Source organism: Gorilla gorilla, chromosome 5 (genome assembly GCF_029281585.2).
Source record: "Gorilla gorilla gorilla isolate KB3781 chromosome 5, NHGRI_mGorGor1-v2.1_pri, whole genome shotgun sequence".
Classification (NCBI taxonomy): Eukaryota; Metazoa; Chordata; class Mammalia; order Primates; family Hominidae; genus Gorilla; species Gorilla gorilla.
This window is the reverse complement of record NC_073229.2, coordinates 162993895-163282252: the sequence shown is the minus strand read 5'-3', so window position 1 is coordinate 163282252 and position 288358 is coordinate 162993895. Positions and strand designations below refer to the sequence as shown.

Sequence of the window (288358 nt, the reverse complement as noted above, 5' to 3'; positions counted from 1 at the left end):
CACATGATTATCTCAATAGATGCAGAAAAGGCCTTTGACAAAATTCAACTGCTCTTCATGCTAAAAACTCTCAATAAACTAGGTATTGATGGAACATATCTCAAAATGATAAGAGCTATTTAAGACAAACCCACAACCAGTATCATACTGAATGGGCAAAAACTGGAACCATTCCTTTTGAAAAATGGCACAAGACAGGGATGCCCTCTCTCACCACTCCTATTCAACCTAGTGTTGGAAGTTCTGGCCAGGGCAATCAGGCAAGAGAAAGAAATAAAGGGTATTCAATTAAGAAAAGAGGAAGTCAAATTGTCCCAGTTTGCAGATGACATGGTTGTATATTTAGCAAACTGCATCATCTCAGCCCCAAATCTCCTTAAGCTGATAAGCAACTTCAGCAAAATCTCAGGATACAAAAACAATGTGCAAAAATCACAAGCATTCCTATACACCATTAACAGACAAACAGAGAGCCAAATCATGAGTGAACGCCCATTCACAATTGCTACAAAGAGAATAAAATAACTAGGAATCCAACTTACAAGGGATGTGAAGGACCTCTTCAAGGAGAACTACAAACCACTGCTCAACAAAATAAAAGAGGATACAAACAAATGGAAGAACATTCCATGCTCATGGATAGGAAGAATCAATATCGTGAAAATGGCTATACTGCCCAAGGTAATTTATAGATTCAATGCCATCCCCATCAAGCTACCAATGACTTTCTTCACAGAATTGGAAAAAACTACTTTAAAGTTCATATGGAACCAAAAAAGAGCCCGCATAGCCAAGACAATCCTAAGCCAAAAGAACAAAGCTGGAGGCATCACGCTACCTGACTTCAAACCATACGACAAGGATAGAGTAACCAAAACAGCATGGTACTGTTACCAAAATAGATATAGAGGCCAATGGAACAGAACAGAGCCCTCAGAAATAACACCACACATCTACAACCATCTGATCTTTGACAAACCTGACAAAAACGAGAAATGGGGAAAGGAGTCCCTATTTAATAAATAAATGGTGCTGGGAAAACTGGCTAGTCATATGTAGAAAGCTGAAACTGGATCCCTTCCTTACACCTTACACAAAAATTAATTCAAGATGGATTAAAGACTTAAATGTTAGACCGAAAACCATAAAAACCCTAGAATAAAACCTAGGCAATACCTTTCAGGACATAGGCATGGGCAAAGACTTCATGACTAAAACACCAAAAGCAATGGCAACAAAAGCCAAAATAGACAAATGGGATCTAATTAAACTAAAGAGCTTCTGCATGGCAAAGGAATCTACCATCAGAATGAACAGGCAACCTACAGAATGGGAGAAAATTTTTGCAATCTACTCATCTGACTAAGGGCTAATATCCAGAAGCTACAAAGAACTTAAACAAATTTACAAGAAAACAACAACCCCATCGAAAAGTGGGCAAAGGATATGGACAGACACTTCTCAAAAGAAGACATTTATGCAGCCAACAGACACATGAAAAAATGCTCATCATCACTGGCCATCAGAGAAATGCAAATCAAAACCACAATGAGATATCATCTCACACCAGTTAGAATGGAGATCATTAAAAAGTCAGGAAACAACAGATGCTGGAGAGGATGTGGAGAAATAGGAACACTTTTACACTGTTGGTGGGAGTGTAAATTAGTTCAGCCATTGTGGAAGGCAGTGTGGCAATTCCTCAAGGATCTAGAACTAGAAATACCATTTGACCCAGCCATCCCATTACTGGGTATATATCCAAAGGACTATAAATCATGCTACTATAAAGAGACATGCACACGTATGTTTATTGCAACACTATTCACAATAGCAAAGACTTGGAACCAACCCAAATGTCCAGCAGTGATGGACTGGATTAGGAAAATGTGGCACATATACACCATGGAATACTATGCAGCCATAAAAAGGATGAGTTCATGTCCTTTGCAGGAACATGGATGAAGCTGGAAACCATCATTCTGAGCAAACTATTGCAAGGACAGAAAACCAAACACCACATGTTCTCACGTATAGGTGGGAATTGAACAATGAGAACACTTGGACACAGGGTGGGGAACATCACACACTAGGGTGTGTTGGGGGCTAGGGGGCTGGGGGAGGTATAGCGTTAGGAGAAATACCTAATGTAAATGATGAGTTGATGGGTGCGGCAAACCAGCATGGCACATATATACAGATGTAACAAACCTGCACGTTGTGCACATGTACCCTAGAACTTAAAGTATAATAATAATATTTTTAAAAAGCAGACAGAAAAAAAAATTAAAAAGTACAATTTTAAGTAAAGGCTACCCATCCAAAGCTAGCCTTAGGGGAGTGGGCTGCCACAGAGGCTGGCTCTACAAAGTTGGATGGCATTATTATATTTGAGCAGAACGGGCCATTCCCAGGTTCTGTACTTATGTCAGAAAGGCTCTTTGGAAGGCTACTATGACTAATTTAAAATCACCCACAGAGTCTGGGAGGTGCCTTGCAATCACCATGCTGCCCTCTGGTACTACCTTTGACCAACACCTAGCTAGGCAACTCCAGAGATGACTATCTCAACATCCCTGGAACTTTATCTCCATGGACTTCACCTCAGTCCTGCCTGTCTCAGATCATCCCAAATGCCTTATGTGGATTATTTCACTTAGCACTCAAAAACCCCTGTGAGTGGACATTGCTATCTTCTTTGATAGGTAAGAAATCCGAGCCACAGAGAGAGTAAGTAACTCCTCCCAGGTCAGAAAATGATGGAGTGGTTCTGAGCCCAGGCAGTTTGACTCCAGAGACCTTCTCAGTCCCTTTGGAAGCCTGCACAACTTAGCGATACTTGGCCCATGGTCACACCTGTCGGGGTGCCCACCATACCTGAGTCTGTGTTTCTGGCAATGTTAAAATCAAGAGAAAAGAGACTAACACGTATTGGCCACCTACCTCGTTCCAAATGATTTTTTTGTGTAAGTTCATTTAATCTTAATTTTTTTTTTTTTGAGACAGAGTCTCACTCTATTGGCCAGACTGCAGTGCAGTGGTGCCATCTCGTTCACTGCAACCTCCATCTCCTGAACTCAAGCAGTTCTCCTGCCTCAGCCTCCCGAGTAGCTGGGATTACAGGTATATGCCACCATGCCCGGCTAATTTGTATGTATGTATGCATGTATGTATGTATGTATGTATGTATGTATTTTTGAGATGGAGTCTTGTTCTGTCGCCAGGCTGGAGTGCAGTGGCACCATCTCAGCTCGCTGCAACCTCCGCCTCCCGGGTTCAAATGGTTCTTCTGCCTCAGCCTCCCAAGTAGCTGTGACTACAGGTGCACTCCACCAAACCCAGCTAATTTTTTTCTTTTGGTATTTTTTAGTAGAGACGGGGTTTCACCATGTTGGCCAGGATGGTCTCCATCTCTTGACCTCGTGATCCACCTGCCTCGGCCTCTCAAAGTGCTGGGATTACAGGCATGAGCCACCGTGTCCAGACTAATTTTTGTATTTTTAGTAGAGACGAGGTTTCTCCATATTAGCCAGGCTGGTCTCGAACTCCTAACCTCAGGTAATTTGCCCGCCTTGGCCTCCCAAAAGTGCTGGGATTACAGGTGTGAGCCACTGCACCTGGCCTAATCTTAAAATGTTTTAAACCTGCAAGGTTGACATCATTGTTCCCAATTTTCACAGGAGGAATTCATGCCAGTAGAGTTTAATTAATGAGCTCACGGTCCTCCACTTAGTGCTAGAGATAGGTCTCCGACCTGAATCTGGCTGACTCCAAAACATGCACTCTTATTAAAACTGCAATTTAACCAGGCTATTTTTTCAAGCAAATGGTCCTGTTGGTCTATTGAGATTCAGTTATTTATTTTCATTCAATTTCCTCTTTAATAACAACTGAATAGAATTCTTTATGTTGGAGATTGAGAGTATAAAGAGATTAATTGGGAAGAATCCAGGCTACGCTATGGATTTGCTCTGCTCTTAGCCTGGATAAATATTCGTGTCCTGCTATTTATAAGGAGTAACACGCAGGGGTGGTTTCCATGCAGTCCGTACATGCTTTCTCATTAAAGAACTGGTAAATGTTTCTAGCCCCGTGAGCAGGGCCAGAGCCTTGTCTTTGTCACAGTCCGTAGCCTCACCCTTTCCCCACTTCTAGGCCTGACCTTGCCAGATTACTCTTTTGAAGTAGTTCTGACTTTGCAAGATTCTCCCTGCAATTTCCTTAGGCTTTTTGCCTTCCATCAGGTGACCATAGTAACTGCAGGGCTATTATATCCCATTTCCTATCACTGTTGGCATTTGTGTTCATTCATATACAGTATTAAACCCGTCACTGAGTGCAGGATCCTTCGCTGTCAGGTCCTGAAGATTTTTGGACTCCTGATTTGTTCTGTAATTTTTTTGTTCTTTGCTCTGCCTTCTCAAACCAGTGATTTCTCTGTGCACACCAACACCTGAAGACGATCTTCCAAGGAAACGCACCTTGGCTCCAGTACCACAAGGTCAGTAACCCCTTTCTGGCTCTCTGCACCCTCTAGTCCATCCTTACTACCAGGCTCAGTAGACACCTGGTCTCTTCCTGGGTGTCTGTTGTTCACTCTAATTGTCAGCTCTCATGCTCCTACTGTCTTCCTGAATCTTGGATCTGTGCTCACATCATGCTTAGAAGAGCCATTTCTGCCACCCCTGTGGTTTTTGGTGGAGAGGATTAAGTTCCTTAGGAATAGATGGCTCTTTTCTCTATAGTTGCTTCCTGGATCCCCTTTGAAAAGATCTCTTCCACAGCTTCAGGGTAAGGGACAAAAAGATCTGCATTTAATATGCAGGCTTTGCAACCAGGCTTGCAACTGCTTTTCCTGCAGAAAACCCTTATAGTACCTAAAAATTATTTTACTATTTCATGTTCTGCCCCCTTGCATATAGGTTACACATTTTTATCGCCATGTTATAAATTATGTGATGTACTTTTTAATATAGTTAATATAAGTACAATATACTAAAAGAGCTGATGCTGCTCTTTTAAGCATCGAAGTTAAGCTATAAAATACAGACTTGAACTTTGGTGCTGATAGTAAATACCATTTTTCTGTTATTTTGTCATGATATAGTTACGAGTGCTCTGATAAATAACATATGCTTATTACTCATGCCATTCCCTCCAAAATGAACTCTTTAAAAATTTAAACACAAGTCTAGTACAATAACATTTCACAACATGGCTAAAAATAAAAGGAATCACATTTGATGAGCATTTACTATATGCCATGCTCTGAGCTAAGCACTTTGCAGACATTATCTCATGTAGTTCCTCAACAACAAGAGGCTGGTCCTATAACAATAATTGTCAGTGAGCCAGCTGAAGCTCAGAGGAGTTAAATAACTTTCGAGTCTCAGAACGAGGCCACAATGGAGCTTAACTCCAAAGTCCAAACCTTAACTATCAAGTGACGTTGGCCTCCTAAAACTAGATAAAGATAAAAGGTGTGTTTGTGCATCTGTGTGTGTGTGTGTGTGTGTGTGTGTTAGAGAGAGTGAGAGAATCAGATACTCAGAGCATAACAAACTGCAGGGTCTCACCAAATAGTTTACTGGGAAGAAATCCTCATTCTAGATTCAAAACACTTACATATAGTAAGCCAAAAAATATGACGGTATTTTTATTATACATAACCTATCATTTATACAGTTTTACGGTGTTGCAGAAAATTTCTGAAGGCATAGTACTAACAATCAGATTTGTTTTCATTGTTTAAATGTGGCTCATGAGAAACAAACAGCAAATGAGTCCAATAATTCCTTAAGTCCAAACCATGGTTAATGATAAGGTGCACAGGAAGTTGAATTAAGTTTTTCCCCCTTTCAGCCTACAAAATTACCATTTGGTATATTACCACTTTACAGTGACAAATAGGCAACCTCTTTACCCAGATTTCATTGTAAAGGGTTGTGGTGTTAATAATAGCATTCACAGTGAGTCATTGTGTCAATAGCACCAGCCACCACAGTCATGATACTATATTTATTACAGGGAGATGGTGTTATTAAGGCTACAAAACCAGACATGCCATTTGTCATCTTGCCATTAATCTGGAAAAAGGCAAATGACTCCAGTTCAGCCCCAGAGTAGGTCCAAGAAGTTCTCATTTGTCCCTAGATTGATGAGAAAGTGCCAGGGTCTCTTTAATCCCTTCCCTATTTTGCCATTTCAGTCAATGCTGGCCCTTGAGAGTTGTGTTGGCACAATCTATATTGCCTGCCCTTGCTGGAGGCCTTGGGGGCATCAACTATTGTATGCTGACATTCACAAAGGGGCTCTGGGATATTCCAAAAAACAAAACAAAACAAAACCACTTTTCCCCCAAGTTATAGGACATAAGTCCTTCTAACTGGACACCCAGATCTCCTAAATCAACATCACTGAAACTCACAGTGAAATTACTTATCAAAATAGACAATCCTTTATAAACCTTGTGATGGAGACTGTGAGTTGGCTACCTCAACATGCAACCCCTCCTCCTTCTGATTAGAAAGACTGGACATCTAAAAATGATCTTTCCAAACCCCCTTACAGCTCGGGTTCTGGATATGCATTGTACTCTGCCCAGTACATGAATCTTGGGAGAAGTAGAAGGGAGAAATGAGATGGAGGCCATATTGCTGCCAATGTTTTGGTCATTTTTTTCTGCAGCAATGTCCCAGTTCCTGTTCTCAGCTTCCTAGGTGTGGAGGGCAGTTGAGCAGCAATGGCCATGCCTTGATTCCAGCTTCCTGACCGCTGGAACACAGCTGCAAAGCTGCACTCTTGAACTCACGGCTCTAGTAGCAGTCTCAGGAAGAGTACCTCCCCAGGGTGTCAGATCCTTACGTTCTTGGACCTTTAAAGCAACCCAAGCCTTTAATGTTGCACTAACAGGATTGTCTGCCACAGGAAGGGCACACTCTCCAGCACCCCCTCAGTGAGGCTAGTGGACCAAGAGAGCAAAGACATGAGCTGTGGAGGAAAGTGGACAGGAATGCTCCTTCCAGGAAGCAGATCTAGGGCCTAATCAAGGACCTCACTTCATTGCCAGGACTCAAGTTTTCCCTATTCCCACCTAGCAGGAATTCATAATTCCCATTAACTAATGACTGCCATGTGCTTCCCATTCTTTGCTTTTCTAAATGAGATACTTATGGAAATTACCCCATTCCTACTTCTCCATGTATTTTGGGTGTGGGGTGGAGGACAGAACACTTTTCTATTCATTTATGGGCCAGCAAACCAAATGATCCACTTCCAGCCCTGCTGGAGAGGATGGCACACCACCCAGAGATCTTGGACTCTGAGTTGGTTTTAGTCACTGGAAGGGTGTTTGGATTGTCTCTTTCAGGGAAGGAGTGAATGTGTTCAATATGTGAGGAGTATGCACATTTGGAAAGCAAGAGGGAGGGACTGTGGTAGAGACTAATTGTCCACTAAAATCCATTAAGGGACAATGACTGCCACAGTATCAAATCTATCTCTCAGCATCCCTTACAGTTTAGTATTGTCATGTTAGCAAATTCTGGCTGATGGAATGTGAATAGAAGTGACTTCTGTCTCTTTGTAGTGCCCCACAAAAGGAAGGGGTGTGTGCTCCCCACCCTTTCCCCTTTCCTGCTGCCTGGGAAATGAGCTTTGGGAAAGAGAAGATACTTATTGAGAATGGCAGAGCACCCCACTGGTACTGGCCTGATTAATTCTGGACTGTTAGGTGACAGATTTATATTGCTGTCTTATTCACGCCATTGTATACTTGGATTGCTTCACTATAAAAGCTTATTTTGTACCTTAATATTTGTATTTTATACTAATGCAGAAACAAATAGAAAAGCTGATGACTAGCTGAACCTAGGACAAAATCTGGCAAACTAGAAATAGAAATTAGAAACACATATAATATTACCAGTTCTTACCATTACAACTCCTGGGACTTTGTATTTCTGTGGTGTCTGTTGTAATCTGTTTTTTTTTTTTTTTTTTGGAGACATAGTCTTACTCTCTTGCCCAGGCTGGAGTGCAATGGTGTGATCTCAGCTCACTGCAACCTCCACTTCCTGGGTTCCAGCGATTCTCCTGCCTTAGCCTCCCAAGTAGATGGGATTACAGGAGTGTGCTACCACGCCCGGCTAATTTTTGTATTTTTAGTAGAGATGAGGTTTCACTATGTTGGCCAGGCTGGTCTCAAACTCCTGACCTCAGGTGATCCACCCGCCCTGGCCTCCCAAAGTCCTGGGATTACAGGCATGAGCCACCACTCCTGGCCGGTCTGTTGTGATCTCCAAGGCATCTTCATTTCCATCTCCTCCTTTCTCTTTTCAGAAGCTGGTATCCTCATGATCTTTCCATTGTCCCTTTCTCTGAACCCATCAGTATATATGGAGAATAGAAGACAACTCCTAAGCATTGGGTACTTTCTCCATGCCTGGCATTTTGCTAAGCACTTTATATGATGCGAGGTATACAGTATTATTATCACTATTTCTCACATGAGAAAAGCGCAGCTCAGAGATACTTATTAATTTCACCGAAAGTCATTTGTCTAAGTGACTAGTGGCACCTAGCTAAAAGTCAGTTTTTCTGACTTTAAAACTTAGAGATACACAGTTATTATACACAGCTCTATTAATGCAATTTCAGGTGTCACTGAGTTGAATAGAAAGCGGGTTTCCTATCTGCGTTATCTGTAGAGTCCCTGTATCATGACACATAAATATTCACATATTTTTGGAAAGTACATTAACACTTCAGCTCTTTGGGGACTTTTTTTTTTTTAGACGGAATCTCGCTCTGTCGCCCAGGCTGGAGTGCAGTGGCATGATCTTGGCTCACTGCAAGCTCTGCCTCCTGGGTTCACGCCATTCTCCTGACTCAGCCTCCCAAGTAGCTGGGACTACAGGCACCCGCCACCATACCTGGCTAATTTTTTGTATTTTGAGTGGAGACAGGGTTTCACTGTGTTGGCCAGGATGGTCTCGATCTCCTGACCTCATGATCCACCCAGCTCGGCCTTCCAAAGTGCTGGTATTACAGGCGTGAGCCACCGCACCCGGCCTGGGGGACTTTTATTTAATGTAGTAATGATGCCAATATAAGACACGTGACATTGATGCCTTTTTTGCATTAATTATTAAACTCTTCAGGTATTTTTCAATATATAATGTACTCTCTTTCCTTTAGGAGCATCTAGTGTTTTCCATGCTGCAGATTTATTGAAAAGAACATAGCATCCTAATGAAATTGATTTTTTCATAGCCCAATCTTTAAAAAATTGAACAAAAGAGAATGGACTCTACCCAGAAATAAAATATCAAAATGTATTGTGAACAATATACATAAGTGTTATTTTGGGGAAACATTCTAATGTATACACACACAAGAAAGACAGATGGATAGAAAAAAATATATATATAATATATATATATATATATATATATATACACACACACACACACACACACACACACATATATAGTGTCCTAGGGCTGCCATAACAAAATACTACAAACTGGATGATGCTGGCAGGGACATGTTCTCCCTGAAGCCTCTAGGGGAGAACCCTTCCTTGCCTCTTCCTGGCCTCTGGTGGTTGCTGGCAATCCTTGGTCTTCTTTGGCTTGCAGCTGCATAACTGCAATCTCTGTCCTTTTCTCCACATGGCCTTCTTCCCTGTGTGTGTCTGTCTCTGTGTCTCTTCTCCCCTTCTTATAAGGACAACAGTCATATTAGATTCAGGGCCCACTCCACTTCAGTATGGCCTCATCTTAACTAATTATATCTGCAATAACCCTATTTCCAAATAAGGCCACATTCTGAGATTCCAGGTGAATATGCATTTTGGGGGGACACTATTTAACCAGGTGAAACCAAAAGAAAAATGTATATATATATATATATGCTTTTTAAATATAATATGTATGTATATCTACTGAGCCAATAAAAAATGTAATTCTTCCTGTTGGTCCTGATCACAAGTATGAAATCCTTTGACGCTTGTTGAAAGGGACATGGCATCTGCTTATCACAATATCAGCCAACTACAACCACACATACTGAACACATAAGTTCTAAGAGGATGCCAAGTAGACAAATGAACTGAGCCATGTGTAGGCTCAACTTAACACCCACTTTCACATTTATTTGATAATAGATGTGTGGTTGTCTGGATCAGTGAGTGGAACTCATGATAAAATTTTGGAAACAGATGATGTCTAAATTACTCTAATGATAGTCTTTATGATGTCAGTGAACATGAGGAATTGTAATTATTTTTCAGCCACTCCAGTGATTTCAAGCCAAATTTGAACTGGTAGCCTAGAAAGGAGTTTCTTGAGTATACTGATGATATTTCAAGGATTTCAAACTTCAAGGTAGTCATAATGTAAACATAGGAAGTCTCAACTGTATATTATTATGAAACCCACACGACCAAGGAGCAGAAACTGGTAAATTTCAAGGATACGATGAGCAGTGCCTGTGTTTATTTTTAAAAATTTCTTTCACACCATAATATCATGTTTTCCTAAACTAAAACATTCCTGATATATTGCTGATACAGTTAGAAGTTCATTCGGAAGAGCTGAAGCAAATTTAGCAAAATGATGACATCCAATTATGGTGAGTAGAACATGGATACTTCCCATAATATTCTCCATATTTTTCTGTATGCTAAAAACATTTTTGTCTTTCTTTTTTAAAGAAATGAGTTGAGACAAACAGTATCATTTTGCTTATTCAGACCTCAAAGCCTCAACTCAGTGGCTGCTGGGTTCCGTTTTCAAAGCCCCTGAATCCTCCCAACCTCTTCTCTGGCCTTTGATGTCACATAGTCTTCAATTTCACCAGAAGACTTAAGCCTTAAGTCCCCATCGTGGAGTGTCATCCAGGGTTCTCTCCAGCTATCTGGTTAGTCCTCATAGTCTCAGAATGCCTTCAGTATCAGCTCTTGGGGAGCCCCAAAAGGGCTTGCCGTAATAACATCCCCTCCTAGGGAAAGCATGGAGTCTGGGCACTGACCCCAGCTCTGGAAGAGGAACCAGGCACACAAGGGTGATGTGTGTATTGAGCATGGCAAACTGACGTGGGGACTCATGTCCAGGGGCATCTAAAGGTCCAGCTTCAACAGGGCCCCATGGCTCACGCCTATAATCCCAGCAATTTGTGTGGCTAAGGCAAGATCACTAAGGCCAGTCCCTACAAAAAAATATTTTTTTTTTTTTTTGAGACGCAGTCTCGCTCTGTCACCATGCTGAAGTGCAGTGGTGTGATCTTGGCTCACTGCAACTTCTGCCTCCTGGGTTCAAGCAATTCTTCTGCCTCAGCCTCCCAAGTAGCTGGGACTACAGGCACGTGCCACCATGCCCAGCTAATTTTTGTATTTTTAGTAGAGACAGGGTTTCACCATGTTGGCCAGGATTGTCTTGACCTCTTGACCTCATGATCCGCCTGCCTCGGCCTCCCAAAGTGCTGGGATTACAGGCATGAGCCACGGTGCCTGGCCAAAAAAAAATTTTTTTTTAATTAGCCTGGCACACACCTGTAGTCCCAGCCCAGGGTGGTGATTGCAGGTGAGCTGGAGCAGGAGGATCAGTTGAGTCCAGGAGTTCAGGGTTTCAGTGCTATGATCATGCCACTGCACTTCAGCCTGGGTGACAGAACTAGACCCCGTCTTAAAAAAAATAAAAAAATAAAAAACGAAGGGCCAGCTTCCATGAACGACAATGGGATATGGTAGTGGTATTCAAACTACATTTTGCTCTTCTGCCTTAAAAGAGTTTGTAAAATTGGCTGAGGGTGGTGGCTCCCTCCTGTAATCCTAGCACTTTGGGAGGCCGAGGAGGGCAGATTGCCTGAGCTCAGGAGTTCGATACCAGCCTGAGCAGCACCGTGAAACCCCATCTCTACTAAAATACAAAAGAAGTTGGGAGGCCGAGGCGGGCAGATCACGAGGTCAGGAGATCGAGACCATCCTGGCCAACGTGGTGAAACCCCGTCTCTACTGAAAAAAAAATACGAAAAATTAGCTAGGTGTGGTGGCAGGCACCTGTAGTCCCAGCTACTAGGGAGTCTGAGGCAGGAGAATGGCGTGAACCTGGGAGGCGGAGCTCGCAGGGAGCCAAGGTCATGCCACTGCACTCCAGCCTGGGTGACAGAGCAAGACTCTGTCTCAAAAAAAAAAAAAGAAGTTAGCTAGGCGTGGTGGCGTGCACCTGTAGTCCCAGCCACTCAGAAGGCTGAGGCAGGAGAGTGGCTTGAACTGGGGAGGCAGAGGTTGCAGTGAGCTGAGATCGCACAACTACACTCCAGCCTGGGCGACAGAGCAAGACTCTGTCACAAAAAAAAAAAAAAAAAGATTTTGTAAAATTATGTACTGCTTCACACATTTTATTCCTGATTCCAGAAGTACAGAATCAGGCATTAGATTCTCACAGGAGTGCTACCCCTATTGTGAACTGTGCATGCGAGGGATGTAGGTTGCAAGTTCCTTATGAGAATCTAATGCCTGATGATCTGTCACTGTCTCCCATCACCCCAGATGGAACTGTCTAGTTGCAGGAAAACAAGCTCAGGGCTCCCACTGATTCTACATTATGGTGAGTTGTATAATTATTTCATTATATATTACAATGTAATAATAATAGAAATAAAGTGCACAATAAATGCAATGTACTTGAATCATCCAGAAACTATCCCCTCCCCCCATTCACAGAAAAATTGTCTTCCACCAAACTGGTCCCTGGTGTCAAAAAGGTTGAGGACTGCTGCCCTAGAAGTGTGATACTCATAAGTATATGGTTTTAAAAGATCTGAACAAGAGGTTGCTTTTAGCAGTCAAAAATTTCACTTTGTCCCCTGCTAATTCTATTCTACCTACTCCACATAAATTTATCCAAATGTAGTATCATTCTATGCTTAAAAATCTTTTATAGATCACCACATCATATGATCTGCACAATTGTGTATATACATTGAACACTTTTTACTTTATGTGCGCATAATGCTCTAATTAACATTTTCTGCCATTACAATTGCTAATACACAGTTGATCAAAACAGATCAACATGCTGACACTTTTGATAGAAAATTATTAAACATAAAAGAAAATTTTTGTTGGGAGTGCATCTCTTTATGAGATGAATGTGCTTTGTTTTTAAAATTAGTTCATATGTCTATCCATGAATAGTATTTATTAATAATATGAAAATGATTTGACATCATTTTTGTTTCCATTTTATAAATGTAAGGGCTAAGAAATCTTGCTTATGTGAATAAATGGGGACAGAAAAGGTTTGCTGAAACAAAAATCAGTCAATCCTTTCAACTCGTTCTAAATTTTATGTCAAAAATCACCTAGTGATCTATCATAACATTATTTTTCATGTTCTAGCAAATGACAACTTGATTAAGCTTGTCTTCAATTTTGTTAGATGAAAAGAGTTGGAAACCACCTGGCTTGCAAAGAGGTTTTTATCCAGGTATCAGGGTTTTCTCCAAGAAAGGCTTGCCAAGACTTATCAAATGGTTATTAAATATGTATGTTATTTTTGGCTCAAAGGCATTTTCTAAAGTAAGATATATTCAAAGGGGTTGGGAAAATAAAATTTCTTTCTTTTAATGTACCTTAGCCAATTCAGAATTTTTAATAAAATTATTTTTATCTTCTCACATGTTTTCAATATATTTTATGTCAAAACTTTGATGACCTAAGACAACAGATTTAGCTCACTGAATCTGTGGAAAATGTTTGCCATCCAACCTGATTGGCAAAGGCAACGTTAGGCTTACATTCTTCAAAAGGACTTCAGTTTCCAATTCAAATAAATATGTTGATATGGATTTTAAGGAACATTACAAAAACCATTAAATTTAAATTTAATAAATTAAATTTATTAAATTATGAAGAACATTTTATCAAGTAGATTGCTAAAAGTCATAAAGTCATTATGTAGAGGTAATAGGATTTTTTCATTTTTATAATAAATTATAAAACAAGAAAATAATGGGATTTCTTACAACAAATCTATAGTTAAGTGATGTAATATAAAATTCTGGCTTGGTAAAGGTCCCTAAAGTGGGAGAAGGAGTTCTGTGGAAGTGGGTGACAACGAAGACCCTTCCTAAATATGGCAGCCGGTTCTCAGGCAGATCAGTTTCAAGTAAGAGTATGTATGGAATTTGAGAACCTAGAAATTGATTCCCTTAGAACTGTGTGTGCTCACATGACCCTTGGAAAGTCTTCAGGTACTCCCAGGCATATTCTAGTTTGAAGGCCACTGCTATTAAGAACCAAATAACCAACCCGCTTTGATACCTAAAAATAATCAAACACATAATCAGTAACAATTATTATTGAGAAGGGCCAACCGTCATCTACAGGTCAAGAACCCCCCCCAGATTATCATTAGTCGTGCTTGTTCAACTGAATATCTCAGCTGGATAACTCATAGTAACCTCAAACACAACACATCCATAACTGAATTTACTGTCTTTCCACTGAGGCCTGCTACTCATCCTATATTTCCTGTCTCAGAGCATGAAACTAGCATCTCCACAGTGATCTGTGGGAAATGCTGTTGTTGGCCACTCAGTATCCATTCTTCACTAACAGAATCACTTTTAGTTCAGAGAAGCAATCTATTCAGCTTAAAAACTTTCTTGGAAATATATGCAATTTTTTATTTTAAAAAATAATGAGGTAAACAAAGACATATATAAAAAATAAAATAATTCAACAACCAAAAAATAAAGAACCTCCCTTGCAACTAGGGGTAGCTATACAAACTGCTCAGGCTACTGCATATCATAATGACATGGGTGGGACATCCAGGAAGGCTCTATTTTTTTTTTTTTTTGAGATGGAGTCTCACTCTGTTGCCCACGCTGAAGTGTAGTGGTGTGATCTCAGCTCACTGAAACCTCCGCCTCCTGGGTTCAAGCAACTTTTCTGCCTCAGCCTCCCAAGTAGCTGGAATCACAGGCATGCACCACTATCCCCAGTTAATTTTTGTATTTTTAGTAGAGATGGGGGTTTCACCACCTCTACTAGGCTGGTCTCGAACTCCTGACCTCAGATGACCCACCCACCTCAGTCTCCCAAAATGCTGGGATTACAGGCATGAGCCACCGTGCCTGGCCCAGGAAGGCTCTTTTTAAAAGGGCTGTCTCTGCCTTTTGCCCTTCAACCCTTCCCTTCATCCAGCTTGGACCAATGTGATGCTGAAAGTAGCACATGCTTCTTACATTAACAAGATGACAAGCACGAGGATGAAAAGCCATTCTAAAGAAGGTTGCGCAGAAAGCTAGGAGAGGCATCACAAATCTGCAGAATAGCAGTAGATTGTGTTGCCAACTGTGATAGTCAAGCACAATCCTGACATCATAACCAACCCAGAAACCTGGACCATTCCCCATGGCTCCTTCTCTCTCACTCCCCACATCCACCTAGTAGCTAAACCTTGATTCTTTTATATCCCTAACATCCCTACTGTCATTCCTGCTTTCTCTAACCCTGTAGCTAACTGCCTCAGTTTGAGACCTTGCTTTTTGGTTTTCCCGTTTTTCTGATGGCAAGGTTTTCTTATTAGAGTCTCAGCTTGTGCCAAAGCTTTAAATGGCTTTTGTTGCCTGTGTCATGAAGCACCAACTTCTTCAAGAGAAACACTAGATCTTAGCATATGCTCTGACTCTTCCTTGCCTTGCTAGACTGGTTTTTGACCATATTTCTCCCATCCTTCACTTCAGACAAACTGAGCTACGCTAAGTTGTCCTTTGTCTTTGGACCCTTTCTCTCTCTCCTCTGTGCCCCGAAATAACCTTAATCCCTCACTTCATCATGGCAAACATCTACTCTTCTCTTTTTTTTAGAGACAGGGTCTCACTCTGTTGCCCAGGCTATAGTGAAGTGGCATGATCAGAGCTCACTGCAGCCTTGACCTGCCAGGCTCAAGTGATCCTTCCACCTCAGCCTCCCAAGTAGCTGGGATTGCAGGCACATGCAACCATGCTCCAATAATTTTTTTAAAAAAATTTCTGTAGAGACATCGTCTCCCTATTTTGCCCAGGCTGGTCTCAAACAGTCCTCCCACCTTGGCCTCCCAAAGTATTGGGATTACAGGTGTGTGCCACTCAAGTTATATCACTCTTGAAGCCTTTCCCAGACCCACTCCCTCCTTGTTGAAAAACATAAAGATAATTATGGGATTAGTAAAATGATTTAATTATTGCATTCTTTCTGAGACATGGGAATTTAAAGTGCCACAATCTACTATATGGGTGTAGAAAAATTATTGTTAACTATTTCTATATCTCTATATATTCTATATCTATCTCTGCCTATAAATGACAGTTGGCCTTTCTCAGCATAATAATAATTGTTACTGAGCATGTGCCTGGTGTTTTTAGATGTCAAGGAAGCTTGGTTGTTCGGTTCTTTTTTTTTTTTTTGAGACAGAGTCTCGCTCAGTCGCCCAGGCTGGAGTGCAGTGGCGCGATCTCGGCTCACTGCAAGCTCCGCCTCCCGGGTTCACGCCATTCTCCTGCCTCAGCCTCCTGAGTAGCTGGGACTACAGGCGACCGCCACCACACCCGGCTAATTTTTTGTATTTTTAGTAGAGACAGGGTTTCACCGTGTTAGCCAGGATGGTCTCAATCTCCTGATCCGCCCGCCTCGGTCTTCCAAAGTGCTGGGATTACAGGCATGAGCCACCGCGCCCAGCCGTTTATTTGGTTCTTAATAGCAGTGGTCTCCAAACTCTGAGTACTCCTGGGGATACCAGAAGACTTTCCAAGGGTCATGTGAGCAAAGATAGTTTTACTTGAAATTGATCTGCCTGAGAACGAGCTGCCATGTTTAGGAAGGTTCTTCACTGTCATCCACCTTCCCAAAAGTCATTCTCCTATTTTAAGGAGAAAAATGGACCTCCACCCAGCCAGAATTTTATATTACATTACTTATTAATATATATCACTTAAAATATATGAAATTTTATCAATTTATGAATTTATGAATATATCACTTAATGTATACCAATTTAAATTCAAACTATGCCCTTTGAATTCATCCCATTATAGCTGACATAATTGGTTATGGATTTAATTGTTTTGCTGTGTTAAAAATAAAATCAGATCAAATTTTAAAATTGTTCCTAGGGAAAATATCTATTCAACTATCCCCCATATCAACAATAGTTTATTGTCAGAACATTTTCTGTCACTGGCACAATTTCACTGGAAATCATGTGTAGTGTGCACATTCACTTTGGATGTTTGTTTTTTTGGAATTTCTTGTATAAGGCAACTTGCACAAATAATATTGTCCTGTTTACTTCAAATATTTTCCCCCTTAAGCCATGACTTTATTTGCTTTGTTGAATAATAAACGTAACAGATGAAAAAAAAAAAAAAGAAACTAACTGTAGAAATTCATCGTGCACAAAGAAACAGTTAGAGAACAAGGAGACCTCAAATAAAATATGGTAAAACGTCCTGTTCACGGCAGTTATGGAACAGTTTATAGAGCATTAAAGGAGCAAGTATTTTGACTTTTTTCATGACTGGCCTTTAGACATTAACATTCTTTTTAAGGCAAGCAGAGCTGTTTAAGCTTATTTGTCTACTGCTAATTGGTTTAATTTCACTGAATCATGTTGACAAGGATGTAAAGCTTATATTTTGTGTTTCATTTATAAATAGAGCTAGCATTTGGGAATATCAGGATGACTTAAGTGTTGGCTACATGAGTATGGATAGATGGCCTTGAGGTATATCTAAACTGTGGCCTCCATTTTTTATCCCTTTTAATGTCAGAATTATCATTTTCATAGATGCTAATGGTATGACAGAACCAGCCAAGCAATTTCTAAAAATTGCCTCTTAGACTAACATCATTATTTTGTATATCTTATTAACATTGATGTTAATGTTGAGTAGTGAATGATGCCTGGGTGGTTACCTGCTTATTAATTTGCTTTATGTAGGCTCTGATCACAGCTCCACCAATATATCAGCATTTAATAAACATTTGGGGATGATAATTGTATACTAACAATGTCATTTATTTAGCCATCACAATACAGATACCATCACGCTTTATGTGTTGATTATGTACTCAGAGTTGAGAAGGGATAATGATACCCAGATTTTTGTTTGATTGTGTTAAAATAAACACTGAGTTTGAAACATCTGGCCAGTCTTTGTTTTTCTATAATATCCATTGATTATTAACTATTTTTAAAAGCCCTTTCTGTAATGTCCAAAAACCCTGGTGTAATGTACCAATTAAAAAAAAAAAAAGGCCAGGCGCAGTGGCTCACACCTGTATTCTCAGCACTTTGGGAGGCCAAGGCGTATGGATCATCTAAGGTCAGGAGTTTGAGACCAGCCTGACCAATATAGTGAAACCCCATCTCTGCTAAAATTACAAAAATTAGCTGGGTGTGGTGGTGCACACCTGTAGTCCCAGGTACTTGGGAGGCTGAGACGGGAGAATTGCTTGAACCTGGGAGGCGGAGGTTGCACTGAGCCGAGATCGTGCCACTATACTCCAGCCCGGATGACAGGTGAGAGTCCATCTCAAAAAAAAAAAAAAAAAAAAAATGGGGTCAGGCACAGTGGCTCATGCCAGTAATTCCAGCACTTTTGGAGGCCAAGGCAGGCAGATTACTCGAGCCCAGGAGTTGGAGACCAACCTAGACAACATGGTGAGACCCCCATCTCTAGAAAAAATACAAAAATTAGCCAGACGTGGTGGTGCACACCTGTGCTCCCAGCTACTCGGGAGGCAGAGGTGGGAGGATTGCTTGAGTCTAGGAGTTTTCAATGAGGTGAGATTGTACCACTACACTCCCCAGGTGACAGAGCAAGACCCTGTCTGAAGAAGAAGAAGAAGGAGGAGGAAGAGGAGGAGGAGGAGAAGGAGGAGGAGAGGGGGAGGGGAAGGGGAGGGGGAGAGGGAAGAGGAGACTTGAGAACCTATTTTCTTGGCTTGTTGGGCATTTATTTTTAATTATCATATAATTCACTTAATTGAAACACACTTGCAAAAACAGGGTACAATCCTCCAGGCATAGGGTGGCAAACATATAAAGAGAATAGAGGCATCTGCCCTTGCTCCTCAGCACGCATAGTATAAAACTGAGCCCAGTCAAGTTGCTTCAGAAAGAGCTTTTTCTTCCAATCCAATACAGAACTTTCTTCCACTCCTTCTTCCTTCCCATGAGGGCCACCGCTCAGTGTCCCCTTTGCCACTTCTCATTCTGCCCACTAAGCACAGTCTCCAGCTTTTATTCCCATCAAGTGCCTGTCTGGGAACAAGATCAGCAAGACTGTTTGAAAGAGGGAGGAAATGGGAGAAAGGAGTAGAATAAAATGGACCAGAAAATTAGAGGGACCAAGAAGACAGAAAAAGAGAGAGTTCTTCTCCCCATGCACCTTCATTATGGAGACTCTTAAAGAGAGAGAAGGGGCTGGAAAGATGAGGGGAAACTGCTCCTGGCTCCTCCCTCACCCCATCTTTCAGGGCTGCGTCCCAGGGCCACTACTCTAAACACTGTCCCAGAGCCCTAGCCCCAGCCTCTTGCCACCTAAGTGTAAGTGTAAACTCTCACCAGGAGATGGAGGCAGGGAAGACCTGCTCTCACTGCCTTGCTGCTGAAAAAAACTTGCAGCCAGGATGGCAGGAAGGAGAGAGCAACAGAGATAAAGAGAGGGAAATGTAGAGGGGAGGAGAAGAAAAGGAAAAGGAAAAGAAAAAGGAAAAAGGAGGAAAGGAAAATGGAGAGAAGGAGGAAGGGAGAAAGGAAGACAGGTAGGCAGGTGGGCAAGGAAAGGAAGGAAAGACAGGGATCCCAGGAGGTTCAAGGAACGAGGCCTTCTGCCGGGCGCGGTGACTCATGCCTGTAATCCCAGCACTTTGGGAGGCCGTGGCGGGCGGATCACGAGGTCAGGAGTTCAAGAACGGCCTGACCAACATGGTGAAACCCTATCTCTACTAAAAATACAAAAATTAGTCGGGCCTGGTGGCACACCCCTGTAATCTCAGCTACTCAGGAGGCTGAGACAGGAGAATCGCTTGAACCCAGGAGGCGGAGGTTGCAGGAGCTGAGATCGAGCCATTGCACTCCAACCTGGACAACAAAGTGAGACTCCATTTCAAAAAAAAAAAAAAAAAAAAGGAATGAGGCCTTCTTCCTCCATGGGGAAGGGGGTTTAAGGAATAAGGCCTTCTTCCTCCAGACCTTGTGGAAAGGGATTTGGCAACTCATGTGCTGGGCATGTGTCCCTTAGGGCAGTAGCTACAACACTATGTAGACTGTTTCATCTTGGCTGGCAGGAGGAGGGAAATAAAGACCTTAAAGCCCAATAGCAGACACTGGATCTGTGACAGTAGCCCTAGCAAGGTGACAGCTACAGGCTGTCTACGACAGAGGTCACAATTCAAATGCCTACAGTGCCAGACTGATAACATGACAGTAAAGCCAGCCAAGGGGTGGCTCTGGGGACCCGGCGAGCCCAAGCCACAGCTGTCTTTACTTTCCTCCTGCCAGATCTGTTTTATTTTTCTAAGAGAATCCAGGAATCCATGTTTTTTGAGAAATCTCCTGATTTTTACATGTCAACAACTAATTCTTATTGTTTTTAAACATATGCATCAAAAGGAAATACTTCTATGGGCCATATGTAATCAATAGGTTCAAGGTCAACTAAACATTTTTTTCTGTTCATGTAACTTTGTGGCAAAAGACCTGATCACCCATTTTTGATATTTTCAAGAGGTCTAGGAAAGGGAAATAGGCAATCAGGAAATTAATTGTGAAAACAATTACCTAAGGAAATGGTTAAAATTACATAAATAGGGATACCATCTAGGTCTTTCTGTGCACCTGGGAACATAATGTTATTCTGAAGGGGAAAAAAAAACATTTTTCAACTTCCAATAACAACAACAAAAAGAAACAAACTTTTGGAATTCGACCCCTTCATTGATTGAAGGATACTTTTATATACAGTAGTTTGATCTAGGAGGGTTTGCTATGCATTATGATCTAAAGACAATTTGGAGAATTTCTGAAGACTTAGCTTGCTATCTGATGTTCTTGATATAACATAAATATCTATTCTCAGCTATAACTAAGCTACTTCAGCCAAGATTAGTATCATTGCCTGTGGCCCATGCAACACTAAACCATAAGATCATATATCATTTGGAACAGGATATAAATATCTTCCAGAAGATTGATGTGTTCTGCCTAAATATATAGCGAGGGCCATTTAAGCTGAGTACAAAGCTATTTTAACTCTAAGCAGGATTTATAGATGCTGTGATGGTTGATTTTATGTGTCAACATGGCTGGGCTATAGTACCCAAATAGATGTTGCTATGAAGGTTTTTTTTTGATGTGATTAATTTTTATAATCATTTGGATTAAGTAAAGAAGATTACCCTCTGTAATGTGTATGGGCCTCATCCAATCAGTTGAAGGCCTTAAGGGCAAAAAATGAGGTTTCCCAGAGAAGAAGGAATTCTGCCTCAAGATTGTTAGAATTCCTGCCAGAATTTCCAGCCTGCATGCCCGTCCTAGAAATTTCAGACTCACCAGCCTTGACAATCACATGAGCCAATTCATTAAAATCTCTCTTTCTCTCTTCGTCTCTCTCCATACATATATGTGGTCTCTCTCTGTCTCTCTCTCTCTCTATATATATATACACATACATATATATATATACTCACACACATACATATATATATCATATCTTAGGTATATATATAACGTATCTTAGCTATAAAGCAGACTAGATATTTATGTTATATCAAGAACATCAGATAGCTAGCTACATTTCAAGAATTCTCCAAAATCTTGTTAGATCATATCTCATATATATGTATGTGTGTGTGTATATATATATGTGTGTGTATATGTATGTGTGTACATACTTGTGTCTATATGTGTGTTTATATGTATGTGTGTGTCTACACATATATATACACACATATAGACACACATACATATAAACACACACGCACATACATATAAACACACACACATATACACACACACAAAAAAACTTATTGGCTCTGTTTCTCTCAAGCATCTTTACGGCAAAATGCCCATCAGTGAGATCTGGAAACTACCCTTCCTCCAGTTAATCTCTCCCACCTATTCATCAGTTCTACTCTAAAGCATTATTTTTCTAATGTAAGGTTTATATCTTGGACAAAATGTGAACATGATGAAGTTAATACTTTATAATGTGGCTTTTTTCATGCTGCATTAGAAGTTCTAATTCTACCTGCATTATAAGTTCTAATTGTATCTCTTACTCTATGGTGAAATAAGAGCAATCTTTATTGTTAATCTTTATTCAGCAGATACTTTTTTTTTTTTTGAGATGGAGTCTCATTCCATTGCCCAGGCTGGAGTGCAGTGGCGTGATCTTGGCTCACTGCAACCTCCGCCTCCTGAGTTCAACTGATTCTTCTGCCTCAGCCTCCTAAATAGCTGAAACTACAGGCACACACCACCACGTCTGGCTAATTTTTGTATTTCTAGTAGAGATGGAGTTTCACCATATTGGCCAGGCTGGTCTCGAACTCCTGACTTCGTGATCCACCCACCTCAGCCTCCCAAAGTGCTGGGATTACAGGCATGAGCCACTGCGCCCAGCCCAGCAGATGCTTTTTATACTTTAGTCAACCAAACTTCTGAAGTAGACATTATTTTTATTATTATCTCCATTTTTACAGAGAAGAAATCCATTTCTAGTGCACATATCTATTTACAGCTTGATGAATTTTCAGTCTGAGCACATGTGTAGCAAGCAGCTAGATCAAGGAACAGAACAAGACCAGTACCCCAAAAGCATCCTCAAGTACTACATTGTGTATGTGTATGTGTGCATATAAAAATGTATGTGTGTATGTATATGAATGTATATATATGCATGTACACGTACAGATATCCACATAAAACCTGCATTTTAACAAGATCCTCAGGTGATGTAACTGCTACCCAGATCAAGACAGAAAATCTTTCCAGGCTGAGCACGATGGCTTACACTTGTCATCCCAAAACTTTGGGAGGCTGAGGTGGGAGGATTGTTTCAGCTCAGGAGTTCGGGACCAGCCCGGGCAATAGAGTGAGACTCCAACTCCAAAAAAAAATTTTAAAAATAGCCAGTCATGGTGGTATGCACCTGTAATTCCAGTTACTTAGAAGGCTGAGGTGGGAGGATTGCTTGAGCCAGGGAGATTGAAGCTACAGCGAGCCCTGATTGCACCAATGCACTCAATCCTGAGTGATGGAGTAATGCTCTGTCTCAAAATAATAATAATTATTATTATTATTTCCAGCCCTCCAAATAGGCTCCACTTGAATCTCTCCTAGTCACTACCTCCTCTCAAAGGTAATCATGGTCCTCACTTCCAGTAGCAAAGATTAGTTTTGCTTGTTTTTATACTATTTATAAACAGAATCATACAGTGGGTGTACCCTTTTTGGCTCCAGCTTCTTTCCCTCAGGCTTATTGTAGGATTCATTTACGTTGTTAACATAAAATTGCAGTTCTTTAAGCTCAGACTCAGAGATTGCAAACCATCACTTAAATCATATAAGAAAGTTATTTGACCAAGATCACATAGCTGTAGTAAGCAACAGAGCCAAGATTCCAACCCAAGAGTGTCTTAAGCCAAAGTCCATGGCTTTCTTCTGCTCTACCAGTGTTTCCCAAAATAGCATACGGGAAATAATTTTAGGAGGTGCATGGGTGAAGATTAATAGTTATGCTTTTCTTTTTTTCTCTCTTTTTCTTTTCTTTTTCTTTTTCTTTTTTTTTTTCTTTTTGAGACAGAGTCTTACTTTGTTGCCCAGGCTGGAGTGCAGTGGAGCAATCTCAGCTCACTGCAGCCTCTACCTCCCATGTTCAAACAATTCTCCTGCCTTAGCCTCCTGAGTAGCTGGGATTACAGGTGCCTGCTACCATACCCAGCTAATTTTTGTATTTTTAGTAGAGATGCGGTTTCACCACGTTGGCCAGGCTGGTCTCAAACTCCTGTTCTCAAGTGATCCACCCACCTCATCCTCCCACAATGCTGGGATTACAGGTGTGAGCCACCGGGCCCAGCCTTACAATTCCATTTTCATGAAGTTCAAGAAGAGGCAAAACTAATGTGCGTAACAGATGGTGGAACAATGATCACGTGAGAGAGTGATATTCACTGGGAAGAGGCATGAGGGAGCATTCTGGGGCTAAGAAATGTTTTTTGTCTTGATGGGGTGGTAGTTATCTCTCTCTACGTGTGGAGGGGGTATAAAAATTCATGGGGCTATATACATAAGACTTGTGCACTTTATCACATATTCTAGAAAAATCAATACAATTCAAAACAAATAAATGCATTTCCACTTTTCTTTTAAATTTGTTTTAATTTATTTTTTGACTTTTATTTTAGGTTCAGGGGTACATGTGCATGTTTGTTATATAGGTAAACTATGGGAGTGACATGGGGGTTTGGTGTACAGATTGTTTTATCACCCAGGTACTAAGCATAGCAACAGATAGTTTCCTTCCTTCGTTCCTTCCTTCCTTCCTTCCTTCCTTCCTTCCTTCCTTTCTCCCTTCCTCCCGCTCTCTCTCTTTCTTTCTTTTTTCTTTCTTTATTTCTTTTTTGAGAGGGAGTCTCCCTCTTGTCGCCCAGGCTGGAGTGCAATAGCGCAATCTCAGTTCACCGCAACCTCCGCCTCCCGGGCTCAAGCGATTCTCCTGCTTCAGCCTCCCAGGTAGCTGGGATTACAGGTCTGGGATTAGCCACTACACCGGGCTAATTTTTGTATTTTTAGTAGAGATGGGGTTTCACCACGTTGGCCAGGCTTGTCTCGACCTCCTGACCTCGGGTGATCCACCCGCCTCGGCCTCCCAAAGCACTGGGATTACAGGCGTGAGCCACCGAGCCCAGCCCAGATAGTTATTTTTTCTGATCCTCTCCCTCAACCTACCCTCCACCCTCAAATAGGCCACAGTGTCTGTTGTTCCCCTCTTTGTGTCCATGTGTTCTCAATATTTAGCTCCCTCTTATAGGTGAGAACATGCGGTATTTGGTTTTCTGTTCCTGAGTTAGTTTGCTAAGGATGATGGCTTCCAGTTCCATCCTGCAAAGGACATAATCTTGTTCTTTTTATGGCTGCATAATATCTCATCGTGTATATGTACCACATTTTCTTTATCCAGTCTACCAGTGATGGGCATTTTAGGTTGATTCCATGACTTTGCTACTGTGAATAGTGCTTCTAGGAACGTTCATGTGCATTTCTCTCTCTAGTAAAATGATTTCTATTCCTTCGGATATATACCCAGGATATATAATAGGACTGCTGGGTCGAATGATAGTTCTGTTTTTAGTTCTTTGAGGAATCACCACACTGCTTTCCACGATGGTTGAACTGATGTACACTCCTACCAGCAGTGTGTGTTTTCCTTTCTCCTCAACCTCGCCAGCGTCTGGGTTTTTTTTTTACTTTTTAGTAATAGCCATTCTGACTGGTGTGAGATGGTTATCTCATTGTGATTTTGATTTACTTTCTTTAACGATTAGTAATATTGAGCATTTTTTCATATGCTTGTTGGCTGCATGTATGTCTTCTTTTGAAAAGCGTCTGTTCATGTCCTTTGCCCACTTATTAATGGGGTTGTTTTTTGCTTGTAAATTTGTTTAAGTCCCTTATCGATTCTGGATATTAGACCTGTATCAGATGCATACTTTGCAAATATTTTCTCCCATTCTGTAGCTTATCTGTTTACTCTGTTGATTGTTTCTTTTGCTGTGGAGAAGCTCTTTCATTTAATTAGATCCCATTTGTCAATTTTTGCTTTTGTTGCTATTGCTTTTGGTGTCTTTGTCATGAAATCTTTGCCAATTCCTATGTCCAGAATGGTATTTCCTAGGTTTTCTTCCAGGGTTTTTAGAGTTTTATTTTTATACATTTAAGTCTTTAATGCATCTTGAGTTGATTTGCATACTTAAAAAGTGAATCTACTTAATCAAAAACCCTAAATGAAGAACATTTCCAGTGTTCTATAAGTATTGTGGGAACTAGGAAGATGTGAGTCACTTTGTAAGAGGTATTTGGGGCACATTGCCCTAGACCACAGCAGCCTCTAGCAACAGCAATGCCTGAGAAAGGGAAAGGGGATGTAAACTTGTTTCTCAATGCATAGTCTGGGGGCCAGCAGTGTTGGCATCACCTGGGAGCTTTTTAGACTTGCAGTATTTTGTGGCTCACTTCACACATATTGGAACAGAACTTGCACTTTAACAAGATCCTCGGATGATTCATCTGCCCTGAATGGAAAACAAAAGCCCTGATAGAGAAAGTAGGAAGACTAATTGTTTCACTAGCATCAATTTCATCCTCCTAACTGGATTGTAACCTTCTTGAGGACAGCACTGAATAGGATCGGAGCACTCAGATTCCCACTTACGCTTCTTCCTAGCAGAATAACTTTGGCGTTTACTAGATTCCCTTAGTCTCAGAATATAAAGTGGGAATAATAAAAACAGTATCATTACTAATACATACTTCATTGGATGATGTAAAGATTAAATAAGATAATGTTTGTGCATTGAAAGTACATGTTTTAAAAGAGCTATAGGCTTCCATGGCTAGATGGTCTGTTAGAGTCAGAAATCTGAACACTGTCCTTTTATTCACACAGCATGCTTGGAGAGGTTTTAAGAATTCCAGCCCCACAACAGATGCTTGCAATACCTTTTGGTGGATAAGATTCCTAAGAGAGAAAAAATTAGGTCCCCTCATTTTTACCCTCTGGAACAGTGTTTCTAAAACTTTCACATTCAGAACAATCAGCCGGATAGCCTGTTATGACAGATTCTTGAGTTCCATCTGCAACGTCATGCTGATCCTGGCAGTCAGTGGATCAGAGTTGGAGTAGCAGTTATCCACTGTATTAATATACTTTGTACTTGGTGTTTGTTCAACACATTACTTTTCTTAGTTTTTTTGTTTTTTGAAGACAAGGGCTTGCCCTGGAGTGCAGTGGCATGATCTTGGCTCACTGCAGCCTCGAGCTCCTGGGCTCAACTCAGTCCTCCCACCTCATCCTCTTAAATAGCTGGGACTTCAGGCACGTGCCCCTACACCCTGCTAATTTTTTTTTTTGTAGCCAAAATGTCTCACTCTGTTTCCCAGGCTGCTCTCAAAACTCCTGGGCTCAAGCAGTACCCCTGCCTCGGTCTCCCAGCGTGCTGGGATTATAGGCATGAGCCACCACACCTGTCCGCTATTTCTTTATAGTGACAATTAAACATATATAGGCAATGTGTAATTGGTAGAACATAGTCTACGAAACAGTGTGTTAATTGTGGGCAGTGAAGAATCATTGAAGTTGTGAAATTTGTATTTTAAGTAGATCATTGTAGTATGGCAAAATGGTTAGGAAAGAGAAAGCTATTTTGACTAACTGTTCATGATATGAGATATTGACTGTGATATACTTGTACGTTCAATGTTTCTTTAGGTATACTTGACTTATTCATTGAACTCCTATCCACTCATCTCAAAAGTATTCCTCGGGATAGTCTCCACTCCTATCATTTGTCCTCCTATTCATGAGATGGAAAAATTATGACCATGGTACGGAGTTGTATCTAGGAAATGAAGAACTAGAACATTGAATTGAAAGGTTTTGAAAGGGTTCATAATTTCTTTTCATTTTCTATTAATGTCTTCCTTTAAATCCTCTTAATAATAAAACTCTTTTTTCTAAAAATAAAAAAAATAATAATAATAACATTTGTGGCCAGGCGTGGTGGCTCATGCCTATAATCCCAGTACTTCAGGAGGCCGAGGCGGGCAGATCACGAGGTCGAGAGATTGAGACCATCTTGGTCAACATGGTGAAACCCCGTCTCTACTAAAAATGCAAAAATTAGCTGGGCATGGTGGCACACACCAGTAGTACCATCTACTTGGGAGGCTGAGGCAGGAGAATCGCTTGAACCTGGGAGGCAGAGGTTGCAGTGAGCCGAGATCATGCCACTGCACTCCAGCCTGGAGAGAGAGATGGTCTCAAAAAAAAAAAAGTTTGTAAAGTAGCTAGTACATTGCCAAGTACGTAGTAAAATATTAATAAACGTTAGCTATTATTATCACCTCCATTCATGATGAATGAGGTGAAGGACATTTGTTCATTTGTTCAACAATTTTTATTTAGCACCTATTATGTGCCTGGTATTGTTTTAGTCGCTGAAGACACAACTCTGAACGAAACGCACCAAAAAAATCCCTGCATTGTTGGGGCTCCTGTTCTGGTGTGAAGGATGGTGGTGTGCAGCAGATGAGACCCTCCAAAGAGAAATATAGGAGGCTCTCAGGAAAATCTCCTAATTGAGCCTTGAGATATCTGGCATCACTGTGTACTGATTTTTCCTCCCAGATGGGCTGTGACCACCTTTAGTAAAAGAAGTGTGCCAAGATCTTTTCACACCTTCCCTAGAGACAGGCTGCAATGAAAGAAAATGTAGCACCTGCAAATCTCTGGCTTAAAAATTATTTTTAAAGACATCTTTCTTGTTCTTTTGATGTTTGTGTCTCTATAAATAAATTCGGAAGAAATGTCTCCATTTTGTATCTCAAATAAAGAAAAATAATGACGGAACATCATATGGGCCCATGATTTCTGCCCCAAGGAGGTGATAACAAGGTCATAATCCTCCCCACACAACTGGAACAGTTGCCCAGGTGGGCAGAACTACCTTGTGTTCACCCCCTGTCTAAATGAACCACACCTGCTCTGGGATGCAGGCCTATCACAGCTATCCACGTCTGGAAGAGGGCTGAAAGCAATGCAGATAATACTTGACTATTTAGCATTTGATTTGAGGGGGAACAAAAGGAGAAGGAACTCTTTCACACTTCTCGGTCTCTTGGTGTTCTTCCATTTTTGTCCTATTGTATTTGAAAGAAACCTGTAGTCTAGCCCAAAATGAAGAGTCATCTTGGATTCTGGCAGATCCTAAAAGAGAGGCTAGTAAGTTGTTTGGAGGGCCTTTTTCTAGTCTTCTCTCCCTGCTCCTCACCCCCATCTCCCATTACATGGGCCACTGCATAAAAAGCCTCTGAGAACACCTAAACCTGTCCAGAAAATCATTCCTGGGCTCAGACCTTCATTCCCAGCATTCTTGTCCCTCTCTTCTCATGTTGTCACGTTTCAATTTGGGTTGGGTTGAGCCCTGTAGAAATGCTAACAGCAGGGAGTAATTAGACCTAGAATATAAATAGTCTAGGGCCATCTATGTTTTTGCTCAGTTAACAATCTAGGAATCTGGACTCAAATTCTGGATTCAAGTAACCTCCAATGTCAGACTATCTGGATTGCAGGAATTGATATCCTAATTCACTCAATTTGGAATTTCCCACCTCCCCAGATACCACGTTCTTAGAAACCCAAGCTATAGGGTTGTTTGCTTCCTTAGCCCCAGAATTACCAGATCCTTGCTTTCTCCTTTTTCCTCCTGCTTCACACTGGTCTATCTGCATGCTTTGCAGTCAAGTCTTCCTGAATCACGACACCTACACTTCCAAGTATTTGATAATAAAAGTGAAGTTAAGACTTTTACAGTAACCTAATAATTTTCAATGGAATTTTGGCTCTTTAGGACATTTCCCTAAATATTGCCAACATACAAGTAGACACCCTTTGTTAAAAGTTTTACCAAGCTATTTGCTTGAACATTGTTTTTATTTATTTATTTATTTATTTTTAGTGACAGAGTCTCACTCTGTTGCCCACACTAGAGTGCAATGGCACTGCCCTGGGTCACTACAGGCTTGAACTCTTGGGCTTAAGTGATCCTCCTGCCTCAGCCTCCTGAGTAGCTGGGACTACTGGTGGGTGCCACCACACCTGGCCTTTTTTTTTTTTTGAGATGGAGTCTCACTCTGTTGCCCAGGCTGGAGTGCAGTGGTGCAATCTCAGCTCACTGCAATCTCTGCCTCCCTGGTTCAAGAGATTCTCCTGGCTCAGCCTCCCCAGTAGCTGGGACTACAGGCACGTGCCACCATGCCCGGATAATTTTTTTGTATTTTTAGTAGAGATGGGCTTTCACCGTGTTAGCCAGGATGGTCTCGATCTCCTGACCTCGTGATCCACCCACCTCGGCCTCCCAAAGTGCTGGGATTACAGGCCTGAGCCACTGCACACGGCTATTTATTTATTTATTTATTTATTTATTTTGTAGTGACGAGGTCTCACTATGTTGTATATGCTGGTCTCGAACTCCTGGTCTCAAGAAATCCTGCCACCTCGGCCTCCCAAAGTGCTGGGATTACAGGCATCAGCCACCACACCCAGCCTAAACATTGTATCTCAAACTATTTGGACTATAGTTCATCCAAGTAAGGAAAATGACCCCATGCTCTACCAAGTCTGATTTTCAGTAAGAGAAAGAACTGAGTGATGAAAATAAGCCATCACTCTATAAGCAAACACAGTGGGTTTTCTCTGTACATCTACTCTAGCAACAGAGTATGAATTATCTACATCTCGAGTTCTAGTTTTGGGAAAAATTAAGCCCCAAACAGCACTGCTACAAATATATGTCACTACTTGCAAATGTCTAATCAACCAGCCAACAAATTTAAGTAACAAAGCAAAATTCAGTTAGTCACTAAATAGCCAGAATGGTAGCAGCTGAAAATCATGACCAATTCAAGAAAACGATGATGATACACCGTTAACAAAGAATCCTTTCAAAAAACTGTAAGAATTCCAACCATCATCATGTGCATATGCAATACAAGCTCCACAACGTATACACATGTGGTATTGGGAGTCAACCAGACTTGTCAGTAGACTACTGAATTCAATTTTTCATCAACTCTAATAGTACATTACTTTTAGTTTATAAATAGCTATGTTTAGCAACCCTTAGCTTTCTTACTAGGTTACTAGTGAGCGCCTCTTACCCCTAAGTAAAATGAAAGTCACTTGTCCCTAAGCACCAAAACAATACCTGGCATGTTTTGATCAGTTTTGAGCTCCTCAAGAGGACCCTACAGTGGACCCCATTTTGAAAACCATGGCACTAACCTAGAATATGCAAACTAACGCTTCCTTGAGGCCACTTGCTGCCGCATTCCTCCTTTATTGATATCTCTGCTCCAAACCTACTGCATAAACTCCCCTTTCTTAATTCACTGTCTAATTTTCTCTTTGTTATCTAGTCTCTCTCAACCCACAGTTTGAGGCCTCTCTAAACTTCCACCTTTATCAAAATCTTCCATTTCTTACTCTTATTCTTTAATTACCTGGGGAATGTTCTATTCAACAACAGCTTCATCAGCCAGACCTGTCCGTGGTGGAACCCCTATCAGCTACAGCTCTCTGGGAGAACAGCTACCACCCTTTCTCCCCCTGCAGCAAACTCCTGTGTGTGTATGGCTCTTGTTCCCTGATTCGCACATACCTAAGACTAGATTGTTCTTTATTCATCCCCAAACTTTTCACTTTTGGCAAAGGTTTATTTTTATTTTTCTAATTATAAAACATTGCTCTAAAAATTCAGCAATGAGATGAAAGGTTTGTTATTTCATAAAATATGGGAGACATGTGTTACCTTTCTGCAACAAAGTAGTCATTTATTATCCAAACATTGTATGATAAAAGCTGCCAAAACACTAACAATTTTTAAAAAACTACAGAACACCCCCAATCAAAGAAAAATAATTGCCAACCCATATTCTCTCTTGTTATTTCAAGCTGTAAGTAACCATGGCACATGAACTTCTGATGAGCAAAACAGCAACCACAGCAAACAAACTCTTCTGCCTCATTCATTCATCCATCCATCCATCCGTTCACTCATCCATTCATTCAACAACTATTTATTAAGCACCTAGTATTTCTAGTGCTGCTGTAGTCATTGCAGGGTCATCAGTAAACAGTCTTTGTAGGATAGACAAAAGTACAGTGAGTTATGAGAGACAGAGATTTGGCCTTCAAACAAAAATCCACCAGAGGAGAAGCTAACAATTGTAAATGTGTCTCTGAATTTAGTCCCATAACTTTCAGTAACCTTCGTTTCCTCTCCTTGAAGGCAGATGTAGTTACACCTTGGCCAGTTGACTACCTCTTCCATTTATTGTAAGTCGCTCTCAAGGCCCAGGTTATCTTCAGAACTTCGTGAAACAAATAATGGTAACAATTACAACTCCAGCAACAATTTTCCTACCAAAAGAAATAATAATAACAACTAACATTTATTGAGCAATTACGATATTTCAGACGTTTAATCCCCACAATAATCCTAAGAGTTAGGAGTAATTATTTTCTCCACATTACAGATAAGAAGAGACCAAGACTTAGAGGTTATTAGATTTATCCACCATTCCAAGCAAAAGATCTGTTTTCTTGATCTGCTCAATTCTTCCTGGCTGGTATGGAGAGTCCTAAACTCTGTAGTTGACTCCAGCTCCAAAAATATTTCATCGTTATCAGGGCCCTTTGTAATAATACTCCTTGCTTCTCTCTGCAGCCAGCTGTCAATAAGCTCCTTTTCTGCAGATTACAACATCAACAGACAATAAATATTGAATATACGTGTAGACTGTTTACTATTCTAATCAAATAGTGCATTCCTCAAAGTTAATTTGGTACCTATTTTAGGAGACACATAATTGGTATTGAATTGTATGGCAATTAGATAAAGCTGTTCCAATAAATTCTGTGATCCTCCCCCAAATAATTGTCTTGCGTTTTTATTCCCATTTTTAAAAAACTTTCCAAGATCTATCATTTTCTGCTATGATGTGCAGTTTCTTCACCTTTTCTTCCTACATGTCCTCTTCTGTTTCTTCAGAACACACTCATGTGAAATAAAACATAAGGAGCCTAGGTTATATTTTCCAGTGGCCTAAATCCCACATTTCCCAGTGACGAGATCTTCCTGGGTTTCTCCTGGCACACTATACTTTCTTTCTTGATCCTCATCTCTGCCAGGATGCCCTAGAGGCTGAAGGATTGAGAGACAGCAGAAGTCAGGCAGAGCTTGCCTTGAGAGGGCTACAGATGTTTAGTATGCTGGAGAGTCACATGACAGTGATCTCCACCACCAATGATGACAAAGTGAGCTAAAAATGAACTCTGGAATGCCTGCATTTGCGATCTGGGAATCTAAGAGCAAAAAAATTAGAGAAAACATTTTGGACTGCAAAAAGGAGAGAGGTTTTCCAGATAAGTATGGCAAATCAATTAGCACTTTAATATTCTGTTTCTCCTGAACCATTTTTAAATGCAGCAAATACATGAAGAAAGTCACAAATTCACAAGGACAAAGAAAATATGAGAGGCGACAATAGCTGATGAGCAACATCAATAATCTTTTGAAGTTAGGAAAGCAGACAGTAGAGTAGGAATAGACTTAAGAAAGCTGCCACCTAAGCACCTATGGATAGGGATACCAGTAGGAATAGAGCCAATCTACCCTCACAGACGCCTAGCGAGGCTCAGAACCCTTGTATACCTGGCATTTTCAGGGAACTCTTAAGGCAGGAAAAAGATATGTGATTGGAATTAGGGGGTTGGTTGCTCATCTATACACTACACTGTTAGACCTGCCCCCCGTCCCATTACCCTTCCCTTGAATTCAAGTAACTCCTTCTCCTCCTGACTACACATGGAGATCAAGGTCTCCAAAAAAATGGAGAGAAAGTATTTCCATACCAGAGGATCCCAGGCATAGTAGACAGCAAGGGTGGGAAGCAAAGCTGAAAAGAGAGAAGTGAATACATTTTGTTGATTGAACAGTAGGGCTCCAGTTTCTTCCCCTGCTTCCAGAATGCCTGCACCCACGAGATACACCCAAGCAGAAATTAGCAGAGCTCTTCGGAAACAACCCCAAAACCCTGCAATTTTGATGTTTGGAATTTTCACAATGAAAAGCTTGCTTACCAAGTGACTACCATATAACAAAGCTCACTAGTATCTGTTGGCAAAATCTGGCCACCAATACAGAGCCTCTGATCAGTTTCCTAGTGACTCACTGTTAAATATGAAGAGATAGCCAAAGATCTCTAGATATTTGAGGAAATATTCAGCATAAACACACAAAAATAGAGATACAAACAAATAAATTGACAAAAAAGGACTTCATTTGAACAGACAGGAGGCAGTAGAAAACATCAATGAAGTCATGATTAACATCCTCAGGGAGATGAAACAAAGTGTCATATTCATGAAACAGGAACAGAATGCTGTCCTTTAATAAAAGTGATGGAAATTAAAATCCAAAAATGGAATTAACTCTTAATTTTTAACAAGGAAGCAAAGTAAATTTCTCAGAAAAAAAGAACAAAGAAACCCATAAAAGACAAGAGGGAAAACTTAGAATATTAAAGTACCAATTCAGAAGTGCCAACATCCAACTATTAAGAGTTCCAGGGAGAAGAAAAAAGAAGAAGAAAATGGAGAGAAATAAATTATCAAGGAAATAACATAAGAAAACATCCCTAAACTAAAGAACATAAGTTTCCGTATAAATAAAAGACAAAAAACGATGAATGCCCAGGTTTAATATGGCAGAACATTAGAACCTAGGGATTAAAAGATTCCAAAAATTCCCACAATTTTAAAAAGTCACATAAAAATGATTAGGGATCAGAATGCTACCTGACTTATCAGCATCAGCACTGGAAGGTAGTTGACAATGGATTAATCTATGATGGCTACTTTTTCCTCCTAGAGCTTTCCTTTCTCTCTCAAATCTCTTTCCCTCTTTCCCTCTTTTTCCAAGGAGTCATGCTACCCCAGAAGTTGTTGGCAGCTATTTTTTGACCAGGAAGGAAGCCAGACTTAGGAAGAAAGCCAGACTTAGAAAGAAATAAATAAAACATATTACAGATGGCAGAATGGAGAAAGAAGGAAATCAGGATTTAGGGGCAACATCATTGACTTGCTTGATCAAATCATCCCCAAGGTCCTCCCTCTCTCTCAACATTGTGGTACATGTGCCAGATAGTTATTCTATAGCGATTTATGGCTCAGCCTCAGAAATCATCAGGATCATTCCACTGTATTCTATTTGTTGAATCAGTCATAAGTCTGCCCAGATTCAAGGGGAGGAAATGTAGAACAACCACGGGTTCTGAGAACTGAAATGAGTAGTAGACCCTTAGGCTCAAATGCAGGCGTTCATGATCTAGGCAGGGTGTTTATTGTACCACAAAAGCATTCATAACCCGCGGACAAAGCACCCTAAGGAACCAGAGTTATTTCAAGGAATCCAGGAAACCCTATGTGTACCAAGCATTGTTAACTTAAAAAAAAATCACAAGATCTATAAATTTGGAAAAGGAGACTTTATTTCTTATAAAGGGTTACAACCTGCAAGGTGGCCATCTGGCAAGCTGGGAGGGCTACACCAAAGACAGGCACTTTGAAGGAGAAGGGATTGGGGTAGAAGATATATGATGAATGAGTTAGCTAAACATACATATTCAACAGGAGCTATGGATATTCATGAAGGTGGTCCTGATGCAGGCTAGGGAACAAACATGCATGCTACACACGACCCAGGTTCACCTGTGGGTGGAGACAAAACATTTAAATGCATTACAATTAGGCCGAATTGTGTCTTTTCAGGACATAATTTTGCTCTCTTCAAGACACAGAGACACAAGTGTGCAGCCTCTGTAAACTGGCCAGAATCAGTCCACGGTCAGTGGTCTTATCAGGAGAAAGTTACTGAAATCGGTCTCTTGTCCTATCAAAGATGTAGTTATGGCTTGTGGGAAAAGGGTTGGGGGTCAGTTAGTCAGCATCTGGTGGAGCTGCAAATTGTTATAATATTGTTTCTCTCAAGGCCAGTGCTTGTTTAGCTGCCAGAGAAGAAGAAAAGCCTCCTGGATGTTAGAACATAGTTATTCTTTAAATGCAAGAGTGCATGACTTAACCCTTGCCTAGCATGGCCTCTTGTTTATAATTTGGTATCTTATTGCCACAAAGAGTGTTCTGTCAGACTTATGATCTCTACTATAACATTAATGCTGGCAAATTGTTGTGTCCGAACTCTTTAGGAGTTTAGACACAACATAATAGGGAGGCATAATAGGGTGTGTCTGACCTCCTGTCCTGACATGCTGGGAACTCACTTTTTAAGTTTTTTCTGAGGTCTTCCCAAAAGGGAATTCATTAGGTCAGTAGGGGGTTTAGGATTTTATTTTTGGTTTATACATTTTCTGTAGATTGAATAAATAATGTACCTTTTATACATAAATAAATGTATTATTATCTTTAAAGTATAAGTATTAACTTTATGATTAGTAACTCATGTAAAACCTTTGCTAGGCCAGGTGCGGTGGCTCATGCCTGTAATCCCTGCACTTTGGGAGCCCGAGACGGGTGAATTGCCTGAGGTCAGGAGTTCAAGACCAGCCTGGCCAACATGATGAAACCCCATCTCTACTAAAAACACAAAAAATTAGCTGGGCACGGTGGTGTGCGCCTGTAATCCCAGCTACTCAGGAGGCTGAGGCAGGAGAATCACTTGAACCCAGGAGGTGGAGGTTGCAGTGAGCCGAGATCGTGTCACTGAACTCCAGCCTGGGCAACAAGAGCAAAACTCTGTCTCACAAAAAGAAAAGAACAAAAAAACAACAGACAAACAAACAAAACCTTTGCTAAAGGTAAAACAGCTTTTTGTATTTTTGTACTATGTATTATTATATTATGTATTTTATTCATCATAGATACTGCAAGTACAACAAACAGGTGGGGGTGACATTTTTTATGTTTAAAAAGGGTGATCATATCTTCCAAGTTGAAAGTTACTGTCTTCATATTCTACCATAAATCCCGGAGAACCTCTGAGAAGAGGCTTGTTAGAATGTAATCACAATGCCTGCCAGATCCACAGGCACTGCGGAGGCAGCTCAGCTCCCTGATCCTGTTGCAGGAACTCTAGACAGCCATTTGCCCAGCTCTTCTCTCCCCTAACCACAGCCATAACTGATTGGACCAGGGGTAGGCAGCCGACCCAGCCAATCCCAGGCTGATCAATGACCTATGAGGTGGCTTGGAGCATAAAGTTATCAACTAGGGACAAACTGAGCTACTCAGGATTTTTCTATCTATTTGAATTCAGACCTTGTACAGTATAAGACCACTAGCAGCAAGAACCAGCATCAATAAATCAAAATAATGAGGGAACAAGCCAAAGATTAAATAGAAGCTATGAATTAGAGAAAAGATAGAGGTTGAGGAAGCTAATTAGAAGCATAAAGAGAAGCAAACAGAAAGAACTGTGTTTTAGTCCATTTTTACACTGCTGATAAAGACATACCTGAGACTGGGTAATTTATAAAGAAAAAGAGGTTTAATGGAGTCACAGTTCCACGTGGCAGGGGAGGCTTCACAGTCATGGTAGAAGGTGAAAGGCACGTCTTACATGGCAGCAGGCAAAAAAGAGAATGAGAACCAAGCAAAAGGAGTTTCCCCTTATAAAACCACCAGATCTCATGAATCTTACTCACTATCACAAGAACAGTATGGGGGAAAACCACCCCCATGATTCAATTATCTCCCACCGGGTCCCTCCCACAACACGTGGGAATCATGGGAGCAACAATTCAGGATGAGATTTGGGTGGGAACACAGCCAAACCATATCATACTTGATCTGTGAAAACAACAGAGTGGTGTTAACCAGGAGGCCCCAGTGCAGTAAAGGCTGGTTCTTCACCAGAGCTGCCCATCAGAATCAGCCTGGGAAACTCTTCATGGAAATGCTTGGGCCCCATCCAGATCTACTAAATTAGAATCTCCAGAGTATTCATTCATGCATTCATTCATTCATTCATTTATATTTATTTATTTATTTTTTTTATTTTTTTGAGATGGAGTCTGGCTCTGTCACCCAGGCTGGAGTGCAGTGGCGTGATCTCAGCTCACTGCGACTTCCACCTCCCAAGATGAAGTGATTCTCCTGCCTCAGCCTCCTGAGTAGCTGGGATTACAGGCATGTGCCACTATGCCCAGCTAATTTTTGTATTTTTAGTAGAGATGGGGTTTCACCATGTTAGCCAGACTGGTCTGGACTCCTGACCTCAGGCAATCCTCCCACCTCGGCCTCCCAAAGTGCTGGGATTACAGGCGTAAGTGAACACACCCAGCCGCCAGAGTATTTAGATGTTGAAATAGCTACAAAAGCCATTCGGACACGTTCTGGTTAAGAGCCCTCAGTCTGTAGAGGTCCCATCATGGTAAAGGGCCCTCTGTTGGCTTTCAATGGAGTCCCATATCTTCCTAGTTGCCCCGTATACATCCTGACAGTTAAACCCTTTTACCTGGCTAAGTGAATCTCCATTCCTTCTAGCCCAAATTGTCTAACTAAAATGTTCAATAAAAGGAGGACTACAAAAAAAAAATTATTCTTTAAGGAACCTTTTGTTGAGGCTGCTAGAGATAAAAACAACAGTAGAGGAATTTTCAGATAGATCAGCCTTCCAGAAAAGTGTGGTTGTTTCAGATTTCTCATCATAAAAGGTTTCTGAAGAGCTGGTTTTCTCTGAAGAGTTATTTATAACCTTTTTTAAGAAAGTGGAAACCCAGAGATTATTTGCCTATAAATAAATTAAAGGTACACGCATTTCTCTTGACTTTTTCTAGATTTATGAGGCTATAATGAGTCCAATGCCTCATGCCACAGAGAAGCCAGCTTGTTCCTTTGCCATGACATGTTTGTATTTTGTCTGTCAGTTCATTGAACTGTTCCTCCTTATTGTCTGGAATTGTAGGAATTGTGCTCAGACACTAGGGAACTCTGGGATGTCAGTGTTTCCTTACGACAAATTCCTCAAATCCACATTTCTGTAACTTTTTTTTTTGCTGACTCGTAAATGTTATAACTGCTGTTGATGGTAGAATCCTAGATTCTGAAATAATTTCTTTTCAAAAGTTAATTTTACATTTTGCCATGGTAGCTTCAGTGACTCAGCCATTGTACTGAAAATGAGATAACAACGTCAGACATCTTTAAATTATGTTAAATAGGCATTTGTTGGAGCCTCAGTTTATCCAGTTTGGAAATTATCTAATCTATTCCACCTTTTCAACCCTGCTCAATCACTTGCCCCACTCCTCTTTTCTAATTTTGGCTATTGTAATGGTATATGGACAACTATTAGCTGATGGAATGAAAAGACAATTGCATCAATATATTAAGTTACCTGGTCTGTAATTTAATTAATTAATTAATTTTTTTTTTTTTTTTTTTTGAGACGGAGTCTCCCTCTGTCACCAGGCTAGAGTGCAGCCGCACGATTGTGGCTCACTGCAACCTCCGCCTCCCGAGTTCAAGTGATTCTCCTGCCTCAGCCTCCCCAGTAGCTGGGACTACAGGTGTGTGCCACCACGCCCAGCTAATTTTTGTATTTTTAGCATCAGGGTTTCACCATGTTGCCAGGACGGTCTCCATCTCTTACATCGTGATCCACCCACCTCGGCTTCCCAAAGTGCTGGGATTACAGGCATTAGCCACCGCACCTGGCCATTAATTATTTATTTCTTTAGAGGCAGAATTTCACTCTGACACCCAGGCTGGCGTGTAGTGGCACCGTCATGGCTCACAGCAGCCTTGAATTCCTAGGTATCCATGAAAGCCTCCCAAGTAGTGGAGACTGTAGTGGGTCATGCCACCATGACCAGTTAATTTTTTAAACTTTTTTGCAGAGATGGGGTCTTGTTATGGTCTGGAAATCCAGCACTCAAATGATCCTCCTGCCTTGGCCTCCCAAAGTGCTGGGATAAGTGTGAACCACTGTACTCAGCCAGTAACTTATTTTTAAATTGTAACTCCAGGACACTAGGGTATGCTTGGACTTTCTATGACAGAAACTTAAGAAAATTCAAGACTGCAAACGTGGTAACTTCAATCAGTTTTCAATGAACAGTCATTCACTATGAAGATGATAAGCTATAATTATAGATTGTCTTATTTAATCTCAATACACAAAATAGCAATGTTACAGAACTTAAAAATTAAAGTTTCTTTATAATTAGTGGTACTTATCAAATTATTTTATGTAAGTTTTTTTACAGTTCTTTGTAATTCACCATTATTAAGACATACACTTAGAATTGTTTCTTCTGTCCTAAAGGTTCAAAATAATGTCCCAACCTTCCTTTCTAGCCTCAACTGTTGTTACACTACTTTCCTTCTGTACCTCAAATTACTTGCCTTTCTCTGACTTTGTATGCAGTAGCGACTCTACCCCTAAAGTCCTACCCTATTATTCTATTGCTTTAAAGCCCCAGGAAATGTCACTTTATCCATGAAAGCCCCCCAGGTCCCCTCAGGAATGATTCTTTATCTTTGCACCCATATCACTATATCATTTACCCAAAGCTTCTTTTATACTGTTTATTAATAATATATAGTACTAATTGGGGTTTTTTGAGGACTAGAATAGAATTTTGTTTATTCTTATTTTGCTTTGCTTTAGTCCTTCCTAACGCCTAGAACAGTGACTTGAACAAAGTAGATGTTCCATATTTTCATTGCGTGAATAAAGGAATGTTGGTGTGCAACTGTTGATAATCTCTAATTCCCAGCCAACTGTAGCCAATGGCACTTATTACTGAGATAATTAACTGCAATGCAGCTTATGGCCAAGAAAGAGTATTTTCACTGTGAATATAGCTCAAAAAAATCAAATCTATGATTTAAAATTTTAAGACCATGATCCAAATAAAACAACTATGTATATGTGAAGTTGGTACAAAGAACTGACCATCTTGAATCTAAAGGAAAATACATAAAACTGTATCGTGGATATCAATGGTAGATAGAAATGATATTCTGTCAGTTTTCTTACAATAACTGAACAATCACATGAATATACCTTTTCTGGAAGATGTTCATTAAATGTTAAATCATCAAGGGTTAAAACTAAACTTCATTTGATGCTCGCCAAGAAGACATTAAACAAATCATGACAGATTAACAATTTCAACTTCTATAGATTTTTTAAGATTCTTTTTGATTACACAAGGTCAGCTGCCTCATAAAATTCTGTTAGATGTCTTTGGGCTTCCTACATTGCTTCCATCTAAAGGTTGCTTCAATTTCTCAGCCTAGACTTTTACAAAGCCTATAGATTGTTTGTCTTTTGTATTTTCTAAGTGCCTGATAATTAAAATTTCAATTTAATGCTAATGAGAGTCAGAAGTAGAATTATCTATACAAATCAAAATTAAGGTGAAAATCAACCATGAACCGTAATTCCCAAGTCTCTGTCTACACTCCTATGCCTTTACTTAGCCTGGGTTCTAGAAGAAAATCCTCACCTACTTACTACACATTTCTACTTTAACTACCTCAAGTTTACCAAGCCCAGATCAAACTCTGTGAAACTAGCCCTCCTTCTCCATCCAATTTTCCCACCTCTGTTAATTAGTTCATCATTCTCTCAGTCACTGAGGGCATATATGATGGCAGCTTTTGACCATCGCTTCTCATTTACCTTTTCATTTTTTGCCACATAATTGTAAAGATTCATTCTTCAAAAGGTCTCTTATTTCTACAGTGAACCCATGTCGTTCCCATGTAGCCAACATCGTTTCCTTTGGAAAACTACCCTTTTCTTTTTTGAAATGAGGTTGTGAAGCACAATAACTCACCCCATCCCCACTGAGAAACCAGCATGTTACCTGTGGCCTGTCAGTTCATGGTGTCTCATCTCCTTGGTAAATGCCATTGGTCAAAGGGGTAGGTTTATACTGCAGTGGAAACAATCAGAATGTCCTTCTTGGAATTCATAATTAGATATTATAATAAATGCTCCCTCTACTAGAATTGCTAATCTAGAAATAAGTGAATTTGCAACTACTAGCAGCATCTTCCCAGCTGTCTGCAGGGAGTCTATTTACAGTAGAAAGAGATCAAACCAGAGAATGCATGAGAGCCAATATGGAAAGGCAGAGAGTTTTGACATTGTTTAGTCCCTGGAGCCAACCACGCTCAAAGTCTACGCCATCCCTGGAATTGCCAGTTAGATGAGTCCAATTTCAAAATTCAGACTCTACAACTTTCTACCTAGGTGAACTTGGACAAGCTACTTAACCTTTCTGTGCCTCACTTACCTCATCTATAAAATGGAAGGTACTATTAGTACCTACCTCACAGGGTTATATGAGAATTGGCATTGTAAATGCTCAATAAATGTTAGCAATAACTGTCAAGTGCCAGTGAATTCTAATGTTTGATCTTTGAATTGGGGTCCTGTCACAGCAGAAAGAGTACAGATGAGAGGGCTTTGATTTTAAAAACATGCTTGGAGTTCATTCTTCCCCCGCCTTTGCGTTATGGTCACCCCCATGAGATTCCTGAGCAACATTTCAGCTGGCTTGTCTGACCACTTCTTCACTCTCTACAATCCACCTGAATCACTAGTGTGAGGGCCATCTGCACTAAACATCACTGTCATCATGGAATGTCCTGGCTCCAGTTTCTGTTCATATTCCTCTTCCTGGTTTCCCAGGTCCCACTTTCATTGTCCAATGAACGATCTCTCTCCCCAGCATTCTGGTCGGCCTCATATCCTGCCTTTCACGAGATCATGCCTTGCCAGTTTGTGTCCTTCTGCCTTTCCTTCAGTCATCACCCTCATCATCCCATCTTTTTTTCCCTCGAGATCCTCAGCTGCAATCATTCCTCCATGCAAGTTCTGCCCCCTCCAGGATATCTCCCCTGGCCATTGTGGCTTTCACTGCTTTTATTCTCCTTGGTATTCCAAGTCATGTTAAATTCTGTAACATGCAATCAGAGATTACCCCATATTGTTTCAGATGGGTGTAACCCAACTAGAATGTGAAGTTTTTAGGTTAGATTTTTTGGCATGTCCCCAAACTCAGCAGTAAGCACACAATCAGCCTCAAAATAAATATTTTGTATAGGGTCTAACCATAACACTAACCATTCCTCTTTTTTTTTTTTTTTTTTTTGTGAGATCAAGTCTCACTCTGTCGCCCAGGCTGGAGTGCCGTGGGGCGATCTCAGCTCACTGCAACCTCCACCTCCTGGGTTCAGGTGATCCTTGTGCCTCAGCCTCCGGAGTAGTGGGTATTACAGATGTGTGCCATCACGCCCAGCTAATTTTTGTATTTTTAGTAGAGATGGGGTTTCACCATGTTGGCCAGGCTGTCTCGAACTCCCAACCTCAGGTGATCTGCCCGCCTCAGCCTCCCAAGTGCTGGAATTACAGGTGTGAGCCACCATGCCCAGCCCTTCCTATTACTTAAATTTGGTAGTTTTGAGAGAATTTGTTTCAGAGTAACACAACTTTTACTGCAGTTACCTAATCTTGATGCAAAAACTCAATTCTGAGAAGCACACAAATACTTAAATGACAAAATAAGGCAAATTTAAGACAGTTACATGTCTTTATTACATAAACATCATAATATTTCTCATAGGAGTTGGTCTTCAGTTTGCTTGTTGCTTTCGCAGAATGTCAAATATCTATAGAAAATGTCTAATTATTTATGAACAAACATTCCCATCCCTGCCCCGCAAAAAATCTCATTGCCTACAATTCCTAACCAGATTCCTGAGAAAAATAATAGGATTTATTTTATAGCATCATACATAAATTTTCTTTCAAGATATAAAAAAGGACAGACTTCTAAAACATGAATCTCCTTTCGTTTACAAAGTTCTATAAAAATACATTAAGTATGTTCAAATGTTTGTTCTTTCACTTTATATTCCAGTTTACCAGAAACAAAAAATGGCAGTACATAAAGATATGTAAACCACATTAATCTTGCAGTAATATAATGTCAACATCATCATGAACACCTTGCAGAAGCAGCTCTCCTGGATATGTTACAATCTTCCTTCGTTTTGCAGCTTTGAGAGTTCCTACCAATGCTTCAAAGAGGTTGGCACATTTATCATCACGGAAGAGGACCCCAAATTTCACGCTTAACTTTCCATCAGCATCTAGTTTGAGAAAATACATTGTTAGCAAATGCAAAGTCTGTTTCATACCCTCAAGTATGGAAGACTTACAAAATCTTTAATAAATTTATAACTATGGGCTATCCAAGGTTGCAATTTAACACTTAACAGTCATAAATTCAACATATTCTCTTCCCTGATCCAAAAAGTAATGGAATAAATACATGCTATATGCCTCTTAGCCTTAGGATTATCCAGACAAAGACTGAGAACCAACATTTACAAAAGTTGAATGTGCTACAGTGCTAATACTGCAGATGAATTTCTCTCTATTTTTATTTGTTAATTGTTACATGAGTTTTTGAATCAATAAACACTACAAATAAAAGAGAAAACCAGGATCAGGAGCAGTGTTTCTCTAAGTGTGTTCTGAACACTCGGAATCCCCAGGGTGGGAGTGGGGGGCTCCTTAAAAATGTATAATCATCAGCCATTCATCAGGACCACTGAATCTGAATTCCCAGTAGTAGACTCAGAAATCTGTATTTCATATGAGCCCTAGATTATCTTATTTGGAGGCCAGTTTTTAACATACACATTGAAAGTTAAGATAGACCAAAAGTAGATCTGTTGTTAAACATCAATAACCTGAAAACCTGGAGGCAAGGGTAATCTGGGAGACTCCTCCCTATCCTTGGGCGATTCCTTTGACCACTTGACTGAATCCCTGACCTCTTCCTACCCTCTACTGCAGGTTCTTCCCTTCCAAGGTTACACCCACTGTCAAGACGATGGCCATCACAGTGAGGGGAGGACCATTCCTTGACCAAAGGTTCTTGAGTTCCCATGCTCCCTGGCTAGAACTTCCGACTGGATGCTTGGCAAACTCCTACTGTGAGCGCAGCACTGTGTTAGACACTAGAGGCAGACATAAGGAAGTAGAGAATCACTTTCTAGAGAGAATAACTTTCTAGCTTTCAAAGCAATGACTTCAATTCCCATGAGGAAATAAGAACTATACACATAACAAGTAAAGCAACAGTACAATGCAGTATGTGATTGGATGCCAAATGAGAAGCAAAGAAAATACATCCCGGCCGAGTGCAATGGCTCATGCCTGTAATCCCAGCACTTTGGGAGGCCAAGGTAGGAGGATACCTTGAGCCCAGAAGTTTGACACCAACCTTAGCAACATAGTCAGACCATGTCTCTCCTAAAAAAAAAAATATACATACATATATATATATATATATATATATATAGAGAGAGAGAGAGAGAGAGAGAGAGAGAGAGAGAGTGAGAGAGAGAGGGAGCTGGGTCTGGTGGAGTGCACCTGTGATCCCAGCTACTCAGGAAGCTGAAGCAGAGGGCTGTTTGAGCCCAGGAGTTTGAGGCTGCAGTGAGCCATGATCGCGCTAGTGCACTCTAGCCTGGGCAACAGAGTGAGACCATGTCTCATAAAAAAAAAGAAGAAAAAAAGAAAATATATTTTACAGTTTAGAGGAGGGCAAGATGTCTTTGGGCAAGAATGGTAAGGAAGACTTCATGGAGGAGACAGTACCTATTCTGGACTTTAAAGGAGACAATAACTTGGAGCTTTTTTCTTTTTCCTCGTCTTCATTGTGATGATATACATGGAGCTTTTTAAAAACCTAATAGTCCTCAGTTGAAATCTCTGCCATCTACTAGTCATTTGGCCTTGGGCAACTTGTTTAAAGCTCCCTAAGCCTTGGCTTCCTCCTGTGTAAAATGGGGACCTGAACATCTTTTTCTCAGTGCTGCCAGGAGACACAGTTCGAAAGCACCCAGCACAGTGCCTAGCACACACTGAGTATCAGCAACCAGGGGCTCTGTTGTGACTGAGACAAATGGGGAGAGTGTGCCAAGCCACAGGCAAGGCTGAAAACGAGTAAGGTGGCTGGGGGAACAGTGACCAGCGTGAAGTTTACTCACCTGAAGTAGATAATCTAAGATGAGGAGAACAAAAGATGTTCTAAAGGGAAAACAGGGAATCTGACCATGTTTGGCCTGGAAAGCAAAGATGCACCTCTTTGATTTTTCAATTTCTACCTACATGACACTCTGTGTGCAACAGGAACCTGTCACTGATTACAGGTAGAAGTGGAGCTGCTGGTAACCTCAGGCAAGTCCTCCAAGCTCTCTGAACTTCAGGTATCCATCAAATGAGGGTAAAAATACCTCTCACAGGGCTGTTGCAAGGATTAACAGACATAATAAAGATAAAGCCTCTTATAGAGTGCCCAGCATACAGTAAATTCTCAACTTTGGTTAAAATTTTTAAAGGCACCAAAGACAGAAACCTGAGTGTAATCTTGGAGTTCTCATGCCCCCTCACCCCTCAATCTGACAAATGTTTGGGTGATTCCACCTTCTTTGTGCCTTCTGTGGCTACTGCCTCTCCTCTCCAATCACAGTTAATTCCTTGGTTCAGGCCCTGAGTGTTTCTCACCTGCATCACTGCAAGCTGCTGACTGAGAACTCTGTACCAGCCTCCTTTTCTGCATTTTTGCCGCTCAATACATCCTCCACATGGGTGTGGAAGAAAAAATGTGGAAGAAACTTTATGAGATGCAAAGCTCATTGTTACTCTTCTACTTTAATCCCTCTTTTGTTCTTTTTTCTTTTTTTGAGACAGGGTGTCAATCTGTTGCTCAGGCTGGAGTGCAGTGGTGTGATCATAGCTCACTGCAACCTCGAACTCCTGGACTCAAGAGATCCTCTTGAGCCTTCCAAGCCTCCCACGTAGCTGGGACTACAGGCGTGCACCACCAAACCTAATTTATTTTTATTTTTAATAAAGATGAGGTCTCAAACTCCTGGGCTCAAACAATCCTCCCGCCTTGGCCTCCCAAAGTGCTGGGATTACAGGTGTGAGCCACCTCATCAAGCCTACTTTAATATTTCAATGGCTCCCTATGACCTTCTAAATAAAGGGAAGTCCATGGCCTCACAGAAGAGACTCTTCATCCTCTGGCCTTGCATCTATCACTTGCCTGGTCTTCTGCCACATCACTGCATGTACCTCCTGATCCAGTCACAATGAACTGCTTGCTGTGCCTAAGATGATACGACAGATTCTGCTTTTGTAACAGTGCCCGTGTTCAGCCGTCTGCCCAGAAACCCAGAAACTTCTTCCTAGCTAAATTCTTTTTCTTCAGGAATGAATTCAAATGCCACCTTTTCTAGAAGTCCTTCATGATCCACTCAGTTGAGTGAATAGCTCTTCTTATAAAACTGAGTATATATCTATCAAAGCACTCACCATCATTTATAATATTAATAGCTAACATTTATTGAGTACTTGCTATGATCCAGAACTGTTCGATGCATTTTACAGTCATTAAAATTCACTTAATCTGTATTTCATGGAAGATAAGATACAATTGATTACAAGAAGCATCATTATTTTATATTATAATTAAACTGCCGATTTAACCATAGCATGCCATGTACTATAAGATGTATTTTTATTTTAGAGATTTTTTTTTTTTCTTTTGAGATGGAGTTTCCTTCTTGTTGCCCAGGCTGGAGTGTTATGGTGTGGTCTCGGCTCACTGCAACCTCCGCTTCCCAGGTTCAAGTGATTCTCCTGTTTCAGCTCCCCAAGTAGCTGGGATTACAGGCACCCGCCACCAGGCCCAGCTAATTTTTGTATTTTTAGTAGAGACAGGGTTTCACCATGTTGGCCAAGCTGGTCTCGAACTCCTGACCTCAGGCAATCTGCCTGCCTTGGCCTCCCAAAGTGCTGGGATTATAGGCGTGAGCCACCACACCTGGCCTATTTTAGAGATTTTTTAATGTGAAGAAATGTGTCCTTGAAATAGAGTATTATTGTTTTACAAATAAGGAAAACAAGGCACAGAAAAGTTTAGTAAAGTAGCCAAGGTCACACAGCAAGTATGTAGAGGAGCTGGGATTCATTTCCAGAGAGTCCGACTTTACAGCCCATGTTAATCACTTCCCTCTAGGTACTTCCAGTTGGTCTGTGTTTCAGCTACCTAAAGAGGACCTCAAAGATGGAGATGGAATTTTGTTCATTTTTACATCTCCAGCACTTGAGCACAAAGGGGACACTAAAAAAATTTTGTTGAATGAAAGAATTTAAATTTCCAAGTGCTCTCTCCCCATTTAATCTTTTTTCTCTATATGAAAAATGAGACTTTAAGGAATTTGACTTTCAATGAAAAGATAAAACTAAATTCATCAGTTTTCATCTTGAGCTCATATATCATATGTAGACTAAAGCAAAATTACTCCAGATACAACTTAAATAATTAACCATAACACGTTCAAAGATAACACATATCTATATATGCTTTCAAACTCAATAAGTCATCTTTTGCCAGGAATGAGAAAGTCAAGGTATCCTGATGAAGCTGCAAAATTAAAAGTATTTCCATGCTTATAGAAGTTACGATAATTATCTTAAGTCTTCTAATGTGAAAGCTGCTAATTTTGAAGTGGAATTTCAGTTTGCCTTACCAGAATAATGACACTCTTCTAGTAATGTAAAGGTTAGAATTTAAAAACTAATTGAATATGACCAATAAACACTAGGCTGGTATGGATAAAGAAAAGAAAATCCTACAAATCTTTGGAAATATGCCTGTAACACCTATAACTATCCAAACAATAGTAATGCACGGCTGGGCCCAGCAGCTCACGTCTACAATCCCAGCACTTTGGAAGGCTGAGGAGGGTGGATCACATGAGGCCAGGAGTTTGAGACCAGCCTGGCCAACATGGCGAAAAACTGTCTCTAGTAAAAATACAAAAATTAGCTGGGGGTGGTGGCAGATGCCTGTAATCCCAGCTACTCAGGAGGCTGAGGCAGGAGAATTGTTTGAACCCAGGAGGCAGAGGTTGCAGTGAGCCAAGATCGCACCACTGTACTCCAGCCTGGGTGACAGAGCAAGACTCTATCCCAGAAAAAAAAAAAAAGAAAAGAAAAAGAAAAAAACAATAATAATGCTGCCAAGAGTAAGATGACCTCACTGAGCTCAGGAAAAATCAGGAGTGTGGGAGGAGGAACAGGAGGGACATCACTATGGAAAATAAGACTCATCAGGCCTCCATCAAGTGGGTGTGGTGAAATGCGTGGGAGAAAAATTGAGTTAGGGAAGACTGTTGATTTCTTTGATTAGGAAACTAAATACATTATGGCCGGACGAAGTGGCTCACGCCTGTAATCCCAACACTTTGGGAGGCTGAGGCAGGCGGATGACTTGAGGCCAGAAGTTCGAGACCAGCCTGGCCAACATGGCAAAACCCCATCTCTACTAAAAATATAAAACTTAACCAGGCGTGGTGGTGGACACCTGTAATACCAGCTACCAGGGAGGCTGAGGCACAAGAATTGCCTGCACTCAGAAGACAAGAGGTTGCAGTGAGCCAAGATGGTGCCACTGCACTCCAGCCCAGGAAACAGAGTGAGACTCCATCTCAAAAAAGAAACTAAATAAATTATATTTTCCAATGTCTTCTCAGTGTTCTCTTCAAACAATACATTCATTCCCATTCCAAAAACCAACTCATGGATTTCCTCCTAAACTGACCTGCCCTAAACTTCAAAGTCCTACCTGAGATGCAAGACTTCACTGAGTGCCCCCAACTACTACAACTTCCAATAATGTATTTTGAAGGGACCATACTGCATGTCAGCACTTCATAGTTCAGCATACCATTTTTTTTTTCGGATAATTGCCTCATGAGTTTTTTATTGTTTTTGTTTTTGTTTTGAGACAGGATCTCACTGTCCCCCAGGGTGGAGTGCAATGGCTTGAACACGGCTCACTGCAGCCTCGACGTCCTGAGCTCATGCAATCCTCCTGCCTCAGCCTCCAGTACAGCTGGGACCACAGTTGCATGCCACCATGTCTGGCTAATTTTTTTATTTTTTTGTAGAGATGGGATCCCACTTTGTTGCCCAGGCTGGTCTTGAATTCCTGGGCTTACGCGATCCTCCCACCTTGGCCTCCTGATGTGCTAGGATTACAGGCCTGAGCCATGGCACCTGGACTATGAGATTTTATCTGTTTTCATCAACTAAGTAGTAAAATCCCTGAGGAAAAGGAACACACTTTATACCACTTGTACTACACAGTTATTAGCATATATAGATACTCAATAAGTATTAACCGATCATATGATTCAACTCAGTTGTTGACTAACTTAGGACTTAGAGTCCATACCAGCTTTACTATGCCTCATTTATCTTTTCTTGGTACATTTCAGTAATGACGACTCGGGTTTGATATAGAAATAGAGTGACTAAGACAAAAAAGAGGGAATAGTAGGAAGAATAAAGGCCCCCTAAGATATCCATGTCCCAATCCCTAGAATCTGTATGTTACATGGCAAAAGGGACTTTTCAGATGCAATTCAATTAAGGACCCTATGACAGGAAGGTATCCTAGATTATCTGGGTGAGCCCAGTGTAATCCAAAAAGTCCTTAAAACAGAAGAGGGAGGCAGGCCAGGCACGGTGGCTCACACCTGTAATCCCAGCACTTTGGGAGGCCGAGGCAGGTGGATCACTTGAGGCCAGGAGTTCATGACCAGCCTGGCCAACATGGTGAAACCCTGTCTCTTTTATGTTTGTTTGTTTGTTGAGACGAAGTCTTGCCCCATTGCCCAGGCTGGAGTGCAGTGGCACAATCTTGGTTCACTGCAACCTCCGCCTCCCGAGTTCAAGTGATTCTCCTGCCTCAGCCTCCCTAGTAGCTGGGATTACAGGCACATGCCAGCACGCCTGGCTAATTTTTTTCTGTATCTTTAGTAGAGACAGGGTTTCACCATGTTGGCCAGGCTGGTCTCGAACTCCTCACCTCATGATCCAACCGCCTCAGCCTCCCAAAGTGCTGGGATTACAGGTGTGAGCCACTGCGCCTGGCTGGTAAAACCCCATCTCTAATAAAAATACAAGAAACTAGGCCGGGTGTGGTGGCTCACACCTGTAAACCTAGCATTTTGGGAGGCCGAGGCAGGTGGATCACCTAAGGTCAGGAGTTCGAGACCAGCCTGGCTAACATGGTGAAACCTCATCTCTACTAAAAATACAAAAATTAGCGTGGTGGCAGGTGCCTATAATCCCAGCTACTTGGGAGGCTGAGGCAGGAGAATCGCTTGAACCCGGGAGGCAGAGGTTGCAGTGAGCTGAGATTGCACCACTGCACTCTAGCCTGAGTGACAGTGTAAGATTCTCTCCCGAAAAAAAAAAAGAATTAAAAGTGGAGGATGTCAGTATGATGCAATGTGTGGACTCAATCAGCTCTTGCTTGCTTTGAAGACAGAGAAAGGGAGTCATGAGCCAAGGCAACTTCTAGAAGCTGGAAAAGGCAAGGAAACTGATTCCCTCCTGGAACCTATAGAAAGGAGTCCCCTGCCAACACCTTAATCTTACTCCAGCAGGACCGTTGTCAAACTCCTGACCTACAGAACTCTTAAGATATTAAATGTGTTGTTTTACATCGCTAAATTTGTGGCAATCTGTTACAGCAGGAACAGAAAACCACTGCAGGGGACATTTGATATTAATGGCTTAATGGAATTTTCCAAGTGTGTCCTGTTACTTCAAAGGATTTGTGATTCAGGAACAGATAGTGCTTTAAGAAGAATCAAACTATAATGACACAAATCTTGAGAGCTTGTGAGGTACTTTCTAGAACTGTTTTTCATTTACATGATGTAATTTTACAACTTCGAGTTCTATTATCCTAGTTGTTGCTGAATATGTCTATTATTCTTATTATTTTCAAAATGCCCCCCAAATACTTGCATATCTCATCTGAGATGTACCAAATACCTAAAGCCGCAAGTATAATAGTAATTTTCATTACGACTTAGGAAGAAGACACTAACACTACCAATTCTGCATGTCACTATCTTCAAGGAAGCTGCCTAGTTATTGCTGAAGAAAAAGATAATTTTTCTTAAACACTACCTAAAGGATGATTTATTTTAGTTACATTACTTAATATCTGATTATACAAAACTCAAGATTTGGAGAAAATAAAGACAATTTAGTATAATTTAGTATAATTTCAGTGTAAATCCCTAGTCATTTAGAAGTTTGTAAAATGATGATATTTTAGATAAGATGATTTGAAAAAAAGACGTTTGTAAAATGATGGCAGAACAAGGCAGAAAACATAAATTTTAATAGTATGACAAGTAAAAATTTGAACACGATTCAATTACCAAATTTCAATGCAGTCAAATAAAAGAAGCTTGGTAATTTGCTTTCTATTGAAAAATAATGAAATATCTCAACTATTCCCTGCATCAGAATCACAATACCCCAAAAGCCCCGTGTCTCCAGATGTCAATTCCCGGCTAAGGGCAGTTATAACCTGGGGCTGTGGGCAGAGCTGCCACACCTGTGTCCTGAAGCCCTGGGTGACCCCTTCATAGGCTTCTCCAGCATGCCAGTCTCACCTGTCCCAAGGTAAAGCCAGGAGAAATACTCTATCTCTGTTAGATACTTACTTTTTGAACCCAAACGATGAATTTCCTCCACTAAGAGGTTAACCTCATGATCCACATTCATTGCTGCCTGGGAGAGAAAAAGGAAGTCTAAATTATCACCATTACATTCCATTAAGCACATCCAAATCCAAGAGCCCTTTGTCTTGTTCAGGTCGCATTTGTCACTATTAATTTACCATGTTCCTTTTCCTAAAAATATTTGTGTGATGCATGTGGCACTGAAGTGTCCCCATTTTCCCTCTACCTTTGTAACCGCCCCCTCAGCTCCCTGCACTCCTATTCTCCACATCTGTGGGGAAGAATACAGCCATTCTCCTTGCACCCACGATTCACTACAGCCATTCTCCTTGCACCTGCGAATCACTCTGAGTAGGTCCTCTTCATGGTACCCTGCCAGGCACCAAAAATACAAAAGGTGTGTAGCACAGGATCTGCCCTCGGGGATCTCACATTCTAAAGGCAGATGAGGGCCTGCAATGAAGAGCAATGAGACGAATACTCTTTGAGTGGTGGGTCCAAGGCATATGGAAGCACAAAGGAGGAAGCAGCAGGAGGCTTCCTGGAGGTCACTGGGGAGGAGTGGTCCAGCCAGACTGGTGGGGTAGGGCACTCTATACAGGAGGAAGTGCATACACAAAGCAAGGCAACAAAGGAGAAAACACATAGCACACTTGAGGCAGGCCTAAGCTGGGGGCTGGGCACCCCAGAATAAACTGACAAACACTCCCTGCCCTTCAGGAGCCTGTAGTCTAGTGGGGGAGGCAGATCAATACAACAGCAATTTTAATACCATCCGGTCAATCCAGTGACGTACAGGGATGTCATGGCCTTCTCTGGGCAGTGCCCAGTAAATCCGATTGCAATAAATAGCTCATGGTGAAGATCATTCATCTGCAGATAAAGAGGAGCTCAGAATAAAACAAAAGCTGAGCCTTACCTTGGCTCACTAAGTCCTCCACGAGCTGGGTCCCGCACACTGTTCCAGCCTCTTTCACCCCCTTGAACTCTAGGCTGTAGCCATGTGGGACTTTTTAATCTCTCAAATGCCCCCTTGCTCTCTCACCTCCAGCCTTCACACATACTGTGGCTTCAACCCAGACTATAGCTATTCCTCCTTCCAGGAGCTAATTCACACACATCCTGCTCCAGCTTAAATAAAAGCCTTCCCTGAAACCGTGGAGGAGGAGCACCTCCCTCACTGCGTGTTCCCATAGCACCGGGTGCCCCTCTTCATTTCACTTAATTGGAATTACATTTCTGGACTTTCACTTCTACAGGGTAAGCTCCCCTCTGCAGGGATCTGACTATAATGCTCACTGCTCTATCATGTCTGGCACTAAGAGCAGAGGGTAAAGAAATATTGACCTCATGAACTGAAAAGAACACGCAAAGGCATGAGAGGGACTGAAGTACACCTGCAGGATGTCAGGAAGTATGAGCAACTGGGTAGAAGATGCATCAGTTCAGTCTGTTTTCAAATCATAATTTTTTCAAATCATGTAAGAGACCAAAAAGGTGGAGTTGTGTGTATGGTTTCCTTTGGGGTGGTAATTTGGAAGAAACAACTTTATCCAGATGGATTGTAACTAATTCTTGCTAGCTGTTAAAAACAAGAGTGACACCTATGACTGTATACCACCTGCTTACATGATATTGATTGGGACACTAGATTTTCTATCTGCTAATTATTAAAAGTGCCACTACCATCTGCTCTGTTGCTTGTGCGAATATTATAATTTAAGAAGCTTAGATTGCAATAAAACGCAAAATATTCAATTAAATGCATCTTCATAAAACTTAATATGAAAATTTATAGTGTTCAAATATTGAGGACTTTGTGTTGGTGAAGTCATATCTGTAACATTATATGCAATTCAAGACATAGTTTAAGAGAGATACTAAAAAGCGAAAATATACACAGAGTACACAGCCACTAGGCCTGAACACTATGCCATGAGAATAAAAGTAGGAAAGCCCGGGCGCGGTGGCTCACGCCTGTAATCCCAGCACTTTGGGAGGCCGAGGCGGGTGGATCACGAGGTCAGGAGATCGAGACCATCCTGGCTAACACGGTGAAACCCCGTCTCTACTAAAAATACAAAAAAAAATTAGCCGGGCATGGTGGCGGGCGCCTGTAGTCCCAGCTACTCAGGAGGCTGAGGCAGGAGTATGGCGTGAACCCGGGAGGCGGAGCTTGCAGTGAGCCGAGATCACGCACTCCAACCTGGGCGACAGAGCGAGACTCCGTCTCAAAAAAAAAAAAAAAAAAAAAAAAAAAGTGGGAAAAAAACTATTAATAGCAGTGTGGTGGGCAACTGTTGTTTTGTCTGCCCAACACCCATTTCCCATTCTGGCACCAGCAGTCTATGTTTTGTTTGGATAAAGCCTTTCCCTCCTTATGCTAAACCCATGTATCCTGGGTAGAGTCTTACCCTGGGCTCCAGAAGCAGTTCAGGGCCAGAATGATTGGTTTGAGGCATGAGGTAGCTGAGCCCATCCAGAACAATGAGGTTCAGCCCTATGATATTGCTAGAACTATTAGTAAAATGACACTCTCCTTTCACTGGGTTCTATGATATTAGTTTATAGTCCCTGATGTCAATGGCCACCACGTGAGAACAGCTTGCCAGGAGTAAAGCTAACACAAAGAAATGTCCAGCCATATAACAATGACTGAGCCTATATATGACCCTGGACTTTCCAACTACATGAACCGGTATCTTTCCTTTTTGCTTGTGTTGGTTTGATTGAGTTTCTATTACTTGCACTCTAAAGAATCTTGACCCATAAAGTTAGCTTAGAGAAGAACTGCTGCTTTAAAAACAAAACAAAAAAAAACTAAAGCTCTTTTTTATGTACCTATATGAATAGTCTTTGTGTTCCTCTACTGGGTAGGATGGGTAAGTGTAATAGAAAGGCAGATTTGAGAGCCATATAAAAAAGTTATCTAGCAATTAAAATTGCCCAACAATGAATAAAGTTTGCACCCTGTTCCTAGAAATATTAATGCAGACATAGTAAGGATCTGTGAGGGATGATGAGGAAATTAGCCTGTACTGGACAGAGGGAGAATGAAAATGTCCAAAGAAACTAAGGAACTTTCCAATTCTCTGATTCTCTGATTCCCGACCCCGGAAAGATGTTATCTCTTTAACACCCTTCTTCACTCCTTCCTCCCACCTCCAGCAACATACTTCAGACTTAGCTCTCATTGAATAATGAGCATCAAAGGGGAAATTCATCTATTACATATAGTACGCATACCTGCATTATAGTAAGCAGATGTACGTTCATCCAATTTTAAGCATGAAAGGCAACCAGCGTTTCTTTATAATTAATTACACATCAGGCTCCTTATCTACGTTAATTCATGTAGTTCTAAGAACCTTGCAAGGCATTTATTTAACTCTATTTTAAGGATAACGAAACAGGGGTGAATGCCCCACAATTAAATGCTGTTTCTACCACATCGTGGTGGCTGTTTCCTCGCTTCCTCTTCCTCTTTTGCCATTATGCAAATACACTAAATATAATAGTGAGTGGTATTTGTATGAAACGTGACATGCTGAGCTCTTACCAAGGCAGAACACTTACAAAGCAAGAAAGGCTCCCTGCCCAGACCACCATAAATAGGAAAATAACAGGTTTAAAAACAATTGCTAGCATGCATAATTTGACGTTTTATTCATTTATTATTTAGGAAGGAGAGGGACAAAGGGGGAAAAATACCTATTGTGACACAATCCTTGCAAGACCCATGGCCTTTTATAATAAGGACAGAATCCCAGGACTGCAGAGAGCAAGATGAAGAACAATGAAGGGGGCGGAGGGTGAAGAGAGGTTGATGGGTATAAACACAGTTAGAAGAAATAAGACCTGGTGTTGCATTGATCAGTGGGGTGACTATAGTTCACATTAATGGATTGTACACTTCCAAATGGCTAAAAGCAAGTAAGTTGAATGTTCCTAGCATAAAGAAGAGATAAATATTTAGGGTGATGGATATATCAATTACCCTGATTTGGTTATACGAATGTAACACATTCTCACGAGTACCGTGAAACTATGTCTAAGAAAAAAAAAAGAAAAGAACAATGAAGAGAGGTGAGAAGCAGAGCAAGTCTAAAGGGAAGAGCTTAATGGTGAGCGGCTGGACCAGAAGACAGGAAAAGGCTCCAGGGAAGGCGAGGCAGATGACGGCCAGGCACTCTAAGTGTCGCAGAATCGATTTCGGCTTTGTGCGTGGGAAACACAAAGGAAGCGGAAAGTCGGAGGACTGGGCAGAACCCGAAACTCACCACCAATACACACTTTAGAATGTATTTAAGGACCCTCAGGGCATTGTTATTTTTCAAAAGTTTGGAGGCAATGCATGGAGATTTTCTAATATCCAAGGAAATAAAGCCTACTGGAATAGGTATGTCCGGAATCAGGAACCAACTTTACACACTCGGGCTGGGCACGTTTTCCCAGCCCTCCTTCGCAATCGCGGACAAGCAGCTGGTGCGGGTCAAAGGATGACTGGACTCCTTACTCCCTCCGGTCTGGGGCGCGCTCACTCCATATTTGGCCATCCTGCTACCAGTTTGGGGTTCTGCCTGGTAGAGGTCCCCTAACCCCGTGCCCTGCAGCCCATCATCACACGGTCACCGCCGGCACCAGTGCAGGGCTGGGAAGCGCAGGGCTGGGCCCCCAGTGGCGGGGCGGCACCGCTGGCGCCCGGGAAGGGCCGCGTCCCGGAAGCCTTTGTCTCCGCAGCTCCCGGCCCGGCGCCGCGGGTCTGCCTCCCCCATGGCCCGGGCGCCCCGAAGCGCCGCGAGAGCGAGCACCCAAACCCGGCGACGAAAACGGACCCTGCCCCGGGCTCCACGAGCCCCTGGTGTCCCCTCACGACTCTGCACCCCCTGACCTGGAGCGCACAGAGCCGCACCCACCTCCGGCGCTGCAGAGTCCACTGCCCTGAGGCCACCACGTTCCTCGGGGCAGCCTCTCCCCTCGCCCCCAGCCCTTCCCCACCCAGCTCTGCAGAACTGGCTCCTGAACCACCGCCAAGTGCAAAGCCGACACGTCGCACCGCGGTAAAAATCGTTCCATTTCTGCCGGCTTCCCAGTCCGCCCCCGGCCGGCGAAACGTCACGTGAGCCGAGTGCGGAAGTCGACCCGAGAGGTGGGGGCGTGGGCGGCGCGCGCCCCACGGGACCCCAACCCGCGAGGTCTCAGCCCAGCCCGTCGCAGCTTCCGCGCGCCCTGAGCCCCCTCCCGGCCCCCTCCTGACCCGACTCTCACCGCAGCCCGCGGTGCCCGGCGGCGCACCACGGACACCCAGTCCATCCCTGCTACCTAAGCCACATCTGCCCAGGCGCTCACGCACCTCTCTGCGCGGTTTTCCTTCCCGCCGGAGAACTGGCGCCGCGTGGGTCTGGACCCGGTTACCTTCTTCAGTGCACTGGGGAGGGTGAGGCCAAGGAAGGAAGTGGCTGAGGCAAAGAGAAAGACGGCTGTGGAGGAGGAGGAGCAGGGTAGGGGGAAAAGTAAGTGTTTCTGCGCTCAAGAAAGGGGCCGCCCACACTCCCAGGGACAAGCCTATGAGGAGGAAACTCAGGGGAGGAGACGTCCAAGAAAGGGGCTGACTGCAGACAGGTGAAGCGCCCTGGGCTCCTAGGAAAACGGGCCCAGAGCCTGGATTACCTCACTTTTCCACCGTGCTACTCAGAGCCAAGGATCCCAGGATCTGCATCTGATGCTGGGCGTCGATTTCCTGATGGATTTCTCTCCCAACGTAAGAAACAAAGCGCCCTCAAATTGCTGAAGGCTGCCAGAAAGAACGTGGCATTCATGGGTTGCGGATGCCGAGGGCCTCCAGAAAACTACGACTCATGACTTAACAATGGCTTAATTCGCAAAACAAAATGCAATCTTGAAAGCCAATTTGTCAGACGGCAAAGAAATTTTACTTGGACATAGGTAGTTGTTGACCCTGGGTCAGTATCGGTTTCTTCCCTTGTTCATTCATTATTTCATACATTTAACTTCATAATTCAATTTATTCATGCTCCCTTTGTTTTAGTCACTGTTATTTTAATATATGCGTGTGTGAGAGAGAATTGCTTACCGTACCCAGAGAGTCCTTTTGGAAAGGAAACAGTTACCCAAACTATTTCTAGAGCAGGGGTTGCACAAATAACTACAAAAAACGTTCTTTACCCCCCTCCCCACCCCCAGCCCAGCTAATTGAAATTAAGAGTGATCGCGTGACCCAGGAGCGCACAATCCGTGATGTAGTCATCATCCTGTGAGGTGACCTGGAGCAAACAGTTCTCATCAAACACGGACTCTGATAATTAGTAAGCCAATCAGACACTCCCTTGGAAATGGAAAGTGGAGAATGCAGAGACGGAGCTGTCTGATGTAAGAGAAAGGTTGGAGCTAAGAGAGGGTAAGGCAGAAGGGGCCAAAATGGGCTTCGAATGCAAAACATTTGAGAAAGCAGAAACCAGGAGAATGTAGCAGCAGGTTGGGTGGAGGCACAAGTGGTAGAAGCCAGTCAAAGACAAGCTGAGACCAAGTGATGGAAGGAGAGCAACAAAGACCTGCTTCCCAGGGGCATGTGAGTGTCCAGTTCCCTGGGGCTGCACTGGATCCATCCACTTCCCACGCTTCATTCTAGTCTTTACAGTGAATACCTGTCTCTTGGGTGTGACTGAATGAGTCTCTGTTCTGTAATCTTCAACAAAGGTCTGATTCTTCTAAGTGTCTCATGGCAGATAAAGTTTAAGGTGACTCCAAGATCTTTTCAGACCTATTTTTTTCTTTTACTTGTTTTATATTGTTACCAAAATGATTGAGGCCTATTTTTTTCTCACCAAAAGAAAGGTGAGAAGTTATAGTTTATATCTTTCACAGTCGACATAAGGCAAAAAAATATATAATTCAAGAAAAATATATTTAGCAGTTATCGAAGCAGGACCTCGCTATTTTGGCCTGTGACAGGGATCACAATTCATCAGTCAGATAATATCCAATGATAGGAATAATGAGTCTGGAGTGCACCGCTTCTGTTATGATTAGGCAATTAGTATTGCCCTAATTGCCAACCAAAGAAAAAGAAATAGGTTACTTTACCTAAAGAAGTAAACATCCTTGTTAATATAAAAATAAACTCACCCAAAAGATACTTTGTTTACACATGTGCTAAACTAAGTATAACACAAGCTTTATGTTAATCTATAAGGAATTACAATTTAAGAAAATTGTTTTGTCGGCTGGGCGCAGTGGCTCATGCCTGTAATCCCAACACTTTGGGAGGCCAAGGTAGATGGATCACCTGAGGTCAGGAGTTCGAGACCAGCCTGCCCAACATGGCAAAACCCCGTCTCTACTAAAAATACAAAAATTAGCCAGGCGTGGTGGCACATGCTTGTAATCCCAGCTACTCTGGAGGCTGAGGCAGAAGAATCACTAGAACCCAGGAGGCGAAGGTTGCGGTGACCCGAGAGCGTGCCACTGCACTCCAGCCTGGGCAACAGAGTGAGGCTGCATCTCAAAAAAAAAAAAAAAAAAAGAAAAAAGAAAAAAGAAAAGAAAAGAAAAAAGAAAGCTGTTTTGATAAAAGAAATATTAAAAAATCTTAACTAATATTTTTCATATCCAATCCTACTCCTTCAATTTCCAAATAGACTTTTGTTATCTTTTCTTATTCCCTCAGGAATATCATCATGTACAATGTAAGCAATGTGGAAGTTTAACCTAAAAAGAAAATAATACAGTTTATCAAATTAAAGAGTATTTAATATCTTTTAAATAAATGTGCCACCCACAAAGTGCCAATACTAAATGGTCCAAAGTAGCCCATGACCTGTCCTTTGTCAAACAGAACTGAAAGTAATGTACATTTGAAGTATTAAAACAATCCTTATCCATGTATTTAATTGCATAGTATGGACCAGCGCTGTCCGAAGGAAATAAAATTGTGAACAACACGTCCAACTTAAAATTTCTAGTAGCCACATTTTTTTTAAAAAAGGTGAGATTTTAATAATATGTTTTATTTCACCCAGTATATCCAAAGTACTATCATTTCAACCTGTAATGGATATTTTGAAATTATTAATAAAATATTGTACATTCTTTATTTCGTACTAAATCTTGTAAGTCTATCTTGTATTTTACATTTACCCAACATTTCAGGTGCTCAATAGCCTTCTAGGGTTGTGGCTACTGTATTAGACAGTGTAGCTATAGACAATTCCAGAATAAAGCGTTATAGTATATACTAATATTTTACTTAGAAACTTATTACATGTTCCTGGAATGAGAAAAATAACACTATGATATTTAAACACTCATGGAAAATCGAAGTCATTATTTTAAAAATGCAGTTGTCTGCACTGTAATGAATAGAAAAAACTTTTCTATTTTCTCCTCTATCTTAAAGGATCTCTAGGATGGCAATTCCATCCTGGGTACATACCCAACAGAAAAGGGAGATACATTCACCAAGAGACATGTACAAAATATTCACAGGAGCACTGACTGCATATTTCTTTCTTCTTCTTCCTTTTTTTTTTTTTTTTTTTTGAGATGAAGTTTCGCTCTTGTCACCCAGGCTGAAGTGCAGTGGCGCAATCTTCACTCACTGCAACCTCGACCTCCCAGGTTCAAGTGATTCTCCTGCCTCAGCCTCCTGAGCAGCTGGGATTACAGACATGCACCACCATGTCCAGCTAATCTTCTATTTTTAATAGAGATGGGTTTTGCCGTGTTGGTCAAGCTGGTCTGGAACTCCTGACCTCAGGTGATCCACCCACCTCGACCTCCCAAAGTGCTGGGATTACAGGCATGAGCCACCGTGTCCGGCTGTATTTCTAAAATACATAATATTTCTAAAATACAGCGACTCAATCCCCCAATAACATCAGAATAAATTGATAAATGTGGTACATTCATATAATGGCCTATTATCCACCAAGGAGAAAAACAACCAACAGCTGCATGCAACATGATGAATCTCACAAATACAGTATTGAGTGAAATGAGGGTGACTATTATTCTTTTACACAAAGTTTTAAAAGCAGGTTAAACTAATCAGCAGTGTTGGGAGTTAGGATAGTGGTTATTCCTGTTGGATAGTGAAGGGTAGTGACTGACAGGGGGCACGATAGTGGCCTTACGAGGGGCTGATAATGTTCTGCTTCTTGACCTGTGTACTGGTTACATTAGTGTTTTATTTTTAAGAATTCATTAAGCCAAATACTTTAGATAAATATATATGTATACATATATATGTATGTATATATATGTATGTGTGTGTATATATATGTATATTTTTTTCCTGTTTTAAAAAATAAAACATCTTTTAAAATAAAGTGTAGTTGTCAGGCTATGCTTAAGAAATATAGAAAATAAAAATGAAGAATAGAGTATCATGATCAAGCAAGGCATATTCCAGGAATGTAGGGATTATTCAACAACATTGAGAAATGTATAATCCCATATGGCCTTATCTCCAACTTTTATCTCATTCCTTAAAATGAGGTTTCTCATTTGGGCTTGTCATTCTAGTTCAGAATGTCATCACCTTGTGCTCTCATTTATGAGGATAGCAATAATAATGATGGTTACATGTCTTGGGCACTAGTTCTTGATCCAATTGCAGTATGGCTTGAGTGCCTTAGATGATACGCAGAAGTAAAAGTAAACTCTGTGCCCTTAAGAAATAATGTAAAAAGAATTATACACCATAAGCAAGTGGGATTTCTCCCAGGAATACACAGTTGCTTCAACTTATAAAAATTAATGTTAAATAATTAATTATATTAATATATATAAATTAAATAAATAGAAAAATCCACATAATCATTTTATTAGATGCAGAAAGAGCATTTGACAAAATTCGTTATCCTTTCATGATTAACTGGGAATACAAGGGAACTAGAAATGGAAGGGAATTTCCTCAACCTGATGAAATTAGGCTGCTACAAAAAAAACACAGTAACATCATACTTAATGGTAAAAGACTGAAAGCTTTTCCCTTAAGATGAAGAACAAGACATGGATGTCTGCAAAAGAATCCACTAATAAGCTAATAGAACAAATAAACTAATTCAAAAAGATTACAGGATATAATATCAATATACAAAAATCAGATGTATTTCTATATACTAGCAATGAAAAATCTGAAATGAAAATTTTTTAAAAATTCTACTCCAATAACATCAAAAAGAATTTTTGCACAGGCAACAAAAGCAAAAATAGACAAAAGAAATGACATCAAACTAAAAAGCTTCTGCACAGCAAAGGAAACAACCTACAGTGAAGAGACAACCTGTGGAATGGGAGAAAATATTTGCAGACCATACATCTGATCAGGCGTTAAGATCCAAAATGCGTAAGGAATTCAAACAACTCAATAGCGAGAAAACAACCTGATTTTAAAATGGGCAAAGGCACTGGGCGCACCTTTAATCGCATGTCTGTAATCCCAGCACTTTGGGAGGCCGAGGAGGACAGATAGCTTGAGCCCAGGAATTCAGGAGCAGCCTGGGCAACACTGTGAAACCTCTTCTCCACAAAAAAAGGCAAAAATTAGCTGGGGGGGATGGTGCATACCTGTAGTCCCGGTTACTCAGGAGGCTGAGGTGGGAGAATTGATTGAGCTTGGGAGGCAGAGGTTGCAGTGAGCCAAGATCATGCCAGCACACTCCAGCCTGGGTGAAAAAGGGAGATCCTGTCTCAAAAAAAAAAAAAAAAAGGCAAAGAACCTGAGTAGACATTTCTCAAAAGAAGCCATACAAATGACCAACAGGCATATGAAAAAAATGCTCAACATCACTCATCATCAAGGAAAAGCAAATTAAAATCACAATGAGATATCACCTCACACCTGTTAGAATGGTAATTTTCAGAAAGGCAAAAGATAACAACGTGTTCCAAGGATGTGGAGAAAAGGGAACCCTCATACATGGTTGGTAGGAATGTAAATTGGTACAGGCATTATGAACAAGAGTATGGAGGATCCTCAAAAAATTAAAAATAGAGCTATCGTGTGATCCAGCAATGTCACTTCTGGGTATATATCCAAAGGAAATCAGTATCTTGAAGAAATATCAGGCCAGGCACAGTGGCTCACGCCTGTAATCCTAGCACTTTGGAAGGCCGAAGCGGGTGAAAGATTAGAACGCTTTTTTTTTGAGACGGAGTTACGCTCTTGTTGCCCAGGCTGGAGTGCAATGGTGCAATCTTGGCTCACTGCAACTTCCACCTCCTGGGTTCAAGTGATTCTCCCGCCTCAGCCTCCTGAGTAGCTGGGATTACAGGCATGCGCCACCATGCCCGACTAATTTTTGTATTTTTAGTAGAGACGGGGTTTCTCCATGTTGGTCAGGCTGGTCTTGAACTCCTGACCTCAAGTGATCCGCCCACCTCAGCCTCCCAAAGTGCTGGGATTACAGGCGTGAACCACCGCACCTGGCCTAAAAGATTAGATCTTAAAGTTTCTTACAACAAAGAAATGATAAGTATGTAAGGTGATGATATGTTAATGAGCTTGATATAATCATTTTACAATGTAAACATATTCAAAACATCACATTGTTCACCTAAATAAATATATTTTTTGTCAATTATACCTTAATACGAATTTTAATACTCAGAAAAGAGAATAAAATGCTTAGTAATAAGCTTAATTAAAGGAATGCAAAATTTGTACACTGAAGACTACAAAATATTGTTGAAAGAAAACTTTATTTAGAAAATCTAATCAAATAGAATGACATCCCATGTTCATAGATTGAAACACTTAATATTGTGGTGATGACAACACTCCCTCAAATGATCTACAGGTTTGATGTTATCCCTATCAAAATTCTAACTTACTTTTCACAGAAATTGACAAGCTGGTCCTAAAATTTATATAGAGATGAAAGCAACCCAAAAAGCCAAAACAATCTTGAAAAAAAAAAAAAACTAAGTTAAAGGACTCACACTCCCTGATTTCAATTTGCTACAAAGCTACAATCAGTGGTACTGGCATAAGGATAAACATATAGATCATGGGATAGAATTGAGAGTCCAGTAATAAACCCATTCATTGATGGTGAACTGATTTTTCACAAGAGTGCCAAGACCATTTAATGGGGAAAGATGGTATTTTCTTTTTATTTTTCTTTTCTTTTCTTTTTTTTTTTTTTTTTAGGGAGACGGAGTCTCGCTCTGTCACCCAGGCTGGAGTGCAGTAACGCGATCTCGGCTCACTACAACCTCCGCCTCCCGGATTCAAGCAATTCTCCTGCCTCAGCCTCCCGAGTAGCTGGGATTACAGGCATGTGCCACCATGCCCGGCTAATTTTTTTGTATTTTTAGTGGAGACAGGGTTTCACCATATTGGCCAGGCTGGTCTCGAACTCCTGACCTTGTGATCCACCCGCCTCGACCTCCCAAAGTGCTGGGATTACAGGCCTGAGCCACCGTGCCTGGCCAAGATGGTATTTTCAACAAATGGTGCTGGGTCACTGGATATTCACATGGAAAAGAATACATTTGACCCCTATCTCATACCATTATATTAAAACTCAAACTAGATTAAAACCTAAATGTAAGAGCAAAAATGATAAAACTGTTAGGAGACACAGGTGTAAGCTTCATGACTGTAGTTTAGGCAATATTTTCTCAGCTATGACACCAAAAGCACAAGCAACCAAAGAAAAAACAGATAAATTAGATTTCATCAAAATTAAAACATCTGTGCCTCAAAGGACAATAAAGTGAAAAGACAACTTACAGAATGAAAGAAAATATTTGCAAATTATACAACTGATAAAGATCACATATCCAGAATGTGTGAAAAACTCTTAAAACTCAACAATTTTTAAAAATCCAATTTTAAAATGGGCGAAGAATTTAAATAGACATTTTTCCAAAGGAGATACACAAATGGCCAATAAGCACATGAAAAGATGCTTGACCTCATTAGTGATCAGAGAAAGGCAAATCAAAACCACAATAAGATACTACTTCACACCCGCTAGGATGGGTATAATCAAAAAAATGAACAATAATGAGTCTTGATGAGGATGTGGAAAAACTTAAGCCCTCATACATTACTGGCGAGCATTAAAATGGTACAGCTTCTGTGGAAAACAGTTTGGCAGTTCCTCAACAAGTTAAATATATATTTTACATTCTTTTTTAAGTGTTACATACATATATTATATATAGGATACATTATATATATATTAGAGACAGGATCTCACTCTGTGGCCCAGGCTGGAGTGCAGTGGTATGATCATAGCTCACTACAGACTCCAACCCTTGGACTCAAGCGATCCTCCTGCCTTAGCGCCACCCCCCAACCCTTAAGCAACTAGGACTACAGGCACACTCCACCACACCCAGCTAATTGTTTACATTTTTTTGTAGAAACAGGGTCTCATTTTCTTGTCCAGGCTGGTCTTGAACTCCTGGCCTCAAGCAACCCTCTCACCTTGGCCTCCCAAAGCCCTGAGATTACACGCATGAGCCACTGTGCCCAGCCTAGATTTTTCATTCTTTGATCCAGCATTTCCATTTTTGGTTATATACCCAAGAGTACTAAAGGCATATGGGCTGTGCACAGTGGCTCATGCCTGTAATCCCAGCACTTTGGGAGGCCAAGGCCGGTGGATCACTTGAGCCTAGGCACTCAAGACAAGCCTGGGCAACATGGTGAAACCCTGTCTCTACAAAAAATACAAAAATTAGCCAGGCATGGTGGCACGTGTCTCTAGTCTCAGCTTCTCGGGAGGCTGAGGTGGGAGGATCACCTGAGCCTGGAGAGGCTGAGACTACATTGAGCCGTGATCACACTGCTGTGCTCCAGCCAAGGCAACAGAGTGAGACCCTGTCTCTAAATAAATAAATAAATAGAATGAAAGCATATGCACACACAAAAACTTGTACATAAATGTTCATAACAGCATTATTCATAATGGTCAAAATGTAGAAACAACCTAGCTTGTGAAGAAATAAAATGTGGTACATCTACACAATAGTTTATTACTCAGCCATAAAAAGGAATAAATGCTGATACATGTTATAACACAAATAAATCCTGAAAACATCATTCTAAATGAAAAAAGCCAGAACAAAAAGGCCACATATTGTGTACCTTTATTTATATGATAGCAGATAAATTCAGATCAAGCAAATCCACAGGAAAAGCAGGTGGATTTATGGTTTTCAGAGGCTAACAGGAGGTAAGCAGTTACTGGGTGCAGAGTTGGTGTGTGTGTTGGGGGGAGGTGATTTAAAATGTTCTGGAATTAGATAGTGGTGAAGATTGCACAATCTTGTGAATACACTAAAAACCGCTGAATTGCACAGTTTAAAATGGTGAATTTTATGATATGTGAATTATATCTCAATTTCATTTTTTTAAAAAAAGAAACAATGGGAAGACAAGACTAATAGATGATTAATAATTAAAAGCTAAATCAGAGAGCAAATAAAGATAATTTAGCTGAATTTTTTTTTTTTTTTTTTTTGAGATGGAGTCTCTGTCGTCCAGGCTGGAGTGCAGTGGCATGATCTCAGCTCACTGCAAACTCTGCCTCCCAGGTTCACGCCATTCTTCTGCCTCAGCCTCCCAAGTAGCTGGGACTAGAGGCACCTGCCACCATGTCTGGCTGATTTTTTGTATTTTTAGTAGAGTAGGGTTTTCACCGTGTTAGCCAGGATGGTCTCAATCTCCTGACCTCGTGATCCACCTGCCTTGGCCTCCCAAAGTGCTGGGATTACAGGCGTGAGCCACCACGCCTGGCCTGGAAAAAATCTTGAAAAAAAGGATTGATTAGACTGTTCTAGGAAGGTGTTGCCTGTCCCCACTGCTGCTTTATTCATTCATTCATTTATTTACTCATTCATCAAATATTTATTGAAAACCATCATGTGGCAAGTCTCATGTGTCTCCCTCTCAAAACTTGGTCAAAGACAACAAACTTCTCATACGAAGGAGGATCATTCTTTGTCAAATGAAGATGAGGACTCTTCTAAACTGGCTTATCATACTATATATCACCATTATTTCTAGAATTTTCATGGAATTTTCCGATTTTTCTTTTATCCTTCCTCCATATCTTGCTTTATTGTTTTTTTCTCTTCTCTAACTCCCAGATTGGAAACAATGTCTTCAACAAAGCTCTTTAATTGTAAGACATGGAAACATATTAAACTAGCTCCAGTAATTGAGTTATTGAAAGGTTACAACAGAAATTCTCATGGACATCCAAGAATAAGAAACAAAAACATTCAAGTGACCCTGGCCTTAGAATGGAAACGTTAGGACCAAAGCATTATTGTCTCCCATGAGACAACTCTCTCTCCCTCCCTCCCTCCTGTCCTTCTTTTACTACATGATTTCTAATCCCTACCAGCTCCCCCATAACTGATGTTGCAAATGGCCTTGGTCTCCTATGGCACAGCCTGTACTGACAACCCTACTGGTAATGGTTCAACTCACCATTACCAAATGAATACAGTCTTTTAGTATCTTAATTCGAGACTTTTTTTTTTTTTTTTTTTGGGACAGGGTCTCACCCTGTCACCCAGGTTGGAGTGCAATGGCACAATCATAGTTCACTGCAGCCTTGAACACCTGGGCTCAACCAGTCCTCCTACCTCAGCCTCCCGAGTAGCTAAGACTACAGGCGCACCACCATGCCCGGCTAATTTTTTATTTTTTGTAGAAATGAGGACTTACTACGCTGTCCAGGCTGGTCTTGAACTCCTGGGCTCAAGCGATGCTCTCACCATGGCCTCCCAAAATGCTGAGATTACAGCATGAGCCACTATGCTTGGCCTCCAGATTCTTTAAAGAGAGAACCTAACTGACCTAGTTTGGATGGATTGTTAGTCACGCTCCCCCCACGCCCTGTCAAATCTGCTGTGCCCACTACTAGGGCTGCTCCTTCCAAAAGAGATGCATGAGATCGTTTCTCTGTGAAGGACCTGTGGGAGAGGAGTCACCCCTACATATGTCTAACACAGAAAACAGCAACTCTTATTGTTCAGTAAGTAGCTACTAGACCCACATGGATATTTTCTTTTTTATTCCTTTTTTAAAACATTTTTTAGAGACAGGGTCTTGTTATGTTGCCAAGGTTGGTCTCAAACTCTAGCCTCAAGCGAGCCTCCCGACTTAGCCTCCTGAGAAGCTGGGACTACAGGTGAGATACATGGCACCTGGCTCTAATTTTCATTTACACTTAAATTAGTTAAAATGAAATAATATTAAAAATTCAGATCCTCAGTCATAGTAGCTACATTTCAACTGCTCAGTTGCCACAGGGGATTAATGACAACTGTATTGGATAGCACAGAAATTTTCTACTGTCTGAGAAAGTTCTACTGGACAGAGTTGTTACAGATGGTAAAAACAACAACAACAAAAAAAAACAAAACAACAAAAAAACCCCACAGGAACATTGCTAAGAATTCTAAGATGATAACCACTATTTATTTTCCAATTCACCCCCCACTTTCAACCCACCAACTAACACATTTACAAATAACCTTTTTTTCTAAGCCTCCTAATCTTCTGATAAGAAATCTAAACTATTACCCCAAAATAATCCACCGAAAAGGCAAAATCTAGGACAGCCCTAGTCAGTTTGGGACAACTAGTCGCCCCACCCATGTTTCACTTCTTTTTTGTAAATTTCTTTCATTCAGTATACAGTCCTTCTACTTCATTTTTTCTGAGTCTTTGTTGTAGCTCCAGTAAGAGAGAGGCTACATTATCCTTTTTTGAGCCTAGGCCAAATGGTCAGTGCTGCCAACAGAGAATAAAATTTCCAGATCATTAAATTCAGTCATGAGGGCTTAAGTGCTAGGTGCAAAGAGCAGCCAGGCAGGCAGCTGTGGTGATCACAGTGGAGTCAGGGGTCAAGGAGGGCACCAAGAAGCACAATTTCTAACCAAATATCTAAGGTGCTGTCTCGGGAGTCTACAAAGCCTAGAGTGGAAGGGGTTAATGCCACAAAGCATTGCAGTGGCAATTAATCTGACTACATATTAGGATCACCTGCCAAGCTTAAAAAGCAGTACCTAGGACTCACTGAAACCAATTAATTCAGAATCTCTGGGACACCCATGTTTTAAGGTTCCCAAGTAATTCTAATGCGCAGTTAAGATCGAGAACTACTTGGTCTAGACAAGCTTGTGAAGCCAGCAGCCAGTGAAAGCTCACAGCAGCAGCTGCTCCAAGGAATTCAGAAAAACTGCTGCTGCTTTTCAGCTAGAAGGGCTCACTGATGTCTTTCTAATGTATCCCACAGAATGTAAAGTGTCTCTGCTGCTCTCTTCCTGGGCTCCATCATTCGTGGTATCCCTAGGAGGGGCACTCTCTCAGGATGAACAGAGGATAGACTTATACCTCGGCAACGCAGAGGCCCAGCCACATTGCAAAATTTAACGGGTGCTCAGGAGTGTCTCTTTCACCATAAAATATCTCTACACCATGAATTTTCACCTGGAATTCCAGTATTTACACATACAGATTGCTGTCTGTATATGTATATACACACACAAACACGTCAAATAAGCATGCAATTTGCAAAATCAAGTGTCTGTAGAGACAGGCAAATAACAGTGATTGAAATAAGCCTGGCTGACTTCCTCTTTTGAAGGGGGAGCTCCTATTCAGCTGCATGTGGGAGTGTATACCCAGTGTTACTAGACTGTACCATTTTTCAAGAAAAGATAGAAATCTAGATTTTTTGAAAAACCAAAACTTTCCCTTTAGAAACAGATGCGGCAACTCATTAAAATGTTTTAAAAACAATGTCCAGGCCCAGTGAAATCTTACTGCAGGCTGGAAAAAGTCCCTTCAAAAATAGAAATGTCTTTGTGAGTAGCAATGGAAGATTTCCTTTCTCTTATCTCTCTGTTGGGAAATTTTTCTTTTTCTACAAAGCAAATATTTCCTTCAGTTTATTCATGAATCCCTCCCTCAATCCTGCTGAGGGCTCAAGATTCCGTTTTCTCTTTGTCTTGAGATTTTCAGAAAGTACTTGAAGTTTGCTGCTTCTATCCCTCACCACCTACCATTTATTTCACTACTTGTAATCTGGCTTCTACCTTCACCTTCTTTCTTCCTTCTTTTTTTTTTTTTTTTTAAGACGGAGTCTTGCTCTTGTTACCCAGGCTGGAGTGCAATGGCGTGATCTTGGTTCACTGCAACCTCCCTCTCCATTTCAAGTGATTATCCGGCCTCAGCTTCCCGAGTAGCTGGGACAGGCGCCTGCCACCACGACCAGCTAATTTTTTACTTTTTTATTTTTAGTAGAGACGGGGTTTCCCATGTTGGCCAGACTGGTTTCGAACTCCTGACCTCAGGTGATCCGCCCACCTCAGCCTCCCAAACTGTTGGGATTACAGGTGTGAGTCACCGCACCTGGCCTACCTTCACCTTCTTACTAAAGCTGTTCTCCCTAGCCTAAGGTCACTAATGACTCCCAACTGGCAAACACAACAGCTTGTTCCCATTTCTCAATATTCTGCAGCTCTCCATAGCACTGGACATTGTCACCAGTCCCCTCAGTCACGGTCATCCCTCAACATGGAGACTAAGTGGTTCAGGCATACTGCTGGCTTGGAATCTGGGCTGCTGGAGATCGGGAAGAGCCCACTCCAGCTTTCTTGTGTCAGAATCTCTACAGAGCTTCTTAGAAATGCAGAATGTTAGACTTAGAAATACAGAAGTCTGCATTACATGAAGTTTAAGATGCTCTGTTCTGGGCTACCCTTCAGTCTAATGTCAGGTTAATTTTCTGAAAGTACAGCTTCAAAATTTCCACATGGTCTATTAAATCAAATATAAGCTTTTCACCATCTTTTAAAGCCTTCCACAACTTGACCACTATTACCTTCCAGAGTCCTGACCCTCCATTGCCATCTGTGATACACCACGGATCTATCAAACTGCACTATATCCTATTCCTGCATCTGGTCCAGACTATAGTGAGGGCATGGGGTGGAGATCAGTTTTGTTCTGTAAATGTTTATTTAGTATGTTCTTGCCTTCCTGCCTTTGCTCTGATTGTTCCCTCTGCCTGCTGAGTCCTCCCCTCCCACCTTACCTTTGCCTACTGAAATCCAAGGCCAAACTTCAGTGCCAGCTCTGGCACTGAAGCTCCATGTGCATGTACAAAGCAGAGGTGACCCAGTCACGCGGGCTGGCTGTAGTTCTGTTTGCATGTGTTCTTGGAAAAATTACAAACCTCTATGAGCCTCAGTTTTCTATTCTAAAACTTAGTGATAATGAAATCTGCTTGCAGAGTTGTTGTAATGGAGAAATAAAATTGTGTGTGTGTGTGGTTTTTGTTTGTTTGTTTGTTTGACACGAAGTCTCACTCTGTTGCCCAAGCTGGAGTGCAGTGGCGAGATCTTGGCTCACTGCAACCTCCACCTCCTGGGTTCAAGCGATTCTCCTGCCTCAGCCTCCCAAGTAGCTAAGACTACAGGCACATGCCACCATGCCCAGCTAATTTTTGTATTTTTAGTAGAGATGGGGTTTCACTGTTTTGGCCAGGCTGGTCTTGAACTCCTGACCTCGTGATCCTCCTGCCTCGGCCTCCCAAAGTGCTGGGATTACAGGTGTGAGCCACCATGCCTGGTCAAAATTGTGTTTCTTATTTAAAGTATTCTTCCTCATTGCAAAAGGATTTGAGGAGAAATGAACTAATATATAAAGCATACCCAGCCCTGCTCCTCTTCCTCCTGTCCACTCCACTTGGTGTCATATCCCCCTCTTGGGAGTCTTACAGCACTTTGAACTTCTTCTGGAACAGTTATCTCATGTCACTTTTTTTTTTTTTTTTTTTGAGATGGAGTCTCCCTGTCTTACCCAAGCTGGAGTGCAGTCGCACAATCTTGGATCACTGCAACCTCCACCTCCTGGGCTCAAGTTATTCTTCTGCCTCAGCCTCCCATCTCATACCACTTTTATGTAATGCAAATATCACCCTCACCTTGACTGTACTCAAGTTCATGATTCCATATCCTCTAGGAAGTTCAATGCTCTTCTTTATATTTTTGGAAATTCTTGGGATGTATGTTCTCATGCTTTCTGCTGGTTCTGAGTTCTCTAATTCCAGTTACTTCTCACATTTCATGGATGTTCAACCATTTCCCCCAAAAAACAGGCATGGAAGAGCTCCATTTCTTAAATTATTCCCCATATCAACCTCCCCCCACCCACCCAAGAAAAAAACTAGCATTTGGGGCTGGGCATGGTGGCTCAACCCTGTAATCCTAGCACTTTGGGAGGCCGAGGCGGGCAGGTCACCTAAGGTCAGGAGTTTGAGACCAGCCCGACCAACGTGGTGAAACCCCGTCTCTACTAAAAATACAAAAATTAGCCAGGCATGGTGGCGTGTGCCTGTAATCCCAGTTGCTGAGGCAGGAGAATCGCTTGAACCCGGGAGGCGGAGGTTGCAGTGAGCTGAGATCGCACCACTGCACTCCAGCCTGGGCCACAGAGTGAGACCCTGTCAAGAAGGAAGGAAGGAAGGAAGGAAGGAAGGAAGGAAGGAAGGAAGGAAGGAAGGAAGGAGAAGGGGAAGGGGAGGGAAGGGAAGGAAAGGAAGGAAGGGAAAGAAAGGAAAGGAAGGAAAGAAAAAAGAAAAGAAAGAAAAGAAGAGATGTCCTACCTATTTCAAAATCCCTTCAGGTGCCCCCCACCCCACCTGTGGACTTGCTTAGGGCCCCTGCTCCTCCCAGCTCCAGCCTCCTACCTGCTGCCAAGCCCTGTCCTCACCAATCCCTGTCTGTTTCCAAGCTCCTACTCCTCAGGCACCAGAACTTCCAGTTCTCTCCTTTGTTACACAGAGCAGTTTAGTTTTCTAGTCCAAAATCCAAAGCCTCATTAATGTGCTCTGCTGGGAACACAAAAACAAACAAAAACAAAGCACCTTTGCCTCTGACCCTTGGGCAGCTTGGAAGACCTAGCAGAGGCTTCACAATTTATCTTTTTCCCCTTTATTTCATTTTTCTTCTTTTTTCTTGCCCATCTCCAGCACTAAATCTCTGTCAATGAAAGTAAGCTTTATAGCAACTTGTTTTCTCAGTGATGTGAATTATGGCAACCCTCTTAGAAGACAAAGGTGCTAAATGTGATGTTTTAAATAACATATTTATTTAAGCTTGTATTGGAACTTGTACCATAGTCGTTTCCCCTCAGCAGACTACAGTTATTGAGGGTGGACAATGTCTTATTCATTTTGTGTCTTTGCAATGCTTGGCCCCATGCCTGACAGGGAGTGGGCGCTCAATAACTGTTTAGTTGAATGGACTTGAGGGTGGACTATCTAACCTCTTGACCCTCCTCAGGGCTATTTGAAATGAAAGATTAGATGTATGAATCAATTATCTTAGCCATTATAGACTAAATATCTTTTTAAATTTTCACCAAAATGTAAACAAATTTCTAGGGAAGAAGTAATGTTTTAAAATTTACTATGTATTAAATACATATAATTATCTGCATTTGTATTCCATTTCCACTGTCTTTTTAGTGAGATCAATGTCTAGTATCTCTACCCTTGCTGTCTCTGGATCATATTCAATTGAAAGAAGCCACTAAAATTTGTAAAAACTAGTTGCATACATTTTTGATGGGCTAAAGTGGCAAGTAATCACCACAATAAAAGTTTCATTGATATTCTAATTTCCAATACGATGTGAATTTTAAATATCATTAATTGCATGTAAAATTCTTCATAACAGCTGCCTTTTAGCTATCAGTTATTAGTAAGTGGTCATAATACACATTTATTAACTCTTCCTGAGAGAAATTACAGAGACAACAGAATTATGGGTTGATATTTTGTGAACATAAATTTAAAAGATCTACAACAGTAAATTTCTTAAGTCTTTTGGCAGTCTTTTCTATATATTTAATTGAGGGATAAAACAGCAAAAACATGTGAGGGAGGAACATAGACCACATTCTTTTCTTCTTGGTCTTAGCAGTGTTGATTAAAGCTGTTTAGGGTGTTCTAAATATAAGCCCTTGGAATTCTTCGATAGAGATTTTTTTTTCTAGAATGAATTCCAATCTCTTCACTGATTTCTTAAATGCTCACAACGTGGTTTTCATTGCCACAAACTTCCTTAAAATAGCTAATTGCCTTCCTTGGGCTTATGAAGTCCAATTGAGTTTGACAGGTTATCACTCAAATATTTAGATTTCAATTTAAAAATTCAAACATCTAGATGTTTCTAGATGGGTTTCTTTTCTAAGTATTTAGGTGGCTTTGGGGTGCTCCTTCACGTATGACACATATCAAGAAGACTGATTAATGTTAACCAAGTGTATAGAAGATTTTGTTTGTTTGTTTGTTTGTTTTTTGAGACAAGATCTCGCTCCGTTGCCCAGGCTAGAGTGCAGTGGTGCCATTTCAGCTCACTGCAACCTCTGCTTCCTGGGCTCAAGTAATCCTCCCACTTCAGCCTCCTGAGTAGCTGGGACTACAGGTGCATGCCACCACGCCCAGCTAATTTTTGTTTTTTTGTTTTGTTTTTTGTTTTTTGGTAGAGACAGGGTTTCGCCATGTTGGCCAGGCTGATCTCAAACTCCCGGGCTCAAGTGATTCGCCTACCTTGGCCTCCCAAAGTGCTGGGATTCCAGGTGTGAGCCACCGCGCCCAGCCAGAAGATTGTCTTTGAAACATCAATATTAGTATACAGTAAGAACTTCAACTGTAAGAAAAATTATGTTATCCATCTAGGGTCATCTATGATCTACAAACAGTATTGCTGTACATTCAAAATCAGATTGTTTTCAAAAAAGTGGTTTTAATATTCATAGAATTAAAAACAGAATAACTTGGATTTCCTAGTGGTTAATCTAATTCCCAAGATATTAATAAGATTTAAAGCTTATGAGAGAAAAGAAGGACAATGAGTAGGTATGAATAGTAATGCAAAAATGTAATACTAGTATTTTGGCAGTTCAGTTATAGTTGCCAATGGTAATTATAACCATTAAACAAACATTTATTAAACAAATATTTATTGAGTACCTGCTGTGAACTTAATAAGTCACTTTTTCTCCCTAGTAAGGGGTTTTTGGTCTGCTATCTAGGACCATTCACTCTCTGGTATCTACTAGATAATCCTTGACCTAAAATTCTCTAAGTCCCTTATTAAACTCTCTCTTCGCAATACTTCACAATGATCTTCAGAAGCTTTTGTCAGGTTGTTAAACTATTGTTCTGTCCCCCTCAAGGGCAGAGAACCTCTGATAGCTAGCTAAATCCAAGCTGATTTGCAAACCAATTAAGGCTAAAGATGCCTTGAATATACATGGGGTGAGGCAGCCATTTGTGTGGAAAGATTTGAGATAAGAAAGATCTTCTACTAAGAATACCAGTTGCTGGCTGCAGTGGCTTATGCTTACAATCCTAGCCCTCTAGGAGGCCAAGGCAGCAGGATTGCTTGAGCCCAGGAGTTTGAGACCAGCCTACACATCATAACAAGATTTCATCTCTACAAAAAATTAAGAAAAAGGCCGGGCACGGTGGCTCATGCCTGTAATCCCGGCACTTTGGGAGACCGAGGCAGGCAGATCACGAGGTCAGAAGATCAAGACTACCCTGGCTAACACGATGAAACCCCTCTCTACTAAAAGTACAAAAAATTAGCCAGGCATGGTGGCATGCGCCTGTAGTCCCAGCTACTCGGGAGGCTGAGGCAGGAGAATCACTTGAATCTGGGAGGCAGAGGTTGCAGTGAGCCAAGATTGGGCCACTGCACTCCAGCCTGGGTGACAGAATGAGACTCTGTCTCAAAAAAAAAAAAAAAAAAAATTAAGAAAAAAAATTAGCCTGGAGTGTTGGAGTGCACCTGAAGTCCTAGCTACTTGGGAGGCTGAGGTTTGGAAGATTCTACTTTTTAATGATCAAATGTCTATTTAACCATGTTTATAATGAATTATAAGTGACTTTAAGCACATCATTATTAATTGACTGTATATCATTGTATATTTGCATCAGTTTTATTTGTGGCCCATAATTTTCCAATAAGCCACTGCCAAATGACATGTATTGAAAAACATCTCAAATTTGCTGTATGGTAACATTCAATTCATTATATGCTCCCAATGGGTCTATACTGTGGAATTAGCTTTCATCATACCTACATACTTACTCACTTATCATACTTAAGTGAAGTATAATAACTTATTGTGCTGTTTTGCCATTTATAGATATTGTTTTAAGATATATAAAATGTGTAGAGGCCCTTATTCCTGTAAGTAAGCTAAATGTTTCAAGCTAGAAGTTTACTGTAGCTTTTTTATTCTCTTTAGGTTTTTATTATCAAAAAGTTTTTTGTTTTTTGTTTTCCCCAACAAGAAAAAGTAGGTCCAGAGACGCTGGTGCCTTCATCCAACACTTGTGAAATGTTAAAGCACACATTTTGGTGCCCAACAGGCCCTTAATAAAATTCCAGCTCTGCCACTTAATGTGTGTCCTTGGGCTCAACGTCTCATATCCCTCATATATAAAATGGGAATAATAACACCTTCTATGTAGAGTACTCGTGAGGCTTAAGCGTACCTAGACCTTCAAAGCAATTATTCAATGAATGGTAGCCATTATTATTGTGTACTTTGTGATTAAATGATGAATTTAACCTCACACCTGTAACCCCAGCACTTTGGGAGGCCAAGGTGGGTGGATTGCTTGAGACTAAGAGTTTGAGATCAACCTGGACAACATAGTGAGTGAGACCCCTGTCCCTAAAAAAAAAAGTAAAATTAGCCAGGTGTAGTGGCATGTGACTGTAGTCCCAGCTACTTGGGAGGCTGAGGTAGGAGGATTGCTTGAGCCTGGGAGGTTGAGGCTGCAGTGAGTCATGATTGTGCCACTATACTCCAGCCTAGATGACAGAGCAAGACCCTGTCTCAAAAATAAAAATTAAAAAGATGAACCTTGCCTGCCCAGGCCTTGGAAGACACCTAGTCTAGGGTGAGGCCAGGCAGACTGTTATGGAATTGGTAGGTGGGATTTTTGTGTTGTAGCCTAGGTCCAACACAAGAAAGTTGGTGCCATGCTCCTTGTACTGACTTGCATGTTTTAGGGATCCAGGAAGCTGAAGTAAATTGCCATGCTGTCACAGCAGGAACTTCTGATCTTGCACAGACATGGTAACCCAATTTTCTATTTAGCTATAGAGGGGTTAATATGGATTATATAGAAACCCCTTTGGCCTTCTTCTCATCAACTGAATGAGACATTCCAGGACTTGCAAAGAGGCCCTTTCAAATAATATCAGGTGCTCAAGGGGATAATTAAGAGTGTGTCTTAAGCCCACGAGTTTGAGCTCTCTTTGTGTGCCAGAGCAGCTTACTCAACAGCCTGGTTTTCTACCTGTACAGCAGAATACAGGAAGCTGTTCCTCAGAAATTGCTAGAAAGCTAGTATGGTTCAGGATACTAATGAGCATAATTACTCAAAGGAACTTGACAGGTGGACCCTACAGGTAAGCTAAACTAGAAACAGGGTAGTGGTACAGATAATCTTGACTTTGTCCTAAAGCTCAGGGATAGAGCCTGAATCTCTCCCTTCCCTTTGGGCAGAGGAGAGGAGAACTTAGCCTGATTAGGACACTGGCCAAGGAGCACAAGGTAAGCTGGGGCTTCACTGGACGGGAAACACAGAAGCTATAGGAGCAGAAAAAGTCAAAATTATGCAGGACAGCTGATATGGTATGGGAGTGTCCCCATCTAAATGTCAACTTGAATTGTATGTCCCAGAATTCCCACGTGTTGTGGGAGGGACCCAGTGGGAGGTAGTTGAATCATGGGGGCCAGTCTTTCCCGTCCTATTCTCATAATAGTGAATAAGTCTCACGAGATCTGAAGGTTTTATCAGGCATTTCTGCTTTTGCTTCTTCCTCATTTTTCTCTTGCTGCCGCCAAGTAAGACGTGCCTTTCACCTCCCACCATGATTCTGAGGCCTCCCCAGCCATGTGAAACTGTAAGTTCAATTAAACCTCTTTTTGTTCCCAGTTTCGCATATGTCTTTATCAGCAGCATGAAAACGGACTAATACAATGGCCAAGATCCAAAGGGCCAGAAGTGTAAAGAGCACCAAATCTAGGGGTTTAGTTAAGAAAAAAGGCAGCTAGTGTAAGAAAAGGCAGAATATAAGCAAGGCAGAATGAAATGTGGTAGAGGGGTACAAAAAGGGAGAGAAAGGAATGGAGTTTCTGAAACATTTTCCAGAATATCATTTAATGACTTGTTGCAGGGACTGAAGAGGTGTTGATGGCAAATGCTGTGTGTGGGTGAGCACAGATTAAAGGGTCTGGGATAAAGGAGGCAGGTAAGAGGGAGGTCAGTTATTATCTCAGCCGAGGCTGGTTTTAAACTTCTGTGGTTCAGCTCTTAATCCAGAAAGGGGAACTTCCCACCTCTTCCCCTTCCCCACCAAAAGCAAAGCCCTTGTGTGGATATTCTGGTCATGGCAATTTTGGTGAGGAGTCAACCATGGTAATCATATGGGGAGTAAGCCTGAAGGAACTTCACTCTGCTGAGCAGACCATGGGTGGAGTCAAGTCTGCATTGGGGTGGACAGGAAGGATGACTGATTTGGTCCCTGTGTGTAGACAAAGGGGTTCTTCAGTAAGTCTGTGTCTCTGAGATTTAGCCTTTTATTCATGGGCCCTTAAACAGTGCCCCCTTTTTATGTTTTTTTGTTTGTTTGTTTTCTTTCTTTCTTTTTTTTTTTTTTGAGACAGGGTCTCACTCTACCACCCAGGCTGGAGTGCAGTGGCACAATCTCAGCTTACTGCAGCCTTGGCCACCTCCAGGCTCAAGCAATCTTCCCACTTCAGCTTCCCAAGTAGGTGGGACTACAGGCGTGCACCACTACACTCAGCAGATTTTGTTTATTTTTGTAGAGGTGATGTCTCACGATATTGCCCAGGCTGGTCTCCCACTCCTGGGCTCAAGCAATTACCCACTTTGGCCTGCCAAAATACAGGGATTACTAGGGTAAGCAACCATGCCCGCCTTGGTGGTCCTTTCTGAGATCTGCTCACCTTGCTCCTCTTGAGCAATGATGCAAAGCCTTCTTAGGCCTCTTCTCCAGGATCAACTCCTGATTCCCAAAGGGTCCTCTGGTAAGCCCCTCCCGTGGGAAACCCCTCTCATGGGACAAGCCTTCCTCCCCTACTTCTTTTTTCTCTCTGAGGCATTGCTTGTCTTCCTTTACATTGCCTTTTCTTCCTGTGACACTTTCACAATATATTTTGAGAATTTAGAAATTAGTTTACTAATTAAAAACTGAAAACCTCACATTCCTTGAGGGAAGGGAGAGCTTAACTCCACATCCTCCCTGGCAGTGAGGTGGAACATTCGTATTCCATCTTTCTACTGCAGAGAAGCAAGGGAAGACAGGTTTCCACAGTGAGCAGTCTGAAAGTTTGTAAGCTACCGCAAAATGTTCACATGAAAGGGGATCAAAAGCCTTTAGAGGAGAACCAGACATCCTCAAACCAGGAACAAAACCAAGTTTGGACTTAGAGCTAGAAGCAGGGGTGGGGAGCTGCATAGATAGGAAGCACAACAGAGGGGAGAAAAGTTAAATAGCATATATTTGTCTTCTCCACTGAATTATAAATTCCTCAATGGCAGGGATCATGTTATTTGACTTTCTGTTCTCAGCATCTAGTAGTTATTAACACACAGTATTGTGAGCATTGGTATTAGGCAAAAACAATCAGACAAACAAAAAAAAAACACATAATAAATGCTCAATAAATATTTATGAAATGAATTAAACTGACCAAATTGTTTTCATGGTAGGAATTTATACATATGTTCAAAGCCCCAGGCTGCCTTAAAATTCCTAGCATCTCAGATAACTTTTGAGGATTCAAGAGTTCATTGATATACATTCTTTTTTTTATTTTTTATTTTGTTATTTTTATTTATTTATTTTTGGAGATGGAGTCTTGTTCTGTCACCCAGACTGAAGTGCAGCAGTGTGATCTCATCTCACTGCAACCTCCGCCTTCTGGGTTCAGGCGATTCTCATGCCTCAGCTTCCTGAGTAGCTGGGATTACAGGCACGAGCCACCGTGCCTGGCTAATTTTTGTATTTTTAGTAGAGATGGGGTTTCACCATATTGGCCAGTCTGGTCTTGAACTCCTGACCTCAAGTGATCCACCTGCCTCGGCCTCCCAAAGTGCTGGGATTACAGGCGTGAGCCACCTAACATACATTCATTTAATGTTTCAATACATCTTGAAACATTAATTGAGATTCCACAACCTTTTGGGGATTCAAAATATATTGAAACATTAAATGAATGTATATCAGTGAAGGTCCTGAGAACTAGGAGAAAGACAAAAGGAAATAGGCAGATAAGTACCTTGGTGTAGAAAAATAAAGTAAGTGATGACTCTTTTGTTCCAAAGGCTGTTGCCTTTTAATTCCATTCTACTCGATCTAACTAGAGCACAGCTAGAAATATGGAATAAATAATGCTTATCTCCAAAAAGCATTTTTTATCAAAATGATGCAGGCAATAGGGCAGGAACTACAAAAAGGAAAATGTCACACAGATTCTGGGGTCTGACTGGTGTGGAGAATCAATCACTTTGCTAAGGCTCAGTCTGGTCAGCATAAGGATTTGTGTTGTGGGAATATTGTTTTGCTTTTCTCTTTATTTCATCCTTCTGTCCATTTTTCTCACGCTCTTCCATTTCCCTTTGCTTCCAAGGCCACCTCTAGTTCTATTCTCCACTTCCCCATCTTCAATGACCCAATATGAAATGTCATCACATTAATCTTGTTAACTCTCACATGTCCTGTTCAATCTGTCAAAGTATAGATAGTCATCCTGCAGTTCCTTCCGGAAGGAGGGGTCAAAAGATGAAACTGACCTACTTCTGGCCATTCCAGGCCTGTGCAGGACAACTTTGCTGTATATTTAAAAGTACTCTTTCTCTCTATTAGACCACACACCATGCCGTATCGTAATTACTTGTTTACTCATAGTGAATGTCACTATCATTTGCTTCTTTGCTATTTAAAGCAAGAAATGATTTCTTTAAATCTTCAAATTTAGCACAGCGTCTGACATACAGTAAGTATTTAATAAATGAGTGAAAGGGATGAAGGGAAGAGAGAAGGAGGGAGCAAAGGAAAAAAGGAAGGAACAAAGGAGGAGGAAAAAAGTTAGTTAATTAGTTGGGAAATTCTATTCAAAAAAGAGAGTAAAATTTGACACTCGATGATTTGTGGAAAGCAATTATTCATAGGCAAACAAAATCACTGTAACTGCTCCTCAGCCTGGTCACTGGAAGTGAACTGGCTAATTAGGGAGCATATCTTGAGTTAGGTCAGAGAGACTAACATCATAAGATCACAATATGTTGCAGCCTGCAGAGTAAGGTAGGAAATTTAAGCAATTATTTATTTTTGTTTTTTTAAGGGTCCTTAATTCTACAAATACAACCATCAACAACAAACACTAAGCCGAACTAACCAAATAACAAACTTCATTTTGTTTTTCAGGCAACTTAAGGGAAGTTTTATTTTTGACTTTGTAGCTGCACTTCTCTAGTTCTCTTATTTCTCTTTGTACATATAATGATTATCTTAATGACTGCCTTCCTCACAAATGCCTTTGAAAGTGATCCACTTTAGGCCGGGCACGGTGGCTCACACCTGTAATCCCAGCACTTTGGGAGGCTGAGGCAAGTGGATCACCTGAGATCAGGAGTTTGAGACCACCCTGGCCAACATGGCAAAACCCCGTCTCTACTAAAAATACAATAAGCTGGGTGTGGTGGCACGCACCTGTAGTCCCAGCTACTCAGGAGGCTGAGGGAGGAGAATCGCTTGAGCCCGGGAGGCGGCGGTTGCAATGAGCAGAGATGGCACATTGCACTCTAGCCTGGGTGACAGAGTGAGACTCAGTTTCAAAAAAAGAAAGAAAGAAAGAAAATGATTCATTTTAAATAAATTAGTTCATTGAATTAGAAGAGGAGATTTTCCCAAAAAAACTACTTTGGTAAAATAAATAACTTTCTGTCTTTAAATCAAAATATTGTTCCAGGAAACATGGGTTTTGTGAATCCTGGGGCCACTGAGACTAAGTATTCTTATTGGCTTCTTATTGGATTGACACCTTGACTGTCTTTACTATATGTCCCCTTCTCTCTTCCAACCAAGAAATCATGTAAGCTGATCTCAACCCCTAACCTCCATTGACCCCCATGACATCTGGGAGAAGAGCAAGGAAAAGAGGAAGTGCTGGAGGCTGAGCTATAAGTGAAAGATACTGTATTACTTAAATTATTACAATTTAACAGAAAGATCCTGAGATATGATTAGTGACAAAATTAAGTCCAATCCGGTTGCTGCTACTGAGGAAGATTATATTCCCTGGAGAAGATTTTTAAAGCTACATATAGTGTTTAGAATGTTTGGTCCCAACACACTTATGTACCTGCATCAAAATAATTTTTAAAAAAAGACAAGTAGATTTTAGGCACTAAATGCTTACAGGCTATAATGCTTGTTGATAGTACCCAAATTACTAGACATGGTCAGGCTTTCTTTCTGCAGTGGATTTACAGAACAGTAACAACTTGAAGACTAGGAGGAAATGGATATTATAGATGATAATGACATGTTGTAAATAATTGTTTATGTCTTAATAAAGGATCTCCTCCTGGTTGTTTAAATTATTTGAACAATAAGCAAGAACAAATATAAATAATCCAGATTTTAATTAATTATGTTTGTCTTTGATAATGTTGCCAGTTGTTAAACACCACTTAGATAACAATTTTGACATACATTATCTCTTATGGTTACTCTGACCAAATAAGGCATCCCTTTTTACAGAAGAAGAAAATGAGGCTAAGAGACATTAAACTTGCCCCAGATTATTCAGCTAATAATTTCCAGAATTTGGCTTCAAACCCAGGTGTATTTTACCTCAAACTAGGACCATTCTGTTTCTCTTTCAACTTGTTGCCTTCTTATTGTTACAGCCAATCAAGATTTATATTCGTTTTTACTTTCCACAGTTTTAAAGATTGCTCAGAGACAACTACCAAGAGTCCTTGGAAATTGAAACATGGACAACAGCAAAGCATGCCATAGTTTAAAACGGAAATAGGCGCGGTGGCTCACACCTGTAATCCCAGCACTTTGGGAGACCAAGCCGGGTGGATCACCTGTCAGGAGTTCGAGACCAGCCTGACCAACATGGAGAAACCCCATCTCTACTAAAAATACAAAATCAGCCTGGTGTGGTGGCACACGCCTGCAATCTCAGCACTTTGGGAGACCAAGCCGGGTGGATCACCTGACGTCAGGAGTTCGAGACCAGCCTGACCAACATGGAGAAACCCCATCTCTACTAAAAATACAAAATCAGCCTGGTGTGGTGGCACATGCCTGTAATCTCAGCTACTCAGGAGGCTGAGGCAGGAGAATTGCTTGAATCCGGGAGGCAGAGGTTGCGTGCGGTGAGCCGAGATCGCGCCATTGCACTCCGGCCTGGGGAAACTCTGTCTCAAAAAAAAAAAAAGGAAATAGACTTTACAAAGCAAATAACCTATAGCTCTAAGCACCACAAAGGGTTATGAAACATATAACCATATAAAATATTTTCATGGCAGGACCATGGGGAATTAAAGAAAATAGTGAAGGTTATAGAAGTAGCACAAAGGTCAGGTTACTTTTTGTTGTTGTGTTAATAGTTTGAAAAGATCAAGCTTTTGGAGATGATCCTATCCAAGTGCAAAGGTTTTGCTTTTGAAAAACTACTAATGGTAAGCAACATGCATTTAGCTTTTCCTACAACTACTTCTCCATATTTCAGTCCTAATATTATAAAGACAAAGAGGAAACCACTTTGACTTTTTTTCAGGTTAAAAATTCAAAATCCTGAAAGCACATGCAATTGAGAATATTTACAAAGGAAACTTATAGGAAAATTGCCTTGCATAGGGTAGATAAGTCATAACCGTTTGTTAGTTTGACTTTTATTGGAAGGAAAATGCTTTTTTAATTTTTGGTTAATCTCTCCTGATAATTTTATTTATACAAAAAGTTGATTTATTTTTCCTCTACCAACAGTTTCATAAACGTTTCCATGCCTTTGCTCCTGATGAATCTAATGCTAATATGAGATCTTAAATTTATCTGGCATTTCTATTTCATGATTAAACTACTGATTTATAAGTGCAACATCCAAAAAATAATAAGTTTATGATTCTCTCCTAGTTAGGTAATGGAAATATATCCCATTAGTAACATTGCCTCATGTGGTTTCTAGAGAATAACAGTTGTTTTTCTTAAGTTAATCTTATTGTATCATTTATATTAATGACTTCAGAAGAAGAAAATAAATAAGATTCATAGTTGAGCACACAAGACTTGTTACAAAAGATATAACAAAGAAATAAGCGAGGCCGGGCACGGTGGCTCACACCTGTAATCCCAGCACTTTGGGAGGCCGAGATGGGCGGATCACGAGGTCAGGAGATTGAGACCATCCTGGCTAACATGGTGAAATCCCGTCTCTACTAAAAATACAAAAAAAATTAGCCGGGCGAGGTGGCGGGCGCCTGTAGTCCCAGCTATTCGGGAGGCTGAGGCAGGAGAATGGCGTGAACCCGGGAGGCGGAGCTGGCAGTGAGCCGAGATCGCGCCACTGCAGTCCAGCCTGGGCGACAGAGCGAGACTCTGTTTCAAAAAAAAAAAAACAAAAACCACAAAAAACAAAGAAATAAGCATACAATGTCAAATAAATGGATGCATTTTATATATAAATGTATTTATATAACATATATATACTATATATAGTAATTATACAATGCATTTATTTGATATATTTGATTATATGACATATAGTAATACATACACATATATAGGATGTAATGTGTATCTATTTATATGTGTAACACATCCATTTATTTGACATTGTACATGCCTTTTTTGTGTATTTTAAACAAATGATGTTAAGAAGGATATTCACTGAAATGAGGTTGCCTGTAGTTGGTGGGATTACAGGTAATTTTTATTTTTTATTTTCTAAGTTATTTTCAGTTTTTACAATAAACATGTTTATTTTTACAAAAATAATAGATTTCTCAAAAATAAAAAAACAGAAATTATAATTACAGGGAATAAATTACACTCCATCCTAAATTCTACATCAAACAAGAAGCATACATTAAACACCTGGATACCATGTTGTTCTGAGACAGAGTCTTGCTTTGTCACCCGGGCTGGAGTGCAGTGGTGTGATCTCGGCTCACTGCCTCCTGGGTTCAAGTGATTCTTATGCCTCAGCCTCAAGTAGCTGGGATTGCAGACATGTGCCACCATGCCTGGCCAATTTTTGTATTTTTAATAGAGACTGGGTCTCACCATGTTGGCCAGGCTGGTCTTGAACTTCTGACCTCAAGTGATCCACTCACCTTGACCTCCCAAAGTGTTGGGATTACAGGTGTGAGCCACCGTGCCTGGCCCCAACTCCAAGTCTTTCTTTATGAGAAAATGCCACAGATAATTCAACAACTATTCTTAGCAATTTACCATCACGGTGTCTTCCCAAAGCATCATTCTTGATTTTTACAGAAACAAAAATCATCTTTTTGTTTGCATACTTGTGTTTATGTAACATTTAATCCAATTATAATAATTACAATAATAAGTATAAGAGGATGGTAAGCACCAGCTAACTCAACTAATGGGAGCAGAAGTGTGTAGGTGGCTGGCTTAGATCGGGTTTCCCAGGAAACCTGATGGAGATTTGGAGATAAGAGGTTCACTGGTAATTGTCAGGAACAACACTCATAAGGAAGAGAAGAAATCCCAAAATTGGGCAGAGGGAAAACTGTAATGTGGTAGCAATGGAGGCCCCCACCAATCCCTGGAAGATCTCTGAAGCAGAAATGACTTTTCAAAGTTGTCCCAAAACAACAAGGACCTTTAGGCTCCTAAATCCACTGACTAGTCATTGGATGTGGACTGCCCCTGTGGCAGAGGTATAACTTGAGTAAGACAACTTCCTTCTCCCAAGGGCATTTCCTGGAGAGGGATTCAGCTGTGGGTCCTTGACATCTCAATACTTTCAGTAGCTAAAAATATGAGCGCCTCAGTCCTGGTGGGTGTGGTAATCTGGGTTGCATACCGTAGCCTGCAGCCACCACAGCCCATGCTTGCACCACACAGATCCACATGCTTTATATATTTACTCCATATGGGAATAACTCTTCTAGCATTCTGATTGGTCTCATTTCCTGGAAACTGTTAGAAGAGGGAGGTTAGTGGAATGAGCTACATTTGCCACCCCTGCAGCTCATGGCCAGGCCACATCTGATCCTCACTGTCTCCTTTCTGCTTCTCATTCTACACCCCCCCCACCCTTAGCCAACACCTCTGCTGCTCTAGGTGGCTCTTCTTGCAGGGTGACCCAGACTCTTATCCCCCTGGTGGTCTGAGTCCCTTGTCACCACACCCTTCTCTGACTATGGCAGCTACACTTATCCATTTACCATCAACACTGAACAGGGCAGTGTTAAAAAATTATTCAATAACATTTGTTAAACCATGGTAAAGCAGACTTTATTCAGGACCATTCAGAGAGGCATAGAAACCACTGCAATCAGATTTTGCAGTAAGGCAAAGAGATTGGGCTCAACTCCAAATGCAGCTTCGGCAAAGTGGGAATTTATAGCCAAGGAGCAGAGTGGGGCTCAGTGGATGGAAATTACATAAAGGAAACATCAAATGTAAGGGGGATTCTCTGGCTAAATCGACTGAACAGGATTCTTGCTAAAGACAGAGCAGGATGATCGGACATCACGTGGGGAGAAAGTGGAAGATGAGGAACAGGATCAGCTTTCCAGGTTGATCAGATTGATCAGAATCAGCTTTCCAGGTTGGTCAGATTTTCCAGGTTGATCACATATTGAGGGTGGGGGGTTCTTGCTAAACTGACTTAGCATGTTCTTTGCTAAAACTGGATTTTACAAGGAAGTGCACAGATGGGCCTAGGAGAAGTTTTAGGAGCCCGACTAAAGTTTGGCCAAGCCAAAAATTTTTATCGGGGGTAACAAGAGATACCAATCCCAATAGATCTCTTAGGTGTTTAACTTATTCTTTCCTGCCTTAATTGTATAAATTAAGTGTTATTTCCTTCTGATGAGTAAATTCAATTACCCTCAGGTGTGTTAATTATTTTGTTCCCTGTTAAGGAGCCCTTAGTAACCGGACTGCATTTGTGGCTGAAATTTTAATGGGACTAGTAATAAGCCTCATAGTGGAAGCACTCCTCTTTGACAACTAGGACCTCCAGACACCCAAAGCCTAGGACTGAGGGGACAGGAAGAGGTCTCCAAGTGGGTCACTCCTAACAAAGGCAAGTGGGGTCAATCTAACTTTCACCAGTTGGTTCTCTGTCTCATAGAGAGCCCACTGATCGGAGACACTGTAGCATATACAGTCATTAATTTAGGGTCCTCTCTTGGCAGAGTATCATCTCCAAGCTGACGCACAGCTACACCTTCAAAAGACCATTCTATCACTCTCCTGGTCAGCAGCTTCCATGGGGTATAGTATGTGAGAGGTCCCATGGACATGTGTCCAGTGATGTACATGTAAGCCACCTAGAGCAGCAGAGGTGTTGGCTGAGGGCGAGGGGATCTAGAATGAGGAGTAGAAAGGAGACAACGTGGATCAGTTGTGGCCTTGCCATGATCTTCCAAACTGTCTCCTTCCAAGCCCCTGACCAACCAGCCAACTCTTTGTTACTGTCCCTGGGTTTAAAGTATATTCTCATCTTGGTCCACCTCTCATTGATGTGAATGGGGTCTCTTGTTCTGAAGCAATATTACACAGATTCCAGGTTGGTGATATAAATATTCTGCTAAAACACCCTCCAACAGTGGTGCTGGCTGAGGCCCTGAGGGCAGAAAAGCAAACACATGCCTAGAATATATTTGATTATGGTAAAGATAAATCAACTTGTCACCAAGTATCCGATTGGTCTCCTTGAGGAATGATCCTGTGTCGGGAACCGAACTTGGGTCTCGTTGCTGGCAGGTTGGACATATGGTCTTGGTAAGTGGGAATCTATGGTGTAGGGCCCATGCGTAGCTTCCACTGCTGCTGCAGAAGCCATTCAGTTCCCAAACCCAGTGTACCAGCATGGGGGTGGCTGATGGCAGGGGCTGCCTGTCAGCAACTGGCCAGGTCATTTTGTCCAGTTGGTTGTCTTGTGCCTGCTCTCTACTTGGTTGTCTTGGGTGTGAACATGTAGTACAAAGACATTCCCACTTCATGTCCCTTCCATAGGCTCAACCACATGCTTTTCCCCCAGATATCCTCCACTCTCATCTTCCAAACTGTCTCCTTCCAAGCCCCTGACCAACCAGCCAAACCCTTTGTTACTGTCCCTGGGTTTAATGCATATGCTTATCCTGGGCCGCTTCTCATACACAAAGTGAATGACTAAGTGCCTTAACTGAAACCCTCTCCAGTAAATTTCCCCTCACTAATGTTCTTTAGGCCCCCACAAAAGTTGGGCTAACCCAACTTTTAACTATTCTGTTCTGTAGAAGACACTCCTAAGTGAATAAAAAGGCAAGCCACAGACTTTAGAAAATACTTGCAAATCACGTCTAACCAAAAAAACTTGTATAAACAATGTATAAAGGATATTCAAAACTCAACAATAAGAAAACAAAGAACTCATTACAAGCCAGGCACAGTGGCTCATGCCTGTAATCCCAGCACTTTGGGAGACTGAGGCCGGTGGATCACTTGAGGTCAGGAGTTCAAGACCAGCTAGGCCAACATGGTGAAACCAGTCTCTACTAAAAATAAAACAAATTAGCCAGGCTTGCTAGTACATGCCTGTAATCCAGCTACTTGGGAGGTTGAGGTAAGAGAATCGCTTGAACCCAGGAGTGGGGGGTTGCAGTGAGCTGAGATTGCACCACTGCACTCTGGCCTGGGCAACAGAGCGAAACACTGTCTCAAAACAAACAAACAAAAACAAAACCAAAAAAACCCACAATATAAAATGGGAAAAAATTTTGAATAGACACTTCACCAAAGAAGATATTCAGATGGCAAGTAAGTACATGAAATGGTGATCATTTGTTTTAGGGAAATGCAAATTTAAATCACAGTGAGATGCCACTACACCCCTATTAGAATGACATTAGAGTGATTTATGAGGTTGTAGAACAAAACTAAAATTCGGATGCATTTCTGGTGGGAATGCAAAATAGTTCAGCCATTTTGAAAAAATGACTTTTTTAAAAAATAAAGTTAAACACGTTAAGCATTCACCAAACAATCCCACTCCTAGGTATTTTATTAATAATCACCCTAAATTGGGAGTAACCCCAATGTCCTTCAACTAGTGAATGGATAAACTGTAATCATCTATACAACAGAATACTGTTTAAACCACTGATGCAAGCAAGAACATGGAAGAATCTCAAATGCATTATCTATGTGAAAAAAATCCAGACTTAAGAGGCTACATACTACATGATTCCATGTAGATGACATTTTTGGCAGAAGAATAGGAACAACAAACAAATCAGTGGTTGCAGGGGGCTGAGGGTAGAAGGTGGAGCTGAGTACAAAAGGGCAGCACAGAGGAATTTTTTTGGATTGTGGAATTCTATATCTTGATTTTGGTGGTGGCTACATGACTGTTTGCATTTGTCAAATTTCACTGTACATAATTTATTTATTTTAAAAACAATATTAGAGATTTTCAGTTAAAAAACAGCTGATGCATTTGCTGGCAGTAACCAACTAGTTGGTTTTACCTGAAAATCAGCATTTTAAAATCTGTAGCTATATAATATAGACCACCTGTATTAAAATAGCTTTCTCATGATGTCATTTTTAAAACTGATATTACTAAAAATGTATAGGAAAGATTAGACTTGAACCCAAAGGGCCAATGTGTTACATCATATTTCTTTTCCTTTATAATTGGAAATATGAATGTAAGTGACAGATCTAGAGAAAAATTTAATTCATTGTGAAACTGTTAGCCTTCTACCACTCAGCCCACCCAGTATCCCTCTGGGAACCAAGGAGGCAGGCTCCTCCTCTTGCAGGCTTCCCTGTCTTTTTGAGCTCCTGCTTCCATGGAGGAGTATGTGTTTGTTTGGAGGGGCTCTCACACAGACACACTGCTTTTCATAGACTGATGACATCTAGGACTCTGCCTCCATCCGGGGATGTGTGCCTGCAGGTTGAGGCAGTGGTTGCTGGCAGTAAGGTCCAGTCAGTTGCCTACTAGTAAGCCCATAAGGAAAGGGGTCTGACTTTATTATTTTCCTTTTTCTTTTATTTTGAGATGGAGTCTCACTCTGTCGCCCAGGCTGGAGTGCAGTGGCGCAATCTCGGCTCACTGCAAACTCCACCTCCCAGGTTCAAGCGATTCTCCTGCCTCAGCCTCCCGAGTAGCTGGGACTACAGGCGCCCCCCACCATGCCCGGCTAATTTTTTTTGTATTTTTAGTAGAGACGGGGTTTCACCATGTTAGCCAGGATGGTCTCAATCTCCTGACCTGGTGATCCACCTGCCTCGGCCTCCCAAAGTGCTGGGATTACAGGCGTGAGCCACCGTGACTGGCCTATTATTTTTCTTTAGAATGTGTGGTACTCGTGACTTTTGGTCTTCAGCTTGGCCTTGGTTGTCAATGAGAAAACTACTCCATGTCTTGTTACACTAGGAAAGCCTCATAGAGTAATAGAACCAGTGGAAGAGTCCCTCTCAAAATCTGATAACACACATGTTGTGGCCAATTCAGTTATTTGGCCAGGGGTAGAGGGAAGGAGTGCATGAAGGAATCAAGGGTGCTAGCAGAGTACCCTGGACATAATGACAACAAGGTCCCTGAACTGTATGATCCCTGAGGAAAAGACCATGAAGTTTGTTTTACAATGGCACAAGATGCTCAAAGTATATTTTTGAATACATTAACTACGTGCTGGTATTGAGGAGAACCTGAAGGTTATAAGGAGCATATTAGTCCATTCTCATGCTGCTAATAAAGACATGCCTGAGACTGGGTAATTTATAAAGGAAAGAGGTTTAATTGACTCACAGTTTAGCATGGCCAAGGACACCTCAGGAAACTTACAATCATGGCGGAAGGGGAAGCAAACATATCCTTCTTCACGTGGTGGCAAGGAGAAGTGCCAAGCAAAAGGGGAAAAGCCCCTCATAAAATCATTAGATCTTGTGAGCACTCACTCACTATCACGAGAACAGCATGGAGGTAAATGCCCACATGATTCAATTACCTCCCACCTGGTCCCTCCAGCAACATGTGGGGATTATGGAAACTACAATTCCAGATGGAATTTGGGTGGGGACACAGCCAAATCATATCATTCTGCTGCTGGTCCTTCCCAGATCTCATGTCTTCACATTTCAAAACACAATCATGCCTATTCAACAGTCTCCCAGTCTTAACTCATTCCAACATTAACCCAAAAGTCCATAGTCCAAAGTCTCACCGGAGACAAGGGAAGTCCCTTCTGCCTATGAGCCTGTAAAATCAAAAGCAAGTTAGTTACTTGCTAGATACAATGGTGGTACAGGTAAACACACCAGTTCCAAATGGGAGAAATTGGCCAGAACAAAGGGGCTACAAGCCCCATGCAAATCTGAAATCCAGCAGAACAGTCAAATCTTAAAGCTCCAAAATGATCTCCTTTGACTCCATGTCTCACATCCAGGTCACACTGATGCAAGAGGTGGGTTCCCATGGTCTTGGGCAGCTCCACCCCTGTGGCTTTGCAAGGTACAGCCCCCCTCCTGGCTGCTTTCACGCGTTGGCATTGAGAGTCTGTGGCTTTTCCAGGCACATGGTGCAAGCTGTCAGTGGATCTACCATTCTGCGCTCTGGAGGATGGTGGCACTGTTCTCACAGTTCCACTAGGCAGTGCCCCAGTGGGGTCTCTGTGTGGGGGCTCCCACCACACATTTCCCTTCTGCACTGCCCTAGCAGAGATTCTCCATCAGAGCATCGCCCCTGCAGCAAAATTTTGCTGGGCATCCAGGCATTTCCATACATCCTCTGAAATCTAGGCGGAGGTTTCCAAACCTCAGTTCTTGACTACTGTGCACTCACAGGCTCAACACCATGTGGAAGATGCAAAGGCTTGGTTCTTATGCCCTCTGAAGCCACCGCCTGAGCTGTACCTTGGCCCCTTTTAGCCACAGCTGGTGTGGCTGGGACGCAAGTCACCAAGTCCTTACGCTGCACACAGCAGGGGGGCCGTGGGCCCAGCCCATGAAACCATTTTTCCCTCCTAGGTTTCTGGGCCTGTGGTGGCAGGGGCTGCTGCAAAGGTCTCTGACATGCCCTGGAAACATTTTCCCCATTGTCTTGGTGATTAACATTCAGCTCCTTGTAACATATGCAAATTTCTGCAGTGGGCTTGAATTTCTCCCCAGAAGATGGGGTTTTCTTTTCTACTGCAACATCAGGCTGCCAATTTTCCAAACTTTTATGCTCTGGTTCTTCTTGAACACTTTGCCACTTGTAAATTTCTTCTGCCAGGTGCCCTAAATCATCTCTCTCAAGTTCAAAGTTCCACAGATCTCTAGGGCAGGGGCAAAATGCCACCAGTCTCTTTGCATAGGAAGAGTGACTTTTACTCCAGTTCCCAAACATTTCTTCATCTCCATCTGACACCACCTCAGCCTGGAATTTATTGTCCAGATTATTATCAGCATTTTGGTCAAAGCCATTCAACAAGTCTCTAGGAAGTTCTAAACTTTCCCACATCTTCCTGTCTCCTGAGCCCTCCAAATCTCTAGGAGGTTCTAAACTTTCCCACATTTTTCTATTTTCTTCTGAACCCTCCATACTTTTCCAACCTCTGCCTGTTACCCAGTTCCACAGTCACTTCCACATTTTCAGGTAACTTTACAGCAGCACCGCACTCTTTGCAGTACCAATTTATCGCATTAGTCTGTTCTCATGCTGCTAATAAAGACATACCCAAGACTGGGTAGTTTATAAAGGAAAGAGGTTTAATTGACTCAGTTCAGCATGGCTGGGAGGCCCCAGAAAATTTTGCGGAAGGGGAAGCAAACACATCCTTCTTCACATGGTGGCAGTAAGGAGAAGTGCTGAGCAAAAGGGGAAAATCCCCTTATAAAACCAACAGATCTGCTGAGAACTCATTCATTAACAGAAGGACAGCATGGGGGTAACAGCCCCCATGATTCTGTTACTCCCAATGGGTTCCTCCCACGACACATGGGAATTATGGAAACTACAATTCAAGATGAGATTTTGGGTGGGAACACAGCCAAACCATATCAAGGAGCAAGTATTTTTTGTTTGTTTGTTCTTTTTTTTTTTTTTGAGACGGAGTCTCCCCTTGTCACCCAGGCTGGAGCACAATGGTGTGATCTTAGCTTGCTGCAACCTCTGCCTCCCGGGTTCAAGCGAATCTCCTGCCTCAGCCTCCTGAATAGTGGGGATTACAGGCGCACATCACCATGCCCAGCTAATTTTTTTTTTGTAATTTTAGTAGAGGTAGGGTTTCGCCATGTTGGCCAGGCTGGTCTCGAACTTTTGACCTCAGGTGACCCACCTGCCTCAGCCTCCTGAAACGTTGAGACTACAGGTGTGAGCCATCGCGCCCAGCCTAGGGTGCATGCTTATTTGAGGACTGGAACGTGAGAGTGAAAGGACAGCATGTTATGGACTGAGAAAGAAGTTTCAGAGTTCCAGAACTTGGAAGTGAAGCAATCCTATAATTACTTTGGGTTGCTAAAGAGGAGTGGTGCTGGAGGTTTCTAAGGTTAAGGGTGCAAAACTAGGAGGAGATTAGAAGGTAACAGGCCCTTCAATAGCAACATTGTTTCATTATAACATTGATGAGAAAAAATAAATGCATTCCCCGTAGGGACCACTGTCTGTGTGAAGTCTGCATGCTCTCCCTATGTCTGTGTGGGTTTTCTCTGAATCCTCAGGTGTCCCTCCACATCCCAAAGATGTGCACATTAGATAAGTCAGGGTGTCTAAATGGTCTCAGTCTGAGTGAGCGTGGATGTGTGTGTGTGTGTGTGTGTGTGTGTGTGTGTGTGTGTGTGTGTGTGTATACCCTGTGATGCAATCACATCCTAGACAGGGGCTGGGGTCTACCTGCCCCATGAGCCACTGGGATAGGCTCTTGCTACCCACAACCCCAAACTGGAATAAGTAGGTAGGAAAATGAATGAATATAAGTGACTGAAAAATGAAAATGTGTAAAGCATATGATGATCATACAGATGCAAAACAGTAAACAAGGTGGTGCCAGAGAGCTAAGCAAGCCACCATGTTTGTGATGATTTTGAACTTCACTTTGCAGACATTTATTCCTTGATTTAACCCACCACCAGGACAACCGTGGTAACTCACCAATACACCAAAAATAGGGTAAATAGTTATTTTTTTTTAGTTAATCATTTTAGTTGCATGTGTAGCTTACCTTTACTTAAATGTTTAATATTAGAAGTGTTTTGGTCTTGATTTAGAAATTTGGTGATTCTGTGACCAGAAATATGTCACAGCAACTTAACTCTTGTTTGTAGCAAATTATCAATTAGCCTATGATAAAATTGGTTTCGTGATACCGTAACCAAGTGCAGCCTTGGCTGTTTGCCCTTTGCAAACCCAATAACAAGGGGTGAAAGGAAAGTGACTTTATTTTTCAAAGCTAGCAGTGGGGAAACAGCCAGCTTACACCTCTGGAAACTGCTTCAAAAGTCTGGGCTGAAGGTAGAGGTTTCAAAAAGGGAAGCTTGATATGGGAAACATGCAAGAGTTGTGCCAGGAGCCCAGGCTGTATGTCTTGCTTCAACGCCTATCTTGAGTTATGGTCCATCTAAAATGCAGGTTGGCGTCATCTCGCCTGTGGCCAGGCTGCAGATTATCTATCTTGAGGCAATCTTTAAGTGGGGGACAATTCTGCAGCTGGGCCTTTGTGCCCAGTTCATTTCAAATTAGCCCCTGGAATTTTTAAGAAGCATACAGTTAGATAAATGTGCATTGGGTAAGGGAGTACATTGTGGGAAATAGAAGGGAGTGGAGTTTCAAAGTATGTTTCAAGGCTATGTTTTAAGACTAAAGAGAAAAGGTTTCTACAGTTTGTTTCAAGGTTACAGCTTGAGACTGGCAAGAAAGGAGAAAAGAAAAAAGTTTTGTTTTGAAGCTAAACTACTTGGTTAGAATACCTTGTTTTGCTTAAAATTAGTTTCCACGGACCTATCCACAATAACATTAATGGAGGACTTACTGTATTGAATGGCTTATCACATCAATGTCGAAACTGATGCTTTCATTCATTCAACAAATTATTATTGATACACATTATGTGTCACATACTGGGCTTTGGCACTGTGGCAATGAAGAAATATTTTCTTCTTTTCTTGCTTGCTTGCTTTCTTTCTCTCTCTCTTTCTTCTTCTTCTTTTTTTTTTGATACAGAGTCTCGTCCTGTCTCCCAGGTTGGAGTGCAGTGGAACAATCACTGCTCGCTGCAGCCTCTATCTCCTGGGCTCCAGTGATCCTCCCACCTCAGCCTCCCGAGTAGTTGGGACCACAGGTGCACACCATCATGCCTGGCTATTTTTGTATTTTTGGTGGAGATGGTGTTTCACCGTGTTACCCAGCCTGGTCTTGAACTCCTTAGCTCAAGCAATCCACCCACCTCAGCCTCCCAAAGTGCTGGGATTACAGGCATAAGCCACCATGCCTGGTGAAGAAATATTTTCTTAATAACAAACTTAACAAAGAAATCAGACAGGCAAGATAGGGTAGTGATTTTTAGAGTTGAGACAGCCTGGAGTTTGAATCCCAGATCCGGGTATTTAATAGCAACATGACTTACACAATACTTAACCCATTTTTGCCTCAGTTTCCTAATCTGTCAAAAAAAAAAAACCTAGTAGTACCACTTAATAGGGTTGTTGTGAATAATGTGGTTATTAGTGTAAAGCTTTAGAACAATGCCTGAAACTTAGTAATTATTCAATAATTAGCCATTAAAAATGTAACAGCTATATATGTAATGTCAGATAGTGAAAAGTGTTATAAAGAAAAAGAATTCAGGTTGGGTGCAGTGGCTCATGCCTGTAATCCCAGCACTTTGGGAGGCTGAGGTGGGTGAGCCCAAGAGTTTGAGACCAGCCTGGGTAACATGGCAAAACTCTGTCTCTACAAAAGCCACATACACAAAATTTAGGTGGGCATGGTGGCCTGGGCCTGTGGTCCCAGCTACCTGGGAGGCTGAGGTGGGAGAATCACCTGAGCCTGGGAGGTCGAAGCTACAGTGAGCCAAGATTATGCCACTGCACTCCAGCCTGGGCGACAGTGGGAGACTCTGTCTCAAAAGAGAAAAAAAAAGAATTCAGATAAGGGGATAGTGCATGGTGGGATTATTTTACAGCAGCTGTTGCAGGAAGGCTGCTCTGAGGAGGTGACATATGAGCAGGGACCTGAAACCATATGAGAGAATACGCCATGCCATGGTTTGTGGAAGGACTATTCTAGATGGCAGGAACAAAGGCCCTGGGGCCGACAAGAGCTGCAAGGCCTAGGAGAGGTGGCAGAGAAAAAGATGCAAAGACAATTGTGAGCCAATCCCTACCCCATTGTGCTCTTTCCGTTTACACCTTTGGAAGGCAGCTGTCTGGGGGGGCTCTGATCACTTGCTGCAGGTGCCCTGAAAGGACACATGAGGGGCTGCTGTAGCAAACTGAAAGTCTTAGAGATGGGAAATAAGCTTAATGGATAGTATATATTTACCTTTATCAAATACTACTAGTCAAGTCAGAAGATATTGACAGGTCTACAATCCCTTATCTTTCTTAAAAAATAGATAATAGAATGCCTGTGACTGTGTACATATTAACATTCTACAAAGACCTGGAGTGAAATGAGTAAATATTGACACTAAGTGGCATCCGTAAAGGCTAGAAATAGCTTCATGCAAGCTTAGTTTAGATTTTGCCTCCAAATGAGGCAGGGCAGGTTTTACTTCCAAAGGGTTACAAAAAAAGTCTTTGGGTTTTCAGTGCACTTTGAATTTTGCAATTACAGATAAATGACTGGGAACCTGTAATAATTTCCTCATATGTGTCATTTATAGGATCCGCACTCTGGGAAACAACTTGTAGAAGACAAAATAAAAACCAAAACTCTGGGTAATTCTGCCTTAGCTCCCGTCTTTGAAGTATTTTATATTTGCTAAGTATAAATTCTTAAGATATTCTACTTGAAATAGCTGAAGAATCCCCTCTCTGGGACAGGTGCAGATTAAAAGAGCGCCACTGCATGATTTTCATAAAGGAGAAAATACGGAAGGCAGTCCCTGTGGGCAGCCCCGGGCCTACATGAGTTGATAGAGTTGAAGGTATAAATGTAGAGTATTAAGTTCCCATTGACCGGAATGACCTGGTGAACAAAGAGGACAACTTTGCCAGTTTTCCCCTCTATTCAGCACATTTTGTTTCTCAGGTAAACATGGCTTGAAGCACGAGTGAGATGAAGCCTCAATGTTGGTGTCTACGTGGAGGCTTCCCGGATAGCCAGGATGTTCATAGCCCGGATGTTCATAGCCCTTCAGAACAGATGGAAATACTGCATTTATCTTCATCTGTACCGAAAAGGTACAGATAGAATGATAATAACCTGAACAAGGCTCCCCTTTCAATCCAATTATTCAGACGCTTAGGACCAGAAACTGCGAAACATAAAAACTGCAACCCGGATCTTAGTTATCTCGGTCTTAATGAGCTGCCGGCTGTTTCCAGCTGCACCCCCCTTTCCGGGGGTCTTGCTGCTGAGATCTCCGCGCAGAGGACGGCTCGGTCATCCCGCCGCCGGGCGCCGGCCACCAGGGGGCGCTGCGGCCTCCTCCCTCTCCCGGGAGCGGCCAAGCCAGCCCGGTGGGTGTTTCTCTCTCCCTCTCGCGCTCTCTCCTCCTGGCCTCACATCCGGGTCTGGAGCGCGGCCGCCGCTGTCACTGTTGGTGCGGGCGCGTCGGGGCCGTGCCGGGGCACTGTAAATGGCGGCGGAGGGAGGCGGAGCGGCGGCCACGCTCAGCCCAGATCCCCCGAAACTTTAGGTTCGAAGCCCCACAACTTTCCGGGAAGCGCTGCCGCTCGGGAGGCGTGGACGGAAGGGGAAGCCGAGGCGGGAAGTCTGGGGGAATCGGCAGGGAGCCGGGGAGACTCGAACCCGCGGCGGGGGCGGAGTCCGCCAGTGCCTCGCGCCTCCGCGGCCCCCGCCTCTTTCTCTGCACCCTCCCCGCGGCCGCGGCCGGGGCCGGGGCCGGAGCCGGAGCCGCAGTCGCAGCCGCAGCCGCGCGCTGCGCCGAGCCCGGGACTGCGCCGGGCCTCGCAGGCAGCGGCGCGCCGAGCGCAGCCGGGCCCCCTCCTCGCGACCTCCGGGCCCTGTTGCTCGGGCGCACCTGGCGCGTGTGAGGCCGGGGCCGGCGTCTTCGGGAAGCTAGCAGGAGGCCGGGCCACGCGCAGCCCCTGCCGGCCCAGGTTCTTGGGGCCGGGCCCCGAGTAGTGCATGCGGGGCGGGGCGGCCGTGAGCCGGAGGCGAAGATGGAAGGCTTAACGCTGAGCGATGCGGAGCAGAAATACTATTCAGATCTCTTCTCCTACTGCGACATTGAGAGCACCAAGAAGGTGGTGGTCAACGGGCGGGTGCTGGAGCTGTTCCGGGCCGCGCAGCTGCCGAACGACGTGGTCCTACAGGTAACGTCGCGTCCCGGGGCCGGCGGGCGGCTCAGGCCTGCAGTCACTGGCCTCCAGGAGTGGGAGTGGGCGCCGATTCCTTGGGGCCCGGCGGGGGGCTGGTTCCTCGGCGGGGTCCCCGCAGCGGGCAGGGGCCGCAGGTGCCCGGGAGGCCTGGACTCGCGCCGCGGCCAAGGGGAAGGGGGTTGCCCTTAGAGGACGGAACTCCTGTGGTGGGGGTCTGAAGAGCCTCAGCCGGTATCCCCCACGACCCTGAGAATCTGTGCTCTATACTGCAAGAGCTACCTCACTTGAAGGATCTTAGGTTGTTAATGTGTGTGAATCCTAGAACCTGGCATATACAGAGCTTTTCGGGTCCTGCAGAGTAGTAAAGTTATCAGTATGGGCAAAATGATTTTTTTTAATTCTTGAATTAACCGAGAAGACGTGATAAAGTGAGTTTTATAGATTTAGGAATCGAAGAAGCAGTTTTTTTAAAGGAAGCAAAATTCTTAGGGAAATTTTTAAAAATGTGAACTAGTTAGTAGTTTTACAAGTAGGCATACAAGAAGTTGTAATTATCTGTAGAACGTGTGTATGTGATGAGACTGAACAATGTTTTTCAACAGGCATTCGAAAGCATTTGTGGAACTTGTGGATTTGGGTTGGGAGATGAGTATTGAACAGCTGGTAGGCAGAAGTGCGTATTTGCCCTAATCTGAAGCCCTGGAGGAGCAAGCCCTGTAGGTTTAAAGCCTTTTTTTATCATATCTGCTTTTGAAACAGAGGACTTCCTAGAAGTTCTTATCTAATGTATGTGGTGAGCATTAATGCTACTCTGTTTAATGATTCATAGCTGCTAGTAGGAGTCTGCCTAAACAGCATATTAGGAACAGGTTTTAAGCTTTCATCTTTTATATTGATCCAAGCTAGTTATCCACATCTCCAAAATTTAAAGCCACATGTATAGGTGTATGTAGTGGACTGCAAAGCATTGGACCAGGGTTTTGAAGGCTGGGTCCTTGACCCTACTCTGCTGTTAACCAGCAGTGTGACTTTGGGTCAGGCACTTTCCCTTTTCAAGCATAAGTATGTTCATCCACAGAATGAAGGCAAGTTTCTTCCAACAAAAATTCTGTGAAGAATAAAAATGTCCACACACAGGCCTCTGTTTTAGAAGTTAAGTCTGCATTAACTATGACTAAGTTGAACGAGTTCGATCTTTTTAAATGGTCTTGTGTTCTACATTGCTTTTTTAAAGGTGGGATGTCTTACATGCCGGTGAAGGGCAACGAGGAGTCCCAAATTCATCCTGTTGAAAAGGGACAAATAGTAAATATTTGGGGCTTTGCTGGCCACGTATGCTCTCTGTTGCATATTCTTTTTGTGTTTACAAAACACAAAAATGTAAAACCATTCTTAGCTCGGGGAGATACAAAACAAAGCCTGTGGTCTGCTAACGGAGGGTGCTGGTAGTGTGGTCTATGGTACTCTCCTGTTACAGCTTTGGAGTAGGACTTAAAGATCTGGTCAGAACGTGCTCATTAATCATACTCTTTTTGCTCCTTTTGAAGAAATAACAAAGTATACCTTCAAATTAGGATCTAAATAAAATTAAGGAAAAGCCTTCTCTGGTCAATTTTGGTTTGTCTTTGAGGTGAGAAAGAGTTGAAATAAAACTTTCAATCTTTTTAATGGGTACACAAAGACTTTAGAACTTGAAATGTAATTTTTAGGACAGACACATTAGCATTAATGAATCTTTACTTGAAACATGTTTAATCCAATGCAAGTTATTTTTATGTTTTGCTCAATTTTGTTAACATTCAAAAAATAAATTTCCATTGTCTTTTGGCATAAAGAGAGAGCTTAAATATTCAGGGTTCAGTTACAAGTTGGAACTCCCTGAAGCAGAACTCTTACAGTTATGTATACTAAATAGCAATCTAGATATCTTGAAGGCAATTTACTTAAAAATTGGTCTAAGACATAGAAATATAAGACAAAAGGAGAATATGTGCTTAATTCCCTTAAGGAAGTTTGGGATTGTCTGAAAACACAGTCCTCCATTGCTTTCTAAGTGGGAAACATTTGGGGCAGCTCATATCTCATGCTTAGTTCTCTACTTAACACTGGGCTAGGCATTGCAGGCATCAGAAGAGGAGTAAGAAGCTCTTAAGGATCTTGTCAATTATAGGAGTACTCATGTATAACATAAGGTAGAATGTATGCCATAGGGGAGGTGCCAAGTGTTATGAAATGCTAAGGAGGTATGACCAAGAAAGGCTTTTTGACTTAATTCAGATGGACTTTAAATTAGGGTGGAGTGAGGGGAGTGGAATTATGAGGGCTTCCAGGCAGAGAAAAAATGTGATCAAAAGTGGAAAGTGTAGGAGCCTTTTCAAGGACTAGTGTTTTCGGGATAACAGAACATAAAATTAGAAAGAGGCCATATTAGGAAAGACTCTGAAGAAGGGCAGCAGATAATGATATTTCAGCAAGCAATGGAGACCCATTGAAAAGTTTTTGATTTTGAGTGGCAGAAAGGGTAAGGAATGACACTCTTTCAGTGGTCTGGATTGGGTGCTAGGTCATGGACATCCAACCAGGGTGACAGCAGTAGAATAGAAAGGGAGAGACTGGATATGTTATTGAAGGACTGCTGGGTAGCCACTATATGAGGTGCTTTGTGGAATAATGTTTAATTGAGGCCAGATTATCAAGGTTGGATGGAGAGCTTTGAACTAATTGTGTAGGTAACAGGGAGTGGTAGATTTAAGAGAAATGACTCATAAAGCAGTGCTTTAGGAGTCGTTTGTCAGGGCCACAGGAATTAGAGGAATAAAACTGTAGACTTAACTTGGGGGCTGATTTTATATGGCAGATACGAAGTGAGAAACTGGCCCAGTGGTACTCAAACATGGGAATGAAGGTGACAATGGGGAAGAGGCATTTGGCAGTGTCTAGAGACATTTTTGACTGTCATAACTAGAGGGGAGAGAGCAGTTCTACTGGCATCTAGTGAGTAGAGGCCAGAAATGTTGCTAAACATCCTGCAGTGCACAGGACAGCCTCCACAAGCGTTATGTGCCCAAGATGTCAATAGCGCTGAGACTGAGAAACCCTAACCTGGACTATAGTGGTGGGAGTGGGACAAAAAATCAGATATGGGCCGGGCACAGTGGCTCATGCCTGTAATCCCAGCACTTTGGGAGGCTGAGGCAGGTGGATCACCTGAGGTCAGGAGTTGGAGACCAACCTGGCCAACATGGTGAAACCCTTTCTGTACTAAAAATACAAAATTAGCCGCCTGTGGTGGCGCATGCCTGTAATCCCAGCTACTCCAGAGGCTGAGGCAGGAGAATCACTTAGAACCTGGGAGGAGGAGGAGGTTGCAGTGAGCCAAGATCGTGCCACTGCACTCCAGCCTAGATGACAGAGCAAGACGCTGTCTCAAAAAAAAAAAAAAGAGAGAGAGAGATGGTAGAGATTATGAAGGTAAACGTGATAGGCCTGGGTTATTTGGCAGTGTTTTGGTGAGAATACAGTGGGGCAAGGATTATTCTTTGGACACCACTCACAGTTAGAAAAGGGGCAGGAAGAGGGCTTACTTTTTAAGAGACAATGATGAGTTTGGTTTCAGACATTCTTAGATGGCAATTCAGATCTCTTGGAGACAGTGGGAAGTGGGTGGAGATTTGTCCACCCCAACTGCTGGTTCTTACAGCACTTCAGGTTCAGAGGTTCGGGATTTCTTCCTCTGTTTTGCTCACCTAAGTGTTTAGGGACGGGAGACAGTGTCACATAGACTGGGCATGCACATACATATCAGGACCTTGGTTGGTACAGTAGTTTTCGGTGTTAGTAAAAGTTAGGAGGAGACTGAGTCATCTGGGGGCATGAGTGTAGAGAACAAATAACACCAAGTCCAGAACCAAACGAGGAAGGAGCTGGCATTTATCGAGTGCCTATTATGTTCCTTTAACCAGGCAAATCATTTTCATGGAAGAACTCATTTGATTCTTGCAACAACCTTGTGAAGTGGGTGTTATTCTTGTTTATTTTTATTTTTATTTTTTGAGACAGTCTCGCTCTGTTGCCCAGGCTGGAGTGCAGTGGTGCAATCTCGGCTCACTGCAACCTCCACCTCCCAGGCTCAAGCGATTCTCCTGCCTCAGCCTCCTGGGTAGCTGGGACTACAGGCATGCGCCACCACCACACTCGGCTAATTTTTGTATTTTTAGTAGAGTCGGGGTTTCACCATATTGGCCAGGCTGGTCTTGAACTCCTGACCTTGTGATCTGCCCACCTCAACCTCCCAGAGTGCTGGGATTACAGGCTTATTCTTGTTCACTAAGAACTTGATAGCAGATAAGTTAAATAATTTATTTGTGAATATTCGTATCTCTCACTATTATTTACGTCCCAGCTCTTACCTTCTCTGGTCATGTGGTTTGGGAGCAGGGTGAGGAATAAAATTCAGTTGGTCTGATTTTGACTTCCCCATAGTTCTTATGAACAGTAGGGATTTTAGGATATCTGATTTTGTGTTACGTATCAACTTCCTCCTTTGTGTAGTAAGTAGTTTAATGTATGATGATGTCTTGAAACACAGCCACTTCAGAGAAAGAGGGAGATTCTTGTAGTTGGTATTCGGGACACACACAGATACAATTTTTCTTTATTACCACTGTCAGATGTTTTAAGGTGTGTTCATTACAGTTGCTTTGGAATAGCAGAGGAAAATCTATTCTGAGTTTAAGAGTTTGTTTTTGAAGACAGAATGTCAATAGACAAAGTGAAGGAGTGGATGCTTTGTAAAATTATTATGCTCCATGCCACATAATAGCAAGATGAGGGGGAGAAAAATCTGGCTCATAGGATTTAATCATGAGGAATTTTGCTGTCTGCCGAGCAGGAAAATATTCAGTGTTGTGGCTTAAAAGTCAGCTTTTCCCAAAGTAGTTTATTTTGTTTTTTAAAGATTTGGAAAGATATACTATTTACCACACTAATCAGAATGTTTTCTTAGCTTTTACCAAAAGCTTCTGTTTTGGGAAATGTCTTAAAACTTCATACAGATTTTGAATGCATAATAGATTGATAAAGGGTTCTAGTACTAACTGTTCTTTCATTGAGGTTTGTAAGCAATGTACCCTGTTAATGAAGCTGAAAATCTTTAGATCATTTGTGTTGAGCAATATCTTGTTAGAATATTTGCATAACACATTAATTTAATGGGGAAAAGCAATAACAGTGAAACAAACCATTTTGTTTTTGTCTTGAAACTTGTTTAAATCAATTACAAGATCTGGCATTAGTGATAAGTTTAAAATAGGAAAGCAGAGCTCATTTCTGTGTTGAAAGTTATAAACTTAATAAGTTTCAGGTTTGTTATTCTGGAGTAGTGGTGTTTAGTTCTGAATCACTAAAATAATTGTAATAAACTACAGAAATAATCTTGCCATAATCACTTACCTATACACAGTTGAAAAAGATACTGTTTGTGAAAGAAGTCACAGTCAATGTGTTTCTGTAGTGTCCTATTTATTTACTTTTAAAATTTCTGTCTTCTTGAGTTTCTTGTGCTAGTTTCAGTCATTGTGTTTGTTTGTTTGTTTTAATCAATAGCCCAGAGTTAGAGTTTTAGTATATTGGGAATTCGTGCCAAACATTTGATGGAGCGACACAAGAGCATGAGAAGCTGGTATAAAGAGCACTAACTGTGGGAGGCAAGTTCCAGTTCTGGCATCAGCTAACTTTGTAACGCTGAACAAATCACAGAATGTCTGATATAGCTATGGGATTGGGTTTTCATGATTTCTGACTCAAATGAGAGTATCTTTGTGTAGGAGCGGCTAATCTATTCCAGCCACACCCCTTTAAAAGTAGCACAAAGTCTTGTGGTTAATTACTCCACTATCTTGACACTGGAACAGGATTATTTGACATTCTTTGAGGAATACGAAGAGGAGATATATACAAGAGGAAACTGATGAAAGGGTCATAAATCCATGGGTGCTTAGTTCTTCAAGGTCGTGAGAATTTGAAATGGGCGATAAGACTTGTCATTTCTGATGTTTTCCCTTATATAGGTTTTATTTTCTGTAGCCTTTCCTATTATAGATGCATCTTCACTCATCTTTTCCCTCTGTGTAAGAAATTTGTCTAATGGAAGTTAAACTGTATACCAGATTTCATTGAGATTTGATAAATTCTAAGACTTAGGCTTTTTAAAATTAAGAATACTACATCTCTTCTGCATTTTGTTTCAAGAATTAGCCAGGTGTTGAATTTGGGGTCTGTCTCATTAAATATTGAAGCCAGAATTTATTAGTCTGTCTCTTTTGGGTTGTTGATTCCGTTGAGATTCTGCTGCACACACTGGACATCTGCTTAGAAAACATAGTTCCACAGAATTTTGCACTTAATTTGTGATTTCCAGCCTTCCCCTAATTGAGTCAAGCTCATCTTATGGACTTCTACATTAATTCAGTTTTAAGGAAGAGCAGGCTGACCTGTGAAATGCTAAACACTTCTCTGTCTGAAATCAGTTTTAAATACTTTCAACAAAGACTTCTTTGTGGCTGTTCTTTGTATTGGGGGTATACATGTATGGTGAAGGATCAAGACATCTTCTCTGACTTGTGCCAATGTCAAAAAGAAAAAGAACTGGCCAGGCGTGGTGGCCTGCACCTGTAGTCCCAGCTACTTGAGAGGTGGAGGCAGGAGGATCACTTGAGCCTGGGAAGTTGAGGCTGCAGTGAGACATAGTAGACATAGTAGTGTCATTGCACTCCAGCCTGGGTGACAGAGCAAGTCTCCATTCCCCCCCCCCACTGCCCCCCCCCCACAAAAAAAAAGGAAAAAAAGAACTGTGTACAATAATAGAGAATCATTGGGTGGTAGAATCAGAGGAGGTGGTGGGGGCCTACTTAGGTGTAAGGGAAGACCCGTTAGAGGATGCCTGGATGGGGAGTCAGGGGAGGGAGAATAAGGTGTTTCATATAGAGAGAACTGGGAAGGGCCTGAGGCTGTGAAGAACGCAGTGTGAAGAGCACAGTGTGTTTAAGGAACTGAAACTATGGACAAGAGGGGAGAATGGTGGGGACTGCATAAGGCAGGCCCTTGTACTCAGTGATAAGGAATTTGGATTTTAGTGGAAATATACTAAAAGTTTTTATTCGGGGGTGTAGCATCATCTGAATTATATTTTAAAAGATCATGCTGACTGCTGTATGGGCAAAAAGAATACTGGGGGCAAGTTGAAGCAGATATGCTAGTGGATATGCAACAGTCCAGGCAGCAGACAGCAATGGCTTAGATTAGCGAGGTGGCAGTAGGATAGAGAGCAGTGGACATATCTGAGAATTTTTTAGGTGGTAGAAATACGAAGGCATAAATAGGGTTGGATATGGCACATAAGGGAGGGGAAAGAACTCAAGGATGTTGCTGGAAGTTGCCACTATTGGATGGTTGGAAGAGGAGTGGATTTTGGGGGGGTTGTTTCGTGGGAGAGGTAAGGGTGAATTCAGCAGTTCCCGTTTTGTCTATCTTAGTTCTCAGAAGCCTGTAAGATTGTCAAGTAGGCCTGTTAGAGAGATCTGTACATCTTGAGGAATTCAGAGATACTTGGCTTAGAGATGTCAGTTTGAAGATTGTCACTATGTTAGTGATACTTAAGGTAATGAAATAATTGAAGAAAAGATTATAACGAAGAAAGAAAGATTGACTAGAACTGGAATCCTGAGGAATGCTGAACATTTCTAAGTTGGGTAAACTGGAAGGCTTCTTGGAAGGAGGCTAGGAAGCACACAATCAGAGTGGTACAAATTGAGAATGTGTAATATATAGTATTATCATGTCGTGGATGCCAAATAATGCAAGTATTTCAAGGGGGGTGGGTAGTCAGCTGTACTGAATTTCACTGAGAGGCTGAGAACATGTGGGCAGGAATGTGGCCATTGGATTTGGCAACCTGGAAGTTATTAGTAACTCCAGTGAGCCAGTTTCATGGACTAGTGTAGATGGATGCTAGATTTGAGTGATTTGAGGGATAAATGATGGCTGAGGAACTAGAGACAGGGTGTATAGATAGCTTTTAAAGAAGTTTGCCTATGAAAGGGAATAGATACAGGGTAGAAGCTAGAGATGTATGAGGATATAAAGGAAATATTTTTGTTTGTTTCTTTTTGAGTGTGAGAAATTCTGCAGAATGATTTTAGTTGTTAGGATTGCTAAGATAAGGGAGATGAGAAGTCCTTGACAAAGCAAGAGTGGTCAGGATCCTGACTGCACAGAGTCCTTTGATAGGAAGGGGATACTTCCTCAGTTTTTTTGTTTGTTTGTTTGTTTGTTTTTTGTGACGGATTCTCGCTCTGTCGCCCAGGCTGGAGTGCAATGGCCTGGTCTTGGCTCACTGCAACCTCCGCCTCCCGGGTTGAAGCGATTCTCCTGCCTCAGCCTTCAGAGTTGCTGGGATTACAGGTGCCTACCACCACGCCTGGCTGATTTTTGTCTTCTTAGTAGAGACAGGGTTTCACCATGTTGGCCAGGCTGGTCTCGAACTGCTGATCTCGTGATCTGCCTGCCTTGGCCTCCCAAAGTGCTGGGATTACAGACATGAGCCACCGTGCCCGGCCACTTCCTCAGTTTTAACAGTGGGGAAGAAAGAACAACATGGTTACAGACGCAAGTAGGAATATAGATTTAGTGGGTGGAATATAGATTTAGTGGGAGGATGTTCTGGCCTAATGGCTTTTATTTGTTTTCTACAAACTGAGGCAGGATTAACAGTGTAGTAGTAACATAAAATCTTAATATGAAAGTAAGAAAAAAATACATTCACATTAGCTTCAAAGAGGCCTAACATACTTGGGAATAAACTTAAGAAAATAGTCACCAAGATTTTTGTATTTAAAACTACAAAACAGGGCTGGGCACAGTGACTTATACCTGTAATCCTAGCACTTTGTGAGGTCCAGGCGGGCAGATCACTTGAGCCCAGGAGTTTGAGACCAGTCTGGGCAACATAGGGAGACCCCTGTCTGTAAAAAAAAGATAAAATAAATTAGCTGGGTATGGTGGTGTGCACCTGTGGTCCCAGCTACTTGGGAGGCTGAGGCAGGAGGATGGTTTAAGCCTGGGAGGCAGAGGTCAGGGAGGCAGAGGTCAGAGAGACCCGAGATTGCGCCAGCGGACTCCAGCCTGGGCAACAGAGCCAGACCCTGTCTCAAAAAAAAAAAAAAAAAAAGAAGAAAAGGAAAAGAAACAAATAATTGGGCTTTATTAAATATTTTTAAAACTTTTACACTTGAGAGGATACTTAAGAAAGTATAAAAAGATAAGCCACAGATTGGGGAGAAATAATTTGCATATTATAAACATGGTAAAGGTCTTTAATCTAGAATATATTTGAAAAATCTTACAAGTCACTTATAAAGAAAAAAAAAAAAAACTGGGCGAAAGCCCATTCTTAGGCTTAAGCCCATTGAATAGGTATTTCACCAAAGACAACAATAATAATGGCCAATAAGCGTATGAAAAGATGTTAACACCATTAGTCATTAGGGAAATGCAAATTAAATCACAGTGATATACTATCACACACTGACCAGAGTGGCTGTAATTAAAAAGACTGACAATACCTAGTATTTGTATTGTTGAGAAACTGGAACCCTTAGGTACTTCTTGGGACTGTAAATGACACAGCCACATTGGGAAACAGTTCGGCTTTTTCTTAAAAAGTTAAGCATAAATTTGCCATAGCAACCAGCAGTTCCACTCTTAGGAATCTGCCCAGGAGAAATGAAAATACATGTACAAATAAAGAAAGGTATGTACATATCTGTTAGCATTATTCACAGTAGTCAAAAACTGGAAAGCAATTCAAATATCCATCACATGGTGTTTGAATACATAAAATGTGGAAAAACTATTCTGCAATAAAAAAGAAACAAATTAGTGATATATGTTATAACAAACATGAATGTCAAAAACATGTCTCTGGGCAATATAGCAAGACCCTGTCCCAAAAAATTAATAAATAAAATTAGCTAAATGTGATGGCACCCGCATATCATTGAAGCTATTCTTGGAAGGCTGAGGAAAGAGGATAGCTTAAGCCCAGGTGTTTGAGGCTGCAGTGAGCTGTGTTCACGCCAATACACTCCAGCCTGGGTGACAGAGCAAGACCTCATCTGTAATAACAACATGCTAACTGTCAAACCAAATACAAAAGAGTACATATTGTGTGGTTACATTTATATGGACTGTCTACAAAAAGCAAATCTGTAGAGATATAGCAGATTAGTGGTTGCCTGAGGCCAGAGCAAGAGAAATGGTATGGAGGAAAACACTTGGGTGATAGAAAAATTCTAAAATTAGATTGTAGTGATAGTGCTCTATACACTGTATAATTTTCTTAAAACTCAATGAATTGTACACGTATGATGGTTGAATTTTATGGTGTATAAATTATACCTCAAAGCTATGAATTAAAAATTACAAAATAGTCATCTTGGGGAATGTAAAGGTTGACTGTGGTGGAGAATCAAGGACTGTGTACTGCTTACATAGTTTAATTACAAAACTTCAGCATAATGTAATCTGGCATTTGATCAAGGATTTAAATTTTGAAAGATGATGTACTGATAGATTTTTATGTGTAGAGGAGATTGCCATATCTCATCTTCCAAGATTCATTAGAACTGAGTATATTTACATTACATTACATTAGCATCAAGCTAACATTTATTCACTGTTCTGTGTGACAGGGACCGCTCTGCGTGCTTTATATGTGTATTTTACAAGTACATTATTTATTGACCTTAGAAGGGGCTAAAAATAATATGATTTAGAATGAAGACCAGTTTCCATCTGTTGATCTTTGGTGGTATGATGAATTTTTGTACACTTAACTCAGATATCTTAATATTATGGGAAATTATAGAAATATAATACCTCAAAGAATAATGCGAGTTTGAAGTAGTCATGACTGACAAGTAATAATTTTAATGAAATAGTAGTTTCAGTCTACAGGACTATTTTGGGTTGCTTTGTCCACTGGAATAATCAATGTCACTATCATGAATCTTTTTGTGGGCCATTCTAATGTTACTTAAAGGGACTGATTTGGTGTCTTTGTATTTTGAAATAGCTATATTCAATCTGAGTTTGCATAAGGAGCTAGATCTTGTTCCCAATCCTCACAATTATAATAGCATGTTCCTTTGGAGAAAAAAAAATTGCATGAAGTGATTATTGCTTCTTTTTGTCCATGGGTTATGCAAAATGTTGTACGTGGAAATAGAAATATCTATATCCTTGAAACAAGAAATCATTGTCTGGAAACTGAGAGTATACTAGTTTTTTTTGGTGTCTCATTTGTGACTGGAAGGATCATAGGTTTGACTTCAAAGTGTTTATTGATACTGTATATTAATAGCTGATTTAGAAGAATGCATATTTTTTCTGAAGCACTTCATTATATTCCATAGAAAAGTAATTACAACACGGTAGTAATTTTCTGTGTCAGCAAGTATTGAGTGTAGTCAAAATAGCATAGACTTTGGAATATGACAGTTCTAGATTTTGAATCTCCAGTTAGTGCTTATTAACTTCTCATCTTTTGTAAGTGCTTAACCTCTCTTGAGATTTCATTTCCTCGTCTGTAAACTGAAGCTAATACCATTTCTGAAGGTTTTTTTATTTTTTTTGAGACGGAGTCTGGCTCTGTCTCCCAGGCTGGAGCGCAATGGCACAATCTCGACTCACTGCACCCTCTGCCTCCCAGGTTCAAGTGATTCTCCTGCCTCAGCCTCTCGAGTAGCTGGGATTACAGGCGCCTGCCACCGCGCCCAGCTAATTTTTGTATTTTTTAGTAGAGATGGGGTTTCATCATGTTGGCCAGGCTGGTCTCGAACTCCTAACTTCAGGTGATCCTCCGCCTTGGCCATTTCTGAAGTTTTAATACTACCAAACTGATAGTGCCTGGTTCTTAGAAGGTTATCAAGTAAGTTTCACTCACTCAAGCTCTGCTCTATAGAAGAAAACACAGAATTTGTAGAATCTTGGCTTTAATACTACAGAAAATTGTCTGTTGTTCTTCAAACCTAGCTTTATACCTTTCGTTGATTTTGTTGTGTGAACTTAATAATGCTTTCCCAACCCTTCTATTCTGTCAGTAAGCCTTTTGTTTTGCCCTTTCACTGGATAATTAATTTGAGGGTTTGCTCTCTTGAAGTGAAGTTTACCACTAGAGGACTCAATGATTCTGAGGTTTTGAGCCTACAGAATGGTGATGCCATTAATATGGAAATAAAGAAGCAGAGGGCAAAGTAGGGGGTTTGGGGAGAAGATAACGTGGTGAATTTTGTATGTGCTGAGTGTGATGCCATGTTCATTCCTTCTGGGCAGCAGAATTAGGAGGGCATTTGAAAGCTTGAGAGTAGTAGCTAGGTGGCTTTAGAAGCGCGTGCAGACTTGGTGGTGGTTCCTGAATGAGGCCATTCACTAAAAATGAGGAATGCAAGCCTAACTTTTTTTTTTTTTTTGAGACAGGGTCTCACTCTGTCACCCAGGCTGGAGTGTGGTGGCATGGCATGATCACGGCTCACTGCAGCCTCAACCTCCCAGGCTCAAGGGATCCTCCCATCGCAGCTTCCCAAGTAGCTAGGACTACAGGCACATGCCACCATGCCCAGCTAATTTTTGTATTTTTTAGCTGTTGTTAAACTCCTGGACTCAGGCGAGGATTACAGGCGTGAACCACCATGTCCGGCCTTAAAGTCTTTATATTTGAAATACCCTTTCAGAGTTAATTAACTCTGATATTGTCCCAGAGATTTCGGTTTCTGTTTTCACTTAAGACCTCAGGAGTTTTCTGAAACTTTCTTGAAACTGTTAGGAAGGCCATGTGGGTGTGGAAGTATAATGTCTCTTCATCTGAAATTAGGTCAGCCTCCAAAGACTTGAATCTTGGATGTTAAACCCAAAGGCACCTTACATTTTAAACCCAAAACACATTTGGACATTTAATATAAGAGGTTTTAGCTATTTGTATAAACAACCCCTAAACACCTGGACACATAGTCATTGTATTTAGCTGAGGAGTGAGGCTTGGAGCTGAAGAATCTAGCCTACCTCTTCACATCAGCATCTCATTGCAGCTTTGTGATTCTCATGTAACACAGGATCTCATTTAATCCTTGTAATAAGCGTGCCATTTCATTATTTTTTATTAATAGGAAAGTGTATGCTCTTACGATATTCAAGAATTGATAGATTCTTGAAGGTTTGTAGACAGATTTCTTGAGGTTTAGTTATCCTGTGGCATTGCTGTACCATTTGTTCAGGGGATGGATCTATTGAATTCCTATTCTCCATATATTCAGAATTTTTTTTCAATTTAATACCCTATAATTACACCTTTCATTAATTCAGCAAACACCATTCAACACCTGCTGTGCTCCAGGGTGTGTACCTAGGGCACTGGGTTTGCAGAGGTGAGTGAAGGAGACATGGTTCCTGTCCTGGAAAACTGAATCTTCTAAGCACCAAGGGGTCACTGTGCCTGTCTGCTTCCTGACTGTATTCCTGGCACATTGTCAGTAGTGAATATTTGTTGAATGAGTGAACATGATTTATCTTTTTTCCCCAAAAATATGTTTGCTTATCTCTAACCTTAATATACATTGCCAGCCAATTCAAATGATAGTAATAATTAATGCTGATGTAGTGCCTACTGTATCAGCATTGTTTGTGGCTCTTTATATACGATAATTCATTTTACTTTCAATGATCTGAAGTGGATACAGTTTATTATCTCTATTTTTAAAATGACACAGAGGATAAGTAACTTCTCTATGATTACACAGCTAGTAAGTCGTTGAGCTGGGATTTAAGTAGTTCTGCTTTAAACTACTACACTCTATGTGTGTTTCATGGAGGCTTAAGAGTGAAAGTCAGATTACTTTCTGACAAGCTTGTGTATTACTCCTTCAAAAATGTTTTCTTATTCAGACTTTGACTGATTCCCAGTAGAATTTTTTACAGTCTTTATATATTGCTGAGGTTTTATTAAACTTACTGTATTTTTTCTTGGGATCCAGAGCAAATTCTTCCTATGATGAATTCTTTTCTACATTGAGATATTTACAGGCTAACTCATTATTTGGTTTCCTTCATAATTTTTATCACAGGCTTACTTACCTAAATCTGAATCATCAAGTTATATCTCTAGAATGTTGTATCATCTTTCATGAATTAGAAAGGTCTTTGAAATAATTTTTGAACTTTCACTTAAAATACCATGTGTTTTTTGTTTTTTAGTTTGACATCCTACTTGAACTTTTTCCTAATCATCCCAACCAGATAACCCCTCCTTCTGTAGTCTCCCAACTCTATTCTGTATGTTTGCACTTGTATACAATTTGTACTTTAGGTTATTCTTCCTGTGTATCTGTTTCCCTTGATAGGTGGCAAACAATTTGAGGGTAAGTTTTAGCCTTGTTTGTTTCCTTTATTATCACTTTGTTCCTGTTAGGCACTCACTCAAAACCTATTAGACTGCTTAGTTGGTGCTTTAGAACTTCATTCCTCATCAGTACATTGATGGGTGCTAGCCTAGCCTCTTCATTTTATCATACCACTTAAAAAATTCCAAATTATAATTAATGAGTTTTTTTCAGCAGTATGGAACTCTGAGACCAGACTGCATAGTGCTTTCAATTAGACTGTGAATATTCTCGTTAATACTTTTAAAGTTGGTCAGGTGATGCTAGTCAAACACTGAGCATGCTTGCTAATAACTTTAAGGAATAGTTACGTCAAGGCTGTTCTCTTAAATTTTTTTTTTTTTTTTTTTTTTTAGTGGTATCGTGGCTCACTTTAGTAGTAAACTCACATGTGTTTCTCTGCCCTGCAGAGGCATAATTTTCAGTTGTTGAACTTGACAGTGAGTAAGCAGTGGTAGACAAGCATGTAGTCTAAATAAGAAAACAGGTCAGTGGAGTTTCTCATTTAATTTAGTTAACTCTTTTGGAGGGAAGGTATAGCATTCCCATAAAATGAATGGTGATAACAGAGAGCATTTCAAATCTGATTAGTCATGCGTAATCAGCCTTAAAAGCTTCTACCAACTCACTGCTACATCTCACAGGCTTGTTTCTGATTATTCTCCTAATAGGGACTGTGTGTTCCTTCCCAGCAGATCTGTTTTTCTGTTTCTCACACAGCTTGTACTTGTTCTTTATCTATTCTTTTTTATCATGTAACTTCCCTCAGCTACAGGACTCTCTCCTCACTTTCGTGCTTATTCTGCCCCCCTTTTCAAAACATGGCTTAATTGACTTTTGTAGGTTTTGGAAATTAATTTGAACAACTTCACTCTCACTGAGACCAGTTTCCCTCCTGCCTATCCTTTTGTATATGTTTTGTACTGTATTGATTTTTGTTCATTTATGCTGTTGCTTGGTGTGTATATGCCATTGCTTGGCAGCTTCTCCAGTATCTCTATATCCCAGCAATATTGTGAGCAAGTTGTGAATAAAACTCAGATTTCTTTTCTTTCTTGATGTGCAGAACAGCAAAAACACATAATAGATGTTTAGAAAACATAGGCAGCTTTTTAGGGCAAGCCATTTGCTTAGCCCTGCTTGGCTATGCATTCATAGACGTGATTGGGATGATGACTTAAGGCAATTCTGGGCTTCTCACCCAGGGAAGTGAAAAGTGGGGGTGGTGAAGCTTGAAGCCTTGGATGTTCCACTGCCTAGCACTATGGGTACTCTCTCCCCACCCCAATCAACATTCTGGGCATGAGAAGAGAAGGAGGCAGTAAGAACAGAACAATAGCACAGAATTCTCTGAGCTCTGACTTCGCTGCTTTGCTGACAAGACATTGCTGCTTTCCCCTCCCTCCCTTTCAGGATCTTTTTCCCTTACCTACCCCCATTTTTTTTTATCTATAGCAGAGTAATTGTAAGACATTTTTTAAAAACTGGTAATTTATTGGCAACTAAAGAAATAAATTATGGTAGAATCTGGATACCTTGGCACTATAGCGTATACTTTTTTTTTCATAAAATATAATGAGGCAAAACTTCTACAGAGTTCCAGTGTGCCTGGCTGCAAGTGGAGGCCCACAAGTCAATTTAGAGATGAGGGTGCTGGGTTGAGTCGTGGTACACTCACAGGATTTCACACGTTCCCTAGCACAGGCCACTGAGACATGTGCCACGTCAGAATTACAGATTGTACTACTTGTCATTATCTCATAGGAATAGTAGAAACTGCAGATCTTAAAACTTTGAAATCTAATGACCCACTGTATTCTGTGCTTTCATTCAGAACACTAAAGAATTAATGGCTGGTGGAAGGGAGCTTATGGTTAGATTTTTTTCTGTTTACCACCCACAGTTTTGAACCCTGAGAGAGTAGAAATCTTTTACTTCCCTAAGTACATTTCCCTCTAAGATTTGATTCTGGAGTGAATCCAAACTTAGTGTTTCTCACTAGCACTTAACAAATGGCTAAAAGGGAATTGTCATAGTTACTAATTGTATTGTTTCATGGTTATTTTCTACATAATGTTCCTTTTTGCTTCTGGTGTTACTCATTTGACCCTGCACACCCATCTAGCTGCCTTCCTATTTTTCTTCTTCCTTTTACTGCCAAATAACAAATGACCTGATTTCTTCTCTACTGCCTGTACCCTGGCCTGTTCTTAAGCACTAGTAATCTAACTTTTATTTTTATTTGCTGATTTATCTTTTGAGACAGGGTCTTGCTCTGTCACCCAAGCTGGAGTGCAATGGCACGATCTTGGTTCACTACACCTCTGTTACCTGAGCTTAAGCGATCCTCCCACCTCAGCCTCCCGAGTAGCTGGGACTACAGGTGTGCACCACCATGCCCGGCCTTTTTTTGGGTATTTTTATTAGAGATAGGGTTTCGCCATGTTGGCCAGGCTGGTCTCGGACTCCTCAGCTTAAAAGCAATCTGCCTGCCTTGGCCTCCCAAAGTGCTGGGATTTTAGGTGTGAGCCACTGTGCTTGGTGTAATTTAACTTTTATATTCCCCCTCCTTTTTTTTTTTTTTTTTTTATTGATCATTCTTGGGGCAGAGGGGGGTTTGGCAGGGTCATAGGACAGCAGTGGAGGGAAGGTCAGCAGACAAACAAGTGAACAAAGGTCTCTGGTTTTCCTAGGCAGAGTGTTTGTGTCCCTGGGTTTTTTTTTTTTTTTTTTAAAGATATTCTTAAAGTTCATTGTTATCCTAATCACCAAATGCAGTGACCTTTCACTTCCCTTGCAATTGGCAGTGAATCACTTCTTGGTGGATATTGTCTCTTCTTGTTCATCATGGAGCTGAAATACTCTGTCTTTAACATCCTGATTGTCTTCCTACTGTCTTCTTTGGAGTCAGCTTTGACTCCTCTTTTCCATTTATCCAACTTACAAAGTCCTTCAGATTCTCTTTGAAAGGACTTAGCCAATCGTTTTTTTCTGTTCTTAGTGTTACTCTAATCCAAGCTCTGAACGCCTCATTGATAAACTACTATAGTGGCCTCCTAAATCTTAAGCTTTTCTGTGATTGCTGAAGAATAGATTAGTGAATTATAAATTATATGCTACTCTTCAGAAATGTTCAGTGAAAATTAGTGTGGCATTTAGAGCCTTCATCATCTAGCTTCAGTGTACCACCTAGCCACCACTACAGTCCTTGCATTGACCTACTGGCACCCCGAATTGGATTGCCTCTCTTGTTTTGACTGACCAAAAAACTGCCCATTCTTTAAGGTCTAGAGATGAGGTACTTACTAAAAAAAAAAAAAAAAAAAAAAAAAAAAAAAAATCCCAATTCACAGTAACTTCTTTCTTTATTTAATTCTTACAGGGGCCAAGTACTAATTATATAGCACCTATAATGGACCAGACATCAAGCTATTTGACATATATTTAACTTTACATTTAGAGATATGTATTATTTCAGTTTTTCAACTGAGAAACCTTGAGCTACAGAGAGGCTGCATGTGCAACATGAGCTGGGATTCAAATTCAGTTTCATGTGATGGCAAAGCTTGTGCTCAGGTTGCCAACCATTTTGATGCTTAAAATTACAGCCTTGCTGGGTACGGTGGCTCATGGCTGTAATCCCAGCACTTTGGGAGGCCGAGGCAGATGGATCACTTGAGCCCAGGAGTTTGAGACCAGCCTTGGCAACATAGTGAGACCCCGTCTCTACCAAAAAAAAAAAAAAAATTGGCCAGGTGCAGTGGTGCGTGCCTGTTAGCTGCTCAGGAGGCTAAGGCAGAAGGGGTTTGAACTAAGGAGGTTGAGGATGCAGTGAGCCGAGATTGCGCCACTGCACTCCAGCCTGGAAGACAGACCTGGGAGACAGAGCGAGACCTATCTTAAAAAAAAAAAAAAAAAAAAAAATTACAGCTTTATATCATAGATTGTGTGTTGTTTGCAACTAGGGCAGAAAGTTTTTAAGAAAAAGGGTTCTGTGTTAAAATTTTCTTTTCCTCCCAGGACCAAGTATATATTTTCAACATTGTATGTAAGTACTTAAAAGAAGATTTTGATGAGATGTTTCTATAATGCTGCTAGGTATAATAACCAGTCTGCAATTCAGTGTTAGCACATTCTATACAATATTGAGAATACATGAAAGACTGGAGATATGGGTGTGTACTTGAATCAAGGAGAGGCAGTAGAGCAGCCTTATGTTTTGTTCCCCAAAGAGTGAGATGTGTACCCAATTCTTGCACATAGTGAAGAAGCTGTCCTCTTTTTTGTTGTTTTTCACATCTGATTATTCATGGAGAAAGTTGCAGCTTGGGGCTAGTAAATTTTTTTTTTAAACACCGTTCTCATATTATCTGCTCTCTTCTTTTAATAAAGGACAGATAGGCCTTGATGTGGCTGTAAGCACATTTAGCAGACAGTGGTATTTGGCTGAAATTACAGTTTTGTTTTCATTGAATATATATTTTTTATCTCTATTTCAAGTGAAGTAGAATTTTCCATTTATACATGATACAAAGTTTCTTTTAAAATAAGTTTAACTTTAAAAAAGTGTCTCATTTAAAGAAAAAATACTAAGTACATAATAGTGCAAGTGGTCCATGAACATGGCAGAATTTGTGAAGGTGGTATGCAAGGGTCTGAAATTTGGGAGATACTGGCATAGTGAAAAAAACCAGGCTTTGGAGTTCTACAAAACTGCGTTCATATCTTGGCTCTGCTAATTTCTAGTCAATATCCTTGGGCAAAACTTTCTCTTTGCCCATTACTTTGATTTGTAAAATGAAAATAACAATGCGTAATTTTTAGGGTCATTTTTGAGGATTGTATTAAAGAAGTACTGATATACCATTCAATAAATGATAGCTTTTTCATCATTGTCACTTTTATTTTGTTTATTTTCATTTAGTCAGCTTAAAATCCTTGATGGAGTTTTTAAGTTGAAGTTTAATTCTTAGGAGTTACCACCATCAAGCAAGTACAGGTGGTCCCTGACTTACAATGATTTGATTTAGGATTTTTCACATTTGCAGTGGTGTGAAAGCGATACACATTCAGTATACTCCTCAACTTGTGATGGAATCACATTCCAGTAAACCCACCATAAGGTGAAAATATTGTTAAGTCGAAAACATACTTTTGACTTGGGATATTTTCATCTTAGGTTGGGTTTATCGGGATGTGACTCCATCGTAAGTTAAGGAGCATCTGTACTTAACTGCTCTGAGCCTTAGTTTCTCTGGGCATTAATTAGTTTTTTTCTTCCTGTGTTTGGGGAATAAAGGTAACCCCTGCCTCATAGGATTGTTTTGAGGACTAAATGAATTCGTTCATAAAGTACCAGGAACAGCGCCTGGTACTTGGAATAGTACTTTATATAGCTGTTAGCTACTACTGTTGTTATTCTTGTAGGAAGCAGCTTTTTGGAGATCCTGAGGCTCTTTTTCTTTGTTCTTATCATGTGTTGGGGATGGAGTGTGTTTAGTGATGTTTGTATATGTTCATTAAGCACCTACTGAGTGTAAAGTGTTGCTGCACTGGGATTATGGTAAATAGGCAAGGGAGTATAATAAAGTCTTCTGGAAAGCTACTCTGAACTACCTTTACCCTAAAATTATTGCTGCATACAGCTATAGAAACTCAAAAGGAAGACACTAATAAATCCCAGCAGATGGAGGGGCCTAAGGTTGAGTCAACCTCAGCTTTTGTGTGTGATACTGTACTTTTTAATTGAGTAAAATGTGAATATAACTTCTTGTATATTTGACCTCATAATCATATTTAAATAACCACCTGTGTTATTTTTCAAAGGAGTCACATATCTAATCTATGTCTGGCACTTTGGCAGAAATAGATTTTTAAAGATTAGATGTTGTCTTATCCATTTTATGTTGCTATTTTAAACAGAATACCATAGACTGGGTAATTGATAATGAAAAAAAAGTTTATTTCTTACAGTTCTGGGGGCTGGGAAGTCCATGGTCGAGGAGCTCATATCTGGCTAGGGCCTTCTTGTTGTATTATCCCATGATGGAAAGCAGAAGGGCAAGAGAGCACAATTGCATGCGCAGGAGCGGGCCCAATTGCCTTTCATAATGAATCAACTTCTGTGATAAATTACATTAATCTATTCACGAAGGCAGGGCCCTTGTGACCTAATCACCTCTTAAAGGTCCTGCCTCTCAACACTGTTGTTGTATTGGAGATTAAATTTCCAAAGCATGAACTTCAAACCATAGCCTGTGGTTTAAAGCATATCTTCAAACCATAGCAGATGTTTTCAGCAGGTAGTTTGTATTGTAGTTATATGAAATGTTAGGAAATTTGCATTCACAGAAATGATATTTGTATTAGAAGGGACCTTAGAGATAAAATTCAACGTTTTCATTTTTTTAGGCAGAAGCTTGAGAAATATGACATCTATCAAAACTTGGTTCTGTGGCCTTCCAACCAAAAACTTAACAACTCTTGTTTTATGATGTAACATACTAAAACTGTTATAATGCAGCTTATTAGATGAATGTGCTACTGGGCAAATATGATCCCTTATAAAATAATGAAGTGACAAAGAGCATGGGTTTCAATCTAAGTTCTGTCACTTGCTGTGTGTCCTTGAGCAAGTATGGTCAGTTCTCTCAGCTATAAAACAGTACCTACCTCATAGGGTTGTTAGGATGATTAGGTTAGTTAACACGTTACGAGTTTGGGACAGTACCTGACACATTGTGTGTGCACAGTTAATGCTTGTCATTATTATAATAATCATCTTTTTTGTCATTCTCACCCTGTGATAACCCATAGCACGGGTGTAGTACATTATCCTAACAGTGGAATGGGTTTCTCTTTATCATATTATAAGTAAAGAAATTTCCCTGTCCCATTTGCTCCTGCTTGACCAGTGGTAACAAATATATACCAGAAATTATATCATGCTTAACTCTGTTTAACCACGATTCTACTCACTTGAGATACTTGAGAGCTCCACTGTATTCTGTGCACTTAGGAATAATTGTGGGCTCCTGCTTCTCCCACTAGAGGAGCAATAGTGGCAACATAGTACAGTTGGTAAGAACACACTCTGGAATCTTCAACTTCATCACTTACTGTGACCAGGGCAAATTACTGAGCCTCTCTGTACTTCAGTTTTCTCATCTGTAAAATAGGATAGAAATCTCTGTCCTTCTGGGCTAAGATGATTAAATGAGCTATAAAGTGCTTAAAATGATGCCTGGCCCACTGTGTTTAAATGTTTTATTGTAAACTTTTATTATTTTTTAAAATTTCTGATTAGGAGTCATTGTGGTTCTGGAATAATCAAGTTTCCATGTAAGAAAAGAGAGGTTTGATTATTAGTAACTGGTTCTTGAAAAATACTACTCCTTAATCAAAACATTAATATTTTATGTGGCATGTTGTAAGGCAACAGGTTGCAGGTGTTGTCTTTCCATGTCACCTTACACACTTTATTGGTTGAATGGTATTATTTATCTTCAATGAGTTTTACAAGCAATTATGTCTGGGTTTGCTTAAGACAGTCCTGGTTTATGCCTCTTGTTTAGGCATAATTATAAACAGGGCCTCTTTCACTCTACACATGTCTCAGTTTGGATGTAAATTTTATAATCACCCTAAGTATAAGATAGTGATCAAATTAATTTTATTGGACTATCTCCATACCCCATCGTATTTTCTAAAGGCAACTAGTACTATTTCAAGCTTCAGTTTTAGGTGGTTGTAGTATTTTTCAAACTACTTTTGCGTATTTGTGGTTTTTCTCCTTTCTTACCTTTAATCTTTTTTGTTTTTTTTTTAAAGCCTTTTTGTCGTTGTTGTTGTTGTCATTGTTAATGTAGATAATACAAATAATTATTTTAATTGGGAATTTGAGACCTGGATCAAACTATCAAACTTTAAAAGTAGTCATACTATTTTTCACATTGGAGTTCTTATGTTTGAGGCTATCAGAAGTGTTTTATTTGTTCAGATAACAATGACAGTGAGACTGATTATGAGCAGTAAAATATTTATTGGCCTGTATGTACTACTTTTATCAGAGTAGACTGACAGTGGGAGTTTATATTTCCTAAAGCAAGAATTTATAGCTAAAGAACCAGGAATCACATATTGCTAAGGAGAATCTCTTTAACCACATATACTATGCAGAAATTGAAGTCAAGAACTATAAACTTCTTAAGCTGCTTCAGTCCTCTTACATTGGTTGTTTGACTGAACCCATTCTTTATGATTCCCTTCTATAGCAGATAGAGTGAATTCTGCCCTCCAAATATTAAGAAGCTTCTAGGTCGTATAGCAGTAATCTGTATTGTGATGGTGAGTTCTCTTGATGAATGTCTATGAAAATATTAGTAGAGGAAGAAGAATATGTATATATATTTGAACTTTCTGTGCTGAAAAGTTACAGAAGACATTTCTAGGGTTTTTTTTTGTATTGAGAAATATACCTTTTTTATATTTATATACTAATACTTGTATAGAAAGGAAATTCTTATCTCGTACTTATGTGATTTTTCTTGTCTATTTTTAAAATTTTTCCTTAACTGACAAATAAAAATTGTGTATATTATACAACATATTTTGAAATATGTATACATTGTGGAATGGCTAAATTGAGTTAATTAACATACTTATTTTGTGTGTGCATGTGGTTCTAATATTTCTGTGTTTAAGTACCTAATATACAGTAAGGGCTCCAGAAAAGTCTAATGTTACTATTTAGCTGTAGTAATTCTTCTATGATGAATTTTATACATTTCTTATTTTTCAAGTTCTATAAAATAATGGACATCATTACGTCAACATCATAACATATAGACAGTTAATTTTACCTAAGGACATAGTGTTGGGGGAAAGACCTGGAGAATTTTCCCTCACTGAGGTAGGAAAGTGGTTGAAATGTAAAATGGAAGTTATAGATAAGTAAAATGGAGTTTGGGTGAAAGGTAGAAAAAAAAAAGAATGTCTGTTTACGTAAGTGTTAAGATAAAATCGTGGCAGGAGAAAGGAAAGAAGCAATGTGGTCTTGGTGTGCAGGCTTGAAATCAAAGAGCATTTGAGTTGTGTAAGCAAAGCAATGAGCAGTTAAAAGTTTTAGATGAGAAATGTAGTGAAAGTGAGATGAGCTATTTGCTCTAATATAACTGATAAGTATCTCAAAAGGGTTGAGATGATTGCATTTCACTTTAGAAAGGAGTTTAGGAGGGAACTGGTAGTGGGGTTGGTCAGTAAGGCATAGCAAGAGTCATTGAGGAATATATACATGGCTTATGAATACAGTAATAGATATGAATTACCCTCTTGTTTGTTGGATTGTGCTAAGTATTGAAATGAAGTTGTTTTTGTAAGGAAAGAAAATATTAGAGATTAGTACGTACCCGAAGCTAAACATATTCTGTTTTGATAGCAGAAAGGAAACAGCCATTTTGGAATGACTGGGCTTTGGTGTGTGTCCGTCCTCTTTGCCACTGATTGTTTTTCCTTGAACTTTTCTAACAGTGTACTTCAGTGCTGAAGATGATGTAAAGGTGTGCATGGATTGTGTGTAATCAAAACCACTTGGACAAAGCAAACATTGTTTATTATTAGAAAATGTTTAATTTTTAAAGAAATGGTGAACATGATCTTTCCAAGAAAGAAGGGGTTGATTCAAATGAAGGCTAACAGTGAAGTCGGTAAATCAGGAGGGTATGGGCATGACAGGGAGCAATTCCCTTCAATAGGTATTAAGTGCCTACCATGTGCAAAGAACATTGCCAGACCTTGCAGTGGATTTCAGTGTACCTAAGCCATAGTCCTGCCCCCAAGGAGCTTAGTGGAAGGGAATGTGGGTACGGAATGTGTGGTATGGTTAACATAATACATGGATAATACTAGTAACTCAAATGGTAAAAGTTGGGGTACTAGCACAGAGAAAGAAAAGATCATTTGGTTATGGAGTGGGATGGATAGAAAATGTTACAGGAAGGAAGTAGGTCTTAAGATGTATCATGAATGAAGGAAGGGTGTAATTTTATTATTTATTTATTTAGTTAGTTAGTTATTTAGTTATTTCGAGTCTTGCTGTGTCACCCAGAGGTAGGATAGCCCAATCTAGGTTGGCCAAAGTAAGTTTGGGGAGGAAGGTTGGGGTTATATATTATGGAGAATCTTGAATGCTGAACTTAGAAGTTTGTTCTTTAAAATACAATAAAGTTATATGGAGCTATACTTTAGGACTGTTAATCTTGTAGCCTGTGTGTGTAGGAGTGGAGAGGGACCGCAGAAAAATTAATCATAAATAACATTTCATTCATCCAACCAACAAATATATATTGACACTGTGCGTCAGGAGTTGGTCTAGGTGCTGGGAATATAAGAGACCTTCCTTATTCTCTGGACTCTCATTCTTTTGGGAGACATACAATAAATAACAGTAGAGTGCTCAAGGAAGGCCTCTGAAAGCATGACATTTAAGGTGAAACCTGAATGACAGAAGAGGTCTGAGGGGAAAACATACTGAAGATACAGCAAGTGTGAAGCAGTCTTGACTTACTGAAGAAAGTAGGGAAGAGGTATTTTAGAATTCTTGTATTATTTATTCTATTGGAATATGTATTTAAGGGCTGTACTGACATACTGGTGAAGGATGAGATAATGTATTTTTTAGTAATTAATTTCCCTTCGTTACTACTCAGTTGTCTTAATACCTTGAGTCATTTTGCCAGATAACAAGATCTTATATAAAGCTATTATATTTTATATATATAAAAAATATGTACTAATTCATTGATGGCCTTAGAATAATTTTTTTTTCTGGGCATCCAGTGTCTTAGGTAGCTGAAACTCTCTAGGACCATTGTATAATTGGGAAGGCAGGTTAATATATAATAATGCCTGTATGTAAGATTATCTTTCATGAAACTTGGTCTTACCCTTCTTTCCCACCCTGCCCTTAACCTACTTGCTAAAGGACACAAAGGGACATTATTGCAGTCTTGCCATTTATTTTATTGCCATTTTTCCAGTATTGTGAATACCTTTGGGACAGAAGATGTAAGTAGGTGGTCCAAATATTGTGTTTGGTCTGCATATTTTAGAAAATTATTTTGACTCCACACTAGCACTTGAAAATGGGAATATATTATAGAAAATTCCGTGTATCCAACTTTAGAAAAATCTCTTCATGGTGTCAGTATTCTTCAATAGCAGCAGTCAGCTAGAGTTGAATAGCAGCTGCTTCCTTTACACCTGCACTCCTTAGTTCACTACTTTCCTCACCTTGCCAGTTTTGCTAATTCATATTAATTGCTTGCTCCCATAAGGCATGGTTTTCAGTGGCTGCTTTAAGGGAGGTGTAGTACACAGTGATGGGATCAAAACCAAGAATTCCTTTTATCACTGTCCTCTATTTTTACTCTGTAATAACATTTCTCAAAGTATGGTCTCCAGACCCTGGTCTGTGGGGTCAAAGTTATTTTCATAACAATACTATTATTAATTACCTTTTTTACTGCGCTGACACTTGCATTGATGGTGTAGAAGTCATGGCAGATAAAACTTTTGGTTTCTTAGCACAAATAAGGCAGTAGCACCAGACTGTGCTAATATTGTATGCTGGACTGCCAAGCAGTTTCACTTAAGAATGCCCTTGGAGCCGGGCATGGTGGCTCATGCCTAGTACTTTGGGAGGCCGAGGCAGGTGGATCACGAGGTCAAGAGATCGAGACCATCCTGGATCCCCGTCTCTACTAAAAATACAAAAAAATTAGCCGGGCGTGGTGGCGGGCGTCTGTAATCCCAGCTACTAGGGAGGCTGAGGCGGGAGAATGACGTGAACCTGGGAGGTGGAGCTTGCAGTGAGCCGAGATCGTGCCACTGCACTCCAGCCTGGGCGACAAAAAAATAATGCCCTTTGAGTAGCAATAAAAAATACTAATTTTATTAAAATTTGACCCTAAGCATACATCTTTTTAATATTTTATGTGATAAAATGCTAAATGTGAATAAAACACTTTGGTTCCATAATGCCTATCTTGAGAAGTACTTAAATTATTGTGTGTGTTGAGAGCTAAAGTAACTACTTTTTTCATGAACGTCATTTTTCTTGAAAGAATAGCTGACTTAGGTATTGGGCAGACAGTTTCTTGAAAATGAAGGAAGTGGGCCTGCCATTTAAGGGAAACAGGTGATGTTCTTTGTTGCTAATGATAAAATTCACGCTTTCCAATGAAAATTATAATTTTAAAGAACTTTTATCTGCTACCATGTGCGATACTTCCCAATACTTAATGACTTTTCTGGTGAGATCAGTAGTGATATTAAGAAATGTGATTTGTAAAATATTTTACAAGCAAAATATGTCACATTTAGAAAAGTTTCTTGATGTGGTTTCGGATTTATATTGAAATTAACCTTTAAGCAACTACCACTTGTTGAATTTTGATGTAGTATCGAAGAATAATCATCAAAATTACCTAAAAAGCTATCTAAATACTCCTTTTCCAGCATGTATCTGTGCAAAGTGTGAATTTCCTCTACACTTTAAACGAAGCAGCATATCACAATAAATTGAATACAAAGGCAGATAAGAGAACCTTTTCCTAAGCTAGACATTAAGGAAATTTGCACATTTGTAAAATAATACACTCTTCTCACTTGATTTTTTTTTTTTTTTTTTAGTTTTGGAAAATAGTTATTTGTATGAAACTGTGTTATATGTGATAGGATTATTGTTTTACATGAATTTATTGATACTTTTTTATTTCCCGTTTTAAATTCTAATATCAATAAATATAACCCACAAAAACAAAAACTTAGGGAAAGGGGTCCTCAATAGTTTTTTAAAGCATGTATAAGGGATCCTAAGACCAAAATTACTAAGAATCACTGCTCTAGAGTCTACAACATTGAACCCCAAAGTGTTTTATATAGAGCCTCTGATACATAGACCATTGGCTCTAAAGCATTTTTGTAGGTATTAAACCAAAAGGGGGTTTGTTTCTAGATGGTAGGATTTTTAAAAATTACTTCTTGTGGGCTAAAAATGCATTCTGAAGTCTCCAAAGAGGCTGTTATATACCTCAAGTTACTCGACTACAGAACCTTTAACTGGACTGGTGTTTGGAATACATTTTGAAACTACTATTCCATAAGCAAGCACGGTTGAAGTTCTGTCTAGCTATGTCTTGGAGGCATGTGGGAACAGGGAGTCTTCAGACTACCTTGGCGTTGAATCCTTACTCTGCCACTTACTAGCCTCAGTTTTCTTTCCTATGAACTGGGGATAATGGTAGCCAACATTAGAGGATTGTTCTGAACATTAAGTAGAATAACAAGTAAACATTCCTAATAATAGGTATTTGCTATAATTGTTCCCTCCTTTATTGTAGATGTGAATCTTCATTACAAGGATTCCCATGTTACTTAAGTTAGTGAGTCAGAATTGTGGGGCCTAGTCTAACAAGTTGGTAGAACAATAGAAGTTATAGTGACTGGCTAGCCAGTGTTGTACATTTATAAGTCGATCAGACTAGGCTTTTAAGGCACCAAAAAACATAGCATGCCCACTGACCCAGTTCCATTTAAACTGAATAATTTTTACAAAAATGAAAGCGGTAGAATAAACTTCTCATTTTTAACCTATTAATGACTGAAAAGGGAAGATCCTAATTTTGATTCCATTTTATTATATTAAACTCATTCATAAAATTTCTTTTTGGAGAGGATATTGGCTGCTTATCTCAGTATTGTGTATAGTTCCAATGCATTCGTCATTGTGTCTTTTGAGTTTTTTTGTTTTGTGATTCAGCTCATGGATTCAGGCTCTTACATGTAATTGAGCATCTACTTGACTTCAGTTTTTTCTCACCAGGAATAAGAAGTAGCTTCCGTGTACCTTTATTGTTCTTAGCGTTCCCTGCAGTCTCATTCTGGGCATAGGAACAGAGAACCTCACTATGCACTTAACCACTCTTTGCTGTCGCTATGTGCTAAGCACTGTGGAAAATCAAAACATGCTTCAGGACTTCTTGGGGGTACTTGCCCTGAGGAAGCTGACATTATCCTGGCAAAAAGACCAGGTATAGCATGTCGTGGTGGAAGAAGAAAGGCATATATTTTTATTATAACTCTGCCGTTTATTGGGCCCTCTGGCCTTAGGCAAGTTGCTTTTCTCTTTTTTCCTCTGTAAAATGATAGTACCAATTCTACTCCATTATATCTGGAAGTAAAAATAGATGCTCATGTAATTTTCTCCTTGGAGAGTTCTTTGGGTCCTTATTAAAGAACTATTCTTGTTTTATAGTTTTAAAAACTCATTTCTGTTTTTAAGCCTATGGCATACAAGGCAAAAGGGCAACAACTAGAGACTGCTGATAGAGCAAAAAACGATAGTTTGGCAACAAGAAAAAAGTCACAGATTATTACAAAGAACAAAACAAAAACTGTTAATAGTGTTATTCCATTATGTGAAAGAAAAACATTCTACTTTTTTTAAGGCCCTGAATACATAATTGCAGTATACTACAATGTACTAATATGTTTACAAAATTTGCATTGTCAGAAATCTATATGCTTTTGTTCTCACTCATAAGTGGGAGTTGAACCGTGAGAACACATGAACACAGGGAGGGGAGCAACACACACCAGGGCCTGTTGGGGAGTGGGGGCGAGGGAGGTAACTTAGAGGACAGGTCAATAGGTGCAGCAAACCACCATGGCACACATATACCTATGTGACAAACCTGCACGTTCTGCCATGTATCCTGGAACTTAAAGTAAAAATGGTTTCCATAAAAATAATTTCCGCTCATGGTTTTAAAAAGTCAGATAGTTCACAAGAACTTACAATAAAAAGCAACCATTTCCTCTACTTTCCCCTTACCTGTACTACTTAGTGTTGTTTCCTGCAAAAACCACTTCGAACTTATTAAACTCTTTCTTCAGTGATTACTTCCATATCTCTTAAAACTCCACTTTATCTAGGTTTATCAGTTATAGACATTATCCAAATATAGAAAGTAAATGAAGATTTCATTCAAGTTACTTCTCTGTATTCACTCAAATTTTATGTCAGGTTGTCTGTTACCTTTGAAACTTTTCTTTCTTCTTGTCCTGTTAACACTTTTCTAAGTTGAAAATGTGAGCCAATGCCTTTTCCTTTGACCTTTCTTATACTTCTCCCACTCGGTTTCTTAGTGGTACTTTCACATATGTAATATTGGTGACATTTATATTGTTCTGTAACCATAATTAATTGTTTAATATGTTTTGACTTTAGGTTGAATCTAAAAGTTGAAAATGAACCAAAAATATTCATGTGATGACTATATAAATATTTTCATGGCAGAGCCAAGTATTCAGTATTGTACTATGATTACAGCTTTTCCCCTGGGGTTTCTTAACTGTCTTTCCTTTTTTCTCACAGTTTGCCTTCATAGCCGTTGAGTTCTTCTTCCTCTTTATTTTTCCTGAAAGCTTCCTCCTGGAGACTTCTGTCATTGTACTTTGATCTGGAGTGGTTGCTCTGTAGGCCGGTTGCATAGCTGACATCCTGCAACTTTTTTTCTCTGTTTTCTTGGCATGTATCTACTTTTTCCTGGAAGCTGTGTCTTCACACTTTGCTGAATGACATCCTTCAATATTTTTCCAAGAATGGGTTCATAGGAGATAAACATTTAAAAGTTTCTGCCTGGTTGAAAGTGTCCATTCTTTCAATGATCTTGATAGTTTGGATAGAATTCTAGGTTGAAAATTTTTTTTCTTAGAACTCTCTGGTTATTGCTTTATTGTTTTCTGATATTCAGTGTTACTGCTAAGTCTCATTCTAGTCTACTCGATATTTCTTACATGATTAACACTTCTCCGCCATCTCTAATGTTCTCCCCCATCTCTAAATGTTTTAGGATCTTTGTTTTCTCCTTGCTGTTCTGAAGTTCACAGTAATGTGTTTAGGAATTTTTTTCGTTCATTTTGAGCACTCTGGATCTTCACAATCTTTAAAACTTGTGTCCTTTAGCTTTGGGCAAAAAATCTCTTACTTTAATGATTTACTCTTCTATTTTCTCTGTATTTGTAGACCTTATTTTAATAAAAATTTGGTCCTTCTAGATGAATTCTTTTTTTTTTTGTATTTTTCTAATTTATCTTTAATATTCCTACTTCTGGAGACATTTTTCTCTATTTTATCTTCTAGTGTTTCTATTGAGCTTTGTAAATTTCAAGATATCTTGTTCTCTGATGGTTCTTTTAACATAGTATCTTGTTCTTGTTTTACAAATGGAGTATTTTCTAAAATCTATCAGAGAATAGGCACTAGAGTATTTTTAAGATTCTTTCCCTCTGTGTGGTTTTTTTTTTTTCTGTTTGTAAATTTGGCAGTCCTCTTCAACTTTATAGGCTTTCCCCAGGTGCTTACTGATCTTTGGTAAGCTGTTCATATTTAAGGATGAGGCAATGGAAAAACTGACTGAGTTCTGTGTACGTGGGTATAGCTTATCTTTTTTTGAGGGGGCGGGGAATAGGTTCTTAAAAGGCTGTCTTTCTTTTAGGTGGGGTGGGTCAGGTGCTGATTCTTAATTGGGATTGGTAAGTTCTAGAAAGACTTACCAGGGGCAACAGCAAATTCTATACCAGCTGTCCTAGTTTTTCTCTAACGTTTCATTCTTTTAGGTATGCCATCCAGTGCTTGTTTGTTTGCTTTTGTTTGGAGGGTGGGGTCTGGTTGCTAGTATCTGTGAGCAGCAGTGGAGATGGGGATCTTCATTCTCTGTCCCAGTCCCATCCCTAGTCATACCTAGCATTTCTGGGTGAGTCTCTGGGTTTTGTTGGGCAAATTGTTTCTTCTCCATGGGTATTCTTGGCACTGATTTCTTCTACCTTATTTCATTAGTCACTATTCTGTTTTCTAATTGCAAAAATTTATTGAAATTTTCTGTCAGCTAACTTCCTCTTTATTATTGTGGGTTTATTCCCTTACTGTCATTATAATGAGAGTCCTGAAGGCAGAGCAGGTAAAATCCTGGGTTCAGAAGTTGCAAATACTTAGGAAGACATGAGAGCGTCCTATATTTTAGAAGGCTTTCCATCAGAAATTATAACACTCATATTAATGCATAAAGGCATTAACTCTTGGCTCTCAAGAAAATGTGGTTTTCAAAAATAACTTAGTCTCTGAAGTCTCTAACTATATAAAGTCCACTATGTTCAGGGTAGTAAATGGAAAGTAATAATGATATTTCTGGGCCAGATACTTTTTGAAGGGCTTTATTGAATACAGTCTCATTGAATGCTCACAGCAACTGAAGGAGGTAGTGTATTATTTTCCTCAGTTAATATATGAAGAAACTGAGGCACAGTAAAGTTAGGTTCTTGCTCAAATACTGTATGAATGACGTAAACGATGATTTCCTAGCCGTGTTGATCTGTACAGGTGTTAAGTGAACTACAGTCTAGTTTATCTTTTTTCCTAGAAGTTAGTGGCTTTTTGGTAAATATTATGGAATGAAACATTTAGAAAAGAAGTCAGTACTGACTTCTCTGGGCTGATATTCCTTGGTAAAGCCAGTAAAGTTAAGGAAAACATTAACTTGCCTCTCTTGTCTCAGACCACAGAGCCAGGATCTTGTGCTGGTCAGTTAGATGTAATAGTCACTCATAGTTTTTAGTACTTGACTGTTGTTTACACACACACACACCCCCCTTTTTTTTTTTTTTTTTAGAGAGACAGGGTTTAATTCTGTTGCCCAAGCTGCACAATTCCTAGCTCACTGCAGTCTGGAGCTCCTGGACTCAAATGATCTTCCTACCTCAGCTTCCCTAGTAGCTAGCACTACAGGTGTGCCATCACACCCAGCTTATATATATATTTCTTGTAGAGACAAGGTCTCACCATGTTGCCCAGGCTGATCTTGAAATGCTGGCCTCAAGCAATCCTCCTGCCTCAGCCTCCCAAAATATTGGGATTACAGGTGTGAGCCATCATACCTGATGGACTATGTTATATATTTAAAGCATATTCCATTTCTAAAGATTTGTTCTATAGTTGTACAAGTGCACAAAGACATGCACAAAAATGTTTACGATATTACTTGTAGTAGAACACTGGGAAAACCTCTAAATATCCATCAGTAGAGGATTGGTTAATTTGTGATAGGCGCATCCATCCACACAATGAAATGCTTTATAAAAAAATGAGATGTATGCGGATAGAGAAAAATCTTTGAGTAATATATGAAAAAATAATGTACGGTGACCCTACCTGTGTAAGATGTATGTATTATGTGTGCTTGTGTGTTTGTGTGCATGTAGAAAAAAATTAGAGTATATGAAAGGAAGTGTTACTTTAAGTTTACCAATGTGGTAGCTTTATTGCAAGTTGCTTTCAGATTTATATTGCATAGCTAATAGGATACCTTGGGATTAAAAAGTTACCCGTCTTATGTAATCACCTTTTATTTTCATTTTATTTAAAAGAATTAATAATTGTACATATTCCTGGGATACAGAGTGATGTTTCAAATATATAATGCGAGCTTGTCCAGCCTGCAGCCCATGGGCTGCATGTGGCCCAGGATAGCTTTGAATTCAGCCCAACACAAATTTGTAAACTTACTTAAAACATCATGAGATTTTTTGGGGGTTCTTTTTTTTTTTTCTTTTAAGCTCATCAGCTATTGTTAGTTTTAGTGTATTTTATATGTGGCCCAAAACAGTTCTTCCAGTGTGGCCCAGGGAAGCCAAAAGATTGGATACCCCTAATACAATGTATAGAGATGAAATCAGGGTAAGTAGCATATCCATCATCTCAAACATTTTATCATTTCTTTGTGTTAGGAGCATTCAGTATCCTTCCCCTAGCTATGTGAAACTATATATTATTGTTAACTATAGCCATCCTAGAGTGGTGGAACTTATTCCTCCTATCTAGTTGTCATTTTGTGTCCCTTAACAAATCTCTCCTTATTCCTCCCTTTGTCTACCCTTCGTAGCCTGTGGTATACTCTGTTCTCCTTTTTACTTCTATGAGATCAACTTTTTTTTTTTCCACATATGAGTTTTAATTTTCTGTTCCTGGATTTTATTTCACCTAACATAATGTCCTCCAGTTCCATCCGTGTTGCCATGAATGACAGGATTTCATTTTTTATGGCTGAATAGTATTCCATGGTATATATTATATAGCACATTTTCTTCATCCACCCATCTGTTGTTGGATACCTGGGTTAATTTCATATCTTGGCTATTGTGAATAGTACCACAGGAAACATGGGGGTGCAGTGTCTCTCTGATATAATGATTTCCTTTCCTTGGATAAATTCTCAGTAGTAGGATTGCTGGATCATATGGTAGTTCTATTTGTAGCTTTTTGAGGGACCTCATACTGTTCTCCATAGTGGTTATAACTAGTTTGCATTCCCACCAAAAGTATATGAGTTCCCTTTTTTCTGCATCCTCGCCAGCATTTTTTTTTTTTTTTGATAATAGCCAGCCTCCCTGGGGTGAGATGATACCTCATTGTGGTTTTGATTTGCATTTCCTTGATGATTAGTAGTGATGAGCAGTTTTTCGTGTATTTGTTGACCATGCATATGACTTCCTTTGAGAAATGTGTTTTGGGATCATTTGCCCATTTAAAAATCAGTTTTGTTTTGTTTTGTTTTGTTTTGTTTTGTTTTTTTGCTGTTGAGATATTTCAGCTCCTTGTATATTTTAGATATTAATCTTCTGTTGGATGGTTAGTTTCCAGATATTTTCTCCCATTCTGTAAGTTGTCTTTTACTCTGTTGATTGCTTTCTTCGCTGTGCAGAAGTTTTTAGTTTGATACAATCCCATTTGTTTATTTTTGCTTTTGTTGCTTATGCTTTTGAGAACTTATTTATAAAATATTCGCCCACACTGATGTACCGAAGCATTTCCTGTCTGTTTTCTTCTAGTAGTTTTATTATTTTGGGTGCTATATTTAGGTATTAGATGCATTTTGAGTTGATTTTTATATAGGGTGAGAGGTAGGCATCTAATTTCATTCATAAAATATATAATTTGGCACAATGGCTCACACCTGTAATCCCAGCACTTTGGGAGGCTGAGGCGGGCAGATAACTTGAGGTCAGGAGTTCGAGACCAGCCTGACCAACATGGAGAAACCCCATTTCTACTAAAAATACATAATTAGCCGTGTGTGGTGGCACGTGCCTGTAATCCCAGCTACTTGGGATGCTGAGACAGGAGAATCGCTTGAACGCAGGAGGTGGAGGTTGTGGTGAGCCGAGATTGTGCCATTGCACTCCAGCCTGGGTGACAAGAGTTTTTTGAGAAACTCTGTCTCAAAAAAAAAAAACCAAAAAACTATCTATCTGTATCTCTGTATTTCATATGGATATCCAGTTTTCCCAGCACTGTTTATTGAAGAGACTGTCCTTTCCCCAATGAGTGTTCTTGGCACCTTTGTCAAAAATCATTTGGCTGTAGGCTGGGTGTGGTGGCTCATCCTGTAATCCTAGCACTTTGAGAGACTGAGGCAGGCAGATCACTTGAGGTCAGGAGGTCAAGACCAGCCTGGCCAACGTGGTGAAACTCCATCTCTACTAAAAATACAAAAATTAGCCAGGGGTATTGGTGGACACCTGTAATCCCAGCTACTCAGGAGGCTGAGGCAGGAGAATCGCTTGTACCCAGGAGGTGGAGGTTGCAGTCAGCTGAGATCGCGCCATTGCTCTCCAGCTCTGGGTGACAGAGCAGGACTCCGTCTCAGAGGAAAAAAAAAAAAGAAAAAAAAATGCGACTGATTTTTGTATATTGGTTTTGTTATTTTGCAGCTTTACTGAGTTTATCAGATCTGAGAGTTTTTTGGTAGAGTCTTTAGATTTTTCCATTTATATAAGATCATATTACCTGCAAACAGGGACAGTTTGACTTCTTCCTTTCCAGTTCAGATGCCGTTTCTTTCTTTCTCTTATCTAATTGCCCTGGCTAGGAGGAATTGTTACGTCTGATGGGGATGTAGGAACTTTAAATTCTATATCCTTAACTACTATTTTATTTTACCATGAGCATGTACATTTTATAACATTAAAAAAACAAAGCATGGTAGTTTTCAGTATTATAGCAACAATCACTAACTGGCCCTTGGTGATTTAGATTTCCTTGGTGAGTTAGAAATCTAATGGGAGCAGTTCGGGAATCTATATCCTAACGGGTATTTCAAGTGGTTCCATGGTCAGATAACTGTGCTAGAGAAAAAGTGAACTGCATACAAATATGCATAATTAAGATTAAGAGGAAATCACTATAGAAAGAAGATTAAAAGAATGAGGCTGCTTTGAATGATGCTCAACTAAGAAATTAAAAAATATGGAGATGATAAATGATTTTCTAGGAAATTATCAAATCTTAGAGATGGTAAACCTAGCTTATTTCAGACAGAATGGAAGAAACTGAAAAACATATGAGAGCTATTGCCTCACCTGTATCACAGGTGAATTATTTCAAATCTTCATGAAACACCTAATTCCTAATCTATTTAAAGTATTTCAGAGCAGAGAGAAAAAAGTAGTTTGCGAGCTCTGCTGAAAAAGCCAATATAACACCAACTCCAAAGCACGGCAAAGATTATGTATGCTTTAAAACTTAATTGTTCTAAGATTGTGGTTAAACTATTTTATGAGTATTATTTGAAAAAGTAATACACCACGTCTAAATGAAATTCATTCCAGGAATCAAAGGAAGGTTCTATGTTAGGAAATCTGTTAATATACTTACTTATATCTTAATATACTTAATCTCTTATATCTTATTGATATACTTATTAATGGACCAAAGAGAACAATTATGATCTTTTAGTTTTCTGCGCAAAATCTGCATATGATAAAATTAACATCTTTATGTGGTTTTTGAAAATATGAAACCCAAACAAGATTCTTAGAGGAACAACAGAACTAGAACTAGCTTTTTTTTTTTTTTCTCCTTTTTTTTTTTTTTTTTTTTGAGATGGAGTTTCCCTCTTGTTGCCCAGGCTGGAGTGCTATGGCGTGATCTCGGCTCACTGCAACCTCTGCCCCCTGGGTTCAAGTGATTCTTCTGCCTCAGCCTCCTGAGTAGCTGGGATTACAGGCATGTGTCACCACGCCCGGGTAATTTTGTATTTTTAGTAGAGACGGGGTTTCTTCATGTTGGTCAGGCTGGCCTCAAACTCCTGACTTCGTGATTCGCCCACCTTGGCTCCCAAAGTGCTGCGATTACAGGCATGAGCCGCCGCGCCCGGCCTTAAGAGTTTCTTTAATCAGAGATATTGGCAGAGTGTTAGCCAGTATCATGCTTAATGATAAAACACTAGAAATGATCTTGTTAAAGTTTGGAACAAGACCATAAATCAGTTGCTGCCCCCAGTAAAATCTCAGTTTATTCTGACAAATGATTCTAAGGATTACTTAGAAAAATAAGTATATGAGGATAATTCAGAAATGTCTAAACAGCAAAAAAATTGAGGGGTGGACTAATCCTATCAGATGTTTAAATATTATAAAGCTAAAGTAATTAAAACACGGGGTTACAGCTCCAGGACTAGCATACAAAACTGTAACATAAGGAGCCCAGAAATAAGCACATATAAATATAGGAGTTGCTTTTCGAGTTAATGGAGAAAAGATGAGTTTTTAAATAAATGGTTAACTTTTTCTTTTTTTTTGCGGGGGGAGACAGAGTCTTGCTCTGTTGCCCAGGCTTAAGTGAAGTAAAACCATCATAGCTTACTGCAGCCTTGAACTCCTAGGCAAGTGATCCTCCCACTTCAGCCTCCTGAGTAGTTGGGACTATAGGCATGTGCCACCACATCCAGTTAATTTTTAACTAAATTTTTTTTCATATAGATGAGATCTCACCATGTTGCCAGGGCTGGTCTTGAACTCCTGGCCTCAAGCAGTCCTCCTACCTTGGCCTCCCAGAGTGTTGCAATTACAGGCATGAACCACTGCTCCTGGCCTCAATAGTTAACTATTGAGGAGGATCAAAAGGATATCTGATTTGTTTCTCATTCCAAAATAAATTCCAGTTTGGTCAGACTTGTATATTTTCAATATTAATCATAAACATTCTAGAAGAAAACATGTATAAAGACCTTTTTTCTGAGTCTAGCAAACCCAAAAGTCCTAAAGGGGAAATGACAAGCTTGTATAAAAATTGGAAAATTCTGTATCACCAAAACAGCTTTTCTGGAAAAAACAGATAAACTAGAAAACAACATGTGCAATATGATCTGGTTTCTGCCTAAGTCATCAGCTCCATCTGCTGCATTCCCTCCTCCCCATCAATTCTACACACACTTAAGCTACACTCTGGTCTTTCCTTCCTGAGGGTGCTCAGCAAATAGTCATTGAATAAATGAATTAATTCCATGACAGTTTGCAGGTCAATATGTATAATATAATAAAACCTTTTTTTTTATGAGATGGAGTTTTAGTCTGTCACCCAGTCTGGAGGGCAGTGGCATGATCTCGGCTCACTGCAACCTCCATCTCCCGAGTTCAAATGATCCTCTCACCTCAGCCCCCCAAGTACTTAGAATTACCGGTGCGCACCACCACACCTGGCTAACTTTTGTATTTTTAGTAGAGATGGGTTTCACCGTGTTGGCCAGACTGGTCTTGAACTCTTGATCCCAACTAATCTGCCCTCCTTGGCCTCCCAAAGTGCTGTGATTACAGGCATGAGCCACCACCCCTGGCCATAATAAAACTTCTTAAAATGAATAAAGAAGATTAACAGTCCATTTAAAGTTGCCAGAGAACAAGTTGGGCAAGTCAGGAAAAGAAATGCAAATGGCTAACAAATATAAAACTTTTAATAAATACCAATTAAAACAGCATTGAGATTCTGTTTCCCTTCTTGAACACTACCTCCTCATTATTAACCATTTCCCTGGTATCTTCCCAAAATGTCAACAAACCATACTGTGATCTCCTTTTAGGTCTTCCCTCTGTCTAGCATATACCTGGCATATATTAGATGCATTGTTATATAAACAAAAGTATTTAAGGTATGTAATGATCCTCTAAGAGGCGTCAAGTGGGCAGAAGAGTAGAGGATTGGGGCTGCGTGACCTTGCCTTTTTAAACTCCCCTTTTCCTCATAGTTCCCTTGATGGTGTTAACCTGCCTGTTTATTCTCTTTGCACTTCTACATTTCTTCAGAAGGACATGCTCCTTAGTGGCAGGAACAGGAACTTCTTCCAGTGCTGGTCAGCCAGCAAAAATGACTCTTTTTTGTGTATGTAAATAAATGGCTGTTATTGTTGTGATACAATTGCTTAATCGTTAGTAGGTGCTTTTTTTGAAGTCCTGTGATTACTTTTATTCAGACTTAATACCACAGCATCTCAGATACCTTATCTTCCTTTGAGTGTTATGGAAAAATAGACTAAAACTGCTCTCTCTGTACAAAAGTTTGTGTTATTTGAAAAGATACAACAGGCATGCCTAGTGTTTATTTTAAGATAAGATTATAATATCTGCATAGTAGAAACCTCCAGCTTTTAGAGTTACGATTTTGTAATCTGAAATCCTATTTTTTGAGTCTAATATTTACTTGTGCTAGCAAGTCTAGAAATACTTGTTGAAAGACTGGAATGATTAATGTAGATCCTTGAACACTTTCATGCTCTAAAAAAAAAGAGACAAAATTTTGTTTGTTTTAAAGAAGAGTAGTGTAGCCATATTAAACACATTTGGAAAATAAGAGGGAAAACCCGACTCTTAATCTCATCTAAAAAAATCGTGATAGACTTTTTAAAAATAGTTTCCAAATTTGTATTTATGTGGTTAAAATTAGGTATCTTGCCTTTCTTCCCCACTTGATAAATCCTTAGTATTTTTCCATGTTGTTACATCATTTAAAGACCGTCACTTTAAATGGCTGCATAATAGTCTCTTAGTCACATGGTCCTATTGTATGTGCAGTGCTTATGAGTAAGAGTGGGTGGTACGTTGTTTCTTTAAAAATGTGACTCATAACAAAAAATTTATTCTAAGAAAATTGCTAATCATATGGATTTTGATAAATAGGAGAATGATGACCTTATTGCAAAGCAGTGACTTTTTGTTTGTAAACATATGAACCTGAAACTTGAAGAAGTTGGTTGTCAGTTGTGAGTATTATACCATCTATTAGATAGATATTTTGAGACGTTACAAACAAGTTGGGTAGCTGCTTATTTTTGAAGGGAGATTTTTGTTGTGAATCTTAATGTTAACATTATGTTATTTTATAGATCATGGAGCTTTGTGGTGCAACAAGACTTGGTTATTTTGGAAGAAGTCAGTTCTACATTGCTTTGAAACTTGTAGCTGTTGCCCAGTCTGGTTTCCCTTTAAGAGTGGAAAGTATAAATACAGGTAAATATAGAGTACACTAGTAACTGAAAGAAAATAGGCTTCTATTACAAATGAAGTCAAGTCAATAGAACTCTTGTGTCTTTCTGATCTTATAGTGGCATTTGTGACCTTGAGTGAAGTGTCGTGACTTTATTCCCACTACCTTGCATTTCTCACTTGAAAATACTAGAAAAATATGTCTGATCTGTATTACGGAATAGTATATGTACTTCATCTGTATTTGACTATATGTACTGTTCAAATGGCAATTTTTTAAGAATTAATTTACCAAAAGTTGTTTAGAAATATTTTAGGCGAATAGTTTTATTAAGGTAAATGATAAATTACAGCGACCATCTTCATATATAGCGTCCCTGTGTTCTTCATTTCCAATAAAACAACATTATACTTTGTATTTTTGTTTGTTTGTTTGTTTGGGAAGGCTGTGGAGGCTCCAGTTGAAATTAAGAAGTAACAGTTAACCTAAACTTTTTATCGATAAGAGACAATATTAAAATATTGGCAGACTAAAATCTAGTTATAGACATCTGACCACATTACAAGTTTGTATTAGTCCATTTTCACACTGCTATAAAGAAATCCCTGAGACTGGGTAATGTATAAACAAGAGAGGTTTAATTGACTCACTTCTGCATAGCTCGGGAGGCCACAGGAAACCTACAATCGTGGCAGAAGGTAAATGGAAAGCAAGGCACATCTTACGTGGCCACAGGAGAGAGAGAGAGAGAGCAAGGGGGAATAGCCACAGGCATTTAAACCATCAGATCTCATGAGAACTTGCTCACTATCACAAGAGCAGCATGGGGGAACCGCCCCCATGATCTAATCACCTCCCATGTGGGAATTACAATTCAAGATGAGATTTGGGTGGGAACACAGAGTCAAACCATATCAAAGTGTTACATCAGATAATTTGTTTTTCAAGTATTTAGAGGCTTGTTGATGTGAAAGAAGATAGAAATTCTATAAAGAAAGGCACTTAAATGCAGAGGGTTCTTTCATTTTCATAGAGTAAAGGGGAAAGAGAAAAATTAAGATTTTAAAAATAATCTGTACAGAAAAATTTCTGTAAAATTCTGTAAATATCAGAATTTGTAGAAATAGTTTTAAGTACCAGTTTAGTTTATTGGTCAGCGGAGGTTTTCATTGTGAACCTCTAGTTTGCCACACATCATTCTTCTAGTGTTGGGAGTTTACATTCTTTTCAGGTAATTTTGAATTCTTTTACATGTATATTGAATAAGCTTAATAGTTTCCTTCCTTCATGTGGAGGTTCTAAAGAGAGACGAAGGTAATCATATAATGGAGGTAAGTACGCTTTCCTCTGAAATGATTTTGTAGCTGTATTTTTTCTGGTCTAAAAGTATCACTTATTTACCTGCAAACAGTTTCTCAGTCCTTCATCTTTCTCCTCTATTTAAAATTGAATGTAGAATATCTGGCTGTAGGAGAGCCATAAGCCAGACTACAGTGGATAGATAGAATACTCTGTACCATGTTTTTGGTGGGTGAACAATAAGGTATTTTTAGGAATTTCTGCCATGAAAATTTCTAAATCTAGTCTCAGACTTAGTGACATATTCTGTGTTTTACTTAGAGGTCTAAAATCTTACTTTAAAGACCCGGTGTGAGTAGAAGCAGCCTAGGCTTTGGGGTCTGACTGATCTAGGTTTAGATCCTAACTGTCAGTTACTACAAGCATGACCTTGGCATCATGGATCCTCAGTTTTCTTATCTGTAAATAGGAGCTTTGCAGGGGTACTGTGGTTACGAGGTGAAATAAATATTCAGTGGCAAGTATAGGGCCAAACATACGTAGACATTTGATGTAGCCATTGTTATCACTCATTAGAAGGACAATTTGGTTTTATTACTTCTTTCTAGATAAGAGTCTCCCTAAATAATGTAAGGGAGATAATGATCCAAATTTTGTGGTGATAGACATTTTGTGCCTCTTGTTTCTGTATCCATTTTTACAAAAATTCTAATATCTAATTCATGTCTTATTTTCGTTTTCAATATATATGTCCTTTTTTATTTTGAAGTAATGATTATTTTGTGGTTAACAGTAAAGGACCTTCCTCTGCCAAGATTTGTTGCTTCAAAGAATGAACAGGAATCTCGCCATGCAGCCTCATATTCTTCAGATTCTGAAAATCAAGGGTCGTATTCTGGTGTAATTCCCCCACCACCTGGCAGGGGGCAAGTGAAAAAGGGATCCGTAAGCCATGATACGGTTCAGCCTCGTACATCTGCAGATGCACAGGTAATCACATGCATGTAAATATTAGCAGTTGATGCCCTGTGCAAATGCTTCACTAAAGCTCTTATTGGTAGCTTAATAATTAAAATGTCTCCTTAAAGTTAAACTTTTAAAATAATATTCTTTTCTAGGAACCTGCATCCCCAGTAGTTTCACCACAACAATCCCCACCAACTTCTCCACACACATGGAGGAAGCACAGCCGTCATCCCAGCGGTGGGAATAGTGAGAGGCCTCTTGCGGGACCTGGGCCATTTTGGTCTCCCTTTGGTGAAGCACAATCAGGTATTTAGAGATTGATTGATTAGAGTGTCATTGTGTTGCCCAGGCTGGTCTTGCACTCCTGGGTTCAAATGATCCTCCTGCCTCAGCCTCCTGAGTAGGTGGGGATTATAGGCTTGTGCCACAGAACCTGGTTTAGAGATTTTTTGAAAGTAACAATTATTTAGGGTTGTAAATTGAAGGAAACTTGATAATATTCCTTCAGGAGTTGCCTCCCAGATAGTTTTTAATTGTAAGTTTAAGTTAAATAGAAGCAAAAACCAACTATGGAAATTTGTAAGTGGATACATTGCTTTGAAAAGTGGTAATTGCATTTATGTGTATCTATGATGTTTAGACAAGTTTATGGGTACCAGATTCTCTAAAGGTAAAATGAATAATTATTTCCCAGAATATTATGTATATATTACATAAATTTTATTGATAAGGAGAGCACAAAATAATTGAAGATATTTAAATGAGGTATAATTTCTAATTGAACAGAAAAGATTCCATTTTGGAAATTGTTAGATTTCTTCAGAGTAAGAGTTGGAAAGAAAACTTCCTGGTAACTTAAGTTTTTTCCTCAAACATGAGTCAGCATGTTTACCCATTCTCCTTATAGGTTCTTCTGCTGGTGATGCAGTGTGGTCAGGGCATTCCCCACCTCCACCTCAAGAAAACTGGGTCAGTTTTGCAGATACTCCACCAACCAGTACTCTTTTAACCATGCATCCTGCTTCTGTCCAGGTGTGACATTTTATTGGTATTGCAATTTTATTTGCTTCATTCAGAGTATTGCTCCAGTCATTGTTTTTATATTTTGCTGTTGCAGATTTTATAAATGCAAATCCACTCATTTATTTAAAAGCAAAATTCTGCTCTGTGCATTTCAAATCTGTTATCATTGGAATGTTTCAGCTGATTTTATTTCTGTTTCTGATTTCCTAGTGAAGTTTTGAAAGGTTTCTGCATCTGGAAATATATTTGCTTGGCTTTCTTAGCACATTTTCATAACTTTCTGTTGCTTACATAATTGCTGTCATTCTACTCGTTTCTATAATCATTGTGCAAAAACATATCCAATAATCTGACTGTAACAGATACGTGGTTTTACATTTTAAATATACACAAAAAGCAAGTTTTACTTTCAAAGATAAATAACCTAGCAATCTTGGTCCATATAATCATGTAGGTAGATATTGTACTGAGGAAAAAATGTTTCATTACAGGACCAGACAACAGTACGAACTGTAGCATCAGCTACAACTGCCATTGAAATTCGTAGGCAATCCAGTAGTTATGATGATCCCTGGAAAATAACAGATGAACAAAGACAGTATTATGTAAATCAGTTTAAAACCATTCAGCCTGATCTAAACGGATTTATTCCAGGTGAGTTGTTGAAAACAGAAGTTCTTCTAGATGGGACAGGAGAATCTCAATTTCATAATCTCCAAGACATTGTTTTATTGGTCATAGATTTTAATTATAAAATAATTATCAGATTATTTGTCTAAAAAGAATTTATAATCACTGGGGGCCAAAAACATGACATATTCACATATTAAAAATATCTTTTCCCAGTTAAAAAAGTCTAAGACTCTTACATTCTGTTCATGGATCCGTAAGTTCAGAATAACATTAAACAACACTGTTTTAATATTTCAGGATCTGCAGCTAAAGAGTTTTTTACAAAATCAAAACTTCCTATTCTTGAACTTTCTCATATTTGGTAAGTGTGGTATATCATTAGTTGGGTAACTGGGTTGCTTCCAAGGAGTTTCTAGCAGATAGATTTTAGAGCCTTAAAAAATAAACAACTAACCCCTTCAAGAATGCTGTCAAAGAACTCAGTATTGCCTTACAATAGCCAGCTTCTCTCTTATTCTGCAGAAAAGAAATAAGTGATACTGATACAGTAGTTCTTTGTAAAGAGCTAAAATTCTTTAAGCTATATCAGCTGTTTTTTTGTTGCTAGCATAATGCATGAGATAAAAGTTAGTTTGCACATTCATGGTTATATTTATCCCATTGGTTTTTTATCAAGTTTAGTAAGTCCTATACCATGCCATAAGTTTAGGAATGGTGTTAGCTTCCATTTAACCAGAGACTTAAGAACAGCTGTGTTGGAATATGGTTCGAATTGGCTATTAGAACACAAAGTGTAATCACAAATTACTTTATAAAAACAGGCCAGGGCCGGGTGCGGTGGCTCATACCTGTAATCTTAGCACTTTGGGAGGCCGAGGCAGGCGGATTACCTGAGCTCAGGAGTTTGAGACCAGCCTGGGCAACATGGTGAAACCCTGTCTCTACAGAAAAATTAGCCGGGCATGGTGGCACACGCCTGTAATCCCAACTACTGGGGCGGCTGAGGCACGAGATTCACTTGAACCTGGGAGGTGGAGGTTGCAGTGAGCCAAGATTGTGCCATTTCACTCCAGCCAGAGTAACAGAACGAGATTCTGTCTCAAAAAAACAAAACAAGCAAAAAGAAAACACAAGCTGGGTGTGGTGGTTCACGCCTGTAATTCCAGCACTTTGGGAAGCCAAGGCAGGCAGATTGCTTGAGCCCAGGAGTTCAAGACCAGCCTGAGCAACATGGTGAAACCCCATCTCTATAAAAAATAAAAAAATTAGCAAGGTGTGGTGGTGCAAGCCTGTAGTCCTGGCCACTTGGGAGGCTTACATGGGAGGATTGCTTGAGTCCAAGAAGCAGAGTTTGCAGTGAGCTGAGGTCATACCACAGCACTGTAGCCTGGGCAACAGAGTGAGACTCTGTCTCAAAAATAAATAAAAAACGATTATCACATAAACATAAATGTTAATTCCAGTGTGTATCAATGTTATTTCTCTATATTCTAAATCATTTTTAATAGGTTTTTGGTAGCATAGAGTGCTGTAGTACAAGGTAGGTAGATAACACCTAAAACTGAAAACTCAAAAACTGGTAATATATGCATGCTATTTATAGTTTAAGGCAATAAAGACAAAAGTGGTTGTCTGTATCTAGGAAAGGGCATAGACAGCAAGGTGGAGTGGCTGTATTTCTGTTTTAAGCCTTGCAGTTCTACTTAGTGATTTAAAGTACGTACATGTCAGCCGGGTGCGGTGGCTCACGCTTGTAATCCCAGCACTTTGGGAGCCCGAGGCAGGTGGATCACATGAGGTCAGGAGTTCGAGACCAGCCTGGCCAAAAATAGCCAGGCATCGTAGCGCGTACCTGTAATCCCAGCTACTCAGGAAGCTGAGGCAAGGGAATCGCTTGAACCCAGGAGGTGGAGGTTGCAGTGGGCCGAGATCGCGCCACTGCACTCCAGCCTGGGTGACAGAGCGAGATTCCATCTCAAAAAAAATAAAAACAAAAAATAAAGTACATACATGGTGAATTTTGATAACATAAAAACAGACTTTTAAAAAATGTCACTAACTTATTACGTATGCCTTCTAAAAATGCATGTGAATTATAGGTCATTCTTTTTGGTGACCTTAATTATTGGGGCCGCTTTTTAGAGAATTTCAAACACACAGGAAAGCTTAAAGAAGAGTACCATAAACATTCATATACTACCACCTAGATTCTGGAGGTAACATTTTGCTACATTTGCTATATTACACATCTTTCTGTGTATGAGATTTTTATAATTACTGAGTTCTTGCACTTTCTCATGGAAAATATTTCTCTTGCTTCTTTTTGAGAAATAAAAGGATCCAAAGCGGAATGTGATTATATTCACAATAAACTTATCTTCTAGGGAACTCTCAGACTTTGATAAAGATGGTGCATTGACACTGGATGAGTTTTGTGCTGCTTTTCATCTGGTGGTTGCTAGGAAGAATGGCTATGATTTACCAGAAAAACTTCCTGAAAGCTTAATGCCCAAACTGATTGATTTGGAAGATTCAGCAGGTAAGATTGGGAGCTGAAGAGAGCTGTTTGCATGCCTTGATAAACATAATGCTTGATTCTGAAAGAAAAATCAAGATAGAGGTTAACCTTAGCTTAATAGCTTAGATATTTCATCAAGTGTACATAGATTTGTCATCAGAATAGGATTTATGGGCCAAGCTTGGATTTGTCTTATTCAGTCTATTTTTAAAAATAAAGATGAGTAATATATACCACTATTTTACCTTTGTATTTGTGACTTGCCGAGATTTGAAGAGCATTTCAGTGTCTTGTTATTTTGCTATCCTTTAATTGTGATATATATTGTCTCGAGTGGGTAAAGTAACCCATCTTCATTATAAACATTTTTCTCTTTAATACATCTTAATTTGTTGAAGGGAAATTACCTGGTTCATCATTAGACCTTTACAGTTGTAAGTATTTTTCTTTAAAATACCAAGGTCTCTCCTGCAGACTCTAAAGAAATCTGGACTTTTTGTGTATGATTTTAGAGAATGCTGTGTTGTTAACAAGAATGCTAAATGTTCATATTTATTGGGACCTTTCTTTCTTCCTTTTCTTTTTTCTTTTTTTTGAGATGGAGTCTCGTTCTGTCACCAGGCTGGAGTGCAGTGGCACGATCTCGGCTCACTGCAGTCTCCACCTCCCGGCTTCAAGCGATTCTCCTGCCTCAGCCTCCTGAGTAGATGGGACTACAGGCACGCACCACCATGCCCCGCTAATTTTTGTATTTCTAGTAGAGACGGGGTGTCACCATGTTGGCCAGGATGGTCTCTATCTCTTGACCTCATGATCTGCCCGCCTCGGCCTCCCAAAGTGCTGGGATTACAGGTGTGAGCCACCATGCCCGGCCTGGACCTTTCTTTAAAAAGAAAAAGAATATCAAGGGCTAAAAATTAGTAAATTTTTCTTTAATTCTGAATGAATAAAAGGAAACCTAATGTTTAATTCTTAATGAGCCTAAATAAAATAAATTATTGTCTTCAGTGTTTCTATCTATATTCTCATTTGGATATGATGATGGAAAGAATTTTATACTTTTAAAAGGGAAGTTCAAATAGAATTTGGCTCTCAAATGGGCATTTATCTATCAGGCAGCATCTCTTTAACCTAAAAATATACATGGTCTGACTTAGTTGTCTAAATTACGCAGAAGGAATCAGATGCATGAAATTACTGTCACAAAGAGAACAGTCTCCTTGGAGTCAGTAATCTGAATGTGCTTCTAGTTTTGCTAATTTCATCTGTGACCCTGGGCAAGTTCTAATCATTTACTGTATTTTTCCCTTCTGTTTCTCCACCTGAAATGTGGATTTGATGCCATTCACATTTCAGGACCTGAATTGTACACTGACCTTTTATCAACGAATAGGTTGATTCTAAAAATATGGCATTGATTTTAATTTCTTAAGCACATTTTTCTATGATAATCCTAGGATTTTGGGATGATTTCAGTTAGTTGTGAAGCGTCAGCCTCTGACTTGAGCTGAAAGCTTAGTATCTTTATTAGGTAATTTTGATTCAAAGTACTTTAATTTACCTACTTAAGAAATAAAAACAACTTCTTTGTTAAACACCTATGATAGTAACCAAAAGAGAAGAACATGTGGTAACTTCACACTTTCAGTGTCATTGATTTAGAAATTGGACTTGGACCTAATGCTTTTATATGACTTCAAGCCTTTGAAAACCGACAGCACAATAATACAAGAAACTAATTTAAATGAAGTTTAATCTCTTGTAGGTGATTTTGTAGAGGCTTGTCTGATTCTGTCGTCTGTTGTATTTGTCAGTGAATCTGGCTTTTGCATATATTTAATTTTTCCTTTATTTAATTTAAATAAAAAACAAGTTCTTTGTAAATTGGATCTATAAGGTTGATGGTTCAGGAAGAAATTTTTTTCTGGGCATTTATCTTTTTGTCTAATTTTACACCTGTTAGATCTGTTTAACAAAGACAGACTGATTTTATTGCCTGTGTATATCTGTGCACTGTTGCTCTAAATATAATTTTAAAAGTATCTCAGACCCAGATAGTTTTTTCCCCCCTCACAGCATATGGTTGTCTGACCAAATTTGTTGTAAACATTTGGATCGCACAGTATTATATTACATTCAAATCTGCTTTTCATATTTACAAATGATATATTTTGGTATTCTGTTGATTCTGGGGTGATGTAATATAACTTATCATTTTTCTTCCACCTATCATAAACCTGAGATTCACATGACAAAAGGTCCTTTGAGTATAGAAATTGTCTTGTGACACTGTGGGTCCGTCAGTATCCATAAAAATCATTATAAAAAAAATTAGCAGGGTGTGGTGGTGTGCACTTGTTGTCCCAGCTACTCGGGAAGCTGAGGCGGGAGAATTGCTTGAACCCAGGAGGCGGAGGTTGCAGTGAGCCGAGATCACGCCACTGCATTCCAGCCTGGGTGACAGAGTGAGGCTCCGTCTAAAAAAAAAAAAATTATAAAAATAGCTGTGTTTTTAAAAGGTCACGGTTAAGAGGGTAATACTCAAATAGTTTCTTTTGGCTGACATTAGAATGTATTGTAAATATTCCTCTGTGGAGCCTTTCTGACTATAGGCAGAGGTGGTTTCTCTCATTTCTGATCTCTCATAGCATTTTCTACATGCTAATTACTGAAACATACCACACTAAATCCTGTTTTGTTTTTTTCCCCCATCACTGTACTCTGAATTCCTTGAAACAAGGGAAGTGTATCCTATTTATTGTAGTATGCTCAAAACATACAACTTTGCCAGGCACTGCACTAATATTGGATGAATTAATGCTACATGTGTGCCATTTTCAAAGGAAGATATTTTTCTTGACGTTTTTCTACCTTTGAAAATACAGCGATTTGTTACCCTAGGTTTATGATGTTGGGACATACTGAAACATTAGTTCCACAAATATTCTATACTTAAAATTTAATTCTTAGAAGCAAATAGATGGTGAGCAGTGGTCATTTGAGTTACAGCTCCTTGGAGTAACATGCTAGGCTTTCTATAGGCATGCAAACATGGTTGGGGTAAATATGCATTTTTTCCAAAATTGCTTGAACAGGTATGCATACATAAAATAGAACTACTAAGGTTTATAGGCAGAAGTACTTCTGTCGACCTGAATTAGAATATTTAATAACATCAGCACTGAATTTAACAGCTAAAATAGAAAGGGAGACTTGATTTTTGTTGTCTTACAAAAGAAAGCATACAGAAATTCATCTGCAGAAAGAGCTTTCTGAAGCTGAATTAAAGAATATTTAGCTTTTTAAGAATGTTTGTCTTCTTTAAAAAAAAAAAGATTAAGATGACCTGCTACAAACACGTTGAGGTACTCTACATTTTAATGTCTAAAGAATCTTCTTCTTTGCAAAGCACAGTTGCAATTTTACATGTACTTCTGTGATTGTTTGATACATATCTTTCTCTCAAACTAGACTAGAGCCTTCTAGGAAGGTAGGAACTGGATCACTTTTGTTCATTATATCTCAATGCCTAGCAAGGTGCAAATTGAGGACAGGAATAGACAGACATTCACATTGTTGAAATGATTAAATGACTGAGCCAATGATTTTTAACTATTTTCTACCTTTACACCACACTGCTCACATGTGCAACTCAGCAGTCTCTGAGATGCTGAAAGAAGGAAAGGGATGTGTGCTTCCCTGTCTCCATCTCCTTCTGCATGATCCCTACTTTACACAGTAGATTTGGGCACATGTTTCATTGTTAGGGTGCGTTGCATGGATCTACAAACTCTGAGAAGTACTTCCAACACGAATTTTTTTTTTTAAGCCAGAGAAGAGAAGGCACATGAAGACTTCCCGTGAAGAGTTTACTAGAAATCCACATAAATTCAGATTTGAGACTACCTTGGTGCAAGTAAATCACTGTGAAGAGTTTCTCTTATATTCATCCAGAAATTTTTAACATATATATAAAAACCTACACACAGGTATTGGTGTTTATACAGACACAATCATACTATACATCCTTCATTGTATCCTTATACTTTATAATTGATATGGTTTGGCTGTGTCCCCACCCAAATCTCATCTTGAATTCTCACGTTTGTGGGAGGGACCCGGTGGGAGGTAATTGAATCATGGGGCAGGTCTTTCCCATGCTTTCTCATGATAGTAAATAGTCTCACGAGATTTGATGGTATTATAAGGGGAGTTTCCCTGCACAAGCTCTCTCTTTGCCTCCTGCCATCCATGTAAGATGTGACTTGCTCCTCCTTGCCTTCCACCATGATTGTGAAGCCTCCCCAGCCATGTGGAACTGTAAGTCCATTAAACCTCTTTCTTTTGTAAATTGCCCAGTCTTGGTATGTCTTTGTCAGCAATGTGAAAATGGACTAATAGAGTAATATATAGAGCTATCACATTTATGATTCAAGGTATTCCATAATATGATGTACCTTAATTTAACCAGTTTCTTATTGATGGATTTTGGGGTTGTTTTCTGGCTTTATCTTTAAAACACTGCTGCAGTGAACATGCTTATATGTATATCTTTGTTTTGTACAAATAACCTAGAATCTTTGTTTTTGAAAATTCATTATTCAGGTACCCTTAGTTGCAGAGGAAAAAATAATGAAAATATGCACTAATGCTTGTCATTAGCTTTCTAATTAAGAAATTACCTCCCACCCCTACCCCCCCCCAAACATACTCTGTCCCTGTCTGTCTCCCTCCCACCCTGCCGTCTCTCTCTGTCGTGTGTCATTTCTTTCCAGATATTTGGTTATTATAGCTGATAAATCAGTACAGTTGAATTACAGATATTAGTAAAGATACACCATTTAATGAAATTGGTCAAAGTAAATAGAACTCAAATCCTGACAAAGACATTGACAAGCAAGGGCAGATAATACTTGAAGGGCAAAAACTCTATGAGGGTGATAGCAATAGCAGGGGCTTTAAAAGATTATGGTTTTGGCCAGGCACAGTGGCTCCCAGAAGCGCTTTGGTAGGCCAAGGTGGGAGGATCACTTGAGGCTAGGAGTTCGAGGTTACAGTAAGCTATGATCTCACCACTGCACTTTAGCCTGGGTGACAAAGCGAGACCCTGTCTCTAAAAAAAAAGATTATGATTTCAAATTCAGCGGATTAGTAACTGTCCTTGGGAGTAATTAATGATCCTCATAATTATTTTTTGTAGAAGTGACCTTTTTCCTTTGCAATTGTGCTATGAAAGTCAAAAGTGAATGAAAGATGAACATCTCTGTCTTCCTCTGTTAGAGAACTCCATGGGAATGGGACCCTTGTCTTGTTCAGTACTGGATCTTGAGAGCCTGGAACCCTATAGGCCCTCAGTAAATGTTCACTGACTCAATTAGTGCTTTTTAATTTTGCCACCAAATTATACCCCCAAAAAAAGTAACATTATCTTTCTCCCTGGCCACCACCACCCCACCCCCCACTCCCCCCCACCCCCTCACCCCCCGCCAAGATGGAGTCTTGCTCTGTTGCCCAGGCTGGAGTGCTGTGGTGTGATCTTGGCTCACTGCAACCTCCCCCTCCCAGGTTCAAGCAATTCTCCTGCCTCAGCCTCCCGAGTAGCTGGGATTACAGGCATGCGCCACCATGTCTGGCTAATTTTTGTATTTTTAGTAGAGACGGGGTTTCACCATGTTGGCCAGGCTGGTCTCGAACTTCTGACCTCGTGAAGCGCCCGCCTCGGTCTTCCATTCCCAAAGTGTTGGGATTACAGGCATGAGCCACCACTTTTTCTTTCATTCTTTGTTCTTTATACTCCATTTCCACTATTTCCTCTGTAGATTTTTAAGACAAAGCTCCAATTAACTGTTTTCCTCTTTATGGAATTTTAGTATTTATTTTGAATGGATTAACTTTAAATGGATTTTTTCCCATGTTTAGCTATCTTTGGATAATAGGAACCTCCTATATATTGTAGGTAATATTCTTTGAACTATAATAATTGAGTCAGATGTTGATCAGTACTGTAAAAACTCGGCAAGTTCAGTTTAATAAGAATTTTGGGTGAATATTTTGTTTATTTTCAAATCTTGTTGGACACATTTTTACTTTGATTTTTTTAAACCTTTGGTTTTAATTGAAAACAATTAGTTTTCTATGTAGACCCTCTTTTAAGGTAGTCTTACCGAATAAGTTTCATAGACCCTTATAAGGTCTGCTTACTAAGTTTCCATTTTGTGAAGTGTTGGGGAAAAGTGGAGTTCATTTTGGAAATAGAACTTACTAGTTTTTTGATGCATATAATATCATTCAAGAAAAAACAAAGCACATCTTAAATTTTATCTTTCTACATATGCATTGCTTATGCCTGTCTTTTAAATCTGAATGAAAAAGTTACCATTTGCAGTTTTCCTTGAAGACGTAAAAGTCATGAACACTTGTTTTTCATTTTCCGTATTTTTTTCTTACAAGAATAATACTCTTCAAATAAAAGTTATTTTTGCCTTGATAAAGTTATTAATGAGGTTGGAACATTGAACCTTCGTTATTGAATAACTTTCTAGATTTGTTTGCTGCTTGAAAGCAAAATAAGTTTTAAACTGTAAGACTTTAAGGGAGTGTATATATTTCTGTAAGATTAATAACAGCCAGCAGTCACTTTTGAGACAATTTTTTAGTATATCAAGTATAATACTAAGAAAATAAGAGAAATTTAGGATGTGTAGGTTACAAAGCTAGAATAAAACCAAAGCTCTGAGAAAGAGGTTGTTCAGCAGGTACACTGTACTGAATTGAATTGGGGAACTTTCCAGATTCTTTGAAAGGATAGATAGGTGAAACTTCTTCCAGTGTTTGCAAACTTAAAATAAATGTGGAATAAGCCGTAGGTCAGTGTGATCATACTGGGTTGTCTCTTTCAGACACACTTTTGTACGTGGAAATACTTTTTGCATAACAGCCCTTTTGGGGTTAACTTTAACGAATAATTTAGGCTCATGCTCTTCTTTTTCAGCCCTGATGCTCTGATGATGTCAGGGGCAGAGCAGAACCCACAGGAGGGAGGCAGGGTTGACACAGTGTTCCAGCAGGAGGCTAGGTTGGAACACTGCATCAGGTAAGAGTAAAACTACACCCCTGCCTCCGGAAAAATAGTCTTAAAGACTAACATTTGTGGGTGGGCAGGAAGCTCTTTGTTGGAGTACTTATTTGGAGCAAAGTTGAAGGAGGTACAGTTTATTTCTAGACTGAATGGTTGTCCATAGACTCTTGGTTTCTAGAACATAGGAAAGAAGCAATGCGTAATTTGCTAATTTATCCCAGAAACAATTTTTGGATTTTCTAGGACAGCAATTTTTCAAACTTTTAAATCTTTTTTTCTTTGGTTGGTTTTTGTTGTTGTTGTCGTCGTTGTTTATTTCAATGTGGAACAAACTTTTAAATCTTAAGACCCCTTTAGGCATTCTTAAAATTTGTGGACCCCAAGAGTCTTTGCTTACATGGGTTAAATCTATCAATACTTACATTATTAGAAATTAAAACTGATTAATTTTTGTTTTTACTTTAAAAAAGCAATAACAAATCCATTACCTATTGGCATAAATATTTTTAGGAAAATAACCGTATTCTCCAAAATTAAAGAAAAAATTGTAAAAGGGGTGGCATTATTTTACATTTTTGCAAATTTCTTTTACATCTGTCCTAATAGAAGACAACGAAATTGTCATATTTGCTTCCACATTGTCTGTTGGATATGTTGTTTTGTTTGAGGTATACCAGAGGTCTAAAAACTAAGCCCTGTGAGATAGATCCAGCCTACTGCTCGTTTTTGACTAGCCCACAAGCTGAGAATATTTTTTCTTTTTAACTGTTGAAATCAAAAGAATATTTTATTACACATTAAAAATTGTATTAAATTCAAATTTCAGTGTCCATAAAAATTGTATTAGAACACAGCAGTGCTCATCACTTATTTATGAATTGTGTAGGACTGCCTTTGCACCATAATGGTGGAGTTGAATTGCTGCAACAGATACCTTATAGCCACAAAACCTAAAATAGTTACTATCTGGCCTAATATAGAAAAAGTTTCCAAATTAAATCTAGCCTCACACAATAAAAGGAAGGACTATTTCATGGCTTTTTCAGATAACGTAATTATTCTTTGGTACTACATCAAAGCACAAATGGTAATTTCTTAAAGGTTACTTGCAGTGTGGAAGCTGAAGCCACTTTAATGCATTTTTTTGTACTTTAATTTGATTTTATACCATAACGCATTGGATATTTGTAAAATATCAGTTCATTGAGTTACACACATCTTTCAGATGTTGACATCTTTCATTATAAAATATTTAAAAAGTGCGTTTGCTGATTTCACAACATATCAAGCCTTTAAGTGCTGGAAGCTCTTAAGATTATGGACGTGGATATACATTTTCCAAAATTTGAGTTTTCCCTTGAAACCTTCAGCATTGTCATTAGTAACCATTGGAAACAAATACTGAAAAACATTGCTTTCCTTGAAATGACAAGCTCACTTTGTTCATTTTTGAGAAAATGCCTGTGCAATACCCAAGTCCGAATTATTATAGATTATAAGCTGTTCTTTCAGGAAAAATGGTGTTCCATGAAAAAAATGGCTTGTTCAGCTTACAACTGAATCACACAAGTACTTTTCTCTGAGACAACCATTGTACTTTCATATGCGGCAGAAATGCTGTGTGTATGTATTTCCCATTTTGACACATAGAGGAAGATGTGTTTTTAGGGCTGAGATTTAATAAAATTAATTTGTACTGCTTCATGAACATTCATAAGTGAGATCAGCATGCATATTTATTTATATTTAATGCTTATGTATGTGGGGGGGGTAAGGAATACAATAACTGTAAGTGAAGAGTACAATAACTATATTTTGTCGCCACTGCCTTGATTCAGTGCAAATGTCAACATGGGAAAAGCATTATTACAAGAATAGTTTTCACCTTTCAGGTCTCTAAAAGAGTCTTGGGGACTCTTAGAAAGGGGTCTGTGGTCCACAGTTTGAGGTCTACAACTCTAGGAAAATAACTCTATTGAAATAGCGGTAAAGTATAATTATTTGGGTGACTAGCATTTCACTTTGCAGCCTCAAGCAGCTAGACCCACTGCAGCTTTGTACCAGTGAACCAGAAATATTCCCAGAATCTGTCCCAAATCATAAGTGCCCTGAGGTGGAGGTGTGGTACAGCTTGGCCCTAAATTTGTCAGTAGAAGAAATCGTGAGAACTGTGGTCTTGAAAGCCCAACCAGGACTTACAGATTGCCCTAAGATTGATGTTTAAAAATAAAGTAATAGAGTCTTGCTTTAAATAAATTCTTTCGAAAATTAGTCATCTTGTAGTTAATACTGTTTTAATTCTGTTTATTTTCTTCAATACTCACCTGCTTTGGGGAATCCCTTGAAGATACTTCTTTATTATTCTCCTGGTAGACTTTCACTTTCAGTATATTGTCAAATTTATAGCTACTGTTTCCCTTTCCCTTTGTTATCACTGGGGATAAAGTTTCATAATTTTTTTTTTCCCAATGAAAACTATCCAATGAGGAATTTGCTGCTATTGTTTATCCTAAATAATTTTTTCATAAGTTCTTCTCTAAGAACTTTGAGTTGAGGTCTTCATAGAATAATATGTGAAGTCTTCCTACTTCTGTACTACCCAGACACTTCTATTGAGAAGATATAGGACTTAAGAAAGAAATAATTTCTGATCTTAGAAAACAAAAATCAATCAGAATACAATTCTGGACTGCAGATTAGAACTTGCAATGTGGTATAATTATAAAGGTATAACGTCTGGGTAAGTAAAAAGGAAATATTTTGAGGGAGGCATGTAACAATAGCAGAAAGGACATTTTGAGAACTTTTTCAACTGTCAGTACTTAATTGTGGTCCTAGGAAAATGACAGTAAAGGTGAATGAAGTTAAATAAAAAAGAATACACAAGGCAACTGATTCAGTAAATACCTGAATGCCCGTATGTATTAGGCCCTATGTTAGGCACTAAAACTTAAAGGATTTACTAATGAATGGATTGAAAAGTTAAAAGCTATACATTGCTAGGTTATATTATATGGATGTCTATTTAGAAATCTGAAGTATAGTGCTAACATTTAATGGCAGCTGTCTTTCTGATGGAGAAACTCAGGTGCTGTTTCATTCAACTTGCCCATGGTCAGACACAATGATATTGTAATGATATTTTTGATATGAGTTCTAAACCGATTATGTACTCCCTGTTGACTGGGGTTATATTCAAAGCCAGCTTGGAAGAATCGGAATGAGAGTTTAGTGACCTTTGAAATTTCCTTCTGTTTTTAAATATAATTTAGAGTTATTTTAAATTAAGCTTAACTATGCTTAAAAGTAGAATATGATACCTCAAAATACTTTAAAAACCATTTTGAAATAGTATAATGGATTTGTAACTATCTCAGTTAAGTCTGTAAGTGCCAGTGAGCTTAATAATAAAAGTTAAGTTTCAGACAGGGCTTACTGACTTTGCTTTTTTCCCGTGGCTGGGGACGCTCTCCTTCTGCTGTGTGCCTTGCAAGTATGTTCTGTTTTTTTGTTAACGAGGGAGATTTGTAGAGGATATATGAGTGAATTAGTATAAATTGGCAGTTCCCAAAGTATATTCCAAGGGAATACTGAAGGATTTTATTTGATGAAAAGGATGTGTGTCTGGAAAAAAAAAAGTGATTTAAACAAAGCTTATTTTAAACTTTGAGACATCACAAGTCTTGATATACAAATGTGCATACGGATGCACCAACAGAGAATTATTGTTTCCCCAAACTTACTTGAGCAGAAAACCTAATTTTTCAAAGCCACCTTACTGATGAGTATTCCATGGAATAGAATACACTTTGGGAAACTGGTATAAATCTATTTCTGTTATCAGAAAATGATTTTAAAGCATGTGACCTATTGCAATATTATTATGTATAACCTTCTTTTTATTCCTAACTAGATTTTATTTTCATGAAAAGCTGTGGTTTTGAGTAGACCATAAGTAGCAGGAATAAGTAATGTCTGTTAAAATGCTTACTCTGAGAACATGAGGAAAGGAGATTTAGATTATATATTACTACTTATGAAAATCATCAGTTAGCTTTTTTTTAAATAAGTAAATATGCCTAAAATAAACTACAATGTAGTCTTTATAAAGAATTTCTCTATTTTTAAATTGCAGATGTTGGGGATCAGCCAGGTGAGGTAGGTTATTCAGGCTCTCCTGCTGAAGCTCCTCCAAGCAAGTCACCATCGATGCCATCACTAAACCAGACATGGCCTGAGCTGAATCAGAGCAGTGAGGTTAGCAAAGCTTTCCTTTTCTTTCATTAAAAGTTAACTCTTTTAAGGTAAGATGTTCCAAAGAGGGTAATTTCAGTCTGTCTCTTCCAGCATGCATGCATAATTGAGAGAACATATCAGATATACTATGATAAATGTTTGTAATTATGTGACTTTTTCGAGGTTTTCAAAGTATATATTCTGTCATTTAATTTCCACCACTTATCCCCATTAAAACCTTGTGAGTTTAGAGAGGCAGATTCAGAAAGTTTAACCATCAAAAGGTAAATGACTTGGCCAAGATCTCATATCCAGTGAGGGACGAGAGCTAGGATTTGAACGTAAGTCCTTTGATATCTAGTCAACTGCCACATCCACTGTGTCACACTGCCTTCTCAGTCCTGTAAACAAGGTATGTAATAGTACATTTGGGATCTTAGCATTGGAAGTGATAAAATAAGTGACTGATTCAGTTTCCATATGAAGAAAGTATGTTTTACAACCTGAAAACTCTGTATAATTGGTTTTCTTCAATATAGAATGTTTAGCCATATTAACTGCATTAAGATGTGTCATATATGACCAAGCACAGTATGCAAAATGGAATTTGGGACAAATGCACTGTTCCCCAATTTCTTTGAAACTCCATTATGTAAAGCATCAAAAGGGCCACTGATCAGAATAAGGGAAGAGGACCTGAGGCCCTGCCTCCCCTAAAACACCTGCTTAGGCCCCTCTATTAAATTTTAGTGCCCTGGAGAGCTCCATTTGGAAACCACTGCTGTAGCCTATTAGAGCAGTTTTCTTTGTGAACAAGTTACGTTTTTTTCTTATTTTTTTTCTTTTTGTAGCATGTAGGAAATGCTAAAAATACAAAAGTTTGTTCACTTTCAGGAAGAAGTTTTAAGCTTCTGTCCTTTCCATGCCTTTTAAAGCCAGAAAAATGCTGGGTTAAAGAGCATGCTAGATATTAATAATTTTGGACAGTTGGAAAACAGAACTAACTGGTGGTTTTATACTATTTCCTGCTTTATGACATAATTGCAGCCAAGATACTTGTGTCTGAGACATTATAACATCACACCATCCATCCTACTATTGGATGCAAAACCATTAATACAAGTGTTTTTCTAGATGAAGGGATTACACCTTGAAAGAATTTGCTAATAGAGAGGGTTTATGGAAAGTAAGGTAGTTGTTGTTGAGACACTACTATTTTTGCTGCATCTATTCATTTTGTGTCTTTTTAAAAAACCAGTATTACATTAAAAGAATATTTGTATTCCATTGATATCAGTTTGTAAATAAAAACATTCTTTCTAAAGCATCTCAAATCTAAAGCCCATGTTCATTCTAAATAAAATCGTATGTGATCATTAGAGACAGAAATGGAAGTCCCTTCTAAATTCAGGTAGTAGTACTTGCATTTTCCCTACTTAAATATTCCCATCAAGTTTTATTTATAGTATTTGGTAATGAGGTCATGAATGTCATAATTTTTTTTCGATATGTGAAAAATCAAAATGTTAATAAATCATTGATTTTGAGACATCTAATGATATTTCTAAAAATATCTAGTTAGGATGTGGAATTTAGATTACATTTTAATTGTCTTCCACAAAGCACTAGTAATCTTTCAACATAGATTTATTTAGCACCTGTGGTTACGGATAAGACAGTATAGGAGATGACCCTAATAATCTCTAACCTTTATGGAGCACTTTTGATATGTCAGTTCTGTTTAAAAAACAATACAAAAACAAACTCTTTATATATATTAACTCCTTTAGTCCTCTGAACAATCTTATGAGGTAGATAATATGTTACAGGTGGAGAAACTGAAGCACAGAGAAGTTATATAACTTGCCCAAGTTTGCACAGCATAACTGGGATTCCAGTAGTCTGGTTCCACAGCTGTGAGCCCTTAAAAATTAAGTATGAAGATGATAAGAGAGTCCCTTTGTCCTCCAGGTAACTTACATGCAGTCTTGTGAAACTAAGTTAAACTTCATGCCACCCAAATGAGGTACACAAGTAAATACCTTCTTTTTGGCAAAAATCTTCTGTAAACTTTTCTCCACAGTTAGATAATTAGGATTTTAAAACTTCCTTCTGTGTCCCTGTAACAATAATTATTGAGGAAAAAACTAATTATATTAACAGATATTGATAAGTAACTTTCCTGAAGTGATGCCGCATGATAAAAGTAATTATTGTGGGATTCTTAATTCATGAAATACTTTGGATCAGTATTTCTCAGAATATCTTGATTTTCATATGAAAACTAATCTGTAGGAAAAGTCGTTGAATTATTGTATTAGCCGTTTTTGTAGGTAATTTTCACCAGTGTGCTCATTTGCTAATATTTAATTTTTACATGTCTTCTCAACTTAAATGTCACTATTTTAAATAGTAAGTTGAACTTTGAAGCATAAAAATGTATACTTTCCCAAAGAGGATTTTGGTTTATGGGGTAGTTTTGTCTTTGTGTAAATATTCGTGTGTATACATTGTATGTGTGTAGATGTTTTTTCCTCTTTAGAGGATAACTGATAATTCTTAAGAATCAGATTTAAATGATAATTTTAATGCAATTTTAATGTAAAAATTCTATACCATTTTATTACTAAGATCTCCAAAACAAATGGAATTTACTGTAATTAATATTGACTTATCACTCCACCTGTTTTAAGAGGTATGATTTTTTTTGTGTACCTCTTTTAGAAGAGTAGTATTTCATATCAAAATACATCTGTATATAACTCATGCTCAGATGCTTGATTTGCTCTCATTGTGGCCGCATTCTGATTTTTCTAGCATGGGGTAGGGAGTGGGGAAGCGGGGGTGTCTGATTGGCAGTTCTGTCTTGTGGTCTGGCATGGCCCTGTTTGTAGTGCTGATTGCAGGGGTTGACTTGCTACAGATTGACATAAGCTCTACATATATTAATTCCAGAATTCTTTGCATTTTATCTCAATTATATTTTATTAAATATCTATACATATGTGTAAAATATGTGCACGTACATAATAGAATCATCTTTCAGGGGTCGCACTGGCAAGTCGCACTGACTTGCTTTGTTTTGAACAAAACTTTGATTCATTAGGATCACTAAATCAGTACATTAACATTTGAATGTTCAAAGAAGGATTTGATGTTATTCTTTCTTTCTTTAGTCAAGGCATGCCTCTTTAGCATTTTTACTTGGTGGACATTTATATCACTTAGACTTTGTTCCTGTATTGTGTTTTATTTTAACTCTGTAAGGCTTTAAATCTCTTCCATAGAGATTGCAATAAATCATTACTATACTTTTGATTGTGAAGCTCCTCACCTTACATTACAAGGTGACCCAGAATAAATATAAAATGTTGATGGAAAAATAGAAATTACTGAATTTTGTTAAACCTATGAAACACAACTTGCAGTGCAACCTCTGAATTACTTTGCTAAATCTTCTCCAGTGATCTTTTACTCCATCTTTCTCATCATGCTGACTTGTCTCTCCTCTGTCTGTTCAGCAGTGGGAGACATTTAGTGAACGCTCTTCAAGCTCACAAACTCTGACCCAATTTGATTCTAACATTGCACCAGCTGATCCTGTAAGTCAATCACTTAGCTTGCTTGTTTGAGATTAATTTTATTAACCCAAATTTCCATTCATTATCGTTTTTAGCTGATATGCATGATTCAGTGGAGTGCTTAGAGGGAAGTGGCGGCAGGCTTTTTGGTTTTTGTGTGCTTAATGGTGGGAAAGACATTTTTTTGCCATTCCTTTTTTCTAGTTATTTTGTTGAGAGAAAACTACGTTTTTAAAATCTGGTACATGTGTCTAGAGAAGCATTTTTTGTGACAATCTATTTGGTTAACCTTATCATTTGCTAATTAAGTGTATATTTTATATACATACTGTATATTTCAGTGTAGTGACACTTTATGTATTATCTGTATGCTTACACATCATGTAATATGTCCTACATATGTAACTATTTATGCAATGTCATCTTTTATTTTGACATGCCAAATGACATGGCTTTTATTTAATTAGTATGTTGAGTCCTGTTAGAGAGAATCAAGTTCAGCAATACAAGATGTTGGTCAAATATTCCGCTTATGCAAAGGAGCCTCTGTCTTGTCTTCTTGTGGCTTACTGTGTTGCTTTGAAAATGCTACAAAGTTCACATCCTGATTTAAAAAATAAATTCTGTCCCCATAGGGTTAATTTAATATATGCTACACCTGTCCCTTGGGTTTTTTGAAAACCTTAGCTGTTAATCGTTTTTCTCCCTGTTCACTTCTCTGCTTTTTCTTTTTCTTTCTCTCTTTTTTTTTTGTTAAAGACAAGGATGTGCTAATAAGCACTTTCCAAAAAGAAAAGAGGGAGTAAGCATAAAGTGAAGAAATGTGTAAAGGCAGAATTTTAAAAATGAGCTGAGTAGAAAGATATGGAGAAAATGACATAAGTCGTTCTTTCTAGATGATCTGATCAAAGACAGCCAGCATTTATTAATTAAATGTAAAAATGGTCTTGTCATCTAAAGAGATTTTGAAGAAGTGGCATTTAAAGATAAAGTATACCTTTAGCAGTTAATGGGCCTTTGATGTGGTTTGTTTTTTGTTTTTGTTTTTTGAGATGGAGCCTCGCTCTTTCGCCCAGGCTGGAGTGCAGTGGTGCGATCTCAGCTCACTGCAACCTCTGCCTCCTGGGTTCAACCGATTCTCCTACCTTAGCCTCCCGAGTAGCTGGGACTACAGGTGTCCGCCACCACACCTGGCTAATTTGTGTGTGTGTGTGTGTGTGTGTATTTTAGTAGAGGCGGGGTTTCACCATGTTGGCCAGGCTGATCTTGAACTCCTGACCTCCAGTGATCCACCCACCTCGGCCTCCCAAAGTGCTGGGATTACAGGCATGAGCCACCACGCCTGGCCTGATGTGTTGTATCATTTTAAAGAATTTATATGAAATCTAGAGGCTGCTGTTATATTTATTGAATTCAAACAGATAATGTACATTTTTAAAATGTTTATTTTATTGTCTATTAAGTATTCAAGGACCAGTTGATATGTAGATTATCTCTGCCTTTTGCTTCTCATTTCTTGCTACATTTAAGGCATTTATTTTTTATTTTAGTCTCTGAAAAATGTAGGAGAAATACAAGGCAATGATTGAAAACTTTGCTGCTTATTGGCAGCTGTAATTAAGATCTCTTAGGAATTGACAAGTTCTGTAAATTAGAAGTTTTATCTTTCTTTTCTTTTTAAGTTTAAAGTTTTGCCTTTAAGCTTTAAGTTTTGCTTCTCTATATTATTCCTGTCTCATTATTGTACAGTTAAGCTAATATGAAAGTACTTAATGAAAGTACTCTATATGGGAAGGAAGGTTAGATGTAGCAATAAAGAAACTATTATATTCTGTAACCCTTAAAAAATAGTGACAATAATCACTCATAGTATTATGATTCTTTGTCAGGCCAGGCAAGAACATTATGTATAAAAATCTAGAACTCAGAAACAAAATAAATTGACCTACGACTGACAGGAAATGTAGAGAAATAGTTGGTTGAATAGCAGTGATATTATTGACATTTCTTGGAAATAATATTCAGATTTGCAGCTCTAGTGTCTAAAATTATGTGGCTCATTACTTTCCTTTGTTATCTCTAGTGTGTCAGGAGGCTCTAGGAAAATACAGTGATTAATTTGCATTTTAAACTTGAATTTAGACCTCTGAATTGGATTTTAAAAAATTGTCATTCTTAAATATTTATGTTTATAATCTAATGCCTAGAAATATTTATTTTATGTTGGCAAACTTAAATCTGAACTTTTTTTCCCAACCAGTATTCTTACTTTAAATTTTCAGTTAGAAGAGTAGCCTGCTTTCTCTTAGTTGTGTCCTACAGTGTCTGTTTCTTAACCTTCATTTGATACTTACCTGACGTGTTACCCATCTACAGACCCACTACAGCCTGTAGCCACAATCCCACATGATCCTTTGCAAGGCTTTATATAAATAAGGATTATAAGTAAGTAAATAAGGCACATTCAGATTACAAGGGAATCACCTAGGGGGGGGAAACTCTACTCTTCTATTATGAATTTAACATTTTTTACAGTATTGGAAATATTTAACAGACTATTAAAAAGAAACTAAATTGTAATAATTAGCCATTTGCTCAGTAAAAGTCTGTGCAAAGTTCCAAACTGGTCTGTAGCATTTAGAGACAACCACTACACAGTGCAGTGACCCCATTTGCAAACCAGATGGTTAGTTATTAAGCTTTCATAGTTCTGATGAAATTGAGATTCTGATGGTCTTGTTTCCAGAAACTTGATCTCTTTTCTTGAACTGCTTGTCAGTTAGTAGCCTTTGGTAGAATCTGCTTCTGCTAGGATATACATGAATGAAAACACAGGAAAATTGTAGGTGGATGAGAAGTGTAATGCGTTAATTAGTCTTTGCTGTGATTGATTGCACTGCAAATATATGAAAATGCTAGTTAACATTCCCAGCTGTTCCAAGCTTTATAAATCTGATTTTATATACACATACACATACATCGAATATAGATTAGATGAATGTTATGAATTAAAGCATCTAAGAAGTTTTTCTTTTTAAAATTCCTACTTTGCTTTGTATTTGGAATAAGAACTTATTTTCTCATGAACTATCATTTTTTTCTCCTTTGATCTTGCCTTATAAAGGTAAATTCTGATTTTCTTAACAGTTATTTCTGGTATTAAATGTAAACTAAGAAAATAGTAGAGTTGCTCCTAAAGCCATGTTTTTATAACCAACATATAACTTAATATCTTAAAGGTATTCTTATAAATACTTTCCTGAGAATGACTTCTTATTATAAGACAAATCTAAACTTTCATCCATCTATAATGTTAATATTATTTGTAACTATAATTTTTGAGTTGTAGGGCAAATGTTAGGTTGATTGGTTAAGTACATGAACCCTGTCCAGATTCTTCCTGGTGTAGGGGCAAGAAATTACTTTGAATGAATTTGTTAGTATAATAGATGTAAAGAATTTGTTACAAGTTGTTTGAATTCAGAGATAAACATAAGGCAAGGAGATATGTCAGATAAGAGAGGGTGTGCCTGAACTTCGCTTTCTCTAGCAAGGGCTTGGTGTTAGCACAGTACTGTCTCACCAAAACGGTTTCCAACTTAAACTGAAAGGCCATTATCCTCCACACTAAATTATAAACTTAATTCATTACTAGATATTCAAAATTTAGGATCTCAAATTCAGTCTTTAGCAGCTGCATATACAGAGTGTGAACTGACCCCTCATAGAAGGAGCTGGGCCCCCTTGGTGATGTTTCTCAGCTGGTCTATTGCTGTTAAGCCAGGTGCTTGATCTGGTTCTGGTTTCTGCCCTGGGAGTCTCAGTCCCTAAGATCAGACCTACTGTGTCCCAGGTACACCTCTCTTTTTCTTCTTTTTCTGAGAGGCTACCATTGTCTTCATTCTCTCATCCTTTCTTTTGTGCTTTCATTCTAGTCAGAAGTCTTTATTATCAATTCCTTTAGTACTCTAACTAGACTAGACTCTCATGAAGTTTAGAAATATCAACTGTATTACAGTAATGAAAAAGGTTTAAGAAAAGTATTAGCTTTTTAGAATGGGAGTCTTGTTCCTCTTAAAAAAAATGGATTCCTTTGTGGCAGTTTCATGCTAAATTTTGAGACAATCAAATTTAAACACTTTGAATTAATCCGTAGGAACTTTGTATTCTGCCTACTATTGCAATGTCATAGGCATCTCATTAACTTTGTTTTATAGGTTAAAGAAAGTGTCAAATTTTCTTGAGCAGTTTACTGAAAATGAGTTTTCAGTCTGTTACTTAGTTTTTGGATTCTCATGAAATAGTTTATTTTAACCTCAAGGCTCACATTTGCATAATTTTATCAGATCATTCCTCACTTTTTAATATTGTCTTGAACTGTGTTTTTATAAGAGCATTTTTTAAATGTAAATCTCACACACACACACACACACACACACACACACTTTTTGAGATGTGGTCTAGCTCTGTCACCTAAGCTGAAATGATGTGGCATGATCACAGCTCACTGCAGGTTCCACTCCCCAGGCTCAAGGATCCTCCTACCTGGCCAGGCGCGGTAGCTCACGCCTGTAATCCCAGCACTTTTGTAGGCCGAGGCGGGCGGATCACAAGGTCAGGAGTTCGAGACCAGCCTGGCCAGCATGGTGAAACCCTGTCTCTACTAAAAATATAAAAATTAGCCGGGCATGGTGGCAGGTGCCTATAATCCCAGCTACTTGGGAGGCTGAGGCAGGAGAATCACTTGTACCTGGGAGGTGGAAGGTTGCAGTGAGCCAAGATCGCGCCACTGTACTCCAGCCTGGGCAACAGAGCGAGACTCCATCTCAAAAAAAAAAAAAAAAAAAAAAAAAAAAAAAAAAAGGATCCTCCTACCTAAGCATTCCGAGTAGCTGGGACTATAAGTCATGGGCTATGCCCAGATAGTTTTTATATTTTTTGAAGAGACAGGGTTTCACTATGTTGCTTAGGCTATTCTCTGGGCTCAAGTGATTCTCCTGCCTTGGCCTCCCAAAGTGCTGGCATTACCGGTGTGAGCCTCAGTGCCCAGCCTTCATGTAAATCTTTAATCACTCCACTTAAAATGTTTTTTTTTTAAATTAAGCAGATATTAGGCTTATATAGTGAGCTTGATTTTTAAATAGAATTCTAGAGCTTTTAACTTACAAAGCTTATTTTCATGCCTGCCTTAGTGTAAATGGGAAAGCCTGTCCACTGGTTTTTAGTCTTGTTTGTTTTGATTGTTGCATGGCATTAGCTTGACATTTTAATACAAATTCTTTATTTCCTCCCATTTGTCTCTAGGATACTGCTATTGTTCATCCAGTTCCCATTCGTATGACTCCAAGCAAAATCCACATGCAGGAAATGGAACTTAAAAGAACTGGCAGTGGTAAGGAAGCTGTTGCTGGTTTGTATTTTAGTTTTACATCAAACTGAAATATGTAATTATTCTGTCAAGGTTCAAATTTCTTTCATCGCTTATTTTTTAAGCTAGTACTTTCTACAATTATGTATATGTTCATGCATATTTATTTATGTTGCTGTTTTTAAAAGGAATTTATTTTAAATTACGGAGTTTTAAAATAAGGACATTTGAAAGTGTGACATTTCTAATACCCTGTGGGTTTTTATGTTCACCCTTGTAAATTTATGTTTAAAATATGTTAAAACTTTAACTGAAGAGATATATGTTAAAATAAATTTTGACTTTGAAATTATATATTTTGCTTGAACTCTTGGAATGTCTCATTTTAGACTAAATCAGGGTTTCTCAAAGGTAGATTTTTTTTGTGTAAGTCAGCGTTATAAATTAACTTACTTTACAGTTTACATATGTAGTGTTTAAGTGTGCTACAGGAATAAAATTAAGTGTGAACATGCAAATAAACTTTTTCATTATAAACTATCTTCTATTATGTCAGAAAATAAAATTATAAATAAACAGTTTTACATTTGTTTTTATTAAAAATATTATTTTGTCTTACATTTTATGGATTTACTTGCCACTTCTTTGGATATTTAAATGAAGTCTTATACTCTGAGCTTTATGAGTTTATCAGTTCAAATACCTATGTCTTGTATTTTTACCTATTAATTCTCTATTAGATCATACAAATCCCACTAGCCCATTACTTGTGAAACCATCTGACCTTTCAGAAGAAAATAAGATAAATTCATCGGTGAAATTCGCTTCTGGTAATACTGTAGGTAAGTGAAGTATTACGTCTTCCATTTGAAGTTTACTAAGTCTGGATTTAGAGTCTGACTATTTCAGATGTGTATGCATTTAATGCCGTCTTCACTAGATAAAGTAGAGGAGAGTGAACCCTTTCGAACACTTTGCCCTATCAGTGAATAAATGGTTGCCCATTGACTCCTGCTTCAATGCAGGCTTCCTGTTTGCCATCCCTCTCTGTGTAGCCAGGTTTGATCTTATGGCTCTTCCTCAGTGGTTCCTTCCTTTTCTATCACACAAGAAATTGTGTATACTTTCATTCAGCCAGTGTTAATTGGATACAGTATGCCAGGATCTGTTCTAGGCACTGGAGATTGAACAGTAAAAAAGTCTTTGCTGCTATAGAATTTACATTCTGTAAGGGAGATAAAAGGGAGATAAAAAATAAAAAATAACTCTTATATTAGAAAGTAACTAATACTGTGAATAAAAATAAAGCTGGGAAAGGGTGGAGAGAGTGCCATTTTAAATAGGATGGTCAAGGAAGGCCTTACCAAAAAAATGTCATTTGAGTGAAAACTTGAAGGAGATGAATTCAGCTGTACAAATCCAGAAGGAAAATTAAGGCACAGCGAACAGCAAATGTAGAGCCCTAAGGCAGGACCTGCTTCTACTAGAATAGCAGGCAAATACCTGGAATAGAATTAGTTAGCAAATTTGGCAGGGAAAGGTAGCAGTGGTAGGATAGTAGCAGGAGGCAGTGTCAGACTTTCTTTGACTTAGATGAAAAGCCAATCGAAGGTTTGAATGGAGGAGTGACATGATTTGAGCCTGCTTTTTAACTGGGTCACTCTGGCTCTCCTAATGATAATAGGCCAAAAGAAGGCGAGACAAAACAGGACACAATTTAGGAGATAGAGGTAATCAGGCAAGGGAAGATGGTGACAGCTTGGTGTCTAGGGTGCAAGCAGTGGAAGCGATGAGAAGTGGCTGGACTCTGGCTATATTGTGTACATTGTGGAGGAAAAGACCTCAGGAGTTGCTTTTACCTGTGTGCTATAGGATGTAAGAGAGAAAGGAGTCAAGGGTGGTTCCATGGTTTTTGGCCTGGAGAACAGGAAAATGAGGAAAACTGATAGCTGTAGGTTTGTAGAGAAAGAATCAAGTTCAGTTTCATATGCTTTAAACTTGAGGTGCCTGTTAAAATATCCAGATGGAAATATGTTCATTTTAATGTCATTCTTGTACCAACTAGATGATTCTGTGATTTGCAAGAAAAAGGAAAGAGATACATTTTGAAATACAACTAAAATAACCAGTCCCTTCAGCTTATGACTCTTGAACATATGTAGTAATATTCCTTCAGATTGTCTCTAGAGTTTCTATCTTAAAATTTCTTTTTTCTGTCACAATTCTTAGTCTATTTCTGGGATTCTCTTCTGCTTCATGAGACTTTGAGGAAATTGAAAATAAATGTTTCCTCTGCAGAAAAAGCTGGGATCCTTGGCTAATTTCATAATTGTTATTATTGTATAAGCTCATTTTATTCCCATGTCAAATTTTTAATTTTCACATTAACAATTTTAAAATTACTTTTATTTAAAATATTTCTAATTTGTCCTTTAAAAGTGACCTTTTTGTCCATTACAGAAGTAACGTATTTATTGTAGAAATATAATAGATAAAAATGAAATAATTATTCATATTCTCACTATTCCACAAATGTCTGTGATTAACAGATTCATTGTCAACTTTAGTTCTCATTCTGCACATATGTAAGTTATGTTTGTATCTAATGTGAAATTGTAATACAGTCATCCCTCAGTATGTTTAAGGAATTGGTTCCAGGACCCCCATGGGTACCAAAATCTGTGAATGCTCAGCTCTTTGATATGTAGAGTGGTTTAGTATTTGCATGTAACCTGTGCACATCCTCCTGTATACTTTAAATAATCTCTAGATTTCTTATAATACTTAATACAATGTAAATAGTTGTTTTATTGGGCCAGGCACGGTGGCTCACACGTGTAATCCCAGCACTTTGGGAAATCAAGGCAGGAGGATTGCTTAAACCCAGAAGTTAGAGACCAGACTGGACAATATAGCGAGACCTCATTTCTACCCCCAAAAAAATATACACACGCACACACACAAACACACACACACACACACACACACACACATATGCAAACTATATTAAAAAAACAGTGGTCATGCTGCATGGTTTTTTATTTGTGTTATTTTTATTGTTGTAGAGTTACTTTATTTTCTAATATTTTCTGTTTGCGGTTGGTTGAATCCTCAGCTGTGGAACCTACAGATACAGAACCACAGATTTGGAGGGCCACATTGTATATGTACTATTTTGTGACTTATTTTGAATATTTCTGCATCATTAAGTATTCATTATTTTTTCTAGACTATAACTTGCTTTGTCTACTGTGTAAATATGCCATGATTTATTTGTAGTTAATTTTTTACAGTTAATAACACTAGGATGAACTGTTAGCCTGTTAGCCAATCTTTGACTATCTCTGGCTTGAAACAGCATATCACTTATATTTGTTTGGAGTAGATAGAGCAAAAAGTAAAGAAATGATTATTATTAAATAGGACATATCCCATTTATCAGCAGATGGTTACAGTAGTTCAGACTCTTTTACTTCTGACCCAGAACAGATCGGGAGCAATGTAACTCGTCAAAGGTCAGTATTTCTGTCAATGAAAAGCATGTTAAACTATCTTGCTGCGTTTTAATGTTTAAAACTATTTAGAACCAAGCACAAATGATTTTGTTCTCTGAAAGCTGTTAGGTTACTTTTTGATTTATGTAAAAGACAAGTAATTTTGATCGTTTCCAACTTGAATAGAAAAACAAAAAGAACCCTGACTTTCTAAATGGTATTTTGTGGAAGCTCCAAAAAGAGGTGATAACTTCTTGACGATAGAAGTTTTATAAGTCCTTTTTGTACCTAAACAACGAGAATCTGTTAAGTAACACATGTATAGCCTTATGGTAAGTACCAAAAGAATTCTGTGTTTTAAAACACCATCCAAAAGCACAGCCCAGTGGTGGGCCACCTCCCCACCCTGAAGTTCTGCGTTACATATAACCTTTCAGGCACAAACAAGAAAGGTGTGGGATAGGGTGGAGGAGGCTAGAGATTTGTCTGCAAGGGCTTTACCATCCACTAAAAGCTGTGTGCAGGACAGAAGCATCTTTCTCTCCTCACTTTTTGCACGTGTTGAGTATCATTTTGCTGTGTGCCCAGTGGATGTAGCGAGGATGCAGAATCTCCAAACAGCTTAGAGTCAGAAGGCTGCTTGTCTTCCTTTCTGATTCTTCATGTAGTTCTTCCTGTGTTTCTTAGCATTCTCAGTCATCTTGGATTTTACTCTGCTGTTTATTCTCATATATGCAGATCAGATTACCAGAGTCCTTGGAGACTCTTTTCAGAATATGAAAGACTTTGGTAGCAAAGAAGTGAATCTCTAGGGCGAGTTGAGTTTGAGCATAGTCACCTCTAAAATGAGATGGCCTCTGCGGACACATGAAAGGGTACTTCAGCTTACCAAAATCCAGAACTTAATAGGTTGAAAGCTAACCATATCTGAAAGTAGACTTTCCTTTATACAATTTTTTTTTCAGACTATTATTACTTTTAATTGAATGGGAAAGCGTAACACTAAGTATGCAGTCTATTATGAAATCATGTTGACAACTAAGTTTCTTTTCAAAATTTTTGAGGCCGAGCACTTCTGTAATCCTAGCACTTTGGGAGGCTAAGGTGGGCGGATCACCTGAAGTCAGGAGTTCGAGACCAGCCTGGCCAACATGGTGAAACTCCGTCTCTACTAAAAATACAAAAATTAGCCGGGAGTGGTAGCATGCACCTGTAATCCCAGTTACTTGGGAGGCTGAAGCAGGAGAATTGCTTGAACCCAGGAGGCAGAGGTTGCAGTGAGCCAAAATGGTGTCACTGCACTCCAGCCTGGGCAACAGAGTGAGACTGTCTCAAAAAAAAAAAAAGGAAATTTTGCTTAATAACTTTATTAAAAAAATTGTTAGCCACATAAAATAATCAGTTGTTCAGGGTACATCATAAACAGTGCTATCTTAATTTATTGTAACACTCACATACTTGAGTGTTGAGAAAATGTCATGCTAATAAGATCCTTTGCTGCTTAGCCAAGTGTAAATGTTTAAAAAGAAAAAAGATCTGATATCAGTAGTATGACCAATTATGATGGGGTGAATTTTGCAGGTCTCATTCAGGAACGTCGCCTGATAACACTGCACCACCACCTCCCCCTCCAAGGCCACAGCCCTCTCATTCTAGATCATCATCTTTAGATATGAATCGGACCTTTACAGTCACCACAGGTAGGGGCTAGAGAACCATAATATACATTATCATTTAATTTTAAAGTTAATCCAACACACATACACATTTTATTTTTGTTTCTATTATATGTCTTTTAAAAATATTTATCTGGTGGAGTGTGGTTGCTCACGCCTGTAATCCCAGCACTTTGAGGGGCAGGCAGATCACTTGAGGTTACGAGTTTGAGACCAGCCTGGCCAACATGGTGAAACCCCATCTCTACTAAAAATACAAAAATTAGCCGGATGTGGTGATGCATGTCTGTGGTCCCAGCTACTCAGGAGGCTGAGGTGGGAGAGTCCCTTGAACCTGGGAAGCAGAGGTTGCAGTGAGCCAAGATTGCATCACTGCACTCCAGCCTGGGTGACAGAGTGAGACCCTGTCTCCAAAAAAAAAAAAAATTATCTGAAGGAAAATTTTGGATTAAAAGACAGCAGATGAGAGGCAATTTTTTTTCTTAATGACTACTTAAAGTGTGTTTGAGTGCAAATAATGAAGATGGGAACCTGAGAGATGTCACAGGAAATTTTAAAAGAACGGTGTTGTGATATTAAGGGGTTGGGGTGGGGGTGGGAACTGATAGGTCTCAATTTGGCTGATGAAGAAGAAGAGTCATAACTTACCCAGGTTTTTAATTTTTGAAGAACTGGCAGTATTGTTGTTACCTTGGTTAAAATAGAAAAGTTAAGGCAGAGGATGATGAAGTTATATTTTAGTCACTATGAGTTTAGAATGGTGAGGAAAAGTGAAGTGTTAAGTGAAAGGGAAAATTTGGAAGTTTTCCTTTGATACTTAAACAGCAGTCAGAGATACACGAAGAAAATCAAGATTGTTTGCTATTATGGGAACAGGCAGGAGTATGCCAGGAGGGCTTCATGTAATAGAGGTAAGAAGCAAAGTGAGATCTGATGAAAGGCTGTGAGATTTGGTCTTTCGGTTACATACAGACCATGTAACAAGTTAGTACTTGCCTTCTAATACTTAACAAACATTCTTAGAAATCTTTATCATGTAGTCACATTCATTCAGCCTATTTCTTCTATTAACAAAGTGATTATACAGTTACTAAAAACAAGAACTTTTGTATTCATGCAGGACAACAACAGGCTGGAGTTGTTGCCCATCCTCCTGCAGTGCCTCCAAGACCACAGCCCTCACAGGTAATTCTCCAAGGTATTTATTACTAAATGTCCCATGATCACTTTGCCTGCTAGGTATTTAATTCTATTCTCAATTATTTGGAAGGTCAGGAATGATCTGTTGGTAATCTTTAATGAGCATTTAATTCAGTGAGGCTAAATCTCATTTTGAAAGATGCACATTTCAAGAATGACCTGAGTTATTTTTTGAAAGAGCCTTAAAAGTGAAACAAATGATAATGTCTTGACAGAGAAGAGTTTAGTGGAAACAACAATGGATTGGGAGATAGGAAATATCCATTAATGTCCTGGGTCTAGCAGTGACTCACAAAATCACTTCACCAGGCTGGGTGCAGTGGTTCACACCTGTAATTGCAGCACTTTGGGAGGCTAAGGCAGTAGGATTTCTCAAGCCCAGGAGTTCCAGACCAGCCTGGACAACATAGTGAGACCCCCATCTCTAAAAACAAAACAAAACAAAAAAATTAGCTGGACATGGTGGTGTGCACCTGTAGTCCCAGCTACTTGGGAGGCTGAGGTGGGAGGATCTCTTGAGCCTGGGAGATCAAGGCTGCAGTGAGCTGTGATTGCACCACTGCACTCCAGCCTGGATGACAGAGTGAGACCCTGTCTCAAAACAAAACAAAATACCCCAAAATAACCTCACTGCATCTCTCTGGATGTGTTTACCACATGAGTTAAGGAAGTATAATGACCTCTGCATCCCTTCCACATCAAAATTAGAGTGCTGTAGTAGACATTTATAAAATGCTTTGGGACAGCCTTAGTGGCTAAAGTTAAGGATCACATTATACATGAAACGAAGGAATGAGACTTAGCAGGGACTTGAAAGATAAAGTGGAATTTATTGGGGAAAAGGTATTCCAAACCGAAGGTATGACATCCACAAAGCCATGGAGGTTTGTGTTAAGCCTGGCACATTCCTCAGGGGAAAACAAGTTAGTTCAGCACAACAGGAGTAGATGTGTGGAGTGATGAGAAATGAAGCTGTCCATATCGTAGTAAGAAGGATAGACTTTTTCTTAGAGGAGACGAAGAATTTTTAAAGGGAAGAGACTTCAGATTTCTTTCTTTAGTATCCTTTACTTCCTTTGTCATAAAACATCTCACACTCTATTTTAATTTCTTATTTACTTATTCTCTTCTCCTGCTCCGGACTGTCAGCTTTATTAGGGTATAAGTGGGCCTCATTTGTTTTGTTCACAAGTAGATATTCAGTAAACATATTTTTAGACTGAAGATGGAGCAGCATTGGTCTGGCTGGCAAAGGAGTGGCAGATGAATTGAAGGGAAGTGTTCCTGACATGTTGGGAGGATAGAGCAGTGGTTTTCACACTTTAAAAAGAGCAACCTTTTTAAGAAACAGTGAAACATTTAAAAAAAATAACTTACTTAAGGAAGAAACTATTGTGCATTAGTCCAATTAAGAAAAAAACACATGCAAGTGGAGAATGGGGGTAGGGCCAGACCTACCCTCTCCTTCAGTGTACTTTCTTTGCAATACGGTTTTTGAAAAAAAATATCTTTTTATTGGAGGTTTATCATCTTAATTTTTTAGTGTCTTAGCTTTTCACTTATGGTTTAATCATTTCTTTAGAGCTAAATGTTACTATAATACACCTCTCTGAACTTACAGATAATAAAACAGGTCATCTTTATATACTAAGTTTTCAAAGAAGAAGATGATGACTCTGTGACACTGATAGACTGATAAAATGTGTGTTCCTCTGTTCTGAACCATTGCACAGGCTCCTGGTCCTGCTGTGCATCGCCCAGTGGATGCCGATGGCCTCATAACTCACACTAGTACCTCACCTCAGCAGATACCAGAGCAACCAAATTTTGCAGATTTCAGCCAGTTTGAAGTATTTGCTGCATCAAATGTAAACGACGAACAAGATGATGAAGCCGAGAAACATCCAGAAGTCCTGCCGGTCAGTTTTCGAGGGCTTGGCTAATTTTCTGCAGGCAGTCACTTCCCATACCATGTTGTGTCAACAGAGCAGATATTAGAGGGGACATCAGTGAGTAAAATATTCCCTGGGTCAGTGCTTCTCAACTTTTTTATTGGCCTCCAATATCTGCTGGTTGCAGTGTAATGCTTACTAAGTATCAGAGTCTGGTGGGGGTGGGGGATTGATATCACATGCAAAGACACCACCACCTGGCCGTGGCTAAAACGCTGCTTTGGGGGTTTCCATCTTAATGCTAAGCATCTGTCTGTGTGATTTGGTGAAGATTTCCCTGTCATAAGAGGCCATGGTTACCATAGCTCCACTCATTGCAACTTTTCCCCAAGGGGAATTTCACTAGATGTAACTTTTAGATCTAATTACAACTTTAACTAAAAACAAATTTCAGCCAAACTTCTAATTAAAGCATTTAAAATTTGTATGAGAGTAAGTTGCCTTAGTTAAGCAAAGACTATAGGATACCAAAATTTAATATTCACAGTGTTCTAGGACATTCTATTGTAGTTCCAATGGCAAGAACCTCTCTAGGAATCTCTGACCTAAATTGCTGAGCATAAATGTGGAGTTGGAGAGACCAGAGGAATTCTGCAATCTCTTTCATATAGGTCATAGCCATGGAAAATTTCCTACTAGCTCCCTTTTAAAACCTACAACTTTCTGCCGTGCCCATTAGGGGACTGGGCTGGATCTAGGAGGGTCAGAGTGGGCATGTAGAGGTGTGCACAGGGTACTGTACTCACTCCCCTGGGTGGATGCCTCCCTTCTCCCAACCACAAAGACTTCCCAGACTAACCACTTAGAGGTTCGGCGCAGTGGCTGCATCCTCACCCCGTCCTCCTCTCCCTCACACATTTATGGCCTGCATCCTCGCCTGTCCTCCTCCCCCTCACACATCTATTACATAGCTGCATCCTCGTCCCCTCCTCCTCTCCCTCACACATCTACTACCTGCATCCTCACCCCATCCTCCTCTCCCTCACACATCTACTACCTGCATCCTTGCCCTGTCCTCCTCTCCCTCACACATCTATTACCTGCATCCTCGCCCCATCCTCTTCTCCCTCACACATCTATTACCTGCATCCTTGCCCCATCCTCCTCTCCCTCACACATCTACTACCTGCATCCTCACCCCATCCTCCTCTCCCTCACACATCTACTACCTGCATCCTTGCCCCATCCTCTTCTCCCTCACACATCTATTACCTGCATCCTTGCCCCATCCTCCTCTCCCTCACACATCTGTTACCTGCATCCTCGCTCTGTCCTCCTCTCCCTCACACATCTGTTACCTGCATCCTCGCTCTGTCCTCCTCTCCCTCACACATCTATTACGTAGCTGCATCCTTGCCCTGTCCTCCTCTCCCTCACACATCTATTACCTGCTCTCCCATCTGCCTTTCAGTAGCAGAGAAGGCTCATTTAATAAAGTTCCTTCAAGTTTCTTATCATCATCTCAGTTTTCTTGTCAGAATATTTAACATTTTACTCTGATTTGTTACATATTCTATATTTATGCATAATTACATGTTATGTATAATTAATAGTGATAAACATATTCATTTTTAGGCTGAAAAAGCTTCTGATCCTGCAAGTTCTCTTCGAGTTGCCAAAACAGATAGTAAAACTGAAGAAAAGACAGCTGCTAGTGCTCCTGCCAATGTGGTATGCAAAATGTCTTTTATAATAATAATTTTGTACATCATAAGTTATGTGAAATAATTTTTAGAAATAAGGTCAGCCAGAAATCATCTAACCCATTTCTCTGCCTTTAACTGTAGTATAGTCAGTCTAGCTCAGAACAAAGTCTGCCTATTTAATGGAGATGATATTCTGTAATCTATGTTAAGTATGTGTCACAGGTTCTCAAAATTTAAGTGGTTATTACATTCTTCCCACTATATAAGGTAGAACTTCTTTATAGGTGAAATTCAGTTTCTTTTATTGTAGTCTTCAATATAATAAAGAAAAATTATCAGCCCTCTAAGGTTGTTATTATTCCCTGTTCTCTTAACTTGTTCTTTAACTGTTTTAGGTATAATTTTTCCCCCAACATTGTATTATGAAAACGTTTAAGCATACAGAAAAATTGAAACAATTTTTCATTGTACATCAGTAAATTCACTACTTTATACCATTATTATTTTAGGATACTTGCTTTACTACATATCTCTCCATGCCGTCTGTTCATCTGTCAATCCTTATATGTTTTATGTATGTGTTAGTCCGTCTGCATTGCTATAAAGGAATATGTGAGACTGGGTAATCTGTAAAGAAAAGAGGTTATGCCGGACACAGTGGCTCGCACCAATAATCCCAGCACTTTGAGAGTCCAAGGCAGACGGATCACTTGAGCTCAGGAGTTTGAGACCAGCCTGGGCAATGTGGCGAAACCCCGTCTCTACAAAAAGTACAAAAATTAGCCGTGTGTGGTGGTATGCGCCTATAGTCCCAGCTACTTGGCAGGCTGAAGTGGGGGGATCGCTTGAGCCTGGGAGGTGGAGGTTGCTGTGAGCTGAGATAGTGCCCTACACTCCACCTTGGGTGACAGAGTGAGACCCTGTCTCAAAAAAAGAAAAGAGGTTTATTTTGCCTCATGGTTCTGCATGCTGTACAGAAAGCATGGTACCAGCATCTGCTTCTTGTGAAGCCTCAGGAAACTTAGAATCATGGCAGAAGGCAGAGTGGGAGCAGGTGTGTCACATGGCGAGTGAGGGAGCAAGGAGAGATGCCAGGCTCTTTAAGCAGCCAGCTCTCACGTGAACTCAGAGTAAGAACTCATTATCGTGAGAAGGGCACCAAACCATTCACAAGGGATCTATCTCCATGACTCAAACACCTCCCACTAGGCCCACCTCCAACATGAGAGGTCACATTTCAACATGAGATTTGGAGGGGACAAATATCTAAACTATATCAGTGTACTTTAGATTGCAAGTATCAGCACACTTTCCCTTTGAGGGAATAATTTTGATAACTTTTTTTTTCTGTTATCTAGACATTCCCAATAGTTATAAAAACAGCGTGTGTTTCTGAAGTGCTTAAATTCTACTTTCTGGACGCTGTGTGTGTATTAGTCTGTTTTCACACTGCTATAAAGATACCACCTGAGATGGTAATTTATAAACAAAAGAGATTTAATTGACTCACAGCTCCGCATGGCTGGGGAGGCCTCAGGAAATTTACATTTATGGCGGAAGGCAAAGGGGAAGCAGGTGGCAAGATAGAAAAAGAGCAAGGAAGTGCCTCACTTTAAAACCATTAGCTCTTGTGAGAACTCCCTCACTTCCATAAGAACAGTATGGGGGACCACCCCCATGACCCAGTCACCTCCCACCAGGCCCCTCGCTTGACACATGGGGATTACAATTTGAAGTGAGATCTGGGGACACCGAGCCAAACCATATCACTATGTTTTATTACATTAGTAGTCCTGTGAGTTTTTAAGTAATGAACTTTATTTTTGTCAACTCACAGTAACAAATTAAAAATATCACTTAACTAAAGAGATAGCAGTTGACTATTGTTTTTATTTATTTACAGGTAAATCAAGTTATGGTAAATGCCAAAATGCTGTTTTTTATTCTGCCAAGGGCAGATTCATAATCACCGACAAACTGTCAACTCATTTTCAGAAGTTATAATTACTGTGCATATTAATAATGATGTTTTTGGTTTTTTAAAGAGTTGCCTAGCTTTCCATTACTTTATAATGTTACTTTATTCATTAAGATGAATGTTAGTATTTTTGAGTAAGAAATCCTATGGTGATAATGCACAGATATTTCTGGAGACTGCCTTTGTTTATTGTTGAACAGGTATATATTGATTCTGTATCATATTTATGTTAAAATTCTGAATATTACAGTCTTGCATCAGTATGTTGCTCTAAAAATACTTATATTGCAGGTACATTCATGATTGTGGTGTCAACTAGAAACATCTTTTCTCACTGTAATTTAAGTTAGCTCTTGCCACAAATATATAGATTTAAAGTAGGACAAGTAACTTTCAATTTTCCAAGAGCAAATGGCTTAAAGAAAGTAAATGGTGTTGCAAAGTGCTAACTATGAATGTCTTCAAAAATGCTTATTATTAATGGAATTCTTGTCTTAAAGAGCAAAGGCACAACACCACTTGCTCCACCACCTAAACCTATTCGAAGAAGATTAAAATCAGAAGATGAATTAAGGCCAGAAGTTGATGAACATACACAAAAGACAGGTGTCTTAGCTGCTGTTCTTGCATCACAACCTTCTATTCCCAGGTAATCAAAACTATTCCTAGACACATTTAATTACTAGGAAGAAAAAGCACGACAATTAAAAATAATCAAACTGGCCCAGGTGTGGTGGCTCACACCTGTAATCCCAGCACTTTGGGAGGCTGAGCTGGGCAGGTCATTTGTGGTCAGGAGTTAGACCAGCCTGACCAACATGGTGAAACCCCATCTCTGCTAAAAATACAAAAAAATTAGCCGGGTGTGGTGGTACACACCTGTAGTCCCAGCTACTTGGGAGGCTGAGGTAGGAGAATTGCTTGAACCCAGGAGGCGGAAGTTGCAGTGAGCCGAGATGGCACCACTGCACTCCAGCCTGGGCAACAGAGCAAGACTCCATCTCACAAATAATAATAATAACAATAATCAGACTGAAGTAAATTATGGTCAGACTAGTTCTTTAATTGAGCAGAGCCTCCTCATGTATGGGTAGGTATTCTTCCCATGTTTCCCCCTTTATTATTAAGTTGAATTCAATGCCATTTTAACACCCTGTTTTCAAACCCCGTAGCAGTACATTTTTTAAACTTGATAGTTTATAGTAAAACTGGTATTTTAATTATGGTGTTCTAGACCAGGAATCAGCAGATTAAGTCTTAATGGGCCAAATTTAGCCTATGGCCTGTTTTTGTGTAGCCCATGAGTTAAGAATGACTTTTTCTTTTTTGTAGAAGAGAGAAGAAAAAATAGAAGAGAAAAGAAAACAAAAAACTAGAATATGAGACAGAAACTCTTTGGCCCACAAAGCCTGAAGTTATTTACTATCTGGTTTTTTACAGAAAAGGTTTGCCAGTACCTACTTTAGACTCTTTTACTTAAATTCAGGTGATTCTACAGAAGAAGAATTTTTTTAATAATTTCTTTTTTTTTTTTTTTTAACCTTTCCTATAGTGCTGAAGCTTATATACTACTGCAACTGAGCAAGTGAGGTTGAGCTGTGCTAGTAAGGAAAAAGATGCTCTTTTTGCTTCTCATGTTTAGAAATAGATCAGGAAGGAATAGAGAGGATTTAAGATAAGAAATGAAGGTTATGGGTTTTTTTGCCTTCTTTATCTTCTCAGATCTGTTGGGAAAGATAAGAAAGCTATTCAGGCATCAATTAGACGTAATAAGGAAACCAACACCGTTTTGGCCAGATTGAATAGCGAATTGCAGCAACAATTAAAGGTAATATAGTTTCTGAATCTTTATAATGTTCCTTATCTTAGTAAAGAAACCTAAAGAGAAGGAATGTGACCTCAGATACCTCCAAGATCACATATATGGTTCTCTTCTCTAATTTTCTAGATGCTTTGACTGTGGTTAGTTAACCCCTCCCCGCCACACACACGCGCACACACACACACACTTTTTTTTTTTTTTTTTAAAGAGACACGATCTCGCTCTATCACCCTGGCAACCCTGGGCTCAAGCTATCCTCCCACTTCAGCCTCCTGAGTAGCTGGGATTACAGGCGTGAGCCACTGCACCCAGGTCCTAGTTTGTTCTTTTATCAAAGACAACTCAGATTCCATTAAAGGGACTTAAACAGGTCTAAAGAAGAAGAGAAGTGGCAGCAATTTCAGTCATCTTGCATGTGGAAAGAGAAAAGGCAAGCCTTAAATAGAAATGCTGCTTATGCAGTGTGTATACTGTCATCTAATACCTGAGAGGAATGTGTTTGTTTTCTAGTAACTATAATTTCTTTGCATCCCTAGAAATAAAAATTACTCTTACTTACTCCTTCTTTACTGAGTCAAAAAAAAAAAAATTACTCCCAGAATCGCTTATGGTTCCCCAACATTATTAGGTACTCATGTCTTACAAACCAGTGGTTCTCAAACCTTAAGGCATATACAGGTAATCTTGGGTCATGTTAAAATGAAGATTCTGGTGTTTGTAGAGCTAAGGTGGGACCTGGGAATTCTGCATTTCTCCTAAGCTTCCAGGCAGTGGAGATGCTGGAGCACTGTTGTCCCCACTTGGAATAGAACAAAGATGAGATGAGAGTCCATGGAAATGAAAAATGAATGCAGTTAGTTCATTCTCCTAACATTCTGTTCATGCTTCTCATTTAGCATTTATTACACTGTCCTGGAATTATTATCTGTGACACATTTGTCTCTCTGTCCTACTACAGTGAACTCATTGAGGGTAAATCATAATCATTTCTGTTTAGGAAGACCACGTAATATACCATCCAAATCAAGACACTTTTGAGAGGAAAAAAGAGGGTTGTATTACTATTATTTAGGCCAAGACACAGGGTATAAACTGGGATTGTCCTAGATAAACTTATGACCGTCTTGTCCCTCTCCTCGAAACCTAGTATGTTAGGCATTTGTTAATGTCTGTTGAATGAATGATATAAACTTATGGCCACTTTGTGTCTATCCCCAAAACCTAGATCATATGTTAGGCATTTGATAAACATCTATTGAATGAATGATATTGTTGTATAACTCTGTGATCAAAGGAGAAGACATTTGTAGTTATATGATTATTAATTTAGTCCATCGTACAGGAAGAATGAACTTAAAGACAAGCTTAGTAGTATAATACCATGAAGATGAAAATTTTGTTAATGCATGTTTTTCTGAACCAGGGAAGACCATTGAAACAAGTATATAGAAGCTATTTTGAAAAATTACTTTTTTCCTTACTTCTCAGAACAGAAAATGGGAAGTAAGGTACAAAATAGAGGTAGTTCTGGTTAAAACACAATACTGCCAATTTGAAAGAGAAAAAAAGGAAAGTAAGTAAGTTAGAATATGGTGGCTAACTGAAAAGACTGCCTAAAATCAACATTGATTAAAAATTCTGAATGCAAAGTTATTCTTTGGGAAAGTAAAGCTCAAAATGAGATCTAGGAGTTGATATAGCCAGATGTCATCACTAGGGAAAAGAAGCTACATTAACAAATTCATCTGCCGGGGGCGGGTTTATTGCAAAATTCAGGTGTTAATACCCATTGTTGCAAACAGTGACTTTTCTAAAAACTAGACATTCTATTACCCTGATTTGTGTAATAAGAAAATGTTTGAAATTACTAGGATCTTATTTTAATATTAAACATATAAAGAAACTACATTTCTAAAGTGAAGTATACTTTTAAAATATGAATAAGCTCTCCCTTAGTTGTCTTGACAAATTTAAATTGTTTTCTTGAAGCAGAGCTGTTGTTAGATATTTCTTCATTTTTATATACTTTGAAACATAACTTGGCCTTTGCATCTTTTTCAGGATGTTCTTGAGGAGAGAATTTCCCTGGAAGTTCAACTGGAACAACTTCGACCATTCTCTCACCTATAAGCCAATTGCCGTTAACTGTGAACATACTTGTTTTTAAGTGGTTTTGGGTTCAAAGCCAATTTGGAGACCCAGACATTCAGCTCACTGCTTAACTCAACATTAAATTTTATGATTCTGTTTTGCCCTATATGTTCACCGTTGTATTTAAGTATCTTTTTTTTTTTAATTTCGACAATAAAAAGGTCAGGATGACGTTTTCTGGAGGGTAGATTGTGTTTGTTGGCACACCCACCTTTTCTGTTCCCTAGCATCTGGGATATGCAATCCTTCTATGGCTAATACCACACACCAATTTAATTTATAGAATGGGCTCCTCATTTACATCTCAGTCACAGACTCAGAAATAAATTATCAGTTTGTCCTTTTATGTTTAATATTTTACATAAAGCATCTTTTCTATAAAAATCTTTAGAAAGAGTTTCCCATTTAATTTTGATTTTGAAGAATTATATTGGATAAGGTGGTTTTCACCATAAGCTAATTTACTCTCTGCAGCCATCTACATTCTTCACAAATCATGTGGTACATTCAAGCCTCTTTTACATGTCAACTTGTGACAGATACAAACATGTCAGATTTTATATTTTCCTTGTGGAAATGTGATCAACTTCATCAGCGACTTCGAACTATTTTATGAGATTCAATAATTCAGCAGTCATGTAAACTTATGAAATAGGTATGAGTAATGGCCTTTCTTAATTTTTTTAAGTATTGTTTTAAAACTTCTGAGGATATCAGTTATTCCCAGAATAAAGGGAAATTCCTTAGGATTTCTAGTTTACCTTTAGCCATCTTGTCACTCATTCTTTTGCTATACAGGCAAGTTTTTCCTATTAATGAGTTTCTGGAGTATGCCTTATTCAGGACAATATGCTGTTTTAGATTTTGTTTAATATTATATGATATATACATTTCGATCCATTGCTAACAGCAGATATTCCCTTTAAGATTTATTCTGTCTATAGGATCATAGATGTTAAACTGCATGGATATATCTTGGCAGAATCAGAAGTGTGGTTTTACACCAATAAAACAGCATAATATTTTAACTTTTGTTCATCTTTTTAACAAGATTTAAAGTTTTAAGAAATAGAAGATTTTGTATTTTCATTTCTGAAAGAAAAAATGTTTAAATACTATAGATTCACAGTCTGAAACTGCACCGATAGACTTTGTTACTATAAACAAGAATTTGAAGAACAAGGGAAACTGACAACCTCAAGCTTCCAAGATTAATACAATTTTTACCTGACAATATCTAGGTAAAAATATACATCAGCTGAAGTTTCCAAGTGGCTTTCAGTATGGCTTTAGTTGTTAAATAATAAATTTAAAGCATTAAAGGCCCAGGAAACTACTCAACACCTATTTTTTTGAGTGTCTTTGTTTTAAAAGAAACATTTTTACTCAGCTGCATTTCATTACAAGCAAGTTTTGCTGTTTCCATTTATTTTTGTTTTTTAAAATTTGCTTTTTAAAAATAGCCTTCTAATTTAACAATGTCAAAAATATTTTTTAAAGCTTCTTAGAATTTAGCCTTCCAATAAATAACACTTAAAAATTATAGAAAACTTTTTAGTACTTTGTAGTGGTATATCTTTAATGCTCTCTAGAGGAGTACATTCATACTAAGGATAAGTGTGACAAGTTTTTGAGTAAATTGCCATTTGTATTTCTTGTCCTTTTTTTTTCTTTTTTTTTTTTTGAGACAGAGGTTCGCTCTTGTCACCCAGGCTGGAGTGCAATGGAGCCATCTCAGCTTACTACAACCTCCGACTCCCGGGTACAAGTGATTCTTCTCCTGCCTCAGCCTCGCAAGTAGCAGGGACTACAGGCGTGTGCCACCATGCCTGGCTAATTTTGTATTTTTAGTAGAGACGGGGTTTCTCCATGTTGGTGAGGCTGGTCTCAAACTCCTGACCTCAGGTAATCTGCCACCTCAGCCTCCCAAAGTGCTGGGATTACAGGCGTGAGTCACCATGCCCAGCCCTCTTATCCATATTTTAAATCAATAATTGTTTCATGAAAATGTTAAAAATGGTAAATCACCAACAAATTAAAATATCTTTCTAGACTGATCACTTAAGAAACACTTTCATTCTGCTTTTTTCATTAGATCATAAAACAAAGCTTTACACAATGTGCTTGCTCTGTCTTAGGTTTCATCACATCAAATTACTCTAAATAATATTATCCATGAAATACAGCTACCAAAAGAAGTAGTTCAAAATTTTGGACTCAAAATGTACTTATACATTCTACCTAAGTGAGCACAAGTGATAAAGTTTAAAAGTTGGAAAGATCCTATGGGTCATCTTAGTTTATCTCATCATCCATGACAGTTATTCTGTTTCTTACTGGATATTTTGGAACAGAAAATACATGTTGTCTGTCTTTGCTGGGGAGAATTGGCACCCCTGAAGTTTTCAAGTTCGGTCTCACTTCTCCATACTGCTTTTGATTGCATTTCGAAGTACTGACAGCCATAGGAACTTATCCTCCTCTATTTCTGTAGCACAAATCCATTTATATTTTGGACCTTGAAGAATAAATGCATTCTTGACATCTGTAAAAGCATTTGAGGTATACTAATTAATCTTTGCAGATAACAATCAAAATGAGAAAAAATGTTAATACTCAAAAATCATCATCTTTAAGAATTTTTTAAAACCTAAAAAGAAATACATATTCAGTGTAGAATATAACTTCCTAAAATTACTGAATAATTCAAATGCAGTGTAAAATGATGTCTTTATATTACAGTTATTGTAATTAGCAATTATTTTAAAGACTAACGGATAGATGATGTGATGTTTTTTAATTCCTTGTCTCAATCACTCCAGAAGGAACTGGAATCAGTAACAGTCTCTACTGATAGTTATTATAAATAAAGATGCTAAGAGCTAGACCTAGACGACCTCAGTATGAGAGCCAATGACAGAATCAAGCCAGCTACTTAGCTGAATGCCCACTGTCTATTAGGTTACTTAACAATGTTTTGACATAGGTCACAGCTGATTGTCATGGTGGGAGGGGAACTGAAGGAGACATGTTTCATACACTAACCATACCCAGTGATGATAGTTAATTAAGCCTTTTTAACCTGAGTTTGTATTCTAGGTGGAAATACTCATTTTTTTCTCAGGCTCAGATTTAGAATGGGGCTGAAGCCACTGGGAAATAGCCCTTTTATTTAGTTTGGTACTTCTGTAAGGTCTTGGGTTCCAACTTTAACCAAAGTCCTGTCTTTACATGCAGTGAAAAACATTGGAATGAGAGATGTTACATTCAGATTGCCTGGCCTGACAGATATAGGAATAAGATACAGATCCTTTTAAGCTTGGGAAGTAAAGTATAGGATAATAACAAAATATGTATAGTGGGTTTAAGTAGGATTTCGTTTTCGTGACAAAATGATATTTCTATTGGAATTACTGTTTGTGAATAATTTACCAAGCATCCTTTGCGTATCTGTTGATTCCTTTATTTAACAACTCCTAGCTTAGATGCAAACTTAAGGAAGAAAAGGTAGTGTCAAATATGTAATAATCACTTAGTCCTAGTAGAATGGGAAAGTAATAGATAAAAATTTAAAATATGCTTTAAGACTGTGGCATCTTCAGACAGTATAGAATAGTGGTTGAGAGCTCCAGCTCTCATGTCACTGCTTCAAAGAACGGAAATATGGGGCCTTGCCTCCCTTTGTGATTTTTGAAAGCTGTTTTCCTAATGTCTAAGGTTCATGTCTGAATGCCAGAAGCCCTGTCTTTAACTATTTCAAAAGTAGATGAAAGTTTACATTGTTTAATGAAATTCCAATATTGGGGGAATTGTTTGCAACTTGGTAAATTATAATTCCAGTCCTTTTTCTACTGTTCAGTTAAAGAGCTTTACATTATATAGCTTTTTGAAGATATGTCTCTTGGAAGGAAAAGAATACATACACTTGGAATCTGGAATATTTTCTATGAGTAACTGATGAAGGGCCACTGATGCAATGAACTGGTAGGTTGTTTTTGAAGTCCTCTCAAATGGAGTATGAGATGTGCCCCGACTAGAAATGAGCAGGGCATCATTGAAGAGGAAAAGGCTGAGATCATGGATGTGTTCATAGAGCCTGTGTTAAAATGGAGAAGGTACAGTTTTAATACATAACATACATGCTTTGTTACATAGTTAACCATCTTGAAATTGATAAGTCACTAGTCAAGGCTTTTACCCCACTACTGACATTTTGAATGGCTGGTTGAAGTTCTCAGTATAATATTCCTCCTGATGTGATTCGCCCCTCCTGTGTCTCTGAGGTCAGGTCAGTACTGTGGGCCATCAGGGCTCCTGGTGGAGTGCTTTGAGTTTGTCCATGGGACAAGTATTTGATAATCCTTGTGGGAAAAATGAACACTGACTTTCCCTTCTTTATGAAATGAATTACTTTGTATCTGTGTTGTTAGGTATTTTGATGTATTTGGGCAATCTGAAGAAAATAAGTCTTTGTTTTGTTTCACCTTTAAGGATAACAAGGCTGGGCACGGTGGCTCACGCCTGTAATCCTAGCACTTTGGAGGCCAAGGCAGGCTGATTATGAGGTCAGGAGTTCCAAAACCAGCCTGGCCAACATAGTGAAACCCCGTCTCTACTAAAAATACAAAAATTAGCCATGCATGGTGGCACATGCCTGTAGTCCCACCTACTTGGGAGGCGGAGGCAGGAGAATCACTTGAACCTGGGAGTCAGAGATTGGAGTAAGTTGAGATTGCGCCACCGCACTCCAGCCTGGGTGACAGGGTGAGACTCCGTCTCAAAAAAAAAAAGATAATAAGTTGGGGTAGAGAGAAACACAAGAACAAGAACTGATGTGGCATGAGGTGTATTAATAGGAGAAAAAAGCATTTATGTAGAAGTAAATATAAACATTTTTACTTTTGATTGGAAAGCAGTAGATAATCTAATATAGTTCATCAGTTTGAAAGGTAAAAATTAAATAGTTCTTTGTTTTTGCTGAGGTTGCTACCATGGTCAACTGTAGGCATATTTATCAAGGGGCAAAATTTGGTGTCCTCAACCTCCCATCTGTTATCCTCTTTGCTTTTCTGTCATTGGAGCGAGATTTCTGTGTTGGGCAGGCCTCACTGTGCTCTAGTGTGGGTTATCTGTCCTGTGGGAGTGTTCTAGCCCAGCAGTGAGTGGTGATAGCCTGGGAGGAGCTTGGGGAACCCCACCCCACCCTCCCACTCCCCAATTCCCCCTCCCCACCAGGGGTGGCTAAGTGAAGCTAACAGTGTTTTAATAGAGCATAATTGTTTCCCTTCCAGAAGCATCAAGCAACCCTCAGGAAGTTACTCCAATGAAGAGTCCATATATTTATGCTTGTTCAGGTCTCTTATTTTTCTTCACCATTTTTGTTTAATTTTTAAATTGTCGGAACATAAAGTGTTACAAAACGCTTAAGTGACATCAATCCCTGCTATTGGCTTTTATTTAGTGTACCTCTTTCCCCTCTACTTTTCCACATAGCACAGCCTCACCCCTGTCTTCACTCAGGTCACCCAGGTTATCAACCTAGTACGTATCCTTCCACTGTTTTGTACTTGCTCAGGTAAACACACACACACACACACACACACACACACACACACACACACACATATCTATGTACAGGAAAGGTTATTGCCATTATCTTACAAAAATGCTAAGATTTTCCCTACTCTTTTCTTGCTTTTCTCAATCAGCAATGGAAATCACTTCAAGTTAATGGATAGGACTTTTATTCCTTCTTTTTAATGACTAGTACTTCATGGTGTGGGTGCACCATCATTTATTCAACTCTTCCGCTATTGATGGGTGTTCTCCTTTGATGGACATTTGCTTTGTTTAGAGGCTTGGGTCCCCTTCTTTTTTTCCCTCCCTCTCTCTCTTACTTCATTTTTTTTTTCTGTATTGCCACTGTGAATGTTGCAACGAACAGATTACTTACGTAGAAACAAAGTCCTAATATTTGTTCTTCTGTCAGATACAATTCCTGAGAGTAGGACGGATTGGTCAAAGGCTACACAATAGTCCCCCCTTATTTATGGTTTCCCTTTCCACAGATAAACCTTTACATAACTGTTACCACTTTATGTCATTATAATTGTTCTATTTTATTAAATATTGTTAATCTCTTATGGTACCTAATTTTTAAACTAAACTTTATCATAAGTATGTATGTATGTCAAAAAACGTGATGTTATAGGGCTCAGTACTCTGAGGTTTCAGCCATCTACTGAGGGTCTTGAAAGGTATTTTCATGGATAAGGGGGGACTGCTGTGTATATTTTTATCAAAGACCTCCAGGTTGTTCTTCATAAAAGCTGCTATAATTCATATTTATAACTCACTTTAGTAACAGCTTTAATTTGCTTCTGATTTACCTGGTGATTTTGTTAAAATGCAAATTCTGATTGAGTAGAGCTAGGGTGGCCTGAGAATTCTGCATTTCTGGCAAGCTCCGTGGTGATGCTGAGTCCACAGATCTGCAGGCCACACTTTAAGGAGCAAGGCACTTCGGTCATTTGTTAGTTACAGCTATGCCTAAGAACTGGGCAAAGGACTGGACCAGGTAGTTTAAAAATTTCCAAGAGTACCATGTTTCAGGTTCAGCTACTTGGACAGCGTTAGGAAGTAGGAGTTGTTTTAGGTGTGTGGGTCAATGGAAACATAGTGGTCACCCAGCCACTAGAGCTAGCTCTTTCTTTCAAACATTTTCTTCTTGTCTTTGGTTATGATTTAGGCTGGAAGGAGTGGGGTGCTTCACATTTACTGATACCTTGCAAAAAATATTTCTAGATCAAGTCAATAGGTTATTCTGAGAATAAAGGAATGAATAGAACTAAGGATGAGGGAGAGAGGAAGCAAGAAAGGCAGGAGGTGCATTTTAAGTCTGTGATGGGCAGTCTGTGGTGAGTAGCCATTTTGAATAGGCAAAAGAATTCTACCATGGTCTTGCTTTTTTGCGGGAGAAGGGGAGCAATATTTTTTTTTACCATATCCATGATAAGAACAATTATTTCTCCTATCATAGAAGTTTAGAAACTGTTTAAATCTGTAATAAAACTGCTGTATTCGAATTATCAGGAAATATGCCAACAGAGTGCTTTGAAGAAGCAGCATTCAAAGAGGTACTTGCTTTGGTAAATTGATGTTCAGTTTTTTCCTTTGGAAGGGACAATGCCGATATTAGAGGTGAATGAAAGAGAATTCCAGTTTTGTGACCCACTTGGACCAGGTGGATGGTTGGCCCAGGGAAGGGATGGAGCAGCCACACTAACTTGAGCTTAGAATTGAGCCTTTTGTAATCCAAGGACATGAGTGAGGGAAAGAAACACACAATGAGGTTATTATTTCAATCTGATTCTGAGAGGGCTATTTTATATATAATTTTTATCTAGAAAAACTTTTCAAAAGCCATTTACTAAATTAAGCCCCTCAAGATCTCCAACAATGTTTATCCACAGACCAAACACCAAAAACTCTAAAAGTTTAACCGTTCCTCTAAATACGCAAAAGCAGATACAGTCATCCCTTGATATCCATGGGGAATGTGTTCCAGGATCTCCTGCGAAAACCAAAATCTGAGGATGCTTGGTATTTGCATATAATCTGCATATTATCTCTAGGTTACTTATGATATCTAATACAATGTAAACACTAGTGAATACTTATACTGTATGAGGTTTTTGTTTGTTTTTTAATTGTATTTATTTATTTTTTAATGTTTTCCATTGTCAGTTGAACCCATGGGTGCGGGGCCTGCAGATATGGCTGTAATTTCACCTTTAGTATTGACATAATGGAGCAGCTGCAGTGGCTCCTAGTGTTTCAGAAATCTGCCTCTGCTCACACTCAGAACCAACTCCAATGGTGGGTTTTGTTCTGAACTTGAATAGAGTTTCTTTGCTTATTTACAGATAGATTCAGTGATTCAGCAAAGTGGAACACAGCTACTATAATGTACATTCTTAACTCCATTCTAGAAGTGTTTTGTTATTGTTGTTAAACTACTGTATTAGCCAGCACAAGAGACACAGAGAAAGGCAGGAAGTACCCAACTTATATAAATACATAAAACTTTAAAAGAAAGTTTTAGGCCGGGTGTGGTGGCTCACACCTGTAATCCCAGCACTTTGGGAGGCCGAGGTGGGCAGATCACAAAGTCAGGAGTTTGAGACTAGCCTGGCCAACATGGTGAAACCCCGTCTCTACTAAAAATACAAAAATGAGCCAGGTGTGGTGGTGCACACCTATAGTCCCAGCTACTTGGGAGGCTGAGGCAGGAGAATCGCTTGAACCCAGGAGGCGGAGGTTGCAGTGAGCCGAGATCACGCCATTGCACTCCAGCCTGGGTAACAAGAATGAAACTCTCTCAAAAAGAGAGTTTGAGTACATGGACAACAGCAGGTCATCAGCACCACTGTGAGCTGACCTGAGTCAAAACTGATTATCACCTAGCCCGGTGGATCACAGTGGCGTTTGGGGTCCCCAAAATGAGTCAATTCTGGACCAAAGTCTAGTATCCTTGAGAAGCCTGGGTACATTTTCTCCGATGCATAGTTACCCTGCTAAGTGACTGTAGATCCCTTTGGGGAAAGCTAAGAGGAAAGTTTACAGTATATCTTTTTGGCAGTATAGTAGGATATTTCCCCAAGGAAAATTGGCCTGGGAAGTGGATGGCTCTATTTGATGAACAAGGCCAGGCCTCTATTCACCAGTCCTGCACTGGTGAATAGACCTTTGGCAAGACTCCGTTGGAAGAAAAAAAGCATGCTTAAAAATCAGCGAGCTTTGGCCATGTGCAGTGGCTCAGCCTGTAATCCCAGTACTTTGGGAGGCCGAGTTGGGAGGATCATCTGAGCCAAGGAATTCAAGACCAGCCTGGCCAGCATGGGAAGACCCCATCTCATTAAGGAAAAAAAAAAAAAAAAAAAAAAAAAAAATTCAGCAAGTTTAAAGTCACAGACATGAAAATCAGTGTTTATGAAAAAAACGATAATACAGAAGTTCCAAGGTACAAAATATATTCTAAAAGCTTAACATACCCAAAATAATGGTCCATGTCCTCAGAGGAACAAATTGCCCTCTGAATTTCCCAGCTCTTAAAATAACTGTGTGACTTCATCTCTATTTTAAATTTCATTTAGAATGCAAACACTTACTCGTTCTTTTTGTGTCATCGTTACTGTTATTTGTGGCCAGGTGCAGTGGCTCACACATGGCCAAGATGGGTGGATCACTTGAGGCCAGGAGTTCAAGATGAGCTTGGACAACATGGTGAAACCCATCTCTACTAAAAATACAAAAAAATTAGCTGGGAGTGGTGGCACGCCCCTGTACTTCAAGCTGTTTTGGGAGGCTGAGGCACGAGAATCGCTTGAACCCGGGAGGCAGAGGTTGCAGTGAGCTGAGATCACACCACTGCACTCCAGCCTGGGCAACAGAACGAGACTCTGTCTCAGAAAAAGAAAAAAATATATATATGTTTAGTAATTGTTACTATGTTAGTGAGATTATTATGAGGAAGGCTTGGTTCACCTTTCTACCTTCTGGTCCAATCACTGGAAACAGCACTGCCTGTGCACCGGGAGACCTGGTTCTAAATTCCAGACCAGCACTTATTCTATGACTTTAGGCAACTTAAGCCAGATTGCCCACCCATAACGTGGTTCCTGTCCTACGTGCCTCATCAGGTAATTGTAATTAAATCTATCAAATGAGAGAAGCTAACATATATGGTAAAGAGTAAAGCCTTATATGAGTTGGTACTGTATGTATAAATACAAGCAGAGTATGTTTCCTCTAAGTAAAAATTCCTGGTAGAAATCATGGGGATGGCATTCCTTGGGTTTTATGTGATTTTCTAAAATGACAGAAAACAAGGTTGCAGGCTAAGTATTGTGTGATATCTTTTGGAATATGAGCCTGTTTGCATTTACCTAATTTCAAAACGTTTTTTTTCCCCCTGTAGAGACAGGGTCTAACTATGTTGCCTAGGCTGGTCTAGAACTCCTGGCCTCAAGTGATCCTCCCACCTCAGCCTCCCAAAGTGCTGGGATTACGGGAATGAGCCACCACACCCAGTCAATTTCAAATATTAACTTGAAATTACATTTAAATTTATTAGCAAATAATATAAATGTAATCACTGAGACAGTGTCGTTGACCTAAAAGGAAGAAGCTGAGGCAAAATCAATATAAGTAGAGTTTATTTGGGCTAAGCTTGGGGACTGCAACCCTGGAGCATAGATTCAGTTACCAGGAATATACACCCCAATTAGTAGCATTTACAAGTGGATTTTTAAAGAAAAAGAAGAGGCAGTTCCAGAGTTACCAAGATTTTATACTAAAATAGCACAAGCTATTGATGGACCATAATTGTTCTTTGTCTACAATTTCCAGTAATGTGAAGATAATGGGTGAGGCAGCCCAGGAACAATTGCCCTAGGCAAGCATGGATGGGGAGGTGTGACTGAAGTCCCATACTCATGTCTCTGGGCCTGGTAAATTTTTCATATCTCATACCTCATAGCTCAGAGTAGTGCCTATTTAAATATAAATGTACCTCACAATTAGAGCATAAAATGATTTTGGATTATCCTAAATCTTCAAAGTATTCTCATTTGTCCAAGTACTGTAGACCAAAGTCTAATTTCTGATAATTAGACCTCCAGCTTCCAGTCCACATGTAAAGAGCTTGGAAGTTGTAGGCCGGGTGTGGTGGCTCACTCCTGTAATCCCAGCACTTTGGGAGGCTGAGGCGGGTGGGTCACAAGGTCAAGAGATTGAGACCATCCTGGCCAACATGGTGAAACCCCATCTCTACTAAAAATACAAAACTTAGCTGGGTGTGGTGGCGTGTGCTTATAATCCCAGCTACTTGGGAGGCTGAGGCAGGAGAATCGCTTGAACCTGGGAGGCGAAGGTTGCAGTGAGCTGAGATTGCGCCACTGCACTCCAGCCTGGCAACAGAGTGAGACTCCGTCTCAAAAAAATAATAATTAAAAAGAAAGAGCTTGGAAGTTGGTAATTCTGTCCTCACAACAACAACAAAAAGCTGAAGAACTCAGAATCAACCGCTTTTTTCCGATCCTTTATAGAATTGAAGTTATCACCCCAAAAGCTGGAATGATAGGCTGCTACAGAGAATCAAAGCTTATCAGAAACAGAAATTGCCTGCATGGAGTAGGGATGCTTGAAGGGTATTGGCTTAATTACTAGAGATAAAGTATGGACTAGCTTTAGCATTTAATAACTCTGGGCTTGCACAATGGTGTGAGTTTTGCCTCTAGGAGCCTGCCAGATTCTTGCAGTGAAGAGCTAATAAAAATTTCCTTATTCTGGCTGGTTGCGGTGGCTCACGCCTGTAATCACAGCACTTTGGGAGGCCAAGGCAGATGGATCATTGGAGGTCAGGAGTTCGAGACCAGCCTGGCCAACATGGTAAAACCCCGTCTCTACTAAAAATACAAAAATTAGCCGAGCAGTAATGGCATGCACCTGTAATCCCAGCTACTCAGGAGGCTGAGGCGGGAGAATCCCTTCAGCCTGAGAGGCAGAGGTTGTGGTGAGCCGAGCTCAGGCCACTGCATTCCAGTCTGGGTGAAAGAGTGAGACCCTGTCTCACAAAAAAATAAAAATTAAAAAAATATATATATATATTCTTACATGATGGAGAGGAGAAAAGTACCATTTTGAAATATGCCCAGAATATTTTGTTCTTAACAAAGGCCTGACCTCAAGGGAAACTTGTCCTAGAACCTAACCAACTGGGACTTTAGCAGTGCCTAATCAACCTGGGAGAAGGGAAATGCCCAACTCCAGCCACCTCTAACCTTACGTCTCATGTTAGAGGTGGGGGGAAAAAAACAAAAAACAAACCAAAAACTGAGAAGCACTTGTGAAGGTCACAGTTCAGAAGTAACAGACTCATTGACAGACTGAAAATTGATCATAGAACTATAGAATGTTTCTCCTCCTCTGACATCTTAACTACCACAGCAGTAGGGCTCTGGTATAATAATGGGATTACAGCTAAAATAACTGCAAGGCTCAGACCCTATTTAAGAAGGGGTCTCTAAGGAAACCCCTTAGGGAGAGAAAAGGACACTGGAGAAAACTGTAGCCTCTGATGCCAAGCTGCAACAAACAGTAAATATGACCTAACTCCCAGCCAGATAAACATAAAACTTCACACTGAAGGCCTGTTTAGTTCCTTTTACCTGACACATCATGTCTGCTATTCAACAAAAAATTATAAGGGGTGCTGGCTGGGCATGGTGGCTCACTCCTTTAATCCTAGCACTTTGAGAAGCCAAGGTGGGCAGATCACCTAAGGTCAGGAGTTCGAGACCAGCCTAGCCAATGTGGTGAATCCCGTCTCTACTAAAAATACAAAAATTAGCCAGACGTGGTGGCACGTGCCTGCAATCCCAGCTACCCAGAAGCCTGAGGCAGGAGAATTGCTGGAACCCAGGAGGCAGAGGCTGCAGTGAGCCTAGATTGCACCACTGCACTCCAGCCTGGGTGACAGAGTGACACTCTGTTTCAAAAAAAAAAAATTATAAGGGGTACTAAGAGGCAAAATACACAGACTGAAGAGACAGGGCAAGCATCAAAACTAGGCTCAGATATAGTAGAGATTTTGGAATTATCAGAGCAGAAACTTAAATATGATTAGTATGTTAAGGGCTTTAATGGAAAAAGTAGACAACATGCAAGAACAGACAGGTAATGTAAGAAGAGAAACCAAAACTCTAAGAAAGAAAAGATAATACCAGAAATAAATATAACAGAAATGAATGCCTTTGGTGGGGTCATTAATACACTGGACACAGCTGAGGAAAGAATCAGTGAGCTTGAAGATATGTCAACAGAAGCTTACCAAGCTGAAAAGCAGAAAAAAGACCAGGGACAAAGTAGGGGTATCGGGTAGGGACCACCAGGGGAAAGAACAGAATATCCAAGTAATAGGGACAGTTACAAAAGGCAAATCATATGCATAATGGGAATACCAGATGAAGAGAGACAGAAGAAATATCTGGAGTAATAATGACTGGAGATTTTACAAAATTATTGACAGGAAACCATAGGTCCAGGAAGCTCAGAGAACACAAAACAGGATTAAAAAAAAAGTCTACATCTAGGCATAATACATTCAGATGTAGAAAATAAAATAGAAAGTCTTCGTCATTTCAGAGAATACAAAAACAAAAACCCACCTTACTGTCAACAAAGAGTCAAACTGTGTAAAATAAAGAGATTTATTCTGAGCCAAATATGGGTGACCAGGGCCTGAGTCACAGTCTCAAGAAGTCCTGAGAAAATGTGCCCAAGATGGTTGGTTACAGCTTGATTTTATACATTTTAGGGGGATAGAAGTTACAGGCAAACATCAATCAATATATGTAAGGTATACATTCGTTTGATCCAGAAAGATGGGACAGCTTGAATTAGGGGCTTCCAGGTCATGGGGGGATTCAAAAGATTTTTTGATTGGCAATTGGTTGAAAGAGTTAAGTTTATCTAAAGATCTGGAATCAGTAGAAAGGAGTATCTGGCTTTAGATAAGAGACTGTGGAGACCAGTGTTCTTATGTAGATGAAGCCTCCAGGTAGCAGGCTTCAGGGAGAATAGATGGTAAATGTCTCTTATCAGACCTTAAAAGATAACATACTCTCAGCTGAATCTCTCCTGGATCAGGAAAAGACCTGGAAAGAGGAGATTCTCTACAAAACGGAGATTTTCCCCAAAAGAGATGACTTTGCAGGGCCATTTCAAAATATGTCAAATAAATATATTTTGAGGTAAACTATGATTTATTGCAGGGTGTGCTATCTGCCATGTGATACTATACTAGAGTTTGGTTAGAATTTGGTATCTTATTTCTACAAGGAGTTCATTTTATCGGTCTTAAGATCTCTGTTTCAATGTTAATTTTGGTTAGTTGTGCCTGAATTCTTAAGGGAGGAGAGTATAATGAGGCATATCCAATCCCCCCTTCCTATCATGGCCTGAACTCATTTTTCAGGTTTACTTTGGAATCCCCTTGGCTGAGAGGAGGAGCCCATTCAGTCGGTTGGGAGGCCTAGAATTTTATTGTTGGTTTCTATTACCTATAGAGGAACAAGGATAAAAATTACACTGGACTTCTCTTCAGAAACCATGTAAGTAAGAAGAGTGTGGAATGAAATAAGGAAAGTGTTAAAAGAAAAAACCACCAACCTAGAATTCCATATCCAGCAAAATTGCCTTCAAACAATAAATTTTTTACACACAAAAAAATTTGAGAGAATTCATTGACCCTAGTAGAACATTAAGAAATGTTAAAAGAAGTTCTGCAGAGAGAAGAAAAATGATATAGAAAATCAAACTTATGTAAAGAAACGAAGAGTGTTTGAGAAGGAATACATGAATGTAGAATAATCTAATAATCAAAAACTGGAATCATCATAGAATGTCTTCTGCCAAACCAGTGTGTTTAGAATTGCTGGTTTGGTAGCTAGTTTCTTTCCATCATTGTAACTGTTTTCTGTTGCTACTGACCAAAAAAAAAAAAGATCAAAGAAAACAAAAATGTCATGACAATGAGAAAAGTGACATTGTGTGATTTGATTTTCATTTAAGATCTAGTCTAGGTAAGGATGGAGGTGAGGGGACTGATTTCTTCCACCTACCCTGCTACCCTGTGCCTTTGAGGAACATTTGTTGAAATATTCATTGAAATAACAAATCAATTTTTATTACATTTATTGGAGTTGAACAAATTAAAGGAGTTAATTTCCCTCCCTTTGGTTGCTGTTTGCTGAATCACTCTTTGTCATTAATACTGAAAATCAAACTTATGTAAAGAAAGGAAGAATGTTTGAGAATAGAATTTTATTTGATTCTATTAATTATTTTGTTATTTATTTTATTTCTATTTTATTCATAGTTTGATGAACAGTTTTCTAAAGCAGATATCACCACACTATGGCCCACACCTGTTCTTGTAAATGAAGTTTAATTGGAACATAGTCATGTTTGTTCATTTATATCTTGTACTGTTTATGAATAGTGTATTACTTGTTATGTGTTGTGTCATTGATAGAGCTGCTTTTGTTTTACAATAGCAAAGTTGGGTAGTTGCCACAGATATCATTTGGCCAGCAAAATCTGAAATATTTACTATGTGAACCTTTACAGAAAAGTTTGCCCATCCTTGTTCTAAAGGAGTAAAGGGGATACTAATTTATAAAAATTAGCATCCTTCCATCTTTTTTTTCTTACACTACTCTGAGCATCGTGCAAACTAAATACTGTAAGGTCTTTTTAAAAACTGACCTCAATAACTGTCTGAGGATAATAAATTGGTCCTCTCTTTCTTACATTTGAGCAGATCATTGGTGTGAAAATCCCACAACACTTGGAGCTTAGCTAAGTAGAAAAGTGGCCGGGTGCAGTGGCTCATGCCTGTAATCCCAGCACTTTGGGAGGCCAAGGCAGGTGGACCACTGGAGATCAAGAGTTTGAGACCAACCTGGCCAACATGGTGAAACCCCATCTCTACTAAAAATACAAAAATTAGCTGGGCATGGTGGCAGGTGCCTGTAATCTCAGCTACTTGGAAGGCTGACGCAGGAGAATAGCTTGGAGGCGGAGGTTGCAGTGAGCCAAGATTGCACCACTGCACTCCAGCCTGGGCAGCAGTGAGTGAGACTCCATCTCAAAAAAAAAAAAAAAAAAAAGAAAAAGAAAAGAAAAGTGACCAACCTTTAGAATGCCTGCTTATGTGGAGTTTGTGGTCCTGGCAGGGACAGTTTATTTCTCCCATTCTATCCAGTAGCTGGCTGGAATGCGAACATGGTGATAAAATACCCTACACTATCTCAGAGGGAGTCCTCTGTAACTTTTCAGTCCAATGCATAGATTCATTTCAAACCTACTGTGTCAGACATTGTACTGAATGCTGGAGCTACAGGATGAGTAAGACAGTCACCTGCTTGGAAGGTGTCCACAGCCTTAGGATAGTTAACTATCGTTTACCTTAAAGAGAAACTTATTTCTTCATCACAGCAATGAAGTTGGGCTACATCTTGTACCCTAATCAGATATCTGCTTACTTCTGATAGAGTCTATAAAATCAAAAACAAAATTAGAAGTACATATAAATTTTTTAAAATAAAATTACTACTGCAAACCATTTTATATCTCAGAATATGCAAATGTTAACTAAAACACAGTTCAAGTATGAAAAAGTGAATGTTTTCACTGTTTATGAAACAGGTTTTCTTAGAAAGACCACAGTATTGACAAAGAAAACTATATTTAAGGGGAAAAAAGTAATCTTTGTCAAAGTTTTAAAACTACTGACATGATAGTTTTATTTGTAACTGCTTTCCTAATATCAAAAACAAAGTTGGGGGTTGGGGGATAAGAAGGTAGCTATTAAGAAAAAGAAGTAGGCTGGGCGCGGTGGCTCATGCCTGTAATCCCAGCACTTTGGAAGGCCGAGGTGGGTGGATCACCTGAGGTCAGGAGTTGGAGACCAGCCTGGCCACCATGGTGAAACCCTGTCTCTATTAAAAATACAAAAAAATTAGCCAGGTGTGGTGGTGCATGCCGGTAGTCCTAGCTACTTGGGAGGCAGGAGAATTGCTTGAACCCTGGAGGCAGAGGTTGCAGTGAGACGAGATCGCGCCACTGCACTCCAGCCTGGGCAACAGAGTGAGACTCCATCTCAAAAAAAAAAAAAAAAAAAAAAAAGAAAAGAAAAAGAAGTGAATGAATTGGTACAGAATAAGAAGTCAAGCCTTTATATTGATCTAGTCATGGGGATGAGCTCTTGGTGTGAACAGTGATCCAGAGAGAGTTTTGTAGACTCTGTGAGTTTCAAGAATTTGGATCTTTGCAAACCAATCAACCTCAATTATCTTTCCCTACAAAATGTCCAGACCAAAATTGTGACAAAACAACTTCATCTTGCTTCCCCAATTTGACTAAATAAAAATAACATTTCTAATCAATTGATACTTTAATTCAACGTAACTCACATCCTGAGCTCCTCTTATGTGCCACACATGAGAAGGCAAGTAAATCATAGCTCACACATGATGGAGCTCCCAGTTTCATGAAAAAAGGATTGCAGTAAAATGTAACATGAATGTTCAGGATGCAAAATCCCTACAAAGAAGCCGCTGACAGCTGGAAATGCTGGGGGAAACTTTGCAAAGGATATGATGATTGAACTAGATTTTTATAGAATGAATAGGGGTTTATCCAGTGAAATAGGAAAGAAAAGCAATTTCAGAGAAGAAAGAGTATGCACAAAGCACAAATGTGTGAAAAGAGGTTAACATTAGAGAATCGTGAGTGGATCTGTGTGTTATGATTATAAGGAAGTCAGGAAAACTGTAAGAGATAAGGGAGGGTGGGGCCAGATGAAATTCTATAGGTCAACAGGTCGCTAACAGAGGCCTTCTAAAGCTTTTTCAGATACCATCAGGGTGCAGAATCCTGCACCAGGTATCGTATGCAGGGAGATAGAAAACAAGTAGAACATGGCTGGGCGTGGTGGCTCACGCCTGTAATCCCAGCACTGGGAGGCCGAGGCGGGCGGATCACAAGGTCAGGAGATCGAGACTATCCTGGCTAACACGGTGAAACCCCATCTCTACTAAAAATACAAAAAATTAGCTGGGCGTGGTGGTGGACACCTGTAGTCCCAGCTACTCGGGAGGCTGGGGAAGGAGAATGGTGTGAACCCGGGAGGTGGAGCTTGCAGTGAGCTGAGATTGTGCCACTGCACTCCAGCCTGGGCGACAGTGTGAGACTTGGTCTCAAAAAAAAAAAAAAAAATTAAAAAAAAGAAAAGAAAACAAGTAGAACACATGGCCCCTTTCCTCACAGGGCATCGTGATCACAGTAATACCAATAAAGGAGTAAGACTGCCAAAAAGTTATGGGATAGGGGCAAGCTCACTTGTGCCCCTTCTTATAGAGCAACCTTGCAGGTAACAAGGATGTGAAATGGGAGAGCATGGCAGTGCCTGGCACGTAGCAGGCATTCCACAAATACTAGCTGCCTTGGGATCTGTAGGTCTCCTTTTGCCAAAGACTGGAGGTTGTATTCATGAGCATGAGATACAGCAAGTTCCTAAGAATACATACAGGGCATCCCCAGATGATTCTCTGTATATCTGACAGATGATCCTTCATATTGATGTTTTGCTTCATCTAGGGGAAAAAAAGTACTTTTAAGCAAACTAAAATTGTGACATTTTTATTCATAAAAGAAATAGATTAAAATATCTTATGGCACTTTATACAGGGCTTGGTATTTTCATATGTTATAATAGAAAGTTTCAAATTTCTGGGCCGGGTGTAGTGACTTTCGTCTGTAATCCCAGCAATTTGGGAGGCTGAGATGGGCTGACGGCTTGAGCTCAGGAGTTCAAGACCAGCCTGGGCAAAGTGGTGAAACCTCATCTCTACACACATTTAAAAAAAAGCCAAAAAAAGAGCCAAGCATGGTGGCGCCTGCCTGTGGTCCCAGCTACTCAAGAGGCTGAGGTGGGAAGATTGCTTGAATCAGGGAGGCAGAGGTTGCAGTAAGCTGAGATCACACCACTACACTCAAGCCTTGGTGACAGAGCCAGACCCTGTCTCAAAAAAAGGAAAAAAAAATTTCAATTTTCTGTACCCAATGTTTTAAAACAAAGGCAAGTGACAAAACTGAATGCAAAAAAGTATCTGCATGGAAAAATGTGTTAGCAGTTTACATTCAGCCCAGATGCCTGTTTACAGTATGCACAATATAATGACAATATTTTCAGAATGATAGTACTGTACTCCAAGGTGCTTAATTACTTCTTCAGAGAATAATTATGATGACCATTGTACTCGCTGAGGCAGGAAAGCTAATTAATGCATTGAAAGTACTTTCAGAAACAAAGGATTTTACTTTTTTTTTTTTTGCCTTTTAGTTGTGTAAAAAATCAGTCCAAATACTTCATTCTTCAAACTTTCATAAAAATTTCATTTGTACAAATATCTGAAAACATTGTCTCATGTTGCTTGGCTTAGAATAGATGCCCTTAGTGTTGGAAATCACGGAACACACTATTGATTTAGCATTAAAAGGATGAAAGACTTTAAAGCGAAGAGCCCCACAAGAAGATAAGGTGTCTCAGGATCTTTGAGTGGGAGTACCACAAAGGCATTGTAACATGTTTAAAGGACACAGATTCTCATCAGCAACCAACCTGATCTATATAACCTTTATATTTTTTTATTTGGTCAATTGCAGTGGTCAAGTCCCCACGGTCAACATGCTCTGCAGGGGTATGAAGCCTGACAGCGTAGAGAAGATTAAGGTATTCTTCAAATCTTCGGGATGGGTACAGCAGCAGCTCTGGCAGGCTGTATGAGGCATAGAGAAGGGAGCTCTGGTCTCTGAAGGCCCAGGAATGCCCTCTCTGGGGGGACCCCTGCTGTGCTCTCCCTCAGAACGTACCTCAGCATTTTGGTAACAATGGTCTTATCATGCCTCTTCAGGAAAGTTCGGAATGCTGGTATCATTTCTCTGCACTAAAAGGTGAGGATTATATTGTCAAAACTTTATGAGATAGTTGTAAATTCCACTGTTCCACTGAGCAAGCATGATCTATGGAATGCCTGAAGCAAAAGGGCAACATCTATGTCTAACCAACTAGTAGACTGTTAGTGGTGCCATTGGTGTCTTCCTAATATGTTAAGAATGTGTGTTGGCTGGGCGCTATGGCTCATGCCTGTAATTCCAGCACTTTGGGAGGCGGAGGCAGGCGGATCACGAGGTCAGGAGATAGAAACCATCCTGGCTAACATGGTGAAACCCTGTCTGTACTAAAAATACAAAAAATTAGCTGGGTGTGGTGGCGGGTGCCTGTAGTCCTAACTACTCAGGAGGCTGAGGCAGAAGAATGGCGTGAACCTGTGAGGCGGAGCTTGCAGTGATCCAAGATAGTGCCACTGCACTCCAGCCTGGGCGACAGAGCGAGACTCCATCTCAAAAAAAAAAAAAAAAGAATGTGTGTTAATTATACATAGACCTGACCCTATTCATTGAACTTAATCAGTATAGACAAATAAGAATGTACTTTGCAACCAGGTGGGCCTGGATTTGAATTAGAATAAATTGAATATATAACCTTGTCAAATTACTTAACTTTTCTGAGCCTCAGTTTTCTCATCTGTAACATGGATATCATCTCTAATGTTGTGGTGTGGAAAAAAAACAATCCTATCCATAAAGTGGCTGCCACACAGTAAATGTTATTTCAGTATAGTAAGATCTTGACTATTAATGGTATTCACCTTTAATACTTCTGTTAATTACGTTTTCCATAGTAATATTTATTATACAGGTATTCTACTGTAGTTAATATATATTTTTTTGTTTTTTGTTTTTTTGAGACAGGAGTCTTGCTCTGTCATCCAGGCTGGAGTAGAGTGGCATAATCTTGGCTCACTGCAACCTCTGCCTCCCAGGTTCAAGCGATTCTCCTGCCTCAGCCTCCCAAGTAGCTAGGATTACAGGTGCCCGCCACCATGCCTGGCTAATTTTTGTATTTTTAGTAGAGACGGGGTTTCACCATGTTGGCCAGGCTGGTCTCGAACTCCTGACCTCAGATGATCCACCTGCCTAGGCCTCTCAAAGTGCTGGGATTACAGGTGTGAGCCACTGCCCTGAGCCTTAATATCTGTTTTAAAATGTATTCATTTATCACTATTAGAGCACCCGTAAAGTTACCTCCCTTTCCATGCCTGAAAGATGTCAGCAATGCTAACTTACAGAAATCAAATATTCACTGATTTCATTACTGGACTTTCGGCTAAGACCAAGTGAAATATTCATGGATTTCAATCATATTAATAGCTAACATTGGCTGGCATGGTGGCCCACACCTGTAATCCCAGCACTTTGGGAGACAGAGTTGGGCAGACTGCTTGAGCCCAGGAGTTTAAGACCAGCCTGGACAACATGGTGAAACTCCGTCTCTACAAAAAATACAAAAAAATTAGTCAGGTGTGGTGGCACATGCCTGTAGTCCTAGACACTTGGTAGGCTGAGGTGGGAGGATCACCTGAGCCTGGGGAAGTCGAGGCTGCAGTGAGCTGTAATCATGCCACTGCACTCCAGCCTAGGTGACAGAGGGAGGCCCTGTCTCAAAACAAACCCCACAACCAAATAACTAACATTTAAGCTAAGTACTTACTTGTGTGCACACACTGGGCTAGTGAACTAGGCATCATTATTTATAGCTAAAAAAATTTAGGCACCAGTGTGTTCCTAATACCATGTGATACTTTGCTCCAATTCTTGTCTCCAAGGTCAGTTCTATGAAACTACCTTATTTATGTAACTTTTGAATCATCAAGCTGTCCAGCAGGGACTAGACTCCCTGGGTGGGGTAGAAGGAATACTACAAAGGAAGCTGTCCAAGGGCCGGAGCCCTCCAGAGGCCTCCCAGCCCACAGGCCTTTCCTGCAGGGCCTCAGTGAAGACGAGTGGTCACAGTGGACTCTGGCAGAAGTGTGCTGCCATGTGACAAGGTAGCCTTTTCTAGGCTTTCGATACCAATTGAGGAGGGAAGAAAGAGGGATGTTATTCCCATAAGAAAGTATCCCCACAAGAGCAGCAAGTGGTACATGAGGGAATTGGATATTCCTGCTCAGATTAAATAATGGCAGAAATTGCAACAGGGAAAACTGTTAATAATTTACTCTCTAGGAAATGTAAGACCAAGACATTCCTTACTTGATAGTGACATTTCATAGATTGATTGTTCTTCCAAGAAAGATGTGGATGATTAATTTATTTTCTACATGAGAGAGTGAACTTGTCAAGGATACACAGGATTATGGTAGCAGAGTGGATTCCAAGCTCAATTGTGGAGCATTTTCCTGTAAGCTGAGGGTATCTGGGGCAGGTGAAAGCCTGGCCATTTGCATGAGGATGAGTTCAGTTTAAGAACCAGTTCCTGGCAATGCTGGGTGTCAATGCTAGCATTAGGGATGTGCTAGCCCGTAAGTCAGGGTTCCTGTCCTCAGAGGTCACACAGTATGGGAAGACAGCTGGGAGCTAAGAGCAGAGAAGCCTTTCTTATTAACGCTGGTCTTTCGGGTTCCACACCTAACTTCCTTTCTAGCTCAGGTCTCATAGAATGATGGAATTGAAACTCATTTACCTTTTCAATAGTTTTCAGAATGACAGGGTAATTGTTGAAGAAATTGGTATATGTGTTTAACTGGCTTCCAAACTTCATGACTATTTCTCCCACACAGAGAGCTGGGCCCCATTCCTGCAGTCTGTCTCTCAGGTTATCTAGAAACTGCCTGTGGTATGAGAAGAGCATAAGGATGAAATATTCACTTGTGATAACTTACAAACCCAAATATCCATTGTCATCAGCATGGGCATTTTCACCCTAGTCCTTTACGGTAGGGTTTTGGTCAAGTCATTTCTTCTTAACACAGAGAAGTGGAGATTTGACAGGAAAGGGAACTGGGACGTGAAGGAGTAGGTTGGCCGGGGTGGAATCCCACCTCTTCACCTCAGTTCCTTGAGTCAGAACCACACAATGGCCACAACACAGCTGCTGCCTAACGTCCTAGTCTCTTGCCTCCAGATAGGCAGATGGGTGAAAGTTCTTACAGTTTTTACAGGAGAGTGCTCCACTGTCTTCAACAGCTGAATGCCATAGCCTCTGCTTAGCCCAGTTCCCCAGAGCTCTAAGAAAATCCCTCATTCATCCATCAGAGGCTTTGAACAGTGGAAGAGGCCCAGTTCAACCTCTTCACTGTAGGAGCTGGGGCCCGCTGACAGGAAAGAACTTGTTCCAAGTTACCTAGAGAGTTACCGTCAGGGAAGGACATACTCAGGTTGCCTCCTTTTACCACAGGCAGAAATGATCACTTTTCTCTCTCATGTTATGCACTTGAAAATATGTTGTTATTAAACTGACCCTCAGCCTTGGGCTTTCTAAGCTAAGTGTCCTGGTGGCTTAATCCCATTAAATCCTTCTGGTTTTTTCCCATTGCTTAACTGAACATTGCTGATTAGGAAGGAGCATATGACTCTCCTCCTTCCTGCTAGCTTTTGCATGGACAGTCTATTGGTTACAGCAAAGGTTCCCAACCCCCAGGCCATGGATAGGTACCAGTCTGTGGCCTGTTAGGAACCAGGCTGCATAGCAGGAGGTGAGTGGGGGTTGAGTGAGCGAAGCTTCACTGATATTTACAACCGCTCCCCGTTGCTTGCATTACTACCTGAGCTCCAGATCAGCAGTGGCATTAGATTCTCATAGGAGTGCAAACACTATGGTGAACTGCACATTCGAAGGATCTAGGTTGCATGCTCCTTATGAGAATCTAATGCCTGATGATCTGTCCCTGTCTCCCATCATCCCAAGATGGGACCATCTAGTTGCAGGAAAACAAGCTCAGGGCTCCCACTGGTTTACATTATGGTGAGTTGTATAATTATTTTATTATATATTATAATATAATAATAGAAATAAAGTGCACAATAACTGTAATGCACTTGAATCATCCTGAAACCATTCCCCCCACCCCTGGTCTGTGTAAATATTATCTTCCATGAAACTGGTTCCTGGTGCCAAAAAGGTTGGGGACCACTGGGTTACAAAATGCCTAGGTCCTGAACACCACTCCTTGCACCATGGCTATGAACGGGGGAAGGGGTGTCCTTGGGAATCACTACTGGTTGCAGCCCGGTAGGTAATGTGATGAGGATCTCGCTGCTATAATCAGGGTCCCTAAGAGGGTCAGAGCATCATCGCACCTCCATACTGCTTTTGAAACAATAAAGCATGGGCTCTTCTCAGTGCACAATGAATATTTAAAAAAAATACATATTCAGGGTTTACCTGTTGAGATTTAAAATCTGTAGAATGTCAGAGAAAATGATCTGGATATCGGCAGCACTCAGAATCGCTCTGTTTGATGACAATGCTGCCTTCAGTGGTGCGACATAAACATCTCTCACAATTTCCAGTATCTGCACGTATTTCCTCTCACTCTGTAAGAGTTCCCTGACAACTCTAGCTCGCTTTTCTGCTGAGTCCTTCTGGAGTATTCTCTCCTGTAGAGAAGTGTTAAGAACTCAAGTCACTGATGGAGAAGTAGAAGTGCTGAGCAGTCAGGCAGCTACACGGAGACCCCCCTTGCTGGTTTGTGCTGTTCAGGTTGAAGGGGACTTCACGGGGGCTACGGAGGACCCCACTGTCCATCACTTGTCCCCAGTATCACCAAAGAGCCCCTCATATCAGGCCAGCCTGATGGCCAAGTAGAGAAGGGACTTTTAATCTTGGATCTAAAGGAAGGCAGTTTGAAACTTATTTTTATCCATCTGTCCATCCAAATCCATATTAGGTGTCTTATGCTGGTGCTGGCCATGTAATGATGAGAACAAGACAGAGTCCTGTCTTCATGGAGGTTACAGTCTAGTGAGGAAGACTTTGGCTTGTCTACTCTTGTTTGTTTTCCTATTTCTTTTTCCAAGTAGTGTTTTATTGATTATCTTGCAAACAGAAGAACTGAAATGAGCTAGCCCTCTGCTACAGTTTGAATGTGTCCCTTCCAAAATTCAGGTGTAGCCAATGTGACAGTATTAAGAAGTGGAGCCATGAAAACATGGCTGGGTCATGAGGACTCCTCCTTCATGAATGGGATCAGGTGCTCTTAGAAAGGGGCTTGGCAGAGGGAGTTGGTCCTCTCTTGCCTTCCACCATGTGAGCACTCCAAGAGAAGGCCCTTGACAGATGTTAGCATCTTGATCTTAGACTTCCCAGCCTCCATAAAGAATTTCTGTTCTTTGTAAATTACCCAGTCTCAGGTATTCTATTGCAGCAGCATGAACAGGTGAAGACACCTTTTCATTATTAGCTAATTTGCTTCCCCAGCTGACATATGAAAAATCTGAAGCATATGCTCTTCTTTCAGTATTAAGGATCTAACTTCAGTATGAAGGATAGACTTGGAGCTATGAGCCCATCTCTCCTGGCTAGCCAGGTTGCCAGATGTGCTATGTTATGTTTCCAACTGTTGTTTTATGTATTTATTTATTTTATTTTATTTTTTTCTTTTGATACGGAGTCTTACTCTCTTGTCCAGGCTGGAGTGCAGTGGTGTGATCTCAGCTCACTGCAACCTCCGCCTCCCGGGTTCAAGCGATTCTCCTGCCTCAGCCTCCCGAGTAGCTGGGACTACAGGTGCATGCCACCATGCCCAGCTAATTTTTGTGTTTTTAGTAGAGACAGGGTTTCACCACGTTGGCCAGAATGTTCTCGATCTCTTGACCTTGTGATCCACCCACCTCAGCCTCCCAAAGTGCTGGGATTGCAGGCATGAGCCACCTTGCCCAGCCTCTTGTTTTATTTTTTTAACGCAGAGGTGAAAATCATACACTGGCCTAAAGAAATTCCATACCCTGATGTTGTGTGTGCTATGTTTATATGGAGAGAGAAATTAATTTTTATTGCTGGTACTAGATAATTTTTTTCTTTTATTTGCATATTTCAAAAGCTATAAAATGAGCATCTTTATAACAGAAAATTTATAATATCTAAATTTCAAAAACATAATGTCCTTCAATTTGAGCCTAGAATTATTATTTTCCCTCCAGCCCTAAGTATACCCCACACTGCCCCCAATAAAATATGACAATACTGCTTCTGCCACTTGTGCTGCTTGCGGACCTGAGGTGACTCCAGCACTCAGCATGGTGAACAGAAAGCTCAAGGAAGGGTCAGAACTGCTCATATTAATTTTAGGGTGGTGGGCAGGATGGTTTCTTGGTGCAATTTAAGATTAACAGGCATACACCACTTAGTAAACTAATGAAAGCCTATTGTGAATAGCAACGCTTGTCAATGAGGCGGATCAGATTCCAATTTGTCAGATGGCCAATGAATGAAACAGACACACCTGCAGAGTTGGAAATGGAGGTGAAAGATACAATTGATGTGTTTCAGCAGCAGGCAGGAGGGGTCCAGTAAAAAGAGAACTTGCTATTTTACGCCAGAGGCTATTCTTACAGACCAAGACTGCATTCTCAACTAAAAAACTGCAATCTGGTTCCACTACATCCTAACTATTACAGTATAGTTTGCTCTGTTCTTTCATTTCCTTCCCCATTCCTTTATTGTACATAAGGTAACTGATGAATATGCACAAGCATTTTTTAAAAAATTAGTGGCTAATGGTATGGCTAATGTATTAGTGGCTAATGGTATACCATCAACATCAAATGGAGATGAGAAGGGGAAAAATGCTTCTGTGAAAAGATCTCCTTGGCCACGTGCAGTGGCTCATGCCTGTAATCCCAGCACTTTGGGAAACTGAGGCGGGTGGATCCCTTGAGCTCAGGAGTTCGAGACCAGCCTGACCAACATGGCAAAACTCTGTCTCTACTAAAAATACAAAAATTAGCTGGGGGTGGTAGCACATGCCTGTAATCCCAGCTACTCAGGAGGCTGAGGCAGTAGAATCACTGGAACCTGGGAGGCAGAGGTTGCAGTGAGCCGAGGTCATGCCACCGCACTCCAGCCTGGGCAACAGAGCGAGACTCCATCTCAAAAACAAAAACAAAAACAAAAACAAAAGGACCTCCTTTCTCCCTTCGTGGCATGCTCATTCAGCAGTTATCTTTATATTCCAATCTGTTATTTTGCTCTCATTGTTTTAACAACAGCAATATATGTATATATGTATGTGTGTGTGTGTGTGTATATATATATATATCTAAATCCTTGCATACCTTGTTCAATTGGAGAATTCTAATGTTTTTCATTTATCATTGTAACACAAAGGGCACATTTTATAACGTTTCCGTACATACCTCTTATATGTAGGGCAATCTGGCTTTAAGTGAGGATCCATTAGTTGATAAAAATGATTACCAGATAGTTTTTCCTTCAAGTCAAACACCTTGTTGTTTAAATAAGTGCCTTGTTTAAAATGAAAAAATGTGTAATGCTATGTGATCTTCACCAAGATGAGTTAACCATAATTTCATTAACTGGAATTATAATGTAAAAAAACTTAAGAGAAAAATGAGAGAACTCACTGTATTTGAAATATTATAAACACACTCTTCTTTTTTTAAATTTTTTATTTTGAGACAGGGTCTCCCTCTGTCACCCAGGCTGAAGTGCAGTAGTGCAATCATGGCTCACTGCAGCCTCAACCTCCCGGGCTCAAGCAATCCTCCTGCCTCAGCCACCAGAGTAGCCACCACAACAGGCTAATTTTTGTAATTTTTTTGTAGAGACAGGGTTTTTCTATGTTGCCCAGGCTGGTCTCAAACTCCCCTGCTTAAGCGATGCACCTGCCTTGGCCTCCCAAAGTGCTGGGATTACAAACATGAGCTGCCAAACTCTTCTTGTTTATTTTCCAAACACATGGTCTGTCTAGAATACCTATTTAGACATATCTAATAAGGTAAAAAATACATCTGCATCCTACTTGGCAGTTGGCTTACAGTCCATATTATTTTTTTAATATTATATGTGTATTTCTGTATGTATATATTTTTACATATTGGAGTTATCCAACATTTATAATCATTTTGAACTAAGGTTTTCATTGTCAAACCTTGTGTTGTTATCTTGAAACCACTATGAGGTATTATTACCAATAGTCAGATGAGATACCCTCATATCCACTGCTCTATGGAACATGCACCTCCTGGGTGTTCCTAGGGATGGGTTTGGGGCAAGTGGGCATCCATGTCCTGGGGCTCCACGGCCTGCACTGTCTGCAGCCAGGGTGTCTGGGGCTGGGAAAGAGCCCCAGGTCTGAGCTCAGGGCTGCAGGACTTAAGATTTTTCTTGCCCAATTGTCTGGCCTTAGGGAAGTCATTTGACTGTTTTCCCCCATGTAACTTTTCTTAACTCTAGTTCTTTATCTATGAAATGTGGCTAGGGATGTGTCCTTTATAGGATTCTGAGAATGAAAGGTGATAATAAGTGTGTTTGTGTGTGAAGAAAACAAAACAGTGTGCCCATGCTGTGGGTTACACAGGACGAGACCGGCCCCTGCTGAGGCTGCAGCTTCCTCCACACTTTACCCTTGACACCGAAAGACGGAGCCCTAGACATTGTGTTCATTAGACTCAACTTTTGAAGTCAGACTGTAAGTTGGTAGATTAATTAGAAACTGTGAGCCTTTGTCCATGTGCCATTTCTTTAAAAGACATCCTAGTACCATAAAGGAAAGTCAGGGAGTAACATACAGATTGGTTTTGCTCCAAGATGTTACACTGCTATCCTTCTGGCTCAACTTCTTTTCAGTCTGGGGCTTATTTGAAAAAAAAGTCTGCCAGCTGAATTCTCTCTAATAATTTTTGAGGTTTTTTTTTTTTTTAATCCCCCAAAGGGAAATTTTCAAGGAAAATGAAGAACTAACCAGAATAAAGGCTGATATTTCACTATCAGAAGCAAAACCAATGGTAAAGTTACATTATATAATAGCTTACCAGATTAATCAGTGCTTCAAAATTTAAATCATTTTTGCTGAGCCTGGACTTTGTGTCCCAAGAATTGTCTTCTACAACACTTCTTTCCTGAAGATTGAATGGAAACTTGGTTATTGGAGGCAGGTCTTGACATCTCTGAAAACTCAGTACTGTGCCCGCAGGAGGCCCTCAGAAGCCTCTGCCTCCAGCCCCAACCACAGTGTTCCCTACACACAATGAGTTAAGTGCTTGCAAATGGGATGCCACTCTTACATTCAATTTTATGTTTTTTAAAAATAGCCTTTGCTTCTTTTGAACTACATGATACTTGAGAACTAAATCCAGCGTAGCTCCCTCTTCCTTGGGAGCCAGGGGAGTGATGCTGGGCTGGGGCTCCTCCCAGGCTTAAAGACTCACACACATTCCTGGGTAACAGGCTTCTTTTTTTTTTCTTGAGATGGAGTCTCACTCTCGCCCAGGCTGGAGTGCAATGGCACAATCTCGGCTCACTGCAACCTCCGCCTCCCAGGTTCAAGCGATTCTCCTGCCTCAGCCTCCTGAGTAGCAGGCTTACAGGGCCCACTACCATGCCCCACTAATTTTTGTATTTTTAGTAGAGATGGGGTTTCACCATGTTGGCCAGGCTGGTCTGGAACTCCTGACCTCAGGTAATCTGCCCGCCTCAGCCTCCCAAAGTGCTGGGATTACAGGCATGAGCCACCAAGCCTGGCCAGGTAACAGGTTTTTGCCTCAGCTCTGCTCTGTTCCTTCTCAGTTGAGGGCAAATAGGTTATTTTTATTTTTAAGATCCAGAAGGAAAAGCTCACAAAACTCACTCCTTTTTTCGCCACCAAGTGAAAATGTGTCATAAACAGTTCACATACCCTTTCTAGACCTGCACATTTAAATAAGGCTTATTCTTTCTTCACTTTACCTTGTTAACTATTCTTGCTGTGGCCTCTCTAAAACTTAGCACATTTTTTTAAAGCCCTCCACCCCCACCCCTGCTGCCTGCAGCACCCCAGGGTCTACCCTAGCAACAGAGCAGTGGTCCTGTGTTTATGTTGAGGGATGATGATGGTCAATGGTCGTTATTGCTGCCTTCCTCATCAAAGACAAAACTACCAATGGCAACCCTTGGATGTCCAGGGATGAGGCTGGAAGAATAACTTCAATTTGTAACTAAGGCTCCTTTTACCTTACTCTACTGAGGCAAAAGCGAATTTTTATTTTGGAGATGCCACATTGCTCTGGCAGCCTGAGCCTCTGCAGAAGAACCCTGGTCTGCAAACCTGCAGCCAGCTAGCTCAGTCCCAGATGGCAGGAGGTCCCACCTGAGCCTGAGTGCTTCCTGTCTGCTCCAGGGAGTCTTCTAATGATTTCTTTTGTCCTCTGCACTTGTGGCTGTCTCATACCAGCCTGGCATGTATCCATACTTATGGCTTGGGGCCGGGGAGGAGATCTACTTGTTTTTGTTTTGTTTTGAGACAGGGTGTCACTCTTTCACCCATGCTGGAGTGCAGTGGTGCAATATTTGCTCACTGCAGCCTCGACCTCCCAAGCTCAATTGATCTCCCACCTCAACCTCCCAAGTAGCTGGGACTACAGGCATGTGCCACCATGCCTGGCTAATTTTGTTCATTTTTTTTTTTAGAGACAAGGTCTCACTATGTTGCCCAGGCTGGTCTCAAATTCAAGTGATCCTCCTGCCTTGGGATCCCAAAGTGATGGGATTACAGGTGTGAGCCACTGTGCCCAGCCAGTATCTTGCACTCCAGCGTGGGTGATGGAGTGAGGCTGTCTCAAAAAACAAAAACAAAACTCTCAGGTTGGGCCAAGATTAAGATAACCCAAACAGCACACAATTGTATTGTGGATCTCACAGATAAGGGAGCCATCTTTCTCTGGGAGATCACCTGACTCTACAGGCTCACATGAAAATTTATGCATTAAAATTCAGGTGTCATCATGGACCCCCCCAGACCACCTTGGCTATTTTAGAACCTGCTCGCTTACAGTTGGGCTTTGTTTCACATTCTGGCTCAGCAGCAACTTACTTTTTTAAATATAGTTTTTTCTTTGTGGATAGGACATTGATTTGGCATAGTAATTTTGTTTGAACCTAAAATTGGCAAGTTCACTCATTTTATATTATATGTTTAATTGCCAGAATTTTTACAGCTTAATTTTAGATTCCGATGCTATCTTTTACTTTGCTTTTATGGATGAATTCAGAGGAAGTAACATGGCAGAAACTTTGCACATTTATAAGACAACTATCATTCTGGGTTGGTGGGTCTTTGCCTTGGCTCTGCAGGACATACAAGGAAGACCATTAAAAAAAAGCTCACGAAGAACATGTTAGGAATTTTTCTCTAGGATGGAGCATAGGCAGACACTATTTTCCAGAGACATTCTAGTCATTGCTGATGCTTCTGCCAGCAAACACTCAGCTGCCTGGATAAGGGGCCAGAAATAGTTGTGAAAATGACAGGTAGAGTTCAGGAACAACTATAATTCTGGCGGGCAGCCATCACCATGGTTGCATGGTATCAGTGTAAACATTATAGGCAGACAAAAACCAGGAGCAAATAATGATTGGGCAGCAGGATGATAGGTAGGTAGGTGGGTGGATGGATGGATAGATACATGGATGGACACACACACACACACACACACACACACACACAGTCCTGGATTTGACAGATAATCCGTATTACACAAGCCTCTCTGGGAGGGTTTGTTTTTTTTGTTTTGTTTATTTTTTTGAGACAAAGTCTTGCTCTTGTCGCCCAGGCTGGAGTGCAGTGCTGCAATCTTGGCTCACTGCAACCTCTGCCTCCCAAGTTCAAGGGATTCTCCTGTCTCAGCCTCCCGAGTAGCTGGGATTACAGGCACCCGCCACCACGCCCAGCTAATTTTTGTATTTTTAGTAGAGACGGGGTTTCACCTTGTTGGCCAGACTGGTCTCAAACTCCTGACCTCAGGTGATCCACCCACCTCGGCCTCCCAAAGTGCCGGGATTACAGGCGTGAGCCGCTGCTCCCGGCTGGAAGGGTCTTTAAAGCAATTATCTCAGAGAAGCTTTCATTTTCCCCTCCTTTGTCTCCTGAGGCTTCTGAATGAATATCCAGTTTTAAAAATAAACCCTAATGTAAGGAAAATCAGCTTTTCTATTTTTATCCTAATGCAACACTGACGTTTAGCTGTGGTTCTTCCTCCTAGAGGTCTCCGCATTTGTTCTGTGGGCTTTGTGCCCAAGCTCTTTAGTGTTAAATAGTAGAGAATCAAATGAGAATCTAATATGTATTTTTTTCTAATTTGATTTTTTTTAAATCAAATTTCCAGGCATTAAGGAGTTTTGCATTTTTCCAGTTTTATTACAGGCAGACAATGTAGCAATAGAGGGCCTGATTTCCAGCAATGAGGAACTTTCAGCCCAAATTTCATGCATTATTTTATGAACATGATGAGCTGTTCGGATCAATAGCCAGTTGAAAAGACTTCATTCATTTTGAATTTTATTTGGCAGAGGAACTAGAGGAGAAAGTGCCTCAGAGGAACTGCTCCAAGTGATCATTCCCTTAGGTGTCAATGAGCCCAGAAACGGTTCTCACCAAGAGTTAGGTCTTTCACATGTGAGAGTGGCACTTCAGAGGACGAAGCACCTTAGTTTGGTCCTTATTGCTTTCTTGCTCCAAAGAGGGGCTTTTCTGGGATCTGTATGCCTGGGTTTTGAGGTAATAGCTTCACCCTTAGGAATAAAGGTGGGTGAAAGAATCCAATAAAGATTCCAGGGAGTCAGGAATCAGCAGATGTTGAAAGGACTTTGGAAGAATTTGGAACCTGTGTAATGTGGTTATATGTTGATCATTCCCTTTAGTGAACCAAGGGAAAATGAGTGGTATTAGAGGCCTGGGTGCTGTTTTTCAGGTTTTCATAGGCTAAAGGATGGATGGAGACTATGTCCACCCTTTTGGGAGAATAATCTCCAAGAATTTCAAAGAGATGGTGGCTGGCATAATGAGATGAAAGCAGCAGCCTCTGAGAAGCAGAAAGAGGAGTCTGGACTAAATGCCCATCTGGCGTTCCCACCCCGGGGTTCCCATCCCAGCCCGTGCGTTCTGTTAACAGGCACTAATCATGCTGCACCACCTATTTGTGTATCAGCCTCATCCTCCACAAAGGCAGGAACTGTCTTACTTTGCTGTGTAGTCCCAGGATTTAGCAGAAGGTCTAGCATGTGGTTAGCTCCCGCAAATATTTAGAGAATGGAACTAAAAAGATGAGGAATTGCCCTCTGCCTAAGAAGTTTCCTGAAAATACCGATTTGGGGACAGGACAGCCAGCAAGCAGGGCTTCAACCTGTAAAGGGCTTAGATATCCCTGGAAAGGCATTTAGACTCCTCTTGGGATGGCCAGGCGTGGTGGCTCAGGCCTGTAATCCCAGCACAATGGGAGGCTGAGACAGGAGGATGGCTTCAGCACAGGAGTTCAAGGCTATGGTGAGCTATAATTGTGCCACTGTACCCCAGCATGGGTGATAGAGCGAGGCCCCATCTCAAAAAAAAAAAAAATTAAAAAATAAAATAAAGACTCCTGTCTCAGGGAGTGGCTTGTGTTTGGGAAGAATAAGCCACTTGGGCACTTTGTGGGGGAGGGGAGGATTAAAGTAAGGGTTGTGCTATGGTAACAGCAGAAGGGTAGGTTTTTTTTTTTTTTTTGGAGATAGGGTCTCACTCTATGGCCCAGGCTGGAGTGCAATGGTGCAATCTTGGCTCACTACAACCTCTACCTCCCTGGTTCAGCGATTCTCCTGCCTCAGCCTCCCAAGTAGCTGGAACTACAGGTGTGCCCCACCATGCCTGGCTAATTTTAGTATTTTTAGTAGAGACGGGGTCTCACCATGTTGGCCAGGCTGGTCTCAAATTCCTGGCCTCAAGTGATCCACCTGCCTCTGCCTCCCAAAGGGCTGGAATTACAGACGTGAGCCACTGCGCCTGGCCAGGGATGGGTCTTAATGACGGCAGGCCGTGTGCTGCTGAGTTCATTTGGGGCAGCAGGCAGAGGGAATGCTGCCTCCAGCAGTTCTCTATGTCTGCTCCTGCCCTGCCCTGCACTGTCCTTTAAAGAAGCATTAACAAATACTTCCAGAATATCAGGTTAATAGGGCAACAAATGATTTGCCTGCTAGAGGTGCTCACAAGTCTCTTACTCCTAGCAGCCCTCCATGGTGAGATTGTGTTAGGGACTGCCATCCTACGCCTTCAAACATCAAAGACAGGTGACTTTTCTATGGACATAAAATGGTTCTAAAATGGTATTTTCCTCTACATAGAAATCAGTTATGTGAATGACAATGTAATTCTCAGCATTTCTTGAATCCTGGTTATTTCATGTAACCAAGAATGCTTGGATTCCTAATATAGTACTGGCAAAATTATTCTTTTTGGCCTGATGAACTAGCTTTATTTATTTACGACAGAGTCTCACTCTGTCATCCAGGGTGGAGTAAAGTGGTGCGATCTTGGCTCACTGCAACCTCTGCTCACTGAACCTCCCCGGGTTCAAGCGAACCTTGGCTCACTGAACCCACCTGGGTTCAAGTGATTCTCCTGCCTCAGCCTCCTGAGTAGCTGGGATTATAGGCGTGCCACCATGCCCAGCTAATTTTTGTATTTTTAGTAGAGACGGGGTTTCACCATGTTGGCCAGGCTGGTCTCAAACTCCTGACCTCAAATGATCTGCCCGCCTGGGCCTCCCAAAGTGCTGGGATTGCAAGCGTGAGCCACCGCGCCCGGCCAGAACTCGCTTTAAACCCATTTTTTTCTTTAATGAATTTGAATCTCGACTAAGAAAAAAAGAACTATTCTTAGTTTCACCCCCCTCAAAAAAAAATTCCCCTTAAGTTCTCTCAGGGCTCAATTGCATAAATGGCAAAGCAAAATGCAAATTTCTACCTTTCTCCCCACAACCAAATAGTGTTACTCAAGTTAACATGTTACAGTTTATGCTTTTAAGCGGCTTAAATGTTACTCATATTATGAAACTACAAAACACCCTATTTTAATAATACTTCATGAAAATAAAATTCTTTGGAGAAATGACAAGTTAAAGCTTCCCAGTAGAGCTCATATAATGATTTATGAATCACATGTGCCTAACTCTACAGAAAAGCAATGGCATAAAAATTCAGCAGCAACTTTACCTTCATGAATAAACTGAATGTTGTCTTTGGGTCACATTTTGTTGGAATAACATTTCCTTCAAAATCTTTGATCTTTTTGCCACATTTCTTCAGCAGAAAATACGACAAAAATTCCAGAGGTTTGTCCTAAAGAATGCCCAACCCCCCGCAAGAAAAATGCCCATTTAAAACATTCTTCTGAAATACAGATGTCAATACTGCAGCAGAAGAGAGAACACACTTTTTAGCAGGGATTTCAGCTTTCTACCTAATTAACTGACATGTCCAGAAAACAGAGTGACTAGTGCTCAATTCGAGTCAGTACATGAGACTTTCTAGTTCATCTCATATTCCAGTTACCATATGTACTCTTGGTTCTCAACAATTTGTCACAATCCAGTTAAGACACCAAAATTTTATGGGAGGGTCTCTCAAGATCTTTGGAACCAAAGTGGCCCACACCAACCCCTTGCCAAATGAGGAAAGGGGACAGGAAGGATCTTGTTGTCCTTCAGGGGGAAGAAGAAGGCCTGGGAGAGAGGCTGCAGTAGCAGAATTGCTGGGAAAACATGCTGGGGTTCTCAAATTTGGTTCCCCTCAAGCTATAGGTTTGAGCACCATCCAAATTATATCATACATGGTTATTTTTAAATAATTAGGTGGAAATAAGTACACTGAACTGACACCAAGCATGCTGAGTAATCCTTCAGTGTTTTGGCAGACAGTGAGGGGGCACCTCTGTGAATATCCCTGCTCATTTTATCAGCAAGGCTCGCCAAAGGCCTTTCGTCATTGGGCTGCCTGAGCCTCACTGCAGAGCTGAGACTTCACAGGAGACAAACTACAGCTAACGCAGCTTTGCAGCCCCCACCCAGTGCAGGACAGCTACGCCCAGAAATGCCTGGTGCAGACCCAGGAAGCCACACCGAAACAGGAGCAGATACTCAATAATAAGGAGAGAGAGAATGTGTGCAGAGACAATGTTAAATTCACCCACAAAGTAGAATTATGATGGTGGAAGAGAAAGATTTGAGACTCTCCTTGAGAATTCCTTGGAAACTAGAGAATTTAGATTATTGAATATGTTAACAGCAGCCCTATCTCCATTCCATTCCCGACTCCCCTCAGATGGAGAGCTGCACGTGGCATTTTCTTTTTTTTTTCTTTTTTTGAGACAGAGTCTTGCTTTGTCACCCAGGCTGGAGTGCAATGGCATGATCCCAGCTCACTGCAACCTTCACCTCCTAGGTTCAAACAATTCTCTGGCCTCAGCCCCCTGAGTAGCTGGGATTACAGGTGCCCACCACCATGCCCGGCTAGTTTTTGTATTTTTAGTAGAGACGGGGTTTCACCATGTTGGCCAGGCTGGTCTCCAACTCCTGATCTCAAATGATCCGCCTGCCTCGGCCTCCCAAAGTGCTGGGATTACAGGCATAAGCCACCACGACTGGCCACATTGCATTTTCCTATAGCCATGCTGTCCTCTTTGGGGCTGGGAGAGCTGTCTGGAGACTGGCCTCTCCTCACTATTTTCTGAAATGTGGACTGGCTTCTTCTCACTGTTTTCTGAAGTGTAGACTGACCTTAATGAGAGAGAACCTTGGATCTGTGTCTGATGAAATTGTTTCTTTGGGCTTCTCCTACACCCATCCCCAGCCAAATTACTGATTTGCTTCTTTCCGTTCCGTTGTGTTCTCTTTCCCTTCCTCTCTCATCTAGCCCCTTTTCCCTTCATCTTTTCACATCTGGGTCACACTTCCTCAGATTTCTCCTGAAACTAGGAATTGGTTTCTCTGTTGAGTAAAGTTTATGTGAAATATAAAGCCACTAACATGGTTTATTAAAAAAAAAAAGTCACTTCTGACTGAAATTAAGCACAAGACAGAAAACAGGGCACAATGTAATAAACTTTAAATAACCTAGAAGATTTTCCTACTTGTCTGTTTTATGTACTTAACACATCTTGGGCCCAGAATCTCTTAGTGGCTATTTTTATAAACTGATGTAATTTCTCTGAGGAACTGTGCTCTGAAAGGGATAAACTGGTCAAAAAAATTAATAATAACTGCAAACAGAATTTATTTAAGTGTTGGTTTTCATAGTTTACTTTCTTCAAAGAAACACTTACAGAATCTTCTTTTGACAACTCCATCAATCCATCTGCCAGAGCTTGTGCAGTATCTTGGTTGTTTAGAATGTTGGTCATACCCATGGTGTCAAACATAAACTGCCCTGTAAATACAAGGCCACATGCCCTGTAATTGATTTATGTAAGAAATGTGATTTAAAAACAACAACTCAGTCCTCACAGTTTCTTTCTTTTTTTTTTTTTTTTGAGACAGAATCTTACTCTGTTGCCCAGGCTGGGGTGCTGTGGCAAAATCATAGCTCACTGCAGCCTTGATTCCCTGAGCTCAAGTGATCCTCCCACCTCAGCTTCTCAAGTAACTGGGACTATAGGCATGCACCACCATGCCTGCTTAATTTTTTAACTTTATTTATTTATTTATTTATTTATTTTGAGATGGAGTCTTGCTCTTGTCACCCAGGCTGGAATGCAGTGGCGCAATCTGGGCTCACTGCAACCTCCGCCTCCTGGGTTCAAGCAATTCTCCTTCCTCAGCCTCCTGAGTAGCTAGGATTACAGGTGCCTGCCACCACGCCCATCTAATTTTTTTTTTTTTTTTTTTTTTTTGTAGTTTTAGGAGATACTGGGTTTCACCATGTTGGCCAGGCTGGTCTTGAACTCCTGACCTCAAGTGATCCTCCTGCCTTGGCCTCCCAAAGTGCTGGGATTACAGGCGTGAGCCACTGCAGCCAGCCAATTTTTTAACTTTTTGTAGATATGGGGTCTTGCTATGTTTCCCAGGCTGGTCTCAAACTCCTGGCCTCAAGCAATCTGCCCACCTCAGCCTCCCAAAGCATTGGGACTACAGACATGAGCCACCGTACTGGACCCACAGTTGTTTTTTTAGTGGATAAAAATGCAAAGAATAGCAGTAAAAATTCTATTATGCAATGAGGATTTCTACTATGATAAAATATAAAATGAACCAAAGTAATTTAAATGTCTAGTCTATAAAAAGTGCCCACTCTGGCAAAGCTGATATTGAATGAAATGTATAAATTGGACAATAAGGAGAGAGCATGTGAAAAGGAGCTCAACAAATTTAAATGTAAGACTCTTGATCCTACCAGAAGTTCCTCTATATTCTCCTTTATCTCTGCGCTCAAGTAGGCATTTTTTTTTTGTTTTTTTGTTTTTTTTTTTTTTGAGACAGGGTCTCATTCTGTTGCCCAGACTGGAGTGCAGTGACGCGATCTCAGCTCACTGAAACCTCTGCCTCCCTGGCTCAAGCAGTTCTCATGCCTCAGCCTCCTAAGTAGCTGGGATTACAGGCACACGTCACCAGGCACAGCTAACTTTTGTATTTTTCTGTGGAGACAGTGTTTTGCCATGTTGCCCAGGCTGGTCTCAAACTCCTGAGCTCAAGCAATCCACCTGCCTCGGCTTCCCAAACTGCTGGGATTACAGGCATGAGCCACTACACCAGGCTTCAAATACATAAATATTTTAAAGTCCAAAGTAAATAACATGCAAACATACATACACAGACATCTTTTAATTTTTAAAATATTTTAAACACCATGCAGTTATTTAAAAAATTGTTTTTCCATTTTCTTCTCATTGCCTACATATATTATTTAATAAATACTCTTATCACTTGAGGTCAGGAGTTCGAGACCAACCTGGCCAACATGGTGAAACCCCGTCTCTACTAAAAATACAAAAAATAGGCTGGGCACGGTGGCTCACACCTGTAATCCCAGCACTTTGGGAGGCCAAGATGAGCAGATCACTTGAGGTCAGGAGTTTGAGACCAGCCTGGCCAACATGGTGAAATCCCATCTCTGCTAAAAATGCAAAAATTAGCTGGGCGTGGTGAGGCACACCTGTAATCCCAGCTACTTGGGAGGCCCAGCCTGGGTGACAGAGTAAGACTCCATCTAAAAAATAAAAATAAAATAAAAATTGGCCAGGCATGGCGGTGCATGCCTATAATCCCAGCTACTCAGGAGGCTGAGGGAGGAGAATCCCTTGAACTGGGAGGCAGAGGTTGCAGTGAGCCGAGATCACACCATTGCACTCCAGCCTGGGGACAAGAGCAAAACTCTGTCTCAAAAAAAAAAAAAAAAAAAAAAAAAAAAAACAAAAAAAACTAGGAAAAATACTTTCTCCCTGTTTACAACTTCATAACCATTTTTAAATAATGGTTGAACACCTCCTAAATGTGATAGAGTAGGTAGTACAAATAAGCAGGAAGGCAAATCCCTGTTTTGGAAGCATTTATGTAAAGAGATATAGGACATACATTGACAGATGCCTACTTGCACGCTTGTGTGTTACAGCTCTTGTGTAGATGGTAACTATGTAAACAGACCTTAAATATGGAGCTGGGCAGAGGAAAAGAAGAAAGGCATAGATAGAGGGTGATTTGATTCATATGGTGTTTTAGTCAGGCGGAAAGTAGTAGGGGAAAAATTGAATAGATATTAATAGTTGCAGATGAGAAAAAGAAAAACTCTTTACCTAGATGGTGAAATATACTTAAAGAATGGACTAATTTAGGTAAAGATGCAAAGTTGAGGAAGTAAATTGTTTTCAAAGGGCTCTGCTGTGATCATTCATTCCGTCATGGGGCTGGGGTGTGAATGGAAAAATTCATTCAACCATGTCTAATAGGCTCAGCAAAGGCCCATGGAGCCCATCACTGAATTATATATTTTAGACAGAAAATAAATAGAGCTTAAATTGTAGAACAATTTATGTAATAGGTGCTGGGGTATAAGAGGTGCTTAACTCTCAGAGCAAATTCTAGTGGGAAAAGTGCACAGCTCTCTGGCTTAGCAAACAGCAAATTGTGTCTAGGTAAATAAGTGACAAACAAGAATTAATAAGGTGGTAAAATGTTAAAATAAGAATGAGCTTCAACATTTTGAACCTGAATATATTTGTTCTTATATATACATTATATATATATAATTATATATATATAATTATAATGAATAATTATATATATTCATTATATATAATGAATACATTATATTTGAAAGGCAGTGTGAGCAACCTAGGAGATAAAATTTTACTGGAGATGTTCAGGAGTAAAATTTTACTTGCGTCATAACTAAACTTGTATTTACTCGGGATATGAAAGCAACTTCATAATTAACCTGCAACAGAAGTAGCAAGACTGCTTACCTATCATCCTGCCACTGATGCTCTTCTGCAGTTCCTTGAAGAAAGGATACAGCTGCTTCCTTACTGTTTTCAAGGTTTCTTCTAGGAAGTCTGTGAAGCTGGACCACGTCTGTAGCTTCGATTCGCAGAAGTAGATGGAAGAGGGGGCCTTTCCCCATTGGGATCCCAGCCAATCACTAAGAACTGACATGATTTTCTTCTGTTATTATTGCAGGCTTGAGCTCAGATGAAAGAATTCTACGTCTTGTTTAAAGTACAACAAAATCTTAGTTGCATTTGTGTTGAGTTTATTATCGTTTCTCATTAGAAGACTAAGACAAACACCCATCCTCTGTTTTCAAAGGTAAAATTAGAAACTTGAAAAGGATTCAATGAATCATTTCAAATGCATGTCTACTCTTTGATAGCTGAGGCTGACATATTCCATTCAAAGTTTAAAAAAAAAAAAACAGCTGCTGGATTGTGCATTGGGAAGCTGAGCTGTCATCTGAGGAAGAATGCGCTGCTTTATCTTTCCAGTCTAAAAGTGAAAACACAAGAAATCCGACGCTACACGGCTTCCCCATCAGGCCATTGGAAGTCAACCCTGTCATCGCCAAATCCTTATCTTTCTTAAATTATGTCAAACTGCTACCTCGCTCTACAAATCTGTCTACAGGACTGTAGCAGGTGCTTAAAGAAAGTTTCTCTTCTTAAAAAACAATTACTGAATGATGCAGTGGTGTGTTAAATTTGATTTTCTGTCCTGAATGGATACATAGTGTATTTGCTTTGTTTCCTCTACTGTTACTGATAGACATGTGAAAAGGTTCACAACATGTTTTTGTTTTTGTTTGAGACAGAGTCTTGCTCTGTCACCCAGTCTGGAGTATGGTGGTACGACCTCGGCTCACTGCAACCTTCGCCTCCCGGGTTCAGGCAATTCTCGTGCCTCAGCCTCCTGAGTAGCTGGGATTACAGATGTGTGCCACTACTGCCCAGCTAATTTTTGTATTTTTAGTAGAGACGGGGTTTCACCATGTTGGGCAGGCTGGTCTCGAACTCCTGACCTCAGGTGATCTGCCTGCTTCAGCCTCCCAAAGTGCTGGGATTACAGGTGTGAGCCACTGCGCCCGGCCACAACATGCTTTTTTTTTTTTTTTTTTAAATAAGGAGAATGAGAACAAGAGAGGGAAAAGGAGGATGAACAGGAGGAAAGGAAGGCAGAGAAGGAGAAAAGGAAGAAAACCTGTTCCCGGCCAAATGCGGTGGCTCACGCCTGTAATCCCAACACTGGGAGGCTGAGGCGGGCGGATCACAAGGTCAAGAGATCAAGACCATCCAGGCCAACATGGTGAAACCCCGTCTCCACTAAAAATACAAAAATGAGTTGGGCGTAGTGGCACATGCCTGTAGTCCCAGCTACTCAGGAGGCTGAGGCAGGAGAATCGCCTGAACCCAGGAGGCGGAGGTTGCAGTGAGCCTAGATTGAGAACGTGCCACTGCACTCCAGCCTGGCAACAGTGTGAGACTGTGTCTCAAAATAAAAAGAAAGAAAACCTGTTCCCTATTACCAGCAACAGTGTTCATATCCTGCTGTGCTCTGCTAGGCCAGTTCCTCTCTCCACAGAACCAAATATGCTATCATTTGGTGATGTTGCTATATTAACTAAAATTAGCAAGTGACCTCTGCTTCAAAACTATGTTAGGTCAATGCACTTTTGTTATAGCTACAAAGAATCTTTTCCCTTACCAGTTTCACAGTTGTGCCAGCTTTCCAAAGTTCTAAAAGGCCCTTGGCATTTAGGAGCAGAGAAGCAATGATTTATATAGTTTCTGCATCACTCTCAGCCCTACTTGATAGGAATCAAGGGTGTTTTAAAGAGGAAAATGAGTGGTGTCAGTGTAACAAAGCAATTTGGTTCTGTTGTTGGTCAGCCCGTGTTACATTTTAATCTAAATTTGCAGCTTTAGTATCTAAATGAAAGTTTGCTTTCAGGTATATTTTCTCTGATTGTTTTTCCTCTCAGGTAATGCTACTGTAATGGAAACTAAGCCAGCCTCTTTGCCATCTCTTTGTAGCTACAATTTATTTTTCCAAATAAAACCATATTGACTATATATATGTTACTAAGAAAAGTTTTTCTTTGTACTTCTTATTTTTCTAGATCAGCAACTTTGCTTAATTGTTAAGATTATGTTTTCAACAGTTTTTGTAAATGATGGTTTGGGGCAAATATGTACAATAAATAATCCTCTTCTAAGCAAATGACTGAATGATATGAGATTACCTAGTTTGGGAAGTAATAGCTTTCCTTCAGGGGAGGAATGAAAGCGAGTAATGGATATCAGCCATACCAGTACTATTAACTGGATTTTGTCTTTTGGTGATTCTGGAGTTGGCTTGTGTTATTGGACGTGGCGCTCAGCTCCCATAATACTTACTGTGCTGGTAAGAGCCAGTTGCAATCCCAGTGGGGGCCGTAAAGAACGTGCCAGTTAGTTGAGACAGCTGGGAAAGAACTTCAATTCCTGCCTCTGCATAGTCAAAAACACTTTTGTTAGTTTCCTCATATATTTTGCCATGGAAGATCATATAACTTGGATATTTGTTCCCTCCAAATCTCATGTTGAAATCTAATCCCCAACGTTGGAGGTGGGGCCTGGCAGGAGGGATCATGAGGGCGCATCCCTCATGAATGACTAGTGCCATCCCCTTAGTGATGAATGAGTTCTCACTCTGAGTTCACACAAGATCTGGTTGTTTAAAAGTGTGTGGCACCTCCTCCCTCTCTCTTGTTCCTGCTCTTGGCATGTGACACACCACCTGCCCCTTCACCTTCTGCCGTGATTATAAGCTCCCTGAGGCCCTCACCAGATGCCAAGCAGATGCCAGTGGCATGCTTCCTATACAGCCTGGAGAACCATGAAGTAATTAAACCTCTTTTCTTTATAAATTACCCATCCTCAGGTATTTCTTTATAGCAATGCAAGAACAGACTAATCCAGAGCAGTTAAATATTATGTAGGGGCACTAAAGAGATGGCTAAGAAAGGCCGCTAGCAGTTCTCATCTTCCATTCAAACCTCTCCATTGAATGGTCCATGAACACTTCATCATTCACCCCTAAATACTGAAGCTGAAACAGTCTGAGGACTAAACTACAGGATGGGGAAAGAGGGCGTGGAGTTTGATCTGAGGCTTATTTTCAGATTTGGAATACCCAGCCCAAAGAAAGAGAAAAATCTATATATTTTTTTCTAAAATAGTCTGACTCAAAGGAGAAGTCTCATTGTAAGAGGACAGATTTTAAAAAGTTAAACACAGGATGGAATATGATGGTTAAAATTTAGCCCCTTCCCTGGGCAAAGACTTCATGACTAAAACACCAAAAGCAATTGCAACAAAAGCCAGAATTGACAAGTGGGATCTAATTAAACTAAAAAGCTTCTGCACAGCAAAAGAAACTATCATCAGGGTGAACAGGCAACCTACAGAATGGGAGAAAATTTTTGCAATCTATCCATCTGACAAAGGGCTAATATCCAGAATCTACAAGGAACTTAAACAAATTTACAAGAAAAAAAATACCCATCAAAATGTGGGCAAAGGATGTGAACAGACACTTCTCAAAAGAAGACATTTATGTGGCCGTCAAACACATGAAAAAAAGCTCATCATCACTGGTCATTAGAGAAATGCAAATCAAAACCACAATGAGATACCATCTCACGCCAGTTAGAATGGTGATTATTAAAAAGTCAGGAAACAACAGATGCTGGCGAGGCTGTGGAGAAATAGGAATACTTTTCCACTGTTGGTGGGAGTGTAAATTAGTTCAACCATTGTGGAAGACAGTGTGGCGATTCCTCAAGGATCTAGAACCAGAAATACCATTTGACCCAGGAATCCCATTACTGGGTATATTCCCAAAGGATTATAAATCATTCTAGTATAAAGACACATGAACATGCATGTTTATTGCAGCACTATTTACAATAGCAAAGACTTGGAACCAACCCAAATGTCCATCAATGGTAGACTGGATAAAGAAAATGTGGCACATATACATCATGGAATACTAGGCAGCCATAAAAAAGAATGAGTTCATGTCCTTTGCAGGGACATGGATGAAACTGGAAGCCATCATCCCCAGCAAACTAACACAGGAACAGAAAACCAAACACTGCATGTTCTCACTTGTAAGTGGAAGTTGAACAATGAGAACACATGGATGTAGGGAGGGGAACATCACACACTGGGGCCTGTCGGGGTTGGCGGGAAAGAGGAGGGAGAGCATTAGGACAAATACCTAATGCATGCAGGGCTTAAAACCTAGACGATGAGTTGATAAGTGCAGCAAACCACCATGGCACATGTATACCCATGTAACAAAGCTACACACACTGCACTTGTATCCCAGAACTTAAAGTAAAAAAAAAAAAATAGCCCCTTCAGTGGCACAACATATAGATTGAATTATTTAATTCAGCATACAGGTTGAATTACTTGGAATGAAATGGGTAATTTATTTTAACTCTTTGTGGTCCAAGAATAAATAAATACTCCAAAATGCTTCAATTACTGCATGAAACAGGATGACAGCAGCTGAAAGTGTGGGATGTCTCTCACTTACTGATGTCTATAGCACTTTTATTGACAAATTCATCAATGAAATCAAATAGAGAGTCCAATGTACACATACATAGTCAATAGATTTCAACAAAGGTGCAAATGAAATTCACTGGAAAAAGGATAGTAGTTATAAGGAATGGTGATGAAACAACTAGCCATATGTAAAAAAAAAAATTAACCTCTATCCATATCTCATATATTACATTAAAAAAATAGTCAAGTGGATCACAGACCTAAAAGTCAAGCTTAAAACTATAAATCATTTAGAAAAAACATAGGAGAAAATCTTAGTGGCCTTTGGTTAGGTAAATCGTTTTTAGATATGATGCCAAAGCATGATCTATACAAGAACATTTGATATATTTGATGTCATCGAAATTAAGAACTGTGCTTCAGGCTGGGCGCGGTGGCTCATGCCTGTAATCCCAGCACTTTGGGAGGCCAAGGTGGGCAGATCACCTGAGGTCAGGAGTTCAAGACCAGCCTGGCCAACATGGTGAAACCCTGTCTCTACTAAAAATATTTAAAAATTAGTCGGGCATCTGTAATCTTGTAATCCCAGCTACTCAGGAGGCTGAGGCAGGAGAATTGCTTGAACCTGGGAGGCAGAAGTTGCAGTGAGCCGAGATCGCACCATTGCACTCGTCTGGGCAACAAGAGTGAAACTCTGTCTCAAAAAAAAGAAGAAAAAAAAAAGAACTGTGCTTCAAAAGAAACTGTTCAGAGAAGGAAAAAATATTTTCTACAGACTGTAGAAAATATTTTTATCCAGTATGTATAAAGAGCTCTTAAAGCTGAATAGAAAACAAACAACCTAGTTTTTAAGATGGTCAAAAGAATGGCAAATAAGCACATGAAAAGATCTTGAGCATCATTAGTCATTAGGAAAATGCAAATTAAAACCGCAATGAGATACCACCACATACCCACCCAAATCCAAGAGAAATGAAAGCATAAGTTCATAGCAGCTTTATTTGTAAAAGCAGAAACCAGGAAGAACTCAAATTTATCAACAAATTAATGGATAAACAAATTGTGGTATACGTGTACAATGTAATAATTCCCAGTAGTAAAAAGGAGATATTGATACATGCATCGGATGGGTAAATCTAAAATAATGATTGAATAAAGAAAGTCAAACAGAGAATACATACTGTATGATGCCATTTATAGAAGATTCTAGGCCAGTGCTTGCTTTGGCAGCACATATACTAAAATTGGAACAATACAGAGAAGATTAGTGTGGCCTCTGCACAAGGATGACCTGCAAATTTTTGAGCTGTTCCATATTAAAAAAGAGAAAAGGAGAAGGAAAATTCTAGGCCAGGCGGGATGGTGCACACCTGTGATCCCAGCAGGCTGAGGAAGGAGAATTGCTTGAGCCTAGGAGCTCAAGACGAGCCTGGGAAACATAGGGAGACCCTGTCTCTACTAAAAATAAAAAAAAATTAGCCAAGCATGGTGTTGTGTGCCTGTAGTCCCAGCTACTCAGGAGGCTGAGGTGGGAGGATCGCTTGACCCCAGGAAGTTGAGGCTGCACTGAGCCGTGATTTCACCACTGCACTCCAGCCTAGGCAACAAAGCAGACCCTGTCTCAATAAAAAAAAAAAAAAAGGAAAATTCTAGAAGACGAAAACTAATATATGTGAAAGAAAGACCAGTGGTTGCCTCAGGTTGGGGGTGGGGAGAAGCAGGAGAGAGAAATTATGGAATGGCATGAGGAAACTTTTGGGGGTAATGAATATGTTCATTTTCTTGATTTTTCTTATGGTTTCATGGGGCAGGCCTACACATGTCAGAATTTAGTCAATTGCACACTTTTATCATGTACAGTTTATTGTATATTAATTATATTTCAATAATGCTGTTTAAAAATGTTTTTAATGCCAAAAAGAATGAGTCTCAGATTCTTAGATTTTTGGCTTATGCAGTAACTGTTGAATGATATTTTTACTGAGGAATCTGGGGAAGGGGTAGGTTTGGTGCTGGGGAGGCAATCAAGGGTTTGATTTAACTTTGAGATGTCTATTAGATGTGAAAATTAAACATCCAGTATGAAGATTCCAAGTGGGAATTAGATATGAGTCTGCAGCTCAGAGATTTCAGAGCTGGAGACATAAATTTGGGGGTCCTCAGCATATAAATTACATTTAGAGTCATAGTGATATGGTTTGGCTGTGTCCCCACCCAAAATCTCATCTTGAATTGTAATAATCCTCACGTGTCAAGGGTGGGACCAGGTGGAGATAATTGAATTAAGGGGGCAATCTCCCCCATCCTCTTCTCGTGAGAGCGAGTGAGTTCTCACGAGATCTGATGGTTTTATAAGGGGCTTCCTCTTTTCCTCAGTTCTCATTCTTCCTCAGCCTGCCGCCACGTGGAGAAGGACGTGTTTGCTTCCCCGGCCCTGCGGAACTGTGAGTCAAGTAAACCTCTTTCCTTTATAAATTACCCAGTCTCGGGCAGTTATTCATAGCAGCATGAGAATGGAATAATACACATAGGAATAGTGAGACTGCCTAGGGAGGAGAGTGCGTATGTGGAAAAGGAGAGAGGCTAGGATCAAGCCCTAGGGAATATTTAAGGATCTTGCAGAGAAAGAAGAGCCTGCAAAGGAGATTGAGAAGAGGGCACTGAGGTGGGAGGAAACAGGGAGAGTGTGGTATTAGGGACACCAAGAGAAGGAGTATTTCAAGAAGGGGCGTTCCTCTGCATCAGATGCTTGCATAAAGTCAAAGTGAGGTGGGAATGGAGCAGGGACCACTGGATTTGAGCACATGGAAGTCACTTATAGTCCTCCAAAAGTAGTGCCAGTACAGACAGAGACCCACTGGAGGAGCTTGAGGAGAGTGTGGGAGGTGAGGATGGAGGGCCTAGAGGCAGCAGCATCACCATCACCTGGAAACTTGATAGAAAGGAAAATTCTCCAGCCCCACCCCAGACTTAACTGAGTCTGAAACTCTAGGTGGGACCCAGCAATGTGTAGTTTAACCAGCCCTCCAGGTGATATGGATGCCCGCTGAAGTCTGAGAAACTCTGGTCTTGTCAATTTAAAAAGTGGTGAGGGAAAGCTTATTGTCCTTTTATTTTTTTAAGGCAGGAGATACTACAGGTGTTTCTGATTTGATAGAAATCCAATAAAGAGAAATGAGGGCACAGGAGAGGATTGGATGTGGAAGTCTGGAGAAGATGAAAGGCAACGGGCTAGATTCCAAGTGCAGTATGTGATCTTGTTTGAGAGGGATGCTTCTTCCATCAGGGCGAAGGGAAGACAGAGAATAAAAAGTAAGAGGTGGAGCTGGTGGTGGATTCGACGGTGGGAGGAAAATTAGGGAGTTCCCATATGATTCAGTTTTCTTGGGGAAGTAAAAGGTGAGGTCAAAGCTGAGAGACAGGGTTATTGAAAGATTGTCTAAAGAGAAGAGAGAAAATTGTCATCGCAAAGAGTGAGAAAATGAATTTACCAAGGAAATTGCTCATCAGTGTTGCAATCCCATTTGACAGTTATGTCACCAAAGTAAAGTTAGACCAATCAGAACGGTTATATCACTTATTCCAACAGTCTTTAAAGCTGCTTTAGTACCCACAGGTATAGCGTGTGCAGAGAGTTGTGTTTTAACCAAATGAATTGGGATTTAGCCAAAAAAGAGAGACAAGTTCAGATTCTTTGCAAGGGAGTGATGATAAAATTGGGCCATTAAATTCAAGTTTAACAAGGAAGGAAGCACAAATGAAGACGTGGTGGTAGTGAAAAAGTTGGAGTGTGTAGGCTGGAGGTCTTAGACAAAGAATTGCTGGGTCAGGTGTGGTGGCTCATGCCTGTAATCCCAGCACTTTGGGAGGCTGAGGTGGGCGGATCATGAGGTCAGAAGTTCTAGACCAGCCTGGCCAATATGGTGAAACCCCGTCTCTACTAAAATTACAAAAATTAGCCGGGTGTGGTGGCGCATGCCTGTAGTCCCAGCTACTTGGAGGCTGAGGCAGAAGAATCGCTTGAGCCCGGGAGGCGGAAGGTTGCAGTGAGCCGAGATCACGCCACTGCACTCCAGTCTGGGCGACAGAGCGAGACATCTCGGGCGGTGGGGGGGGGGGGGGGGGAGACAAAAAGAATTGCTGTGGTGGGGGTATTTGAGTACATGATTTGAAAATGGTTCTCAAATACTTGAAATCGAGATTTTAGGAGTGATACAGCCACTGGGCTGACAAGCCTAAGAGGGATGCCTGAAGTGGTGAAAAAGAGACATTTGGACTGAGAAGTCAATGATCTTTGATGCATCCAGGTGGATATTACATTTGATGAGAATTTCGGGGCCCAGAATGGTGATAGAAAGCCTATTTTTTGAGTGTCATTAAGTTTCACTTGAGACAATTTTTATGTCACCGAATCCACTTTTCCCGTTTTATTCTTACTCTGCCTTTCAATACTTTCCCAAGTCCTTTCTTTTTCTTCTTCACTTAAAATATTTGCTTTGTTCTTATTATAAAAGTAATATTAGTTCATTACAGGAAATTGAGACAAAATACATTTTTTAAAAGGGAGAAAAAAAGGAAAACTCACTTATATCCAACCAGTGTGAATACCTTGGTATACATCCTTCCGAATCTTTCTATACATACACCACCTCACACATATGCATGTTTTAAACAATGAGATCACACCATCCAACTCTTTGTAACCTAGTCTTTTAAAACTAATTTCAAAAGTAGAAAAGTAGAAAAATTATAAAACACATCTAGAAATAGGTGCTGTTACTATTTTGGTATATTTCCTTTTAGATTTTTCTATGCATATTTTCTTTCTTTTTTTTTTTTATTTTTTCTGAGGTGGAGTCTCACTCTGTCGCCCAGGCTGGAGTGTAGTGGTGCGATCTTGTCTCACTGCAACCTCTGCCTCCCAGGTTCAAGTGATTCTCCTGCCTCAGCCTCCTGAGTAGCTGGGATTACAGGTGTCTGCCACCACGCCCAGCTATTTTTTTCTATTTTTAGTAGAGATGGGGTTTTGCCATGTTGGCCAGGCTAGTCTCGAACTCCTGACCTCAGTTGATCTGCCCACCTTGGCCTCCCAAAGTACTGGGATTACAGGCGTGAGCCACCACACCTGACCAGCATATTTTCTACATAAATGAGATTTAATAAATATATATATGTATATAAATATAATTGGAATAACTTTGTAAATTTACATGTTTAAAACAATTCTTTCCCATTCTTTTTATTTTTTCCTGTCCTCTGATTGAAGCCTGCCAGGGGGCTTGCTTTGCATATGTTGAACAGTCCTGTGAAATTTGAGGAGTAGAAAGAATTTCAAAACTCACAGTTACCCAAGGAATGGCTAACAACAACAACAACAAAACAGTATGAGAAAATTTAATTTCACATTCCCTCTCCCCTGCTCTGCTTGTAAACATTGTGCATGAATGCAGAGCTTTTATTGAATAGATCTCCAAAGAATGAATTTGACTTAATGCTTCTGAAGTTTCTCTTCAAGCATAGAAGTCAACTTTGAATCACAGTTGCTGATTCTAGACAGGCAGCCACTTAAAATGATATCAGCAACCTCAGTCATCATTAGCCATACTCATCTTTACAAAGCACCTCACTGTTTTTAATATTATCTAAGAATTTACACTGTGTTTATTATTTAAATATGTCATCTTGAGATTCATAAGTCCTTAAGATACACTAAGGTACCATTGTTCTAAATTTCATATGAGGAAATGGAGGTCCACAAGTTTGCCTAATGCCACAAAGCTAAACAATGACATTGGCGGGACTCAAGGTCAGGTTCTTGGTCACCAAAGTTCATGCCTACTCCAGGTTCAGAAGGCGGCAGGGGGTGTTTTCTCGGATTGAGTGATTATGGCTCCTATGATGGTCAGGCACTTTCCCTTATATCCTGGATACTGGTGTTATTGTGTTTTCCAGAATAAATATAAATAATGCTCCTGGGTCTTGCCATTTAGGGACCGTATTTCTGTAGAGACAGGTTACTTTCATCACTATCCCTCACTGCTACTTTCTTGAAATACCTGGATATGTGAGGTATAAAGAAAAAAGAAATTGAAGCGTGAAATGTGACTGAATCATTTGACCCAGGGGCACTTCAATAATTCACAACATATCCCCATGAAGTGGCATGGCCACTGTCTCTCTATAAGGTGTTCTGAGCTAACCTGATGCTCCAAGGGGCACGAAGAAGTCCACGTGACCCCCTTCTTCTTCAGTGGCCACATAGCTTCCTAATTTCTCCCAGAAATCTCTCACTTCAGGCCTCAGTAAATTTTTAACACCAATTTTATAGCCTGAGGAAAAAAAATCAAAATGTCATATTAGCTTTTAACATAATACTGAACAGAAATTATTAGCAGCTTGTGAAAATGTAAGCACAAAATCCAAATGCCATCTGCCTGTAAGACCAAGACACCTGAGGCATCTCTGCTTCCTCCCGCACCATGTTGGGGCCATCTCCATGGTCCTGGGCTCCTTCACATCCTGGGTAAATTGGACACTATGCACTCAGGTTTACGACATCGCATTTCTGCCTCCACTGTACAGCAGGGTAAGATATCAGGCACATGCAGGGTTTAGGGGGATGGTCAGCAAGTCCTGGGATTTTGCAACCAAGTTCCAAAGTAGAAATGTTTCCCAGGATTGTCAATCAAAAAATAAGTAGTGCAGAGCAGAAGTTAAGGCTCCCAGAGATGGTAAACAGCAACTGAAACTCTCCTTTTCTCTCACTTCCCGACAATTCTGTGTGATGATTCCACTAAGCTGCATGGGTCTGGACCCATTTCTAAAGGAGTCCTGGAAACTCCGCATCCCCAGGCTCCGGTGATGAAATGAAAACAGGCAAAGAATTCTGGTGTTTCACTCCCTCCCACTGGGAGGTCTAGATATTTTATAAATATCTAGAAAGGACTTCTTCATGTGACAGGGTAGCAGACTTTGTTTTGATGTTGTTTTTAAAGCAAAAGCTTTTGGGAAAACACCACAATTATATAGAAGTAAACTAGTTCTTTGAGGTATTTTGTTGCTGTTACTGTTGCTTAAGAAAAACAAAATAAGGGCCAGGCGCGGTGGCTCACGCCTGTAATCCCCACACTTTGGGAGGCCGAGGCAGGTGGATCACAAGGTCAGGAGTTTGAGATCAGCCTGGCCAATATGGTGAAACACCATCTCTGCTAAAAATACAAAAGTCAGCTGGGCGTGGTGGTGCACGCCTGTAGTCCCAGGTACTCAGGAGGCTGAGGCAGAAGAATCGCTTGAACCCAGGAGGCGGAGGTTGCAGTGAGCCAAGATCGTGCCACTGTACTCCAGCCTGGGCGACAGAGCGAGACTCCATCTCAAACAAAAACAAAAAACAAACAAACAAAAAACACACAAACAAAAAACACCCAGAATGAGGAAAAGGCAGAGTTTGAAAACTTTTCTTACCTGGAGAACAAAAAGGCTGAGATCAAGAAACTCTAATAGGACATTCCACACGAGATAAACTTACTCCCATCGTATAAACTTGCCAATATCTCTGCACCATTTAGAGAAGAGTTACCATGTCATTTAAATTTAAACCCCAAACAAATAGTATCTGTGCTTTACTTTGGGAGGACATAGAAAACTGATGTGGAACACAACTTGCCCCAGGCACAGGTAAGCTAAACAAGGAAAACCAGAAGTAAGGTAAAGTGAAACAAACGTCAATTCGTTTCTGCCAATGATAAATTTCACTGAAACTTTCCAAGTACACGAAGTCCCAACCACAGAGATGGCAATTTGACGGGTGTCTCAGGGACTCACTTTGCCATTTTGCTGGTTTACTCCAGCCATATCTGGGATCATCTTATTCCTTCTCTCCCCTCATCCCACAATAATGGAAGATTTCATTTGAGTAAGTTTTAAAACAATTTTACTTTAAGTATAAGCAAGAAAGAATGCAAGCTATAAGAAAAAAATAGAAACTAGACATCTACTTCTAAAACATTCATCATCTCTTTCTCCTGGAAAAAAAAAAAAAAAGTAACCGTTGAGGTTTGTTTTGAGGGGCAGAGGGCTGGGGGGTTTTTGGTTTGTTTTTGTTTTTCTTTAAGACAGAGTCTTGCTCTGTAGCCCAGGCTGGAGTGCAGTGGCTCAATGACTGACTTCAACCTCTGCCCCGCCGGGATCCTCCCAAGGAGTAGCTGCGACTACAGAGGTGTATGCCACCACATCCAGCTAATTTTTTTGTATTTTTTGTATAGATGGGGTGTTGCCATGTTGCCCAGGCTGCTGTGGGCTCCTGGGCTCAAGAGAGCCGCCTACCTCAGCCTCCCAAAGTGCCAGGATTACAGGTATGAGCCACCATGCTCCACCCCACTGAGATTTTTGACGGCTGCCCTGTAACAAGTTGATGATATCAGCCATTCCTTTCCTTTGTAGGAAACTAGGAATATAATAATCTGTAGCCAACTAGGAATACAATAAATGTTGTTAGTGTACACCAATTTATAGATCTTGGTATTTACTATTAAAATTGCTGCATTTTCATCAAATTTAAAACTTTTGTGCATCAAAGTGTACAATCAACACAGTGAAAATGAAATCTATGCAATGGGAGAAAATATTTGCAAATCATATATTTGATCAGGGAATAGTATTTGGAATATATGAACTATAACTCAACAGTGAAAAAAATCAAATAACCCAATTTTTAAAAATGTGCAAAGGACTTGAATAGACATTTCTCTGAAGAAGATAACCAAATGGCCAACAAGCCTATTAAAAGATGCTTGACATCACTAATCAGAGAAATGCAAATCAAAACCACGATGAGATATTACATCCATTAGGATGGCTACTATTTAAAAAAAAAAAAAAAAGAAAAGGCTAGGCACAGTGGCCCACACCTGTAATTCTAGCACATTAGGGGCTGAGGTGGAAGGATTGCTTGAGGCTAGTTGTTCCAGACCAGCCTGGACAATGTAGTGGGACCCCATCTCTAAAAAATAAAAACAGAAATTAGCTGGATATGATGATGTGCATCAGCTACTTAGGACACACTGAGGAAAAAGGATCACTTGAGCCTAGGAGTTCAAGGCTACAATAAGCTATGATCACGCCACTGCATTTCACCTTAGGAAACAGAGCGAGGCTCTGTCTCCAAGAAAAAAACCAACAAAACAAAAAAAAAGCACAGATACACACAGAAAATAAATGTTGGCAAGGATGTGGGATGTGTAGAGATTGTAAACGTCGTGCACTGTTGGTGGGATTATGAAATGATGCAACTGCTATGGAAAACAGCATCGAGAATTCAAGATTTCTTTTTCTTTCTCTGTTTCTCTTTTTTTTTTTTTTTTTTTTTTGAGATGGAGTTTCGCTCTTATTGCCCAGGCTGGAGGTGCAATCTCGGCTCACCGTGACGTCCGCCTCCCGGGTTCAAGCGATTCTCCTGCCTCAGCCTCCCGAGTAGCTGGGATCTCAGGCATGTACTACCACGCCCAGCTAATTTTGTGTTTTTAGTAGAGACGGGGTTTCTCTATGTTGGTCAGGCTGGTCTCGAACTCCTGACCTCGGATGATCCACCTGCCTCAGCCTCCCAAAGCGTTGGGATTATAGGCATGAGCCACTGCACCAGGCTGGAGATTTCTTTAAAAGTTAAAAATAGAACTATCATATAATCCATCAATCCCATTTCTGGGTATATATTCAAAATTGAAAGCAGGATCTCAAAGAGATGGTTGCATACCCATATTCAACAATAGCAGCACTATTCACAATATAAGTGGAAGCAACCCAATTTCCATCAGTGGATGAACAGATAAACAAAACATACCATATACATACATGCCCTTAAAAGGAACACATACAACACGGATGACCTTTCAGGACATTATACCAAGTGACATAAGCCAGTCACAGCCGGGCAAAGTGGCTCATGCCTGTAATCCCAGCACTTTGGGAGGCCGAGGCAGGTGGATCACTGGAGGTCATGAGTGCAAGACCATCCTGGCCAACATAGTGGAACCCTATCTCTACTAAAAATACAAAAATTAGCCAGGCATGGTGGTGGACGCCTGTAATCACAACTACTTGGGAGGCTGAGGCAGGAGAATCGCTTGAACCCCGGAGGCAGAGAGAGGTTGCAGTGAGCTGAGATTGTGCCGCTGCACTCCAGCCTGGGCGACAAGAGCAAGACTCTGTCTCAAAAAAAAAAAAAGTCACAAAACGACAAATACTGTGTGAGTCTCCTATAAGAGTATCTAAAATACTCCAATTCATAGAAATGAAGTAGAATGGTGGTTGCCAGGGCCTGTGGAGAGGAGAAAAGAGAAGTTTTTTTTCAGTGGGCACAGAGTTTCAGTTTTGCAAGATGGAAAATTTTTGGAGAGCTGTTTCACAACAATGTGAACAAACAATACTGAATGCACACTTCAAAATGGTTAAGACAGTAACCTGTTTCTTTAATCAAAATTTGAAAAAACGGTCATCAAAAAAATTGCTTCACAGTTGGGGTGTGGTGGCTCACCCCTGTAATCCCAGCCCTTTGAGAGGCTAAGGCAGGAGAGAGTTTGGGACCAGCATGGGCAACATGGAGAAACCCCATCTCTACAAAAAATACAAAAATTAGCTGGGCGTGGCGGCACACACCTGTGGTCCCAGCTGCTCAGGAGGCTGAGGTGGGTAGATCACTTGAGCCTGGGAAGTCCAGGCTGCAGTGAGCCATGATCACACCAGTGCACTCCAGCCTGGGTGACAGAGACCCTGAATTAAAAAAGAAAAAAGCCTCGCTTTTTTCATAAAGCCAAAAAATCAACACGTTTTAGCAACTTGGAACTGAAATAGTCCTCCGAAAGTCACACTGTGGACAAACTGCACAGCACGAAGTTCCATGGTTGTTCATCCGCCAATCCCCAGGCCTACCTTGGAGTAAATTGATTTCTCTGCTGTCTCCATCGCTAAATATTCCGATGCTCTGTGCCTTCTGCCCATCCAGAGCTTTTTCTATAAGATACAGAAGGCTTTCCAAGGTTACGCTGTGTTCATATACCACAGAAACAACACCAGCCTTCACACTCTCCACCACCATCTGGAGAATGAAACCAAAGCTGTAAGAGCCAAGACCCACTATTTTAGAATATTTATTAATGAAAGAAATAGAACGGATACAAAATACGCCGTGATTTCTAAAGAATTTTCTTTTCAGAGATTATGGAAGAAGATAAGCTTCCTCCTTGGTTTCTATTAAAATTAGTTTATTTCTAATTATAGGAGGAGAAAATTAAGTACACATGTAATTCCACTCAGAGATAAATACTATTAACAATTTAGATTATTTTCTTCCAGCCTTTTTATCTTTGTGCACGCCATGCACAAAGACATATAAATAACTTTTAAAAAGTAATAGTGGCCAAGCACAGTGGCTTACACTTGTAATCCCAGCACTCTGGGAGACCAAGGCTGACGGATAACTTGAGCTCAAGAGTTCGAGACCAGCCTGGGCAACATGATGAAACCCCTGTCTCTACAAAAAATACAAAAATTAGGTGGGTGTGGTGGCGTGTAGCTGTAGTCCCAGCAATTATCCTGCCTTTGCCTCCTAAAGTGTTGGGATTATAGGTGTGAGCCACCATGCCCGGCCAGCATGATGCATTATTAAACACTGTGGAAACTATGGCCCACATGGAGATCAAGGATCTGATCTCGCTTTCATGTGGATCCACTGAGCTCACCGGTTATCAGTGATTAGAGCTGACTCTTAGATGCCCGGAAGAAGTGAGTTCATATCTTAAAAGGAGCCATTTTGTTACAAATAGAAACTTTTCTAAGTATATATCCCTATGTGTGCATATCAATACATACAGGTACACATATATATATACATATACACTCACATATATAGATACAAAGGTCGTCTTTGTGCTTCCTTTATTTTTATATTATTCATATTAAAATTAAAATCTATAACTTCATTATAGAAAAACCAAACAGGATTTCTGACATTCTTCTTTTTTGAGATGGTGGTTACATAATACTATCTGGGAATTTCAGAGAAGTTTTAAAGTAATTCTTAATCAGCATGCTCCTTTTTTGGATTAAATGCAACAAATTCAATTCAACAAAAATTTATTGGACATGCACACTGATATGGTTTGGCTTTGTGTCCCTACCCAAATCTCATCTTGAATTGTAATCCCCATAATCCCTGTGTGTCGAGGGAGGGACCTGGTGGGAGGTGACTGGATCATGGGGGCAGTTTCCCGCATGCCGTTCTCATGACACTGAGTGAGTTTTCATGAGATCTGATGGCTTCATAAGTGTCTGGCATTTCCTCTGCTCATTCTTCTCTCTCCTGCTGTCATGTGAAGAAGGTCCTTGCTTCCCCTTAGCCTTCTGCCATGACTGTAAGTTTCCTGAGGCCTCCTTGCCACGTGAAACTGAGTTAATTAAACCTCTTTCCTTTATAAATTACCCAATCTTGGGTATTTTTTATAGCAGTGTGAGAACAGACTAATACACACGCTCACAAATGTTCAGACACAGAGGTCTACATGTAGCATCAATGGGTGAAGCTAAAAGAGTGTTGGAATTTTAGGATTTTAGGTTCTATCGTTTGCAACTTTGAGACTTGAGTGAGTTATCACCTCTCAGTTAAAAGGCCTCAGTTAAAAGTTTGGGCCTTTAGGCTGGGTGCGGTGGCTCACGCCTGTAATCCCAGCACTTTGGGAGGCCAAGGCAGGCGGATCACGAGGTCAGGAGATTGAGACCATCCTGGCTAACATGGCTAAACCCCGTCTTTACAAAAAAAAAAAAAAAGCCGGGCGTGGTGGCGGGTGCCTGTAGTCCCAGCTACTCAGGAGGCTGAGGCAGGAGAACAGCGTGAACCCAGGAGGTAGAGCTGGCAGTGAGCTGAGATCGCGCCACTGCACTCCAGCCTGGGCAACAGTGCGAGACTCCATCTCAAAAAAAAAAAAAAAAAAAAGTTTGGGCCTTTAATGCTTTTTCAAAATAATTTTGATTTATGATTACCTTTATTGCTTCTGGGGTTTTTGTTTCTTTTGTTTTGTTTTGTTTTGTTTTTTGAGACAGTGTCTTACTCTGTCACCCAGGTGGGAGTGCAGTGTCCAGATCACTACAACGTCCATCTCCTGGGTTCAAGCAATTCTCATGCCTCACTCTCCCGAGTAGCTGGGACTACTCGGCACACACCACCACACCCGGCTATTTTTTTTCTACTTTTAGTAGAGATGGGGTTTCGCCACGTTTGCCAGGCTGGTCTTGAACTCCTGACCTCAGGTGATCCACCTACCTTGACCTCCCAAAGTGCTGGGATTATAGGTGTGAGTCACTGCACCCGGCCTTTTATTTTTTTTATAGAAACAGAGTCTCACTCTGTTGCCCAGGCTGGAGTGCAGTGGTGAGATCACAGCTCACTGCAGCCTCCATCTCCTGGGCTCCAGTGATCTTCCCACCTCAGCCTTCTGAGTAGCTGGGACTACAGTTATGTGCCACCACACCTGGCTTGATTTTCCTTTTAGAAGTTGAATCATTTTTCATACACATGGTGGCCAAAAGCTTGTCACACACCCTCTAGTCTGGATGAAAAAAAACAAAAAACAAAAAAAAATCAGGATAGGACTGGCCTCATAACATACTGTACCTCATACGCAGGAATCCGGGATGATATTAACATGAAGTGTGGCCGGAGAGCATATGAAGAGCTGTCATCATTTTTATGAACTCCATGCCAATTTTTCTTTGATAATAAAGGGTAGGAATGGCTTCCAGAAATATTGCTTCTGTGGAGAAAAAGGAAATATGAGAAGTTTTCATTTTCTCTTACCTTGAGTTTTGGTAAGTACGCAGCATGTGTCTCTGGGCATCAGCTCTACTCTACAAGGCACGTGGCCTCCATGCCTTAGCCTCACCCTGTGTTTTGTGAGGACAGTAGCAAATGGAGCTCCTGGGTGGGGTGAGGCCAAATCTGTTCTCTGAGCCTCTCCTCCGCCACATGTGGGATGCCGGAACAGTCTCTTGGAACTTACTTAGCTCTTATGGGGCACTTAAATGAATGTAATGACATATTTGGGAGTTCAAAAAGATATTTAAAAAGAAGTAGCTGAGAGATTTTGAATTTCCTTCTAGGCCTCAGTTGTTCCTAAATAATGTCTTCATTCTCTCCACAGCCACCCTCACCCCCAACAATACCAGGAGCAGGGGCTGCCCTGTGCTTCTTAAAATTCTTTTTATAAAAAAAAAAAAATTTAAGTGACAGGGTCTTGTTCTCTCACTCAGGCTGGAGTGCAGTTGTGTCATCACAGTTCACTGCAGCCTCAACTTCCCAGGCTCAAGCAATCCTCCCACCTCAGCCTCCTGAGTAGCTGAGACCACAGGTGTGTGCCATCACACCCAGATTTCTTTTTTTTTGGGGGGGGGAAAGATGGGGTCTTGCTATGTTGCCGAGGCTGGTCTCCAACTCCTGAATTCAAGTGATCCTCCCACCTCAGCCTCCCAAAGTGCTGGGATTATAAGCATGAGCCATCATGCCTGGCCTCTTAAAATTCTTTGTGCCTTGAACAAGTAAATGTACATGCACACATTCACAAATGTTCAGATACACAGAGATCCATATGTAGCATCAGTGGGTGAAGTTGAAAGAGTGCTGGAATTTTAGAGTTTTAGGTTCTAGTGTTTGACACTTTGACATGTGGGTAAGTCATGTCACCTTCCTAGGCCTCAGTTTCCTCATTTGAAACTTAGGTGAGTGAGATTACATGATCTCAAGAATCCAAAGTTGGCTGGGCATGGTGGCTCATGTCTGTAATCCCAGCATTCTGGGAGGCCAAGGCCGGTGGATCACCTGAGGTCAGGAGTTTGAGACCAGCCTGGCCAGTATGGTGAAACCCCGTCTCTACTACAAAATACAAAAATTAGCCGGGCATGGTAGTGCGCACCTATAGTCCCAGCTGCTCTGGAGGCTGAGGCAGAAGAATCGCTTGAACCCAGGAGGTGGAGGTTGCAGTAAGCTGAGATTGTGCCGCTGCACTCTAGCCTGGGTGACAGAGTGAGACTCCGTCTCAAAAAAAAAAAAAAAAAAAAAAAAAAAAAAAAAAATCCAAAGTTAAAAGTTAAAAAGAAATTCTAAGCAGATGCACAATGGTGATGGTTATGAATGTCAGATAGAATTGAATTTCTGGTAATTTCACTCTATAGTATGATTTGGTATCTGAATGCAGCCGATGTTTCTCTATTATAAAAGAATTATATTTGTACATACAAATATAAGTGGAAGTTATATTTGGATACCATTTGGATACTCTTACTTCGTAGAAAACACTTGTGGAAAAATGTTATTTTTGTTCAATAACTTAATACAGAAAATATACTATATCCACAATATAGCTTCAATGCAGAGTTGAGAATATATAAAGCTGGGCTCAGTGGCACATGCCTGTAATCGCAGCTATTTGGGAGGATGGCAGGAGGATCGCTTGAGTCCACAAGTTTGACACCAGCCTGCGCAATGTGGCAAGACTTCATCTCAAAAAAAAAAAAAAGAACATTTGAAATGTAAGTTTTGTATGTTATATGTTTACCTCTTCAGAAGGCATGTTTGACTACTGTTCTAGAAAATTAATTATCTTTACTGATATTTCATAGGATATGAGCCACAGAATTACACAAGATTTCTGCGTGATAGCTAAATTTATTCTAGAGTGAATTATTGGTATTGGGATGGTGTTGAGCCTTCAGTAGATGGAATTTTGCTTACCGCTTGGGCAGGGTTTCTGACGATGTCAAAACAAGCTGTTTCTCCAAAGCTTCATGTAATCCCACTCGCTCCCTTACAGTCTGGGAGAGGCGTGGTTGGCATCTGGGCTTTAGCACGCTAGAGCAGCAAGTTCCACTCACCCAAGGGGGTCGAACTTTGAATAACTCCTCTGAAAAACAAAGAACAGCAGGCGGGGCTGATTACTTCATACTTCTCCCAGCCAAGTCCACACAGATAAAGGCATCAAAAATAAAGCTGTACCAGGGCAAGGTTCCAAATGACAATAATTACAGCCATTTTCATGCACTCGGTTTGGATTTCTCATCCTCTCGGCACTGTGGCTGTGAGCTACCAGTCATTTCAGGTCAAGAAACAAAGCTCAGAGAACAAGCAAACAAGCAACCCTTTTCTCGTGGAGACCAGTTAATCAATTGATAGGTGTCACATTCATTTGTGCCCTTCTTCTTGCCTTCAAGCAATTTCTTATTTGTCACGATCTCACCAGAGGGTTAGTGGGAAGAAAACATGGGAGAACTCTAATCAGTTTTGCTGTTTTCTTTTACACACTGCATAAAGCATAAGGCCTAGCTGAGGCTGGGCGCCGTGGCTCTGCCTGTGATCCCAGCACCTTGGGAGGCCAGGGTGGGTGGGTCACTTGAGCCCAGGAATTCGGGACCAGCCTGGCCAACATGGAGAAACCCCATCGCTACAAAAATACAAAAAATTAGCAAGGCATGGTGGTGTGCACCTGTGGCCCCAGCTACTCGGGAGGCTGAGGTGGGAGGATCACTTGAGCCTCAGAAATCGAGGCTGCAGTGAGCCAGAGATCATACCACTGCACAGCCTGGGTGACAGTGAGACCCTGTCTCAAAAGTAAAATAAATAAATAAATAAATAGGGGGCTTAACTGAAAGAGGCTTTAAAAAGAGCGGAAAGAGCTGTCCTCTTTCTCCTTTTTTAAATGCCATTTTCCCTGCTTCCATTTTCACTTGCATTTCTCCTCCTTTTTTCACCACTCCCAATTCCTCTGTTTTGAACCTATTTATTTGCTTTTTTCCCATGTTCAAGCATCTTTTTCCTCTTTGTTTTTGGTCTTTTAAGCCTGAGAGGAGCCAGAGTAGCAATGGAAGCACTGATATTTAACCTTATGTATTTTGTCTGAAATCTTTGTTTTTCTCATCAATTAACTTGAAATATACAGTAAAGAAAAAAGCTCATCTGGAAAATACTTAAGACTGCCACTCAGAGTATTCCGAAAGACAGGGCTGTCCTCTGTGGGAATTTGTATGTGAATCCATTTGTGTCTACAATATTTACCTAAGATATAAAGGTTTAAAATGCTACTTACTCTTACGTAGTGCAATTTTCTCCCAAATTCTTTTCCTCAGGCACTTTTCTCTTTGTCTCTCCAGTAGTTCCTCATCTTCTGTTTTGGGTTCATTCAGCGTCCCATAAGTAGCAGCAGCCTCCCTAGGTGTCAGCCAGTCTAAGTGGGACACACAAGCAACGTAATGGCGCTTCCAAGCACCATACTCATTATCTGTTGGAGTATAGGGCAGAAACCATCCGAACTTAACGCATTTGGGCATCCATAAGCAATCCTTCAGAAACAAGAGGAAGATGAGTCACAAATTGTTTTCAGACAGTTTTCTAGCAATAATATTTTCAGGTACACAGATACTTTTTCATTACACTGAGATTTCTGGTACAAAAATCTCTGAGAATTTGTATGCAAATCCATTTGTTTCTACAATGTTTATATAAAATTGAAGGTTTTAATTTTTTTATATTTTATTTTACTTATTTTGAGACAGAGTCTCACTCTGTCGCCCAGGCTGGAGTGCAGTGGCACGAGCTTGGCTCATTGCAAGCTCTGCCTCCCAGGTTCATGCCGTTCTCCTGCCTCAGCCTCCAGAGTAGCTGGGACTACAGGCGCCCGCCACCACGCCTGGCTGATTTTTTTGTTTTTTTAGTAGAGACGAGGTTTCACCATGTTAGCCAGGATGGTCTCCATCTCCTGACCTCGTGATCCGCCCACCTTGGCCTCCCAAAGTGCTGGGATTACAGGTGTGAACCACCGCACCCGGACTTTTATTTTTATTTCTATGTTTTTTTTTTGAGATGGAGTCCTGCTCTGTTGCCCAGGCTGGAGTGCAGTGGCGCGATCTCAGCTCACTACAACCTCTGCCTTCTGGGTTCAAGCAATTCTCTTGCCTCAGCCTCCTGAGTAGCTGGGATTACAGGCGCATGCCACCATGCCCACCTAGTTTTTTGTGTATTTTTACTAGAGATGGGGTTTTGCCCTGTTGGCCAGGCTGGTCTGGAACGCCTGACTTCAGGTGATCCTCCCGCTTCAGCCTCCCAAAGTGCTGGGATTACAGGTGTAAGCCACTGCACCTGGCCAGATATAACGTTTTTAAATGCTACTACTGACTTACTATCTGAACTTGACTTGGAAATAAGAAGCATATCTTGTTCCACAGGAAAAATATTATTTGATGAATATATATGTTATATGTGAATGTATGTATTAGACATCTTTGTGACACTTATCCAATGTTCCAATAGCATTTGGTTACGTTGACCCTAGATTCTAAGAATTCAGCTTCTAGCAATAGTGGAATAGTTTCTTTCAGATTAACCCTCTCATTGAGAATAATTTTGACTGAAGTGTACGATATTGCCAATATTCAGCCATTTTGACATATGAAAAGAGAAAATTTCATGTGGTTTGAACTGATGAAATACCTAGACCAAATATTATACAAACAATTATTTGAAGGCTATATTATAGAGCTATCAATGCAATAAGGACTTGTTCAACCAAGACCCCAGAAAGAAGGGAAACCCAGAGAGGTAAGCCTGATATTTGGCATCACTTTTTACTTCAAGGCATTTGTCAGTTCCAAAGCAAAGCTTGTTAGGCTGAGAAGCAGAACAGAAAGTTATGACTAAAAGACTTAGATGCTAAAAAAGAATCTTGGGCATTCTCACAGGGAAGAGAGGACACAAATGGAAATTTAGGGCCCACTAAGAGGGGAGAGCCTTGGTAATCACACCAGCTTTCAGTTAAGATTCTTTTCAGGAAGGATAATACTTAATTAGACAAACTCTCACAAAGACTGAAGCCAGCTTTGAAACATCTCATTCCTTGACTGGATTTGTAGGATTTGTTCCTAGCACTAGACGTGCCAGAAGCAAAAGTAAATTCTCTCCGGAGGAAGAAAACATCACCCAGAGACTCAAAGGATCACATTAATTTTGTATACTCAGTATCTGGTACTCAATGAAAATCAACTAGAACATACAATAGACAAGAATTCTTTTTTCTTTTTTATTTTTAATAACTATAGAGAGATCCTCAGGTGATCCAAATATTGTAATCATCAAACATGAACTTTGCAGAAATAAATACTCTATAATTAATATATCTAAAATAAATGACTAGGTAGAAAATTTTGGCAAAAGAATTAATATTCTAGAACTGAAAATATATAATAACTGAAATTTAGAACTCAATGGATGGGTTTAAGATCAGATTAGAATCTAGCTAAAGAAACAATTAGTAAACTGAAAGATAGGTCCAAAGAAAATCCAGACTGAAATACTGAAGGTCACAGAAATGGAAAATGTGTATAAAAGAATATGAAAGTTATGAGACATGGTGAATCTTTCCAACCTATAAGTATTGGAATACTAGGAGAAAAAGGGAGAGAATGGGGCAGAATCAATATGAAGAAATAACATCTGAGAACATTTCAAAACTGATAAAAGATATTAAGTCTCAGACTCAAAAATCACTACAAAACAAGATACATACAAACACACACCTAGGTATATCACAATAACATTACTGAAAATGAAAGAAAAAAAGTCCAAAAAGCAGCTAGAGATGATAGAAATGTTACCTTTAAAGGATCAACAATAAAACTTCTGACTTCTCAAGAAAAAAAAATGAAATATTTTCAAAGTTCTATAAAAAAAATTAGCTGCCAACCTAGAATTTAAATTTCGTATTGAAATAATCCTCTAAGTATGAAGATGAAATAGATATTTTTAGACGCACAAAAACTAAGAAAATTTAGCAGCACACCTGTACTAGAGGTAATATTAAATAGAACGCAAAAGGAAAATTATTCCAAATGGAAACTCAGAGATGCAGGAACAGAAAAAAATGAACTACAGAAAAAAATATGGTCACATATAAATCAATATTGACTACATAAAACAATAGTAATAAAGATTTGTGAGAAAAGTGTTTATGTGTTATATATGTTTATTTTATACACTTGAACAATGGGTTTGAACTGCGTAGGTGCATTTATATGCACTTTCTTCCACCTCTGCCACCCCCAAGACAGCAAGACCAACCCCTCCTCTTCCTCAGCTTCCTCAGCCTACTCAACATGAAGATGATGAGGGTGAAGATCTTTACAATGATCCATTTCCACTTAATAGTAAATATATTTTCTCATGAATTTTTAAATAACAATCTCTTTTGCTTGCCATATTGAAGAATACAGTATATAGTACATATACAAAATGTGTGTTAATCGACTTAGCATTATCAGTAAGTCTTCTGGTCAACAGTAGGCTATTATTAGTATATATAAAATAAAAATCTTTAACAAAAAAAGCATGGAAACTGAGAGGAGGGTAAATGAATTTAAAGTGTTTTAAGCTCCCTGCATTGTCTTAGAAATGGTAAGATAATATTAATTTGAGGCTATATGTTGTAGTCTATGGTAACCATGAAAGAACTGTTAAAGAATCCATAATTAACAATTGAAAAAAAGTTTAATTCGCACAAAGGAAGACAGGGAGAGGGAAAAAAACATAAAACAAATGGGACAAACAAAAAATAAATAGTAAAATGATGGATTAAACACAAATGTATTAGTGTTTACAGAAATATAAACAGACTAGGCCAGGCACGGTGGCTCACGCCTGTAATCCCAGTACTATGGGAGGCCAAGGTGGGTGGATCTCTTGAGCCCAGGAGTTCAAGACCAGCCTGGCCAACATGGCGAAACCCCATCTCTGCTAAAAATACAAAAATTAGCTGGACGTGGTAGTGCATGTCTATAGTCCCAGGTACTTGGGAGGTTGAAGTGAGAGGATCGCTTGAGCCTGGGAGACAGAGGTTGCAATGAGCCAGATCGCACCACTGTATTCCAGCCTGGGTGACAGAATGAGATCCTGTCTCAGGAAAAAAAAAAAAAAAGTATGTGTATAGTTACATTTTATTAAATATTTTACAAGAAAATGAAGAGACAATGAGGCCAGAGGCAGAATTAATGGCAAAAGATGTTGATTTTAAACAGCTGCTGCTGTTAACTGCTTTCAACTGCTGTTAACAGATCTCAATGTATGTTCTTTAACAGATGTTAAGACAATAAGAGATTAGTTGAGGCTGTGGTTGTGTAGCAGTTTCTAGAGCTGCGTTATCAGAGATAATATACAAAATCTAAAGCATAAATCATTTTTCATGAAGAAAAGTGAACTTCTTGGCCGGGCGCGGTGGCTCATGCCTGTAATCCCAGCACTTTGGGAGGCCGAGGTGGGCGGATCACAAGGTCAGGAGTTCGAGACAAGCCTGACCAACATGGTAAAACCCCGTCTCTACTAAAAATACAAAAATTAGCTGGGCGTGGTGGTGCATGCCTGTAATCTCAGCTACTCAGGAGGCTGAGGTGGGAGAGTCACTTGAACCCAGGAGGCGGAGGAGGTTGTAGTGAGCTGAGATCGCGCCACTGCACTCCAGCCTGGGCGACAGAGCGAGACTCCATCTCAAAAAGGAACTTCTTTAACCAAGATAAAATGTTTTCTAAACAATTATACTGAGTATTTAAAGATTTTTTAAGTAACAGGAATTATTGGACTAGTCTATATTCCTTATTTATAGAAATACGTTATTGTATTTCACTTATCCCCATTTTTTCTCTCAAGGGTAAGTTAATGATGGATCAGGTACCCTCAGCTATTGTCTTCAGGGAAGGGAGCTACCCCGGTAGCCTCATTACAGATTACAGCTGTACTTGTGCCCTATTACTAGGAAGTGGCAAATAGTAAACCTGTTCAGTTAAAAACTTCCAGGGCCAGCTGACTTGGGCAGCGGCACACAAATCTTTCGGACTCAAAAAGGAAAAGATATATAGAGAAATGAAGCGTGGTAACACTGTAGAGAAGTCCACTTTGGCCACTTGCATCCTTTCTGAAAACCAGTCTTGGACAAACCTAAAAAGAAAGAGAAAGTTAGTTTAGAACACTAATGTCTAAAATTGACTAAAAAGTCAGCATAAATATTGGTCATTGATCTTCCTCCAATGTTCTACCTGTAAAAAATAAATCCTAACAACATAAATCTAGATTTAAAAATTTTCAGGCCAGGTGCCGTGGCTCATGCCTGTAATCCCGGCACTTTGGGAGGCCAAGGTGGGTGGATCACTTGAGGTTAGGGGTTCAAGACCAGCCTAGCCAACATGGCAAAACTCTGTCTCTACTAAAAATACAAAAAATTAGCTGAGTATGGTGGTGCGTGCCTGTAATCCCAGCTACTTGGAAGGCCGAGGCAGGAGAATCACTTGAACCCAGGAGACTGAGGTTGCAGTGAGCTGAGACCGTGCTACTGCACTCCAGCCTGGGCAACAGAGTGAGACTCTGTCTCAAAAAAAAAAAAAAAAAAAAAAAAGTATTCACTTTGAATTATCCATTCTAAAAAGGAAGATAAAGAACAAGAATATCTAAAATTCACAGGAATAAAACAATCTTGGAGTAAACCTAGTTTGGTGTGATTTTCAAGAGAAAAAGACTATAAAACCTTTTCACTATCAATTTAAAACAACTCAAGATTTTTAATGGAGTTGAAATTCAAAGCAAAGATATATTCACTGAGATTTTCTTGTGTATGGACGTTTTTGGTTTTTTTTAATTGTTGTTGTTTTTTTTTTTTTTTGAGACCAGTGCTTCTAGAAGAAACTTATTTTTCCTTTTAAGTGGCTGCCTGTATTATAAGATCAAATTCTCTTCCCCACTGGACCTAACAACACTATATTATGCGATTTATTTAATCCTTCTTTTGACACAAAGCTGGCCACATTCTGAAATGCCAATCATTTCTCCTGAATGGGTAGCAGGTATAGAAGAGACTAGTGTGCTGTTACCGGTCAGTAACAGGGTTTGCTCAGCCTGGCGTGGCCACAGGAAGAGTGCGGAGAGACTCAGTGGGGCAATAGCCATGTGCAGAAGCGGAGAAGGAGACGATGGCTTCTGAATGGCTGGAAGATTGGTTGTTTACAGGGGGTTGGGAAAAATATGAAGATTATGGGAGCTAGGTTTCTCACTTTTGGAAAAAGGATCTACAAATATGTAAAGGAGGAAAGCTAGACTAATCTATATGGAGTTGGAGAGAAATTGGAGATATCACTGTAAAATCTCATGTTTTAAAATATGTATATAAATGAATGATACACAGAGACAGATGGCTGTATATGTACACGTGTGTACATATATTTCATCTTAGAGCACCTAAAAGCAATAACATCACAGAAGCAATGAACACACCATAAACTCAGATCTTGGTTTCTCAATTCCGTTTCCTAATACAATAAACCAGAGCTTACTGGAGAAATGGTATACTGATACCAGGGCAGGGACAAGGAAAGTATAAGATGGGTCTGGAACATCTTGACACCAGAAAATAAGGAAGTACTTAAAGAATCATGGACATACCAAAAGAATACAGAAGCTAATTTATTAATAAAGTCACTCCCACTGGCAAAATATGGAATAATTTGAGTATCAAAGTAAATAATTAATGTAATATAGCCTATTGAATAAAACAGGCGTTCCTGAGTCCATACTGATATAAATATACCCATGAATGAATAAATAGGGGAGAAGGAAAACTACCTCACAACAGAACACCAATTAGTACAAGCAGAAGGAATTAAGAAATTAGGAAATCACCACTTGGAGGCCATCATAGTAATAATTTCTTCAGATAAGAATCATCAATGAGTGGCTCACGCCTGTAATCCCAGCACTTTGGGAGGCCGAGGTGGGTGGATCACCTGAGGTCAGGAGTTTGAAACCAGCCTGGCCAATGTGGTGCAACCTGTCTCTACTAAAAATACAAAAGTTAGCCGGGCATGGTGGTGTACGCTTGTAATCCCAGCTACTCAGGAGGCTGAGGCAGGAGAATCGCTTGAACATGGGAGGTGGTGGTTGCAGTGAGCCGAGATCGTGCCACTGCACTCCAGCCTGGGGATGACGAGCAAAACTCCATCTCAAAAAAAAAAAAAAAAAGATTAATGAATGCTAAAAGTAGTGGGTGAAAGCTTGATAAGAAACAGGATATTTACATAGAATAGTTTTTGATTACTTTAAAATTAATCAAATATTTTTAAATTGCTTATTAAATATAAATTAAGTACAAAATACTTAATTAGCTATCTTAACCAAGGGATATAATCGCCAGCTATGGGACAAATTGATATGCTATGCCCCCCGACGCGATCCACTGAGAACACAGCATCATTTCTGTGCTATTCCTGCCAAGAAGGCATAACCTGAGCGTAATCTTGAGGAACCATCACCCAACCAGAAATCGAGGGTCATTCGACAAAGCAGCAGGCCTGTGCTCTTCAGAAGTATCAAGTCATAAGAGACAAGCAAAACCTGAGCATTTGCTCCACATTGAAGGCAGATCTAGAGACATGGAAACTAAATACAGTAGATAACCCTGGGCTGGATTCTGGACCAAATGGAAAAGGGTGATTATAAAGGACATTGCTGGAGCAATCAGGAATATGGGAATGGAGTCTGCAGGGTGGATGTAGTATTGTATCAGTGCTGATTTCCTGGTAATGCTGGATGTACTTTGATTTTTCAGCAGTGTGTCCTTGTGTTTTAGGAAACACACATTGACACACTTAAGGTAATGGGCATCATGTTCGTAATTTACTCTCAAGTGATTCTAAATAATAAGGCAAAAATGGTAAAATGTTAGCTATTAAACTGTTAACTATTTTTTTTTTTTTTTTTGAGACAGGGCCTGGCTCTGTCACCCAGGCTGGAGGGCAGTGGCGCAATCTCAGTTCACTGCAACCTCTGCCTCCCGGCCTCAAGCAATCCTCCCACCTCAGCCTCCCAAATTGCTGGGGACTCCAGGCATGCACCACCATACCCAGCTAATTTTTTTGTATTTTTAATGGAGATGTGGTTTCACTATGTTGCCCAGGTTGGTCTTGAACTCTTAAGCTCAAGTGATCCGCCTGCCTTGGCCTCCCAAAGTGCTGGGATTACAGGCTTGAGCCACTGCGCCTGGCCATAACTATTAAAATGTTAACTAAATGAGGAAGTCCAGGTGAAAGGGATAAAGACATTATTTGTACTATTCTTGCAACTTTTCTGTAAGTTAAAAATTATTGCAAAATGAAAAGATTTTTTTTAAGTGGCTAAAATTTTTTTTTTAAGTTTGCTTCAGTTCCAAGTTTTAACGATTGCTGATTTATTTTCTGTGTTCTTCCTCCCCTGGCCTTAAGTCACTGCGGTTTTTTTGATCCCTGTCCATGTAGCCTTGTCACATCCTGAGACAAAACAGAGTGGCGTAAAATGAACCTGCTGGCATGCCGTTGTGAGGAAAGAGACAGAGACAGAGAATGAGAGAGAGAGAGAGAGAGTGTGTGTGTGTGTGTGTGTGTGTGTAAACGGGGGCAAAGAATGGAGCCGGGCCTGTACTGGTAGCATGTAGTATCCACAGACAGAAGTGTCACTTGAGGATCTTGTCAGTATCAACAATAAAGCACAGGTAATAACTGTCATTTCCTTAGAGATTAACATTCAAGCTGAACAAGACTGTGACAATGCCAAGAACAGTTAATCTCTAATGAATTACTGTCCTCATTGCTTGAGTTAGACTTCAGGATCATTTTGCTAGCCTTTGAGATAAGTTTTACTCTCATTTACTTGGAATTATAAAATAGAGTAATAAAATAAGAGGCAAAACAGAGATGTTTCCGGCCTCCTTTCCAAAGAAGGGTCTCAGTATCTTTAGATTTTCATGTCTACTACCTTCCCACCTCACAGCATCTATTGTTCCATCCCAGCAGAGCAAAGGAGAATTGAATATGAATTACTTCCAAAAGTAAACCTTGGTTATACATGTTTTATATTTGTTCCTATTCTATGCTGCTACAAGGACATGTTTGAGTATAATGAATCTTAAGAAGAAAGAAAAATGCTTCCATCACATTAAAAAAAAAATACATGATCAGCAGAACTAAGGTAGGGTAGTTTGTAGTAATGACATTGCGGGGCTCATCACATTTTAGTTAATGTTGCAAAGTAAGAAATCTGTGAAGAGAAATAACAACATGTAAGGAGACAGTGAAAAAATGTGTTTTGCTCATTTATTGTGACGAGGATGGTGTCATTTAAATAATTCATGATAATGCTTTGCAGTGTGCCACTGAATGTACAATGTGTACTTTGCAAAAATAACAAAGCTTAGTAATGTGGGACTTGAATTTAATTATCTGCTCTTAAATTTCTGATAAGAAGTAGAAGCTGCCAAAATTGTGATGAAAATGACTAGGAGAACAGCTTGGAGAGAGGCCTGTGGAGGGGAGAGTGGATTTGGCAGAGGTCCCTGTTTTCTGGTTGCCTAGGTAGCACCTCTAAGCCTTGTTGGGTGGCTTCTTTACAAACACTTGTATGGCTTGGTCAGGGTCTGGGTGCTGTTCATACCCCAGTTTCAGTCCCTGGTGCATTTTTTAAAAAAATTATTTATTTATTTATTTTTGAGATGGAGTCTTGCTCTGTCACCCAGGCTGGAGTACTGTGGCGTGATCTCTGCTCACTGCAACCTCCACCTTCTGGATTCAAGCGATTCTCCTGTCTTAGCCTCCTGAGCAGCTGGGATTACAGGTGCGTGCCACCAAGCCCGGCTAATTTTTGTATTTTAGTAGAGACAGGGTTTCGTCATGTTGGCCAGGCTGGTCTCAAACTCCTGACCTCAGGTGATCCTCTGGTGCATGTTTTAATGGGGCGAAAAGGAGATGACACAAGGGCAAGGGGAACCATAGGCATCTATGCAACTCCTGAGTTGCATGAAAAGGAAGACAAGTTGGCAAGTGACAAATACCGATGGCCGTACAAATGTGCTTTTGGATCCAACAATTCGTCTTCTAGGGGTTTTTCCTAAAACAATGATTAAAGATATGTCTAAGGATTTAGCTAAAGGATGTTCCTCTAAGTGTTGTTTTTAGTAGCAAAAGCTGGGGGAAACAAGTTGAATGTCTGAGATAAGTTATGGCATATCTATAAAATCTAATCTTCCTAGAAATCAGTAGACTGAGCTGAAAGGGGAATCTATGTGATATGGTTTGGCTTTATGTCCCCACCCATATCTCATCTCGAATTTTAATCTCCATAATCCCCACATGTCAAGGGAGGGACCTGGTGGTGGGTGAGTGGATCATGGAGGTGGTTTCCCCCATGCTGTTCTTGGGATAGTGAGTTCTCATGAGATCCAATGTTTTATTGGCGTTTGACAGTTCCTCCTTTTCTCTCTCTCTCTCACCTGCCGCCAGGTAAGATGTGCCTTCTTCCCCTTCCACCATGATTGTAAGTTTCCTGAGGCTCCCCCAACCCATGCAGAACTCTGAGCCAATTAATGCTTTTATCTTTATAAATTACCCAGTCTCAGGCAGTTCTTTATAGCAGTGTGAAATGGACTTACACGCTATGAACTAATTTCAAACAGCTAAAAGCACTGGGATTATAAAGCATAATCTCTTCAAACAGAAGAGTAATGAAAAAAGAAATCAGCAAGTTAAAAATAAAAAAGAAACAAAAAACAAAAAACACAAGGACACTAAATGGGAACTGAAATTGAGAAATTCACAGAAGAATTGGGCCCAGTCTTGATGAGTAGTGCTAGGCTTTCCTACTGACAGGAGTCCAGACCTTGCAGGGAAGAAGCAAGGAAGCACACCTTCTCCTGGGCTGCTAAAGGAAAGGGAGACCTGGGGGAAATCAGAACAGGCCTGTACCTTGCATGGGCTTAAGTCCATATTAAATCTCCTGGCACATTAGAGACCCTGAGCTACCATAGAAACATAAACGCTGGTGAGAAAATAAGAAACCCAAGGGGTTCCTGGAGAGGAAGATACACATGTGAACCATCCCATGTGCCTCCACAACCCAGGGCAGTTATCCTCCCTTTGGAAAATAACCTCAGACTAAAACACCATGAGGGAAGGCCAGCAAATGAAACAAACAAGGGATCCATCATCTCCAGAACTGAAGATAATGAAATAATCCAAGAGATTTTAACATAAACATGCTGAAAATATTCAAAGAGAAATCAAGGTAATAATAGGAGTGAATGTTTGAAATGTTCATTTGGAAAAAAAAAAACAGACATTTGAAGTAAAAAATATATAGTTTTTGAAATTAAGAGAAAACTGAGGAAGTTTGATAATAAACTTGAAACCAAAGGAGGGAAAACTAGAGAATCTTAAGCAAAATCTGGACCATTGAATATTATAAAGTCATTTAAAATGATAAAAAAAATTGAAGACATTTCACTTAGTTTCATGCACTATTATCCATATGAGAGTTTCATGCAGCATACAAAGTTCCTGAAATATCTGGTAAATTTTGTATCTATGCATATATGTGTCTTTCCTGGGGGGAAGATTTATAGTTTTTGGTGTAATTTGAATATCTCTTCTCAAAGGAATACATGATCTAAAATTGTTTAATTAAATTGGTATGTGCATGTTTACTGTGATTGTACAGTTCACTGATTCACTTATTAAATCAACATTATTTTGAATCCCTTCTTATATTCTGGGGTTTTAATGAGACAAAGAAAAATGACACAATTCCTGCCTTTATGGAGCCTACAGTATGGTTAGGGACAGCACCAATTTTTTAAAAAATCTAATAAATAAAGATGAAATTACAACTGTAGTTAATCTTCTGAAGAAAAAGTACATGTGTGGAAAGGCTTCCCTGCAGGAGCTAAGTGGGTTAAAGGCAACTGGGAGAAGAAGGCAGTGGAGGCAGAAGAGCCTCCTAGGTAGATGGCAATGTCAAGGGCAAAGGCAGCATCCCTGAGGAGCTGGATGAAGGTGAGTTGGGCTGAAGCACCAGGAACTATGGAGACAGAAAGAAGAGGGGGAAGCTGAAGGGGTGGTTACAGCCATATCCCTGCAGGGCCTTGGATGCCATGTTAAAGGTTACAATTTTTTAAACTAAAACTTTTAAACAGGGGCATGATGACATGGTCTCAGTGCCATTTGAGAAGCCAACACTGACTGCACAGGGAGGGGTGAGAGAGTCCAGAATGATGGGGAGACCAATTAGTAGGCCATAGCCGTAGCCCAGGCCAGAAATAATGGTAGGTTGGCCTAAGCTGGTGTTGATAGAGATGTAGAAAATTGAACACATGAGAGATATCGGGGGTAAATTGATAAGTGGTGATTAGATGAGTCTTGGGTTTCTAACTTTTGAAACTGGATGGCTGGTGGTACCATTAAAATAGAGAATATAGTCACATTGTGCCTACGACGATTGTATATACTTGGACATGTTGGTTTTGGGGTGTTTTCAAGACATTCAAAATTAAATATCAAGTAAGCAGCTGGGTATATAATTAGGAACTCAAAGGCAATGTCTGGGCCAAAGATAAAAATGGCCTAATCACTGTTAGAGAAATATTAAATAAAAGCCTGGGTATGGATCAAGTGCTCTACACAGACAGCACAGAGTGAAAAGAGAAGCAGAGTTCCCACAGGCTGGAGGAATGCCCACATTTAACGACATGTAGAGGATTTGTCATTAAACAACATGGAAAGGACAGGACCGAGAGGTAGGAGGAAGCCAGGTGAATCTTCTATCGTGGCATCCACAGGAAGATTGTCATTTCGAGGAGTGAGTACTTGTTCGTACTGAAAACTGCAGAGAGGACAAGCAAGATAACCGACAAAAATCCAAGAGTCCTTTGGAGGCAGCCATATGGACTTAAAAGGGCAAAAACCAGTTTAGGATGGGGTGAGTAGTGAGTTGAAACTGGGGATCTGGGGACAGTCCCTGCAGATGACTCTAGAGCAGGGGTATGGCCTGTGGACTATATCCATTCGTTTTTGACATCCCTTTTTGCAAAATGTTACTGGAACACAGCCACACCCATTGACTCACATATTGCCTGTGGTGGCCTTCATACTGCATCGGTAAAGCTAAGTCGTTGAAGCAGGGATCACAGGGCCCACAAGGCCTAAGATTGTTGCTATCTGGCCGTTTAGAAAAACTTGTCCACCCCTGTTGTGGAGAGATTTGGAGGGAGGGAACAGAGCACAGAACACAGTGGTAGAAGCTAGATTTTTCTGAATATACCTTGTTTTCTAGATGTGACTTCTGTAACCATATGTCTTTTAATATTAAATTATCAAACAAAATTGGATTTGATAAAAGCAATCCCTAAAATTCAAAAGCAAAACAAAACAAACTTAATTGTGTATTGAATTAGTTGAATAGCCATACAGATTGGGATTATTCCACTCTAAAACACGGAAATTTAGGCTGGGCGCAGTGGCTCACGCCTGTAATCCCAGCACTTTGGGAGGCCGAGGTGGGCAGATCGCTTCAGGACAGGAGTTTGAGACCAGCCTGGCTAACATGGTGAAACCCCATCTCTACTAAAAATACAAAAAATTAGCCGGGCATGGTGGCAAGCGCCTGTAATCCTAGCTACTCTGGTGGCTGAGGTGGGAGAGTCGCTGGAACCCGGGAGGCGGAGGTTGCAGTGAGCTGAGATCGTGCCACTGCACTCCAGCCTGGGAAACAGAGTGAGACTCTGTCTCAAAAAAAAAAAAAAAAAAAAAAAACACACACAGAAATTTGACTCTATGTCCCTAAATGTGGCATACCTGAAGGACAACAAGAACTGCAAAAATTATTTTTAACTGATTTCAGTAATGATACAGGGAATGGTAGTGATGGTTTTGTTGTTTTGGGAATGTTGTGCATGTATTATTATGGAACAAAGAAATGAGTAATAACGTCATTGGGAACCAAGATTTCCTATGTGAAATCCTATGTGAATTTCCTGTGTGAAAGAGATATGGATGCAATACAGAAGGGTTCAATACAAATCCTGTTGACTTGAATTTGAATTGAGAGTATGGATCCAAACTCTTGATGCATTGTAACTTTTCTTTAAAGTTATTTTTAGTTCTGTGTACTAAAAATTCCTAGAAACTATGAACAACCTTATAAGATACTTATAAGAGTGCCCTATTATGGCAATACCTAATACCAAATATTATTTCCCACCGAAAGGAAACAGGGCTCCTTGGAGAAATGGTATCCCAAGTCTGAGGCAGGAAAAGGACAAGATGAGCGCAGAAGATTTTCTCACACCAGAAAGAAAAGAAATTATTAGAAACTAACAGGTGTGGTGGCTCATGCCCTATAATCCCAGTACTTTGGTAGGCCAAGGTGGGAGGATAATTTGAGGCCAGGAGTTCGAGACCACGCTGGGCAACATAGTGAGACTCCCATCTCTACAAAAAAAAAAAAAAAATTTTAAACTTAGCCAGCACCTTAGCCTGAGTGACAGAGTGAGACCCTGTCTCAAAATAAAAAAAGAAGAGAAATTAACATGTCAAAAGAACTCAAGAGTTATCTTGAGGAGGCTCCCCTGGCCAGGAACAACACAATTTGAATACCAACAAGAAAATAACTGAAATGGATTGAAACATAAGATACTTAAGTTCATGAGTTTATAATACTACAAAGAACTCAGTGATCAATTTTGGAGGATGACATAAATCCAAGCTATTGGTTAGAAAATTGGTAAATAAAATCAACATGTGTCTTTCCTGTATGAACTCTACCTCAGGGGAAAGTGAGTCATTAAGGAGGGAAAGTTTCTCTTTATAGAAGTATGCTAACTAATAAACAGAAAAGGAATGACGAGCTAGTATGTCGACGTTTTGCAACCCCTAATGAAACAGTGGACCCACGGGAAGATTGTTAATGGCAGCTAACAGCACACACAAAAACCACTGGAACTCGCCAGCTTCTGAAGGAAGAATAAAACACCACCTTTGAAGTATTCTTATGAAAAAATCAAACCTGACTTTCATCAGGCCCCAAACTACCAGTTTTCAGGAAAAGGGGAGGCAGAAGGTTACAATCAGCAAAATGCAGACTGTGGGAAACTCTACAAGACAAGGGAGAGAAGAAAAAGAGTGAGGGGAGAAAACCTAGACATTGAAAGAAATCTAGAAGTCATATGAATCAATTGCAATGTATGAACCTTACTGGGTCCTGAGTTAAATAAATTATTTTAAAAGTAAGAAGTTATGAGGTCACTGAGGAAAATTGATTACTGACTAAACATTTGATAATAAGAAATTATTAATTTTTTCAGGCTGATAATGCAATTGTGATTATATTTTTAAAAATAGTCCTTTATAACACAGGAAGGGGAACATCACACACCGGGGCCTGTCATGCGGTGGGGGGAGGGAGAGCATTAGGAGATATACCTAATGTAAATGACGAGTTAATGGGTGCAGCACACCAACATGGCGCATGTATACATATGTAACCTGCACGTTGTGCACATGTACCCTAGAACTTAAAGTATAAAAAAAAATAGTCCTTTATAAAAAAAGTTATGTACTGGAATATTAAAGTAAGAAATGACATGATATCTAGAGTTTGCTTTAAAATAATCCAGGGGGCTGGGCGTGGTGGCTTATGCCTGTAATCCTAGCACTTTGGGAGGCCGAGGCTGGTGGATCACTGAGGTCAGGAGTTTGAAACCAGTCTGGCCAACATGGTGAAACCCCGTCTCTACTAAAAATATAAAAATTAGCTGGGTGTGGTGGCATGCACCTGTAATCCCAGCTACTTGGGAGGCTCAGAGGCAGGAGGACTGCTTGAACCTGGGAGGTGGAGGTTGCAGTGAGCCAAGATTGTGCGGCTGCACTCCAGCCTGGGGAACAAAGCGAGACTCCATCTCAAAAAACAACAAAACAAATAATAACCCAGGGTATAAAGGGTGCTTACAACTTTGGGAAAATAGATGAAATAATGTGAACCATGAGTTGATCATTGTTAAAAATGGGTGCTGAATATACCGGGGTCCCTTATATTGTTTGTATATGTGTTAGGCCCTTCTTGTGTTGCTATAAAGAAATACCTGAGACTGGGTAGTTTTTTTTTCTGTTTTGTTTTGTTTTGTTTGAGACAGAGTCTCACCCTGTTGCCCAGGTTGGAGTGCAGTGGCAAGATCTCAGCTCACTACAACCTCCACCTCCCAGATTCAAGCGATTCTCCTGCCTCAGCCTCCAGAGTAGCTGGGATTACAGGCATGTGCCACCACACCTGGCTAATTTTTTGTATCTTTAGTAGAGACAGGGTTTCACCATGTTGGCCAGGCTGGTCTTGAACTCCTGACCTCGTGATCCGCCCACGTCGACCTCCCAAAGTGCTGGGATTACAGGTATGAGCCACCGCACCTGGCTGAGACTTGGTAGTTTATAAAGAGGAGAAGTTTAATTGGCTTATGGTTCTGCAGGCTTTACAGGAAGCACGGTGCTGGCATCTGCTTGGTTTTCTCAGGAGGCCTCAGGAAACTTCCAATCATGGTGGAAGGTGAAGGGGAAGCAGGCACGTCACATGAAGAAAGCAGGAGCAAGAGAGTGAGACAGTGGGGGATGGGAGGAGGTGCCACACACTTTTAAATGACCAGATCTCTCAGGAACTCACTATCATGAAGACAGCACCAAACCATGAGGGATCTGCCCCCGTGACCCAAACACCTCCCGCCAGATCTCACCTTCAGTATTGGGGATTACAAGTCAACATGAGATTTGGGTGGGAACTAATATCCAAACTCAATCAGTGTAGTTTGGTTTTCTTTTTTTTGAGATAGAGTGTCTGTTGCCTAGGCTGGAATGCAATAATGCAATCTCGGCTCACTGCAATCTCTGCCTCCTGGGTTCAAGAGGTTCTCCTGCCTCAGCCTCCCAAATTACAGACAACTGCCACAACACCCAGCTGAGTTTTGTATTTTTAGTAGAGTCAAGGTTTCACCATGTTAGCCAGGCTGGTCTCAACTCTTGACCTCCCGCCTCAGCCTCCAAAAGCGCTGGAATTTCAGGTATGAGCCATCGTGTCTGGTCTATATCATTATAATTTTAATTAAACTTGAATTTTCCCAAAATAAAGAAAAAATAATTTCTAGTAAACAATCTACCTTGCTGTTGGCTTTCTCCAGTAATTCTTAGTGGCTGGTATGTATGTAGGGGAGAAATTTAAAAGTTTAGGTATTCAGACTAGGATTTTGGAAGTTGAATGTGATAAAAATCCAGAGCAAGGCAGCTAAGAGAATTGGAATATGAATTACTAACATGGCAGGCCATGGCCTCTAAGTGGGGTGATCAGGCAAGTTAAGTACCAAGGAAAGGGCTGATTGATAGAGAGCAGAGGGGCCTGTGGACTGGAAGGTCAGTGAGTGGAACAGCTATCAAGACGGGGATAGCTGAACAGGCGAACTGGGCGAAGAGGGAATGCTTCCATCAGTGACTCTGGATTGACTGTAATGCATTTATTGTGGGAGTCGTTGACTAAGGCAGGGGGAGAAAAAATTCATTTTGGGTGATAAGTTCAACTGGGTGTTCAGAGTGTGAAGTGGGTTTTCCTCATGAATGCCAGTGTCACACAGACTAATGACTGGGCTTGGGATATAAAGGAAATGAAGAAGCATGTGCTAAAGTCTTCAGAGGACTAGAGAGCAAAACTAGATATGGGTAAAGCAATAAGGAGAGTGACTGAAGTTTCTTTAAGAAAAAAAATTCTGGCTAATTGGTCTAATCGGATCCATATATAGTCATACGAATGCACAGAAGTGTAAAAAGGCTGTATATGGGTGGTGGATTATTGGTGATTGGTATTTCCCTCTTTTTGCTTATCTGTATTTTCTTTTCTTTTCTTTTCTTTCTTTCTTTTCTTTTTTTTTTTAGACGGAGTCCTGCTCTGTCGCCCAGGCTGGAGTGCAATTGCACGATCTCAGCTCACTGTGACCTCTGCCTCCTGTGTTCAAGTGAATCTCCTGCCTCGGCCTCCCCAGTAGCTGGGATTACAGGCGCCCTCCACCACACCTGGCTAATATTTTTGTATTTTTAGTAGAAGCAGGGTTTCACCATGTTGGCCAGGCTGGTCTCGAACTCCTGACCTCAAGTGATCCACCCGCCTCAGCCTCCCAAAGCGCTGGGATTACAGGCATGAGCCACCGCGCTCGGCATTATATGTATTTTCTAATGCTTCTACAAAAGCCTGGTATTGGTATTGAGCAGGCAAAGAAGAACCAAGGCTCTCACACATGCTGTCCCGTTCAGATAGAACAGTCATTCTCTAAGTCTTTGCTTGTCTGACTCCTACTCATCCTTCAGACTCCAGCGTAAATATCCCATCCTGAGGGCAGCTTTCCCTGACCGTCTGGCCTAGGTGAGGTCCCATTACTTTTCCTTTGTCACTTCTCACAGTCATAGCTACTTCTTTGTTATGTCAGGCTGGCCAGGCCGGCCTTGGATCATGGGAAATGATGCATAATGCATGCACACACACATACTGTTGTTGCCTAATTGCAGTTTGACTTCCTGTGTGTTCACAATAACTTAGGGCCAATGAGTTGATGTGGTTCCGGGGGGTGGAGCCAGAAGTAGCTGGAACCAGTATAGCGGGTTAGAGTCCTGTGGCTGGTGAAAGCTATTTTGGCAACAACACGGGCAACCAGATCAGGTGATGATAGTGGAGTTTTAGAGTGACATGTCTGGGGTACAGCGAGAATCTCCCCATCTCCTCAACAACCATTCCTGCTGCCCAAACACGTCCCTGTGGGAAGCTGACTGACACTGAGCACTCCTGCTTAATGCCATCTCATAACCTTTGCTGAAACCTGTGTCCTTTACACTTGATGTGCATTACAGTGTAATCTAAGCGCTGTTTTGTGTTTTTATTCTTGCTGACCCAGTCCTTTTTCAGACTCCACCATTTTTATGTGTTTGTTTGTTTATTTATTTATTTATTTATGACAGGGTCTCTGGCTCTGTTGCCCAGGCTGGACTGTAATGGTACAATCTCGGTTCACTGCAACCTCCACCTCCCAGGCTCAAGCAATTCCCCTGCGTCAGCCTCCTAAGTAGCTGGGACCACAGGCACACGTCACAGCACCCAGCTAATTTTTGTATTTTTTAGTAGACACAGGGTTTCACCATGTTGCCCAGGCTGGTCTTGAACTCCTAAGCTCAAGTGATCCGCCGACCTCAGCCTCCCAAAATGCTAAGCTTACAGGCGCGAGCCACTGTGCCCGGCCTCCTTCACCATGTAATGTCTGTCTCTATTACTGTTTTGTTCACTGCTCTGTCCCTGGCAACTGGCAGAGTGCTTGCAGCATGGCTGGGGCTAAATAAATGTGTATAAACTAAAATAATAAATGAAAAAAGAATAAACGTTGAAAAATAGAAAAAGCAAATCACTGCTTGTATTAGTTTCTTGTTGCTGCTCTAACAAATTTGTAACTAAAGCTACCACAAATGTAGTGGCTTAAAGCAGCACAGACTGATCTTCTTACGGTTCTGGAGGTCAGAAGTCTGAAGTCATTTTCTCCGGGCTACAGTCAGTCCCTGTGTCTTTTCCTGCTCCTGGCAGTTGCCTGCCTTCCTTGGCTCATGTCCTCTTCCTCCGTCTTCAAAACCAGCAGTGGAGCCTCTTCAGCCTCCCCATCAAGGGGCTAGAAGCTTTGATGTCTGGCTGCTTCCAGGGTTCACCCTTTTTCTATCTTAGTTTTATTCTACTAGAATATAAACTGCAGCGGGCAGGCCCTTTTCTGCTCTGCTCACTGTTGAGTCCCATGCACTCAGAACTGTGCTTGGTCCATGGTAGGCACTCAGTCAATATTTGTTCAATGCTAAATGAAGAAACTAGCTTTTGTCATGCTTCATTTACTTACCCTTATGTAGGTGAAATAACCCTAATTTCTATCTGGCAGTGCACACAATTCTAAAGAAGCTGACACCACAGCTCTGAAAAGCACATGATCAAGATGCAGGCCAATCCCCTGGCCACAGCAAGTGGCCAGAAGTGGGCATGGGCCTAAACGAGTCTAATCAGAGTAAAGCCCAAACAAATGTTTTTTTTTTTTTCTTCTGGACACATTTGAGGGAATGGAAGGAGAAAGCCATGGCTACAGAGGCAGAACAGAGGGGCAGGAAGAAAGAAGCCATTGGTTTCACTACGGAAGCATTGCAAGAAGCTTCAGCTGCAGGAAGACCCATATCTGGAGTTTTCAATGATGTGAGAATAAACTATTTCCTTCATTATTCACGTCAAGTTCGGGCTGCCTGGAGTGAAACACATTCTAAAGCCAGTAGGTAGCATCACAAGTGCAAAATGAAAAAGGCACCCACAGAACTGGGACAAATTTTGTTTCATTGCCCTGAGACTAGAAGGGACGAGACAGCTCATGTGATCTGTGTTCCTGCCTCTAAGGAGGAGTAGAATCAAGAAATGGAAGAAGCCTTGGGGCTTTCAGGTCACCCACGCCTGTGTCTGACCCTTGGCTGTACACCAGATCACCTGGGGAACTTTGTAAAAACAGCTTCCTCCACCCCATTCCATTGCGTTGAGCCAAAATCTCTAGGGGTGAGGCTCATTATCTGTTTCACAAACTCCACCTGATTCTGAGGGACCATCCCTTAACAACTGTGAACTTTCCTTTGGTAGAAGGAAGCAGCATAGCAGATCCTAATGCTAATGCCGACATCAAATTCAAAGCACTGAATGTGTGTATCGTGGTCTTAGAAGTATGTATAACTCATTTCTGAATCACTTTATTGAAGACCCAAATTAATTAAATACTTAGACTATGCATGAGAGTCTGAAGGTCTTTCTCCTGTGTGTAAAAGGAATCTGTTTCACTGCTAAATGCTTTTTGTTTTTTCCTTCCTGGTTCTCAGATAAAATTTGGAGAGTTGAGATGACCAGAGAAGTGACTACTAGATAAATGGACTGTTATGGACCATTTTCAACCTATTTTTCTCCCTTTCACTGTAAACAATTAACGGCAGCTTCAGATTTAGCAAATTCAAGGAATCAATGATGTTATCAAGGGCCAAGGATTTTTCATATTTTCACTTTGCCATCCTCAACCATTTACTTTGGTCCTCGGGCTTGTCCCAAAATAGTTCTCAAATGACTAACTGCAGTGAGCATTGGTCTTCACACAACAGTCACCACAGCTAGCAGGATGGAAGAAAAGATGTTCATCCTCAAATCTTGTTTAAGTTTCTTTCAGCAAGAAGAAGACTCTCCACCCTTATGTCTCCCTGGGCAGAATTAATATCTACACACCCTTTCCTAAAGCAGACACCATCCAGGGGAGGCAGTGATCATGATGAATTTAGTCCAACCCTGACCCACCCTTGGTAGGGTGGGGGTTACTTATCAGCCACCCCTGAAGCATAGAATGCCTTGTGGGGGGTGGAAATCAGGGTTTCTGTCAGGAAGAAGGAGAGGAATGTGGAATGGCTTGGCTGGGCCAGTAATCAACAGTGTCTAACCTGGTAAGCAGGAATTGAAGAAAGACAAGGGGAAAGATTTCTCCAGCCACCTTGAATTAAGTAATGAAAACTTGAATGATGCAAAGTATTAGTAATCTCCTATATTCTAACACTTGGTTTTTTGGGTTTTTTTGTTTTTTTGGTACATGAAGTCTTGCTCTGTAGCCCAGGCTGGAGTGCAATGGTGCGATCTCAGTTCACTGCAACCTCCACCTCCCGGGTTCAAGCGATTCTCCTGCCTCAGCCTCCCGAGTAGCTGGGATTAGAGGTGCCCACCACCACGCCCGGCTAATTTTTTTTTAATTAAAACTTGGAATATTTTGAAAAACTCCTTCCTCCTAGAGAACTACCAAATGAAAATTTTTTTCTGACTATCTTTTTGTCATTTTTGGAATTAGGAGTGCTTTAGATATCTGAATTCATTCAACAAGCATTTATTGAGTGGCTGCTATGTGCCTGGTATGGCTCTAAGTGCTAGAGATGAAAAGAGTCACCAAAGTCTTTGCTATCATGGAGCCATCATTCTAATGGGGTAGGCAGACAGCAAATAAACAAGTCCTGCATGTCACATAGTGTCAGGTGGTATCAAGCGGTAGACAGAGAAGCTCAACATGAGAAAGGAGGGGAGAGCAGCTCCACACACTCACAAAATGGGAGTGAGAACTTCAAGCCAGTGGATGTTGCCTAATATAGGCCAATAACCTTCCCTCCATCCACACAAAAAGAGTTTTGGCTTTCTGCTTTCTCCCTTCCTTTTAAAACTCAATGATTTTCTTTTCTTTTTTTTTTTTTTAAGCATCATCCACCTCTAAAAAACCATTCCAATTGCAAATGCTAATATTTCATACAGTTATCCTTAACCAGCCCATGCAGGTAGAAGGGCAGGAACATGTGCAGAATACTGGGCAAAGGGGAAGGAAGTGAAGATGACTCAAATTTCCAGACTTGCCTTGGATATTTAGAAAACAGTCGTTTTAGATACAAGTGTACACTTTCACTTTGAATACTCCCCTCTCCTCTCTGACGAAGATTCTCTGCTTGACCAAACTTTAGTCAAGCTTCTGAAACTTCCCCTTGGCCCACCTGTGCACTTCCTTATAAAATTCTGCTTTAGTAAAGAGCCCTGTTAAGTCAGTTTAGGAAGAACCCCCCACCCCCGGATATCTTATCAGGTTCCTCATCCTCCACCCTCCCCCAGGTGTTGTCTGAGCACCCTGGCCTGTCATCAGCGAGAGTCCTGTTGGGTCAGTGTATTCAGATCCCCGCTTACCCCTGATGTTTCCTCGAGTAATTTTCCATCCATTGAGCCCCATCCTGCTCCTTGGCTATCCGCCCATGCCGCATTTGAAGTTGAGCCCAATCTCTCTCCCCTGACCCCATGCAGCAGTCCCTATAGCTATCTCCAAGGTTCTCAGTAACGTCCGCCTTACTGTCTTCAGCAAGTTTCATTCGATGTTTCCTTCTTTAACCTCTTTACCATCTCCACACAGAAATACTCTCCTTTTAAATGGACATTCAGTAACTGAGAGTGACGTGGCTGCTCTATATTTAAAATTAACCTAGGAGTATGTTGTCTCTGAAAAACTGCATACCAGATTGCCTCACAGATCACAGCTGAGACAGACGTCCTCAAGTGAGCCCTCACAGGCTGCGTGGGAAGAATGGAAGAGGGGGTAATGAAGTGGGAGAGGGGGCTGTTCTCTCTTAATATACCTTGGTGGATATTTTTCTGCCCTCCAACCCCATTTCAAGTCTGCTCTGATGGAGACAAGTGATGAGAGCGAATCCTTCCTGGGCTGTTTATGATCTCACACGCACACGCACATACACACCTGGGTCAATGCATTCCCCCTCTAGGGAATGCAGTTGCATGAACGCTGCCCCACCCACCCAGGAAAGCTGCAAGTTTGAGCAGCTCTGGCTCTGGAACCAAAGGCCTTTGTTTGAGGAATTACCAGGCACTAAGCAGAGGCAATTCAAAACCGGTTCCACCAGTGTGGCAAGGAGACTGATTCAAACTCCTCACGGGTTTCTCTGAGTGTAACAGACACAAGCAGCCCAGTTTCCTTTAAGGAGTCACAGGAAAGGTCAACCTAGTCAAGTGGTAGGGGAAAGACATCACTGGAAACCATTAGTCATGTGGACGACACGGGGCCATAACATACCAAGAAAAGCCACAATTGAGGTATAAAGTTGCTAGGCATGAAAGACAAGCAGAGAAGTCTTCCCAAGAGAAGGGACATTTTAGTTTGCCAGAAGGATGGTTTAAGAAGCTAAACCTTTAAAAAATGTCTTAAATATCATAAAATTCCACTTAGGAAATCATCTTAAAACTTAATAGGGAATACTTATTAGGACAGGAAAGAAAACTCTAAGATATTTGAATATATCTCATAGAGATTAAGCATAATTTTTTAAAAGAAAATTGTGCTGACAGTTTCCACCAATATTGCAATACCCTGTTTATAACTGACTGAATTAAAACAAAATTATTTGGAAATTATAAAACCATCTAAAACAATCGCCTCTCTACCTTGAAAGAAAGGTATTGCACAAATATAGCCTAGCTTACATATAAACAGTTCCAGTATTCAAATAATACTAATTTCTTTATTAATTTATTTACAGTTATTGGGTAAGCAAGACTACAGGAATAAATGATCCAAAAGAAATGCTTAATAATTAAAAATTGATTGCACTACCATTGGACCCAGCAATTCCACTCTCATATGTATAGCTAAGAGAAATAAAACATCCCTATGCAAAACTTGGACACAGATGTTCATAGCAGCACTATTTATAATAATTATTTACAATAATCAACTGAGGAGTGGATAAATAAAATATGGCACATCCATACAATGGGATAATATTTTGCAATAAAGGAAAGAAGTACTGACATGTGTAACAAAATGGATGAACCTTGAGAACGCTATAATATGTGAAAGAAGCCAGTCACAAAAGACCACATACTGTCTAATTCCATTTATACAAAAAGTCCAGAATAGGCAAATTTATAGAGACAGAAAGCAGATTTGTGTTTGCCCAGCTCTAGAGGGATGGAGATGAGAAGTTACTGTTAATGGGTAGGGGGGTTCTTTGTGGGATGATGAAATGGCCTAAACTTAACATGTGATGATGATCACACAACTCTGTGAATGTACCGGAACCACTGAATTGTACCCGTAAATGGGTGATTTTTATTGTATGTGAATTATATCTCAATAAAGATGTTTAGGCTGGACGCAGCGGCTCATGCCTGTAATTCCAGCACTTTGGGAGGCCGAGGCGGGCAGATCATGAGGTCAGGAGATCGAGACCATCCTGGCTAACATGGTGAAACCCCGTCTCTACTAAAAATAAAAAAAATGTAACTGGGCGTGGTGGTGGGCGCCTGTAGTCCCAGCTACTCAAGAGGCTGAGGCAGGAGAATGGCATGAACCCCGGCGGCAGAGCCTGCAGTGAGCCGAGATCGCGCCACCGCACTCCAGCCTGGGCGACAGAGCAAGACTCCATCTCAAAAAAAAAAAAAAAAAATGTTTAAAGGAAATTTGTACTAACTTTCATGGAACTATGAAATACAGTCTGCTCTCTGAAGAAATGCTGCTGCTATCCAAAAACAAACAAACAAACAAACAAAAAACAAAGTACTTTCACTGAACAGGTTAGTTTTATATTTTTGTCTCACAGAAAAAAGAATTCAGTTACCGGACAAAGGATGCAATTTCCAGTGACAAAAAGTCAGGCCTAAGTTAAGCTGCTTCAAAATATACCATCAGATCTCTAATGACCTCCAGTGGTCACAACTAAAATTGCCTGGTTTATGATACATGAGCCTAGAACATGATGCACAAAGTGGTTATAAATGTGAGGTCTGGTCTGTTATTTTCTTATCTTGAAAGCTGCAAAGTTGGAGTAAAAGGAAACATAGCCAATGACTATCATAAAATGTCTCTTCCCCCTGATTTTTCAACATTGACTGAAGGGCCTGTTTATCTGTGCCCTGTCTTTGCAACCTCTTTCAACAGAGCCAGGAAGATGCCTGTCTCCTTCCAGTGACTCCATGGGGAGAGTCCGTTAACAATCTGCTTTGCACCCACAGATGCAGGAGTAGCTGACAGGTGAGGAGGAGAGAAAAAATGGCTGATCAAAAGAGACTGGCAGGAAAACGTGTAAGAAAGAACAGGAAGCAAGTACTCCACCTAAAATATGCCAATTTGATCATGCCCAACTCTCAGATATTTTTGCTGGGTATCTAAGACATCCGAAGGTTACCCTCTCCTGCAACCTCACCACCAAGTTCTAGTGAAAGTACCTAACATCAAATGATGCCATACCTAGAGTTTTTCTAAACAAACATTAGTAAATAAGCCCAAACAACTTCACACAGTCTCCTCTGTAGGACTGATGAAGTCCCAGCTCTTTCTCCTCTGGGTAAAAGATTCATTCAAAAGGACAATGTTTCAGAAATAGTATTCTATTATTTTTACCCTCATTGTTGGCCTCGGGCTACCAGAAATCCTCCAGACTAACATAAGGCTTTTTATTTGGCATTGAGGGCTGGAAAACCATCCTGCCACATACCTGCTACCAGCCTGGCTGGATTCTTCAACCACACCCAGGCAAGCTGGAGGGCTCTCTAGAATATTTCGGTCAGTCCACACATATCTTGAATTTCATGAAAGAGAATCCGTTTCTAACATTCATCTGGCTGGTTAACAAGCCACGGGTTGTTTTGAGAATAGTGTCTGATATTTGCTATGCTAATTAGTAAAGTATCTGATAACTCAGGTATTGTGACCTTCCAATCTAGAGCTGGCTAATGACCCCTAGGGTATTCATTCCTGACCAGAACAGGAGCTGACCCTGGGCATAACCTCAACTCACAGATGTCACACCGTCTGTGCTGAGTGTTTTAAAGTAAATTACAGACATAACATGAGGGAAGGGGAAGAAAGAGACAGAGAACCCTCTTCGTAATCCTTGACTAGGGCTGTATAAGTCTTGCCCATATTCCTAAATGTTTCAACCACTGTCACTTGTCATATATTTTGTAGATCCATCCATTCATTTAATGATTATGCCTACCTATGTCCCAGACATCCATTTGCAATATATTGTCTGTCTGATGGTTCCAAGGAAAATTTAATATGCTAAGAGAATGTTAAAAATTCACTGACTGAAGCCATTGTGTTTTTGCCAACATGAAACAGTCCCACCATAGTATGAAAGCATTACATCCTCCCCACGGCTTCACTTCAGCCTCAAGGCAAAAGCAGGCACTGGAAAAGTCTGTTTATAAACCTTAAAATATCAATTACCTTGTTTTTTTTTTTTCTCCCTAGGAACAAAAAATCTCTTAAAGGTTATATAAACATTTATATACGGTTTTCTTTAAGAATCAATGTTAATTATGTCATTAGGCTACATTTACCTTAATTGTGATTTAGTGCATCTTAAAAAAATTGCGAATAAGAATTCTTGACGTTGCTTGTTAGTCCAGAGGTCAAACCAATGACTTATAAGAGCCACTCTTTCCTGAAAGAGCTATAAGGGGGAGGGGAGGAAGTGACATTTGCTGTACAGTTCATTGTTTTTAATTGCTAAGCAATCTTTAGACAATCTACCAGCAACCTCACAGCTAATATTTGCAGAGTGCATTACAGTTCACAGAGCGCTTTCACATATAGAGAGAAAGGTCTCTCCTTTCAGGTTAAACTTTTTACCCAGGGATACTGACAGGCCCAGGCTTGTTGGGTGGGTTGATGGGAAAGACTGGCAGGGATGTAATTATAGAGGGGCCCAAGAAGGGCCTCTGGAAAACAAAGAGGTAATGATTCCTGGATCTTGTTTCTACCTAGGCTAATGTGGCCTAGGGAAACAGAGTCCGCACATTTCATTTTGAAAACATATACGGGCTACACTCATTTAATTGTGAAAACAGAACCATTTGAGGTAGGTATAACTTCACTAACTCACAACCCTGGATCTTTATAGCACCCACCAAGATGAAAGTAAGTATCGCTAAATAGCCAACAGAGACGTGTCTCTAGGGAAGACATACATTAAGGACCAGAGTCCCCCAAACCTGGGTTTCGGTCCAGCTTTGCTCAGATAGAGATAACAAACTCACTGTTATTATCATAGGTCAGGCTTTAGTCCCAGCCTGGTCTAGTCTCCTTCTCTGGTGAATGAGGCTGAACTCACAAGAGCACCCAGTTTGCCTTCTCTATTGCCAGAGCCACCATAGGCCATTAAATGATGACTTCCTGAATTACCTTAAAATAGGAGAGGCATCCCCAGGCCACATGGAACCATCCAGTTGGCACAGGAGGGAAGAGAGGATTACAAATACAGAGGAACACAAGCATGAATGCTCCCAGCCCCCACCACCAAAATCACCTTCTCATCTTCTTCCCTGTCTACAGCAACTGTGTGTCCTAGAGGTCTCTATTTTGTTCCTGGAGGTACTGAGTGGAAGGGGAGGCCATCTGGAGCCTCCCTTAAGGTAGGAGATGAGAACTGGGGTGAGAAGAGACTGTCTTTGGGACAAAGCTAAGTTTATTTTTGTTTAAACTGAAAAGCTAAATTCTTTAGAGAGTTTTTCTTTAAAAATATGGCAACATGAGACCCAATATATCACAGGAAAATTAACCTTACGAATTAAACTTGTTCTGTTTTAAAGTATGTAACTTACCTGTCTATTTAATGGCTTGTTGCTAAAAGGTGTCCAGGCACTGAATCTGGTGTGGAAGCTCTCCATTTCTGGAGTTCTCCAGGAAGAATCCCCAGCTGACGTCTCAGCAAATTTTCTTCCACTTCTAGAAACTACAGGTTCATTTCAATAGGTGTGCAATTAAGATCACCTAGAAATATCCAATATGTTAATGTCCTTATAGGAATTATATAATTATAGAAATTCACATATATAGATAGAATTATAATTCATGTGTGTACATGTGTATATATACAATTCATCTGTGTATAGGATAAGCCATACAAATATACACAAAAATCCCATTAACTTCAAATCATTGCAATTATTCTATTCTTACCTACTTTCACCCAAATCTGAATTTAAACAAAAGTTGTTTTTTACTTTGCTGGGAAAATGGGAAGCATTAAAAAGGTTTCAGGAAATGCTACTTAGAAACTGACATGATTCATCAGCCAAGGAGGTTGACTTTTTCTTTACCTGGAAAATAAGAATTTGTTATTTTGTTTTTTTAAGATGGAGTCTCGCTCTGTTGTCCAGGCTGGAGTGCAGTGGAGCGATCTTGGCTCACTACAACCTCCGCCTCCCGGGTTCAATCCATTCTCCTGCCTCAGTCTCTGGAGTAGCTGGGATTACAGGTGTACACCACCATGCCTGGCTAATTTTTGTATTTTTAATAGAGACAAGGTTTCACCATGTTGGCCAGGCTGGTCTCGAACTCACAGACCTCAAATGATCTGCCCGCCTCAGCCTCTCAAAGTGCTGGGATTACAGGCATGAGCCACTGCATCTGTCTGAAAGTAAGAATTTGAAGTACTAGAAGGTGACATTCCACCTGCCCATCTTTTCAGGACAGAGGTCAAAGAGAATATAAAGAAAAACAAAATAGGCTAATGTATTATTTATTGCTGCAAAGCAAATTACTCCAGCATTTTTCAGCTTAAAACAACAAACACTTATTTCAAAGCTTCTGTGGTTCAAGAATCCAGGCAGAGTTTAGGGGGGTACTGTCTTAGTCTAACTGGGCTGCCATAACAAACTACCACAGACTGGGTGACTTGCACAACAGAAATTTATTTTCTCACAGTTCTAGGGGCTATAATTCCAAGATTAAGATGTCAGTAGCATTGGTTTGAGGAGGCTTCTCTTCCTAGCTTGTAGGCAACTGTCTTCTCACTGTGTCCTCACGTGGACTTTCTTCCATGTGCATGCAGAAACAGAGATCTCTGGTGTTTCTTCTTCTTCTTTCTGCTTCTCCTTTTCCTTCTTTTGAGACAGTGTCTTGCTTCTGTTGTTCAGCCTGGAGTGCAGTGGTGCAATCATAGCTCACTGAGCCGGGTGCGGTGGTTCATGCCTGTAATCCCAGCACTTTGGGAGGCTGAGGTGGGTGGATCACTTGAGGCCAGGAGTTTGAGACCAGCCTGGCCAACATGATGAAACCCCGTCTCTACTAAAAATACAAAAATTGGCCGGGCATAGTGGCACACACCTGTAATCCCAGCTACTTCGGAGGCTGAGGCAGGAGAATCGCTTGAACCGGGAGGCAGCGGTTGTAGTGAGCCATGATCGCGCCACTGCACTCCATCACTGACATCCATCACTGACAGCGAGAGTCCATCTCAAAAAAATAAATAAATAAAATAAAAATCATAGCTTGCTGTAACTTTAAACTTTTGGGCTCCAGGGTTCTTCCCATCTCAGCTTCCCTAAACACTGGGATTACAGATGCGAGCTACACCTGGTCTCTTCTTATAAGGACACCAGTCCTCTCAGATTAAAGCCCCATGACCTTGTTTAACCTTTATTCCTTATAGGCACTATCTGCAAATACAATAATAATGGGGGTGAAGGCTTCAACATATAATTTGTGGGGAAAGGGGATACATCTCAGTTCATAACCAGTATCTCTGTGTCAAGGCTCTTATAAGGCTACAGTCAAGGTGTTTGCGGGGACTGCAGTCTCACTGAAGGCCCTGCAGCTCATTCATGTGGTTGTTGACAGGATTCCATTCCTCATGCTCTGTTGGACTGAAGACTGCAGTGCTCACCAGCTGTTGGCTGGAGGCCTCCCTTGCCTTCCTTGCTACATGGTTCTCTCCATAGGGCAGCTCCCATGGCAGCAGGCTTCCATCACAGTGAGCAAATGAGAAAGCAAGAGAGGGCACACCAGAGGGAAGCCACAGTCTCTTTGTAGCCTAACCTCAGAAGGGACATCCCATCACTTTTGCTATATACTGCTGGTTAAAAGCAAGTCACCAGGTCCATGCCACACTCAAGGGGAGAGGATTAGATGACAGCATGCATAGTAATACAACCTATCATAGTTTACCCTTTGGGACAGTTCCTTTCCTTTCCCATATGCAGAACACACTCACTCACACATTTTTAAGGAAAACTACCCCAAAGTTCCATCTCATCAATATTTTTAGCACAGAGCTCATGAGCTAAGAATGATTCACAAGGGTCTCTCTATAGATACAGGTACAGCTCCCTTTGATCCAAATACCTTTGAACTAAAAAGTTATCTGGTCCTTGCCTCTGTAAATAATATATATCATGGTAGAACAAGGAAAGGATAACTGCAATAGATAGTCCCATTCTTAAAGAAGGATGACATATAAAGGATTCATAGCGATCCTGAAATGCAGTTTCAGAAGGCTGGGGCGCAGTGATCATTTTGTCTCCAACAATCACATTCTCTTTTAGACCATGCCAGGGATTCCCTTGACAATGTCAACTTCTCAAAATATATCCCAAATTATATATTTGATTCTAAGCAGTGCTATGTGCCACAATTGTTTAGAGACATTTTTTTCTCTCGCTCTAAAGTTAACTGCAGTTATTTTGAGCGTATCAGGCTTCCTTAGAAAAAGCCAAACCCTACATCTTTCTTCCCTGAGATGTTTTTCCAACTCAAAGTATTTGCTGGGTACCACCTTGTTCCATTCGGAGATCCTAACAATGTTGTGACAACCATACTTTTGACTGGTCCTTGCCAGTAGGCATAGTTTTCAGCATCATTTATTGCTCAAAGTCTTTCTCAGTTTTTTCTTTACTAGTTGAAGATGTGAGTCAGTTATTCCTTCCAACTGTGCAAATCCCTGAGTTTTGAGACTCTCTCTGAATTCTTTTATATTCCTGCTTACAAACCAGCCAAATATTTTCTGAGCTCCTCTATTTCTTCTAGTACTTTGGCAAACATGGCCTGTAGTAATAAACTTATTCTAATAACATAACATTCATTTTCTACCTCTTTGCATAAAGTACGAGCTCATTAGGTATATAATATGCTCTTTAATCTATTCCAGGCTATAGTTTTACAACTTTTCCCACTGCATCACATGGATTGCCATCTTTTCAGGTCTTCCACAACAATTTCATGCTGTCAGACTGGATGGTAATGCCGTATAATATCGAATGTGTTGCTGTTGTTATGGCAACATCCTACTCCTGGAACCGATTTCTGTATCTACTAAACGTTCAAGGAAGAAATAACACTACACTTACACAAAATCTTCCAGAGAATAGAAAAAGTGAGAATGATTCCCAAGTTCTTTTATAAAGTTGGTATAACCTTTATATAATCTTAACACCAAAACCCAAGGACTTTACAAGAAAGAAATATTACAAGCATATTACCATAAATATAGATGCATAAATCCTACCAAATATGAGAACACCAAACTCAGTAATATATAAAAAAGATCATATATCACCAGCAAGTTGGATTTATGTAAATTTTGTTTGACATTACAAAATCAATGTACTTCTCATTATGAACAACAAAAAAAGAGAAAATTATATGATAATCTCAGTATATACATAAAGTTTTCTTTTTGTTTGTTTAGACAGGGTCTTGCTCTGTTGCCCAGGCTGGAGTGCAGTGGCTTAATCTTAGCTCATTGCAGCCTCAACCTCCCAGACTCATGCAAGCCTCCCACCTCAGCCTCAGCTGGGACCGCAGGCATGCACCACTGTGCCTCGGCCTCCCAAAGTGCTGGGATTACAGGTATGAGCCCCGCAGCTGGCCCAACAAGTGTTTTTGATAAACCTCAATACCCGTTCATGACAAAAAGATCTCAGCAAACCAGGACTAGAAGGAAATTTCCTAATCTGAATAAGGGCAAATACAATAACCTATAGCAGACATGACGCTAATGGTAAAATGATAAAACTTTCTCTCTGTTCACTACCACTATCTTTGTTTAACATTGTTCTGGAGGGTCTTTCCAATGTGATAAACCAATAAAATAAAATGTATAATAATTTAAAAGGAAAAAATAGGCCAGGCATGGTGGCTCACGCCTGTAATCCCAACACTTTGGGAGGCCAAGGCAGGTGGATCACTTGAGGCCAGGAGTTTGAGACTAGCCTGGCCAACACAGCAAAACTCCATCTGTACTAAAAATAGAAAAAGTAGCTGGGCATGGTGGTGCATGCCTGTAGTCCCAGCTACTCGGGAAGCTGAGGCAAGAGAATTGCTTGAATCGGAGAGGCGGAGGTTGCAGCGAGTCGAGATTGCGCCACTGAACTCCAGCCTGAGTGATGAGGTGAGACACTGTCTCAAAAAAAAAAAAAAGAGAAAGGAAAAAATTAAATTGTTATTATGTATTATTAACATAATTGTATGTAGAAAAATATTAAAGAATCTACAGATAAATTGACAGATTTAATACACAAGCTTGGCAAGGTTGCTGCACACTAGGCTTACGTACAGAAATCAATTGTTTTTGTGTATACTAATAACATGTAATAAGCAACAATATATCATTTATAACAGCATTTAAAAATCCAATATGGGCAGAGGCAGGAGGATTACTTGAGTCTGAGAGTTTGAGACTAGCCCGTGCAACATAGCAAGACCATGTGTCTACAAAATTTTTTAAAGAAAATTAGCCAGGAATGGTGGTGCATGCCTGTAGTCCCACCTACTCTGGAGGCTGAGGTAGGAGGATCACTTGAGTCCTGGAGGTTGAAGTTGCACTGAGCTGTTATCTTGTCCCTGCACTCCAGCCTGGGCAACCAAATGAGATCCTGTCTCCAAAACAAAAACAAAAACAAAAACAAAATCCAATATAAATCAAGGTGGGACAAGTATTCCACATAGAATACTAAAAATTTTATCCAGATAAAAATTTTAAAGACCTAAAGAAGAGTATACATCTGTGAAGATATTGATTCTTCTAATCTATTACTCAATACAGTCTCATGAAAACCCAGCAAGTATGGGGGGTGTGTGTGTGTGCATGGCTGTGTGTGTGTTTGACAAACTGATTATAAAATGTGTATTAAAATGCAAAGGGTCAAGACTAGCAAAGACAACTTTAAAAAGAACAAAGTGGTTGGACTTACTCTACTTGATATCAGGACTTACTTATTATAAAGCTAGTGTAAATAACAGCATGAGGTATTGGCACATGAATAAACAAATAAACCAGTGGAACACAGCAATTATTCGGAAATAGACCCACATACATATGGACACTCTACCTATGACAAGGGTGGCACTGCAGAGCAGTGGGATAGGATGGCTCCAGTCAGTAACACATGGGGTAGAACAACTGCCCAGCTGGACCCAGCTCACCCTCAGAACCATGAGAAATAATAAATGATTATTGTTTAAAGCCATTAAATTTTGGGATGGTTTGTTATCCAGCAATAACAAAAAAATTGGTATCTGGAAGTAGATTATTGCCATAATTTAACTGAAAACCTATGATACTGGCTTTGGGACTGGGAAGCAAGTGGAAATTAAAAGGGTGTGGAGGAGACAGTGTAGTGGAGTCTAGAGAAAGGCTAGTGAGAAGATGACCGGCATTATGTAGCAGCAGAAAGTTAGTAACACTGATACCTGCACTAATGTGGAGGATAGAAAATGTGTCAATGAATTTATAGACCTGACTAAAGAAATTCTGAGTAGGATGTAGAAAGTGCTGATTGGCTCCTTTAGCTGTACAAGGTGAGAGATATGAATTAACCTAAAAGATCTGTTTAGTTTTGGGGCAAATTTTAGTGATAAAGAATATCTAGGCTGGGTGCAGTGGCTCATGCCTGTAATCCTAGCACTTTGGGAAGCTCAGACAGGTGAATTGCTTGAGCTCAGGAGTTTGAGACAAGATTGGGCAACATGGCAAAACCCTGTCTCTACAAAAAAATACAACCATTAGTGGAGTTAAAAAAAAAATTACCCCTGGGACAGCAAAACCAACCCTTCCTCTTTCTCTTCCTCCTCAGCCTACTCAACATGAAGATGATGAGGATAAAGACCTTTGTCATGATCCACTTCCACTTAACGAACAGTGAATATATTTTCCCTTCCTTATGATTTTCTTAATAACACTTTTTTCTCTAGTTTACTTTCTTGAGAGAATACAGTATATAATACACATAACATACATTAAATGTTAATCGGCTATGTTATCATTAAGGCTTCCAGTCAATAATAGGCTATCAGTAGTTAAGTTTTGGGGAGGTCAAAAGCTATGCGTGGCCAGGTGCGCTGGCTCACGACTGTAATCCCAGCACTTTGGGAGGCCGAGGTGGGTGGATCACCTGAGGTCAGGAGTTTGAGACCAGCTTGGCCAACATGGCAAAACCCCGTCTCTACTAAAAATATAAAAATTAGCTGGGCGTGGTGGTGGGCACCTGTAATCCTAGCTACTCGAGAGACTGAGACAGGAGAATCGCTTGAACCTGGGAGGTGGAGGTGGCAGTGAGTTGAGATTTCACCACTGCACTCCAGCCTGGGGGACAGAGTGTGACTCCATCACAAAAAAAAAAAAAAAAAAAGCGTGAACTTTCAGCTGCACAGGGGATCTGTGCCCCTAACTCCCACATTGGTCAAGGGTCAACTGTAAAAGAGTTTCAAAGAATCTTAAAATCCTTGTCCCATAGCACCCCAATCCATAGCCCAAAGCAGAGAAGGACCTGTCTCAAAGAGACTTGTGGATATAGCTTTTGTCTAATAGAATAAATTACAATTACATACATGCAAAGCCCACAAAATTGTCAAGAGGCTTGTTCTCATGAAAGCATGGCCAGCTTGAAGTAAGAAGGACCAAGAAATTTTGAAAGAAAAAGCCTCTGAGCTACCATTTTAAGCTGGGTGTCTGGGGAAACAGATAACATGTCTTTTGAGCTCACAGGTCTCCAGATTGAGAGGAGTTATGACCAAGGAGCCTCATTTGCAACTGGACCTGACGGAGATCACAAGAGACTGGGCTTCAAGCCTCATACCATAATTGGAAGACCCTTTGGTGGTGTCTTGGTATGAAATAAAGGTATTCTGTGTGCTGCAACTATGAATTGTGGCCAGAGGGAGGGACACAGTATATTGTCTGTGCACATGGCCAGGAACAATTGCTCCCATCCCTGTACCCACATACCAGTTCTCCACAAGAGGTGGAGTCTATTCTTCTCCCTCTCCTTGAATCAATCTGCACTACCACTGTCTTGTTTTAACCAATGATGTTGTGGAAGTGATGATGTGTGACTTCTGGGCATGGACCTTAAGAAGACTTATACCTTCTGTTTTTGAACTCTTGGAATCCAGCTGCCATGTAAATAAGCCTGGGCTGGGATACTGGATGACAAGAGACCATATGGAGAGAGCTTGAGCCAGCCCCCAGATGTTTCAGCCACCGCCGTCAAAGCACCAGATGTGCAAATGAAGTCATCTTGGATATTTCAGTTGCAACTAAGCTCCCATGTGCAACCACATGAATCACCCCAGCCCCCCACACACAGAGAGAAGAACTGCCCAGCTGAGGCCAGCCAACCCATAGAATTGTGAAAAATAACACGTTTCCTATTTCAAGCTACTGAACTTTGGAATGGTTTGTTATCCAGAACAGACTGACAAAGCCATGTGTTGGTGAGCATCCAGAGCTCTCACACAGCTGGTGAAAGTGCAAATTGGTATATGTACTTTGAAAAACTATTTGGCATTATTCCTAGAATAATGCCAAACTTGACTCAACTGGAAAAAATATACATGTGGACTAAAATATATCACCAAGAAGATGCACAGCTGCACTGGATAGCTCCAAACTGGAGACAACCCAAGCATCCCCCAATAGTCCAGTGGATAAATCTACTGTCATGCATTCACGCAATAGAATACTATACGTCAATGAAATGAACAGCCTGCTGCTACACAAAACAGTAAGGATGAATCACACAATACATTACACAGAGGAAGCTGCGAATAAAATAATACATGTGGCACGGGTTCATTTACCAAAGTTCTACCCTGTAGTGTTAGACGTCAAGATAAGGTTTACCTTTGGGGAGGAAAGAGAGGGTAATGATTGGGAGGGGACACAAGAGGTTATTCTGCATGCTGGTGCTGACGTAGAGAGGGAGCCCTAGACTTCCCTGCATGCTGTGGGAAGTTACACTCATGATCTGCATGTTTTTCTATGTCCTGTATTTCAATCAAGAAGTTTATAAAATGATATTTACAATAACATCAAGTACTACTAAGTACCCGGAAAAAATTAAGAGTGCCAACTTTATGAAGAAAATTATAAAACTTTATTGAAAAATACTTTTAAAGTCCTAAATAAATGGAGAGATATGTCTTATTCATGGATTAGGGGACTCAGTAGAGTGAAGAGATTAACTCCCTCCACTTGATCTACAGATTCAATGCAATCTCAGTAACAAATTCCAAGAAATATTGTGTGTGTGTGTGTGTGTGTGTGTGTAAAACTTCAAAGCTGATTCTAAAATATTTATGGAATTTTAAGGGCCAAAACCAGTAGTCTTGATAAACAAGGAAGGGAGCTGTGTTTCTAGATACCAAGACTTACTATAAACCTGTAGTAATAAGATAATAAAGGTATTAGTTTGGGGACAGACAACAAAACCTGTGGAACAGAAGAGAAACTCCAAAATAGACCCAGGTATACAGGGGCACTTGTTAGATGACAAATCAGAAAGGGAAGGTTGGATTGTTTCATTTATAGAAAACGGATTATCTGTTTTATAAAAGAAAAGAAATTGGACCCCTTTCTCACACTATATACACACACATTAACTATCTAAAATTTTTTCATATGTATAAAATTAATTACGCACGGTCTGTGAATCCCCAGAAGACAAAATTAGGAACAGTGGATGATGTCAGAGAGGAAGATTTTGGCTCAATCTAAGTGGGAAAAAAAATCACTCCACAGCTCTCGCTGTCTCCAGAGATTATGTCCGTTACTGGAGTTGGTAAAACTCAAGGTGGACAACCACTTGTCAGTGATTTTCTAGCTGGGATTCAAGCATCACAAACATCTAAGTTTCTAAGCAACCCTCTGTTGCTATAAATTCCAAGAAGAGAGAGTACAATGTGGCTTGGTGTAGCTGAAGAAACTTTATTAAAGAGTCAGAATAATTCTAGAATAAGACAGACATTTGCAGTGCCTCTGCTCTTATTACACTTCAAGAGAAGAAGCACATTTTTTCAATGAATATATTAGAAAGGCATGTATCATATTAGCAACAATTTTAGAAATGTTACAGACGAGCAGCATGGCATAGTGAGCACCAGATTTGGATCTCTGCTTTGACTCCCCAAAATTGAGGCTTTACAAGTGATTTAGTATTTGGGCCTCAGTTTCCTCATGTGTAAAGCCAGACAGTAATGTGTCTTGGCAAACTATATTATAATAATGTGTTGTTCAGATAAAAACCTCTTGGCAATGTGAGAAATTAAATACCTCCTTCTGAATCAACACTAAATGAAAGCAAATTCTTAGTTTCTTAAGATGCCCAGCTGTTGTTATGTGAAATCCAAGAGCCAACATATGGGATTTTTATTTAGCAAGTTCTCAAAATTGTTATTACACTCTGTGTTAAGGGATTACTGAGTTATATAATGAGCTGAACATTACAGAAAGAGTAGTCGCTGTCTCTGCTGGTGGGCTTAAATATGTGAGCATAGTATAGTATATTGTGTGTGTGTGTGTGTGTGTGTGTGTGTGTACATGCATATATGTACAAATTTGAACAGGATTATTTTCTTTTTCTCTTTCCTTTTGTTTTTTTAGAGTTGGGATTTCACTGTGTTGTTCAGACTGGAGTGCTTTGGCACAATCATGGTTACTGCAGCCTCAAACTTCTGCCTCAAGTGATTCTCTGGCCTCAGCCTCCCGGGTAGCTGGGGCTACAGGCATAACCAACTGCTCCTAGCTCAGGGTTATTATCATTATTATTATTATTTTTTTTTGAGACAGTCTCTCTCTGTGTCGCCCAGGTTGGAGTGCAAGTGGTGCAATCTCGGCTCACTGCAATGTCTGCCTTCTGGGTTCAAGCGATTTTCCTGCCTCAGCTTCCTGAGTAGCTGGGATTACAGGTGCACACCACCATGCCTGGCTAATTTTTGTATTTTCAGTAGAGATGGGGTTTCACCATGTTGGCCAGGCTGTCTCGAACTGGCCTCAAGTGATCCACCCACCTCGGCCTCCCAAAGTGCTGGGATTACAGGCATGAGCCACCATGCACTGCCTGCCTCATATTATTTTGATTATGTGAAGATATTAATTTCGTTGACTATTCAACCCAGGGAGAAATGGCAGCCTGGCAATTACTACTTCTTTAATGGAATAATTTCTTTTCATATTCTAGCTTTTTACATTCCTCCAAATAGTAGTTCCATAAGATATTAATGAGTATTTCCCCAGAAAACAGGATCTGTGATTAAATGATTGAGATATTAAACTTATTTCTTTTTTGTAGGATGTTTTGGATGTTTTAATATGCTTAATGTTCACAATGAATCTTCAAAAGGGGAAAATAATATCCAGCATTTTCCCTTGTTCATTGTTATATGGAGACTATCATAGTGTGTATTGATTATCTAATGGGGTTATCATACTGTTTATTTAATGCTGTGTAACAAATTGTCCCAAAACTCAGTGGCTTAAAATAACAAACACTTATTATCTCACAGTTTCTATGAGTGACAAGTGTAGACATAGCTTAGCTGGGTCCCCCAGCTTAGGGTCTCTCACCATTCAAATGTCAGCTGAGGATGCCACAGGTGGACTGGGGAAGAATTAACTTCCAAGCTCACATAACTGATTGTTGGAGGGATAGAGTTCCTCCTAAACTGTTGGAATGAGAGACTCAGTTCTTCGCTGGTTGTTGGCCACAGGCTCCCCTCCCATGTGGGCCTCTCTATAGTTTAGCTCACAAAATGGCAACTCACTTCCACCCAAGTGAGTGAGCAAGAGAGCAAGAGCGGGCAGGCAAGATGGAAGCCGGAGGCCTTGCGTGGCATAACCTCAGAAATGACAAGTGACACACCATCACTTTTTGATTCATCAGAACTGGGGTTTAGCAAACACAGTCAGCAGGCCACATCTGGCCCACCACCAGATTTTATAAAGTAATTGGGATACAGACAATCTCATTTATGTATTATCTGTGGTTGCTTTTCTTTAATAAATTTCATTTATGAGTCTCCTGTTTTCCTATTGTTTCCATATTTACTCAGTATTTTTCTTCATCTACTTACTGGAGAATTTTTTTTCTTTTTTCTTTTTTGAGACAGAGTCTCGCTCTGTCACCCAGACTGGAGTGCAGTGGCATGATCTTGGCTCACTGCAACTTCCACCTCCCTGGTTCAAGCAATTCCCCTGCCTCAGCCTCCCGAGTAGCTGGGATTACAGGTGCATGCCACCATGCCTGGCTAATGTTTTTTGTATTTTCAGTAGAGACGGGGTTTCACCATGTTGGCCAGACTGGTCTCGGACTCCTGACCTCAGGCAATCTGCCTACTTCACCTCCCAAAGTGCTGGGATTACAGGTGTGAGCCACCGCACCTGGCCTCTGTGGTTGATTTTTTGGCTACAACAAAATTAAGTAATTGGGAGGAAGACCATATGGCTCAGAAAGCAAAAAATATTTATTATCTGGGCCTTTACTGAAAAAGTTTGTCAACTCCTGCATTATAGGCGTCTACCCACGTCTAAGGGGAGTGGATTCACATAAGGCATATAGACCAGGAAGCTGAGGTCATTGGGAGCCATTTTAGAAGCTTACTCCCACAATAGTGTCTGCCATAGGATAGGTATTTGGCAAGTATTTGCTGAATGAGTAAATGGATAATTGTTGTATAATTGCAGTTTAAACCATAATTGCTATGGTTTGAATGTGTCACCTCCAAATATCAGGTTTTGAACCTTAATGGCCAACGTAATGATAGTAAGAGGTTGGGCCTTTAAGAGATAGGTCATGAGGGCTCCTTCCCTTGTGAACTGGAATTCAGACCCTTACAAGGCTTCACACAGCATTCACCTCACTTGCCCTTCCACCTTCTGCCATGTGAGGGCAGAGCATTCTTCCCCTGCGGAGAATGCAACAACAAGGCATCGTCTTGGAAGCAGAGACCAGCCCTCACCAACCAACTAGACCTGTCAGCACCTTGACCTTGGATTTACCAACCTCCAGAACTGTGAGAAATACATTCCTATTCTTTATAAATTACCCAGTCTCAGGTATTTTATTATAGCAGCACAAACAGAGACATGCATCTGCCAATTTTCCAAATTCAGGGGCTAAAAAAGCAAGTTATTAGTAAGAAAAAAACAAATTCCTTCACTATTAGGATTTGACAACTGTGTCACAACTGTGACAATTTATCAACTCTGTGATCTTCTTACTAGCAATTTCCATCATTATGTTAAATGAGTCATATGGTAAAACAAGCTTAGAATTGAATTAAATGTAGATTTGACAGATTATTCTTTCATGACATCAGCAAATTAGAAAAAATGGAAGCATTTTAAGGGATTCATTTGAGATAAGAATTCGTTCTGGGGCAAGAATACTTATTGTGCATTCTGGTTACAATACAGCAGTCACCAGTATCTTCTATATACCAAGAGAGGCTCAAAACCTAGTGTATAAAACCAAACTCTCAACCATTTTCCATCCTTTCTGTGTGTCTTTTCTACAGAAGCTAAAATACTGTGCCATGAAGTTTTTCCTTGATCATTTAAGAATGATCTTGTTCTTCTACAAAGTGGCATGTCTCTACTGGAAAAAACATTGTGGCTGCCATCTCACAGCCCAGCTTTTTACTTTGAATTGAAACTCCAGCATGGGTGATGCAAACTGGAGGCCCCTTTGTTATCTCGCTCTGAAAAGCAGGGGCCTAAATGCTTCTAAAGTCTGTTGCAAGAAAGGAATAAAATAGAAGACCCCAATCTGTGTCTTTCCTCATTTGCAACTGGATCCAACAAACATGCTAAGTAACAAGTTCAAAATGGGGAGGGGGGCGTGTAATAAATGTTGTATTTAACATCTTAATTTTTGTTTGAGTGTCTACACTGACTGACACGGCACTAGAAAATCTCTTCCCCCATACACTGGCTCATTGAATCTTCAGATTCACCCTGGGAGTTAGATTATACAAGAGAAGAACATGGCAGAGAAAATCATCCAGGCATGCAGTGGCTCACACTTGTAATCCAGGCGTTTTGGGAGGCCAAAGTGGGTGGATTGTTTGAGCTCAGGAGTTCCAGATCAGCCTGGCCAATATGGCAAAGCCCCATCTCTACAAAAATTAGCCAGGTGTGGCGGCATTCACCTGTAGTCCTAGCTAGTTGGGAGGCTGGAATGGGAGGACTCCTTGAGCCCAGGAGGCGGAGGTTACAGTGAACCAAGGTCCAAGATTGTGCCACTGCTCTCCAGCCTGGGCGATACAGTGAGACCCTGACTCAAAAAAAAAAAAAAAAAAGAAAAGAGGCCGGGCGCGGTGGCTCACGCCTGCAATCCCAGCACTTTGGGAGGCCAAGGCGGGCGGATCATGAGGTCAGGAGATCGAGACCATCCTGGCTAACACAGTGAAACCCCGTCTCTACTAAAAATGCAAAAAAAATTAGCCGGCGTGGTGGCGGGTGCCTGTAGTCCCAGGTACTCTGGAGGCTGAGGCAGGAGAATGGTGTGAACCCGGGAGGCGGAGCTTGCAGTGAGCCGAGATCGTGCCACTGCACTCCAGCCTGGGTGACAGAGCGAGACTCCGTCTCAGAAAAAAAAAAAAAAAAAATCAGAAAATCATCCAAGGTTACACAGGTAGTAATTGGCTATCAAGTTTCAAAATTATACTAGATTTTTCCTGAAGGGTAAGTTTAATTTGAATTGGATATAAAACGATATTAAAAGAAAAACTTCAGCCGAATTAAATTTAAAGGAGTTTAATTGAGCAATGGACGATTCGTGAATCAGGCAGCTCCCAGAATCACAGCAGATTCAGAGAGACTCCCGGAGTGCCTTGTGGTCAGAACAAATTTATACACAAAAAAATGAAGTGATGTACAGAAATCAGAAATTAGGTACAGAAACAGCTGGATTGGTTACAGCTCAGCATTTACATTATTTGAACACAGTTTGAACATTCAGCAGTGTATGAGTGGTTGAAGTACGGCTCCTGGGATTGGCCAAGACTCAGCGATTATTACAGGCACATACTCCTAAGTTAGGTTTTCATTCTTGTCTACCTATTAAATTAGGTTGCAATTCACCCACAAGGATTCAAATATAAAAGTACAGAGTCCATCTTAGGCCATATTTAGTTTGCTTTAACAACTGCTACGGATGTATTTGGAAATACACTTCTATGTCGTGGCTGACTATCCTTTACAACTGGTATATTGATGAGGAACTCGGAAATTGACATTGGCACTTCCATGCTTAGTCAAAAGAAGGATGGGGCCTGTTGTGACAACCTGTGATATGGTAGAATAATAAGAAATATATATATTTGATCTTTGTCCCTGGTTCCTGACATAGAGCTCCTAAAACTCTTGTAGATAGGGATGCTAGGAGAATCTTTTGTTCTAACATTTGGTTTTTGACCCCAGTTCCTGACACAGAGCTCCGAAATCCCTTGGAATTTCCTGGGTGATAGCATCTTTTGTTCAGATGAAGTGAATCTTGGTGGACCCCTAGATAGCTTCAGGATGGGGGCTGGTTACCAGGGAAACCAACCATGTGATTATGCAGCTGGAACATTCAGCTCCATCCTCTGACCTCTGGGGAGGAGAGAAGGGCTCAAGTTGAGTGATCACCAATGGCCAATGATGTCATCAATTGTGCCTATGAATGAATCCTCCATTAAAATCCCAAAGGACAAGATTCAGGGATCTTTGGGATAGCTGAACATGTGAAGGGGCTGAGAAGGCATGGAAGTTCCGCACCCTTGCCCACATACCTTTCTCTGGGCATCTCTTCTATCTGGCTATTCATCTGTCCTTTGTAATATCCTTTATAATAAATGGGCAAACATAAGTAAAGTGTTTCCTTGAATTCCATGAGTCACTCTAGCAAATTAATCAAACCGGAGGAGGGGCTTGTGGGAATCCAGATTTGTAACTGGTTGGTTAATCATAAACAACATATAGTCACAACCTGGGACTTGTGATTGGCATTTGAAGTGGGGGGCAGTCTTTTGGGACTGAGCCCTGAACGTATGGGATCTGAGACTAACTCCAGGTACACAGTGTCAGAACTGGGTTAAATTATAGGACGTAGAGTTGGTGGCCACTGGAGAATTGGTTGTCGGTGGGAAGAAATTCCCATACATTTTGGTGACAAGAGGTGAAGGGCTGTACTGAGTGTGTGAGAGTAAAGAGAAAAAAGTTTTTTGTTTTTTTTTTTCCTCTCAGAACAACCAAAGCCAGATTAAAAGATGAAATGGCTGAACAATTGCCAGCCCATATAGAGAGCTAAATCCTCACTGGGATCACACAGAAGAGCAATGATGTCAATTAACTGTGTTTCCACAGGTGATCTGTTATACAGCTGGAGAAATGCAAGTTAGTCTGGTCCTTCTCCACTACAGTAGACAGAGTGGCTTAGAAATTAAAACATTGCTCCTTGGCAGAGGTATGTACCTACATTCGCGTACTTCTGCAATTCACACATGCAAATTGTGCAATGATTCCTTTATTTATCAAAAATTTACTTCCTTAAATATGCCTCCAAAAAGGTATCTGGTTCTAAAGATTGCACAAAAGAACGGGAGTAGAAGAAAAGTAAGTGTGATTGGTGAAAAAACAGAAATGAAAGACAATTCCAGTTGAGTTAAATGTCCCACATTTAGGGCATGTAAAACTACATGCCAGTATATAATTTTTATTAAGTACACACTAAGCAATCGATAATGAAAATAATGGCGTGTTTTGAGGAAACCTGGGCTATTGATCTTACAGGTGGTGATAGAAAATACCATACTTGTGCTGGTATTTTCAAATGGTGGATGTGCTCACTGATTTATAAGTTTAAAGCTATAAAATTAAAGCTGTAACAAACAAGATGCAACTGTTGCTATAAAACTTCCAAGTCCTTAACCCTTCTTCCTCCCACTGAAATAAGTGTTTTTAGAGCACGATTTTTGAGGTTTCTGTGGAGCACAAATGTCAGTTCCTGCAGAACAGACTTTAACAGGCTTGGATACAATTGCATGGGTTGCAGTGAACTTTAACACCGATGATGTCAGGATATTGTGTTCTGATACATATGCAAAGTTTATTAATAAGCACAGCATCGGTATTTTTAAATCGATATTTTAAAGTACCACTGTTTTATTTGTCCTGTTCATCAAATCTTAGCATATTAACTCTTAGAGCTATCCTTATAACCAAGACCTATATTCACAGTAGATTTTTTGTATTCCTTCCTCATTCCCCCAACCCAGCCCCCACCCTACTCCCTACATTTTTGGACCCCATAGGAGGAAAGAGGGAGAGAACTGTCAGAAGGAAGAAGGCAGTTGGTGTGAACCTATGAAAATCAGCGTTTTCCAAAGTGTTCAAGAACTTTACTTCGATCCCAAATCAGTTCTCTGGAGGAGGTAAGAGTTTACTTGGCATGGCCCGATGCA

The 288358-nt window shown here is 40.3% G+C and overlaps 3 protein-coding genes and 1 non-coding gene across 15 annotated transcripts; 2 read left to right on the top strand and 2 right to left on the bottom strand.

The window, feature by feature from the left end:
* Positions 1 to 43447: 43447 nt before the first annotated feature.
* On the bottom strand, positions 43448 to 58348 carry ABRACL (ABRA C-terminal like). 4 transcript variants are annotated; one of them, XM_019028665.4, is made up of 4 exons: positions 58183 to 58348; positions 57866 to 57992; positions 52495 to 52561; positions 43448 to 44028 (listed from the first exon to the last, which is right to left on the bottom strand). In XM_019028665.4, the coding sequence occupies exons 3-4, from the start codon at positions 52553 to 52555 to the stop codon at positions 43844 to 43846; spliced, it is 246 nt and encodes an 81-aa protein (XP_018884210.1). In that variant the 5' UTR covers positions 52556 to 52561; positions 57866 to 57992; positions 58183 to 58348; the 3' UTR covers positions 43448 to 43843. The 4 variants fall into 4 exon arrangements, with proteins under 4 accessions (XP_018884210.1, XP_004044801.1, XP_018884211.1 ...); XM_004044753.5 differs by lacking the exon at positions 58183 to 58348 and having other exon boundaries at positions 57866 to 58062; XM_019028666.4 differs by lacking the exons at positions 57866 to 57992; positions 58183 to 58348 and adding an exon at positions 57429 to 57616.
* Positions 58349 to 98551: 40203 nt separating this feature from the next.
* Positions 98552 to 181991, top strand: REPS1 (RALBP1 associated Eps domain containing 1). 9 transcript variants are annotated; one of them, XM_055391218.2, is made up of 20 exons: positions 98552 to 99321; positions 139088 to 139211; positions 141281 to 141477; positions 141606 to 141759; positions 142361 to 142485; positions 142968 to 143130; positions 143407 to 143470; positions 145494 to 145648; positions 156841 to 156962; positions 160466 to 160543; positions 165827 to 165914; positions 166631 to 166732; positions 169336 to 169405; positions 170966 to 171084; positions 172181 to 172245; positions 173994 to 174179; positions 175788 to 175883; positions 178337 to 178485; positions 179559 to 179664; positions 181720 to 181991. In XM_055391218.2, exons 1-20 carry the CDS (start codon positions 99169 to 99171, stop codon positions 181786 to 181788), a joined length of 2385 nt encoding a protein of 794 aa, XP_055247193.1. In that variant the 5' UTR covers positions 98552 to 99168; the 3' UTR covers positions 181789 to 181991. The 9 variants fall into 9 exon arrangements, with proteins under 9 accessions (XP_055247193.1, XP_018885172.1, XP_018885170.1 ...); XM_019029625.4 differs by having other exon boundaries at positions 98575 to 99321; positions 160463 to 160543; XM_019029623.4 differs by having other exon boundaries at positions 98575 to 99321; positions 160463 to 160543; positions 169333 to 169405.
* A 2235-nt stretch (positions 181992 to 184226) lies between these two features.
* On the bottom strand, positions 184227 to 271624 carry ECT2L (epithelial cell transforming 2 like). The gene is made up of 20 exons (XM_004044752.4): positions 271462 to 271624; positions 270199 to 270311; positions 248193 to 248355; positions 243467 to 243719; positions 242119 to 242287; positions 240007 to 240145; positions 237270 to 237435; positions 232547 to 232675; positions 224184 to 224276; positions 221760 to 221942; positions 218628 to 218731; positions 210334 to 210420; positions 205724 to 205938; positions 204023 to 204170; positions 201310 to 201383; positions 201059 to 201215; positions 199965 to 200030; positions 197842 to 197930; positions 185733 to 185905; positions 184227 to 184354 (listed from the first exon to the last, which is right to left on the bottom strand). The coding sequence occupies exons 1-20, from the start codon at positions 271525 to 271527 to the stop codon at positions 184227 to 184229; spliced, it is 2715 nt and encodes a 904-aa protein (XP_004044800.4). The 5' UTR covers positions 271528 to 271624.
* On the top strand, positions 227561 to 227667 carry LOC115935077 (U6 spliceosomal RNA). Its single transcript, XR_004070792.2, has one exon. It is a non-coding gene; the product is annotated as a U6 spliceosomal RNA (small nuclear RNA).
* Positions 271625 to 288358: the final 16734 nt, after the last annotated feature.

Excerpts from the sequence above, each read along its gene's own strand:
- ECT2L (XM_004044752.4), bottom strand. The coding sequence starts at position 271,527 with ATGGAGAGCTTCCACACCAGATTCAGTGCCTGGACACCTTTTAGCAAC. Across the intron at positions 270,312-271,461 it reads ACAAGCCATTAAATAGACAG|CTCTTTCAGGAAAGAGTGGC; the intron begins GTAAGTTACATA and ends TCCCCCTTATAG. Across the intron at positions 201,384-204,022 it reads TTCTGAAAACTATTGAAAAG|TGCAGAGAAATGATACCAGC; the intron begins GTAAATGAGTTT and ends CTCACCTTTTAG.
- REPS1 (XM_019029623.4), top strand. The coding sequence starts at position 99,169 with ATGGAAGGCTTAACGCTGAGCGATGCGGAGCAGAAATACTATTCAGAT. Across the intron at positions 178,486-179,558 it reads TCACAACCTTCTATTCCCAG|ATCTGTTGGGAAAGATAAGA; the intron begins GTAATCAAAACT and ends TTATCTTCTCAG. Across the intron at positions 179,665-181,719 it reads AATTGCAGCAACAATTAAAG|GATGTTCTTGAGGAGAGAAT; the intron begins GTAATATAGTTT and ends CATCTTTTTCAG.
- ABRACL (XM_019028665.4), bottom strand. The coding sequence starts at position 52,555 with ATGAATGTGGATCATGAGGTTAACCTCTTAGTGGAGGAAATTCATCGT. Across the intron at positions 44,029-52,494 it reads TCATCGTTTGGGTTCAAAAA|ATGCTGATGGAAAGTTAAGC; the intron begins GTAAGTATCTAA and ends TTCTCAAACTAG.